Source organism: Ambystoma mexicanum, chromosome 13 (assembly GCF_040938575.1).
Source record: "Ambystoma mexicanum isolate Mex_15411 chromosome 13, UKY_AmexF1_1, whole genome shotgun sequence".
NCBI lineage: Eukaryota > Metazoa > Chordata > Amphibia > Caudata > Ambystomatidae > Ambystoma > Ambystoma mexicanum.
Window position 1 is genome coordinate 560986518 of NC_090938.1, and position 288358 is coordinate 561274875.

Genomic DNA, 288358 nt, shown 5'->3' on the forward strand with positions numbered 1-288358 from the left:
TAGTTGGTGATGGTCATTAGGTTTTTGGCGTCTTTTGGATCCAGGCTGGCCGTTTATAGCAGGGGGGGTGAGGGTAACAAACTTAATTGCCTCTTACACAGATAGATAATCAAAGGAGGAATTGACAAAGCGAGTGAAAAAAGGGATAAAGATGTCTTTATTATCCAAGACTAATTTTGATGGAAGGATACTCTCTCTAAAGGATGTTGGATTCATTGCAGACAGGATCCAATCCATATCTCGGTCTGAGATACGTTTGAATGAAAATTTGCATTGACCTTCGATTTGTTGGCATGTGGGGGGAGAGGAAGGGTAAAATGCCGCTTCATTATTCAGTTCCTTTTTGATATCATCATGGGCTGTTTTAAGTTTATTAGCGAAGGCCAGCTCAACCTCTTCACAGTCCTGATCCGTGGGATGAATTGGTTGAACCAAGGCCTTGGGGCTTTCAAGAAGTTTTAGAATATAATATGGCATTTATAACACGCCTATACACAAGCATTTCAAAGCGCGATCTCAAATCATTTCTTGGAATTATTTTTGGCCCCTATAATTTCTTCACTGAAGACTTTTTTTGGCTTAGTTCCATGGATTTCCATTTCGCCTTATTTGCAATGGTAGGAGGTTTTAGCCATGCTTGCTCGGTACTTCAATTCTGTTTGTTTAGAATAGAAAGGTCAGGACAGTACCTTTTCTTACGATTGGAATTTTCCCTCACCAATTTCTTCCTAAATAAAGCTACTGTATTCATCATCTTAGTCAAGACGTTGATATAGGTCTCAACCAAGGTTTCAGGAGTATCTGCTCTACCTGTAGTGGACATAATATCAAGGAGACAACTCTGGAGATCAGCAGGCTTGATTTTTTAAAAATTACGGTTGTATACTGTTTAAACAGGATTGGGATTTTTTTTTTTGGGGGGGGACTCCCTCTAAAAGGATAGTGAAATCTACAATGTAATGCTCTGACCATATACACAGGAAGGTGTTTTTTTCTTTAAACCAAGTTTCAGATTTCGGGAGATCACCCACTCCAGAGTGTTACCCGATTTGGTTCATTATTTTTTTTACACAAGAGAACCACAATCACACTGCGCTGTATGTGTATCTTACTAGGATTTTATTCTCAGTAGCAAGACCTGATACGTGTTTCGACCTCACAGTCTTATTCCTGCGCTTGAAGCACCACTTTATTATAGCACCCCCAGGGTGAATGAAGTTAACTAATCTTACAATTGCATTATCCCAACAGTGCAGACACTAAGATCAAGTTTTGCTCTATTGAGCTTTATTTTTGACCCTGAAGTCAATTTCCAACAGTGCTTCTTCAAGTAGAATTGCTTCCTTGTCCCTAGGATCATGGAGCCACGGATTGAAATCACCCACCACTAAAAATTCAGACCATTTTTGGTTTTTAGCAGCTGAATTAGGTTCTCATCGAAGTTTCCTAGCACATGACAGGCGATAAACCATGATGAGATTAAGGCAGCTGCACGGAGTTGGCATTCATTTAAGATGCAGTATTTCACAGTTGTCACATGAAATTTGTCTCTCAGAAAATTGGAAGTAGTTTTGGTCGAATAATGCAACTCCTCCCGCACCCCTGTGGCCTAAGATACAATTTTTGCAAATGATGAAGTAACCTGGTGGTATTGCCAAATCCACCATGGGGCCGCTTGCATCTGTTAACCATGTCTCAGTGAGACATAGGATAGCGATGTCATGATGCATAATGTGGTCATGAACATCCAAGCTATGTTTACATAGAGACCTTGTGTTCAGTAGTGCATTTTTAATGTCCAGGCCATCAATTAGATGTATAATGTGCAGATTGTCACTGAGAATTTTAATTGTATTTATACAAGCCTCTGTTTGAGGCACTGAGTTAGTCAGCATGAATGGCCCTGATACAGCGGAGACATTCTCAGCCAGTCCGTGCTTATCAATTTGATCATTGACTTGGGACTTCTGTGCTGTCATTTGCTGAACCTGGGGCTGGAGATCTGTACATAAGTCATTGATGATGTTTACATTGGTGAGAAGAACTTCCTCTGTCTTAAGTGTTAAATATATTTTAACAATGGCAAGGCGTGCAGCTTTTTGCACCACCAGAAGTAGGTTAATATCTGCTGGGTAGCCCATATTAGTTCAAGGTGTTAACCAAGCAGTGTTCAAGTCCCCTCTAATGGGAGCCCGTCAAACGCCCAACAGGATGGAATAGGAGATCAGGCTAGGCACACAAGAACAGGGAAAGTGATATTACAGCAGACAATGGGTGAATTCAGTTCCGAAGGTGAACTTACGCGTGGCCAGAAGAGGAGCAGCCTTCCTCAGTATGTCGTCCATGCTGGACAATGACCGGCAAAGACTGTGTTGGCTTAAAAGCACCAGCGCTGACAAGCCTGATGTTTTCATGACAAGAGGTCCTGGGTCACCTGCAAAATATGGTCCTAGCAGAGGCCCAATTCAAACTATGAGAGTACTTTTTTCTGTGCATTAACTGGCAGCAATAAGATGTTATGATAAGCAACTGTTGGTTAAAAAAACAATGGGATCGTCAAACGTCACGAAGTGGATCACATTGACCTAGGCGGTTGTGAAAGTTTGCTCACTAAAATAAAAATAAATCCCAATGTATCTATCACTATTCTAATCCTCCACAGACCACCTAAACATATGTCGATTTTTGAGGAGCAATTTCTTGCTCTTCTTAATAGTTTAACCAAGCTCAAATCACCTATTATCATCTTAGGGGATTTTAATTATTGGGCATAGGATAAATCAGCCAACTCATTACTCTCAGCATTGAATATGGTTAACTACATCCAATGGATTGGGGGCACTAGATAGCCCAGTCAAAATGGCTCCAGGCCTGTGAGCTCCCACTGAACCCTAATGAGTCCGGACAGTATCCTGCCATAGCAGAGCTGCTGCATGTCTCTTGGACAGGCGTGAGACCAGTCAAGTCTGAGCTCCTGCGGAGCCCAGTGAGAAGAGCTGGAGCCATTGGAACACAGATGCTGTGAGGGACAACCAGGCCCTGCAGACACAGCTTGAGCATGGCGCAGTGAGCCAGGAGTGCGGTCGGGGCCAGGAGACCTGCAATCTCCTCTTGGTGTGCTGGAGGGTGCCCAAGTGCAGGAGCAACCCGGGCCGCAGCGTTCTGTGGCCGGGGAGCACCGCATGCATATACTGCTGTGCCATTACAGTGAGGGACATCTGACGCTACGCCCGGACCAGAGCATGTACATGGATCGTCAGGGGGGCACAGGTCCCTCCCAGGCCTTGAAGGAGCCTGCGCATTATTACTATTCAAGGCTGGAGTTGCCTTAGAGTCTGAGCCCTGGACGCCACAGGGTGTTATTAGGAAAGAAGAATCCGGCGCAGTGAGCACCCAACTGTAGTACTGCTGCTTGTCCTGCTGTCGGCAGGGATGGGCAAGAACCAGAGGCAAGCGCTGACTCGCGGTGCCCGAGCACCAAAGCCTGTGGCACTATTATACTGGAAACAGCCCGGATCAGCGAGCAGACATAGAACCACAAGATATCCTGCAAGGTGGGTGCCAGCAGCAGTGTACAGGGATTAACCAGTGCACCGGGAGCAGAGCGGCAGCACCTTGACAGACAGGACCACATTCTGGGTGCCCTGGAGGTGGTGTCGTACTGGGGGGAAGCGCACAACACGGGCAAACTCCTCATCCCCAGTTGGGGATAGCTGCTGCAGATTGGGCTACAGTGGACTGAGCGAAACATAGAGACACAGATCTCACGTTTCCTTTGAATTGCGGGACGTGATTCAGGCACCAGAACACGATTCGCATGGACACTAAGTGAGTAGAACCGTGCCTGGAATTGCTGGTCAGCTCAGGATTTATCACCTACATCATGTCCAAGGTGCAGAAATCGGGCAAGCAGCAGTCGAAACTGCAATTTGAGCCTGCCACGCTGCCCAAAACACCTGCAACCGAGGAGACCCCCACAAACCCAGATGTCCATTCCAGGCGAGGTAATATGTGATATTAAGATGATGCTTGGTCAGGTGCAAGTGAGCATGCAGTCTCTGGATGGCAAAATGGATACGCTGACCTGCAAAGTGGACCATATGCAGGTTCGCCTAAATAGACACAGTGAACAACTAGATGAGGCTGAAAGAAGAATATCACAGCAGAGGATGGAGCCAATACCCCAGTGAGGGACCTGGCAGAATTTAGGAGGATGGTGAAGGATTTAACGGATAAGCAGGCCGACCTTGAATCCCGATGGAACAACCTGCAGATAATAGGAGTACCGGAGGTGGCTAATGAAAGTAAAATAGAGGTAATGGTGGAGAACCTGCTGAAGGAAGTTCTGGCGATGACGACTTCTCAGCGGTGTTCATTGTGGAGAGAGCACATCGAATACTGAGTGGTAGGAAATCGATACACAGAGCCCGGCAGTTGAATTATCTTGTCAGAGACATGGCACTGCAGAAAGCTAGAGAAAAGGGCTCCCTAAAATACCATCAGTATATTCCCGGATTTTTCGGACAAGGTGCAGTGAAGAGGAGAGGACATTGATGTGAAGAGGAGACTCGGCACAGAGGCGTAAAGTATGCTATGTTGTTTCTATCTTTGAACATGAAGGGAGGGTGTAGCTTTTTTCATACTCCGGAGGTGAACTCCTTGAGTCTCTACCTAGGGCTCTGCGGGGAAGGGGTAACGATGACTGAGGGGGCAACCCCAGGGGCCTAATCATGATGCAACGTCACAGCGAGAACAGCAATGATCTTTGATATGCGTTAGCGGCTGGGGAGTTTCTATGGATAGGCTTGCAGGGGTGACTGGGTCCTGGTGAACCCCCATGCGTGAGCATACGTGTGCAAGGAGGGAGGGTGGGAGGGGGCGGGGGGGACTGGCAGGTTGGGGTTGCTGGTGAGCGTGGGATAAGGATGGGGATGGCCCGAGTCGGGGACTTGGAGGCCAGGTTACTTCCTTGAACGATAGCTAGTGGTACTATTAAAATTAGGGCCACTGGTCCTAATGAAAGGTGGGGCGGGAGAGACGAACGCAAACGGGGGCTGTTCACAGGGATGGAGTTGGGTTAGGGTTTTGGATGTAAAGAGGAATCAAGTGTCACTCTACTGTGTCGAGCTACGAGGTGCCATATATGGATGTTTTGGAAACTAAGAGATTCAGAATTGAAATGTTGACATGGGTGTTTAATGGCCGGGTCACTTAAGAGTTTTACATAGAATGTGAGAAGGCTGAATTGCCTGTCTAAGTGTCGTAAATTCCTGTTATATATGGAGCGACATCAGGTGGGAATAGCGTTTTTGCAGGAACCGCATTTAACACCAGAGGTAGAATCAGAATTCAGGTAAGGTTGGGGATGCCACAGTTACTTTTCCTCTTACTCCTCATATGCTAGCGGGTGTGTATCCTTATCCACAAGACTGTTGGGTTTTCACTGATTTCCATAGTTAAAGATCTGGAGGGGCGGGGACTGGAAGTACAGGGCACCATACAAGACAAATTGTACACTCCGGTAAACTACTATGGCCCGCATCAGAACACTGGCGATACTCGAGTGGATTGACCTTCAATTGGGAATGCTCACACCTGGGGAAATAATCTGGATGGGAGACTTCAATCCCCAGATCAGGATTGCACGAGGGGGGGGGTCCACCGTCAGGTGCCCATAGGGATTGGTCGATTGCAGGGTATGTGCTTAGCATGGGAGGTTAGTGATGTATGGAGAATTAGAAACCAAGACGCACTGGAATACACATACCATTCCTCTGTTCACAATTCAGCATCACAGTAGGATTTCTTCCTGGTCTCCCACACACTGATGTGCAAAGTCACTGAGATGACCATCCTGGCGCGTACATTATCGGATCACGTCCCAGTGTTACTGGCTGTTGATTTAATGGACCCGGGAAGAGAGAGGGCGCCTTGAGTATTTAAGAGTGAGGGGGTGACGGATGAACTGTTCTGAGAAGGCCTGTCAGGGGCAATCAACACATTCTTTGAGATTAAAGACAGATCAGTGGGTTCTGCTGGGGTTCTGTAGGAAAGTTTTAAGTGCGTAATCAGAGGGGAGTGCATATCTGGGAATCAAGGGAACTGAGATGACTAAGGAGGGAATTGGTTAGCACCGAGGCCCACATAAGGGAACTGCAGTCCGGTGCACCCGCGCTGACATTTTTGGAGCAAGCAGAGATTAATAAGCATCTGCAGTTGTTCAATGAATTGGCGCATAGAGAAGGCACATTTCTCTCGTGGAAAGCTGCGCTACGGCAGTATGGGGGAAGGGCAAAAAAATGGTTAAGTTACTGGCAAGGGCCGCAAAGCTGAGCCAATCTTAAGGATCGAGTTCTATCAATAACAGGCACACAAGGGGAAGAGAGGTATGTGGATGTGGAGATAGTTCAGAAATTCCCTTGGTTCTATTTTCAGTTGTACTCCTCCCACATCCAGGTTTCCCAACAGGAGGTAAATAGTTACTTAGATCAGGTGGCCTTACATTGGTGCACAGAAGAAGAAAGTGAGTGGTTGGGTCGTCTGGTGTCCTTGGAGGAGGTGCTTGGGACTATTAGATCCCTCCCATCTGGGGAAATACCCTGGGCCCGATGGAGTCATAGCAGAATTTTATAAGCACTACGCTGGGAAAATCGCTCCATACACACTGCAGATGTTCCATCAGAGTTTGCAGGATGGCCGGTTAACTGAGTCTCTGAGAGAGGCAGTGGTGGTGCTTAAGCCGGATAAGGGCCCAAATGACTGCTCTTCCTATAGGCCTATATGCCTCATTAACCAGGACAATCAAATCCTGGCTAAAATACTGGCCTCTCGGCTGGCGCCCCTGATGCAAGTGATGGTAAAGGCAGATCAGTCTGGGTTTATTCCGGGGCGCTCCACCTCATACGAGATACGGTGGATGTTTGGGTTGATAGCCGCAGTGCAACAGGATGAGTCGCTAACAGCAGCATTACTGGACGCTTCTAAAGCGTTCGACTCGGCGGAATGGCTCTTTCTGTTTACAGTATTATGCAGTATGGGGATGGCAGAGCAGTTTATTTCATTGGTGTCTTACTATATACACACTACCAACAGCCAAGATAAGGGTGAATGGTCAGCTCACACCTAACATAAAGCTGGATAGAGGCACAGGGCAAGGATGTCCTCTGTCGCCGCTGCTATTTGCGCTGGCGATAGAGTCGCTGGCGGAGAGAATAAGAGAGTCACCGGCACAGAAGAGTTCAGTTATGCAAACACAGAGTGGTGATCTCTCTCTACGCAGATGATATGGTGCAGTTTGTCACTGATCCCAAACGTAACCTAGACCCAGTTGTGCAGGATGTTTTCCTGTTCAGGAACTTCACGGGGCTCAGTGTCAATACAGCTTGGGAACCAGCTACCCTATACAAGAACAACTACCTGAGGGTGCTAGAACAGGCCAAATCCGCAATGGACAGATGGGGGAATCTGCCACTTAATCTTTATGGTAGAATCTCCCTGATTAAAATGGTGCTATTGCCCCGGTTTCTATACATCTTTCTCAATATCCCACTGGCACTACCTGGGGAATACTTTCGAGATCTAAGGTCTGTGACACTGGGGTTTATTTGGGCTGGGAAACAGGCCAGAGTCTCATGGGATAAACTGGTGGCGCCAATACAGGAGGGGGGCCTACCATTACCAGAGTTCGAGACTTATAACATGGCTCAAGCAGGCTTTCTTCTTTACTGGTTTGCTGAGCAGGGAGATAGAAGACATATGGAGGTGGAATGAGCGATAGCGGCACCATTTCTGTTTCGGTCGATTATCCTTACAGCACCTGACAGGACACCACGCACAACTAATACGGCGGAACTGACCTGTAGGGCATGGATGCTTTTTAACATAAGTCTAGGGGCAAGGTCATATACCCCTAGAGCTGCCGGTCATATACACACTCAGGATGCCTTTCACTAGCGAAAAAAGTAATGTCACTCATGAAGCGGCTAAAGGTGGCTTGTTATCGGGACCTCTTCCCAGGCGAGCGATTCATAAAACTGGAGGAGATGAGGGCAAGAGGGGAACTTACTGCCTTGGATGTGTTTTTGTATTAAAGGATGAGAAATTCTATACAGCAATTATTCCCCACCTTACCCAGACAACCTGAGGTGGCCCCTATACTCAATAAAGTGATTCAGGATGGCTATAATAATAGAGTGATCCCAGCCATGTACGCAATCTAAGAAAATGCCTCATCTAAGAAAAAATGGGAGCTCTCACTGGAATATGAGATTTTGGAGGAGACATGGAGGTACTGCTGCGAAGGGGCGAGGAAAGTGGCTCTCAACACCAGATTTAAGGTAATCCACTTTAGGTACCTGCATCAATTTTACTACACACCAATTGAGCTTCCCAGAGGCCTCTAGTGGCCGTGTAAAATACCACAACAGCAGATTTTCTACACGTTGCATGGGGATGTCCTCCGATTTTGGCCTTCTGGGGACAGGTTTTTGGGATACTCAGTGTGGTAATTGGTGACAGATTGGAACAGAGTCCACTGGTAGCACGGTTAGGGTACACTAAGTTTATACCTAGGGGGATGAGGAAACTAATTGGGCTGCTTCTGCTCTTGGCTAAGAGACGGGTGGTGTGAGGTGGAACACAATCGTCAAGGGTGGATCAATGGCAGGCTGATATACTGTACTGCAACAATATGGAAATGAAATACAGTGGACTATTGACCACTCAGATTGGTATAAGAGACACATGGGGTCTGCATATAAATTACCTGATGGCACAACCTCAGGAGGCAAATGGAAGCCCACCTTAGTCCCAGAGAAACCAGGAAACCTACAGCAAAACATGGGACGGCAATGCTCAATAGAATGTAAATGTTTTTCACTAAGGAGGATGGGATGTAGACGAAGCGACATGTCAAGAAAACTATGCATGTGAAGCTCCAAGAGACCATAAGTAGAATGTGATGCATCGATTTATTGTACTGTATTTACGTGTTTTTTTTTTCTTCCGGGTTGATGTTACTGTTGGCACTGGGAGCTGGTTCAAAAAACGATATCCAATGGATTAAAGAAAACACACACTGGTAGAGTCACATCCTTGATTGGGTTCTGATGCATCAGTTGAATGTCCTGAATCCCGCTTCTTGTAGATGTCCATGGTCTGACCATTTTGTGGTTAATTTTACATTGTGCCTCCCTGAAACACCTGGATAAACCAGCAATCATTTATAAAAAGTGTCACAACGTTATGAAAGGGACTCAAACAAAATGTTCCTTACTCCTGAAAACAAAACTGCTCCCTCCTGACTCATTGAAAAAAGTCACAGCTTTGGTCACCCATTTGTCATCTGCCCTATCCTCTGATATAAAGACCTTAGTCCCAGAAAAAAACAATCTAATTAAACCTGAAACCCTAAAGAATACCTGGTGTAATAATGATGCTCTACAGTCAAGATTGAAGAAAAGGGCATTCAACAGAGAACAGCGTAGAAATCCGTCACCTCAGGCCCCAACAAATTATAACGTTGCAGTCAAGAACTTTACGAAAACCATTACTGAAGCAAAATCAAAATATGACAACAGTAGAAATAGTAATGCCAAATCTAGTTCCAGGGAACTAATTGAAGTCCTGAAGGAAGTTGATGGCAAGACTGTAGGCAAGCATGCCATCGAACAAACCGAACCCAGCATGGTGCCAAATGATACAGGAAGAATTCTCAAATAAAAAATCATTCAAAAACAACAACTGAAGTCCAACGCCTTGACATACGATAAGCCTATTCTGGATGCCACTAATTCCAACTCTCTGATATCCGACTTCAACTTCAAACAATGTACTGAAAGCAGAGATACGCAAGATAGTTACCAATTTAAAACCTACTTCATGCAAGGGAGATATATGCCCCGCTGCTATTCTTAAAGAATCGCTCACCATTCTGATACCTTGGATCACAAGAATGGTTAATTTATCGTTTAGCGAGGGCATAGTTCCAGCCTCTTTGAAGGTTTGGGTTACCTCTTTACTGAAAAAAACTCTCGACCCTTCATTAGCTCAAAAGGATTGCCCCATAACCAGCGTACCCTTTCTGCTCAAGAACAAAGTGGCCTATCTTCAGTTTCAGGACTTCAACATCCTGGGCACACATCAACTCGTATAGCACACATCAATCTGGATTCAGAGCACAGCATGGGACAAAAACATCCCTCTTGGATCTTAAAACAACCCTGATTGACATAGTTGAAAGAGGGAATCCAGCATTGCTGATGCTATTAGATCTTTCTGTAGCCTTTGGCCTAGTTGACCATGTTATTCTTGCCAATTGGTTGAAGGGTCTAGCGGGTTCTTTCAACAAGGCATCTGACTGGATCACCTCTTTTCTTGGCTCTTCGGGTGTCAAGAGTGGCAGTGGATAATGTTCAATCATCCCCAAATGTCGTTTATGCTGGAGTCCCACAGGGATCCTGTATATCGCCATCCATTTTCAATGTCTACATAAGGCCATTGCTTGACGTACTGGACTGTCTGATATACCAACTATGCAGACGACACCCAGGTGGTTTTGAACTGTCAGGCAACTATGACAAGGATTCTGACACGCTGAACAACAGTGTTTAACGCTGCAATACAGACCTGGATAGTCTCCAACTCCTTGACACTGAATGACAAGAAGACTGAGCATCTTATTGTGGCTACTGAGCAGGGACTCAAGAAACTCGATAAATCCTATAAGAGCTTTAATATTGCTAATAATCAGATCAGGGTTACAGACTGTGTCAAAACGCTGACCGTCCCATCTAGTTGCAGAACTGAGTATGATGACTCGTGTGTCTCACACGCGCTCATGTGGTTATGCTTCTTAATCAAATCAGGCCATACATCTCACTCAGCAATAGATCAGTCTAGAATTGACTATTGTAATAATCTTTTAAGTGGGACTACACAAGCTAGTCTTGAGGCTCTCCAGACTACCCAGAACAATGCGGTACAAGCAGTCTTTGAAAATAGGACCACATTACTGATTCCAGAAGAGCACTGCACTGGCTGCACGTTAAGCACAGGATTTTGCATACGATCCTAGCATTATCCTATTAACGCTGGACCTCCATCGCTCCCTCTTATCTTTCAGAGCGGCTTACGGTTGATCATCCTTCGCGACATCTTTGTTCAAGCAGGAACCACAAATTTAAACAACCATGTTTCAGGCTGGCTACATTTAGAGGTGTTAGCTTTCCGGTACCGGCCCCCAAAGGATGGCTTGTACAACCCATGAGCAATCAGAGCTTCCAAATCCCTGTCAGCTTTCAAAGGGGCAGTTAAAACGTACCTGTTCAATCTGAATCTAGGCTAAACGTGTGATGCTTTCTTAAATGCTCCACATTATTCTGGACTCTGGCCATTTGTTTCTCTGTTTTGTTTATGTTAAGTGTGCGCCCTGAGGCCTACAGGCATGTGGCACAAAATAAATAAATAAAAACTAAACACGCACAAGTCAAGCCAGCAGCAGTCACACATGGATGGCATTCAGTTGCAAAATATAAATTCAAAATTATGCTGTGCAAACTTTTAATTACAATAGTACCTGATAAGCAGTAGCAGTCAAGACAGCTGCTTATAGACCAGCTTGGCATAGAAGCACCTGATGTTTCATGTTAAGAGGCCTTGTGGCACGTGGGAAATGTGGTCCTAGCACAGAGCGTTCAGCTCCAATGCCGAAATGAAACTATGAGAGTGCTTTTCTCTCTGCGCATTAACTGGGGCAATAAGATATTAAGATAAGCAAAACAAAACATGCTCAAGTCAAGTCAGGAGGAGCAGCACACGTTGATGGCATTCAGTTCACAAACTTGCTTTTCATACTCATTCAAAACCCTATCCGATAAATGTAAGACTAAGTCCTGCGTCTGCCTCTCCTGATTGGAGTTTCCCCGAGTCCTGATGGTCGATCGTGTTCACACTCTTCTGGTTTCTTTCAATTCCTCCAATTCTGGGACCTCTTCCTCCAGTGCACGGTCTCCTTGTGGATTTGTTAACGTATCAGGTTCTATTGGTTGTTGGAGCTAGACTTGTTTTCCCATATTTGTTTTGCTCCTGGTATTTTGTCTGTTCACTTTCTTGCTATCTTCTGATTTGCTCTAAAAAAGGTACATTTCTTTTTAATGCTTTTGTCAATATTATTTGGGTTTGCTGAAGCTTCTGTCCCTATTGAGGTTTCACTTTCACTATCTACCTCTGACCTGTAGGGTGAGGATGTGGCTGAGCTAGTAGTGGTCCATGGTTTGTGAGGGTTGTCATTGAATTTTGGTTTTGATGTGTGCACAGTCATCCCTATAGTCCCTGTTAATCGGAAGGATGATCGATGGAGAACAAGGCTCGATTGACTGAAAAATAAGAGTACAAATCTTCCAAAAGGGGAAAAAATGCAGTAAAAGCTCGATAGCTAAGCATGAGGACTCCCAACACTTGAAGGTGCTGTAAAAATCTGAAGATGGCTGCCAGAGGAGGGGATTAGGGGGAGGGCAGTAGGACCCAGAGCTCAGGGATTGGTTGTTAGGAGAAAGACAGTTCAGAAATTAAACTGATTTTTTCTTTACCGAGGATTCCCAGCCTGACGACAGGGAATGTTCATGAGCAGTTGAATCCATGCCAGACCCCATGCTGGAGAATGATGGATAGAAAGAGGTGTGAGAGTTTGTGGCTCTATATGAATTGTTTTTTAAGGCCCTTTGTTCAGATCTGACCAACCCTCAAGTGAAGCACATATATATATATATATATATGTATATATATACAGAAACCCAGCTATTTCAAGATATTCAAGTCCTTTGCAAGATTAATGCTTTTGACTTCACTACGTTTGGGTCAGACTGGTCAGAATATAGCAAACAGCCTTCTTTCTCAACTCCTTCCCATTATCCACCATGTATAAAGTGCAAATCCCTTTAACAAACGAAACAAATAATTAAAAAAAAAATTGAAGGTGGCTCTAAGTAGTGGAGCATGAAACACAAATGTATTTGTACAGTGCTTTGTTGTCCATGGTTTCTCCATTGTCTAATCCATATTGATGAATGATCGCTCATTCCCATTTAACAGGTTCGTCCTCTTCATTTGTTGCTTTTACTCCTCCTTTGTAGACTCATACAACTTCTCTTTTCGGAATATTCAACAATAGCATTTTCATCCAGTCCATCTACTTAACCACTGTGCGCATCTAAAAAGGCTGCCCTCCCTCCTGAATCTTACTAAAACATCTGAGCCAAAGCCCTTCCAAGGGTTTGGTCTCCTTGCTGGATAGATTTAGTCATTTCTTCTTTGTGTCTTCCCTGCACGTCTGCTATAAACACAGTTCTTTGAATTAATACAGATGGCATGTATATTTCTTTTAAATTAATTGCTCGGTAATTGGTCTGAAACAGCCATGATTGCTCTCTTTAGTGTGCCCAGGCTTCTTGTAATACCAAACTGTTAATCACCTCCTGCGTCCCATCCACATTCTATCCTTGAAAACATAAGCGTCCATGAAGTTCCGGTTGCCTTTCCATGTATTGACTTTGCCTCCAACACTAGGGTAAAATGCACACTTTTCGGCCATGGGACCCCAGCTATCATCCTCTATTTATATCCGAAACACAGATATATATCCAAAGTTCCCTTCTACTTTGGTAAATGCCAGATGAGCAGCACCTGCTGGCGCTGAAGAACATCTTGGACTTTGGAAACCGTGTATTATCAGTGAGACATCCAGAAATTCATAGTTCGGGGCTTACTACAGTGCCTGAGCAATTAATACATACTATGATGGCAGCCAATGTGAGCAGTTAGTTCATGGGTTAAAACATTAGCGCCTCTTCCTTGGAAGAAATGGGCACAGCACCATGCACTGGTAAGCCACAGCAGATCACTGCTTAACTTTCCTGACCTCAGTCTTTTCAATTCTCCTGCTTACATTCCTTTTCCTCTTCAACCCACTATCACCGCATTGTACATGTTCAATTAGGCATCTGATTGATGACAGAAGACCAGGGCGCAGGGTGGTACTATCAAGAATGACAATTTACATAGGATTATTTATTGCTTATGATATTCATACTTTTACATCATTTACATTTAACTTGCGTAGCATGTTACATGTATGGCTGATGTTAAATTCATGCTGAGACTACAAGAAGGTATTCTTGGATTTTGCTCTTCTGTACCATTGCAGGTGTTTTGAAATGATTGCGGGCAAACATATGCCCCAACTGTATTTGCATCAGAGGGATGGCAAAAAAGAGGGTCTCTGCGTGAAAGGGTCCAGTGTATAACTTCAACCCTTTTATTTGTGGTGCCCGGAAACCAGGTGTTTTTCTATGCAGTCCTTTTGCCCTTCCTAGCAGAACATTTATTGTACCCTCCTTCTAATCAAGAACAGCACCCTCCATTTTAACAAAACAACTCTTTGCAAACTGAACACACATCTATAGAGTGGTCTGGATAAAAGGCAGTAAAGGCACTGCTTATGTTCCTCTTTGACATTCTTTCTAGGAGACATGACTTACCTTTTCTAAATGCTTTACAAGAACTGTATCTCCTTGCACATGCCTCCTATATCAAAAGTAAAGTTGATCGGGGAGGTGGCCTGCATGAGCACAGTAGCACCACCATAAGACGGCTGCCATGCCCTTGCATTCCCCAGCCTATCCAGCGTCCTCGGTCTCTCTTGCACGAGTGGTAACATACCTGCAAACCAATATCCTTAGCTTCCTCCGTTTGTTCCTGAAGCACAACTCGGGTGCCAAACCTAATAATGGTCCTAAAGTGTCAGCAATGGGCCAAAACTACCTAACTAACAGTGCGACACAAAAGCCCCAATCCATGAGCTAAAAGTATTGGGGGTGGTAAAACAAAAGCAATGTACAGAGGCAATACTAAACTGACATATATGAGCCAAAACTATGGCGTGAGGGGCCAATTATGAAACAAAAATAATGGTGATTTTGAATTGTCCTGTACGAGCAAAAATGTGTGGCAAAATTAAGGCTGCGCTTGAAATCTTTTAGGGTTTTTTTTTCTATTCTGTGGGGGGAGACCCCCCATTTCACCCTACCTTATCCTATACCCTTACTTATGTTATACAATATACCTACTTACCATACCAATTCGAAGAAGAAAAAAAAACGAATTCTGATTAGGTGAGTTTGATTCAGTGAAATGTACGGTACCGGTGCTAAACTCTTTCTTCTTGCCTCACAGCCATAAATGTCATCCAACTTTTTTTCCCTCAACACTGACAAGACTGAGGTGCTTCCCCCACCCCTTCATCTACTTTCCACCTTCCAACCTCCCCATATCTACCCATGCCCGCAATTTCGGCCTCCATCTCCACTCCCCTCTCTTCTTCTCCAACCACATCTCTCGAACCTCTAGAGCCTGTCGTCACCACCTCTTCAACATCCGCAAGATCCACTCCTCTCTCACATTCCATGCTTCCAAACTCCTAATCGACTCCCTTATTTTCTCCTGTCTCTTTTACTGCTCCTCTCTCCTCTTTGGACTCCCTGTCTCTCATCTAACTCCCCTAAAATCCATCTACTACTCCTCTATTCGTACTCTATGTCTCCTCGGCCCTCAAGACTCCATTCCTTCCTCTCGTTCCCAACTTAACTGGCTTTCCTTCCTCTCACAACTGAAATTTCAATTCCTCTGTCTTGTCTACAAATCTCTCCATGACCTGCCACCCCCCATCTTTCTTCCCCTTACTCCCCCTCCTGATCTCTCCTCTCAGCAGACCTCTACCTCCTCACTGTACCCCCAGCCCCATGTGCCTCCTCACGCTTCCGCTTCTTCCAACTCCTGGCCCACCCCATTACACTTGAACTCCCTCCCTCTCCACTCCCACCTACTCATCCTTCCGCTCCTCCCTGAAAGCCCTTCTTCACTCCCCCGACTCCCCTTCCCCTCTATCCTTCTAACCCTCCCCCATTCCTTCCCCTCCCTAATGACCTTAAATTCGTCACTGATACCACTTAAGGGCATTGAGGACACCTGATTATTCCCCCTTCCTCCCACTCCCTGACCACAAAACAGACACTGTAATCCCATCACCTTCCCCCACTCTCCCCCTTCTCCTTGTAAATTGTTCTACATATTGTTCTAATTACTTGTTTCATGTTTGTAAATATGCATCTCTCACTCTTGTACCTGTTATATTGTAAAGCTCTTTGGCTTAAAAAGCTATATAAATTCAATAAACAAACCACCACAAATAAGAAACAAACAAAGCCTGGAGCAAAGGGTCAACTGAGCAAACTCTAAGCAGCAGCACAACACTTGCAACTTCCAGAATAATATTCTTAACTCATTACTTTTGCCTCCGTGGGTGGCATTAAAGCTGCCCTTATGATCAAATCTAATCAAAAGCGTCTGATTAGTTGCGTGAAATGTCAGAGATGTAGAACAACATTTGGTCTGCTGGACAAATAAAGACTGATCGATCACAGACTAGAACCTGCAAGACACTCACAGATCGAAGCAGAAATATCAATAATCTATCTGCCAAGAAGGACTGATTGACTCTGCTGCTCTAATGTAATTATCTGTGAATTGAGGGCCAACCCCCGGACACTGTGGTTAGTGTTAATCACTGAGAACTGACTGGCCGACACTGCTCGCACAGTATGCCTCTCGGTGACTACGAATGGAAGTCCTTACACCACTGTATCAAAACCACAGTTTAAGTTTAAGGACCGATTGGTACAGTGACTGGGACAGCAGTGTGAAGTTGGCGAGCTGCTCTCCCTCAATTACTGAGATAATCTTCTCGATGACAGCACCAATGCCTCGTTTTCTGCCTGTGACTAAGGAATTACCTCTCAAGGTTGACATCCAAATGTCACTTTCTGTGATGAAGTGTAATTCCCTGCAATGTTTGTCACTCTCCAAGACTTCGGGTCGAACTCTTGAAGCAGGCGTTTCAGAATCTGTTACACACTATAGGACCGGCCTTAAAAAAAACTTGCCATGCTGACAATGTGCGAGCGTTATGTACCAAGACTCTTTAAGTTGGGTTTCTGGCCAAGCACAACAAGGACACCAGTGTGAACATAACATTCTCACACAGATCATTTCATGACAGTCACTCCTAGCATTCCATGCATACAGGGCAGTTTGCCTCCTCCCGAAAACATGTACAGACTTACCCAGGAATACAAAGTACAAGTACTCAGACAAATATGGGAATGGCTAACTTATCGGAAGTTAACAGGCTAAATATTGAAAGAGTATGAAATACAAATGTGCAGTGTAAACATGTACCTATCCAAGAGACAAAGGATCGGGGCTTAGTGCAGCAGCTCCCCACTATACAGAAACCTCAGCTTAATACTGAATTTACATTCACATCTTCACTCCCTCCTATGTCCCATTACTGCTAATTTGAGAAGCAGTTCACTCCACTTATACCAAGCAATTCTGTGCACACCTCATGGCATTCCGGTCATGAACGCAGTTTGTCACCATTGTTACTTTTAGGAGAGAGAGGCTTCTTTGCTCAGAGAAGGCCCACGTCTATGATTCACGATAGAGGTGTGCAACATTTGTATTCTCATGGCATACTTGAGCAACATGCGCATTTCAATTTACAAAATTACGAATGTATTTTACAATCACATGTCTGGTAAAAAGGGGAAAACTGATTTGCTGCCTTTTCTTAGTCGGTAAACTAAGTGCACAACTGTAGTAAAGTTTACTCTGTTGTTATTGACTGATGTTATTGACTGCCAGCGTTGAAACAACTGGCTCACCCTTCCCCCCACCGTGGTGTGACGTTGGGGGAGGGGGGGCAGGGAGCTGGACTGTCAGTTTTGTTTGCTCTGCGACTTCCCTTGAGAAGAGCCCCGCCTCCCTCTCTGGGCATACTTGTTGGAAGATTGGTACTTAGTGTCCTGGTATGAACTACCTTGCGGCTTCTGGCCACAGGAAGGGCGGCTAAAAACCTCTGTACTTTGAGGCTGAACCTTGAAAAGGATGAAACAACTGTTGATCCTTGTCTTTGTCTTTCAAGGAGCTGATGGCACGTGACGTGTCCATTTTGATTCCTTTGAGGTGGTCATCAATCTTTTTCCCGAAGAGTTCTTGACCATCAAAGGGCATGTCCAATATCTGCACTTGGACCTCAGGCCTGAAATTGATAGCCTTCATCCAGGCCTGTCTTCTCAGCACTGTGCCATGGGCCATTTGCCGGAAACTTGAATCCGCCACATCGACTGCAGCGTCAATCATGTGATCCGAAGCTGCTTCCCCATCTGCTATAATCGACCTGGCTTCCTACAGGTAGCTGTTTGGCCAGCTTGGACATGCAGAGCCAAAGCTCGTCGTCGAATCTCGCCATCATGGCCAGCGCGTTGCCCACTCTGATGGTAAGCGATGCTGATGCGGACACTTTCCTGCCCATAGTCTCTAGCTTGCGACCGTCCTTGACCGGTGGGGCTGATAGAGGTGATGCTGGCTTGGTCAACTTTTTCCTAGCTGCTACTGTGATGACCGAGTCTGGTTTTGTATGACCTCTCAGACAAAGAGGTGCAGACTCCGGAGTCTTGTATTTTTTCTCTGGCCTGGAAACTAGAGCCGGAGTGGATAAAGGTGTGGCCAATATCTTGGAACCGGACTGACAAATGGTGTCGAGGAGAGGAATGGTAATAACAGTTCTCCTACGTTTGTCCCTGTGCTCACAGAGCACCGACTTCTTCTCCTCCGATGTGACCTGTAACTGAAACAATTCTGCGGCTTTGCCGATGATAGTATGAAAGGAGACTAGATCATCCGGTGGTGAAGAGCCACCCGGAGAATCTTTCTTTCTGGGCTTTTCGACAATGTAATTGTCCCATTCACTAGTATCAGGCTCTTGCGTGATCTCGCCTTCTTCTGGTTCAGAAAATTCTCTGAAAGGATCCTCTTGCCAGTCTGAGACCGAAACAGAGGATGGGTACAATCGTTGGATCTCTAGTTGGAGACCTTGTCCTGTGTGACGATGATGCTGAAGAAGGGACCCTTCTCTGTGAAGCACCGAATGTCCTGCTCCTAGACCTGCGCGGTGGCTTAGGTGAACGCACCCTTTTCGGTGGCCTACTCCTGGAAGGCGAATGTCTTGGCGTGCTTTGTCGAGGTGAAAAATCTCTCTGCGGGAGGTTGTGTTCCCTCGGCACAGCTGACTTGCTTTTTTCATTTTGACATCTGTTGAACTCCTCAATGATCCTTTGCATTGACAACATCAGCACAAGATCATAAGGATCAGCAGGCACCTCTGTAGTAGGTTGCCAAGGAGGGCAGTGTTCCTTAGGTGTAAGACAATGCTGTTCCTAAACAAACTCAGTGTCTGAAAACTCCTCCTGCAGGATGACGTCAGGTAGCTCTAGCATTTCTCCTAAGGGTGATAATTGTGTTCCCTGTGGTTCAAGAGCGTCCACAAACTGAGGCAGCGCTTCTATAGACTCAGGAAGACTGTCTTCATTGGATGGCGTAACAGTGGCGTCAGCGAGGGGTGTTGTGGGCCCTAATTCTTCTGTCGGTAAAGAAGCTTGCAGTGCCATCGACGGAGCCGTTGTCGAAGATTTCGTCATCGACGGCGGGTCTGTGGACGAAGATTTTGTGGACGGTGGCTTGCCTTTATCCGTCGACAAGTGCGTGGAGGAAGATTTTGTGGAGGGTAACTTATCCGTGGACGAATGTCTCGTGGACGAGTGCGTCGTGGACGAACGATGAGCTTCCTTCATCGACGATTGCTTCGTGGATGACAAACTCGTTGACAAGGACTTAGTCATGGACGATGCGGTTTGTCGCGTGGTGGTCGTCGATGAGGGTATCGTCGACTGCTTGGTGGCGACGGGCCTCTACCTTTACTGCCACTCACCGTAGATGACTGCCCCCCCCTGGTTTTTTGCAAACTCCTCCTTAGCTTTGGAGGTAGTTTTTGACGTAGAATGGTTCATATTATGGCTTGTAGACTCCAGGGGAGGTAGGAAAGGTATAATTTACAACTTCTTCTTGCTCTTGGGAGTGGGAGAGGAGCTCCTTTCCAATGAAGAAGCCCTTCTTTTAGAAGTTTGCTTCTCAGATGATTTCCTGGAGTGAACAGGGACTGTCTTCGCAGATTTCTCTTCAGAAGAAAGCCCCTTGGCTTCCAAATGCAGGAGAAGTCTTCTATACCTGTCTTGTAGGTTCCTAGTTGAAAAAGACTTGCTTCTTGGTAGTCTGAAGGTCAGCCATCTGAAGAGAAAGTTCACTCGACGAATTCAGGGTCAAAACAAAGTTTTTGGGAGCCCCAAAAACCAGTGGAGATAGCCCCTAGCCAGGGGAATGTTGCAGAGCATATTACAATATAAACTAATGTGAAAATTGAAGAATGAATTTGAAAAAGCTCAGAGAACTTGAGGATTCCCTGTGTCAATTAAAAATCTGAAGATGGCTGCCAGGGGCAGAGCTAAAGGACCAAAATGAGGTGGCGGGACTACACAATAGAATGGCTCATAGGCCATAATGGACTATGTTCATGCATTTCAATGTAGCAATGTGGGTATATTAAAAAATCATTTAATCATTATTTTATCACAGAAGATTCCCAGTCTGACTTCGGGGAATATTCAAGCATCTGAATCTATGAAAGATCCAATGCTGGAGAAATGGAGATTCCATCACAGGTTAGAATAGGTTGGATTTTTACCACCGCAAATGTATGTGGGGATGTACAAGGGTAATAAAAAAAAAGGTGGGAGGGGGTGCTGCAGGGGGGGTTCCCATGCATACATTTGCTGTAAAATGTCCTAAAAAAAATTTAATTATGAAATCTCCCTCGAAATAAAACGGATGAAATCACATAGAACTGTGTCACCACCACAAACCACATAAAGATATGCCAGCCCACAGGACATGATTTCTTTGGGCCTGTACCTAGCAATACCTCAGTCTTCATAGCAGACTCTTCCTCTTCTCCTTTTCACACTCCCTCACACCTTGCCCCATTCCTCTGCAGGGCTAATGTGCCATGAGACAACATATATTGCAGAAGTTATGCTATATAAGACCACTTTACAATGCATGGCATTACATTTAAATAAAATAAGAAATGGACTTCTTGATCCATTTCCTTAACTGTGCACAGTACCTCCCTTTCCGTCCATTCAAGCCTCAGGCAGGATTCTTTGTGCACAGATGCAAACAGCCCCTGGTGGAATAAAACAAACATTCGAAAAACATCATTAAAATGGAGAAATATTTAATCTCCATTAAAGTAAAAATCTGATGTTGACCGTCTATTGTCTTTGACTGGAGAGGATGCTCCCCATCTCACTTTTACTCTTAATTTCTCTCTGTCAATCTCAGGATTCCCCTACATCCTGAAATAATTCATTTCGTCCATTTAATTGCAGCGAAGACTGGCAGATGGCAGAAAACACACAGGATTAAAGTGCTGGAAATTGTTCATAGGGGAGAGCGCAAGATGTTCTTTGAAGCGCCGCAGCACACGTAACATAATTGAACACTGTGGTCCCAACTCTGGGCGGGAGAAATATATGAGCACTGTGCACAAAACTTCACGTTGTAAGATTCACAACAAATCGGTTCGTAGTCTTCTGGTCTGCGGCAGGCAAGGATTTAGTTCATGGCCCACTGTCTGGGATGACAAGGGCACCAGTGTCCTTTTCCCAACAGTGAAAGAAAGATGTGGAATGAGGGCCTCAGCTAGCTGAGCCGATATGTGGATAGGTTCTTGGGTTCTGTGCTTGGGACACACCAGTCGTCTGCTTCCTGGGTTGCCTGGTAATGCTTCCAGGCAGACTTGTTGTAGACAGGGAGACGTTCCACTGAGTCAGTCGACAGTGCCTGAGGACGAGAAACACAAGTAAACATAGCATCTCCAGCAGTGAACAACAGTAGTACTTCCAACACAATTGTGCCTTCATACAATACAGTATCATTCCATAAACAGCCACTACACACCCCAAACCTATGAACCTTCTTTTATGGTTACTCTGGGAATCCACATCCTAAGATCTCTACTTTTACTAATGCACATGAAACCGCTAGGTACACGACTGGCTGTGATCATATATATATAAATCCAAATTCAACTGCAAAACTAGATGTCGCTGCGCCTTACAACCCAAGAAATAAAAAAGCAAGCCAAAAATCCAGGCATCTATTCCCAACCGTTCTACCTCAACAAAACACAAGTAACCAAACTATCCACTATACCATAGATCAGGGGTCTGCAACCTTTGACTTTGCAGATGTTTTGGACTACAACTCCCAACAGCCCTAGCCAGCAAGGTCAATGGCAAAGGATCATGAGAAACATAGTCCAAAACATCTGATGTTCTACAGGTTGAAGACCCCTGCCATAGATCATCTCCTCATCTCTACTTCTTAAATATTCCTATTGGCTTCTGAGAATCTTCCCACCCGTTTCCCCCAAAATAACTAAGCGTGAAACATGCAAATAATGATAGATTTACTTTTGCTTCTAATTTCAGAGCACCCCATTCATTTCATGATGGCTCTATGAAGTGAGAGTCTGCTCTTTGGCACTATATGGTGGCAACGTATGGGTTTTTCGTAATTGCAAGCAGCTGTTCGGTCTTCCTATATCGGCTGCAAACTTCTCCCGTCATAGTGAACTGGGCTTGAGCCAACAAAATATCATCGATTTCTTATGTGAAAACAAAAAACACAGGATCCTCGGCTCCTACTGGTAACCATTCCTCATGATCCGTCCTATAAACAAATTCAACAGAATAAAACAGCAAAGCAGTAATTCTAACTCGAGAGGATGACGAACTGAGGAAGCCAGCTAATAGGTACCATGAAAGGCAACCCTATTTGACCTGGTAACAGTTTATAAATTACCAAATGCTAAAACCAAACTACGTTTTGATTGCATTCTGTTAAATATGGTTTTAGCAGTACGGAATGATGTTCATGCATTAGCAGGTTTTTGCCAATATTGTCCTCACACCCTTGAAACAACTATGTACTTTGTCTTTTTGTCCAAAACATTGAGGGCTAAGGAAAATGACATTGATGCTGATCCTTTGTACTCTTAATTTCAGGCTAAATCGTCCAGCATGGTTATTCCGACTATGGGCCAAGTCCCCATTTTGCACTTTGGCCCTTTTATCATTTATAAAACTGGCAGCACACATTAGATTTGCAGGGCAGAGGAAGTCTTAACATAGGACTGCTGGTTATTTTTTATTGAGTTTTTAATCACAAGATGTTCCCGTGCACATTTTATCTGTGAATTTATTAAGTAATTTGTGATCGCTTTTAGACATACATTGCATTCTTTTTCTCTTTTATCATGTATTGGTCTTGCATTTATTATATTTGATTATGTTGTATATTTGTGATGATTAAAATCCAAACATGATGTGGAGGATGAACTAAGCTTCTCAACATCTCCCACCCATTGCCCCAAATATCTAATCTTATATAAAATAAACAATATTAAATCTCCAGCAGCTGTCCTCAAATATCTACATCAACACCTTTAAAGTTTCCCCATTCGTGCTTCATAAATATCCCCTTGTGCACCACCCCTAAACAGAAAGCTCCATGTAATCAACCTCACTTCCAAATCAATGCATGCATTAATTTCCTTCAGCTCCAAATGTTCCTATGTACTGTGATCAATCCTACAGACTCCTCACTAAATCCCTGCCTAGAATCTCCTCGCAGGTGGCCAGGGAAAGGCAGGCGCTTTCTGATCCTGCCCTTGGGGGTGGTATTCTGCGTGAGGATCACCTGGGAGGAGAAAAGGCTCATGGGATTGGGAGGACTCAGTGGGATGAGAGGCGGTATTTGGCTTCCTCCAGGGAGAATATCTCCTCACTGTCAAAGTGTGCAATGGCTTGTTATAATAACCATCTTTTTGTTCCACAAGATACACATATAAATAGGGGTGAAAATAATCACAAACTCCTAGACCTTGGGAGAAATAAAAACCCTTCCAAATTCCCAGAGACTGGTACAGCTAAAGACCTCCCTAACATCCAAAAGACACAGAGAAATGAAAGCTGTAAATATTAACAGCTTAAAAGAACTGCTTTTCCCTTTCAATCAAGTCTGATGACTAATCCTTACGAGATGGCTCTAAAGAATATTATAAGAAACAGACTTGTGTTTAAAAGTAAAAATCAAACCCAAAAACCAAATTTTGCCATTAGGGACTACAAGTCCCATAATTTCCTAGGTACTGGGGCGAGGAGGACTAAAGAGAAGGTACCATGTTGCAGGAGTGGTCAGATTGTTCATTCAAATGACCCACACTACAGGGAGACAGAGGCTTAAAAGACCCCCTCACGTGCAGGCCATGGAGAAGGGCAGAGGAAGCAAGAAGCTGAAGCAGCGTGTTCATGCAGGCAGCCCAGGCAGGAGCTGGAGGAGAGATAAGACTCCAGGACCAATGTTAGTCAGATATAAGCTGCCGGTCCCGAGAGGGTCTGTGCCTCTTGAAGTGCAGAGGTTGTGCAGTGGGAAGCGTTCAAGAAGGAAGCTTGCCTTCAGGCGCCCTATTCTGCAGAGGTTGCGCAGCGAGAAGCAAAGGCGAGGGAAGCTTTCCATCCCAGGAGGCTGTCTCAGGTGGCTGGCATGCGCCGAGGGCCTCGCAGATGTCTCTGATGGCTGGCGTGCATCAGAGAGCCTCAGGAGTGAAGGGAGCTCGTGTTCCAGGTGGCATGGGTGACAGCGGACTACTAAAAGCAGTTTGCCGGGTTGCGAGAAGCCACAGAAACAGAAGTGCTGCAATCGGCGAGGGGATCGGAAGTGCAAGCCTTACCCGGTGAGTTCACAAGCTGTTAGTGACCTGGGTACACTTCGTACCCGCATGCCTGGTCAAAGCAGGCATTCAGTGAATAAGCAGCACTCACTTATAGATGACAGTAACTCTAAAAGTACTTATGAATACAGAAACATTGAAAACCTGTGAAAGCAGCATTTGCGGTTGAATGAAAGTAACATTGAATCTCATTTTGAATCCCGAACTATAAAAAAACAGAGAAAACCTTATGTAACCAGGCCAAATGACTAAGTCTAAATATGTGAGTTTGTGGAAAGCCCAACAACCCGAGAGGGCAATATTATTAAGAAGTAGTACCTGCAAGCATTGCTGAATTCCAGAGAGGCTAAAATCAAGGCAAATACAATCCAGCAAATATAACCAACAATAGAAAGGAGCTAAGGAAAGGTACATAAATTGTGAAACTTGTTGCTGTGCTGTATACAACATATGGTAAAAGCTGGGATAAACTCACATTGCCAAAGTTAAGGGAGAAGCAGAATGAAACCCTATCATTCTCAGCATTTGGTTACTTGTGCAGAGGGGAAACAAGAGTGTCAAAAGGCTGCCCTTCTGGAAAAGGATATTTAGAAGGAGAGGCACATTATTGAAAAACACCAATGTGAATTTTGTTTTCCCTGAAGATGTGTTACAAGTTTTGAAGTTGCAAACTGTTAAATATTGTGAAGCTGTTGTGAATCTTTCATTAGTAGACGTTAATAACAAAAGCACGTGTTGCTGTGCAAATGCTGTTCGGGCAAGGGAGTATACCCGGATGACAAACCTTTGGAGGAGTAGGCCGGGCATGGGAGTAAACCAGGCATGAACTGAGGTAGTAGGCCTGGCATGGAAGTAAACCAGGTAGCAGATCATGAAGTGCTATGAATTCATCATGCCAATTTATGTTGTTTGTGGTGCGCAAGGAAGAACTGTGTAAAGCTCTTACAAAGAAGTTGTCTTCAGAACTTATCAATTGTGGAAAAATCATCCTGACCAAGGCAATTATTGTTGCTAATGATGAACTGAGAAATGTTACCATATCGAAGAAGGATAAATGGTGCACTTGTTCAAGGAAAAGGAAGAACCTTCTAGTTGCTTTGTTGAATCACAGGTGTTGTTGGAACTTTATGTTAACAAGCTGAAGTTGCACAGAAGTGTTTATTGTAAATCATGATTTCCTTATCTTCTTTTCTTGAACTGTGAAATAAAATCCTGCTTGAATCTCGGGAAGGGGAATTCGCCCAGTTTATAAGGAGATACTGTGGTTACATTACAAATGTAATCATCATTGTTTTGAACTGCCATGCATTTCCTCATTTATGTATTGCATGTACAAGTGTGAGGGACAGACATCCTTTCTTAGTGTTTCCTTTAGTTTCTCTTAGGCAGGGAAACCCTCATCGGGGTAGGGATAGTAAGGCATTCATTTATCCAACCTTCTAATTTAATAAAAATGCCATTTGTTGAGAAATCTTCAAAATTCTGTCTGCCTCACATTTCTGACCGCGCTCACTACTCACGAGACGTTTGTTTAATGTCCGCCAAGCATACCAATAAATGTTCTGTAAACAAGTTCTGCTTCCCATAGTGGAACAGGGGAATCTTCTGGACAAATTTATTTATTTATTACATTTGTATAGCGCACAGTAGGATACATATAAGCAGAATACATTTATGCGGTCTCATGTTTAGCTGGACATAGTAGCGCACATCAGTTGAAGAGCACTGTTTTCATGGCTTTGCGAAATGTCATGAGAGATGCCTCACCTCGGACGGTAGGAGGAAGGGCATTCCAATATGAGGTTGCAAGGTAACCATGGGAACAGAGAGCATGTTGGCGTTGGGTGTTCTTGTTGGTCTTGTGGGGGTGAAGGGGTAGATCCTTTGTGAAAGGTTTCAGGTGGGCAGAGGTGGGTGCACTTGTGGGTCAGTTTCAGGGTTTTGAATAAGATCCTTTCTTTTATTGGGAGCCAGTGGGCCGATTTCCTGGTGGCAGTAACGTGCTCTCTTTTGGAGATGCCTTGAGCTGCGCGAAGTGTGTTGTTCTGGATGACTTGTAGTCTATCCAGGTTTTAAGTGGAGGTTCCTAGGAAAAGAATATTGCAGTAGTCTAACCTTGAGCCAGTGATGGCTCTGGCTATGTTGGTGCAGTTCTCTTTGGAGAGAAATGGCCTAGCTGCATTAGTTTGGCATGGTAGGCTGCCGAGGAGGCGACGGCACTGACTTGTCTATTCATAGACAAGTTGGAGTATAAATAGACTCAGAGGGTTTTGACGGAGTCAGATACTGGGATATTGATGGAGTCAATAGTGAAGTGGCTACACTGAGTGTCAAGGTTTTTTAGTGTGTCAGGGGAGCCTACCAGGAGATGCTCAGTCTTGTCAGAGTTGAGGCATAGTCCGTTGGCTGCCATCAAAGCCTGGATTGTTGTAGATGTCGTTGAGCATAGTGGAGTCTGTGTCGTAGTTGCCAGTGAGGGTGGGGAGGATCTGGGTATCGTCCACATAGTTTGTGTAAGAGATACTTATGGCGTCAAGGATGAGAAAGAGTGGGCGAGTAAAGATGTTGTAGAGGGTGGGAGAGAGGCAGGAGCCTTGGGGTACGCCACATAGCATGTTGGTGGTTGATGCGGAGGCCAAGTCAGAGAATACTTGCATAATTCAGTCTTGCAGGAAGGAGGTGATCCAAGTCGTGGCGTCATGGGGAGAATCTGGCAGTGGAGGAGAGGTTGTGGCATAGGACGTTGTGGTCTACGAGGTCAAACGCTGCAGAGAGGTCGAGGAGTAAGAGTAGGGCTAGTTTGCCTAAGTCTCTGGCATCGTCCATCTGGTTTTTTAGGTCTAGTAAGGCGGTTTCCGCCCCGTGCCTTGGACGAAAACCAGACTGGCGTAGCCCTAGGAGCTTGTTTTCTTCGATGAAGTGCTGCACCTAGGCTGCTTTTTCCAGTATCTTGAGCAAGAAGGGGACGGTGGTGATGGGCCTGTAATTATTTGGAGAGGTAGGGTTGAGGGTGTTTTTTTTTTTTTTTGTTTTTTTTGTTTTTTTTTAAAGGGGGCAGACCCAGGCTTCCTTGAGGCAGGAGGGGACTTTCCCAGTGGCAAATGAGGCGTTAGCGAAGGCGGTCAGGAATGGTGCAAGGGTATTGGCACAGTCTTTAATAATAGAGGCAGGGCAGGAGTCACCCTTACAATTGGACGGTTTTAGGGTCCTCATGAGGTTGATCATGTCTTGTTCCTGTATGGCTTTGAATGAGAAAAGCGGGATGGAGTCTAGGGAGGGTGTAGTAATGACGGGAAGCAAATGTTTTGTATTTTGGTTTGGAGTGAGGTAAGTTTGTTGCGCAAGGCTGATTGAATTTCGTCACACCATGACTAGTCTTTGGTGAAGTTCAGGGGGGGCGGGAGTTGGGGTCTCTAATTCTCGGAAGATAGAGAAGATTTGTTTTGTATTGGAGTTGGCATCAGAGATTCTGGATTCAAAGGAGTTTGCTTTGGCAAGGATGATCACCTTCTTGTACTCTTGAGCGGGAGTTGAAGTCCAGTTTGTCTTTCTCCGAGTGGGAGGTTTGCCATCGAGTAAGGGCTGTCAGTTTTTCCGTGCCGAGAATGAGGTGGTCAGGGTTGAACCAGGTATTGGACTGACTCATGGGTTTACGTTTGTGGGGTTTGAGCGGGGCTATTGAATTGACAGCTGATTTGATAGCAGCATCGTAGGAGAGTGCAAAGTTTTCTGGGTCAGTGGAGAAATGTGGTCTGAAGGCTGGGCCTTGGAAGAAGGGAAGTAACCTCTCTTTAGTCAGTTGCCGAGAACTTCTTGTGAGGGCTGGCGGCAAGGGCGGAGGAGAGGTGGTAAAGGAATTTGATGTAGGTATGCTAAAAGAGATGATGTGGTGGTCAGACCATGGGGTGGTGATATTACCCGTGATGGTGATAGGGCAGTTGTGTTGGGCAATCCAATTCAGCGTTCTGCCTCGAGTGTGGGTAGGGTCCTTCGAGTTATAGAGACCTAGTTTGACGTCACCGAGTAGGATTACTTTGGAGGGTTTCTTGAGGTTGTCGGTGTGGAGGTGAGTGAGTGAGGCCTGGAAGTCTTCTAGAGGACCTGGGGGGGCGGTAGACAAGGTGTATGGCAATGCTGCAGTGGGGACAGAGGCTAAGTTTGAGTTGGAGGTAGTCACTGTTATTGTTCATGAATTTATCTATCTTTCTAAGGGATAGGCAGTCTTTGGCTATTAGCGCTACACCTCCGCCTTTAGATGGATGGTCTTGTCTGATGATGGAGTAGCCAGGGGGAAGTGCAAGAGATAGCGTGGGGCCTGAGGCTTCATGTAGCCAGGTTTCTGTGACCATGAGGAGGTCAAGGTTGTGACCAACCTACGGTAGCTTGGCAGGCGGTCAAGACCAAGTCTCAGGAGAGGCGAGAGTGTTTTGAGGCCCACAATGAGCATACACAGTAAAGCCCCACAGATTACTCTTAGACAGATTTATATCAAAAATACACGATAACCTTGTAACTAAACACGAATAAACCACAATAATAAAACAGTTACCACACACACAATTTTCACTAAGCAACTTCTATACAAAAATGCGTTTAGCCTAATGCTGATGAAAGGGGAGAAAATAATCACAACCTGCAACAGAAGAGGTAAAGTTCAACACAGATATCGCATTAGGCAGTTTTTCGAAGTCAATCCCGATCTTCAGCAGTCCAGCCCAACGATAACGTGCAGTCGTGCGTAAAGCAAAAATCGTGTTCTCTTCAGGGAACTGTAGCTGTTCAGGAAGGGGGTTGAGGCGATGACCAATAAGGCTTTACTCCTTGAGGGTCTACGCTTACAGATAGAGCGACTTTTGGAATTCGGGAATAGCTGGGGAGCCAAGGTTAGCCCAGCTAGGATGAGTATCTTTTCAGGGATTCTTGTGTATAAAAACAGATGATGTGCCAGGGGGCTGGGCACCGGTAAGTGATGCAATTACTCATCGACCTGCAACACAATCCGGACCAATCTTTGCCAGTCCAGTCTACTTCGCTAGTAGGTTTCACCCCTGCAGTTACAGGATGCACCGGATCTTACCGGCGGTGGGACAGGATGATCATCCATGGTGGGACATAGCTCTCAATGAAAGGAGAAGGACATTTACAGTGCAGCATGTCTCAGGACACGCTGGGCAGGTCTGCAGGCACTTACAGCAACAATCGCCACAGCAGGGCAACCTAGGGACCGCAAATGCCCGCGGCGTGGCACACTCTGATAAATAGCGACCCAGAGGAGCTAGGACAATGAGTTTTGGTGGGATAGGGCCGAGCAATACAATTAAGCAATGGCCAAATTCTCGAGTCTCAACTCGGGTCAGCAGCGCCCCTGTAAGATACCCCGGGTTCGAGCTGGTCCGTTCGCTAGATGGCCTAGAAACACTTCCGAATAGGCGCTTTGTGAGGGTAAGCTGGAGGTGCCGGGAGTAGTTGGTCCCATTATTCCAAAGAGTCGAAGCATCCTTGCAGGCCTTCTCGGTACAATACAAAAGCAGGGTTCCAAGGGGACAACAGCAGGGTCAAGGTGCCAAACCTCCTAGCACGTCTCTGGAAGTTTCAAAGGTCTGCTCTGTTCAGGATACTTTAGTTCGGTGTGAACTTCAGGTGATGGACCTGGAATGGATGCAGAGCCCCTTCTCTAATCCAAGATTTGTTTTGCACTCAAATCTAGGATAACCAATGGAAGATATCTATATCATGCACGCCAGGCGTGGGCCAGGCGTGGGCCAACCGTGGCCCACGGTGGTTCCAGTCATTCAGGCCTACCGGACATACTGGCACCAGTAGTGTGGATTGGGACCAGACAGTCCCAACCCTCTTCCAGGGCACTAGCACACACAACATGCAGGAGCATGCGAAAGATGCAGTTTTCGTTGGAGGCTGTATGCCCAAATAAGGAATACCCGGGTCTCTCGGCCTGGGAGAAGGCAAAGGTACAAAATGGCCAAAGGACAGATATGAAATTATATATTTTATTTATATCGCGCCCATACACAAGTGTTTCAGAGCGCGAAAACAGAACAAAAGACCATTTTCAGCACTGGCCACAGTCTTGCGGTAAATGCGGTATGGTCCATAAAAACGAAGTAAAAATACTTAAAAAGCAAACTTGTCCTAGGCACACTTGTACTAAAAATCCTTAGAGGGTGGATACGGCCATAAAACAAAAGTAACCCTATACGCGGTACTAGAAGGTAATTGGCACATAGATAAAAAGTTATCAAGAAATGGCAACATAGTCTAAGACAAAGGGAAACAGTTTCCCAGTACGGACAGCCTGAAGGACCAGTCAGTTTCCCCATAACAAATGAAGCCTGTGCTCCACTAGAAAAAGTCAGGTTAGGAAAGCCAAACAAAAGTAAAATGTTTGGGGGGTTCTTAAATGGAGGGAACATTTTGTCCAAGGGAAATCTTTCCTAACACCGCTCCATCTTCCTATCCTCTGAACATACCAATCTAGTTTCTCCCAAACACCCCATTTACTTGCATCCAAAACACCCCAATGTAACATTTCCTTGCATTATCCTCCAAATGAAATCTTTCATTATGACTCAAACACCCCATTTCACACTCCTTTAAATTGTCCCATTCTGCTCTTCTTCAAAAAGCTCCATCTACCCTCCTCCCAGCCCTACAGATAAGGAGTGTATCGGTCATTTTTACTCCCTATAAATAGGCAAATAGTGTAAGGGTGGAGAAAATAACAAAATAAGGGAGGACTCTACCTGTGTCGATAACTAAGAGGGGTTTCCCTACCTCAAACAAAAAAGATAACATCAGAATGTCCGTCAAAAACAAATAGTCCACCGTCTTATGTCCCAAACCTATTTCCCCGCCTTCCACTTCAAAAGAAATCTATGAAGTAAGCTACACCCTTACACCAACAGCATGACTCCCTTCTTCTGTATGTTTTTAGGCAGTTCACGAATGATAGGGGAATTTCCTTCTTCCCCTAGCAGTCACTAGGCTTTTATGTATTGTTCCACACAGATGGGGAAGAGGTCTCTCTTCCCCAGACCTTTTCAGGTGATTTGGTTTTAGTTCCAAAATAAGATGGGGACGGTGTCTCCCTTTCCCAAGCCTTTTCCAGGATCTCTTTCAATCGCATCAATTATCTCCATCTTTCTGCCAAAGAATAGGTCTTCCTTCCTCTGATCTTCTCATAACTTGTGCCAAAGGATCTCTTTCACTTTTGGTCATTTCTTGACTTTTGTTAGAGAATCATTCTCTCCTCGTTTGTACTACTTCTGTCTTTTACCAAAGGATACCCTTACCCTTCTCACCAATTGGTCTTCTCTTCTCATGTGGGTCTCAGATCCCCTTCTCAGCTCGGCAAGAACTCATATTTAAGCCCTGTTAACGATCCTGCCAGGCGTTCTGTCGCACGTGCAACTCAGTTTCTCAGTACTCGGGTCCCAGACCCCTTTCTTAGCTTTATAGTGTATCTTAATTAGGTCTGGTTCACTATCCTGCCAGGCATCTCTTCGGGTCTCCCTGGGGTGTTCTCTCACCCCATATGTTCTCAATTGGTATCTCAGTTTGGTCGTACTGGGACGAAGAAGATGGTTCTGCACTTCCTCCCAACCACAGCTTCTGGGATCTCCCTGTGCCTTCCTGGCCCCTATGCGCATACCGTTCAACTTGTTCCACAATGGTTCCGGTCCTCTGCAACACTAAGCTTCTCCGGCTTCCCCTGGGCTCTCGCGGTCTGCTTTCAGCAGCTCGCTATGCTGGTTTCTCCCCACAAGTCGTGTCCCACCTGGACCTCTTGGATACCTGCCTTCTCGCCACAGGAGATCGGGTTCCTAAGCCTTTGGGTAAGTCTTGGCTCTTCTCTGCCTTCTCAGTCCCTGCCTTCCTGCTCCAAGCGTTCGGGTCTGCCATTGTTCCCCAGCGTGATGCTCCTCAAGGGCAGGACTGGCCTTGAGGAGAGTCCTTCAGTTTTTATGGTAGTTTGACTCGCTAGCCTCTGATACCTAGCATGTTCGTATTGGTTCCACGTAATGCTCTTCATCGATTGCCCTGCTCTTCCTTGTGTCAGCACTTTTGGAGTCCTCCATATTCTTCCTCGTCACAGTATTGTCTACCTGATATACATGGCTGCTATGTATGAGGTAATTAGCAGAAGAAATAGGAGAGAGCGGGTGGGGGTTCTTGGGCCCCATCTATGTTGTTGGGCGAGTAATGTCTGGTGGTGAACATACCCGTTCTCCCACGATAGTCCTCAGCTCTCCTACAGAGGGGGGGTGTCCCCTCCCATGGGATCCTCCTGCTGAGTAGCAGTACGGGTAACGGACTCATCTCCCTGGCCCCACTGGAAGGTCCCACTTAGGGGGAGAAGTGGCGGCCCCAAGGGACTTGTCACAACTCCCAAAAAAATGAAAATAAGGAGTACAAATACACCCAACAAAAAAATAAGAAACAGACACCTAGTACCTTGTCCACCCCCTGCTTTCACCCACACAGTTCCATGGATACGTTTGTATGTAGTACCAGAGGAAGACACTACTATTATTACTGCCTAAACATGTATCTTTTTAATGTACGTGAATAACCAGGTGCAAAGAGATAATTATTACAAAAGTATTTCTGTTTTCCAGTTAAAACATCTTTACCCGCTTATAAAATACACCCATTGGAAATCGGACTCACATTTTTAACCCTTAAAAAATAATTTTACTCCCAATCTCAAAAAATAGGGAGTACAATACTCCCACCTCCGAATCTTATCTTGAGCACTGCCTCCTCCAAATGCCCCATCTAGTTTCTACCCAAGATCCAAACATTTACTCAATAGGCTTCATCTATTCTTACACAAAGACAGGGTGAAGCTTTTTAAGTTGCAAGCTACTAGCCAAATATAAACATCACACCAGCAACCCCAACTCCAGCACAAATGCCACCTCTCCATCTGTATGCAGCACATCATTTCTTAGTTGTCAAGAGTGAATCATCATGAAACAATAGCTAGTGACCAGCGCATTTTGTGCTCTGTCCAAAGTTACCATATGCTCTCCTCTAAAGGCACTCACCCACATTCCTCCAACATCTCCATCTACTCTCCATAGCCTTTCCAAATGTATTTGCTACAATATCTGAGACTATTGCATCCAATGCTATGCACTATATGAAAACTGTCGTCTGCAATTTCACCCTCAACTTTATTACACTTACATATCCATAGTATAGCGCCCAGTCATCAAGGCTTCTAACAGATAGGAAACAATGCAGATGGCCGAGTGCACTTCTAGCATATCAAGATAGCTCAATGAGACTGCTCAGCAAAGTGATAAATCCTAGAAAGAGGCAGCCAGTAACAACTAATATATTGCAGTTAACTCATTGGGGGTCATTATGGCTTTGGAGGTAGCCATGGTGCTGTTAGCACCATGGCTGCCTCCAAAGTCGTGTCCGGGTAGTGGGAATGGGGACTTACCGGGTCATTCCAACCTTGAAGGACCCGGTAAATCCCCATTCTGAAAACCATTCCCCATTCACATTCGAGTCCCCATAGGGCTCAATGGGAATGGGGAAGGAGCTAATAACTCTCTGGTCCCGGCTGGTAAAACTTACTCCTTAGTGGGACCTGCTAAGGGACCTCGGAATGCGGCAGTAGGGGGTTAACGGCACCGGCATTCTTACCAGTGCAGTTAACCCCTTACCGCCAGCCTCGTAACGAGGCCCTTGTGTATGGCCAACATCTCTTTGCATGCAAGTTCCTTGTTCTCCCTTTATAGCTGTGGGTCTACTAGTCTCAGCATTCTAGGTGAGGATCAGCAAAAAAGGTTGGCCTGTCTGAAAGGTGTCACACATCACATGTGGCCACTTGTCTGCTGTGACTCAGTGCTTGTTGGTGCGGCAGTCACAATTACTGAAATACCCTCACAATCTGTTAAGATAAACCCTTCAGCTAACTGCTTTAATGAATCAAGGCCCAACCCAGTGCATTCCATTAAATCCCAGTTTACTGTTTTAACACAGAATAACCCTAAGGGACAATACGTTTAGGCCCTTTGAACATCCTCACATGAACCTCCAAAGCCTCTTTTTTTCACAGTAGTGGTTAGATACTCCTGGCTTTGCACCTTTAAGTAAATAACTGCATCTGTTCCAAAGCCCTCCATGGAGTAGAGTTGCAGGTCGCCCTGGAAGTACTTGGCATAGAGTCTAGAAATAGGTAGTCCATATCCGAATCCAGCCTGCACAAAGAAAAGATAGTTTTGAAAAATGGGGTTAGAAAAAGTAATAAGTAGGGGTTCAAAGAATGGTGGGGGGGATTAAAAAGGGTAATGGGTTGGAATTGCATGGTTACCGATTAGGAGACAAGCGATCACAGGGCAAGCACAACAATAGTGTGGATACTCACCAGAGGTGCACCGCCAGCTCCGAGCTGTGGCATGGGTGCAGTGGAATACATATAGCTGAACAGTCGTTCGATCTTACGCAGTGGGACCCCGCCACCTCGGTCACTCATCTACAAAAGGACAAACAACAATAACCAAACTGCAATATCTCCACTCCAGGTGAAGAGGCTGACAACTCCCTGAGAAGCATAGGGAAAACTGACAGTCTTCCTTCCTTGCCTCCTACCCACCGCCTAAAGATGAAACATCACCCAAATGAAATTCTGGGCCAGTCAACCAACCACCCGAGAACTCAATCAGCCACTATACAAAGCAAGCACTCAAGAACACAATCTAGGTACAGAGATTCAACCAAAACCTAAGACACACATTAACAACCATGACCAAAGATTCATGGGAAGAATCATATCACCCAAATCACACAGAACAACCACCGTACAACACACCGGGCCAACCAGTGCCCAAGACAAAGTTGGCCAACTAGCGCCCGAGACACACCTGTCAGACACAGCCACCACCACACAAAGTAACCACGGCCTAAGACGTACAGGGTCAAACAACGTCCAAGAAACAGAGGGTCAATCAGCCTTCATCCCTCAGGACAACAGCTTCATCCATATGTGTTCAATCACCACCCTTTGGCACGTCAATAACCACGGAACTGCCAAAGACAGACAAAACTCCAACACCATTCCCCCAAATGAAGCCAACAGAGTACCCTTACCAAACCGGACCAGTTGACCACAGTGAGCCAATCACTTCACATAGGGGTCAATAGTGGGGCCAAACAGATAGTGGCCATATGTATTACACAACGCCATTATCTGCCATCCTAAAGCCGTTTGCCATCCCAGCCCCACAGTGATTGATCATTTGCAAGACCAGGCATACAGAGCCAATTCTATTCATACAGGCTAACTGCCAATGCAGGTAAAGCATTTGCCACGTCAGAAACAATAAGGCTAATAGGTTTTCTTAGCCAACAACCCATTCACCAAACCCACCCGAGAAATAGAGGCCAACTGCTTCACTAGATTAAGGGACCTAGTGCCACCTTAGACACAAGGGAACCATAGTCATCCTAATGCACATTTGCAAAATGTCACTCTTGCCAAATAAACAGATTAACAATAATTTGAGCAAACATCTGTTCTGGATGCAAAGGGGCAATCGAATTCCTGAAATGATCAGATACAGGTAGGCAGTATAATTTCTTGTAGTGGACTACCAGGCTAAGAATTCCACTGAAAGAAATACATGCTCACGCGTTTCCTCGACAGGGCTATGAATATCAGCTCTAACGTCATCACAAGTATATATTTGCCCTCGACAGCCAGTTATTTCTGCGACATGCCAGATAACTATGAAACCATCAATTTCCTATACCACTGATGAGAATCGAATTGGAATTGGCGATTTGTTGCGTGGATTGTAAAATGACTGGCAACAAAGCAAAGCAGTTAGCTCCTTCTCCCCTCCTGTCATTGATTAACCTATGGTTAGAGCACACCAGTTTTAATTTAGTTCTGCAACGATACCCCCCATTGTCGGGCCAACCTAAGTAGAGCGAGTGCTGCGAAGCAAGTTTCCAAGAAAGCGAGGCCAGTAATCCCTGCTGCTGCAGATGCTGACATGACTGAAGCGATTCAAAGCACTGCAGATATTTACTCCATGCTCTCTGAGGTGGTTAAGTGTGTGAGTGATATGAAAAATCACTCTGGCTGTTCTTGGAGAAGAGGACCAATCAGGAAGGAAGGATGGGTGGGTGGGATGGAGATGAGGGCCAGGGGCCTAGAGGGGGAGACAGCAGGCATCTTCAAAGCCTACAATGGGATGCAATATGAGCTCAAGAACCTGCAGGACCTACATAGAGAATGGGACATCAGGAGCTGTAGCCACAAGCTGTGGATACTAGTCCTGAGTGTAGAAGTTGATGGAAAACAAGCATATTCCTTGCACACTGGCTATGCTGCTTGGAAAATGACAGCAGCAGTAGGCAAGCAGCATTTGGGCATCAAGCATTCTATTGATAATTAACAAATTGGGAGACTTTGAACAGAATCTGTATAGGATGGAAATCGTGCCACGGACCACTGCGATGCATGAATAACTGGCTTTGCCTTGGATGAATGCAGAGGAAGAGGAGATGTTGGAGGCACTCACTCAACAAGAGGAAGTTGAGGTGGCCATTACAAGTGTTCGAGCAGAAAGACACCAGGGCCTGAGAGTCTGCGTGCCGAATCGTATAAGGAATTGGGCCAAAAAAAGCAACCGACTTACTGCATGCCACTCTGGTGCAATGCGCTTGTGGGAAGGCCCTCTCTATGTTACTGGCATGGAAGAGCTGTAAACCAGTCACCTTGTTGAATAAAGATAAAATGTTGGCAAATATCCTAGACAGATGGATGGAGAGGGCGGTGAATAAGCTGACTATCAGAACAGTGTGGATTTGTCAAGAGAAGGAAGGTAAGAGAACATACAAAAGGAAGGCTGCTCCAGTTTAAGCAACGGGAAAGATAATGCAAAGAGTCAGTGGTGGTGGTGTCGCAAGATGTAGAAAAGGACTCTGACCAGATTCTGCAAAGATACCTATTTTTGTGCTTCGGTGAGAGATTCACTGGACTGATTAAACTACCATACACCGCACGACAGCTAGTCAGTCTCAATGAATGTCTGGATCTCAGGCTTGTTTGAACAACAAGAAGCCAAGCAGCAGGATATGCCCCTTGTCACCACAGCCGTTCATCATTGCCATGAAACCCCTTGCAGTAGAAATACTGGCCATGACGCAAGTGGATGGGGTGGCCTTTGGAGGTGTGCTGCAGAAGCTTTGACCCAACATAGGTAACTCGCTGCTGGTTGTTAAAAATGTGTCATCATCCCTGCATGTAACCCTGCTAATAAATGAGGATTCAGAGGCATGTCCAGGCACCAAATTAACTGGACAAATTGTGATGGTTTTCCCCTTTGTATGCCATGCCACAGGAGTGACTTGGAAGTACCAAGTGTCATGTGGTGCCCAAAGAAACTAGGATGCCTACGAGTCTGGCTACAGGTGGATGTGTAGCCACAAACTAAAGTTAGAAGGCAATTACCTCCCGTTTACGCCTAAATATTGTAACACTTAGAAAACAGAAGGCTAAATAGTTATGAAGTTATTCCTATAGCTGGGTCCCTAGCAAAAAAGTTAAATGACCCTATCTGTGAATGATCTCGTATCAAATGGTTGTGGGCCCTAGTTGGAGCTGCTGGGCCGACTACAAATGATGTCGAGATCCTGTCCCTATTCTCTCTAAAACACTTTCCTGGTGTCTAATACGTTCACACAGCATGGAGGTCGGTATTTTTTTGTTTAATTTGTCGCCCCCATGGCGTGTGTCTTATCATTAAAACAAAACAAAAACTGATTCTACGGCCAATGGTCAATAGAATTAATTTAAAAACAATATTTCTCCACCATAATATAATGGTGAGAAAATACGTATTGATAACAAATTCAATTTCTTTTTAGCAAGCCCTCTTTTTTCTTTATCTTTATAAGGGAATTGAAGTCTGGGTTATCAACCAGTGCATTTGAACGGTCAACCGGTTTCAGCGGGATTCTCAAGTAGCCGTTTTCTTCAGGACGAATACTATTTTTCAATTCTTGTATTCTCAACAATATCTTCAGCACTGTGAAGTATTAGAGGGTGTCTTCTAGGGTCCAAACTGGATAAGGTGGAGCAATTCCTGATCCTATATGGACAAAGACAAGAGAGACAGGTGGAGCTGTCGTCAGTCTCAAGTACTAATAAAAGCTATTCAGAACAAATTCTGGTGTTGCTGGTAGTTCTGCCTCATAGAGATAATTTTCTCCTTACCTCTATGGCAAAATCCTAAAACGTGCGCTGTATGCCGCAATTGGTCTCTACTGCATCTAAAGTATTGGTCTTTCAATCTTGTGTTGGGAGGATATGTTCTTTCTTCTCTCCTCACTTGTACACCCTGTAGTGGGGATAGGAATGGACATATGTGATGTACTACAACTCTGAGTATTCTTAAGTGTCCACATACAACTGATCAGTGTTTTAACACTTATTGCGATTTAGTACTAGAGTGTTTATGCCTAATGTTTTTTGCTGGTCTAGAAAGCTTTTTGCTCATTTAGAATGTATCTATCCACTAATCAGGAAGTTTTCCTGTATTACGTTTTATCTTTCAATCACATAGAAAGCTGAATGGCCGTGCACTCATATTCGATAGTGCTAGATGTCTCCCATTCAGTCAAAACTCAATTGTTTTAAGTCTATGTGGGCTAGAGCTCTGCGTCCCAATCAGGGCGCAATCGATATATGGAACGTGTCTCAATGATGCAAAATGCCAAACGTAAGCGAGTACAGTAGAACGCCATTACTGGCGCTTACCTCGATATCCTGGTTCTGGCCGCGCTGATCGTGCAATCCGGTACACAACGGATGCGTACTATGAGGAACAAGAAAGGAATACTAATATACCCAATCTAGGGTCTACAAGGGGCAGGCAACAAAGAAACAGACCGAGACCTGGCAACTGGAATTTTTCCAGTGGTAGCTGTGATGAGGACTCGGGCAGAACTGGCGGTAATGTCAGTTTCAATAATCAACAAAATAGAGGTGGAAATGCTCTGGGTTTTCAGGCCCCAAGAGGATGTGGCAGAGCCAGAGGATGGTGGCCGAGCCAGAGGATGGTGGCCAAACCAATCACCCAGAGTTACCAGGAACAGAGGGAAAGGGTGGTACCAACAGAACACCATCCCACAATACAATCCCTAATACCTGAGAAAGAATCTCTGGTGGTTAACTTATCCACTTTCACCCCTTCAAGCACACAACTCAGTATACTACAAAAGGGCCTTTCTTTTGTTCCTACATCCCTCCACGATCCATTCCAGACAAGAATTGAGATCACCCAATTGATGAGAAAGATTCGGCTTAAACAATTCTTCGCTAAAAACGCTCATAGCGGACTAACAGATGTGACGGGACTACACAACAAATCAACATATTACCCTCCACCACACAGTATAAGTGTGGAGTCACAGACTTTTGAAAAGTTGATTCTTAAAAAACTCGACGAGATTGAGGCAGAAGACAATTCGGGAATATTCCATAATTTGAGCAAAATGGAAAACCTAGCCTTGAAGGAACTAAAAACGAACACAGACATAATCATAAAACCCGCTGACAAAGGGGGAGCCTTTGTCGTCATGAATAGAACACCTATGGTGAACAGGATGGTGAACACCTTAATAGATGACCAGACCACATACAGAAAACTTGGAAGTGACCCAACTGATCGGCTCAAGAATCTGATCAATCCGATTATTGAAGAAGCAGAGGCAGAAGGACATATAAGCACTAAGGAATCAGCTTTTTTGACCCCACAGCATCCTAGGCGTCCCACCTTTTACGCATTACCCAAAATACATCAGGGCGGCTCCCAACACCTGGACGCCCGATTGTATCTGGAATTGGCTCCATCTTAGAACCCCTCTCTCAGTTCACTGACCTCTTCCTGAGAGAAGAGGTTAGTAAAATGCGCTCCTATGTTAAAGATACCACAGCTATCCTGGTATATTTAGATAATCTTGTCCTTGAGAGTGAAGACATCTATACAGTAACCATGGACAGAGTCATTATACTCTAAAATCCGCCAAGGAGAAACCTTGAGGGTCATTGAAAATGTGTTACGAAACAAAACACTGGACATGCCTGTGACATTGATTATGCAATTGGCAGAAATAGCCCTAACAAAGAACGACTTCATGAATGGAGAAAGCTATTACTAACAAATAGCCGGAACAGCCATGGGCGCAACATTCGCACCCACTTTAGCGAATTTATATGTTGCCAATTTTGAAGAAAATGACATATACCCAGAGACTAATCCTTTTACAACCAACATAATGAGCTGGCGTCGATACATTGACAATGTTTTTTTGCTGTTTGATGGAGACAATGCCACTTTGAATAACTTCATGGAGTGGATCAACGGACTAAATCCTTTCCTTAAATTCACCTACGAGGCAAGTAAAACATCAGCCACGTTCCTTGATCCAAAAATTACCAGGAAAGGCCAGACATTTGAGACCACGGTTTTCCAAAAACCAACTGACAGAAACTCCTTATTGGACTATAACGGCTTCCACCAAAGGTCATTGAAAGAGAACTTACCCTTTGGGCAGTTTCTCCGCTTTAGGAGGAACTGCATCACGAGATTAGAGTATGATACACAAGCAACAAGGCTCTCTAACAATCTACTGGAGAGAAATTATCCTTACAGAATTATTAAACAAGCGAAAAAGAGGGCAAGAAATATACCAACAGAGATAACCCTCAACCAACATGGAAGAAGAAAAAGAGATGACAACACTGTTACAGCTGTATTCAGTCACTCGCCCATAATTAATCGCCTGAAGAAAGAAATTCGGAAGGCTTTGCACATACTCAACATCGAAGAACAACACCTACCGGAACCGCAGTTTGCCATAAGAAGGAGGAAGAATCTTAGAGATTCACTGGTGCGCACTTATAAAGAAACACCTCTCTCCACCAGTACAAATACACTCTGGAACCCATCCAGACCCCAGGGCCACACACCATGCGGAGCTTGCACTGTATGTAAATACACACAACGCACTACAGCCATAGATCTAGGCTGGAAGTACCCTTGGGAACAGAGGAGTCTGACCAACTGCAATACGACCAATGTAGTGTACCTTATACAATGCCCCTGTAATAAAAAAAACATTGGCTTGACGACAAGGGCTATAAAGACACGCATAGGGGAGCACCGATCTAACATCAGGACTCAAAAAAGAACGGACCCACTGGTGGAACATTTCATTGAGAAACATCACACTGAAAACGATCTAATGTGGACTATAATAGAGAAAGTGAGAGTACCAAAAAGAGGCGGCAATATTACAGCCCTCTTACTAAAAAGAGAACAACAGTGGATATATAGGACCCGCAGCCACCTGGTAGGCCTTAATGAGGAGATTTGCTGGCAAACTTTGACAGTCTTATAATAGTTGCCCTTTTGGAATAAAACATATACTTCATGAGACATACTCTACTATACGAGCTTCAATTTTGTAATTGATCGGAATGGGTTAACCAACCCTGATGAGGCCAGCACATTCCCAATGTGGTCAATACCACCCATCCCTTTAACCTTTCTTGGCCGGTCCCCCACCTGTGGTTTATAAGGCCACACAGAACACAGTTTACAGTAGAAAAAAGGGCCTTTAAAAACACATGTCACAGACACCACGAATCAGGTCACGAGTTCACATTACGAAACAAGTAGGTGGATTGGATCCAATTAGATCATTTCACAACTGGACCCTTGGGTCGCCCGGGTATTACTAGGAGCTCGCATATGACCAGGCGAGCTTGATGTGGTCGCCAAGTTAACACCCAGGCGAATGTTTAATTACACACGCATTTCTGCACATGATCATTCATTGTAGGAACAGCAGTGGACGATGCGGCCACAGCTGCAACATATAGTTCTGGATTTTAAACTACAATCCCCTGGCAACCTTTAGCCGTAATTGTAGTCCGTTCACGAACACGTGCATCTCGAACTACAATACCCAGGCAACTCTTAGCTATAACTGTAGTTCGTTCATGAACACGTGCACATGACATAGCAATTGCGATCATGTGACACGACAATTGCGATCACGTGCTCGTGACGCAACGATAAAAACAAACACCACACAAGATGGCGCGGTACCGGATTGCACGATCGGAGGCGGCCAGAACCAGGATATCGAGGTAAGCGCCAGCAATGGCGTTCTACTGTACTCACTTACGTTTGGCGTTTTGCATCATTGAAACACGTTTCATGTATCGATTGCGCCCTGATTGGGACGCAGAGCTCTAGCCCACATAGACTTAAAACAATTGAGTTTTGACTGAATGGGAGACATCTAGCACTATTGAATATGAGTGCACGGCCATTCAGCTTTCTATGTGATTGAAAGATAAAACGTAATACAGGAAAACTTCCTGATTAGTGGATGGATACATTCTAGATAAGCAAAAATCTTTCTAGACAAGCAAAAAACATTAGGCATAAACACTCTAGTGCTAAATCGCAATAAGTGTTAAAACACTGATCAGTTGTATGTGGACACTTAAGAATACTCAGAGTTGTAGTATATCACATATGTCCATTCCTATCCCCACTACAGGGTGTACAAGTGAGGAGAGAAGAAAGAACATATCCTCCCAACACAAGATTGAACGACCAATACTTTAGATGCAGTAGAGACCAATTGCGGCATACAGCGCACGTTTTAGGATTTTGCCATAGAGGTAAGGAGAAAATTATCTCTATGAGGCAGAAATACCAGCAACACCAGAATTCGTTCTGAATAGGTTTTATTAGTACTTGAGACTGATGACAGCTCCACCTGTCTCTCTTGTCTTTGTCCATATAGGATCAGGAATTGCTCCACCTTGTCCAGTTGGACCCTAGAAGACACCCTCAAATACTTCACAGTGCTGAAGATATTGTTGAGAATACAAGAATTGAAAAATAGTATTCGTCTTGAAGAAAGCGGGTACTTGAGAATCCTGCTGAAACCGGTTGACCGTTCAAATGCTCTGGTTGATAACCCAGACTTCAATTCCCTTATAAAGAAAAAAGAAGGCTTGCTAAAAGGAAATTGAATTTGTTATCAATACGTATTTTCTCACCATTATATTATGGTGGATAAATATTGTTTTAAAATTAATTGTATTGACCATTGGCCATAGAATCAGTTCTTGTTTTGTTTTAATGATAACACGCACGCCATGGGGGCGACAAATTAAACAAAAAAATACCGACCTGCATGCTATGTGCACGTATTAGACACCAGGAAAGTGTTTTAGAGAGAATAGGGACAGGATCTCGACATCATTTGTAGTCGGCCCAGCAGCTCCAACTAGGGCCCACAACCATTTGATACGAGATCATTCACAGATAGGGTAATTTAACTTTTTTACTTTTTTGCTAGGGACCCAGCTACAGGTGGATGTGGCCAGCATTGCGAGACTTGACATGGACAGGATCTTGGATGAAGTGAAGACAATGATAGACAGATGGCTGTTTAGTGTCCCTGTTGGTGAGGATCGGCCCAATTCAGGTGGTAATTTTACAAAAGCAACAAGCTACTTACCTGTAACTATTGTTCTCCAGCATGGGTCTGGCATGGATTCACATGCTCATAAATATTCCCTGTCAGGCTGGGAATCCTTGGTAAAAGAAAAACAATTTTACATTATAAACTGTATTTCTCCCCTAAACCAATCGCTGCCCTCTGGGTCATACTGCCTCCATCCAATGACAGTCCTCTCCCTATGCCCCTCCCCTGGCAACCATCTTCAGATTTGGTAAGCACATATAGCGGCAGTATGACCAAGAAGAGCCGCAGAGGGGTTTGCATGTGAATCCATGCCAGACCCATGCTCGAGAACCATACAGGTAAGTAACTTGTTCCTTCGCCAGCATGGGGTCTGAATAATGACGACATAGCAGTACAACATTACACAACCATGGGAGGTGCAAGGCTGAACAGAAGCAATCAACTACCTCTGGAACAGACTCACCTCAAGCGAACAGGTTGCGTAGCACTGATGGCCGACTTTGGACTCCTCTCTGGAATCCCTGTCGATGCAGTAGAATCTCATGAAGGTGTGCGTGGACCTTCACATAGCCGCCCAGATGTCCAGCGGGGGCACACCAGACAGGAACACCGTCATCACAGTGATTGCTCTGGTGGAGTGGGCTCTCGGACGGCCAGGCAGTGGTCAGTTCGCCAACCGATGACAGTGCATAATGCAGCCGGAGAGCCACCTTGAGATGGAAGCCTTGGACAAGGCCTTCCCATGGTTCACAGGACCAAAACTCACAAACGGCTGAAAAGTCTTCCAGAAGCCCTTTGTGCGTGTCACGTTGAACTTCAGGGCACGAGCAACATCCAGCGAGTACAAGGCCCTTTCAGCCGGTGACTAAGGTTTTGGGAGAAAAACAGGCAACACCAAAGGCTAGTTGAGGTGGAATTCCGAAAGGAACCTTCGGCATAAAAGAGGGGTGCGTTTGCAGCACCACCCTAGGTTCGTGGAAAGTCAGGTGCAGGACAGGGCCTGGATCCCACCTACCCTCCTGGCACAAGGAAAGGACGTTTTCCACGAGAAGAACTTGAGAGGGGTACGATGCATAGGCTGGAAGGGAGCCCACATGAGCTTCGTCAGCACCTCATTGGGTTCCCATGGCGGGGCAGGAGCCTTTACCGGCGGGAAAGGTAAAAGAAATCCTTTGAGGAACTCCTTCACGAGCCGATGAGACCAAAGTGACGATCTTCCTGGAGACCTGGTGTAGCGGGAGATAGCCGCCAGATGAACCTTGATAGAAGAATGTGCCAGACCGGCCTTGGCCAAGGAGAGCAGGTATGGGACAACCTGCAGTGCTGTGACCGGCACCATCTAGCAAAGCACTTCCACTTGTGACCGTAGCACTTCAAAGTCGAAGACGCCCTGGCCTTGGCGAGGACCTTTCTGCAAATCGCAGGAAACTTGTACCCACCAAACGCTAGGGCTGAAGGAGCCAAGCCTTCGGGTTCTGCACCCCTGGGTCGTGATGCAGCATAGCGCCTCCTTCTCTGGTGAGCAGATCCGTAACTACCAGCAGCTTAACCGGGGGTGACGCGACAGACTGAGAAGGTCCGGATACCAAATCGGTCATGCTGGGGAAATGAGTATCACACTGATAAGCACTGTGAGTGTATTGATGAGTTGTAGGAGGAAACGCACACAGAAACAGGCCTCCCCACGGGAAGGAGAACAAGTCCTCCATGCTTGTTGGTTGGTGGAATCTGCTGGCAAACTTCTGGCATTTGGAGTTTGCTGCTGTTGCAAACAGGTCTATCTGGGACCTGCCCCACTTGACAAAGATGCAGTCCACCTGGTCCTGCTGAAGTTTCCACTCGTGGCAGGAGCACAACTCCCTGGTGAGGGAGTCTGTGTTGGTGTGCTCGACTCCCGCTAGGTGAAGAGGAACGAGAAACATCTCTTGACCGACGGCCCATCGCCGCCAGTCCTGTGCTTCCTTGGAGAACACTGGGGATCGAGTGACCCCGTTTCCTGATGTAGAACATTGCGGTGGTGTTGTCCGTGAAGATCCTCACCACCTTACCCTTCAGAGACGGAAGGAACGACTTGAGGGCACAGAACACTGCTCGCAACTCCAGGATGTCAATATGGAGGTTCTTCTCCACTGGTAGTCACAGGCTTCTGGCGTGTAATGTCCAGTGTGTGCTCCCCAGCCCTCCAGAGAAGCGTTTGTGGTGACCGTCTCCTGGTATGGAGGGGTTTGAAACCCTGTGCCCGGGGCAATGTTCGAACGGACACCCCACCACTTTATTACCTAACGGAACTCCTCATTGAGTGGGATCTTGTCCGCAAAGCTTACGGGGACCTGTATCCATCGAGCATCCAGGAACTCCTGAAGAGGTCTCATCTGCGACTTGCAGAGCCAGATGAGGTAGATGCAGGATGACATCATGCCGAGCATCAACTTGACGGTTTGCACCATGGCAGTCTTCATCAACAACAGTCGCTGCACCTTCCCCTGAATGGCTGCTATCCTCTCCTCCAAGGGCGACGCCAAGCATGACACCGTATTGAGTCTGGCTCCGAGGAACACTGTGTTCTGCAATGGTGTCAAGCAGGACTTTGGATAGTTGATGGAGAATCCCAGAACTGTCAACAGCTGGAGGGTCACCTCAGTGTGTCTGATGGCCAACTCTCGTGAGTGGACCCGGATGAGCCAGTCTCTAGGTACAGGTATACATGTATCCCCCACAGACGCAGATGGTCGCAACCATTGCCAGCCATTTCGTGAACAGTCTGGGGCCTCACTTCAAGGCGAAGGGTAGGGCCTTGAACTGAAAGTGCTGTCCCTGCACTACGAAGCATAGAAACTTTCAGTGTTTCCTGTGAATGAGGAAGTTGTGAATGGGGACGTGGAAGTAGACGTCCTCCAGGTCCAGAGACGTCAAGAAATCCCCTTTTTCCAGTTGGCCGAGCACATGCTGCAATGTGACCATCCTGCATTTTTGACACTGGAGGTACTTGTTCAGACGTCGTAGGTCCAGGATGTACCTCCAGCCTCCCGTCTTTTTTTCTGACCAAAAAGTATTTGGAATAGACACAGGCACCCCGGAGTTGGAGAGCTAGCTCTATCGCCCCTTTTCGCAGCATGGCCTGTACCTCCTCCAAGAGCCGAATGATGTGCTGCTGCTCCTGATGGGCGACCGGGGGGGATCCGCAGACACTTGCATTGAAACTCTACTATGTCCTTGGGCGAGAGCGTCCAGCAGCCATCTGTCGGTGGTAGTCTTTCCCCACTCGCTGACGAACCTAGTCAGCCGGCCTACCCACGAGGTGCACAGATGGGGGCCCAGACGTCCTGGCCGGTTCAGCCCTTCTTCGGCACTGGTGTTTTGCCTTTGCGTGGCGGAACGGTCCTCAACGTAGGCCTGGGACTGGCCTCTCTAGACTTCCTGAGTCGTAGATCTGGAAGGCTGGCAGTACGATGAGGAGACACCTTTGTACAACTATTCGACTTTCCTCTGGAGGAGCGAAAAGAAGAGCAGTGCTGATGCAGTGTGCCCAGGGAACAGGGAGTCTCCATATCCGCTTTGATGGTCTGTAGGGACTCGTCGACAACCTTCCCAAAAAGGTTATCCCCATTGAAAGGCATGTCCAGTACCTTCCATCTATACCTCCTGGTGGAAATTCGTGGCCTTCATCCAGCCCAGGCGACGAAGCAGACAGTTACCCATCTGTCGGAACCCTGTGTCAGCAATGTCCAGAGTCACTCTGATGGCGTGATCCAAAGCCAGCTCCCCCTTCTGGAAGAGAGGGATTGCCTCCATCCTCTTGTCGTCGGGAAGGAACTCCAAAATCGGACCCAGCGTGCGCCACAGCTCCCTGTCGTACCTGGCTAGGATCGCCAGTGCGTTGGCTTCCTTGATGGTGGACGGTGTGGTGTAAATCACTGTCGTCCTCATGGCGTTCAACTTCTTCCCCTCGCTGTCCGGAGGGACTGAAGATGACAAGGACAGGTTAGACGACCATTTCCTCGCGGCCGCCAAAACCAACCACTGAATCCGGCGATGGTTGTGACCTCCGGCAATTGGGTGCGGATTCGGTACTTCTTCTCCAGCCTATCCCACTTGGCTGGAGGCGTGCAAGGGTTCTTCACTGCAGTGGTAAAACTGCAGAATCGCTGTCAGGCCGATTTGCTGTGTCTCAACTGTTAAATGTATTTTACGCACTTGCTCTGCTTGTTCAGACTATTATCGTCTCCGAATTTCAAGGGCTCTGAGCGACTGTTTTTCCCCTTGTTCCCACTCTCCTTGAGTGCTTTGAAACACTTTCATGTGCATAGGTGCTATATAAATAAACAATACAATACAAGAGGGCCAGACACCTCCTCCCACACGTCATCCAGAAGGGGCACCGCCAAGATGGTCTTCCTCTTGGCCTCATGCCTCTAGTACAAGGACACCTCCTGGAGGCTCTCTTTATCATGGAATTAAATGACCCCACCTCATCTAGTGGTGACGCCCTAGGCTGCAGAGACACACTGCCAGCTGGGACGATATTGTCGCCTGTCGCCGCCGAGGCCCTATCCTTCCCAGTGTCCTGGTCCGCTCGGGGAGATGGGGCCCAACGCAGATGTGGAGGCTGAAATGGGGTCGTTGGATGGCGCCTCCTTCTCTTTGCTGGTGGCTGATCAGGAGCCTGGGGCACCATTTGGGACCGGGCTTTGTGGCATCCTCTTCTGAATCTCAGACATCAAGGTGTGGAGGATTAACAGAATGTCCATAGACACATCCCTCGGCTGAGCTGGCATTCTCGGAACACTAGGCCTGCACCGTCATCACTGTTGTCCTCCTCTTCCACGCCCTCATGGACCGTGTGTAAGGACTCCAGGTTCTCGTAGTCCGTGGATGAAACTTGCATGGCCTGGGACTCATCCGGGGCCTCCTTGCCCCAGTCTTTTTTCCACCCTGAAGGGTCGGAACCAGATTCGGAGATGGCCTCACCTTCTCCGGCCTGCCAGCAGACTTCTCCAAAGTCACTGTGGTGGTTTTGCACCTTGGGGGTAGGGTCACCTTCTGTGCAGCGGTGGCTACCTTCACAGGGTCAGGCCCCTTCACAGTGGGTATACTCACTATTTCCACTTAAGAAGACACTACTTACCGCTTGAGGTACATATTTGTTCCTTTATTGGCCCACTCATTGCCGTCCAGATAGCTACACTCTTGATGGATTTTACTGCTTATCGATGTACTGGATAAGCCACTGATAGAGTTCTCGGGACTACCACTCACCCCATCACACGTCCTGATGAAGGCCTGCACACAAAGCGTCATCTTACAGCTCTTTTCTAGGCCGAAACACTGTTGTGTCGATGATTATACCACCTGAACAGTGCACAGCTCAAGCATTGCTGTTTTCTTTTGAAATGTCCATGAAACTGTGTTTATGTTCATTCTGTAACTGCACAATTGAAACAATTGACTAAGTTTGGCAGTTTGTTGTTGTTGCATTCAAATCCAGCTCTTGTTTACTGGATTATACGTACTTGTATTGTATTTTAAATACCACTGCGTGCTCTATCCCCACCATTTTTTTTCTAAATGTTATTAAATACATTCAGTTCAGAAATTCATTACTAGTGACTGTCCTATGTGTTAATATGTAGGATTGGTGGGACCTCTTAGGGAAAGGACTGACATTGGATGGGGGCAGTATGACCCAGAGGACAGTGATTGGTTTAGAGGAGAAATACAGTTTATAATTGAAAGTGAAACTTTTTCTTTTACTGAGGATTTCCAGCCCGACGACAGCGAATATTCATGAGCACGTGAATCCATGTCAGACCCCATGCTGGAAGTTAACTACGTCTTGCCCATGCTGTATCTACGCAACAATCTTCAATTTGTAAGAGATGGACAGCCAAAAAGGATCAGCCTTAAGAACTACAGATGCATTCTTGACAAACTTCAAGCAATATCAGTTTGCATCCACAGCCCAGGAAAACTATTAAATTGAGAATTTGAGAGCAAGACTGGGGTTGAATGAAGAGGGTCTGCTACCACTTGCTGTCCTGATGCCTGCCTCCAAGGAGCCAAACCAGGCCTGGCACCCTCAGAGACAGACACCATGCATTCAAGGGAAGTCCCAGCAGCCCCAGATGGGGGCCCTTTGGACTCAGTCCTGGCGCGGTTGGCGTCAAGCTCATAGGGGACATCAGTCCTGGCGCCATCGGCGCCAGGCTCATACAGAAGTAGGTTGGGAGTAGTGCTTGGTGTAAACTTACCTGTGCAGACCATGCTGCAACTTCCAAGACTGGAAGGAACTAATTTTCTAGGGACTACTTGATCGCTAGGGTGTGACCGGTGGAGGAATACATATTTCTGGGGGAAGAATACATACCTGGAACTACTTGAAAGGCTATTTAAGCCACACCCAAGCAGCAGACCACGCTTCGCGTTGTTCTGCACTTAGCAGCTGGACGCTCACCGTGCCTGCTCCTGCCTTGGTCCTCCATCACGCCTGCCAGCATCCTGGAAACACCTAAAGAAGAAAAGGGAAGAGAACAGGTGAAAACAAGAACCTTACCTGATACATCTGCACTCCGGATTCTGCACGCCGACGATCCTGCAAAGAAGGCAAACATTTTTAAACGCGCATCGCGTCGCGCGCAGCACGCTGCATTTCACTCACCTGCACGTGGCGTTTTTGAGTCCTGCGACGTCCATCCGGAGCTTCCACCGCCATCCAGCACCTATTGGAAGGAAGGAGAAAGAGAGGTGAGAAGGGAAACACGAATCTAAGTAGAACTTACCTGTGGGTCACTTCCCTCTCCGCCTTCGGGTTTGTGCCATACCTTTGGCATCTCAGCACCCCGGCCCCTAAGGGGAAAAGAAACAGACATTGTATTAGTGAGAGCATGTCAGAACATTAGCAATACGCTCACTCAAGACTTACCCATTTGCAAGAGAGACAGCAGCTCTTTTCGGGTCGGCGCCTTACCTCTGGCATTGCCGTACCCCGGCCCCTATGGGGAAAAAGACATTGGACATTAAAGGAGATACTTAAAACTGCAAAGGAATCTCTCATCGGAATTCTTACCAGAATTTGGCTTCATCCAAATCGCCTGCAGCCCGGAATCTTCTCCAGCACCTGAGAAAGAAAAGAACAGATTAGTGAATATAAACTCAAACTTGCCATAAACATTTGCGGTACGACGGGAATGGACAAACTAGTTTAAACTCATCAACCCAGTGAAGTAACTATAATCACAACGCGCCCCTGCATCAGAAGCAGGATGGAGAGCTTGTCATTTTGGTCCCTAAGGTGAGTCTTCGCAGGGAATCCCAAAAGGGTTTCACGGAGGGAGAGGAGGGAAGTGGGAGGTCGGAACATCACCCGCAGACTATTAACCCTTCCTTTTCACACACAGTGGGATATTCCTCCGAGCCATAAAAGCCAGGTTGGGGAATCCAGTCAAGTCCATCTTCCGGGTCTTACGCATCTCTGCAGAAGAGGTCACAGCAGTCCCAGCCACGCCCGCGCCTCCGTGGGAGCCAGGTGAGCGTTACACTTGCGGAATGGATGACCACTGTCCATTGTGCAACATGAGAAGCACTTGTTGACTGGCTCCCTTAGATCTTCTTGGGTGAAGAGGCAAACAACCTCACTTGTTTTAGGCCGCCTCGCTTTGGTGTAACGCAGAGGTCATGTTGATGGGGAAAATGCTGGTCTGGCCGAACTGGTTTCTGATCTGAGTGAGGCTCATCGTAGACCTCTATTGATTGTGTCGGTCAATGGATAACCTTTGCTGCGTTAAGACAGTACAGTCTGGAAGTCTGCACTCAGGGAATATCACAAGCTTCATAGAGTCTTGATCTCTCCAACCTAGAATGATAGAGTTGATGGATCAACGCATATAGCTTTGGAGTACTTACTGCGCTTAGAGAAGATGGAGAGGAAGGAGGTGGAAGGAGTCCTAGTTGAGAGACCCTGGAAGCAAGGTGACTTTTGATGAACAGCTCCCTTGCAGTGGCAAGGCCGGGGTGCCCACCTCCCCTTTGGTGCCCAGTGCAGGTCCAGTGCTCCCCCTGCCTCCTGCTGGTGCCCTATTAACCCCTGGCTAACCATGCCCTGGCACCAAAAGCTGCATCTGCTACTGTTCCCTTGGTGATCAACTATGAAAGATGTTGCACTGGATACCGGCATTGCCAAGCCAAACTGTTGCATAGTACTGATCGGGAGCCAGACTGTTTCAGAGGGGACTACTGGATGCAGGCATTTGCTGGGCTTGTAGATATGCTGGCGGAATGCCATTTCATATGTTGTGGTACTGGTGGAGGTTTTAGCTATTCCTAGGACAGACATCTTAAGGGTCCTAGGCTAGCCAGTCACAGCCACATGGGATGTGTTTTCATGGGGTGGAGGGGTGCCGTTATGTCTCGGGGGAGAGAGTGTGGTTCAGGAGGGTGACCATGTTGGACGGGAAACAGATCTTGTATGTCTGGAAATCGCTCAACCACCCCTTCATCGAGGAATGGAGGTTTGATGCACACAACAAGTGTGTAATGGAGAGAGCAGCCTTTAGGTACAGAGGGAAATAAGCCGGTTCAGGGGAATCTGGTCCTGCCTTGGGAATTACATTGCAGGACTTGAACTGATCACATTTCGCAGTGCACCCGAACCCACTTGTTTCAATTAATTGTGTTATTCATTCTGTGTCAATGCCTAACATCATAAACCGGTTATTCTGCTTTGCTGCATGTATCGTTAAAAATTCAAAATAAATCTTTTAATGCAAAAGAAACTAATCTTACCTTAGCTGGCAGGTAAAGAAAACAAACTTTCAAGAATGTGTTTTGCAGGTGTTGGTGGGGACATGGACGCAGATGGTTTCCTGTACAATTTCTAAATTTAATTTTACTTCAGCATGTTGGAGGACATGGGTTTAAGTGCCACAATACAAAGTTAAGTAAGGCCATTATACATTGAAAACCAGAGTAGGCTTTATTCCCAAAGTGCAACCTTATAAAATGCAAACTTCCTCCAAGATTTAAAATATCCATTTGGAAAACAGAAAACATATGGTGATTTTGGCTGCATATAAGAATCCATGTTTGCTCTTCACCTCAGTTACAATGCAGGATCCTACCCCACCCCACCCTCAAGTTTACCTTAATGGCCACATCTTCACCACCCAGGGCCACCATCACTTTGATAGGGGGGAGCGAGGGGCTGGAGCTGTGGCTCTCCACTGTCGCTCGCATGGCATTCTGCAGAGAGAATAAAATAGAAGAGTGAGGGGAGCCTGACACAGAAGCGGGAGGGGGAGACGACAAAGGAGGAATTCCACACCACTATGGAGGGGAAACTTACACAGGGCATGCATTTATGCAGGGAAGGCAGAGAAGGAGCTCAGCCACTTCTGGGACATACACTTATTGATGGCACAGTGGTAGACATTTGTGGAAATGATATGTGCAACATGCAGCAGAGAGTCCAGTCCGGTTCTGCTGCTGCAACACTTCAGAGGTCTATGAGGTCAGGCACGTACCTTGAAGAGCTCGAAGAGTATGTGGTAGAGATGGGACGGGACATACACAATGTGGATCGGGTGCCTGGAATCATTGGCTACGGAGAAAAAGGTAACAGAAAGCAGGTGAGTGGCCATGCAGACACTAACGTATACACTTTCTTCAGTATAGATAGAAAGGGGGACACAAGTAATACCACACACAAATGGAGGAATTCTGAAAAAAACGCGAGTGGTCATGCAGAACACATCCAATCTGGTTCTCCTTGCCATCCCCTTACAGTCCTGTTGTGGGCAACCCTGCTCCAGCCCGTTAGGAATTTCTTGACTCTACGTTTATGTTCTGGAATATCATTCAACAACTCGGTGGCAAGGTTTCTTGACATAGTGCTTCAGCCTCTAAAGGATATGGGTGTCAGAACAGTTCAGACAACACTCTCGAGAGGGGAGCCGGGTGTTGACAAGGAACAGAGTAACAATCAACATACGGTAAGTGATGGCCCACAAAATAAATCAGCAAAGAACAAGTTACTTTCTTACCTGGTAACGTTCTTTCGATGGGATGTTCCGACAGCGTATTCCACATCTATGACAGGTAATTACCACAGCTGTGCTGCTTCGGAAAATTTTCGGCATCTGTGTCCTGCTTCGATACGCTGCCCTCGAGGGCCTCCATCGAGCCGACGTCACCGGATGTTATAAGTAGGATGCACGACGCCCGTAGCCTCAGTTGTAGTTTTTTCCCAGAACGTGTGGCACCAATCGTCTGCCAGTAGGAATACAGAAAGCCTTGCAGAAACGGAAGCTGCAATCGCATAAGGAATTCTGTAGAGGGGCAGGCTGGGAGGGTACGATGTGAAATACGTCGTCGGAACATCCCATCGAAAGAACGTTACCAGGTAAGAAAGGGATTGGTTCCTCCGACGTATTCCACATCTATGACAGACTCCCAAAGCAGTACCAATGTAAGGAGGTGGGAAAAGAATTTAGAATTTTAGAATGCCCAATTAAATTGCAGAATAGAGGACCGCTTTGCCTAAGGCCAAATCTCGCCCATGGATAAAATCCAGGGAGTAGTGTTTTACAAAAGTATGGACAGAGGCCCATGTGGCTGCTTCACAAATGTTACAAATGCAGGGCATTAGAGGCAGCGGTAACATTCAGAAATTGTCAAGATAATCCATCTAGACAAAGTCTGTTTAGTAACAGCTTGTCCCAAACGCCTTCCAGCGTATCCTACAAAGAGCTGATCGTCCACTCTAACCCGGGACATGCGTGAGATGTAGAAACTTAAAGCTCTCATAGGATCCAACCTATAGAGCCTCTCCTCTTCCTTACCAGGATGCGGAGGAGGATAGAACGCTGGAAGAATGACCTTCTGGCTTAAATGAAATTCCGACACAACTTTCAGAAGAAAAGAAGGACGAACCCTAAGGTCAACCCTGTCCTTATGGAACACTGAAGGGTGGCTTAACGGAAAGAAACTCACTCTGCGAGCGGAAGTGACCGCAACTAAAAATACAGTTTTCAAGGTCAACAGTCTCAAAGGACAAGAATGTAAAGGCTGAAATGGAGCTCCCATTAGGAATTTTAGAACCAGGTTCAAATCCCAACCGGGCACCTGGAAAGGTGACGGTGGGAACACATTAGTGAGCCCTTTCAGAAACTGAGAAATCAAAGGACTTTCGGTAGGGAAGACGGCGTGGAGGGCAGATGGACATGTCGAGAAGGTCCGGGTACCAGGTTCTCCTGGCCCATGCCGGAGCAATGAGGATCATTCGGGAATCAAATCTCCGTAACCTCCGCAGCACTTGCGGAATGACGGGGACTGGAGGAAACGCGTACAGCAGTGGGAAGGACCACTCCACTATGAACGCATCCCCTAAGGCTCCTCTTGGAGGACATTCCCGCAAGCAGAATCTTTCACACTTCTGGTTGACACTGGTGGCGAAGAGATCCACTTGTGGGGTCCTCCAAAGGGCAAAGATCTCCAGGAAATCTCCTGAGCCAGCTCCTACTGGCGAGACTGTGCTCTGCATGCTCACAGCGTCCACCGCTGCGTTTATGTCTCCGGCCAGATGAACTGCCGAGATCGAAATTTCCTGCTTGATGGCCCAGAACCAGAGCTGCATTGCCTCTCTGCACAGAGGAAGAGACCCTGCCCCCCCCCCCTTTTTGTTGAGGTAGTGCATGGCCACTGTATTGACATCAAAATCGGGACATTCTTCCCCCACACAGACGGCAGAAAAGCCTTCAGGGCTAGCCTGACGGCCCTCAGCTCCAACAGATTGATATGGAATCTGGACTCCGACGGAGACCAACGACCGTTGACTGTCAACTCGTTGGCATGAGCTCCCCATCCCGTGAGGGATGCGTCCGTCACGATAGTACCCTCCGGCCAGGGTAGCCAAAATGGAGCCCCCTTCATCAGATCGCCTTCGACGGCCCACCACAGAAGATCCTGGGCGACCGAGGGCGGCACCTGAACGGGATCCGACATCCTGCTGGAGAACTGTGACCACTGCATCTTGGGAGCCCACTGCAGAGCTCTCATCCGCAGCATGGCCTCTGGCACCAGGAGAATGCAGGATGCCATGAGGCCGAGCAACCTCAAGAACTCGAACGCCGGGAGACTCTGGGCATGTTGAAATTTGTTCACCATCTGCAGAATGTGAGGAGCCCTCACCTGGGGAGGAAAACATAGCCTCAGGGATGTGTCGAGCACTGCTCCGATGTACTGGAGCCGCTGGGTAAGTGTCAACTGGGACTTCTTTAAGTTGAGGGAGAAGCCCAGCCTGTGAAGGGAGTGGCAGGCGACTGACAGATGATCCAGGACTTGCTCGGGAGAGCCTGATCAACCAATCATCCAGGTAGGGGTAGACGTGAAACCCCCTTTCCTGAGATATGCTGCCACCACCACCATGTGCTTGGTAAAGACCCTCGGGCGGAGGTCAATCCGAATGGCAGGACCCAAAACTAAGTGTGAGTCGCCAACCGTGAACCTCAGGTACTTCCTGTGCTTCGGATGAATCAGCACATGAAAGTAAGCGTCCTTGAGGTCGAGAGACACCAACCAGTCCTGAAGTTGAAGGGACTGGAGGACTTGAGAGTAACCATCTTGAACTTTTCCTTCCTGAGGAGCTTGTTCAAACCATGCAAGTCCACGATGGGTCTCAATCCCCAGTCTTTTTTCGGGGTCAAAAAATATGGGGAATACCATCCCTTGTTCCTCTCCGCTACAGGCACCAGTTCTATGGCGTCTTTCTCCAGCAGGGATTGGATTTCCTGCGCAAGGAGAGGATCCAGACTCTTCAAAGAGAGATTCCCTGGGGGATTGTTGTGAGGCCTCTGCTGGAAAGGAAGCCAGTAGCCGTTGGCTATGATCTCCAGAACCCACACATTTGAAGTAATGGCACGTCATTCTACAAGATGTTGCGCCAGCCTTCCCCCAACCTCATGACTGAGCTGAAGTGGCTGTGGCAGTGCTTGAGGGCAAAGAGGCAACTGCTCGAGCGGCCTTCGCACCTCTGGTACTCCTACGTTAGCCCCTTTGACTGGCCGCTCCCCTCGATCTACCAAAAGACGAGTAGTATCGAAAGGAACCTCCCCTTCATTGCTGTCCCCTAGGACGAAAAGGCAGAGGTTGGCGGACTGCAGCGCTCAACGAATTTGCTGCAGCCTTTGAGGTCTGCAACCTCTCAAGGCTCTCGTCAGCCTTGCTGCCAAAAAGATGGACACCATCAAAAATGTTGAGAAGCCGGGCTTGTACATCAGGAGCAAACCCTGGCTTCCGCAGCCACGCAAATCTGCGCATCACGGTGCTCGCTGCCATGGACCGGCTGACACAGTCTGCCATGTCCAGACCTGACTGAACGGATTTACACATGGCATCCTTGCCATCCTGAACGAGGGCAAGAAAAGCATCCCGTTCCTCCCCTTCGGGAATATGTTCAGCCGCCAAAGACACACAATTCCACAGAGTGTGAGTGAAGCGTGCTAAGGCACACACGGAATTGGCGCCTGTAAAGCCATACCCCCTGAAGAAAACACTTTCTACGCCCAGCCATCAAAACATTTGTCCTCCCTATCAGGAGGGATGGTAGGGTACGACGGCTGCTTTGCCGGGGCCGTAGCCATCTGCACCACCAAACTCTCCGGAGTTGGGTGCGTCGTCAAGTAGCAGGGGTCGCTACTGGCTGGACTGTAATTTTTCGGCAAGGACTTGCTCACTGCCGGGACTCTCTCCGGAGCAGTCCAAGCCGCCGCCACCCTTGTCTGTAAAGCCATATGAAATGGCAGCACTGGGTCAGTGGCTGGACCCTGGTCAAGGATATCCGTCAGGTCATCCTGCAGAAAATCCACTGGTGGCACAGACCACCCCCAAGTACTCCGTAACCCTCGACATGCGGCGCCTGTACGAAGATTCAGCATGTGTACCAGGCCCAGGCCTGCCAAACGCGACCTCCGGGGAGGTATCAAGACCACTGGCGTCATGCAAAGGCTGACGCAGGTTTTCCAACTGGCTATGGCCAGATAACAGGTCGTCAGGAACCTCATCAGGTACCAAACCTTCCTCAGACCCTTCATCCACCTCAGAGATTTAATCCAGAGGCTGGAATAAATCCCTGGATGAGGGCACAGAAAACGGTTCAAATACAGGCCTCACTGACTTCTTCAGGGCCTTCCTCAGAGTTTCCAACGATGCAGGGGGTACCTCCGGTAAGCCTCCACAAAAGGCGTCGAGGGCTTTGACGGAATCGGCGTTGACGTCGAGCATGGCGCCGATTACTTCGACACAGGGCTCGAGGGCGGTGCCCCGAGCGTGTCCTTCGATGGCCTCGGCGCCGATAACTTCCTCGGAGGCGGAGCATCGAGAGAGTTCCTCGACAGACATGGCGCCGATGGTGTAGACGTCTTCTTAGAAGACCTCACAGGTTCCGCCGGTCTCAAGGGCGTCGAGGACCGGGACCTGGAGCGGGCATGGCTACAGCGATCCACCTTGTCCGATCGGGACCTCGAAGGCTCCCTATGATCGTGCCGACCGACCGAGTTCGAAGGCATGAGAGCGATGGCCCTAGCACGTTCCCTGCCGGCTTCTTTTGAAGGCGCGGACGGAACGGAGCCCTGCAATTGGAAAATCGCTATCATCTCCGTACGAAATGCATCCCATTCCGCAGGAGAGGAATGCTTGTTGGGACAAGCAACCTGCCGCCTCGCGGAGTCCTCGGACGAGGACAGGGAAGGCGACCGGTGACGGCGTTTCGGCGAGTGCCACAAGAAGGCAGAGGAATGGCGGGAACCACTCCAGGACCGAGACCCCCTGGACTTACGCCGATGATGAGGAGAGTCGCCCCTCAAATTGTTAGTCGAAAGCCCAGCCGATTTCGACTTTTGGGGCTTGGAAACCCTACCTACAGTAAGGTTCTTCTACTGCTCCAGCAAGGCCTTCGACGTTAAGGACTGGCTATCGTCACAGTCATCAGTGGTGTGGTCCTCACCGAGGCCCCAGAGGCAGACGTTGTGCGGGTCCGTATGTGACATCATTGAACCGCAGTCCCGACACTTCTTGAATCCCGACCGCGGGGTAGAAGAAGACGAAGACATGATATCTTGTCTTCACAAACACCAAGTTTGAAGAACCGATAGAAGTAACAGAAGAACCGATGCACGCCGAAATCTCCGAAGCTAACACGTTCGCGGAAAAAATTGAACTGAGGCTACGGGCGTCGTGTGTCCTACTTATAACATCCGGTGACGTCAGCTCGACCGAGGCCCCAGAGGACAGCATATCGACGTCATCGACGCAGGACATTTTCCGAAGCAGCACAGCTGTGGTGATTACCGGTCATAGATGTGGAATACGTCGGAGGAACCAATCCCTTCGAAAATGTATTCTTTATATAACTGTGCAGATGAGACACTGCAGAGTTTTACATCTGGGTAACTTTTTAGTGTTAGGGCGGTGACTTCCAAATAAGTAAAACATTTTCTAGAATCATTTTCAGTACAAATGCAATAGTATAGACAGTGTTCGGAACAAAGACCAAACCCAATGTTCTCGAATGGGGTAAATTTAAAAAATAAAGTTTCACAGCTGTAGGCTAGCAGAGGGGGTTGTGCACACAACACTGTTTTGGACAGTTTAGGCGAAATGCTTTTCTACGGGCCAATGCTTTTCCATCGATCAAATGCAAGCAGAAAGCCTCAGTTAAGGTGAAAATTAACTGCAAAAAGTTACAGGCCAACAATAAAGATATATGATAACTGGATTGTTAACTGTTGGCCAAGAAGAGCAAATCAAGGTCAGCGTCGTGCTGAGAGTGGAACCCCGATCCTGTGGTATAATACAAATACTTTGGCAGGTGGTATTGCAGCCTCAAGCAGACAACATGGTGCGGAAAGCGGCCTTATGGCTCAACAAAGGTATGTTGCGGTCTTAGCCTTTAGAGGTCACAAGCAATTCAGAGTTCCTGACTTGTGCTGGTCCACAAAGGGACCAATCCGTTCTTTTCAATGGGACCAAGAGTTATGTAGTTAAGTAACTCAGATGTGCCTGCTGAGTCCAGTGAATTGCGGAAAAAAGTCAGGATTTCGCAGAGCCCAGCAGTACCTTGCCTTCAGTTTCAGATTCAGAGCAGATGCTTTAGGAGAGTCTTAGTCTTGCCCAGGTAAGTTCTTCTTCCAGCTGCTTCAGGACGCGTTCCAGCCAATATTTGAAAAAAAGTATAGTGTAGAAACCACAAACTTCATTGCACCTCTGGGATATGGATGTACACCCAGCTTCCCACAAGGTACACTGCACCATTTAAACATTTGGCAGCCACCCAATCAAGGATGACTGCCACCTTCAAATCTTCCTGAGCTTATTCACGCATCGATTCAGCTGGCCAGGTCTGGCGATCGCTCCTCTGAGCTCCCAAGCTGGAGTCTTTGCTTTGCTGAGATCATACAGGACATATACTGGTTTCCATGCTTATAGTGTAAATACACTGACTGAAGCGACAGCACCAACGGGGGTAAGACTTTAGGCCTGCATAGTGTAGGCCATCCACCGTTTAGTCTGCCTGTCTTTCAACATTTTCCGTCGAAAGAGCTTACAGGACTTGCATGAGTGCTCGTCGTGGTCTGCGAAGAAGACACTGATTGCAACGGCGATGGGTGTCCTTCCAAGGAAACTTGCCGTAACACGATGAGCAAAATTTAAATGGCGTCCTAGTGGCAGCCAGACCAAGAAGAGAAAGAGAGGGATAAAGGAAATACATTCTAAGAGAAGATTAAAGCCAGGGCTCTATTCTCCCTACTGTAAGGGCAGGCTGGCGGGCTGAGGCCACGCAGTCAACAGTAGCCAAATGGTTGAATAGTCGTCGAGCAGGTGTAGATGTCTTTGGCAGCAGGAAACCCACGAGGCAGTCGTTGGGAGACCAGATGACTGTAGGCGTGCAATATCGCTAACTAGTGCAGTTGACCTAGGTCTGAGAAATGGTTGAGTACTAAGATTGGCCAAGATTTGGAATATGGCTAGATCGCACAGTTCATCTAAATTTGGAGATGGCTAAGTAGCACAATTCGCCTGGATGTGGGAAGCTGACACAGTTGGTCTACTTGAGAGGTGCTGTTGCCATACGACTGTGGGTACATGCATAAGGTTGTAAGCGTTGGGTGACAGGAAACAGAAATAAGAGAGATATGGAAATCTTGACACAATCACTCTAAATGTGCGATATGACCAACAAGACAAAATCAGGCTCAATGCGAGATACAGCTATTTAAACAGGGTCAAGCTAAAGCGAGATATGATAAACTAGAAGAAGTCAGACAAAATCAGGCTAAATGTGAGATTTGGCTATTTAAACACAGTCAAGCTAAAAGTGAGACATGGCTAGGACTAGTTGGGAGCAGTAATTGCTGTTCCCCCTATCCAGACCTTGTCAGTCGCTGCTGGTTGACAGCTGGAGGCTCCACACTCTAACACGGGCCAACATGGTCTGGAGCTGCTTCTTCGGGGGCTGATCTTTGCTGTGGGGACTGCCAGAGCGGAGGGCTGCCCTGGACGGAGGACCTATTGGAGGTGGAGGGGCAATCGGGGTCAGTGGGATGCTGGGAGGCGGGCGGGACAATCAGGAAATGGATGCAAGGGGCGGGGGGTTGTGGGTGCTGAGAGAGCTGCTTAATGTCGTTCAGAAAATGCCCAATTGAAATGCAAAATGCAGCGGGAAATGTCGCTTTTGCTAAACACCCACCTTTGAGCCAGTGCTGGTAACAAGTCCTCGGTGAAAATGCCGGAGGGCTAGACCCTCATCAGCTGGCTGCACAGGCAGAGGGGCCAATCAGGGTCGGTGGGAGTGCTGGTAAGCGAGCGGGACAATCAGGAAATGGATGCAAGGGGTTTGGGGGTAGGGCGGTAGAGGGTGCAGAGAGCACAGACTAATGCTGTTCAAACAATGCCCAATTGAAACACAAAATGCAGTGGGAGATGCTGCATTTGCTAAACACCTACTACGTGCCAGTACTGGTAAAAAGTGGCAGTAGGATCGAAGAAAAGCCATAGAAGGGTAGGCGGGAGGGTCGCATGTGAATCCATGAAAGATACCAGTGCTGGAGAACAGGGGTTACAGGTAAGTAACTTGTTCCTTTTCCAGTATTGGATCTTTCATGGATTTACATGCTTATGAATAAGATTACACAGCAGTACATATACACAACCAATGAGAGGCGGAATAGCTCTACAGAAGCAATTGAACTCACCTTTGGAACACTAGACTCATGCAAATAAGTAGCAGAGCACTGCCTGGCCGACATAGGACTCCTCCCTGGAATCCCTGTCAATGCAGTAGAATTTCATCAAGGTGTGGACAGACCTCTATGTAGCAGCCCTGCAGATACTGAGCAGAGGAACACCTGAGAAGAACGCCGCAGTAGAAGCCACAGCTCTGGTGGAATGTGCCCTTGGCCTTCCTGGCAGGGGCCTGCCAGCAAGTTGGTGGCAATGCAAGATACAGCCAGCGAGCCACCTGGAAATAGAAGCTTTGCCTTTGCCCACAGGTCTGAATGAAACAAACAGTTGTGGTGCATGCAATATAAAACTTCAAAGCATGGGTGACATCCAGCGAGTGCAAGGCCCTTTCCGCTGGAGTTGGAGCACCAAAGAAAGCCGACAAGAGCAAAGGTTCATTCAGATGAAAATCTGAGGGAACTTCAGGCATGAAGGAAGGATTTGTGTGGTGCACTACCTTAAATAGGCGAAAAACCAGGTACGGCGTTCTACAGGAGAGGGCTTGCAGTTCTCCCACAAGCCTAGCAGATGCAATAGCCACCAAGAGAGCGGTCTTCGATGATGGAAACTTGAACTGAGCCCAGTGAAGAGGTTCAAACCGAGGGCCCATCAATTTGCCAAGCACAATGTTGTGTTCCCACTCTGGAGCTTTAACAGGAGGAAAAACCCAGAAGATTCCCTTGAGGAATTCTTTAACCAGCCTGTGAGACGATAGAAAACGTCCTCTCCAAATCCAGAGAGGTGAGAAAGTCTCCCTGTTATAGTTTTTCGAAGACTTGCTAAAGCATGACCATGGGAAACTTCTGTGATTTTAGGAACTTGTTGAGCTGCCCGAGTCTCCCCCCACTGGACCTTTTTCTCACCACGAAGTATCTGGATTACACTTGGATCCCCGGAGGTGAGACGGTAGGGCTTCTATAGTCCCCTTATTCAAAAGGGACTTCACTTTGTGTAGGAGAAGTGGTAGATGTAGCTCCCTTTTCGTTACAGGGGGATATTTGCCCAGAAACTAGAGGGTGTGTCCCTACAGAATGATGTTGAGCACCACAGGTGGAGATTGTGTACCACTGATCAACAAACTGAGACACCCGGCCTTTCACTGGGGTGCAGAAGTTGCAGCACGGGTCACCGCGCTGATCAGGGCTGCTTGTAAAATTTGCATTCTTGAGGACGCTCTGCATCGCATGCCGAGTAACTCTGCAGGCTTGCAACCTCCTCCTGTATGCTTCTTGCGAGCTGGTGCGAGACGGCCGACAATAGGAGGGACTGTATTCTCTGGAGGCCCTGGAAAAGTGACCCTTGCCGGAACAAAAGGACTGCTTTCGCTATTTCAGGGCACCTACGGAGCATGCAGTATCCGTGTCAGCCTTGATGACCTGGAGGGCCTCATCCACCTTCTTTCTAAAGAGGTCCACTCCACCAAAGGGCATAATCACCACCTTGGAGTGCACCTCTAGACGGAAATTGGTGGCTGCTCAGTTACACATTGGCCGGGGTCTGTGTCCGCTTTGTTCAGAGAAACAGTAATGGCATGATCTGAAGCAGCCTCCCTCCGCGTGATAGAGCCAGAGCCTCATTCCTCTTATCATTCGGGACAAAGTATAAGATGGGCCCATCTTGTACCACAACTCTGTCTTACTTTGAGAGGATAGCAATGAATTGACTGCCTTTATGGTTGTGGCATTGGTGGTAATAACCCGTTTGCCAAATGCGTCAAGTTGCTAGCCGATCTTTTCCGTGCAGCTGTTGACACCACAGCATTAGGGCATGACTAGGTGCGAAGGAGCCTTTAACCAGCGCATTGTATTTTTTCTGTAGGCAATCCTATTTTGGAGGAGCCAAGAAAGGATTCATTACCAATAGACCATCTTCCCAGATGTCATTCAGCATAGGGATTGCTACGACAGATTTTCTGGAGGCCTCCCGCCTTTGAAACAGGAAACCTTTTTTCCTCTGTTCATCAGGAACCAGACTGAACAGCTTCACTGCCTTTATTAAGAGTGCATGGAAAGAGCCCATCTCCTCTGGAGGCGAATCCCGGGAGGGTAGGTCCGGGAGTTTCCCCGTCAGCTGGTACCAGGTCTTCATACTCATCTGTTGTATGTGTTTCTGGGGACATGTCCATATCAGGATCAGTGTCCATTCCAAGGAGGGCAGCCAACTGAGGTGATGGCTAAGGTGGATCGGGCGGAACTAAATCATCTCGTGCAGGCAAAGCCGGAGGACTCCTACTAGGGGCACCTTGAGGGGCTGAAGGGAGACAATTCTGCAGTTCTGTGACTAAGGTCTGCAATGTAGACTTGATATCTAGAGACAGGTCCCTGGGTGCCGGTGGTGTGCCCAAGGGAATTGTAGGCACTGCAATTGGTGGAACTGCAGGCCGAGCAGTGGGTGCTGGTCGAAGTGGCTGACAAGGTATTGGCAGAATTGGGTCCAATTCTTCCTGGACTTCACGTTCTGAGAATAAAACCTCCAGAAGCTCTTCCTCTGAAATGTCGCCCTCTTGTAGCAGCTGAGTAGGTGGTGTTGCAATAGATGTCACAGCCATGCACCAGGAGTAAGAGTGGCTTGGCCTTTGTATGACGAGGTAGAAGAACAAGTTACTTCTTACCTTGTAACGTTCTTTCGACGGGATGTTCCTCCGACGTATTCCTCATCTTAGATATCTCCTTCCAGCTCTGCTGGCCTCGGAAAATTTTTTCTCTAGAGGGCGCTGCGCGTCGACGTCCTTCGAGTCGATGTCCCTCGACAGCCGCCGTATCGACGTTCGACGTCCTCCTGCCTATAAAGGCCGCGCGCAGCGTCCGTTGCTCAGTTCCGTTTTGTAGCCCACAGTATTACTGTCTGGACTAGACTAATCACCCTGAAGGAGCCTAAGCTGCAACAACAAGGGAAGTAGAACTGCGGGGATGGATGGGAGGGTCGATGAGGAATACGTCGGAGGAACATCCCGTCGAAAGAACGTTACAAGGTAAGAAGTAACTTGTTCTTCGAAGGGATTGTGTCCTCCGACGTATTCCTCATCTTAGATAGGCTCCCATAGCAGTATTCTATATTCGGAGGAGGGAGTACTGACTTCACGCTGTCTTCTATTGATGAATAGAATGTAGTACAGCCCTTCCAAACCTAGTCTCTTGACTGGAGGAGGAATCCAAATTGTAAAAACGTGTAAAGGTATGGACAGACGACCATGTAGCGGCCGCACAGATGTCTTTAACCGGCACGCCTCTTTTGAGGGCCGATGAAGCTGCAAAACCTCTGGTCGAATGAGCCCTAAGGTTTTGAGGGGGCTCTTTCCCTGCCAGATTATAACATTCCAGAATGGCTACAATGATCCATCTGGAAATGGTCTGCTTAGTTATTGGTAACCCCAGCTTGTGACCTGTGTAACCTACAAACAGCTGGTCTGCCTGTCTTATCCTGGCTAGTCTACTAATGTAAAAACTTAAAGCCCTCCTAGGGTCTAGTCTGTGTAACCTCTCTTCCTCTTTCCCCGGGTGAGGAGGAGGATAGAAAGATGGTAGGGTAATCTCCTGAGTGATATGGAATTCAGAAACCACCTTTGGGAGGAAATTAGGCTTCACTTGCAGGACAACTTTGTCTTTGTGAAAGATTGTATGAGGGGGTTTACAAGAAAGAGCTTGTAATTCGCTCACCCTTCTAGCAGATGTAAGTGCTATTAATAAAACAGTTTTAAGGGTAAGAAATCTTAACGAACAAGAATGGAGAGGTTCGAAAGGTGTACCCATCAGGAAAGTTAGTACTAAGTTTAAATCCCATAGGGGAACTTGGAAAGGTCTTGGGGGGATAAACATTGGTTAACCCCTTTAGAAACTGTATTACCAAGGGTAATTTGAAATAGGATGGTTCTTCCGCAGTACGCTTAAAGATGGATAGCGCTGCGAGATAGCCCTTAATGGTGCCAACTTGAAGGCCTGAATTTGCCAAATATAGTAGGAAGGACAAAACCATTGGTGTACCACATGAAAATGGGTCGATATTCTGTTCTCTACACCAGCTGCAAAATCTGTTCCAACGGCAGCGGTATAAAGACTTTGTTGCTGGCCTCCTTGCCGAAAGCAACACCTCCATAACATCATCAGGGAGGTCCCAATCCTTGTACCTCAGCCGTTCAGAAGCCAAGCGTGAAGGTTGAGGGTTTTGATGTCTGGATGGAGAACCTGACCTCCCTTCTGTGAGAGTAGGTTCTCTCTGAGTGGAAGTCGAATTGGAGGGCAGATGGACAAGTCTAGAAGGTCCGGGTACCACGTTCTCCTGGCCCAATCCGGGGCAATTAGGATCATGGTTCGACGGAATCTTCTCAACCTCCTGATCATTTGAGGAATGACAGGGACCGGTGGGAACGCGTACAGAAGCGGAAACTCCCAGTCCACTATGAACGCGTCTCCCAGAGCTCCTCTCGGAGGAAATTCCCTTGAGCAGAACAGGTCGCATTTCCTGTTTAGGCTGGTGGCGAACAGATCTACCTGAGGGGTTCCCCAAAGGGCGAAGATCTCTTGAAGGACTTCCTGAGCTAGCTCCCACTCGTGGGAGACACTGTTCTGCCTGCTCAGAGCGTCCGCTGTCAAGTTCTTCTCTCCGGCTAGGTGAACTGCCGATAGAGAGATTCCTTCTTGGATTGCCCAAAACCAGAGCTGCATCGCCTCTCTGCACAGGGGTAGTGATCCTACGCCTCCTCTTTTGTTGAGGTAATGCATGGCCACCGTGTTGTCCGTCATTATCAGGACGTTCTTCCCTTGTACAGCTGGCAGGAAAGCCTTCAACGCAAGTCTGATGGCTCTCAGCTCTAACAGGTTGATGTGTAGTCTGGACTCCGATGGAGACCAACGACCGCTGATGGTCAAATCGTTGGCGTGGGCTCCCCACCCCGTGAGTGCGGCATCTGTGACTACTGTTATCTCCGGCCAGGGTTGCCAAAACTGTTCTCCTTTCAGAATGTTCTCCTGACAGGCCCACCACTGAAGGTCTCGAGCTACTCTGTCGGGAACCTGAAGAAGATCTGTCATTCTCCCTGAGAATTGTGACCACTGAGTCCTCAGTGCCCACTGGAGGGATCTCATTCTCAGGCGAGCCTCTGGCACAAGGAAAATGCAGGATGCCATGAGGCCTAGCAACCTCAAAAAGTCGAAGGCTGGGAGACGTTGGGCATGCTGGAACTTGGTAACCATCTGTAGAATATCTTGAGCCCTCACCTCTGGTGGCGAGGCTTTTCCCAGGGAAGTATCCAGGATCGCTCCTATGAACTGGAGTCTCTGCGATGGTATCATTTGTGACTTCTTTAAATTGAGGGAGAAGCCCAGTCTGTGAAGGAAGTGGCACACGTGATTTAGCTGGATCTGAGCTTGCTCCGGAGAAACAGCCCTGATCAGCCAATCGTCCAGGTAAGGGTAGACGTGAATCCCTTCCCTCCTTAGGCTTGCAGCCACTACCGACATTAACTTGGTGAAGACCCTCGGGGCGGAGGTCAGCCCAAATGGCAGCACTCGAAATTGATAGTGAGAGTTGCCAATTGCAAACCTCAGGTATTTCCTGTGTTTGAGATGGATAGGCACATGGAAATAAGCGTCCTGAAGGTCCAGAGATACCAACCAGTCCTGAAACTGAAGTGCCTGGAGGATCTGAGAAAGAGTGACCATCTTGAATTTGTCTTTCCTGAGGAATTTGTTCAATTCTCGCAAGTCCAAGATGGGTCTCAGTCCTCCGTCTTTCTTCGGAATGAGAAAGTAAGGGGAGTACCAGCCCTTGTTCCTCTCCGCTACAGGTACCGGTTCTATGGCACCTTTCTCTAGCAGGTCCAAAATTTCCTGCAAGAGGAGCGGATCTGGAGCTTTCTGAGAGCTGATCCCCGGTGGATGACTCTGAGGTATACGTAGGAAAGGCAGGCAGTAACCTTGGGTGACTGTTTCCAATGCCCAAGCATCTGACGTGATAGCCTGCCATACCGCCAGATGTTGAGTCAACCTGCCTCCTACAGGTGTCCTGTGAGGGGAGTCCTCAGAGTGGTTTTGGGGCGGCTGATGCAGATGCCGATGGTAAAGAGGCACCTGCTGTTGCTGCGGCTTTAGAATATCTACCCCGTCCACCTCGGGTAGTTCTTCTTTGACCCCTTTGAGCCGGTCGTCCTCTACCTCTTCCGAATGCGGAGTAGAAGCGAAAGGACTTGCCCCTCGCGGAGGTTCCTGTGGGACGAAAAGGAGTCTGACGGATTGCAGCTCCTAGGGATTTTGCTGCAGCTTTTGAAGTTTGCAGTTTCTCTAAACTGTCATCCGCCTTTTTCCCGAACAAAGAAGAGCCATCGAATGGCATGTTCAAGAGTCTGGCTTGCACATCTGGGGCAAAACCCGACCTTCTCAACCAAGCAAATCTCCTGGTTGAAGTACTTGCCGCCATTGCTCTGCTGATACTGTCAGCCGAGTCAATGCCCGTCTGGAGGGATTCGCACATAGCGTCTTTACCGTCCTGTATAATATTCAGGAACGCATCCCTTTCTTCTCCCTCCGGGATGCAGTCAGCTGCTGTAGAAGCACACTCCCAAAGTGTATGGCTGAACCTAGCAAGGGTGCAAGTAGCATTAACAGACTTTAACGCCATGCTACATGCCGAAAAGACTTTCTTTGCCATAGCATCATATTTTTTATCGTCCCTGTCCTGTGGGACTGTAGGGTAAGCCGTCTTGACATCGGCAGAGGATGCTGCTTGTACCACCAGACTTTCTGGGGATGGGTGTTTAGACAAAAACTCTGGGTCTGTGGAAGATACCCTGTACTTTGTAGACAGTTTTTTATTTACTGCAGGTATTACATCTGGGGTTTCCCAGTTTGTCATGATCTTTCTCTGAAGAGCTTTATGAAAAGGCACCACAGGATCCTCCTGTGGGCTTTTGTCAAGAATATCCGTGAGGTCATCTTGTTTGAAAGATTGTGAAGGTGTAGACCACCCCATGAACTCTGTAATTCTGGCCATTAAGGCTCTGTAGGGGGTTTTAGCATGCACCCCCGGGTCTGGCTTAGCAAACTCCACCTCAGGGGAAGTGTCTAACCCACTTGTCTCATGTAAAGAATCATGAAGATACTTTAATCTGCGCTCTTCAGAGGAAAATTCCTCTCTGACTGGGGTTACAGGTCCCTGTAACTCTTGTTCAGACAATTCACCCTCTTCTAAAATTGAGGATATAGTTCTCAATTGTTCTGAGCTCATAAAGGGAGTAAATCCCATTTCCAAGGCAGAGGGTGCCGAACTTGTCATTATTGGCCTCGAAGGCGTCAACGAGGTGGAGGCCTCGAGGACCTCGACAGAATTGGAATTCTACTCGACAATATCGACGTCGAGGGCCTGGGGAGTCACTGGATGTGTGGTAACCGTGACTTTTCTTGGCGTCGACGCCGGTGTCGAGGCCGGCGTCGAGTCGACAGACCCGTGTGTCGAAGGTCCCCTCGACAACGGCGTCGAAGACATCGACGTCGACGGGACCCTCGTCGATGGCGTCGACGGAACCTTCGAGGAAGGTTTGGAGGTCATAGTCCTGCTCGAGGGTTCGAAACACGCTCGAGAGGTTTCTTTCGCCGGGTACTGCGACTCGCGGCGTTTTTGACCTTCGGGTCTTTCGACCAGAGCATCGCTCTCGGCAGTCTTCGAGGGGGTCGAGGCCGCTTTCTCGAAGACGCTCATCATATTCTTTCGGAATTCCTCCCATTCAGCCCGGGAACTATGTTTCGTTGGGCAAGGGATTCTTTTTGGCGAAACAGAGGAAGAGGAAGACGGAGAAGGGGATCTTCGACGTCTCCTCTTCGAATGCTTCGATCTCGAGGAGTGATGAGACCCACTCCGAGACCTGGAGCGCGAATGGTGACGAGGAGACGAATGTCTCGACTTCGTCGACAAAGAAGAAGCTTTAAAAGTCTTACCTTTCTCCAGCTTCCCCCTACGCTCCTTCAGGGCCTTAGCTGTCATGGACATACAGTCCTCGCATTCCGAACAATGGTGTTCAGCTCCCAAGCACCACAGACAAATTCTGTGAGGATCGGTCAACGACATCTTTTTCCCACAATCTCGACATTTTTTGAAGCCGGATCGAGTTGTCGTCGGTTCCGACGAGGAAGCCATCGAGTACGGGTCGAATAACTCGAGGTAAATAGGATTATTCTGACTAAGAACTGAGCAACGGTATTCCGAGGCACCGAGTAAGCGCGGAAAAACGGAACTGAGCAACGGAGGCTGCGCGCGGCCTTTATAGGCAGGAGGACGTCGAACGTCGATACGGCGGCTGTCGAGGGACATCGACTCGAAGGACGTCGACGCGCAGCGCCCTCTAGAGAAAAAAATTTCCGAGGCCAGCAGAGCTGGAAGGAGATATCTAAGATGAGGAATACGTCGGAGGACACAATCCCTTCGAAAAGACAGTTATAGAGGCATCTTTCCATCTACACTCATGATCCTGGGAAATGAAGCAAGCACTGGGGCTTGCAGAGCCGTCATGGCTGCCATGGACATCAACGGCCCTGAAGCTGCCCTGGGAGGTAAAGCAATTCTGGAGACGGCAGGTGTAGATGCTGAAGTCGTCAATTAAATGATTGTTGACGGGGCAACCGTCGACAAAGACGTGGTTGATTTCGGTCGGTTGACTGTGTTGACACCGCTGTCATTGACGACTTACGCCTGTGGCTAGTCAACTGAGCGTGGCTCATCGACAGTCATGCTTTATTGAAGAATGAGGCGAAGGCAGGGGTCTAGCGGTAGACGTGGTCGTAGCCATTGACAAGGTAGTAGTGGACAGAGCCGTGGATAGAGAAACCGGCGCTAGAGTTATCAACAATGTCACTGATGGGGAATAGTTGAACCTCATGTGACCTCGACTTCTTGGAAGACTGAGTTTGTTCTAAAGGCCGGCCCACGCAGCTCGAAGTAGGACTACAAAGCAAGGCTGTGTCAGAGGCCCTGGCACCCTCCCCCAGCCAAGTCACCAACCTTTGATGATAATCCTTTGGAATCTTTGAGGAGAAGAACGGGCAAATGGAACAGTTGTCCATATCGTGCTCAAGATGCAAGCAATATGAGCATTTGAAATGATGATTGTCCACAAACACGTTCCTGAGACAACACTTGGAACAGGCCCTGAAAAGGTTCTTCTTTGTAGGGTCCACCATAGCAGCATGCTGAAGGCCTCAACCAGAGAGAGGACCTCACATGGTCGAGAAGATCTGTCAATGCTCCGGATCTTCACCAGCAACGGCCCTCCCTCCTTAGTCCTAGAGTGACTATCCTCCAAAAAATTCTCTCAGAAATAGGACAAAAGTCAATATTTCAAGAAGAGAAACAGCAAGGACTCCAACCGGTAAACGTACAGTAAACATCTGAAGATGCCCACTAGCGGTGGAGCTAAAGAGGACTGATGTCATTGGCTGGAGCAGTATGACCCAAAGTGACAGCAGTAGGCTATACAAGTAGGAAGTCGTTTTAAGATCTAAAGTTAAACTGATTCAATATTACTGAGGATTCCAGCCCTGACAACAGGGAATATTCATAAGCATGTGAATCCATGAAAAATCCAACGCTGGTGAACAATACTTTTTTTATTTTGGAGAAAATAAACTTTTCAATTTACAATTTATTAAAATAAACTAGTTTCTTGTAAATGTTCACAGAAGTTCCATTCCCCTACCGGCAAACTCGCAGTTTGGTGGTCCAGAAAGGGTGCTAGTACGTTGCTACCGGCACCTTTAGTGCCAGACCGCCAAACTTGGAATGAGGCCAATTGTCCTGAGCCAATTACACCCTGTTCAGAAGATTCCAAAATGTGTAGCTCAATGCCACATGCCCAGTGCTGATGAGCTTCTAGCACGCTTACCTGATAGACAATTTGCACACCCTCACCCATTCTTTACCACCGTCTCCCGCATAGACGTCCTCAACGAACATCCGGCCTGCCCATTTTAACCTGGTCACCTTCAGCAAGTCCTCTGCCTTCCTTTCCTCTTCTAGTGAAGGTGTGCACTCTCAACTCCCCTCCAGGGTGTCCTAGACCAGGACAAAAAATGGTCATCAGCAAGGACCACAAGTGGAGCCACCACTGAATAGGTGAGGACATCTCTGGCGGTGGCTTAATTTGGGGTGCATTAGAATGGCAAGGAGAAGCCTTTAGCCAGGTTGGTGCAGTTTCTTTTTGGAGTGAGGCAAAGGCAGATCTGATGTACTAAAATGATTTACACAATACCCTTAATGAGTGTCTTTTTACATTAAAATACTGGTCCACAAAAGACCCAGGGGACAATTTTGTGATTTTGATGGGGGGAGATTAAAGAAAACATGCTCACAGTGGTTTCCATCTACTGCCCAAACGAGGTGCAGGACCAGTACTGGGAGACGGTTAGAACCAAAATCCAAACATTTGCTGAGGGAACACTTGCGATTTCAACATGGTCCTCCGCCCGGAGAGTGACAGAGAGGCTGGGTTCTTACATGGCAAATCAAGCAAAGTGGAGGACCTCCGCTCGCTTCCAGAGAGTGAATAACAAGCTGGCAGTGACAGTCCCACAGGAAGGGTCAAGGCCAGGACCCTCATTTTACATACTACTCAAAAGATACATGACACTTTCTCAAGAATAGATTATATCCTTGTAGAATCCCCACTGCTAGAACGTGTAAGTGAAGTCGCCGTAGGAGTAATCTCGTGGTCGGATCATGATTTGGTGACGGTCCGAATGGGGACGCCCCCCCAGGAGCAGTACAACTCTAGGTGGTCATTTAACGATCAGTCACTACGGGACAAAGAGCTAGCCCTTGGACTCCTAAAGGCAATCTGAGAATTCTTTGAAATTGACGATACCTGGGAAGTGGGGACTGCAGGGGCGTGGCAAGCATTTAAGGCCACAACTAGGGAAGTGTTGATCGGAATTGGGTCAAGAAGATCGATTGAACAGGATTGCGAAGAGAGGAACCTTAGGGGAAAATGTAATCCATTCAGCTGGGGGGGGGGTGGGAATTAAAAACCCTAATGTTCCCAGGTAAATGGGCCAAACTGCAAGAATACAGAGCTAAGCTGAAAGCCCTCATTGTCGGCCAAACGGAAAGAAAACCGTCATTCTTGAAACAGAAATACATGGAAAAAGGGGACAAGGCTGACAAAATGCTGGCATGGAGGTTGAGAGAGCAGAGAAAGAGTAGGATGGTGGATGCGATCTGACCTGTGGGAGGTGAAAAACTTATTTAAGACCCACTATACACTTCAGAATATAATGGGGACGGGTCAGCCTTGGACCGGTTTCTGGTCTCTCCCCCGATTCCGTGCCTCCAAGCGGATAAAGCAGAGCCCTTAGAGGCCCCCCATTACCTCCCAGGATGTGATAGATACGATTAGTGGTATGAAGGGGGCACCACCCCTGGGGAGGATGGTTTTACACTGTCCTTCTATAAAAAGATACTGCTCCACTCTGGCGCCGTTCATGGCCAGACTGTTCAACAACACACAGGAGACGTGTTCTCTCCCACAGTCGATGCTGGCAGCACTTACAGTAGTGATCCCAAAAGAAGGGAAGGACCCCGCCAAGTACCATTACTATAGATCAATTTCCCTGCTGAACACGTATGTCAACATAATGGCAAAATTGCTGGCCAACAGACTCGGGAGGCAGATGACTTCTTTGGTTCATGGAGACCAGGTGGGATTTATCCCGGGTCGACAGGGAGCAGACAATATAAGAAAGTCCATAAACCTAATGCATGAGGTGGAACGTAGAGGTCTAGGAGCACACCTGATTTCAATTGAGTCAGAGAAGGCCTTTGACCGCGTCGAGTGGCAGTACATGGGTAAAGTCTTGCAGAAGTTTGGGCTTGGTCCCAACTTTAGGCGGTGGATATCAGCTCTCTACAATGGCCCCACAGCAAAAGTGGCCGTCAACAGCACTGTCTCCTCCCCCCTGCAGCTATGTAGAGGGGCAAGGCAGGGCTGCGCCATCTCCCCCTGCTGTACGCCCTGGTCATGGAGCCCCTGGCAATCGCCATTAGGGAAAACCAAGGGATTAAGGGAATTCAATGTGGTGAGGTAGATTTTAAGCTCCCCTTTTTGCTGATGGCATCCTCTGCTACCTGACAAATTTACCAGTGTCTCTCCCCAAACTCTTAAATCAGATACAACTCTGACAGGTTCTCAGGCCTTAAAATTACCCTCTCCAAATCAAGTGTGATGCCTATAGGAGCAGTAAACTCAGCAACCAAGGGAAGAAAGACAGTATGTGGAATGAGGGTGGAGGACTCGTCCTCGCCGTACTTGGGCATTCGCCTCCCTGGAGACCTGACAAGACTAGTAGAGGTTAACCACACTGCCATTCAAGAGACTAAGATTAGATCTCCTGCGCTGGGCTCCCCTCACTCTTACTTGGTTCGGGCGTATGGTATCAGTGAAAAGAAATATTCTTCCCCGACTCCTATGACATGCATTACTTACCGTAAAAGCATTTCTGATGATTGTATCTGCTTAGATTCACATGCTGTGCATATAGTCCGACATCCAGTGGTCACCGTGGAGTATTGCATCTTGTCTTTTGAGAATCGAAAGGGATGTCGACATGGGCTTGACTAACACTATCCCTAACGTGATGTGCAGTGTACCCAAAATCCCTCACGCGTCGAGGTCCCTCCGATTTTATTTTTTCTGCCATGAGGGAGCCTATGACTAACGTGAGTGAGTACAGAAAAGAGAAAGTAGTAAGGCGTCTATGTTCCTTCCATCTGAGCGGGGAGGAAGGATGGGCGCATGTGAATCTAAGCAGATACAATCATCAGAAATGCTTTTACGGTAAGTAATGCATGTCTTCTGATGCTTGTTAATCTGCTTAGAATCACATGCTGTGCATAGAGCAGCGAGCAGTACCCGGAATTGGAGGTGGGATGTGAGAAGGAACAGTAGTGAAAAGATGTCTTAGTACTGCCCGTCCCACCTGAGAATCAGACCTAGAATGAGTGTCTAGGCAATAGTGTTTTGTAAAGGTGTGTACAGAACGCAAGGTTGCCGCTTTGCAAATGGACTCTAGGGGGAGATTTGCAATTAATGCTATGGAAGCCCCAGTGCCTCGAGTAGAATGCGCTCTAGACTTGGAGGGCAGTTATCTCGTAGCAAGAGTTTAACCGAGTGTGATGCATTTGACAATCCACCTAGAGATAGTAGATTTGGAGACCAGGTCTCCTTCTCTACCTGCTGCCACAAACAAAAAACTGATTTGTTTTTCTTAGTGGTCGAGTTCTTTCCATGATAAACATGACTGCTCTGCGTACAACAAGTATGTGCAGGCTTCTTTCTCCCATGTTTGAGGGGTTCTGAAAGAACGTTGGTAGTTCTATGGATTGGTTCACATGGAACTTTGATTTGAATTTAGGTGCAAACCTAGTGTGAGTGTGCAGAACCACCATATCTCTGAACTGTTACAAAGGGGTCTAGAACTGGGAGCGCTTGTAGTTTACTTACTCTCCTAATGGAAGTAATAGCTATTAACAAGACAGTCTTGTAGGTGAGATCTTGGAGACTTGCTTTATGCATGGGCTCGAAAGGTGACCCCATAACTCTAGTCAACACCACGTTCAGGTCCCATATGGGAACTGGGTAAGAAATGGGAGGGTGAATTCTCTTTACTCCTTCCATGAAAGCCTTCATAACTGGTATCTTCCACCACAACACCTTTTGGTGTGATGTAGTGTAAGCTGAAAGAGCAGCTAAGTGAACCTTTAGAGAATTAAAGACCAGACCTGAGTCAAGTAAATGAGTTAGGTACAAAACAATTTGTGTAGGAGAGCAGTCAACGGGGTTGACACTCTTAGAGTTGCACCAGATGACAAAACGCTTCCACTTACTGCAATAGCAATATCGAGTGTTAGGTTTTCTTGCCCCCCTGAGTATGTCCATTCATCTCTGAGGGAGTTGTAGGTGCCCAAACTCCATGACTTCAGGAGCCAGGCCGCTAAATTCAATGTCTGCGGGCATGGGTGAAGTGTCTGACCTTTGTCTTGTGACAACATGTTGTACGGGCAAGGCAGTTTCATCGGAGGAGATAGAGACATCTCCATCAGATGAGCGAACCAGGGTTTGCGGGCCAACATGGGGGCCACCAATAGCATTGTGACTGGTTCCTGGTGCATCCTGTGCACTATTTTGTTGAGAAGGGGAGTCGGGGAGAAAGCGTAAACGAATTTCCTTGACCATGTTATCCAGCATCCGTTCCCCTTGGAACAGTTCTGGGGGTACCTGGAGGCATAATCTTGGCATTGAGCATTCTCCAGAGTTGCGAACAAGTCGATCTCTGGAAAACCCCATTCTGCGAAAACATTGGAGACAACGGGGGTCATTACGAGGTAGGAGGTAAACATGCCGCTTTCAGCGGCATGGCTACCCCCTTACCGGGCACCGGGTCCGGGTTCCCTGAATGGGGAAATACCAGACCCTCCTAGGTCGGAATGGCCCGGTATTTCCCCATTCAGGGAATCCGGACCTAGACCATCCCCATTCAAGCCCGCATAGGGCTCAATGGGAATGGGGATGATGCGAACAACGGGCCCGTTTTTTCTGTGCGCCTGCAACATTGAAATATGAAAGTATGCCTCTTTCATGTCCAGTGTTGCCATGTAATCCCCTGTGAGAGCAGGGGAATAACTTCCTGCAGAGTGACCAGGAGGAACATTTGTGGCTTTACAAATGTGTTCGCTGGGGCAGATCTAATACAGGGCGCATGGTGAGATCCTTTTTTGGTTAAAGGAAGTACATTGAACAAATACCTTTGTTTACATGTGAAAGAGGAACAACCTATATGGCTTCCTTCTTGAAGAATACACAGATGGGCTGGTGTCAGTCTTGGGCGTGGAGGTCTGAACGTTGGGGATTGGCAGAATTCTATACAGTACCCGTGGGCACGGTCCTTAGCACCCACTGGTGTGTAGTTATCCCCGCCCATGCCTGAAGGAATGATGTTAGCTGGCCCTTGACCAGGGAGGCATAGGAGGGGACCCAGATCTTCAGGTCATTTTGAACCTGAGGCCAGGGAGCATCTGGGAGTAAAGTTACGACCCCTTCCTTTCCCACTACGCTGACCCCTTTAGGGATACGGGGTGGTATATCTGCTGGTTCCCTGTGGAGAAGACAAATTGTTTCCCGAGGTGTACTGGTTTTGAGGGAAGCGTTGGCCACGAAAAAAAAGGCGTCTGAACCCAGTTCCTCACCTTGTGGAGGGCTTTTGTGTGATTTGGTCTAGCGTCTTCAGCATGTTGTGCTCCTTCTTAGCGGTCTCGACTGCTCCCAAATAGGTTGGATTCTTCCAAGGGTTTATTAATAAGTAACACTTGAGTTTCGGGCTTGAAACCAGAGTTTCTTATCCACGCGTGTCTCTTTAGGAGGGTGCCCTCAGCCAACGATCGACCTGCTGTCTCAGCAGAATCCAAAGTGTTCTTGAGTCTACTTTGGTTTACTTGTCTGCCCTCGGTTACTGTGGACAGAAGACAAGTCCGTAGCGGTTCAGGAACCTCCTGCAGGCCTTCTTGTAACATGGAGTTAGGTGTAGAGGTGCACTCTTAGTAATATTGTAACATGGCCCATTGAGTGTCTGTGTAGCTGGCTAACAAGGTAGTATTGTTAGCAATGCGCGTAGAAAAGGCTGCTGCAGCCGTGACCCTCTTTCCTAGGGCGTAGAGTCTTTTACACTCTTTGTCAGGGGGTGCCTTCCCGTTTGACAGGGGAACCCCTGCCCTTTTTTCTTGTAGTGGTCACCACCAGTGAGTCTGGGGTGGAGTGAGCTCTGATATAAAGGGGGTCAGAGGGGGATGGCCGAATAAGCCTTTCAATCCTTGAATTTACTGCTCTTGTGATTGCAGGCATTCACAACGACGGAGCCCGATGCTTTTTAATTGAGTTAAGAAGAGGAATGGCCTGGCTGGCCGGCAGTTTCTCTTTAAGAATGTCTTCCACAAAGTCAGCTTCTGGAACAACTTCATCGGTGGCGATCGTCCACTGGAGAGGGCTGTCTAGTGGGAGTGGGCTGTGGGGAATTTAAACACAGGGCATTAGGATCTGGAGACAGCCAAGGCTGCGGGCCACCCATATCCGGGTCTACCTCCCCCACCCCTCTATGGGTTCATGCATATACTCGGGGTCAATGAAATGATCATCATTCCGAGTGTCTGCAGGAATTTCCTCCCAAGTGAGGTCGTAAGTGTACACATCCTCCTCCTGAGAGGGATCAAAGAGTCTTGGAAATTTAGCCACAGGGTTGAAAGGGCCTTCTTCCCGTGGTCTTTTGGGGTGGGTTGCTCTGAGAGGGTTACAAACTTGTCAAGCATCTCCATACAACTCTCAAATGTTTCCCTAGTCCAAACAGAAGACCCAGAGGGGTCTAGAGGTGGAAAGGGCTCTTGTAAACGATCCTCTGACGGCAAACATCGAGATATTTGTCTCAACGCCGAAGAAATACCTTCTTCGCCATCCGAAAACTCTTCATGGGGGACCGACAGAGGTTGTGTGTCCCTGTGCTTATTAGGCTTGGTGGAGGGTTCTGGTAACTCCTTAAGCCTATCTTTGGATTTGGACGAATCCTTGGGCTTTCCCGTGGGCGCCGAATCCCTCGAGTGACGCTTCTGAGCGTCCGCCAAAACAATTATTTCTGTAACGTCCTCTGCAGTAGGGAGACGCATAGCTTGGGCTTGCGGGTTGTACAGTCTTCGGTGGAACCGGGGCCTTGTCGTCGACAGACGCCTTCTTACGATGCGTCTCGAAGGGTTTTGGAATATTGGGGGTAGCGCCCTTCACTTTCGAGTGCCCAGTCGCTAAGCGCATCTGCGGCTGCGGGGAGGGCTGCCGATCTGGACGGTCGGCGGGCACGGCCGAAACTTTCGCTGTGCCCGTTGGAACTGTGGACTGCTTCAACCCTGTCGAAGACTGGCCGGGGGTTGTGTGTTTAGTGAGTTGCAAGTGTTTGTCTTTGTCACCGGGGTGTACAGTCCCCATAGCAGTGCCTGAGCCTTGCCTTGCAGGGCCAGGGACAGATGACACGGAGCGGGAGCGCTCTGCCGAAAGGTCAACAACCTCCGAGTCGGAGGCCTGCTCTTCACTGATGCCTTTGTCACACTCGGCTTTTGCGGCAGCCGGAGAACTTGACTCGGCCTTCAATATCCCATAGGCCGCCCACCGCTTGACACAGGTCTCCTTCAATGTCTTCGGATGGAGGAGCTTGCAAGCCGTACAACCTTGTTCGTCGTGATCGAGGGGCAAGCAACGGTTACACCGGTGATGCTTATCTCTCCAAGGAAATTTGCCCTTGCAAATGGGGCAAAACCTAAATGGAGTCCTTTCCATAGCCGAGGATAGGGAAAGTGACGAAGACCAAAGAAGAGGGAGGAAAGGGAAAGGCATTCTCACATTTTACAGAAATGTCCACCCCGACCCCACTCTCCCTACTGTGTAGGCCGGCTGGAAGGCCCGGCCTCATGGTAGGCAACACCGACTGGATCACCGTCCGTCGAATGTCCTGGAGGTTTCGGCTGAGATCCGGAACAGCAGTCAACAGGAAGGATGGTCAGGGTGATCTTAATAATAAATCGAATATATTCGACCAAAGGTCGATGGGACAAATAACAATGTCTCTGTGCGAGCTCCACTTAAGGCGACCAGTATGCTGGGCGGAAAAAAAACGGAGGGACCTCGATACGTGAGGGATTTTGGGTACACTACATGTCACGTTAGGGATAGTGTCACAGTCACACCCATGTCGACGTCCCCTTTTGATTCTCGAAAGACAAGATGCAATAATTTGCGGTGACCACTGGATGTCAGACTATATGCACAGCATGTGATTCTAAGCAGATTACCAAGCATCAGATACTTATTTACGTCCCTCCCCACACCCCTCCCAGAGACCTATTTTACAATTTAAACCATGGTGAGCCAGTTTATATGGAAAGGTAAGGGGTCCAGAATGAAACTCGCCACATTGACTCTCCGCAGAGATTTTCTGGTCTTCGGCCTCCCTGACTTTAGACTATATTATAAAGCAGCACAGCTCCGAGTCATGTCGAAGCACTTGCGGGATGACATGGGCACCTACTGGACTTACATCGAGGACAATCACACCCACCCAAAAAAAGTTTGTCACTTGTTGTGGACCAATGCCAACGAGAGACCAACTCACATCAGGACCCATCCTACCCATCAGTACTGTGGGGTCTCTGGACACACAACAAAGCAAACTTACACCTGGCGTTCGACACCCAGAGTTTGTTGTGGGGCCCACCGCTGGACCTGGGAAACAAGGGCTTCCGAAACACGCATCAGCGGTCGGATAAGGGTCTTGAAAGGATATCCCAATTGTTCAGGGGGAACTCTTTCGTTGACTAGGAGGATCTATCTGAGGCCCTGGGAACTGATCACTTGAATGTCCTCGAATACTTACGTTTGAAGGGTATTCTTAATGACCCAAAGTGGTATGCTAATACCTCACAAGCTCTCACACCCCTTGAGAAAATCATGTGTGATTCCACAACAAGGAAGGGTACGCTTGGTCACGACTGATCTGGAAGGGAGGCAGAATTTTAAGAAAGGCTGGGAGGCAAGGGCAGGGGTGGAGATATCAGACGATACCTTGGGGAAAATGTATAAGTTACTGTTTGCTGGCAACCTGTACACGTCAGCCATAGAACACAAAAAATCACTCACTCTTGGCACCTGCCCCTGCTAAGACTGTCCAAAATGTTTGTGGGATCCTCCCCATTCTGCCCAAGAGAGTGTTGGACAGCGGGGAACGTGGGTCCAAAAGTGGTGGGAGTGTTTGGCTATGCAGGTATATTGGATTTAAGTTGGATCAAAGACCTAGTTGGTTTGACTCCGGCCTTGTCCCCCCTCCAGGTTTTCCTAGGGGTCCAACCCACCGATTCTGAAACCTCCAGGTTCCCAAAAATGGTTGATTCTATGCTGAGAGCTGGGAGGGTAGAACTAGCCAGGAAGTGGAAAGACAAAACTGCCCCAGCTAAAATGGATCTGCTCATTAAACTGTGGGACATATTTAGGTCTGAGAAGTTGTCCGCTAGGGTAAATGACAAAATCAAAAGTTTTTTTGCTTGAATGGGGCACGTTTCTGTTGAAGGAGGGAAGTGAAAACCTCAAGCCCTAAACCGCACTATATGATTGTTGTGGAATCTCCACGGGCCTCTCTGATTGAATAGGACACCTGAATTGCACGTGTAGGATATACAGAGCCCGTAACGCCAGATAAACCCGAAACGTTGGGTCTCTATCACTAGCCTTAATGTCCCAATGGATGGACAGTCATGGTAGCTCACGGGAGGGGCAAAGGGGAGGGGGGTGGATTAAAATTCATCGTTAATGTTGTCATGGTTGGTTGAAACTGATTGTATTGCTTATCGGAAAATTCAATAAACACTTTATTAAAAAAAATACTGGTCCATTATGAACTTTCAATTTGAAATTACTGGATAGGGTAATTACTTTTGAGGGTCTCAGACGCAAAATTGTCATTTTAAAACTGCAAATAAACAAACTGCTGTTCAGAGCCTCCAAATGAGCGTCATCTGTGAGCTGTAGAAATAGATTTTAATGTTTCAGGTATGTCTGATAAGGCCAGGCACTGCCACTTATACCAGCACATACTGTCTCTCCCTGCCCTTCAGTTACAAGGGTCAGGCTCAGTAGCTGTTTGCTTTCCACTTGTACAGCAAGGGCCTAAACGCCAGGGAAAAGGGGCAGCGCAGTAATCCATGCATACTCCACGCATTCAAAAGACCTTGCTGACTTATTCCCCCTTTCAGGTTGTCCCTTAATTAAGTTAAGAATCAAGAGCAGACCCGGTTTATTAGTTTTCTCTACTGGTGCTTTATCGCCACCTATAACTCGAAACAAATGCATTGGAGTACAGCTAGGGAGAGACGCCATTTGGGGAGGGACACAATGCTTGTAGGCAATGTTTGGCTATTTACCCAAGCATTGACTGCCCACTGTCATGCTAATCCCTATGGCCATTCCCACCCAGTTCCTGCGCCTCTTTGGCCACAACACACCCTCCTGGGATCTCTTTTAACCTAACTTTATCAAGCCTTTAAATCAAAGTGTGCACTCCAAATTGCTGCCAGGTTATTTTCAAAGCAGTCTTCTGTGAGTTAATGCTTTAATTGGTGTTGTAAACACGCTACTGGTGTAATAAAAAGAACTTGGCCAGGTCTGCCTTCAGCAATTTCATTTACAAGCAGAATGAGTGTCCTTCACTGAAGTCCTGTTAAACATGCATTGGCAAAGCCAACAGTTACCGCTTGGGTATAGGTATTAAAAAGGCATTTGTTAGGCACTGCTATCATATTCCCCAGGTATGTGCACCATTTTCAAGCTGCCACAAATAATGCCCAGTTAGTCTCTCTCTCTCTCTCTCTCTCTCTCTCTCCCTCTCTCCCCTTATATTTAGCCATAGATACCCGATAATATGCACAAGTAAATCACTGTGATGCACGCTCCCCACACTGCATGGCAGGCCACACACAAACAGGGTGCGTGCTCCTACTTACCATTAACTGCCTGTATTTCCAGGTTGGGCGATGCCAGGTAGTATTTGTCACAGAGCATCTTCGCCATTTCATAGGCATCTGAACAGAGAGAAGCGAGAGAGCTGTAACTATGGCCTGCCACCAGCATCTTCAACTTTGACACACCTTTAGCAAAGCAACACAACAATATATGTTCTGGTGCCTTGTCTTTGAAATCGGGAGAGCAGATTATGCCAATATAGGGGGGAGATCTGGCCGCTCCCTCTGCCCGACAATTGAACCCGCAACAGCCCCTCAAATAGTTCCTGCTCTGGACTTCAGTAAAAAATGATCACTAGTGCTAAGGCCACCTCCATTTCCAAGCAGAGGGTGGTGCCAGGTCTGCCACACAGCAGCTCACAGTGACTGGTCACAATTCCTGATCAACACTTCTTTCAACAGGTTTTGGAACAAAACGTGCTTATTTTAGAAGTAGATTATTCTTCACAAAAACAAATGTCTGAAAACAGTCGATAAAGTAAACTGGGCAGGCATAAGTGCAAATGAGCATTAAACATGAGGTGGAATAAAACATGGAATAATGTATTTACATTATCGGAAAGAACTTTCTGATGGGAAGCAAGTGTATGGGTTAGACAGTTTAGCCCTCTCCAGGGCCAGCAGTTCAGATTTGGGATCAGTTATTTCACCACATATGCTTGAAATAATAATTTACCTTGCTAACCTTAATCATTCAAGACTGGCCCTTCTCTCCCCCATGCTCACAAGGTGTTGGATTTGAATGGGGGACACATACTCAGTTTCTGTCAATCTCATCGTCTGAGCAAGGCACAGAGGAGCGGATTCTTGTACTTTGGCATGTTGAAGTCCAGGCAGTAAGCACAAGAGTGCAAGTAATCGACCCTTGCCATAGCTCAGCCCTGCCTACCCCGGAGAGTCGGTCCAGCTCTACCTCAGTGGGCAGAGGATGACGCTGTTGCTATTGCTGGCTTGCTGATGCAGCATGCCTGCTGCAGATAGGAGATGATTTTGTGTCGGCATTTGCGAACAAGCCCTTGATTGCAAAAGGCCTAGCTAAATGGGCTACTTGACATGGTACATCAGGTTAATCAATCAAAAATGTGACGAGTGGAAGGTTTTGAATTAATTATTTTTATTGACAGAAAAACCAAAATTGATGTTGGACTCATAATGATTAACACACAATATAAATTCAGGACTAAAGTACACCTCCCTAGCCATGTAAACAGTGAACAGCACAGTATGTTGGGCATATGATGACCGTTTGGAATTAATCTCAATCACTGGAAAGACTGTGCAACAACTCACACCACTGCTTTTTCAGTTGTTTGGTTGTAGTTTGTCTCCCCTCTGTGGGAGAGGGTGTGCCCGAACATGGGTCCCTTGCTTGCTGTGCCATAAGGAACCGAGCAGCACCTCACTGAATGAGGCTCAACAAGGACACAAATAAGCTGGGGTTGCTTATATTTCTGTCAGAGCAGTTCAAGCTAGACAACTCCCATCGAAAACAGTACAGACTCGATGGGATCTCTAAATTGTTGCAGGGATTTGGCCCATTGATTACTGGTTCCTATCCGGACTGATAGGTTCTATATATACAATTTTGACACTGATGTACTGATGTCCGGAGCCCATTGAAGGGATTGTTATTTTGCAAGGCAATAGATGCCATGTTTTCTATTAAATGATGGTTCGGCAACATATTTGCAGTACTTGAACTGGAATGATACATGCGCCTTGAGAACGACCCGAAGGTCGAAACACGTGTCGGCTGTCCAGACTTTGAATAAAATCTACTCTTCTTTAATACATGGGATTTGAAGAGATCTTTCAATCAAGACAAACATATATATAATAATTCTTTCATTTTGTGCACAATGTATAGTGTCAACAAGAGCGCATGGTCCCCACCCACAACCCCAAATTTTGATTGCATATGGCTTTGCCCCATGGCACAGACATGCTAAAAGACGAGAGTGGTAAAAGTTGCTGAGAGCAATGTCAGTGGTTAAAATTAATTTAATGCCTCCCATATGTTTTTGTTATAAATTAAGTTAACCAAGTCAGGGATGAATTGCCCTTTGCATGCTAGGGGAAATCCTTCAACAATCCTGGTGACAACTGGTCTCTTTCATCCAACAGCTCTGCATTCCTTGGTCTCACTGGATAATCATTTATGCAACTAATCCCAGAAAACGGAAGTGCCCCCAACATTCTCCATTAGCTCACTGGACAGTGTGCAGTGTAAAAGAAGGGCGTGTGTGATATGGTCAGCGACTTGATGCTGTCAAGGAGGGATGGGGACCCCTCTCAACCCGGGCAGGAGGCCGACTAGTGTGTTTCCCAGAGCCAGTGCTTGGGAATATGGGTTGTTCAGGTGAGTTAAAGGCAGGAAAAGGTAGATCAAGAGTCCAGCGGAGGAAGGATGGTGCAGCGGAGCTTGGAGGAAGATAACAAAGAGCATGTGCAAATTGAGGTATTGACTGTTGAGAGAAAGTGGCCCTTGGGTGTGAGAATGCCTGTATGCTGAGTAAAGTGAGTGAGACTAAGTGAGAGTGTGTGGGTGGGTGGGTGGGTGAGGTTGTAAGAAAGGTGCAAGAGAGTGCAAGGAGGCCGAACATGAGGAGTAAAGTGTAGTATAGAGTCGTATGAGAAGAGTAGAGGCTAGTGGGAGGAGGCTGTAGTAGAGAGTAGTAGGAGCAGTGTAGAGGGTATTAGATGGAGAAGGCAGAGTAGCAGAGGGAGAGTAGTAGAGTGTAGAAGGGTGATTAGTGGTAAAAGGTTGAGAGAGTAGTAGGCGAAGTAGAGAGGCGAGAGTAGTAGAGGGGAGTGAAGAGTAGTACAAGGGCTTGGGGAGTAGGTGGGAGGGGAGTGAAGAGAAGGAGGGAGGTAGGGGAGTGAAGAGTAATGGAAAGTGTGGAGAGTAGTATAGAATGAGGGAGAGTAGCTGTAGTCCGGCATCAGTGGGACAGAGAGAGGAATGGAGAGGGGGTAAGAGGAGAGTGGGAGGGAGAAGAGGGAAGGAGAGTAGAAGGAAGAGAAAAGAATGAAGGAAAGAACATGAGGGAAAGGAATACAAGACCATGCGAAACAAAGACCAAGCAAGACCTGTGTGATCATTTCTTAATAGCAATCACATTGTTGGACCCCAGGTTAGGATTCATGTAGAAGACCCCGGAGGGGGAAAGAGATAGAAGGCAGTTGCTTTTAAGCCACTGCTACTAGCCAGTCAGATAACAAATAGTAGGGATTACCAAACTCTAGTGACCATCTTGAGGATTAGGGACACCTGGGCTAACGTGGGGAAGGAAGCCCATGTGAAGATGGGCTAACGTGGGGAAGGAAGCCCATGTGAAGACAAGAGAGAGGGAGGGAAGACCTTTAGTGAGAGTATTAAAACGGCTAATAAAATTCCTTGAACCATCTTAAAGAGTTGGTGTGTTCTTGAGGCCATCTGGGATAGGTGGCATTTCTAAATGTTCATATTTACAACATTCCTGTGGTCCTTTGCCATCCCATCTCTCTACAATGGAATCTTATTTAATCTGTATTGCTTATAGCACAAACCTCGCTCAAGAGCAACAGAGAGCTTTACAAAAGGATTGTGCCAGAATTGGGCTTGGCATTTTATACAGTAACAGTACTGTTGGTGAAGGGAGAGAGGGGCAGGCTTGAAAGAGCCACATTTTTAGTGTTTTGCAGAACTGGAGGATGGTAGGGGCATTCCGAGCCTCTACTGGGATTGAGTTCCAGATGGTTGTGGCGTGGCAGAAGGACTGCTTGTGAGTCTTCTCTTTGCAGGCTAGCTTTGACTCCATCCTTTTGATAGTTTTGCTGCGGGAGGTGCGATATCCTCCAGAGCTGTGGAGTTTAGACACCAAGTATGTTGGCGTTCCATTTGAAACTGCTTTGTGGGTGATGCATGCAGTTTTAAATATGATCCTGGCAGGGAGGGGGAAACAGTGAAGCATGCACAGTGTTTGGGAGATACAGTCTAATTTGAAGGTTGCTGTAATAAGGCGGGCTGCAGAGTGGAGAATTGCATGAGGTGGACCAGGCTTGTACCACCATATGGGATTCGTTCAGAGGAACAGAAGGTTTGATTTTGCAGAGTGTGTGGATCTGTAGCCATGCGGTTTATGCCTTTTTGGCCATTTGCATTTGGAAGGAAAGGATATTGTCCACAATGTAGCCCAGGGATATGGCTGAGTTTGACAGCTGAGGGGTGACCCCTTCCAGGTACATGTTATCCAGCCATTGTTGCACGAGATGTTATTTGGTGTGGAGACCAATGTAGACACATTCAATCTTGGTCGGATTGATAAGCGTTCGACATCCATGTTTGTATAGTAGCTAGGCTTTCGAGGAGGCGAGCAATGTCCTGGGGCCACTGACCTTAAAATAGAGCAGAGGGTCATCAACGTACTGATGAATAGCTATGTTGGGGTCGTTTAGGAGAGTTCCCAAGGGTTCAATGTATAGATTGAAGATGATAGGGGAGAGAAAGGAACCTTGGGGGACCTCATACATGACTGGAGTTGGTTCTATCTGAATGAGCCCATCTGTACGACCTGGTGCTTACCAGATATGTAAGATGCAAACCATTTTAGGACAGCTCCAGAGAAGCCCATTCTGCCGGCAAGGGGTGAAATGAGTATTTGGTGATTAACCGTGTTGAAGGCAGCTGAGAGGTCTAAGAGGACTAGTCTCCAGTGTTGGTGATTCTGAGCGCATTGTCCACCACTTGGATGATTGTAGTCTTAGGGCATTTGCATGTAGGGCAGAAGCTAGACTGGTAATCGCTAAGGGAGTTAAGCTGGTCGATTTTGGCAAGTAGTTAGGTCACAACTACTTTCTCGATAAGCTTCCCGATGAACGGGAGGCTCGTGGTGAGTCTGTAGTTGGCTAGGTCCTCTGGATCAAGCAAGGTTTTTTGAGAACGGATTGTATAAGACTTTTTTTCAACATGTCTGGGAATGCACTTTCACTGAGGGAGGCATTCACAATGCTCAGTGTGTTAAGTGCAGGGCCAACATGTTGTTTAATGAGAGAGGCTAGGATGAAGTCTTCCATTTAAGTAGTGGGTTTGAGTGAAGTAAGTGCGTCTGAGGGCTCATTAGGAGAGAGGAGGGTAAAGTCTGTCCAGAAGGGTGCATGTCTCTTGTGAAGCTGGCAGCTCAGGGATAGGTGTGGGCTTGGAGCAGCTGGAATAACTGAAGGTAGGTGGTGAGACAGCCAACATACACGTACACCAACCCCCACCCACTATACGTTTACCTACCTCTCACCACCTCAGTCACGTCACAGTTCGGGTCAATGCTGCCGATGTGCTTAGGGTGTGCTGGATTCGTCGTCCCATCAAAAATCAGAGCTAAAAACACAAAGAGAATGGATGTTAACTCAGAGGGATTTAAAGAAGGCAGCAGCTGAGTTTTCAGTTGTCTTTTTCACCCTTTTGTGTCCTCCAGCTTTTCTTTCAGCACACAACCAACTCTTGGCGCTGACACCGGTCAGTCAGCTGGTTTAGTAGAACAAGGTCCTTCAAGGACTCCTCATAAGAGACACTATATGAATATCTGGTCTCTAAGCCTCTAAAACATCCAGGAACTCTTGAATACATCTCAAGGCCATCACACAGGATTACCATGAAATGATCGAAGAGAAATGACCACATTTTTCTTTTTAATAATGGGGGTGGGGGGTTTTCCAGCTGCCCTCCTCCCTCCTATTACCCTTACCCCACCCCTATATTTTAGTAAAATAACCCCACATAAATGCGGTCATTAAATCATTTCCAAAGATACCATCACACATCCATAGCCTTACTTATATATTAAACCTACAACACAGTGCACTCCTAAATGACAAGATCATTGATATTCCCATTATGGACAGCTCCTGATCCTTTCATGATGGTTTGGTCTAAATGTAAACTACGGTACATGCATCTCAGCTAATGCTACCTCCTCCTTTCTTTGTCACCTTTTGTCTACTGCTCTTTTTACGACTTTTCCCGCTGTTGCCAATTCCCACTTAAAACTTTTTCCTCATGTCCGTCTCACAACGCAGACCATGGTCTGCTCTGCACCCTAAATGGGGTCACAGTTCACCTACACGAACAAGGTTTCAGTGCTCTTAGACCACTACGCTGGTTAGGTGTACAGCATAAAAGCTAAATAACATAACACAGCTGGTTTTGCGGCAAATTAAAATGTTGCTCTGTAAAACAAATATGATGTGCCAGTGAAATATGTTTCCTGCTTTAAACCTGGGTCCCAACGCCAAGCAGTCACCCCACACAGTAATGCTCCAGGTTGGACTGCCTTGAATAGAAGAGGAGATGTGGGCAAGTATGTAGACTGAAAAGGATACAAAGGAAAAGCTGGAAGGGCAAGTGGAAGAAAGTGAGATAGTAAAGTTTAAATAAAGTCTATGAAATCTATTTCTCTCTCTCGCGCGCGCCTTGAAACACTTGTGTATATGCTCGTTATAAATGCCATATCATATCCCTCTCCCTCTCCCCCATATTAATATTAACCAACACTGTTCCTTTGGGCACACAGATGCCATTCAAGTTCCTCACCAGCCCCCTATTGCTGTGAACTCCTTAACCTTTAAAACAGGTTCTCAGAGGAGGTATGTGCAATCCATAGTCCGATGTCTGAAATGGTTTATAGTCATAATGTCGAAAAAAAAAGTCGAATTTTTTTTTTCGAAAATAATAATGTCGACATCCTATACTTATAATGTAAAAAGTCATTTTTTCGACAAAAAAATGTCACTTAAAACTATCAACACCTCACCCAACACCCCCCTGCCACCCCCCCCACACCCCCCACCACCACTACCCTCCCACCCCTCATACTCAACACATTCTAATTATATATTTATTTATTTATTTTTTCACTACATAAATAACCAAAAAGAGTATCATTTACTATTGGGGGGGTCCCCCCCCAACCCCCCTCACCCAACACCCCCCTGCCACCCCCCCACACCCCCCCAACCACCCTCCCACCCCTCATACTCAACACATTCTAATTATATATTTATTTATTTATTTTTTCAATAAATAAATAACCAAAAAGAGTATCATTTACTATTGGGGGGGTCCCCCCCAACCCCCCCTCACCCAACAGCCCCCTGCCACCCCCCCACACCCCTCATACTCAACACATCTTAGTTATATATATATTTATTTATTTATTCTTACAATAAATACACAATTTCGAAAAAATATCGAAAAAATGTCGACATTTTTGTTTGTCGACATTATTGTTTTTCGACATTTATTTGTCGACATTTTGACCGTCGACATTATGACTGCACACCGTCTGAAATATTACTGGGAATAATGGCATAATGTTTTAAAGCAGACACTTTGCCAGCCAGGAGGACACTCTTCTTGAACCTACTAATGGAATCTGGTCTACAAAATCAAAGCAACCCCACCCACCCCAGTTTATGCTGTTATCACTTGTAGAGTGAGGCCATTGTGATGGCTCATAGGATTGTCTAGGAACATCTAAAAAGACTCCTCTCAGTTTGGGAATGCCTTGGCTTTAGGTGACAAGAGGGCCTCATTACGAGGTCGCAATAAAAAACACTGGTGGGCGGTGGAATACTGCCGACCCTGTAACACTGTTTCGGCCGCCTGATATCCCGGTGCCACCAGCATATCGTGAGCGGCAGCGGAACGGTAAATCCCCATTCCTGTGGAGTCCCCTAGTACTCCACGGGAAGGGGAACACTGAAGGACCAGCACAGTTGTTAAAGGTACAGGTGCTTCTGTGAAAACACTGTCGGTAGAGGCCTCAATTCCCGGCAGGTTAGGCCTGCTGGGAGGAGTTCCGTGCCCCTACCGGCAAACTCGCAAAAACCCACCAAACTTATAATGAAGCCCAGAGTGAGGTGTAATCTTGGTCAAGGGACAGATGCAGGCGCTGTGCGTAATGAGCAAAAACTGGTCAAAGCCGTGGCGCTTCGTCATGTGGCACTGTATCTAATGCACATGTCTATGAAGTCTGGGGGAATATTACTAGGTATACCAAACAACGGCACATTGCAAGTTTGGTGGTATTCTGGTAATAAATCCGCGGAAATACAGCCAAAAGGATTTACTGTTACCACCAGCAAGTGGTGGTAGGCAGTGTTAGTCCCCATTAGGACTCCATCTGGATTTTGGAGGAATTACCAATGGCAGTAGTTCCGCTGATTTGGCCGTTTTGGGGTGGTAAGGTGGAGGCAATACATCCAGCATTCTGCAGGAGGTTTTTCCTCCACCTTGCATCCAAACCCATAGTTCAGTGGTGCGATAATGCAGTGGTAACTCTGTTACCACTTCATTACCAGTGTTTCTGGCCACATCTCCAAACTCATAACGAGATCCAACGTGTCGTTCAAAAGTGTCCATTTTTCTTTTAAAGTCCAAAATACTAGTTCCCTAAATCTACGAATTCAATCCATAGTCTATAAAAGGAGAAAGTCAAAAGGGTGCTTGTAAGGAGGTCTAAACAAAAACAATACACTCCTCTATCCCGAATCCTACTCAAACCTAACCACTTTCCCCGTCAACAAAAGAAAAAAACGAAAACAACGAGAAGGAACATTGTGGAACTGTTAACTGGAGGGGGTGGGTGCTAGTTTTTGACCCCCCTCACCCCAATCGTGTCTCCCCTTCAGTAAGGGCTTTCACCCATAGTTCCAGATACAGATATGCTAGCCAGCTTTTCCAGACCAGATCTCTCGATCGCTTGGTCTCCTCCCACTCTGGGACTCTTTTGCTCTCTCCCCCCTCAGGGATTCCTTCAGTCTTTCTTCCTCTCTTGGGGTTCTCTCAGTCTCTCCCCGCTCCGAGACTCATTTTCTCACTCCCCACTCTGGGGTTTTCATCACCTTCTCCCACTCTGGGGTTCTTCTCCCAGTTCCCTCCCCAGTCTGGGGTTCTCTCAGTCTCTTCTGACTATGGGGTGCATCCCCTTCACACTCTGCTCATCTGCAGTATCCTTCGTCTTTACACACTCTGTGCTTTCCTGGCTTCTTCCCCACTTCAGAGATTTCACTCTCTTGAGACTCCATGGATCTTCCCCTACTCACTCCCATCCTCAGAGTGATTCTTAGTCCTTTACCCCACTCTGAGTTCTTTGCCTACTTTCTCTCAGTGTTACCGACCTCCTTTTCCACTTGAGCCATTGTGTAACCCGCTGCCACTAGTGGTGCTACTCGGGAGGGGCGTTGAGCCTGGATGGCTCTCCCGTCACAGAGCTGCTTGTGCAATTTTCAACTGGGATCCACATCTACCTTCTGAGGCTCTTTTGCCTGGTCGCTGCAGCTCCTCTGTCGGTGTGGAGTCAATTATGCAAAATTTCATGTCGGCTCCCCACCGGCCTTCCAAGGCTTTTCCTCCTTGATCTCGCAGCTTATCAGGGCTGCTGCAGCCCGCCGTCAGATGGCCTTCAAAGGCTCTTCTCCCTCGTTCTTGCAGCTCATTGGTCAGCGCCGAGTCACAATGCAATAGTTCAGCTGGACTCCACAGCCTTTGGAGGCTCTTCTCCCTCTGCCTTGCAGAGTCGCTTACACAATGTTCTAGTGGGGTCCCGAGGATCTTCCGCCTCGATCTGGCAGCTTCTCTGGGCTGCTCCGGCCAGTCGTTGGTATGCGACTCCCTGCACTCTTTTGGTGCACATTTCAGATCTGCCTGCCAATACTGGCATGTTGCCTCTCTCACTGACCACACCTCCTTTGGCCTCTGACACAATTCAACCTCGTGGGGCTTGCTGAGAGTCTTAGCCGGTTGGTTGCCTCAGGGACACTCCTTGCAGGAGATTGGGCACACATAAGGTCAGAAGTTATGTCAGCCATTAGTAAAGGGTGCATAGGGTTACTGTGAAACCTAGCCCCTAGATACTCTCCAAAGGTGTTTGTGGGGAGGCATGGTGACCTATACCCCCCTATCGGAGTCCCTTTCCCATAAAGGCGAGTGACCGCCAGAGGGATACTGCTTACCCTGTCCCATAGTGGGTGTTAAACATAGCAGGATCACCTCATTAGCTCCAAAAGGGGTGGCTACCCTTTGGGGAGCTGTGATGATCTCCTTGAAATCGTCACAAATGTGAAAATAAAAAATAAATGAACCCCCTGCAGAGTACATTCTAAAAGGTAAATTCACCACAAACATCTTCGCACCATGATGACCATCAAAACCCTCTGTCAAGGGATTTAATTCCAAAATCAAATCATTTGCATAAGTTGCTGGTAAACAAATTATTCACAACTTCCGCTTTTCAACTTCAACTAATTTGGCTATGTTGCTTTGTCTTAGAGGTAAAGACAAAATCTAGTCAAAGTTAAGGTAGTTAACTCAACTGCAAATATTCCATGTTTTAACAGATTACTCTCTGCAGGGATAAATGGTAAGCTAGAAAACATTGTTTCAGGAACAAAGAACACTTTCCTTCTTTAGTTCTTTCCTTAACTACCATCCAGCATCTTCCCCAAATATTCAAGGACTGGCGCTAAAAAAAAAAAAACATACTGTGGCAAGAGATTTTGTTTGCTGCCATCCGAGTGTGAAATGCACGTAAACACCTTTGTCCATGGGACTGATATTGCTCCAACTATTACCTTGGTCCAGCTGTTGTTTTGACATTTTTGTTTTATAAATGCCAGGACAGTAACACAGGAGGACTTAGTCATCTGCACAATTGTTTTAGCACCTGGTGCCTGAAATCATTTCATCCCATTTAGGCAGAAAGCCGGTCTACATTTCTCACCCTAGAGTGATGGGTGATACAACAGGTAAAGGAGACCAAGCCAAGTTACCAGAGGGACATTTGGCCCATATCAGCCTCTAATGTTAGGAGACCCCTCTTGGGTCCGATTGTATGCATTTTCTGCTGAAACATGAAGGAATATATTTCGATTTGATCCCAGGTCTGGCAACGTCCTTAAAAGTTTAAAAATGTTGTGGTCTACAGTGTATCGTGGGTGGGGGATACTGGGGATCACATGAATAGCCTACATGGCTGTACTACGTAAATCATGAATGAGAGGGTAACAAACAGTGCAGGGAGAGGTTTCTATACACACACAGCATAGCCTCCTTGAGACAGGAACTGCCATTTCTTTTCTGGGGTTTAAATCTCTCTTCTGCCCACTCCACCCCCTGCCTTCACAAGTCCTGGGGTTCAGGGGCATGGGTTGGAGGAACTCAGGTGCCATTACTGTACGATGTGAAAAACATAAGAGCGATGATCTAGGTCTAACAGTGTCAGGATAGAAGATAAGAAAACCAAGTATATTAAGAGGGCATAATGTCCAGGTTCAGTGCATGCCCAGGTTCAGTGCCCTACTTTAAATAACATGGCCAGGGTTGCTACTCCCCCGGTTCACCCAGTCTCAGGGTGTTTAAAGTGTCACAGCACACTTCTTTCTTGAGCACAATGGGTGCTAATGTTGAAAATGTGGTTCTCCTTCGACCTTGGGTCGCCCTTGTGGTCTTTGCTGCTGTGGTCAGCGCACATGCCTACCAGACAAAACGTACACGTCCCCTTAGCAGCAGGAATGAAGCCCCCTCCCCAGGTGTTTTTCAGATTGTAGTTATACTCACACAGGATCTAAGTGTTACCCTCGTGGGATGTCAGTTCTGCTCATTCCAGGCTAAACCCTCAGCAGGTTCAGACTCTCCTTGTCAAGCTCTGGTGGTAACAGGACCTCCATCGGGGTCTGGGTACAGCATTCCCCCCCCACACTGCCACTCCTCAAGTAGGTCACATCCCTTCTCATATTCCGGTTTTACCAGGTTCTGCGCCTAAGCTTCCAACATGCTTCTTGTATCACAACCACAATGCCTTAAGTCCAACTGCTCACTCACCTGCTCCCCTCGACTTTAGTAACTTTCTCGGTTAACAAACCAACCCTCTGGAATTCTGTTGTAATAAAAGGACTACTGCCCAGCAGGAGTACATGGATGAGCAGGGCTTCTAAACACTTACTGAGCCACACACTGCTATAGAAAAAGCAATGATCATAATCATAAAAGTGAAAGAGGCACACCATGAAGGGTAGACTGCCTTCTCCTCTTAGTTAGCATCTGCTGAGGCCAGGCTGTACTAGGAAGGTGGGAGCTAGCATGGAAGCAGCCAAAAGAGCAATAGTAAGGAACGTACCAACATATGTCCAATCGAGGTTCAATACAAATAAAATCAAACTGAAAGGACAGACAAACTATTAAAAACACTAGCATAGCATTCCTGTAATGAGATGCAGACAATTGAGACTCAGCCCATATCAGCATAGCCCTTCCACTGCAATTGGTGAAGGGCCATTGTATTGCATTTTTCCGAGGGTGAGGGCCCAGGAGTAAGAAAGCAATCAGAGGCTTGGGGCAGTTGGTTGGAGGGGCTATGTGTGTGGGGCAATATCTGGCTCCCACAAAAAATGCTGCTGAAAAATGCACTGAAATAACCACGGAGTTGAGTTGTCCTAGACCTATAGTCTTGTGGAAAAGTCCAATAAGTTTAAAAATGTATTTAATGCATAAAACTGTGTCTTAAATGTCACTAGGGACCACAGAATATGAGAGTGCAGAACCACTGATTTATACCTTTTATCTTCTTTCCGGATCTCAACAGCTTCCAACTGTTTTTCTGGTTGCTTCCTTGTGCATTGAGTCGTGGTGGACGGGATTCAACAAAGCGATGCGGGTTGACAAGCAGTAACGGCTTGTCGCTCAAAAGAAATTAGAATAGGCATGTGATATGCCTGTCTGCATACCTCAAAGGTGCTCAAAACGGCCCAAAGTTGAAAGTCAAAAGGTAGCTCTGGTGGATCTTTGAGGTGACTCAAAGCAGTTTGGAGCACCCAAAGCAGATTGAAGTTGCAGAGAGAGCCAAAGGCAGCTTCTTTTGGTCCTTGTGGTGCTGTGGGGCCCTGCACAGTGTCCTTAAGGAAAGGTGAGCCCATCTACTGCCCTTCCAGTCCATGAAGCTTGTCAGGGGCACTTCCAGGGCTTGCCACTTCAGCAGGCCTGGGTACCAGTGTCTAGAATCAGTCAGGCATTTGTTCAAGCAGGTCACTTCAAAACGTTCCCCTGAAGCGGTTAGGGAGAGGGTCTGCATCCTCCATGGAGGTCAACTTTAGCCAATGGATGAGCACTTTGGGCAGCATTTTCCCCATAAGAGGTCCAGTGAAATTCCTCAGCAAGTGTTTCCATTATAGATTCCCAAGATGATGCAAGAAAACTATTCCCTGAAGGTATCCCAAAGCTGGTTCAAGTAAGGGGTGGGCTCAGCCCCTTATAGTGTCAAGGTATTTCACCCCATTCTGCCCTGTGGGCATTAAGAGCAACAGGTGAGACACAATATCATTTCAATTTATCCCTGCATAATAATAGAACCAATATTGCCTTCAAAGGGTCAAGAAAAATGTAGTGCTTTGAAGGAAGAAATGTTCCTATGTAGTATCCTGTGAGGATCTATTAGGTTATGTTTATGTTTATTGTGTTTATATAGCGCGTTACGCCAAAGCGCTTTACATCATAACAACAAGTATACAATAACAGTAGAAGCAATTACAAAATATGAATCAACCCAGTAATACAGTAAGTAGAACAATTTGCCAGTGAAGACAAACGAGGGAGGAGGGGTTGGAGAAGGGGAAGGAAGTGGGAAACAGGAAGAGGAATGAGCTGAGAAGGAGAGAGGATTTGAGAGGAACGGAGCAGGGAGAGAGAGGCAAGAAGAGGAGGGTAAAAGGGAGGAGAGGGCAAGGTGGAAGGAGGGGATAAGAGTGTCAGGGAGGGGAGTGGAGAAGAAGAGATTTCAAGGCAACAAGAAAGGAGGAATAGGTGGGGATGGAACGCATAGAGAGAAGAAGGGAGTTCCAGTGGAGGGGGTCAAGGAGCTGAAAGGAGCGAAAATGAGAAGAGGCACATGGGGACGGGGGAACAGAGAGAAGGAAGACATCTAAAGATCGGAGAGAGCGCAAGGGGGTGTAGAATGAAATGAGAGAGGAGAGATACAGGGGATCAAGATGGTGAAGAGATTTAAAAACAAGACAGAGGAAGTGGAATTTGAGTTGGGAATGAAGGAAAGCCAGCCAAGATGAGAGAGCGAGGAGGAGCTGGGAGTCGTGAGGAGAGAGAAAGAGGATACGAATGGCAAAGTGGTAGAGGGATTTGAGGGGGCAAGATGGGAAGCAGGGAGTCCAAAGAGCAGAGAAGAGCAGTAGAAAAGACGAGAGAAGATGAGAGGAGATTACAGGTTTAGTGGCATGGAAGGTGAGAGAGGAGCGTACTTTACAAATATTGAAAAGGTGGTAGCGACATGCACCGGGAATTAAGAAATATGGTGGGTGAAGGAGAGGGAGGAGTCAAAATAAATGCCTAGATTACAAGCATGGGCAGAGAGGAAGATTAGAGGGGGGAAAATGAATAAAAGGAGGGGGGAGAAGGAGGACGAAGAGTGTTGGAGGGGAAGAATAAGACTTCAGTCTTGTCTGTATTGCGAGGTTATGTTCAAGTGTAGGTACAACAAGCAAGTAGTGCGATACACGCTTAAGGACAGTCTGAACTGCAGAATAGCAACAGTAGTGCTAAAAACAGAAAAAGTATATTGAAAGAGCTTTAATGCTCAAGGAGGCACCTAGAGGCCTATGTTAGCTTGATGACTTGATCATATCATACATACATGCATGCAAACAGTTAGGTCATGTAGATCATTCAGTCTTAAGCAGTTAGAGATCAATCAGTGAGAAGCTGGCACTTGATAATTCGGGAGCAAGCTGAGGGGAGGTACCATCCATATTGTTTACCTTAGTCCCAATGGAATAGGAAGGTACTTGTAAATCACTAAATTAGAGTCGGAAGCAGGGGATTTGCACACCAAGTGACAGCATTCATGGTAAGGGTGGATTTCCAAGTGAGGGAATATATTTATATTTATTTCAGTGAAAAAACTTTGTCAAAGGGACGTTATGGTTCCAAGTAAAACCGAAAAACCCTTGAAATTCGCCAGTTATGGTAAGCTAAGCAACCATAACTCGCGCCACCACCGTGCACTGCTAAGACTAACACCCAGGACATCAAAGATGACAAATGTCATTGATGACATCTTTGATGACATCACATGTGTATGTACTTTTTATGAAATATGTGTACAAGGGATTCTTATTATAATGTTGTGAAACAAGTGCCAAGGATCATTGCAATAAATATCATACCCTAATTAGTGCATTGAACGATGCATTGATATAAATAGCATTCTATTATGGGGTTCTATCTAGTATACTAAGCTACTCATACAGAAACATAACATTGTGTGCAGTGTACAAGATGAAGGTATAATATTCGTAATGTTAATATGTTGAATAATGAAATGATAATTGTTTTCTTAAAAGATGTGTGTACTGTGAAATATGTAATAAGTAGCTAATAAAACATATGTATTACATAATTGCATCACTATAGACAAAACACAAAAACAAATGCCAATATGGGTATATACAGGGAAAGTGAAGTTAGCAAAAAAGCACAAGTAGTAGCAGAAACAATTCACAATTTAACTGATTATTTTCATGCAAATAAATGATTGCTCTGTTTGAAAGCTGCTATTTACCCTAGGTTTATGCATCACTTGATGTGATTTGACCCTAAGGAAAGTAGTGCGAGTACAATGTATACAAATATGATCATATACAGGGAAAGTACAGCCATAAAAAAAAAAAAAAAACAGAACTATCAGAAAGTGCTCATAAGTCTATTGATTATCTTTATGCACAAAAAGGATTGCTGTCTTTCAAGCTTGTGTCTTCTCGTATGTATAGGTTTCATATGATGCGACTGGACTCTAAGGGAATTACTGTAAGAACCTACTTGAAGGATACGTCTACAAATAAAATAAAATGTTTAGTTTCTGACTGTTACTGAAGAAAACCATGTGGCCTAGATATGTCAGCAAAAGAAAAAATAGTGAGCCAGACATGTGATGTCATTAGTGATGTCATCAATGACATTTGTGATGTAATCTTTGATGTCCTGGGTGTTAGTCTTAGCAGTGCACGGTGGTGGCGCGAGTTATGGTTGCTTAGCTTACCACAACTGGCGAATTTCAAGGGTTTTTCGGTTTTACTTGGAACCATAACGTCCCTTTGACAAAGTTTTTCCACTGAATTTCATAGGTTTTTAGTAGCGCAACTTAACCATAACGTCCCTTTAACAAAGTTTTTTCATTGAATTTCATAGGTTTTTATTAGTGCAACTTAAAAAAAAATGTTACAGGGACGTTATGGTTAACTAAATTTTAAAGGTTTTTATTAGTGCAACGTCACCATAATATCCTTTTCAATAGATGAAGACCTCTAACATCTTATGTCCTCAAAGTGGGAATGCCGGGTGGTAAAAAAAAAACAAAGATGGCCACCATGGAAAAGGAAGGCGGGGTGTATAAAGAACACAACAGGGCATGAGCGGGGGGTGGGGGGAGAACAAGGGAGACACATGGGCATGAGCAGCGGGTTAAGAGGGAACAGGGTACAAACGAGGGCATGAGCAGGGGGTTGGGGGAAAAGCAAGGAAACACGGGGCATGATCGGTGGTGGGGGGAACACGAGAGAGACACGGGGCATGAGCAGCGGGTGGGGAGGAAGATGAGGGAGACACGGGTATGAGCGGGGGGTGGGGGGAACACGAGGGAGACACGGGGCATGAGCGGGGGGTGGGGGGAACATGAGAGACACGGGGCATGAGCAGCGGGTGGGGAGGAACATGGAGACACGGGGTATGAGCGGGGGGTGGGGAGGAACACGAGGGAGACACGGGGCATGTGCGGGGGGGTACAGGGCACACACGGGACATGAGCGGGGTCGGGGGGAAAGGAGAGAGACAAGGGGCATGAGCGGGGAGTGGGGGGGAACACGAGGGAGACACGGGGCATGAGCGGGGGGTGGGGGGAACACGAGGGAGACACGAGGCATGAGCGGGGGGTGGGGGGCAACAGGAGACAGACACGGGGCATGAGCAGGGGGTGGGGGGCAACAGGAGACAGACACGGGGCATGAGCGGGGGGTGGGGAGAACAGGAGACAGACACGGGGCCTGAGCAGGGGGGTGGGGAGAACAGGAGACAGGCACGGGCCTGAGCAGGGGGGTGGGGAGAACAGGAGACAGGCACGGGCCTGAGCAGAGGGGTGGGGGGCAACAGGAGACAGACACGGGGCATGAGCGCGGGGTGGGGGGCAACAGGAGAGAGACATGGGGCATGAGCGCGGAGTGGGGGGGTACAGGAGACAGACACGGGGCATGGGTGGGGGCAACAGGAGACAGACACGGGGCATGAGCGGGGGGTGGGGGGGTAGCGGAGACCGACACGGGGCATGAGCAGGGGGTGGGGGGCAACAGGAGAGGCACGGGGCATGAGCAGGGGGGTGGGGAGGTACAGGAGAGAGACACGGGGCATGAGCGGGGGGGTGGGGAGAACAGGAGACAGGCACGGGCCTGAGCAGGGGGGTGGGGGGCAACAGGAGACAGACACGGGGCATGAGCGCGGGGTGGGGGGCAACAGGAGAGAGACATGGGGCATGAGCGCGGAGTGGGGGGGTACAGGAGACAGACACGGGGCATGGGTGGGGGCAACAGGAGACAGACACGGGGCATGAGCGGGGGGTGGGGGGGTAGCGGAGACCGACACGGGGCATGAGCAGGGGGTGGGGGGCAACAGGAGAGAGGCACGGGGCATGAGCAGGGGGGTGGGGAGGTACAGGAGAGAGACACGGGGCATGAGCGGGGGGAGGGGTTACAGGAGAGACACATGGGGCATGAGCGGGGGGAACAGGAGACAGACACGGGGCATGAGCGGGTGGTGGGGGAACAAGAGACAGACACGGGGCATGAGCGGGAGGTGGGGGCAACAGGAGACAGACACGGGGCATGAGCGGGGGTGGGGGGCAACAGGAGAGACACGGGCATGAGCGGGAAAGAAGGGAGACACGGGGCATGAGCGGGGGCGGCGGGAGGGAGAGACACACAGGGCATGAGCGGGGGGTGGGCGGCGGGAGTGGGAGACACACGGGGCATGAGCGGGGGGTGGGCGGCGGGAGTGAGAGACACACGGGGCATGAGCGGGGGGTGGGCGGCGGGAGTGAGAGACACACGGGGCATGAGCGGGGGGTGGGCGGCAGGAGGGAGAGACACACAGGGCATGAGCGGGGGGTGGGCGGCGGGAGTGGGAGACACACGGGGCATGAGCGGGGGGTGGGCGGCGGGAGTGAGAGACACACGGGGCATGAGCGGGGGGTGGGCGGCAGAAGGGAGAGACACACGGGGCATGAGCGGGGGGTGGGCGGTGGGAGGGAGAGACAGGGCATGAGCAGGGGGTGGGCGGCGGGAGGGGTAGACACACGGGGCATGAGCGGGGGGTGAGCGGCGGGAGAGGAGACACACGGGGCAGGAGCGGGGGATGGGGAGGGGAGAGACACGGGGCATGAGCGGGCGGAGAAAGACACACTGACATGAGCGGGGGGTGGGTGGGAGGCAGAAAGACACACTGACATGAGCGGGGGGTGGGTAGGAGGGAGAAAGAAAGACACACTGACATGAGCGGGGGGTGGGCGAAAGGGAGAAAGACACACGGACATGAGCGGGGGGTGGGCGGGAGGGAGAAAGACGCATGGCGTTCGTGTGCAGGCGGCAGATCCCACTCCATGGCCCTCCGCTGGCCACCGTGTGCCGATGGCATGAGCTGGGAGCTGGAGGAAAAGGGAAGACATGGAGCATGAGTGGGGGTGGGGTGGGAGGAATAGGAGACAGACACGGGCATGAGCGGGGGTGGGGGACTTACTGTGCAGGCGGGATACAAAGCCTCTCATGCGAGGAACAAAGATGGCGGACATCACGCAAGCTGCTTGCCCAATCACCGTCCTGTCCGCGGAGCGAACAGGGAAGTGTGTCCGCGAAGCTAACACAGATATCACCCATTTTTTTCACTTACATTTTTGTCATTTTGTTAAAAACTACTGGACGGATTTACACCAAATAAAGCAAAGCACGCTTTCGGGACCAAGCCGCCGCTCCTGCCGCAAATTTGGTGTAAATCCGTCCAGCGGTTTGGGCTGTAGGCGTGAGCAAAGTTTTTTCCCCATTATGTCTATGGGGAAAAAAAAAGTTCTGGGACCCCCCCCTATAACTTACCCCCCCCCTGGACGAATCCTCACCAAACTTTGCAAAAAAATTCAGAGTGACCCAAATACTTTTTTGCAAAGTTTGGTGAGGATTCGTCCAGGCAGAGTGAAGTTATAAGCCGCCCAAAAAGTGCTCTTCCTATGGAAACAGCAACTTAACCATAACTACATGGCCACTACCGTGGCCATGTAATAAATAATAATAATAATTTTTCACTTATATAGCGCTACGAACCCTCGGGTATCTGAGCGCTGCTTATTATTACCCACGTTGTGTGGTGCTCATTTATCGACCTCGGAAAGATGAAAGGCTGAGTTTGGCCCTGCAGAGATTCAAACTTGCAACAAGCTCTGCACGGATGTCAAAGCGAGCGCTCTACTCGTTGTGCCACTTGACCGGATATATATATATATATATTATATATATCTATATCCAAGATTTAAACAACAAGCAGTACTCCCAGTTTGTAGATCATTAGAGTTCCAAAAAGACGCCGCGGACAAAGACCAATCAGAAACTGCAAAGGTTGAGCAATTTAACAACCTTTATTAAGTAATTGCAGTTTAAGAAATCTTGGTTTCCCAGTAGCGATATGATACATTACCCACCGTAATCGTATTTCTGATGCTTGTATCCGGAGCAGGACGATTTGGTGCGGCTGGTTCAGCACAGGAGCCGGTTCGGCATGGCAGCCCACGCCGAACTGGCCGCACAGAACCCGCGCCTAATCATCCCGCACCGAATCGGCTGCGCCAAATCATCTGGGAAAGTAAAACGGAAGTAAAAATGTTTCAATTTGCGTTTTTAAGACGTTGCTTCACGGGCCTTATTACTTTATTAAATTTGTATGTATTAATGGCCGAGTGAGACCACGTGCTAATCAAAGCTGAAAGTGGGGGCATCTGTGTAGCTGTAACAGCGATATCGCATCGAACACGAAGGGCCGGAAGGAGGTCGGATTCTTAGTCGGGGCTTCTCGGGGGCACATTCACAACAACTGACGTGCCTGTCAGCCCGAAAGTGGCAAGTGCCCTTTAACTGCGCCCCATGCTGCAGCCAAATATTCCCCTGCCGCGCTGCAGACCCATTCATCACACAGCGTCCCTGTGTTTACCTAGGCTAGTCACCTTGCTACTTAGTGTGTTCTATTTGCGTCTGAACTTTGAAAACATCTCTGGCACCAAATGATTTATCACAATAGCTTGACAAATGTGCCCGAAGGTTTTGCAGCACAGAGTAAACTGCCAAATATATTACCTGAACTCACTTTAAGAAAATTAAAAAAATCGGCGCATGCCGATTCCCTGAAAATGTATTCTCCGTCTAATCACTTTTTATAGAAATAAAACACAGGCAACACAAACACAACTGTCACAGAAATAAAACCTCTAATGCGAAAGTGGTTCTGTACACACATAAAGAAAGAGGGTTTCTGTTCCGGAGCAGGACGATTTGGCGCGGCCGAATCGGCGCGGGACGATTTGGCGCAGCTGGTTCGGCGCTGGCACGCCTAAACATCCCAGCGCCGAACTGGCCCGCGCCGAACTGGCCCACACCGAAACGGGGTGTACCGCTTGTATCTGCTTAGATTCATATGTTGTGCATAGGCCGACATCTAGTGGAAGCTACAGAGTATTACAGTTTATTTTTCGAAACTCGAAAAGGGGCGTCGAACTAGGGTGTGCCAGTAATACTATCCCTAGTGTGACGTCCACTGTACCCATGATCCCTCACGCGTGTAGGACCCTCAGATTGTATTTTTTCCCCGACATGAGGTAGCATGAGGAGTAGCGCGAGTACAGAGCATCCAAGCAGATAAGATAGATAAGACTACAAGCATTCATGCGCCTTGTGTCAGAGGGGAGGAATGGCGGCGCATGTGAATCTAAGCAGATACATGCATCAGAAATATGATTACTCACCGTAATGTATCCCTTCTGAGGCTTGTGGAATCTGCTTAGATCACATGCTGCACATAGATTAGCGAGCAGTGTTAGAAGAAGGAGGAGATGGGATGTGAGAAGGGTCATGAGCAAACAAATGTCTTAGAACCGCTTGTCCAACTTGAGTATCTGTCTTGGAATGAGTGTCAATGCAGTAGTGCTGAATAAAGGTGTGAATAGAGCTCCATGTAGCTGCTTTGTAAATGGTGTCAAGGGGTACATTTTCAATGAAAGCTAGAGTGGCCCCAGTACCTCTTGTAGAGTGGGCCCTTGGCGTAAAAGGCAGTCTCTTTTCTGAAAGGGAGTAACACAGCTGGATACATGTGACTATCTATTTAGAGATGGCACCTTTACAGACGTGATCTCCTTCTCTGCCTGTAGCTATGGAGATGAACAGTTGATCTGGCTTTCTTAGCGGTCTGGTCTGGTCTACGTAGTAGAGGATCGCTCTCCTCACATCTAGTGTGTGGAGTTTCACCTCAGCAGTGCTTTTGGGTTCTTGGAAAAAGGCTGGTAGCTCAATGGAGTGGTTAACATGGAATTTTGAAATTAACTTAGGTGAGAACCTAGGGTGAGTGCGTAAAACCAGTTTATCCTTATGTACAGTAAAGAACGGATCCTGCACTGACAGAGCTTGAATTTCACTGACCCTTCTTATGGATGTAATGGCTACTAAGAAGGCAGTTTTATAAGTCAGGTGTTTGAGACTAGCTTTATGCATGGGTTCAAAGGGAGGTCCCATGAGTTTAGCAAGCCCCACATTATGGTCCCACCCTGGTGGTGGGTCAGAAATTGGAGGGTGGAGTCTCTTCACCCCTTGCATAAAGGCTTTGACAACTGGCACTTTCCACCATGACACCTTGTTATGGGAGGCGGTGTAGGCTGACAGCGCCGCCAGGAGTACCTTGAGTGAGTTAAATACCAACCCTGCGTCCAGTAAGGGGAGCATGTAGGTGACAATATTGGAAGGAGCGCAATCAACTGGGTTGATTTGTTTATTCTGGTACCAAATAACAAATCTTTTCCACTTATCAAAATAACAGTGCCTTGTGTTAGGTTTTCTTGATTCTTTTAAGATATCCATACATCTCTGGGATAAATTGCGATGGCCGAACTCTGACTTCAGGAGCCATGCTGCCAAGTTCAATGAGTTGGGCTGAGGATGCACTGTCTGTCCTTCGTGCTGGGAGAGTAGGTTGTACCAGCACAGGAGTCTGATGGGGTCGCACACCGCCAGTTTGAGTAGGTGTGGAAACCATGGTTGTCTCACCCACATAGGAGCAACTAGGATGAGCATCATCGATTCCATGTGTATCTTGTTGACCACCTTCCTCATCAGAGGGGTTGGCGGAAAAGCGTAGGCAAACATCCCTGACCAATTCATCCATAGAGCGTTCCCCTTGGAGCCTGGCTGGGGGAACCTGGATGCGAAGTCTGGGCACTGTCTGTTTTCTTCTGTGGTGAACAGGTCTATAGTGGGGAAACCCCACTGCGAGAAGAGATCTTCTACGACTTCTTCGTGTAGTCGCCATTTGTGTTCCTGTGGGAGGGGATCTCTGCTCCGAGCGTCTGTGTCAAAACTTGCAACCCTGGTTCCCTTTTCCAACTCCTCCTCACCTGAATCTCTGTTGAATTCTTCTGGAGTTCCGTCTTCTCTTTCTTTCGTGTCTTTCTGATTTCTTTACTCCTTCTTTGATGCAAGTACAGGCACCGTGACTGGATAGGAACCAAATCCCAGGAGCCTCCCAGGAGCCAACCCGCTGATCCAGGGAAAAAGCCATAGGCTTTGAATGGTCTTCTTCAGGTTGGATAGAAAAGTAGAAGTGAGGCCAGTTCCTTCTTCGGTGTAGATGATCAAGTAGCCGGTGGTGCCGAAGGTACTGAGGCACAAATAGAAACACAGGAAACTGGTCGGAAGGTAGAAGAACGCCAAGTCAGCGATACCACGAACTGATGAATAGTAGACTAGAAAGAGAAGAAACTCCAGGCGGAAGAATTGGAGAGAGTAGAAAAGAAACGGTAGTCCGGAAGAAAGTTAAACCAGGTAATAGCAGGAAGGAAAAGTACAGGGGCTGAGGAGTTAAGAACAAACCTCAAAGTGTGATTAACAGTGATCAAACCGTTAAGAGAAAAAAAAAGCTAACCAAAATAGTATGTTTACCTCTGTGTAAGATAGTGAATGAAGAGAGAGGTAAAGCAACAGGAAGCAATAACAGATAGCGAAATATTCAGCAACACAGCGCTGGAAAGGTACGAAAGTACTAAGATACAACGCATCGGAGCACTGGTGCGTTGTGCGTAAATACGTGCTGGCGGCCAACTTGGATGATGCATAGACCGCAACACGAAGTTTCCAGCATCCATGTTAGGTGTACTTCCATCGGTTCCAAACCTTCCAAGGTCGATGCATTACAGTATGCCCCCTTCAATGTCAGACACCACCTGGCTTACTCGGGTACAACCTGTGAAATTTCTGAACAAGTCTTGGAGCACTTATATGAGTTTTGGGCTCCCAGGTTCTCTCTGATCTGGGATATCCCTTCCAGTGTACCAAGTACTGCAAGATACCCTGTCGATAACGTGAATCAACCAATCTGTCCACTTCGTACTCCTTGGTTTCTTTGGGATCTACTACACTCGTCTTCTTAATACTCCTCTGATAGGGATCTTCCACATAAGCCTTTAGTTGGAAGTATGGAATACCGGGTGTATTCTTTTGAATCTAGGTGGTAGCTTCAACTTGTAAGCGACAGGATTGATCTTAGCCTCGATCTTGTATGGAGCGATATATCTTGGAGAAAATGTGTCCACACGTGTCCAGCGAGGTAAGTACAATACCATTGAACCAGGACCCCATTGAGGATTGGGTCTTCTCTTAGCATTGGCTAATCTCTTGTAATTCCTTCTGCTCTCCGCTAGAGTCTGCAAAGCCAATTGATGGGTTTGTTGGATTTTGAACACTGCCTCGTCTACTGGCGGAGCCTTGGCACTTCCGGCTGTATTGGGGGGTATAAAATGCGGATGATAACCATACACTGAAAAGGACTCATTCCAATGGCTGTATGCACCGTGTTATACGTGAACTCCGCCATGGGTAACAATGATGCCCAATTGTCTTGTTCCTTGTTACAGAAACACTGCAGATACTCCTCCAGTGTGGCATTTAGTCTCTCCGTTTGTCCATTGGATTGAGGGTGGTATTCCAATGACAATGCTCTATGGATACCTAGTTCCTTACACAAAATGGACCAACATTTAGAGGTAAATTGTACTCCTCTGTCCGAGACGATCACTTGAGGAAACCCGTGCAGTCTTATTATGTCTCGTAGGAACACAGAAGCTGTCTCAGAAGCGGAAGGCACTCCTGTTAAAGAGGAAAAATTAGCCTGTTTGGAAAGGAATCAACCATAACCATAATAGCCGTCTTCCCTTGGGAAGGAGGTAGATCTACGATAAAGTCCATAGATAAATTCTCCCAGGGTCGAGAAGGTAAATCAGCTTGCTCGAGAAGTCCTAAAAGGTCTCCGTCTAGAAACCTTTGCACTAGCACATACCGAACAGGAGTTTACGTATGAGTTAACATCAGCTCTCATCGAAGGCCACCAAAAACTTCTGTCCAATAGTTCGTAGGTGGCCTTTTGTCCCCTATGACCAGCTAATGGGAGATCATGACAAAAATGTAGCACCTTGGCTTGAAGTTGTGAAGAAGGGAGAAAGAGAGACGAATGGTGGAACCATAGTCCATCTCTCTCTGGAAGACCTCAAGACATTAGCGTCTGTCTAGTCCATGTCCTGTATTCCTTCCTAACCTTCTGAAGAAAGCAGTTGATCACTGCTATAAATCTTGTGGTAGGGAACATCCTTTCCTACTCAGTAGGTTTGACCTCCATAACTTGATCTTCCGTCCAGCTTCTAGAAAGGGCGTCAGCTACACCATTTTGTGAGCCTGGTATATATGTAATCTGGAAATCAAAGTTGGAGAAATAGTATGCCCATCTGGCATGACGGGAATTGCAGCATTCCATCTGCTGTAGAACCCGCAGATTCCTGTGGTCAGTGCGAATCAGAAATGGATGTGTGGCCCCTTGTAATAAATGTCTCCACTCCTCGCAAGCTCTTCTCATCGCTAAAAGCTCTCGCTCAAGTACAGAATAGTTTTGTTCACCGACTGTAAGAGTTCGTGAGTAGTAGGCGATGGGATGTTCCACTCCTTCATTATCTACTTGTAACAACACAGCTCCGAGGGCTCCGCCTGAAGCATCGGCTTCCACGATAAAGGGTTTTGAGTGATCCGGTTGAATAAGTTTCGGAGCTATGGTAAACAGTCTCTTGAGGTCCGAAAAGACTGATTGTGCGGAAGGATTCCATTCGAAAACACTTCCCTTCTTGAGAAGCAATGTCAGAGGAAGTACCATCTCCGAGAAGTGAGGAATGAAACGACGGTAGAAATTAGCCAGGCCAAGAAATCTTTGAATATCCTTAGGAGAAGATGGTTCAGGCCACCTGAGAATGGCCTTTACCTTATCCGGATCCATCCGTATTCCATTAGAGGATAAGATGAAGCCGAGGTAAGGTACTTCGGTAGCCTCAAATAAACACTTCTCGACCTTAGCGTACAGACGATTGTCCTCGAGTCTCTGCAGTACTTCCTTAACAAGGGTCCGATGTTCAGTTAGAGTGGAAGAGTAGACCAATATATCATCTAAGTACACTACTACGGAAGTTCCTAGCAGATCAGCGAATATGTGGTCCATGAACCGCTGGAACACCGATGGGGCATTGACTAATCCAAATGGCATCACGCAATACTCGAACAACCCCAACGGTGTTCGGAAAGCGGTCTTCCATTCATCGCCTGCATGGATCCTGAGTAGGTGGTAGGCCCCGCGTAGATTGATCTTAGTGAAGATCTTGGAGTCCTTAACAGCTTCAAGAATGTCCCTTATCAAGGGCATGGGATAACGATCCCGGACAGTAATTCTGTTTAGTTCTCGATAGTCTATACATGGACGTAATTCATTCGTTCCCTTCTTTGCTACAAAGAAAAGCGATGCACCTCCGGAGGATCTTGATTTCCGAATCAGACCGTTCTGAAGATTGGAGTCGAGATATTCTTTCAAGACCGTCCTTTCCTGCTGGGACAATGGATACATCCTACCGAAAGGTAGTGAGACTTCTTCCTTTAGGTCTATTCTGCAATCTTCAGGTCGGTGAGGTGGGAGGAGTTTGGGAACAACATCTTCAAAAACCTCTTTGTATTCTTGATATTGAACGGGAATGGCAGAAATAGAAACTGTAGATTGATTGATAGGGCAAGCAGAGACTTCTACCCGTTGCTCCTTGATGCAATTCCTTCCACAGAAATCTGAGTTAAAACTCAGTCGATTAGCACTTCAGTCAATAGAAGGGTTGTGAAGTCTCAACCAAGAAATAACAAGTATTACTGGAAAATGAGCAGCCCTGATAGTGTCAAAGATTATCTCTTCGGTATGTTTCTTCATGGTTATCTGTAGTGGTAATGTTTCCATAGTTACAGGTCCTGACGACAAGGGACGTCCATCAACACCTTCCACAGGAATGGGCTTCCTCTTCTGCCTGAGCGGAATACCCTTGTCTTGTGCCCATGAGGAGTCTATAAAGTTGCCTGCAGCACCGCAGTCTAACATGGCTAATACCGGAATCGAGATTCCATTAGTAGTGTTCAATGATACTTGAAATATCATCAGTCGGTTGTCTTCTCCTGTGTTAGTGGTGTTGCAAGGGTTTGTGCCACCTTCCCCGTAGTCTCCCTTGCGTAGACTCGGGGTTGCGTGTTTCCCGAACGCCGAGATGGAATCACTGTACAATCCTTCAACTGATGGTCTGAAGACCCACAATACATGCACAAATTGTGTTCTCTCCTTCGTCTTCTCTCATTAGAAGACAGGGGTCCTCTGGTTGCACCAATCTGCATCGGTTCCTCTGTAGAAACACGATCCTTAAGTTGTGCACCAGCTTGGGTGTTCCGTTGGAGTCCTCGACCCTTCCGTTTCTCTTGGCGTCTCTCAAGCAACCTGAAATCTATCCGAAGTACCAAGGAAACCAGATCGGAGAACGTCTCGGGTCTTTCGACTCATGCCAACTCATCCTTTATATCTTCGTGCAACCCTCTTCGAAATATAGTCTGTTGCGCAGTGTCTGGCCATCCTGCTAAACTTGCCAAACTCTGGAAGTGAGAAATATATGTCTGTACGTCTTGGTTTCCTTGCTTTACATCCATAAGGGCCTCATATGTAGAATACTGAACCCCAGGTCTTTCAAACCTAGTCTTGAAATTGCGAACAAATAAGTCGTTATCACTTAACGAAGGATCATCAGAGGTGACTAGAGGTGTTGCACATTTTAATGCGCTACCCGTTAGGTTAGCTATCAGAAATCCAACACGTGATCTGCCAGACTCAAAATTCCTCCTTCTGAAAGAGAACTACACGGTACAAGCGTCGAGAAATTCCTTCATTCCCTTAGGGTCACCATCATATTTGTTAATGGACAGGGGGCATCAATGGTAGTTCAACTCTTCCTTCATCTCTAGTTGCTACTTGCTGATGAAGAGCTTGATTTCCAGCCTGTAAATTCTGCATTTCGACCCGTAATGCTTGAATGGCGTTACACATTTCTTGAACCTGTTCTGGAGTAGCCATTTTCTTTGTCTTTTGGCATTGTATACTGTCAAAACTTGCAACCCTGGTTCCCTTTTCCAACTCCTCCTCACCTGAACCTCCGTCGAATTCTTCTTGGAGTTCCATCTTCTCTTTCTTTCGTGTCTTTCTGATTTCTTTACTCCTTCTTTGATGCAAGTACGGGCGTGACTCCCCGGAGGCCACCGTGACCGGATAGGAAACAAATACCAGGAGCCTCCCAGGAGCCAACCCGCTGATCCAGGGAAAAAGCCGTAGGCTGAAAAAACCCTGTGTGAATGGTCTTCTTCAGGTTGGATAGAAAAGTAGAAGTGAGTCCAGTTCCTTCTTCGGTGTAGATGATCGAGTAGCCGGTGGTGCCGAAGGTACTGAGGCACAAACAGAAACACAGGAAACTGGTTGGAAGGTAGAACGCCAAGTCAGCGATACCACGAACTGATGAATAGTAGACTAGAAAGCCTTTAACAAGAGAAGAAACTCCAGGCGGAAGAATTGGAGAGAGTACAAAAGAAACGGTAGTCCGGAAGAAAGTTAAACCAGGTAATAGCAGAAAGGAAAAGTACAGGGGCTGAGGAGTTAAGAACAAATCTCAAAGTGCGATTAACAGGGATCAAACCGTTAAGAGAAAAAAAAGCTACCCAAAATAGTACTTTTACCTCTGTGTAAGATAGTGAATGAAGAGAGAGGTAAAGCAGCAGGAAGCAATAACAGATAGCGAAATATTCAGCAACACAGCGCTGGAAAGGTATGAAAGTACTAAGATACAACGCATCGGAGCACTGGTGCGTTGTGCGTAAATATGTGCTGGCGGCCAACTTGGATGATGCATAGACCGCAACATGAAGTTTCCAGCATCCATGTTAGGTGTACTTCCATCGGTTCCAAACCTTCCAAGGTCGATGCATTACAGTCTGCTAGTGAATTGAGATCCCCTGGAACATGTTGGGATGACAGGTAAATCTTCCGTCTGAGTGCCCATTTCCAACATTTCTGGGCAAGCTTGGACAGATTTGGCGAACGAGTGCCCCCCTGTTTGTTTAAATAAAACACTGCCGTCGGGCTGTCTGTTAGGATCTGCACTGACTGGTTGGATAGGAGGGGTTCGAAAGCCTGAAGCACTCTGAAGACTGCCAGAAGTTCTAGCAGATTGATATGATTCTGAGCCACTGTGTGAGACCAGAGGCCCCAAGCTGTGTGATGAAGGTAGTGAGCTCCCCACCCTGCCAGGGAGGCGTCTGTTGTGTCAACAGCCTGTATTTCTGGATCGTAAAAGGGTTTCCCCATTGAAAGATTCTCTCTTGTCCACCAGCGAAGACGTTGTACTAGTGTTGGTGAAACGACCACTAGATCGTCCCACTGACCGCTTGCCTGAGACCACTGTTTCGCCAACCATTCCTGCATGGGTCGCATGCGCAGTCGCGCGTGGGGAACCAGGTAAATGCATGATGCCATCATGCCTAGCAAACACATCGCTTTGCGCACCTTTATCTGGCGACCGGACTGATTTTGAGGAATTAGCAGCAACAGATTCCGAATTATTTCCTCTGATGGAAAGGCCAATTCCTCTTGGGTGTCTAGGGTAGCTCCTAGGAACCGTTTGGAGGTGCTTGGCACCAGGCTTGATTTTTTCTCGTTGATTGAGAAGCCCAATTGGAAGAGGAGGTCGATTGTTCTTTGAAGGTTGAATCTGCAAATTATGGGGGTTTCCACTGTGATGAGCCAGTCGTTCAGGTAAGGGTACACTGGGATTGCCTCCCTGCGTAGGTGCGCCACCACCACCGCCAGTACCTTGGTAAATACCCTTGGAGCCGAGGCTATTCCGAAGGGCAGCACCTTGAACTGGTAGTGCTGGCTGTCCACCTTGAAACACAAGAATCTTGTGCGCTGGGAACATGGAAATATGAAAATAAGCATCTTTCATATCCAATGTTGCCATGTAATCCCCCTTTTTTTTTTTTTAGGAGGGTGGGAATACCTCTTGAGTGTAGTCATGCAGAATTTTTGTGGCTTGACATACTCGTTTGCAGGGCGCAAGTCTAATACTGGGCGCATCGTCAGATCTTTTTTTGGCACAAGGAAGTAAGTTGAATAGATACCCTTGTGTACCTGGTTGCCCGGGACGAGTTCTATTGCGTCCTTTGCAAGAAGAATGACTAGATCTTCGAGGAGGATTCTTTGGTGCTCCAAGGAGTGTATCTTCTGTCTTGGAGGATGGTTGCAGGGGCGTTCCAGGAGCTATATACAGTATCCCGCGGACACTGTGGACAGCACCCATCTGTCCGAAGTGATCCCTTCCCATGCGTGAGTGAAGATGGAAATGCGCCCCCCCTACTGGAGATGCATGGGAAGGGACCCGGAGCGGAACGTCACTGCTGTTTATTGGGAGGCGTAGCGCCTCTACCTGGGCTGCCTCTCCCCCTACCGCGGCCCCTCTTTTGACCTCTGGAGAAACCTTGGGTAGAGGTGTTGGTTGCCGCCCCACGAGGTTGCTTGGTTCAGATAGTAAGTGGACCCTCTCTGGGAGTTTTGGCCACGAAAATGATGAAAATTATTTCCCCGCTGGTTTCTGGGTTTATTAGTTAGTTGGCCAAGGGACTTTAAGGTGTCATATTCGTCCTTGGCCATTTTCAGCACTTCCTTCACTGCTGTCCATGAGGGTAGCTTGGGTCTCGGGTTTAAACCCCGGCCGCCTTAGCCAAGCGTGTCTCTTAATCCCTGTGTCTTCTGCTATCAGCTTTCCTGCATTGTCTGCTGCATCGAAAGTTAGCTTTGAGAATGCATCCGGACACGGATCTTCCGTCCGACGCAATTTGGGCCAACTGGCTCTTTAGAGGTTCTGGTGCAGAGGCAATGAGGGCAGCTACCTGTTCCCATTGGTGGCAGTTGTAGCTTGCTAGCAGAGCGTTGGTATTGACAATGCATTATTGGTATGCAGACGTGGATGTCACTTTCCTTCCTAGAGCATATATTCTCTTACTCTCTTTGTCCGGCGGTGCTTCCCAAGATGCTAGTGGCGTTCCCGCTCTCTTTCTGGTGGTTGTTCCCACTAACAAGTCGGGTTTTAGTTGACCCCTTATGTACAGTGGGTCGGAGGGAGCGGCCCTAAATAGTTTTTCTACTCGTGGGTTAACTGCCCGAGTAAGATTGGGGGGTCACCAGAGAAGGATTGATTCTGCGTTGAATAGATCTTAGAATGGGGATAGTTTGGGCAATCGATTTTTTGTCCCCTAGAATTTCCTCTGCAAAATCTTTCTCTTCTACTGCACCCTGGGTGTCAATTTGGAAATGGGCTGCAGCCTTGGCTAAAAGTTCATTAAGTAAAGGCTGATTGTCAACCGGTGAATCATTCACAGGGGGGCGCTTGGGAATAGGGGAGTCCAGACTATAGGCTTCCGCCTTGTCTTCCTCCTCCTCTTCCTGGTCCTCATCATCCCCATAGTAATCGACCCCAGTCTGGTCGTCCAGCATTTGCACTTCCGAATCCTCACCATACTGCTGGTAAGGTTAAACACTAAAAGGGTCTGAAGTCAACCCCTGAACTGGAGTCTCAGTACAGAGTCTCTTAGTAGGAGGTTGAGGGTCTTTGGATCCCGAAGGGGCAGAGGTAGCTAGAGCGCTCTGATAGCTATGGAAGAAATTTGGGGAAAACCCTTTCTTGATGAGGTTCCTTATTAGTCTCTGTTCCCTGAGTAGGGGGGAGGGACAGATTTTCCCTTGGTGGCTGGGTCAGGACCCTTGGATCTTTCATTGTGTTTCTCCTTCTGAACCTGGTGTTCAGAGGCTTGCTTATGTTGTTTTTCCCCTTTCCCCATGTGTAGAGGAATGTTTTCCTGATCCTTTGGGGTTTCCTGAATCTTTCGACGCTTGGCGTCGAGAATCAGAGGTGGGATCACGAGATTCGGGAGTCTTGGAAGAGGGGCGTTGAATCTTGGAAGCAGACGTCCAACGAGCTACAGGAGTAGCCGTCAAACGTGCTGCCTGGGGGTAGAGGTCGGATTCGTCTTCTGACGACAATACCTCTGACTCTCAGTAATGTGGCACTTTTATCAATCGTGGACGGTTGCTGTTTGTCATGAGATGACCATGACCTGGAACGCCCAGAGGACACCGAATCCGTGGACCGCTCTTTCTGTGTCTTCTTATGCCGATCACTCGACAGACGTGTCGAATCTCGGGCGAGGTTAGTGTGTTTGGTGGAAGAGGTGTGGGTAGCGCTCTTGCCGCCGGGTGATGTCCCCATAACTGAACCGCCGATCAGTGTTCCGAGGTCGGGGGCATGCGCGTGGGTGTCTGACGACACCCCTGTGCCCTCGCCATCCAATACGGCAGCATTGCTGCCATCGCTGAAGGAACCCACTGCGTCCATGGCCTTGAGTTGCCTGGCGTATTGGGCCCAATGTTTGGTCGAGCGGTCCTCGAATGTCTTGGCTATGAAGAGCTTACAAGCTCTACAAGTTGCCTCGGGATGGTCCCTTGGAAGACCAGGTTACAGTTATTAGGTTTATATACCCAGGGAAATTTACAGTTACACTTCGGGCAGAATTTAAAGGGAGTACTCTCCACATGTCAATATTTGGCAGCGGTCGGGTATATGTAGGACAAAGTGTGTGGGAACTCTGTGATTATGCTTCCGACAATTATGGTGGAAAAAAACAATCCGAGGGTCCTACACGCGTGAGGGATCATGGGTACAGTGGATGTCACACTAGGGATAGTGTTACTGGCACGCCCTAGTTCGATGCCCCTTTTTTCGGGTTTTGAAAAAAAAAAAAACTAATACTCTGCAGCTTTCACTAGATGTCGGCCTATGCACAGAATCTAAGCAGATTCCACAAGCCTCAGAAATATATGGGATACATTACTCACCGTAATCGTATTTCTGATGCTTGTATCTGCTTAGAATCACATGCTGTGCATAGGCCAACATCTAGTGGAACTGCAGAGTATTACAGTTTGTTTTTCAAAATGCGAAAATGGGCGTCGACATAGGGCGTGCCAGTAACACTATCCCTAGCGTGACGTCCACTGTACCCATGATCCCTCAGATTGTATTTTTTCTGACATGAGGCAGCATGAGGGGTAGCGCAAGTACATATTGTTCAAGCAGATAGATAGATAAGACTACAAGCATCCATGCACCTTCTCTCAGAGGGGAGCAAGGGCGGGCGCATGTGAATCTAAGCAGATACAAGCATCAGAAATATGATTAGGGTGAGTAATGGATCCCTTCTGAGGCTTGTGGAATCTGCTTAAATCACATGCACCAGCAGTTCGATGTAGTATCCCGCGGACACTGTGGACAGCACCCATCTGTCCGAGGTGATCCCTTCCCATGCTTGGGTGAAGTTGGAAATGCGCCCCCCCCCTACTGGGGAAGCATGGGAAGGGACCCTGAGCGGAGCGTCACCGTTTGCTGGGAGGCATAAAGCCTCTGCCTGGGCTGCCTCTCCCTCTACCGCAGCCCCTCTCGTTACCTCTACCGTAACTCTGGGTACCTTGTTGGTTGTTACCCCACGATGTACCCTGCCCCTGTGAGTAATTTGAACCCCTCTGGGAATTTTGTCCGCGTGAGCGACAAAAATTATTATTATTCCCTCTCTGGTTCGTGGGTTTATTGGTCAATTGTCCCAGGGACTTTAGGATATCGTATTCCTCCTTGGCAGATTTGAGTGCCTCCTCTACTGCTTTGCCAAACAAGACATTTGGTTCCACCGGCATGTCGATAAGAGTAGCCTGGGTCTCGGGTTTAAACCCTGACTATCTGAGCCAAGCGCGTCTCTTGAGGACAGTGCTCTCTGCGATGAGCCAGCCTGCATTATCTGCGGTGTCAAAGATCGCTTTTAGAATGCACCCAGACACCGATCTACCCTCCGACGCAATCTGGGCTAACTGGCCCTTAAGTGGTTCTGGTGCGAAGCGATGAGGGCAGCTACCTGCTCCCACTGGTGGCAATTATAGCTGCCAGCAGAGTGGTGTTGTTGGCGATTCTTGCTTGGTAAGCGGAAGTGGAGGCCACTTTCCTTCCTAACCCATAAATCCTCTTGCTCTCCTTGTCTGGGGGAGATTCAGATGATGATAGAGGTGCCCCCAATCTTTTCCTGGTGTTAGTTACTATCAACGAGTCAGGTTTAAGTTGATCTCTTATATAAAGTGGGTCTGACTGGGCGGCCCTGAACAATTTTTCAATTCTGGGGCTAACAGCCCTAGTGAGATTAGGGGAGAGGAGGGAACGGTCAATTCTGCATTGGATGGACTTCAGAATAGGTATAGCTTGGGCGATATTTTTTTTTATCCCCCATGATCTCCTCTGCAAAGTCCCTCTCTTCCTGAGCGCCTTCAGTGTCTATGTGAAAGTGCTCTGCAGCTCTAACTAAGACCTCATTCAGAAAATCTGATTATCCACAGGTGAGTCAGTGACCAGTGGTTCTTTGTTAACAGGTGAGTGTAGATTATAGACCTCTGCCTCGTCTTCCTCCTCCTCGTCCTGGTCCTCATCGTCTCCGTAATAGTCAACTCCCGCTTGGTCGTCGAGCATTTGTATGTCTGGGTCTTCAACATACTAGTGATATGGTTGAACAGAGAATGGGTCTGAAATCAGGCCCTGAGCTGGAGCTTCCATATGAGGTCTTTTATTGGGAGGCTGAGGGTCTTTGGATCCTGAAGGAGTAGAGTTGTCAGGGGTGCTCTGATAGCTCAGAAAATAACCAGGATTTTTTTCATAGAAATTTGCCAAGGAAGACATTCTTCTCATTACCCTGTCTATGTCGTCACAGCTCCATTCCCTGGAACTGCGGATGACCACCTCCTGCTGAGGTTCCTCTCCTATTCCCATATCCAGTAGAGTGGGAGGAATAACTTTAGGTTTGGTGACAGGGTCAGGGGTCCCAGATTTACTCTTATCTGAAGACCCATGTTTGTCCTTGTGGACCTGGGGTGCAGAAGTTGTGTTTGATGGCTTCTTCTGTTGTTTGTCCCCTTTACCATGAGTGGATGAGTGTTTCCCTGATGGTCTGACCTTCTCTGAATCTTTCGACGCCTGGCGCCGAGATTCGGAGGTGTGTAGGATAGCTTCTGTATCTTTAGAGTGAGAACGTCGAGACTCGGAGGCAGACGTGGAATGAGCTGCCGGAGCTGACCCTAAGCGTGTAGCTTGGGGGTGGATGTCAGATTCGTCTTCTGACAGCCATACCTCCGTGACTTTGGGGAGCGAAGCACTCTTGGCAACTGTGTATGGTTGCCATGTGTAGTGAGGCGATCTCGACCTGGAATGCCCAGAGGACAGGGACTCTGTAGACCGCTCTCTACGTGCCTCCTTCTTCCGAGCACTCGATACGCGTGTCAAATCTCGACTGGGGTTAGTGTGTTTAGGTGTAGTAGTATGGGTAGCGCCCGTGTCACCGGGTGTGTTCCCCATAACTGCCCCGTCGGACAATCCTCCAAGGTCAGGGACTAGTGCTTGGGTGTCTTTCAACGCCCCTGTGCCCGCGCCGTCCGAAACAGCAGCGTTGCTGCCATCACTGAAGGATCCCACTGCTTCCATGGCCTCGAGCTGCCTGGAGTGATGGGCCCAACGTTTAGTAGAGTGGTCCTTTAGTGTTTTAGCTCTTAACATTAAAGAGCTTACACGCTTTGCAGTTAGCTTTGGGGTGGTCGCTCGGCATACAGAGATTACAGATGGTATATTTGTCAACCCAAGGAAACTTGCGGTTGCAATTGGGGCAAAATTTAAATGGAGTACTCTCCATATGTTACCTAATGGCAGCGGGCGAGTGTGTGTAGGAAATAAAGCGAGTGTGATTATGTCCACCCCCCACTCTCCCTACTTGCAGGGCCGAGATCAGCGGCCTTCCGAGGCCAGAGACCTTCCGAGGCCGATGCCTTCCGAGGCCCAAAGTCCGTCGAGTCTCGACGGTTGTTCTTTCTTCAGACCGGCGTCGATCTTCGATCTCTCGACGTGGGATTAGAAGAACAGGGATTTTTAGATAAATTATTAACAAATGGCAAAAAGCCAGGGACTCTGCAACAATGCTTCCGACAAGTATGTCGGAAAAAAACAATCTGAGGGTCCTACACGCTTGAGGGATCATGGGTACAGTAGACGTCACACTAGGGATAGTATAACTGGCACGCCCTATGTCAACGCCCAATTTCGAGTTTCGAAAAACTAATACTCTGCAGCTTCCACTAGATGTCGACCTATGCACAGCATGTGATCTAAGCAGATTCCACATATATACACACACATATATACATATATATATATATATATATATATATATATACATACACACACACACACAGTTTTCCCCTCACACATAAGCTGGCTCGCTGGCTGCTTTGCTGAGACCCTGCCAACAGATACAAGGGGGCTGGGGGGGTAAGCTCTGCAATAGATCATAAAGACTTAAGATAATATGGGTTATGGCTTGATTGAATAGTGTGTAATTCTGGTCTGTGGTCCTTTGATCCAGTGATTATGTGCTTTGCATTGAATATTGTCATATATATTGAGATGCATATGATTGCTTTATTGATTTAAGCTTTTGGTTAAGTTTGAAAATAGAAGGAACAGGTTTGAGTACCTTTACACAATATTGCTCCAGACAATATTGCTTTAGTGAATTGGGCATTGTGATTTGACTTTAGAAGTGTTGTGACTTTTCCTTAAAAGAAAGGATACGGCTGAACAGGGCTTTATGTATTGGAAAAGTGAATTAAGCCCCAAGATGAGTACTGATGTTATTTGATTTAGTTAAAGAAAAATGACTTGTTACCTAAACAAACAGATGCGTTTGAACATTATGTTGAGAGGGCGCTAGAGGGCCGATCAAGATGGCCACTCCCCTGTAAGCTCTCGGCTACCTCCCGCATGAATCCTGTTTAATTGCGGCAATCCTGAGGCGAAACCACTAAATCCGCAAGAAATACACTATCCTAGCGCAGCACCTCATCCCTGCCGAAAATCCAGAGAGAATCGGTCTCGCCTTCCGTGAGAAATCCACTGCGTGGTGCGGCCCGCACAACCGCGAACTGCGTGGGCCCCAGGAACACTGGCCCGCCTGGCCAAAATCCTCCGTAGACGGACAGGAGCCGCCCGTGGGACCTGCCGAGGACAATGCCAGTGGAGAGCGGCACGGCAAGAATCGCTCGGGACGGGGGCGCCACTTCACCAGCCCTGAGGAGCGGCTTTACGGCTCACAGCCAGCAGTAGGACGGTGTCGGAGTGAACACCCGCAGGTGAGAGGCGGGAGGCGCGTGGAGGCTCACAGAATCACACAAAACAAGCGGGACGGCGAGTCTACGCTACGTCAACAAGATAGGGCCGCTCGGCGGCACCCCTGCCATCTTGGCCCATAACGACTTTCCGCACGGCTGGGTCCCGGCCCCTCGTGCGGCACAAAGCGGATAAATCTGAACCCGCACTGCGGTCCTCCATCCGTGCACGCCTCGACTGCGCCTTTTCTAAACTGAAAAATCAGACGCTCCGACACTGCCGCCAAGGTCAAGATGGGGAAGCCTGACAAGTCCCAGAAAAGACTAAATTTTGACGCAGGCCCAGCACCTAAAACGCCCAGGCCGGAACACCGCCCAGAATCCCCGAATAATCAATCTGAGGTAGAGCTACCGCAACAAACGGACATTAGGGAAATCCTGATGGAACTAAAAGCTGGGATAGGTGGCCTGGACAGCAAGATAGACTCGCTCTCGTCCAAGATGGACCTGCTGCAGCACCGTCTCGACAAACAGTGACAGGCTCGACTCCGTCAAACAGAGAGCGTCAGATCTGGACGACGGCACATCAGCACTCTCCTCCCGAGTCTCCACGCTTGAGAGCCAAATGAAAACCGTACTCGCCAAAAATGAGGACTTGGAAGGCCGCTCCAGACGAAATAACATTAGGATAGTCGGAGTCAGAGAACGACAACTACCAGACAGAATGGAGGAGCACATCGAAAAACTATGCACTGAGCTATTCGGTCCCGCAGTCCTGTCGCAAATATTCGTAGTGGAAAGAGCCCACAGAATCCCTGCAACAAGACCTGCTCCGGGAGCTCCTGCCCGCCCGATCATCGCCAAGCTCTTAAGCTACAAGGACAGGGACATGATCCTTAGAATGGCAAGAGAAAAGGGCAAACTACATTTCGATGGGGACGACATCCAGTTTTACCCGGACTTTTCGCCGTCAGTCCAAGCCCAAAGGAGATCGTTCACCCATGTTAAACACAGACTGCGCGCCAACCTAATCACGTACTGGATGCTCTTCCCGGCGAGGATTCGCATTCAACTGGAGGGAAATACCCACTTCTTCAACTCCCCAGATGAAGCCACACTGTTCCTCGACCGGCAGGGATATAAATCCGCAAACCAAATGTCCGGAGCCACAAACAGAGAAAGAGCGGGGAGAGTCCCGCCGTGATGAACACCCGCGACACTGATCCAAAGCAAGAAGGTAACAAGCCATCAGGACAATCTCCGCAAACGGGAGGTTGGGGACTAAGCCTCGGAAGGCCACCTGTGCCCCGTGCACAGCACGCCTTGTGTTCTAGTTGGGGGGGTTCCAAACGGACGAGTTGGGGGTCATCCGTGTAAGGAAAATTGTTTTATTGTTGTTGTTTGAAACGCAGGCCTCATCCCAAGCCCCGCTGCCGCCCTTCACACGCCCTCCCACCTGATGCAGCTCCCATGCAATCCAGCCGCCCCGAGTGTCGGGACACCGCCGAGGGGTGGCCCTCCGCATTTTCCGTAAACGGGCACCATATAAAACATCACTGTTACAATTCAAAGTAGCTACCTGGAACATTAGAGGGGGCAACATCCCAGCCAAGACACGTAAGATCCTGCAATTACTCAGACGTCACAAGATTGAGGTGGCAATGATTCAAGAAACCCACCTTTTACCGCAAAACAAACACCTGTGGGCCCGCAGCTGGGGATGCCACTGCTACTTCTCTTCATATTCATCCTACGCCAGGGGAGTCGCAATACTTCTTCACACTTCGCTGGGGTTTCGCTTGATCAAAACGGAAAGAGATAACGATGGAAGGGCTCTTCTGGTTCGGGGCATAGTGGAGGGAGAGGAGGTGGTTTTCGTCAACTCCTACGCCCCCAACACAGACGGTGCAAGCAACTTTGACTGGGTGCTGTCCCGCCTTACGCAAGTGCGAAACGCTACCATAATCTGGGGAGGCGACCTGAATACTCATCTCGACCCGCAGAAAGATAAATCACAGCTAACAACCGCGCACCCATCCAAGGTCAGCCTACAAGTGCAGGAGATCTGCAAAGCATCTGACCTATTGGACATATGGAGGATCCAGAATTGGGAAGTCAGAGACTACACATACCACTCAAGTGTACATAATATGAACTCCCGCATCGATTATCTGCTAGTCTCCGCACACAGCAACTGGCAATGGGGCAGTTGCCAAATACTCCCCAAAACCTTCTCGGACCACGCCACGGTAATACTCGAATGCCGCTTGCCGACTACCAGACCACGGCACCCCCAATGGCGTTTCAAACCCAGATCTCTCGCAGATCAAATATTCGCCACTGAACTAAGCTAGGAAATCAACACCTTTCTTGACATTAACCATGTCACCGTCAACTCTGCCGGAGTGCTGTGGGAATCACTCAAATGCTATGTAAGAGGTGTCTGTCTAGCCAAAGAAAACTGAATCCTGAAACTTATCAGACGCGAGCTAGGGACCAGCGAAACACACCTGAAGGAACTGGAAAAGCAGCAAGCCGCTCACAACTCAGACCACATCTAGGCGATGTTGAAAGAAGAACTTCTCAACTTCAGAAACCTAGCTGAACGGGAGCTAACATTTCTGGGCCACAATCATAGAATTAGACAATACGGCGAAGGCCAGAAGCCTGGAGCCCTTCTTGCTCGTCTTATAGCTGCAGACAGGAGGCCAACAAGAGTGGACAGTATCCGGACACCGCAGGGAAATATGCTGCACAAAGAAGAAGACATAGTCGAAGTATTCAGGGCATTCTACCAAGATCTATACAGCGCCAGGTTCCCGGCGGATACCGAGGCGATCCAGAACTACCTCAACGACACAGAACTGTACTGGGTAGAGAGGGAACTCCGTGAGCCGAGATCCAAGAAGCCATTAAAAGTCTACCGCCATCCAAAGCCGGGGCCTGATGGGCTAACTGGTGAGTTTTATAAACACTTCGCCCCTCTCAAAGCCCCTCTTCTGCTAAATGTCTTCGAAGAAGCGATCGAATCTGGCATTCTCCCACAGACATTAAAAGAAGCCAACGTAATACTGCTACACAAAAAAGATAAGCCACCCGAAGATTGTAAGTCCTACCGCCCCATATCATTAATTAATCTTGACAACAAAATCCTGGCAAAGATCCTCGCTAACAGACTTCTCCCGCTAATGCCTGCACTGGTACTCGCTGACCAGGCAGGATTCGTACCTGGCCGAAACACTACATTCGGGATACATAGAATGTTCGGGGTTCTGGCAGCACTCGACCCCGAACAGCAGGCGGTGGTGGTGCTGCTGGATGCCGAAAAGGCGTTCGACTCCATCGAGTGGCCCTTTTTGTTCACTGTGCTGCAGCAGCTCGGACTTGGGAAACAGTTTATCAAGCTGGTCTCACTCCTCTATAATCAGCCCCTATCAGCAATCACTCTTGGGTCGACTCGCTCAGCATATATCAACCTCCAACGCGGCACCAGGCAGGGATGCCCACTATCCGCCATGATATTCGCCCTTGTGATGGAGCCCTTAGCAGCAGGCTTCAGGGAACGCCAAATCCAGAGAGGGCTTAAAATAGGACCTCATCGTCTAATAATATCCCTCTATGCAGACGTCATAGTCCTGTACATGCAAAACCCCAGCGAAAACCTTAACCCGATCATGCGAGAAATAATTAAGTTTGGGCTGGTATGAGGTTTGAAAATCAATCAATCTAAATCAATCGTTTTTCCCTTAAACACAAAGACCAAAATAGTTCAAGACGATGTCAACTTCCATTGGGAGAAAGCCCATGTCCGATACCTAGGAATCCGAATGTCCCTGAACCACCACGACATATTCAAAATTACGAAAGCACACTGACATCACTAAGAGATAAGGTGAACAGGTGGAAATCTCTACCACTCACCCTCTGGGGAAGAGCCTCACTGGTAAAAATGGTAATCTTCCCCAAACTCCTGTACCTATTCTCCAACATCCCCATCCTGTTGTCTCGGCGCTTCCTGGGTAAACTGAGAAGCCTAGTTCTGGATCTCATTTGGTCGGGCAAACCCACAAGGGTGGCATACTCATCCCTCATCGTACTCCCCGTCACTCAGGGTGGCCTAGCTCCACCCGATTTAGAACGGTACTACTGGGCATCACAAGCCCAGTTCCTCAGTCACTGGTATAAGCCCCAGTTCGTAAGACCACTCGTACAGGTCGAACAGGCACTAGCCTCACCCAACCTGCTAAGGGCCATGATTATCAGCAAACAGGCTGTGCCACACATGACACTGAACATAGAGCACTCCATTTACACAATATGGCAGAAAATGGCCCAAAAGTACAAGATTCAGCTTAGATACTCTCCTCTTCTACCCGCTAAATTCATCCCTGGGATCCCACTCACCGCTGAGAAAGTGTATCTGATCTGGGCGGACAAGTGCAATACACTTGGTGACCTCTTCATACAAGACACCTTCATAACACCGCAGCAAACGAAGGAGAAAGGTAGCACCTCCTCCCTTGATATCGTTTTGTACTTCAGAGTGCGGTACACCCTTCAGGCCCTCATCCCATCGTTCCCACAACAACCACCCACCTGGCAGCTGCTGCACGGAGTCATTCAGGCACAAGGGGAGGGCAAATTGGTCTCATCTATTTACAAAGCCCTGCTCATGGACACTCTTTCCTCGAGCCCCAAAACGAAAGCAAGATGGGAAACCATGCTACAAACCCCCATTCTAGATGAAGACTGGGACTATATCTTACAACAGACTCAAAAAGTGGCACTCAACTCCCGCTTCAAACAAATCCACTTTAACTTTCTGCACCAAACCTATTATACCCCCAAAAAGAGAAACAGACATCACCCCGGGTCAAACGCATCTTGCGACAGATGCGGGTCCTCTGATGCTGACTTTTTGCACCTGGCTTGGAGCTGTCCAACAGTGTCTAAATTCTGGTCAGATGTGCTCGATGAAACTGACGCAATAATTGGCGAGAGGGTGGGGCACTCCCCACTAGTGGCACTCCTTGGCCTAACAAGACCCCTGTCCTCGCTTGTTAGAAAACTGGCAAGCATGCTATTGGTTCTGGCACGTAGAAGAGTGGCCATGGCGTGGGGACGTGGCACACCCCCCACCCTAGCGAACTGGAGGAGAGACATTATACATTGCCAAGAAACAGAATCGGAATGCATAAAGACACTACCCCACCACGTGAGACCCCCAGATATTTGGGGCTCATACATCTCTCACCTCCTCTCCAGCACTGCACCAACCGAGACACCTGATCAGCTACCACAGACTTCACTTGAGTAAATCAAAAGCGATAGATGCTTGTTGTGTGATGGGACTGCCGGGGGGTGGGGTGGGCGGGGCGGGCGTGAGGGGGGCAACGGCGGTATGTTAGTAGCCCACTGTTTGGGCTTGTTGGTACACATGTTTACTAAAATGCAAAAATAAAGTTTTTTAAAAAAAAGAACATTATGTTGAACTAGCGAGGTGAACTGAGGGACATTGAAGATGACAAATATGTTTGAACAATCTGCTGATCTAGTGATATGAACTGAAGGTTTATGAATGTAAATACACCCCTTACTTTATACAGCCGTGTTGGTTCTTGACTCCGAGTTATATTGGTACAGTGAAAAGCTCATCAACAGCACTGCGTTAAGTCTTGCCTTTAGCCTCTCTCCAAAGACGTTGTTTGGTCAATCTCTGCATCCCCATGTGTGTATTAGGAAGCAGCACGTGAAGTGGAACAGTTGCAGAACTAGTGAGTAAACCGTCAGGTTTTGAGGGTTGTAAGTAAATTGCTAGGACAGTGAGTTGGGATGGGAAACACACTTTGAGGCCCATGAACTATAAATCTAAGAAATTGGAGCATAAGCATAATATGGGTCTGAATTGGTCGAGGCGTTATAAACAAAGTAAGGCAAGTATGACATGCATTACTTACAATAATAGCATTTCTGATGATTGTATCTGCTTAGATTCACATGCTGTGCATATGGTCCGACATCCAGTGGTAACCACAGAGTATTGCATCTTGTCTTTCGGGGACCAAAAGGGGACGTCGGCATAGGCATGTTTGTAAACCTACCCCTATTGTGATGTGCAGTGTACCCAAAATCCCTCACATGCCGAGGTCCCTCCGATTGTATTTCTTCTGCCATGAGGGAACCCCAGGCTATAGTGAGTGAGTACATAAAGAGAGAAAGTAGTAAGACGTCTATGTTCCTTCCACCCCAAGCGGGGAGGTAGGGAGGGCGCATGTGAATCCAAGCCGATACAATCATCAGAAATGCTATTACGATAAGTAATGCATGCCTTCTGATATTTGTTAATTTGCTTAGAATCACATGCTGTGCATAGACTAGCGAGCAGTACCCGGAGTTGGAAGTGGATTGTGAGAAGGAACAGTATCGAAAAGATGTCTTCGTACTGCTTGTCCCACCTGAGAATCAGGCCTAGAATGAGTGTCTAGGCAATAGTGTTTTGTAAAGGTGTGTACAGACTCCAGGTTGCCGCTTTGCAAATGGACTCTAGGAGAACATTTACAATGAATGCCCCAGTGCCCAGAGTAGAATGTGCGCTAGGCTTGAAGGGCAGTTCTCGCTTAGCAAGAGCGTAACAGTATGATGCATTTGACAATCCACCTTGAGATAGCTGATTTTGAGACAGGAACCCCCTCTCTATCAACTGCCACTGACATGAAAAACTGGTTTGTTTTCCTTAGTGGTTTCGTTCTTTCCAGGTAGAACATGACTACCCTGCGCACATCTAATGTGTCTAGGCTTCTTTCGGCCATGCCAGTGGGATTCTGGAAAAAAGGTAGGTAGTTCAATCGATTGGTTCACATGGAAGTTCGAGATAAATTTAGGTGCAAATCTCGGATGAGTGCGCAGAACTACCTTATCCCTGTGGACTGTAACAAAGGGGTGTAGTACAGAAAGGGCCTGTAGTTCGCTAACCCTTCTGTTAGAAGTGATAGCCACTAGGAAGGCCGTCTTATATGAGGTGTAGGCTGAACGAGCAGCCAGATGAACCTTCAGGGAATTGAAGACCAACCCTGTGTTCAACAAATGGGTTAGGTATAGCACAATGTGTGTGGGTGAGCAATCAATGGGATTGACACCCTTGGTATTACACCAGATAACAAAATGTTTCCATTTGCTGGCATAGCAATAACGGGTGTTAGGTTTTCTAGCTTCCCCGAGTATGTCCCTGCACCTCTGAGGGAGCTGCAGGTGTCCAAACTCTATGACCTCAGAAGCCAGGCTGCTAAATTCAGAGATTGTGGGCATGGGTGTAGGGTCTCCCCCCCATCCTGTGACAAAATGTTGTACAGGCAGGGTAGTTTTACTGGTGGGGAGAGGGACATTTCCATTAGATGAGTGAACCAGGGTTGGTGGGCCCACATGGGAGTATCATGGTAACCGGTTCCTGGTGCATCTTGTGCACTATCTTGTTGAGAAGGGGAGTCGGGGGGAGGCGGGGGGACTTAGACCCATTTCCCCGACCATGTTATACAGAGACTGTTCCCCTTGGCATTGTCGTGAGTCGCAAACAGGTCGATCTCTGGGAAGCCCCATTCTGCGAAGACGTTGGACACGATATCTTCGTGCAGACGCCATTCGTATTCTATGGGCAGAGGGAAATCTCTGCTGAGCACGTCTGCCAGTAGATTGAGTTCCCCTGGAACATGTTTGGACAACAGAAACATCTTGTGTTTGAGAGCCCACATCCAAATGTTTTGGGACAGCTTGGATAGTCCTGGAGAGTGAGTGCCCCCCTGTTTTTTTCAGGTACTACATGGCTGTAGTGATGTCCGTTAGAATCAGCACGGTCTTCCCTTGTAGTTGCATCTGAAAAGCCTTTAAGGCCTTGAACACCGCTAACAGCTCCAGTAAGTTTACATGGTTGGACGCTACTTGTGGGGACCACACTCCATGCGCTGTCTGCTGACGCAGGTGAGCCCCCCCACCCCATGAGAGATGCTTCTGTCATGAGAGTGGCTTCCACTGCAGGGGTGGTGAACGTTTTCTCCTCCAAGAGGTTTTCCCTTGACCACCACTGCAGAGAGAGAATAAGGGCTGGAGAGAACTACCAGATCGTCCCATTGTCCGCTGGCCCGACACCACTGGCTGTTGAGCCACTCTTGCATGGGACGCATGCGCAGCCGCGCGTGGGGAACCAAGTATATGCATGACGCCATCATTCCTAGCAAACGCATGGCTTTGTGCACCGTCACCTCCCAACTGGCTACATATTGAGGGATCTGAAAACGCATCTTCTGAACCCTCTCATTGGAGGGGAAGACGAGGCCGTCTTTTGTCCAGATTAGAGGTCCCAGAAATTGTTTTATTTGACTGGGGAGTAAACTGGATTTTTTCTCGTTGATAGAGAAACCCAGACTGAACAGAAGGTCTACGGTCTTTTGGGCGTTCAAAAAACGTGTCTCATACGAGTCCCCTGTTATGAGCCAGTCGTCGAGGTAAGCGTAAACCGGGCCGGATAGTCGGTGCAGGTGTGCTGCTGCTACTGCCAGGTCTTTGGTAAACACCCTTGGTGCCGAGGTGATGCCGAAGGGGAGCACTTTCAATTGGTAATGTCTGTCCTCTATCATGAACCTTAGATATTTCCTGTGCACTGGCAACATTGAAATATGCAAGTATGCATCTTTCATGTCCAATGTCGCCATGTAGTTCCCCTGTTTCAACAGTGGGATCACCTCCTGTAGCGGTACCATGCAAAACCTTTGAGGTTTGATGAACTTGTTCGCTGGACGCAGGTCTAGAACAGGGCGCATGGTGAGGTCCTTTTTGGGTACAAGGAAGTACACTGAATAAATACCCTTCTTTACCTGAAGAACAGGGACGGCTTCTATGGCGTCCTTTCCCAGCAGCGCTTCCACCTCTTGATTCAGGATCTCCAGATGGTCCGGTGAGAGGCGTGGTGGTCTGAATTGTGGAGGTCGGGCGAATTCCACGCAGTACCCGTGGGCGACCGTCTTTATGACCCACTGGTCTGAAGTTATCCCCTCCCATGCCGTGAGTAAAGATGTTAAACGCCCCCGACCTGGGTGACATGGGTGGGGACCTGGATCGGATGGTAATTTCTGACCAGAGGCCGCGGCTCCTCTAGGGTTGGGGCCTCTACTGCTGGCTTTGCCACGTCGCTGACCCCTTGTTGGGTAGTATTCAGGGCTTACTGATGTTTATCCAGCATTAAAGTTTCCCATACTATTGTTGTTCTGACTTGCACAGGACTGCCCTCAAAAGGACCGACGGGAATTACCTACCTTTTGGAGGGAAAGTGTTTGAGCAATTTGTTGCAGAGACTTAAGGGTCTCATGCACTTTTTTGGCTGTTTCTAGGGCCTCATTGACCACCTTCCCGAAGAGGTTAGTTTCTTCAATGGGTTTATTGATGAGAGCGGCCTGTGTCTCAGGCTTAAAACCTCAGTTACGAAGCCAAGCGTGCCGCTTAAGTAAAGTGCCCTTGGCCAGAGACCTGCCTGCCGTTTCAGCTGTGTCCAGAGTGTTTTCTATTACATTCTGGTTTACTTGCCTGCCTTTGGCCACAATGGTAAGAAGCTTGGATCTGACGGTTTCTGGGACCTCCTGGAGGCCTTCCTGTACTAGGTTCCACTAAGCGTCAGCATAACTCGCCAGCAGCATAGTGTTATTGGCTATGCGCGTGGTATATGCGGCAGCCGAGGTAACCTGCTTACCTAAGGCATACAACCTCTTGGATTCTCTATCCGGAGGAGCCTCCCCCGTAGCAAGGGGTTCTCCTGCCTGTTTCCGGGTGGTAGTCACTACCAGGGAATCGGGGGTGGCGTGCCCTTTAATGTATTGAGGGTCCGAAGGAGCTGGCCGAAATAATTTTTCTACTCTTAGGTTCACTGCCAGGGTTTGAGCTGGCGACACCAGGGAGGGGCCCATTCTTCTTTTAACAGAATTAAGGAGGGAAATGGCATGGCTTGAGGGGGGGTTTCTCTGTGAGAATGTCTTCTACAAAGTCCTGCTCAGGTACCGCCTCTGGAGTAGAGATTTCAAAGTGATCAGCTGCCTTCCTTAACATGACATTGAAGGCCATTTGGTTGTCTACAGGCGAGGCCTGGCGAGCCGGGGTGGACGGTGGAGAACCCAGGCACAGAACATCAGTGTCCTGATCTTGTTGGGGGAGCGTCCATGGGTCCGTCCCTACTTGTTGGGTTTCTTCCGAATTGTCCACGGCATCCGCCTGGTCCTCAATGTAGCCCTGCAGGAGGAAGGTTCTTCATCTTCACTGTAAATGTCCTGATAAGTATCCATCTGAACGGGTCTTCATGATGGACGGGGACAGAGGGCTGATCTTCTTGGGAACATGAAGCAGATCCAAGATTAGGTTCTCCATGAGATCTTTTCAGGGAAGGATGTTCAGAAAAATTGATAATGTTTTCAAGACGATCCATACACCCTTCAAATTTCTCCCTAGTCCACTTAGAGGAGCTAGAATGCCTTACGGGTGGAAAAACGGCGTCTTCCGCCCTTTGACGCCGAGATTTGTCACTCAGGGTGTTGGAAAGAGGCTTGTGACTGTCCTCATAGGTCTCGTGAGAATCGGAGCACCATGGCGCATCTATAGATTTGTCCGTGGCCTGCCCCATGTTTTTTGATGGAACAGGTATAAGCCCAACTGCCGAAGTAATTCTTGCGATACTGTGTTCTATTACGCTGAATGGCGCGAGTTAGTGGGTCAAAAGGTCCATCGGTAGATTTACCGCCTAGCGCACATTGGAGGGCTAGCGGTTGTTTTTCGCCTTGAGGCCTAGTCGTAACTGTTGGGCCTACCGGGCCTTTCGGGACCGTCGGAGCATCGAAATTCCACGCTTTGATGTGTAAACCTGATTTAGGTGTAGCGCCCTGGTTTGTTTTAGAATGCCCAGTCGATAAACGCTGCTGCAGATGCTGGGAAGGCTGTTGATCTGAACGATCAGAGGAATCCGCCGAAATTTCTGATGGCCTTGCTGGCGCTTACACCTTTTTCGACATACCCGTCGAAATAGGTGGAGGGGTTGTGTGTTGAGTGTAATGCGTTCTTTGTACGGCCCTGTTGTCGGGTGTTGTCCCTGAAGCAAGACTAGTGTCAGGCCTTGAAGGGTCGGGGACGGGCGTGACGGACCTAGAAGTGTCCGCCTCGAGGTCTATCACCTCCGCATCGGATGTTTGGTCATCAGAGGTGCCCCCGTCACTTTCGGCAGGTGTGGCGGTGGGGGAAGGGGGCTACGCCCACGGCATAAAATACACGGCCCGCTGCTTTACACAGCGCTCCTTAAGGGTCTTAGGCCGAAGGAGTTTACAAGCCGCACACCGCTTCTCGTTGTGATCTAAGGGGAGACAGGAGTTGCACGTCCTGTGTTCATCCTTCCACGGGTATCTGACCCAACACTTAGGGCATAACCTAAAATGAGGCCTTTCCATAGCAAAAGGGAAAGATGACCAGACCTAGAGGGTAAAGAGGAAAGACATAACGAAAAGATGGCCACCCCGACCCCACTCTCCATACTGTGAAGGTCGGCCAGAGGGCCCGACCACGTGGAAGCTTCAGCCGCCGGATCTTAGGTGCTGAAATCCACCGCCGTAGGCAAATCCCCTGCAGTCTTCGTCGAAGTTGTTCCTGCCGTCGAAGGGACTTAACGGGGAATAACCGACAAGTCTGTTTAAGATAAACAAACTCTCTTATGTAAGAGCTCCGCTATAGGGTGACCAGTTATCTGGGTGGAAAAAAACAATCTGAGGGACCACGGCGCGTGAGGGATTTTGGGTACACTACATGTCACGATAGGGATAGTGTTACAGACACGCCTATGCCGACGTCTCCTTTCGGTCCCCAAAAGACAAGATACAATACTCTGCGGTTACCACTGGATGTCGGACCATATGGACAGCATGTGATTCTAAGCAGATTAACAAGCATCAGAAAAAGAGTGACTAACCTGGAGAAAAGGCAGCGCGTAGTATGACAGGAAGAACCTCCCCGGGGCTCCCTCTCCCGTGTATGCAAGTATACCAGAGTCACAGGAACCCCAGGGAAACCCTGTGGGGCAAAAAACCCTGACGACTACTGATGATTTGTAGCTTGTCGTTGCTCAGACACGGATCATCTCTAAGCATTTAATTCCGTGGTTGATGCGGCAAACAGGGTAGAACAGCAGCACTATGGAGGCACTGTAGTGAAGGGACAAACACAGAAGGTATGAGAGAAGAGGGAATGTGGACATAAATCCAGCCCCTCAATCGAGAAAGGAAATTACCCAGATATTTCTCCATTGCTGTCAGGGAACGCTGGAGCTGGGCTATGCTGTGTTGTATGAAAGGAAAGTGGGAAGAAACACAAGAACAAGTTCCTATGCAGAAGAGAGGGACAGGCGGATAGCATGAGTCTCAAAAGAGGAGCTAAGATTCAAACACACAGAGTGTCAGTGGAACAGAAATGACGAACCGGGGCTCCAAGGTCCCGAGTTCTTGTAGTCTTCCCTTGCAGTCCATCATCACAGTGGACACGGCAAAGACGGCGCTGCATATCGCGTTGTGCGATGCTAGAATTATGCGTGGCACTTCGAACGCTGTGTTGGGAGTCCAGCGTGATATTCTATGTAGCTGCCTCCAGCGGTGCCACACAGAGTGGTGAGGAAAACAAGGTGTAACACAAGAGGAGACATCCTCTGGTGGTCCGTCCAGTGGCTGATGGCGTCATCCATTGTATTAGAGGAACGCTACGGCTTTCGCTGAGCTGAGGGAAAGGACTGAGTTCTTATCTAGCCGAGTTGGTCGTTAGAGACGACACGCAACATTAGAGACACATTACCACACCAGATTGGTCCATTTCAAGCCTTCTAAAAGGGGCTAATTCATGCTGCTGTAACACAGGTTATTCCTAGTGAAGTCAGATCCCAGAGGGAGGGTTCTCTGAAAAGAAGTTGGGTTCTGGCAAACACTAAATGGTGGACCCCTCCCCCAGTTTCCAGGTCCTCGTACAGCTACAGGGTACTGCCGCCTCTCTGTCTCAGATCAAAGGGACTCCAGTGATTAGCTCCCTGGTCTAACTTATGATGCAGATGCAGCTTTGAAACACCCAGCTACTACCCATCCGTAGAGGATCGAAGTCCTGTTCTCCCAGAAAGTTATCAACACTTTCCACCACAGAACAAAGCTTGCCGGGCACATCACCATGTTGTTGCAGGTGTAGCTCCCAGTGGCAGATACAATTCACACATGGCTCTGCAGCTGCAGTTGACATTGGAAACCAAGTGGATAATACAATCGACATTGCATTGAGTTGTGGCAATTGTACCTGTATTTCTTCCTATGCCACTACATCTAACAGATGGCACTTATCTAACAGAAAAAAATGGCACTTATATCTATATTTAACTGCCACCAGTCAATGAGGAAATGCCGTTAAAGGCATTTGGAAACATGGGTGCCAGTCCCGTTAAAAAAGGCAATCCATGGAAGTTGCAATAAATGTTGATTCAAGAAGGATGTTTTAGGAGGACATACGTCACTCTGTAGCTGCCATGTTGCCAATTCACATTGAAGATGCCAGCACGACAGTAGGCAGGGCACATGAATGGAGTCTGAGCAATATGTGTAGCACATACAGCTAAAGCTTTCCACAGACAGCTTTCGCAACCAAAATTATCAATGCACTAAACCCCTACCTCTCAGCCAAAAATTGTCTCAACATTGCCAGAGCAACTATAGGTGCAAACTAGACTATTGTAATGTCCTCCTACTCGGCACATCTGCCAAAGGCATGAACAATTTACAAATCGCTCGAAACAATGCACTTAGAGCAGCTCCCAGTAACCCTAAGAGGTAGCACATCTCTCTGGCAAGAAAAGCCGCCCACTGGCTCCCCATCAGAGAGTGCATACTGTTCAAGACACTTACAATAACCCACAGATGCCCATCCCAATCAGCACCCACTTATCTAGTGGAACGAATGCACCAAGTCCAAACACTTCTAAACGTGACATATACTTGCACCAGCTCACTATTCCTACCTTTAATAGAACTAAAGCCGGTGGCTCCAGTTTCGAGGTACTAGCACCAAAATCCTGGAACTCACTTCCACTTGAACTCAAAACAGAAACTTCCCTCATGGCTTTCAGAAAGGCACTGAAAAGCAAACTATTCAAGTAAACCGCACTTGCTCCGCTGTCTCCCCTGTAACCGTGGAACAAGAGCAGCGTATGTACCTAACCACTGAACCTAAGTATTGTAACTATGTTAACCTGCTGCTAAGTGAAAATGCTGTAACAGCGCCTCGATGCCCGAGGGCAGTTTGTGCGCTTTATAAATGGAAATAAATACACATGTGGGGGATGTCTTTTTAGCATCCTGTACATATCTAGCACTTTTCATGGAGTCATTAGGTCTAGGCTCTGGCTCACACTGCTCGATATGAATTTCCCCACAGTAAGCTAGTTCAGCTCCTTGCGCTATTACACACAGATACCACCATACGTGAACGACTTACCAAGGAAGGGTCCCTAACGCAGGAGATTATATATACATTAATTGGGGTAAAACAGGGCTGTACATTGGCACCTATACTCTTGAACTTGTACCTGTGTGATGTGGAGAGACTGTGGCAGGGTCCCTCCATTGTGCCTGCTAAATTGGGGAATACTAGGTTGGAATGGATGGCCTTTGTGGATGATTTTATCCTGCCAGACAGAACTCAGCGGGCCAGAGAAGGAAAATGCAGTTATTTTTCAAATATGCTCTGGCTAATAATCTCCTGCCCAACGCGTCTAAATCGAATGTCTTGGTCTTCTCGAGGGGAACCAAGGTGCAGACTCAAGTCAAGGCCATCACTTACTTAGGCTATAACTTCACTAATAGGATTAGCATTGAATTTTGGAGAAGCAGCCTATTTGATAAGGCAAAAAAACGAGTATTTCAACTTACATTTTTGAAGCTCAAAGTTTGTAAATTCTCATTGCTACCTTTGAGGCGTTACTATCTGGCTAAGTTTGAACCTATCATTTTATATGGCCTTGACCTGTCCTCCACGACATGGGCTCCACGCTTAACATTATACAAGTGAAGCTATGGAAGGAGGTGTTGGGTCTTTCCATGTTTATCCCGAATGCGGTCCTAACACATGAGTTCCGCCTGGTGTCTCTGAAAGCCAGACATGTCTGGAAACAGCTTTCTATCTTCAGGAAACTGATCGATCCCCCTGAAAAAATTCTCTATACGAGTTTCTTTATTCAGTTATGTATGCGGAATCTGTTCCTTTCAATTCAAGCGTTCAGATTACGGATGAAGTCTGTACTGGTCTCTATTGGGGTTACAGAGGAAGATCTTGTGCAGCGTCCGGGGATTGTTAAGAGGATTTTGTTCAGGGCTGATTGGGTGGAGACTGCAGACTGTATTGCTTCCTACTCAACCTCGGGAAGACAGCTCAGCAGCAACGTGCTCGCCTTGGAAGCAAGACGACACGGAGCAACACAGGTTCGATCCCCGGGTTCGTGCTTAGGAACCTCAGGGTATTACGTGCGTAATAAATAACCTATCATAACATCATAACCTATGGGTAGTATTCTAATTTTTTGCATGCTAGGGAATGCATACCACTATACCTTCAACGACTTCCTTGTGCTAATATTCGCATGACGTATATGCGTTTTAGGTTTAATCAATTCCCCACCTACTAGAGGATTACGAATCGGAATGACTCCTCATTGCCGTTTACCAGTGATTCCTCTAACCAGAATTGTAGATTTTTGTGGGGTTGAGGACTCTTCTGAAAGTTTGAGACACTTAGTTACCATGTGCTCCTATTTTGATAACAACCGGCTAATGTGTTTCAAGGAGAACATTGCCAACAACACGGATTTGTTCAATGAACCTTCTCTGGTGTAGATTTATGTGGGGTAATAACATCTTTCTGATTCTAGCCTTAAATGTCTTCTCAACGTTTGTTACAACAGAATTGGAAAAGAAAATCAAAAATGTATATGATGTCATGTTGTGGTATACTTTGTTATTTAGAATTTTTATTCTTCAATTGTCCTTCGTTTTAATAGTTTTTATGAGAGTTAAATGTTTTCATTTTCTTTTTCATTTATATTGTGTAAGGTTTTCTGTAAACCGTGAATGCAACAATAAAAAAATTCAAATAAAATAAAAATAAAAAAGAAGGCTGCCACAACAAAAAAGCAACCAAAAGGCAGGTGGAGGCGAACGCTGCTGACTCAGGCATCACAGACCCTCCCTGGTGGAAGCGCAGCAGAAAAGCAGGCACATGGGTCGCTCAGGAAGGTGGGAAGATGGCAGCTGATCGCTACAAAGGAGCGAGTGGGGAATCAAAATCCTGAACCCCTTTCCGGATAAGAAGCCTGAAAGCAGAATAAGCAGGCTAAATCAGGACCCGGGAGTCCTAAGTGATACAAGACAAGATAGAGATATCGAAGATCCAGAGTACCAGATTAAGTCCCAACAGGGTAAAGGGGAGGAATCTCCAGTAGAAGCTCAAGAGAAGCAGATGGCCAGGTCCCAACAGGAGACAGGGCTGCAATCTCTAGAAGAAAGTCAAGAGAATCAGGTTGTTGATTCCCAACAGGAGAAAGGGACGCAACCTCGGGCAGAAAGCTACAAGAAGGAGAAGCATGGGGCTAGAGAGCCTGTGCCTAGCTGACGTCCAAGTTGAGGGTTCCCAAGAGACACAAGAACCCATGACATTGTGAAAGTTGAATTACAAAGTGTAAAGTCCATGCTACCCCGGAGTGGGAAATCCAGGGAGAGCGAGGTGGGTTCAAGATAAGACATTGGTGGATGTGGATAAGTCGAATAGACCCCTGGATACAATCGATAAAAGCTTGAGTGAATGGACTGATCGAGGACTGACTGATTGCCATTTTAAATATATTAGGAACTGAGAGAAACCTGAATGTGCTTCATGAGAACTGTTACCCATCTGTATATACGAGGAACTGAGAACAATCCAGATTTGCTTTATAAGAACTGTTTCTGTGACCCAGGTCAGGACATGTCCTGGGAAGAACTTATATTAAGAGACTGTATGAAGGAGAGGGGGGGGGGGGGTCAGCCAGTTAAGAGGGGTTGACAAACCTCTTTCTTTGAATTGTTTGTTTCATCTAGTGGTAGGGCCAGCTAGTGGGTCATGTTGGGACAGAGGACTGTTTTTTTTGTTATTCTGACATTGGGGCGAGCATGCTAGGCATTTTCTTTTTTAAATAAAACTATGTTGAGCCAAGTCCCTTGATCCGATTCGTACTTCTGGATTGCCACAAAAAGTTTTAAAAAACGAATACTGGCAGGGAATGCACCAGCATAAACAAAGTCTAAGGCTGTCTGAGTGACTAGAGCTCCTCCTGTAAAATTGGAAATAGCAACTCATGATGCTGCTAGTTGGCTAGACATAGAAGTGAGGTCAGGTGACCTTATAAACACAGCTTCCTCATGCTTCGAAAATGTTCCTAAATACGCTATTTAAGAATATTCTAATAGTGTTTCATTGTCAAAAAAGCAGGTTATAAAAGCTGGATTTTCCAATTTTTGTATCATCTCTAAAGAAGTGAAATAAAGCAGTTAGAGCTGCGGAGTCCTCTTTGTTAGGGGGCTGTGTGGCAAAGGACTACTATGAATCTATAATGCAACAAGAATACCACAAAAACAGCTACCCGCCTACACACGTGCCAGGTGTGTCTAGTTGCACAACGTGCTACCTTTCATGTCGGTCAATTATTTGCGACAGAAAACAGAGAAATGACACCAAAGAGTGTGTTTCTGGGTCCTGGCAAAAGATGGTTAAACAGGCTCAGTAGCTAGTTATTTAATGCTATCAGGCATGCGTCGGACCCATCTTCAAGACTTGATTTATATAGATCTCCCAAATTTCAGAAATAGTTCATTGGTAAATTTCCTAAAAACCAAACGAAAAAAACGTATTGGTAACAAGATAAAAACAAAGTGTAGTGTGCACATGCAACTAATTCAACTAACCTTTTCGTGGTTTATTTGGCGTGTGGCCTTGATTTTAGAACAAATGCGGACAGAATTCACTGGTCCCAACTGTGATTTCTTTTCAAGGATTTTGAAACTGCAACAAACGGAAATGAATTTTATGAAAAGTTTGTTTTTTTCTTTTGCGCTACATTCATTAGAAGGCAAAAGTTCAAAAATGACTGGCAACAGAGCCACCTCAATGAGCCAAATCGAGTTCATATTTAAAGCGATGCAGACTGCCTTTGAGTGTTTGTCATTTGTATTACATTCGTTAGAAAGCGGGAGTTCAAAACGAAAATGGAAGTGAAATAGCAGCGAAGCCTACTAAATGAGCCGAGTTAAGTTCGTACCTAAAGTGATACAAACTGTCTTCAAATCAATTATGTTGCACTATTGTTTTGAACATTTTCTAATAAAATACTACATGTTTTTTGAAAAGGGAGGAACATACCTCTTGATCCAAGCGAAGATATTCTACGATATAGCTTCGTCCCGTATGTGATGTTTTTCGTATTGTAAATTGAAGTTTACCTAATTTGTTAAAGGAAATACGGAGATGTAACAGTCCGTATATAGCTAACAGAATAGTGCTGTTTGCATATCACAAAAGTGCGATATGAGTGCTTACAATTGCTGCTTTTCAAGGAACTTGCTTGATCACAAGCATTGTTGCTTCCACTCGAAACGAACGCGGGTAGTTACTGCCGGGTTCGCTTTCACTTACGTTAGGAAAAGGCTAGACTTACTGTATTTATAAATTCATCTAATCGCGACCGCCATCTTGGAAGGAACAATGGCGGACGCGGCCAGATTACTAAAGGGCTGAAAAAAAGTATGCTGCACAGGAATAGGGCATCCTAATTGCAAACATTAAATGAAATTGTACTTTGGTAATATTCTATTTGATATTTCAAAGCAAATGTGGAAAAAAGGTCAATACATATTGTGACATTTCCACCCAATAATGTGCACTGAGGGCATTAAAAAACTGTGTTGTAAGCATGCATATGTGATGGCTCAGCATGCACTAATGAATGTTTTGCGTGTGCTTCATGAATGTCACTTGTGCAAAGGAGTTACTTATGTAAAAACAAACTCCATTCAATTACGATGTTAAGGCCAGCCTGAACAGTGTTTAGATTGTAAATCCACTTCTGTTCAAGCTGCCTCAGCTTTCGGTCGCGGTCTCCCCCACGGGGGTGTGATGGAACTGTTTGAATAATATACCGCGATATCGCGATTAGATGAATTTATAAATACAGTAAGTCTAGCCTTTTCCTAACGTAAGTGAAAGCGAACCCGGCAGTAACTACCCGCGTTCGTTTCGAGTGGAAGCAACAATGCTTGTGATCAAGCAAGTTCCTTGAAAAGCAGCAATTGTAAGCACTCATATCGCGCTTTTGTGATATGCAAACAGCATTATTCTGTTAGCTATATACGGACTGTTACATCTCCGTATTTCCTTTAACAAATTAGGTAAACTTCAATTTACAATACGAAAAACATCACATACGGGACATGTGTGTCCGCAAATGAAGCTATATCGTAGAATATCTTCGCTTGGATCAAGAGGTATGTTCCTCCCTTTTCAAAAAACATGTAGTATTTTATTAGAAAATGCTCAAAACAATAGTGCAACATAATTGATTTGAAGACAGTTTGTAAAACTTTAGGTACGAACTTAACTTGGCTCATTTAGTAGGCTTCGCTGCTATTTCACTTCCATTTTCGTTTTGAACTCCCGCTTTCTAACGAATGTAATACAAATGACAAACACTCAAAGGCAGTCTGCATCGCTTTAAATATGAACTCAATTTGGCTCATTGAGGTGGCTCTGTTGCCAGTCATTTTTTAACTTTTGCCTTCTAATGAATGTAGCGCAAAAGAAAAAACAAACTTTTCATAAAATTAATTTCCGTTTGTTGCAGTTTCAAAATCCTTGAAAAGAAATCACAGTTGGGACCAGTGAATCCTGTCCGCATTTGTTCTAAAATCAAGGCCACACACGCCAAATAAACCACGAAAAGGTTAGTTGAATTAGTTGCATGTGCACACACATAGAGACACTACACTTTGTTTTTATCTTGTTACCAATACGGTTTTTTCGTTTGGTTTTTAGGAAATTTACCAATGAACTATTTCTGAAATTTGGGAGATCTATATAAATCAAGTCCTGAAGACGGGTCCGACGCATGCCTGATAGCATTAAATAACTAGCTACTGAGCCTGTTTAACCATCTTTTGCCAGGACCCAGAAACACACTCTTTGGTGTCATTTCTCTATGTTTTCTGTCGCAAATAATTGACCGACATGAAAGGTAGCACGTTGTGCAACTAGACACACCTGGCACGTGTGTAGGCGGGTAGCTGTTTTTGTGGTATTCTTGTTGCATTATAGATTCATCTCTAAAGAAGGAAAGGTTACAGCAACATTTGTTTTACATCAAGGTGTAAAACATCTGTACGGTTTGCATAATGTTGACATTTAGGGTTTGGATTTGGCATCATATTCATAAGTATGATAAATAGTGACAGACATCTTGAGGATAGGTCTACTGATCCCTGTAGGAACTGAATTTCACCACTTTCTCTCATTTCAAAACAAAAGCCAAATGTTCGTACCTTTTATTAGAATAACTGAAAATATTATGATCAGATGGCACATGCATAAGAATTCGAAGTCCTAGAGACGTCTTCATCCGTTAATGGCCACACAACAAAATGAGCAAGGAAGAAAAACATTGCGAGCCAGACAGATCTTTTACATGGCTGCAGGAATAAGTATCCAAGGAATTAAGTACTGCATGGCCCCTTCATCTAGAGGGCAATACAATTGGGAAGAAACAGAAACACAACCATTGGAAACTGTTCTCATTTCCTGTTCAGGGAAATTACATTTCAAGCAGGACCACATTATTTAGCCAATATTTTGAATATAATGTGAAATGGGTCCAAACACTTAATCATGACGCGTCTAATAGGTGGGACCCAGTATGAAAAAAATAGGGATGCCAATTCAGAGAAATCCCAATGTGTAAAATTCAAAGACAGACACTAAGAGCAAAAACAAAAGATATGCGTGTTCATACCTGAAGTTTTTAACACCTAGAGTGGCCATAATTTAGATTGTTTCAACCAGCCTTCAGTTTATCCAACTACAATGTGCATTAGCATCTTCCTGGCATCCACCCCCAAATAATTGCATGCCATGTTAGTAATGCCCAACAGATCTAAAAATAGCACCTATCACAAGAGTGCTGGGACTAAACAAGGCTACAGCATGTTTTTGTAGCTTCTATGCTGTGCTATGGTCGTACAGTAGATCAACCCGAGTTACTTAGGTCTATTTACATGCATTGGATGCAACCAATAAAGAAATGTTCCCAACCCATCACACTTCACCTTTTCTGCAGCCAGAGGCCAGAACCACCAGCATTATGCTGATCGATAAAGGCGCTGTACTCCAGCAGGATGTCTACTTCTCTATTGCCCTACCATCCTCCAAAGAAATACCCAGCTTCCAATTAATTAACCGTCCAGTGGCCAATCTCTTGAGATATGTGTGCCATCTCCTTAATGATTACTGGATTCCTCGCATTCCCTCTCCCTCGAGCCGCAGGATTTGTCCGCCCCCTTGTTACTGAGCCCATTCCTTACTGTGCTGGTTGATCAGCATTCGGATGGAGATCCGGCTAAGGTAGAAGCGATCCAAGAAGTATTGGACATTCTGATTGGTCACTGGGTCATCACCAAAGGCTTCCTTGTACTCAATGACTCCTTGAGCCATGGTTGGGACCACGTCATTGTGCCGGTTCCGGATGGTGATCAAAGCATCTGTGAACCTTTAGAAAAGAGGAGAAGGGTTGGAGCAATGCAAGAAACATCTGTACTGTAAAAGCAGATTACAAACATGCACATGTGGATGGACTGCGCAACTCGAAAAGTTAATGAGTTGTCAAGTGAATCCTTAACACAGCCAGTCAAAACTGTTTTGCATATGGAGCCCTGGGAATTCTTTCAAATGTTCCATAGTTTGCCGAGCAAGCACAATATTCAACATGCACACACCATGAACCTAAGCATCTACAATTCAGAATGTGCTAGCACGGGGCATACATACATCAGTTCATATAGGTTTATTTACCAGCCACATGCCCTGTTGGTGTAAATGAAGTGTATGGACTCAATCATTCAGTAACTAACCCGTGAGCAGCACCAAATGGTCACCATCACCTATCCTGATGTTTTCTTTCTCCAAAATGTAGGAATGTTGCCTCCCTCTTTATGAGTAGACCAATGAGACAGGGTCATCAAGAAACCTGCATACATCAAGATGCCCACGTCCACTAGATGAAGCAGGGGTATGGAGGCACAACCCCTTCCAAACAGTCTGGAGTCTGGCAATTGAGCAAAGGGATAAGTCACCCATGCTAAGCAACTTTCTGCCCCGGTGGCATTAATGCGTTCATCGATACCTGGTCTGTAATATGTGATAATTAGAGGGATTTATATTCGTTATGGACTGAACTGTTACTGCAGAACAGGTTACTTCCTAAGGTAACTCTGCCTCCTTTACTCTCAAGACGTTAATGTGACAGGCATGACTGTATCCATCAAAACATGAAATAAAGTGTGAACTTCACAAGTAAATTGTTAAGAGCTAGGTTTCTACCCTCATCATGTTGCCCGAGGCATTACATCTCAGCTGTACTCACTGCCCACACATCACAGAGGGACATCTCACTTGCCCTTATAGACCATGGTACATTATATTTAAAATGAAAGACCATGCGACACATGAACCGAGCCTAGAGTTAGCACACCTGGACACTGCCATAACATCACATACACTTTGAGACCTGCCAACATCTGCAGTCTATGTCCATGTCACACTGGGGCAGAAGCACTACGGTCAAAGACCTCATCATAGAATTCATGACATTTTGTACCATGACACATTAACACGAGACACAGCTCCAATTAATGCAGCATCTCGTTTGGGGCACAGCTTTGGCCCTCGTGCATGAAAAATGTACTATCTGCCCAATCAGTACATACTCCATTCACACACCCTTTCACCCACAAAGCACATGCAACTTCGACAAGACGGAGCGTCAATGAGCATACGCCTGCAGCCCGCATACACAAAACTCAGCCAGGAAAACAAACACTACAGACATGCTGCCTTTCTGGTGAGCATTCAGCCAGTGCTTTTCCATAATTTATTTTAATTTTATTGGATTGCTTATAGCATGAACCTAGCTTGAAAGGAGCAGATCGCTTTACAATGGGATTGGCATTTCATGCAGCAGTGCAGTACTGTTGGTGACGGGAGGGGGTTTTATTCATACGGCAGGTATTGTGGAAAGAACAGTGTTTTCCAGAACTGGAGGATGTTGGGGGCATTTCAAGCCTCTGCCGGGATCGAGCTCCAGATGATCGGTGCGTGGCAGGAGAAGGACTACTTGCAAGTTACAGGCTAGCTTAGGACTCCAACCTTTTCATAAGTTTGCTGCATGAGGCACAAGAGCTTCCAGGAGGTGTGGAGTTTAGCCACCAAATATGTCAGTTCTGTTTTAGATTGCTTTGTAGGCGATACATGCAACTTCAAATATGATCCTGGCGGGGAGAAGGAGCCAGTGAAGCTGGCTGAGTGTAGGAGAGATGCAGTTAAATGTTCGGGCGCCTGCAATGGGGCGTGCAGCATCATGGTGGGCCAAAATCAGGCAATAAGTGCCCACACACAAGCCCAAAGCACCACAAAGCCTTACTAAAGTAGCATCAGAGGAGCGCTACATGAATGACAATTAACATAAGAATCAGAGATCTAATTGCACAGTCATCCCCACTGCTGTCAGACCATCTGAACTCATACTAGGTCACCCCTAAACCATACACTTCGGCACAATCTAGTATGATATCAAAGCTGCAAGTGTATACTTGGACATAACTATTCTATCAAAATCAAAACAGCAACGCATGATGTAGCATGAAGAAAAATAAACTGCTTCCGGCTCACAAACATGCTTCTATATCCCTGCAGGCGCTGAATTATTAGCGAGAGGTTGATTCACCCCCTAAATCCACTTGGTAGCCATATCCCCAGCTTCAGTTTCTGAAGCTACCTGGAAGCGATGTAGAGGCCAGACGATTCCCATAGGAAGAGTGGCCACCTTTAAAAGGCCTTCCAGCTGAGTTGAGATCCTCCCCTCCCACCAGATGATTTCTACAATTAGAGTGGCAACCTCTAATTGTGCCCATCAGGAGGGATGGGTCCCTCCCATACCACCAACTTCAAGGAGAGTATCTTGTCCCCAGACACTTGAGAGAAATGTGTTGCCCACTAAACATCTATATTTTGGGGAGCACAGGGCCGCTTAGAGGTAGAGTAGAGGCAGGCCTCGAGGGAAGAGTATGGAACTGCCTGGCAAGCCCCCCTCGTGACATCAGATAATTGATCGCCTCTGGTTAGGAACTTCCATAAGTGGAGATGTCACAGTGAGGTGTAACGAGCGGGCCGCTGCCCCTGCAGGATACAGAGACACTGGCTTCATTGCTATTGGCAGTCAGCGGTCTTAGATCAACTTTTGAGATGGAAGGCGCCATGGGCTAACCCCCTGCTAAAACGTGTGTCGCTATGGGGATCCCTTGAGGCGTCGGGGATCAAAAGACAAGGGCAATCTGCCACAAGATAGGGATGGGTGAAAATCACCTGATGAGAAGATGCATTTGGAGATAGTTCAGGTGGAAGTTAAAGCCTGGCAAAAAAAAGGAGCAGCCTTGATGGGTGAGAGAGAAAACACACACTGTACATTTTCTAGAACATTTCCAGGGAGTCAATCCAGGCAAATCCTCAAATAGCCCAGTCATTAAGGCTCCTGGAAAACGCACTTAAGGCCCCGAAAGAAGATCTTAGCAATATATTGGAAAGAAACTTGCAGGCAGATTCTTTGGTGGCGATTCATGAGAACAAAGTGATTATTGAGGAACTAGGGACAGAATTATAATCAACGTCCACCTCCAAAAGAGGTCTTCTGAAAGGAATCCCCTCAGGGTCCGCTGTACCAATGTAAGAATGTCTGAATCAAATTGCTTAAATTAAAAAAAAGAAAAATAAAAAAGAGGCAACAGAGGAGAACATATAGGCCTGGGTCCAGGCCCGATTTAAACAAGCAATTGCTAGAAAACAACAAAACATATGGGGAATTTGACAAAGCTTGCCGAATTTGTCTGAGAGATGTAATTGTGAAATCTCAAGAACAAGTCCTGGGTGCCGCCACCTAAACTCCCACTACCTGGAGAGTGCACAGCTTTTAGTGAAAAGAGGGATGCTGCAGGCCTGGTCCATCCTGGCAGACAAAAATGTAGAGGAAAGTCAACAGCATCTTGACTGAACCTATCAGAGGGCCATTTAATTATATTGATCTCTATTTCTGTTTTTCCAAGTTGTATGTTGGCACCCAAGACATAATTAATGTGGTTGTTTATTTCTCAAGGTGGAGGGTGTGCACATCTGTGGAGAATGTCAATTTGCTTCTTGAGGGGTTAGGAGAGTTAACTGCTTTTAACTTTAAAGCTCCACCAGAACAGTCTCTTTAGGATATGTATAGAAGTTAGACGCTGCCTCACAAGTAAGTTTGCCCTTCCCCCACTGTCTCTGAAGTTAGCCCCTCTCCCAACTTTTGAAGGGAGAGCGCCCTCCACCCCCATGCCCCTGAAACTTTTGCCTAGTTGCACCCCTACTGGCCAAGCACATGCTTTCCACAAATGCAGGTGCTAATCCTATAACTAGGGAAGAGGAGTGGAATTGTGTTGCAGTAGGAAGTGGGATTATCTCTTCCCATCTACCCTTCACTAAGATTGTTTAGAGTGACTGCTTCACCTCTGCAAACATTTTTTAAGAATTTTAGGACTGGAAAGAGGAACTGCACTAAAATATGGGATTTGTTTTGCAAGATCGCACTTAAATCTTACGATCAATGCTACCGGCGCGTTATAAACAGGTACATAACAAAGAAATTTAGCAAGAGAGACTGCAATACTACAAAGCTAAGGGAGGAGTCATGAAAACTATCTTTCTTTGTATCTCGTAAACAGAGCAGCCTCATCCAAAGGATCGATTGCCACCATTTATAAGATGTTGGTGAAGAACAGAAATGGTGGATAAATGGTGCATAAGAAAAAATGGGAAGCTGGCTTGGACAGCTCTATTGTGAAGGAGGAGTGGGGATTTGTAAAAGAGCGAGTATACCAAGTGTCTGCACTTTCAATGCAAACGGTCAGTACAAAATTATTTTCCAAATGGTATTGTACATGCTCTAACCTACATATGTTTTCTGCAATCCACACAGACAAAAGCCTGATGGCTAGTTACAAAGTCAGCTCCCACTTACATATGTGGCAGAGGTTTCCCGACCTGGACAGCTTTCGGGTGCAGAGGAGGTAACAGGTACATGCAATAACTAGCTGTTAAATACCAGATCACTCCCCCACTTCATTTATTGTAAGGTGTGCAGCACAAGACTTTCCTTTACAATTCAACTAGGGTAGATTCGTGGGCCTGCTAAAACTAACTTCAAACTACTGATGCCTTCCCCACTCGGTATCAGCACAGGGCCCCCAAAGCACATGTGGTGATCTAGACTATGGAATATTTTAGCATGCTAGGAGTGGGATTTTTTTTTAGGCAATACAGTCATCCTTTATAGATTACATGGGCCTGGTTTGGCTCAAGGCTGTGGAAGTCTTTGTTCTTCATGACAGACCCCCTTCCTACGTGATGTGAACAGACTGTGCAGCATGTTAAGACTGGGTGCTTGGTTTAGGGAGAGGAGGGACTTTTGAGATTGTTCAAAGCCATGCCCCCATGGTGTTCTTGGCTTCAGTTTGCTTGATCCTAAAAACGAATCCAAAGATTTACAAAAAGAACACCCCCATCCATAATCTCCCATGAGTTGGCATGACATCATAGGTCTATCCAAGACCTAACCTGGCATAACATCAAACCTCATCCAACGATCTAGCACAAGTTTGCTCCTTTCTGATTAGGCTTTGCCTTGATGCCTAAGGGTTTAGTGCACATTATAAAAGGTAAACATAAATAAATTAATAAATCATGCTCTTCAGTAAACTCTGCTACTAAAGGTCCTACACTTTCAGCTTTGGCAGTCTGGAATCCTATTCATTTGGATTAGCCTATGAACTTAAAATAGTTAACACTCCTAAAGAGCCTCTCCAATTACCACTCCCTACTTCCCCTCTCTCCAACTAACCTTCTCAATTTTCCATCCAGTGTCCCCCCTGCACCAAATCCCACACACACTGCTATTTTACCTGGTAGTGCCACCACAATGTTACACCACTTAGAACTCACTACAGGGCCCACAACAGGTTTAGCTGCATACCACATGCCTTCCACCAGATCAGCCAACCTCCCGGTTTCTAAGTTGCAGTAGCAAACAGCTTGCTTTCCCACCTCCAGATAAGATACAGCTAGGTGCCATACCCACAAACCATGTAGACAATTATCAACAAACAGGACTCTGGTTGTTTCTTCACAGGAAACCTCAGGTTTGCAAATAGCTCTCGCTACAGCCCCATTAACTACTTTACTTCCCCTTTATTTGAGAACCATACATTAGGAGGCGGTCCAAAATGCAGACGTGTGCTAGACGGGCCACATTACGTAACATTTGCACTAGACATCTGAATCCATAGTCTATATGTGCATCAATAGTCTATCAGACACTCAAACAGCCAGACATAATTATATCACAGATGCACAGATTTCAAGGCAATCTGGCATGCCATCACACATAAAACATACGCTTGCAGAACATGACATAACAAAGACTGACACAAAATTACAGTCCAGCTCACTTAAAATATTGTCACAAACTGTCATGATATCACTCCAGCACACAAGCGTCAAATAAATCTGATACGAACATCAGGCCATCATCATGCCCACCCTTTGATACCACCTTGCGTGACATCACAAGTGCACTGTGGCTTCAACACCATACGGCAGAACTTCACACCTGCATGTAGTCTTCAAACCATTGCATCATCACATCCGCATTTAGACTTTGGTACAACCCGGCATTACAGTCTTCGACACAACCTGGCACGACTTGACACTTGTACTCAGACTTCGACATACCGTCTCAATCTTAGTTCCCACTCAAACTCACTGTCCGAGGGTGCTTTGGTCCTCTGGATTCTTGTGCAGGAACTCCAGAATGTCCAACAGACTCTGAACATACCTGTGGAGGGAGAGCGGGAATACAGATTATGAAGGACATTCTGAAGTGGTACATGTTACGTGTTTAACGGGAGGGAAACTCTTGCATGTTACATAAGTGGTACATCAAAACATCTGGAAATACCCATGAAACTGGAATGATTGATATACTGTAACCACAAACAGCCAGACATTAAAATATGTAAAACAAAGCAGAACCTATATAAAACACCACATGGTATACATTCAATATGTGAAATAAAAACATACATGGATCGAAATTAGGATTGGATAAGCAGGAGCCAAATGCAGCTCCTGGGTATCCAGAATAAATCACAAATCTAACTTCAACCTAAGATGCATATTACCATTTTGTACATTATTTATGACACATTGTGCTTTAAATATCGTATCGTTGTGTTACCATTTGTTTATAGAGTGTCCCAAACACACAGGTAAAATTCACAAAAGATGTCGTTTTTTAGTACAAGTTGTCTTGGGAAACCAAAAGTAGCTCCTGGTAGCGGTTGGTGTCAAGCTAACTAGATCTTCTGGGCTATAACCAGGAGCTAAAAAGCACCCAACGCCTCTCAATTTCAAACTATAAAGAAATCTGAGGAATACAATAAAACTTCATTAAACAAGTTAGTTATTCATATATTCAGATAAATACATCAAGGTTATAAAAAGAATATAGAGCCCACTTCACAGACACACAGAGCTTAAAAGGATCCAAAATGGAGCCTTTCCTCGTACTCCATGCCCATTTAATATGTACAATTCTAATGCCCACGGTATGGTCTGGTATTGCATCAGAAGGCAATAGCACAATGCAGGCCTAAATTGAAAAAACTAAATTTCTTTAACACAGGTATTACATTACAAATCGATTAATACGCTTGACAGAAGAAGCAAAAGTTCCCAAGTAAATCCTTTGGAGAAAGAGGGCAGGTGTAACTCCTAATCCGTAACCCCACCCACTTGCTTACTACGGTATTTAATTTAATAAGATAAGATAAAATCTTACTCATGCCAAGTTCGTGACTGACCAAGTTGTAAACACCATTCAGGGTAGGGTTCCAATCTCTCAGGCAATAACCTTCTAGTACAAGCCCTTTCAAGTTGAATATTTGTTAAGCAAAATAAAGTACATACATACTTGGGTAGGAAGGGAATAGAGATTGCGCTGCTTCAGGAGACACACTCACGGCAGAGAGACAGACCACGAAAGCCAGGCAATGGATAGGCAATGGATTTGGCTCTACTTACTCTGCTTATGCTAGATGGGGCTCCATCAGTACTGCAAGGAATGCATGGTATCAAACAGTAAAACAGACAAGTGACCACAGTTCAAGGGTGTTTATTGAACTTCAATTGGGTTTGAAAAATGCCCATCTAATCCTAAATCTAAAGATGAGAGCAAGCTAAGACCATCTAATAATGACGCGGTCCTAGAGGTATCTTGTCAAAATAAAAGGGCCTGTGCTAGTAAACCTATTGAAAATCCTTACTTCTAAATACAAATGGTGTGGAAAACAATGCTATCCACTGGAAAAGTGTTCAAGAAATGATATGGCAGGATAGTTGAGCCGTTAGCTTCTCTTCCCCGCGTTTTCAGCACAGGACAAGGAAGCACACGCGAGTTTAGCACATACTCTGGTTTTTCTTAGCACGAGGATGCAGATCAAAATCTCAGTATCAGGACCTTCTGTGCCAAAGTCGCTTTGCCATTCAAAGTCTCTTATTTCAGAGGGCCTGATGCGGCACACAAACATTCAAAGTTCCTTTCTCCTCAGGATTCTCATATGCCCAACTTCTATGGTTCACTGTTCACCCCGGGTCCCCCGCCGCTGGGCTCAAATGTTCTTTACTGTATCAAAATCGAAGACTTTCGACTGTGCGCTGGATTTTGGTTGACCCGTCGTTGGACCACTTCAAATCACAATTCTTTGTTCTCTTCTTAATACAACCATTTACCTTCCACTTCTGCCACTTCTCAGCTGGATTCCTTACAGAGACATTCGATTGAGCTCCCACGCGGTGCTGGACTACTCTGACAAAGGTATCCTATCTTGCTTTTCAAAGTTCAAACTCTCATCAGCAGTTCAACTTTACTTGCGTCTTTTATCACACACGTTTTAACAATGTACATTGCAGTGCTTGCCATACAATGTTACTGCTTTCAACCTTGGCTTCAACACAGACCTGTCTTGTATTGGTCTCCCCAACTCACCAGCTGTGTTGATTTCACTGACGCTGCTTTGTTCATGGAGCCAAGTACGGTACCACAGCAATTGCTGCTTCTCCCTGCCTTGATCAGTGAGGCGGGGGAGCCCTGGGTATCTCCAACACACAATACAGGATTCTTTAGCCCGGTTTCCTGGTCTTATGCTTTCTAATCTCGAGGGCTCTGGAAAGTAACGGTTTCTTGTCGGAAAGGTCAGGGGAACTTACCTCCTTGCAATCCCCTTCTGTTTTGCTGTCTTTCTTCTCTCGTTCAGCCGCCATCTCGAAACTTCAGTTTCCTCGTGTGCTTTGCCTCACCCATAGTGTGCTTCCATGCTCTGCCGTTTATCCGTTTGGGGAAGCTTAGTGGAAGTCAGGTGTGAGTGATGGTCAGTAATTGCCTGACCTCACCTGACCACTGTTTTGGAACATGTCAGGAATACTGCTAGGGTGTTAGTCTGTTTTGTTCCAGAGCAGGCTGTCTGTGTAAAAGTGTTTGTGCAGGAAAAGGGGGTGGGGAGACTATAGTTTGTACGTATCCTATCTGATAGAATGGGGTAAAGGTGTTACAGGAAAGAGATACCGTGTCTCACCATCCGGTGTCCCACTACCACTCCCCGAGGACCACTCACCCAGGATATCCTTGCGCACGGTCTGGACCCAAAGGTGATGGCCGTGTCCTGGCCACCTGAGAGAGAGAGAGAGAGAGAGAGAACACCACTGGACTAGTGGGTGAGACACCTTCTGGTTTCTCACAGTACCCCTTAAGTTGCTGGAGACCAAACATGATGAGGGCAGGTTCATAGCACATGGCTTCCTGGAACACAGTGAGATTTGTATTGTAACCACTTATGCACCCAATCAGGATGCTGCCTCCTTTTTCAGATCATTGTACCCTGTGGAGAGTGTATGGTTTTGAAGTTGGTCTTGCCAGCAGATCCCTGGCCTGGGACTCTTTTCCATCATCTCGATTGCTGGAGGCCCGGCCTATTCCTCCTATTCACCCCTCCGGCGTGGAGCATGCAGTGTGGAGGGTGTTTGGGTGCTTTGGGTGCTGGGGCGTGGGCTTCGGTCTACCTTAGCCCCTGGATTTTGCTTTGTTCCCCCGAGTCCACCCTAACTGCTTCTCCAGTGCTCCGGACAGCCTACTAACATCTTCTTCGGCTCTGCGCAAGCAAGGCATCTATTCTGCTCCATCTGAGTGAAGGGGCACCCCCCCGCCCCATTCCTCTGAGATAGGAGGTTATATGTGATTTTACTGACCAGAAAAACAGAGTGGTACATAACAGAGCGGACAAAACTTCGAAAAACACTGCATTTTGTTTTGTTGTTTCCACCCTTGTAAAGCCATCCCAACCCATTTTAACCCCTTATCACACTACCCTTATACTTATACCAGATATAGCTGCATTATACTCATTCCACCTGCTGCCTTAGTTTCCATGAGATGAAGGGAACGTTAGGACTTCCACCATCTTTGCACCCCCTGCAGCCTTATGTCCACTGTTACAAGACGCTGCCTTTTTTGCACTGCTCGCAGCCCGTAATCATAGAAGGATGGGTCCTGTGCCCTGGGAGTTATGGCTTCTCCATTTGTGCATGCCCACAGCCTTATTCCTGCCGCGGAACCAAGATCTGGACGATCTTCTCATCCCCCACAGCCTGGGTTTTCCTAGTGTGGAGGGTCCCGCCCCTACGCTGCGAGTAAGGCTGGACCATGTGCGCCATCTTTTGTTACCACCCGCAGCCTGCAACCAAGGGAGAAGGGCCCCACACCTTGATGGTAAGGATTCAGCAACTTTGTTTGTTCTGCAGGTGCGGTTCTTCTATGTTCTTGTGTGGGCACCCATACTGCATCTGACCGCACCCGCGTGCCTAACCCTGCATTGCTGCTCCCCTTTGCTCGCAATGTGGTATCAGCCTCTGCTGATAACTGCTGCTCCAGCCTCTGTTTTGCTGTATGGTGTGGTTCACCTTGGCCTTGCTGGGCTCTCCTACATCCTCATGTTGGGCCCCGTCTTGGTCTACTGGCACCTTGCACACTTCCTTGGAGTCCATTCCTCATCTACTGCAGCTCCAGTTTTATGCCTAGTGCCTCACCAGCCCCACCAGCACCAGTATTGTGTGCATATTGTAATGACTCTGCTTGACTTTCATGCAATTTGTTCCTTGGACCCTACCTTGCCCTTTGCCAGCGCCCGCTTTCTCTGGGCTTCCTCGTTTCTGCTGCGTTACTTCCTTGGTTTTGCTGCAAGTCCTTTGCATCTGTTGCTCCTGCCTTTCTGCATAAGTCCGATCTCCCTGTATTTTATCTCCCTGGGAGAACTGTGTTGCTGCGTTTTGGGGACAAAAGAAAAATCAAATCCTGTTGCTCATACTCCTCAAGGCTGTGCTAACATACTAGGCCTTTTCAACCCCATTTGTGTAAATCAATCAGATTTCTATATATAAAATACTGCTTTGTCAATTGCTAGGCCTTTTTTTATATCTTACCTTGACTATCTTTTCTGTATGTTAACTTTACTGACTGTGCCTCCAATTTGTGAACTGTTCTTTCTCCATGTTGCCTTTTTAGAACCAAGGCCTTATTCCTGTTTTACTGTTTTCATTGTTGCATGTGATTCCTCTTCAACCAACTTTGTGCTAGGCCGCCTGAGGAATCCGCGTGCATTGTGCAGTCCCTTCATCTGCTCTCCGTCCCCCTCCTCTGCAACCATTGTCCTCTCCATCTATACCATCTACTCCAATTGCTACTCTAGCACCTTTCCTACCCCTCTCGCGAAGCCTGGACAGAAAAAATGTAAGAAAGCACTTCTGTTCTCCAATCCAGAGTTGCCCATTGCTGACACCTACGTCAATGCTTCCTCCAGGCAGGCCATTACTGGCATCCTCTTTACTGTCCCCTCTCCTTTACCGATGAAATCCTCATATGGTCTCTATCCTCTCCCCGTTTTCCTCTTTGCCCATTAATGGTGGAACCAGTTGGGACGTTCTGTTGGTGCAATTCCCATCATCCAGGTGCATCATTAATGTCTACCAGAATGCACCATCACGGCCCAGGGCTCTCAGCTCAACCTCCTCCTTCTTGACAGACGTCTTCTGTCTATCATTAACTTCCTCTCTTCTCCTGGCATTCCTCAGTCTGCCACCCCTCTGGCCTCTTCGTCCCCACCGACGGTGCACCTGGCCCCTGTACCCCGCCTCGGAAGACCTTTAGAAAAGTGGCAACCAGCTCCACCAAGCTAACTACAATTCTCACTCTGCTGTCAAACACTCTGACATCGGTCACCTCTTTGAAGAATTTGACCTTGACATCCTCGCTCTCACTGAGACGTGGTTCAATGCCAGCTCTAGCACTGCTTTTGACACTCTACTTTCTGAGGGCTACAAGATCCTCTCCAAGCCCAGGTCAAACCGGTCTGGAGGCGGAGTGTCCCTTGTCTACCCTGACTGGGTCCCTGCTTCCATCATACCCACTCAATCCTACTCCTCCTCTGAATGTCTTTTCTGCAAGCTTTGCGTCTCCCCTACCCTCTCGCTCACTCACTCACTCACTCTCGCTACCATCTACAGGACTCCTAGGCCCATCTCCTCCTTCCTTTCGGAGTGGGCCGACCTCGCTTCCTCGCTTCTGACCACTACCTCTAAGCTTTTCCTCCTTGGAGACTTCAATATTCATCTTGATTCTCCTGATGCGGCCAAGCTACACTTGTGCAACCTCTGGGACTCTTTCTTCCCCTCAGGCCTGATCCGCTCAGCCAGGCACACCTTGATGTGCTCATCTTAGCCGATATCTCCTTCTTCAACCCTCTCACTACTCCGCTCTCCTGGTCGGACCACGCTCTCCTCTCCTCCCATCTGAAGCTCTTGGGCTCCCGGCTAAGCCTCCGCCTGCACTGCCAGTCTCCTTTTCCATCAATCGACCTATGAAGCAATTGTCAGTTGCTGCTTTTGCCGCCTCCTTCACCCCCCCCACTCCTACTATTCACTATCACACCGACTCAGCTCTTGCTAACCTTCACCGCTCTATCTCCAACACCATCGACATCCTTGCCCCTGCCATGAGGATCCACATGAAGCCTGTTTCCAAGTGCAATAGTTGGTAGGACTCCGATTTAGCGTTGTTGAAACCCAAGTGCAAAGCGGCGGAACGGAAATGGTGGGTTCTAGCACATCCTCTGACAAACTGGCCTGTCGCCTGCTCCAACGGCAATACAAACTTCTCCATCTGCTCCTAGAAACGGGCCCATATCCAATCCTGCATCTTTGGGGCCACTAAAAAAAGACAGGTGATCTTTTCAAAATCTGTACGAAACTTGCCAATCCTACTGCAGTCTCCACTTCTCTTCCTTCTCAGGCCCTCTGCACGGTGTTGGCCAGCCATTTCACAACCAAAACTCAGGACATCCTGTCCTCTCTCTCCTCTAACCCGTCCCACCCTGCCATGCCTGCTTGCAGGCCTACCTCTGCTCCCTCCCTTCTCATCAGTGGCACCTGATGAGGTCACCAAGACAGTCTGCTCTATGAAAGTCTCCTCCAAACAGGTGCTTCCCTGCTCCTCTAAAACTATCAAGGACAAAAAATGCCTCTCTCGCACCCTCCTTGGCGGAGTTCTATAACCACTCTTTCGCCACTGGCTCCTTCCCCTCACGCACTCCTTTGTGCACCCCCTCCACCCCTGCAAAAAAAGCTGTCTGCAGACCCTTCGTTCAAATCCAACTACCATCCTACCTCCACTACCCCCTTTTTGGGCAAACTCCTGGAGAAGTTGGTTATCTCCCAACTAATCCATCACACTGATTATGTTGGCTGCCTCCACGACCACCAGTCTGGCTTCAGAGCAGCCAGAGGCACGGAAACTGCACCTGAACACCCATGATGACCTGCTCTCAAACATCAACTCCAACTCTCCTTCTGCCCTTCGCCTCCTCGATCGGTCCTCTGCCTTTGACACATTCAATCCTCATAAACCGGCTCCGCGATACCCTGGGTATCACAGACGGGGAACTGGATTGGTTGACCTCTTCCCTCTTGAATCGGCCCTCCCAAATACAACTGTGCCCTTTTATATGCTCTACTTCACTCTCCACCTGCAGTGTCCCTCAGAGCGCTAGCCTCTCGCTGTGGCTTTTCAACATTTACCTTGCTCCGCTTACCCACTTGATCTCCACCTTCTCTCTTTATTTCCAGTGTTATGCTGACGACACAGCTCTCCTTTAAGCTTCCCTCCTCTTCCTCCTCTCTTTCCCGACTGCCTGACAGCTATTCAGTCATGGTTTACAGCCAACTATCTCCGCCTTATTACCAGTAAGACTGAGATCCTTCTCATTGGGACTCCTACCCACTCCTTCCCTTCTACACTCTGGCCGCCCTCCTTGGGCCCCCTCCGCTCACCCGCATGTGAAGCTAAAAACCTGGGTGTCATCTTCGACTCCTCTCTCTTACTAACCTCATATCGCTGACTTTGCCAAGAAAGTCCACCATCAGCTTCACCTCCCCCCAGAAACACAATGTCTCCAGAGCTCTGGTTCTCTCAAGGCTTGATTAGTTCAACAGCCTCTTCCTTAATCTGCCTCTTTCCTCCCTCCGCCCTCTTCAACTAATCCAGAATAGGACTACAAGACTTATCCTTGGCCTCAAGCCCAGGGACTTCAAATCCCTCCACTGGCTCCTGGTGGCTACAAGTATCAAATTCAAGACCTTATGTATCATCCACAAGGCTTTCTGGGGCCTGCGACCTCTCTACTTCCAACTCTCTCTCCCTAAATACCCTCCTGCTAGAGTCCTCCAAACCTCTAGCTCCAACTCTCTGCAAATTAGATGTTTCTCCAAGCAGACAGTCGGGGTAGATCTCTCTCTCTCTCTCTCTCTCTCTCTCCCCGCATGTGCCTCCCTCTGGAACGGCCTCCCTACCGCCTCTGACTTGTGACCAATCTCCTCAAGTTCAAGAAGCTTCTCAAGACCTTCCTTTTCTACTCCTCCTTCTCTCTCCCCCCTCCCCTGCTAGCCGCCTCCTATCACTGCAACTGGTTGCCTGTGTCCTTTATGAGTCTCATAGGGGTGAGACCCTCCTTTGACCCTTTCCTGACTTGCCTTCCGAGGCTGGTCCACCCCTCCTCCCTTGCACCACTGTCCCCTATCCCTGGCTCCCCCAGACACTTGCCCTGCTGGGCACCCTCCAGCACTTCTCCCTTTACCCTCTTGCTATCCCTCCCTTCTGTCCTGATCTGGCCCCTCCCCCTGCACTTCCCGATACTGCACTTGCACGAACCAAATGTCACAAGGCCTAGTAGGACCGGTATTGTTGTTTTCTCCTCTGTTCCCCCACCCTCTTGTCTTGTGGCGCCTGGAAACACTTTCTGCTGTATAGTGTAGAGGAAGAGCTAAATGCCCCTACTAGAAGCTCTGCCCTCATGTTGCCTATATGTTGGGAACCAGAAATTGCAACACGTGCAGTACCAGTGAATGCCTGTACTGCAAATAATTCTTGAAACAAGGTATCCATTGAGAAAACCCTATATGCATTATCGAAGAAATGATGGTCTTCTGGACAAAGTCCCGGAAGAGGTGTGAAAATGGATGACAAAGAGGGCTGGTGACGTCATGCGAAACAAAACTGACGCACCTTGGAGAGATAGAAAAAACGGAAGAATATAGACGTTCTATAAGATCTGAATAAGAGGTGTCGAAGATGAGCAACAATTCGGGATCAAAATGAAGATGCTTGTGCAAAGAAACACAGAAGAAAATGCTAAGTCATTTTATACTTGTACAGATGATGTAACGCAAATAGACGAAATAATACTGAGGCTGGCTACGTAGTGAATAGATTGCAGCGATGCGTCAATGTATATACATAGGAATATATAGAATCCAGATGTTCTACGATGCACTTTAGCAAAACTTAAACCCCATGAATGGAAAGGGCTCGAATGTGGCGCAGTTGGAAAATAGCTAATGGCGAAGGAGAATTCAAGGAAGGCTGGCTGGCCCAACACCAAGAGTCGAGGTCACTGTGAGCCTGGTTGTCTCAAGACGCTACATGAACATGAGAAAGGAACAAACTTCTGTTTGAGGTGGGATGAAAAAACACTTAGCAAGTGGAATATTCCAGAAGGGAACAAAGCGTGCCAACAGATTGTAGAGGGCCACGTATCAGAGATCTCTACAGTTTGTGTAGCCAATGAATCATCGTGTATTTTGGGACGATGAAGATGACTTGCACTAGAAGAGGGCTTAGTTGTCCACCTGATGTTAGAGACCCAATCACAACCCCAGTCAGTATGGAACATATACTTACATGTTCCCTGTAAGTCCATCACACCCCCAAGTAGGTTTTAATAGTTTTCCACGTAGTGTGACGTCAGTGATGACATTTTTGCTATGAAAGTAATGTTTTTTATGTGATGCGTTGAGATTGTGCTGTGCGACGTCCGTTGTAACTCCCTGTTTTAGATAATGGCAAATATAAAAAAGTACTACCTTTTTCCAACTTCCTGAGTCGGTTTGAGTATTGATGTATGAGTAAGTTCTGCATCCCCATCCATCTCGAAGTATTGCTACCTCGTCTTAAAGGGCCCCAGATCCCAGGGTTCAATAGGCACCATACAAATGCCCAATAAATAAACCCATTAATTAAAATAAATAGTTTAGCCTCATACAGAACCGCCCTATGGATATGGGGAGGGTATTTCAATCGTACCCTAAATCCTAAACTAGTAAGATGAGAAATACAAGAAACCAGCCCCGCCGGCAAAAGTGCTTGTATCCTTGTTGACAGACATCCGGATAGGAGATATATGGAGACAAATTAATGGCGCTAGAAGAGGGTATTCATATTATTCCAGTTTGCACAACATACACACAAGGATTGATTATATGTTAACAGGGACAGATACTTTGGGTAAGTTCATGGAGGCTGAATACAGGGCGAGAGACCTCTCAGATCATGTCCGACTGGTGGTGCGTTGGCATAAAACGACAAACAGGCCACCGATCCCCACATGGAGGCTGCGAGTGGAAGCATTGCTAGATAAATCCTTTAGGAATCATATGGAGGATAACATTGAAGAGTTCTTTATTTGAATGAAGGTAGTGTTGATGGTGCGGGCACATCATGGGAAGATTTTAAAGTGGTCATCAGGGGAGAAGCAATATGCAGGATGGGAGGAGAGCGGAACGAGTTACTAGGCTGCCTGTACAGAATGGAGGCAGACAGGGAAGATGGAACATACTCTGGTAATGGTGGGAGCGGAGAAGGGGAAGCTTCTTAAACTGCAACAAACTTTTATTGCAGATTGGGATAGACTATGCAAGTACGATTATGCCAAATACACTGAGAAGCTACATGATAGTGGGCATAAACCTGGTAGGACTTTGGCATGGTTGTGCTGTGAAGCGAAGCGAAGCGAAGAGGGACCAGATTAGTGCCAGCAGAGATGAAGGTGGAGAACCATGGAGTACCCAAAGTGAAATTAACAACACGTTTAGTAGATTCTATAAGCATTTGTATTGCACAGATACAGCAGGTGATGCAAGGGTTATTGAGGATGCCTCATCACAAATGAATTGCCCGGACAGGACACGGAGCAAGTAATGATGTTGGATGCGCCATTCTCCGAGAATGAACTGAAGACGGTCATATCCTTCCTGGAAGGTAAAACCCCGGCAGCAGATGGACTCCCGGTGGAATTTTACAAGGAATACAGCAGCAAATTAGCACCCTAACTCCTCTGCACCTTTGAGGAAGCATGCAAAGTAGGCCAGCTACCAAAGAGCATCAGGGAGCTCATCATAGTGCCGATTCTCAAGCTGGGTATGTTTCTGACGGAATGTGGCTCATATAGGCCCCTCTCTACAATGAAAAGGACTGTAAACCCTTACTACACTCTGGCAAACAGGTTAAAGAAAGTCATAGCAACACTGGTCCACCAGGATGAAACGGGATATGTTCTTGGGAGAAACACCTCCTGTAACATACGAAGGCTGCACCATGTTATAGACAGGACCAAGACAAATAGTGTGCATTATGTGGTCACTTCGCTTGATGCACTCTAGGGTTTTGACTCTGTCAGGTGTGACTGGTTGCATGCATCCCTGCAGCATTTTGGGCTGGGAAAGACATTTCGTAAATGGGTGCAATGGGTTAATGCAAGGATGAGAACAGGTAAACAGATGTCGGATAGCTAGAACCTGCGAAAAGGGCACAAAACAGGGATGTCCACTTTTCCCCACCATGTTTATTCTCGTTTTGAAACCACTTGGCATGTTCCTTAGGTCAGAGTTTGCAGGGGCTGGTATACCAGAGGATGACAATGTGCATGTCATTTCGCTTTACAGGGATGAAATGCTGCTTTATGAGCCGCACCCGGAGACTAATTTACCATACATTGTGGAGGTATTAGATAATTTTGCATGGCTCTAGGGAATACCTATAAGCTGGGATAAGTCATGCCTGTTGCCGCTTGTGGAGCTGGCGAGACTGGATCCAGATGAGTTGCTACACATGGAGCTGCAGTGGGCAGCATAAACCTTTCCGCTATTTGGGGGGTTCAACTGTGGCACTTTGAAACACTGTTTAGATGTATAAGCGCCTTACAAATGACCAATAAATAAATGAATAAATAAATATGGCATGAACCACAGTCGCACAGCGGGACTACGATAGGAGCCTTTAATGGAATAGTAAAATCCATGTCCTTCTGGCCCAGACTGCCCTTGTCGGTAACTGGAAGAGCTGCAATGCTCAAAATGATGGCATTACCTGGCCCCGCCTGCTGTACTATTTTGGTGACCATACCATATGACATTCCTTTGCATTTTGGATACTAACGTGAGGGAATTCTTATGGGTTGGCAAGAGATGCAGAATAGTGCCGAATAAATTGTGCAAGGATTATAAGAAAGAGGGGGGAGGGTGGGGGAGGCAGGGTCCTGCCTCTTGAATTGTATTATTAGGCTGTGCAGTTACAAATTGTGATGAATTTGCTTGCAGATGAAGCCACGCTGGACACGGAACTCCTTCAAGCTTTAATTTGACCGTACCATTTGAATGAGATATTGAGTAAATGGAAATCAACGCACACCAATAACTCCATATTGCTGGACCTGGGTAGGAACATTTGGCATATAACCTGGCAGCTGTTGCATGGAACAGAGCCATACTCCAATAACATACCTCTGGCTGCAGTTTATGGGAGATCTTTTAGCGAGGTTCATATTATTAGAATAGATCTATTTAAAGACAGAATAGTGATGGGATTTCCGGAGTTAGTGGTTGAATGCCACATATCTGGAGGCAAATTTTTAACACATATGAGCAGGATTAAAAACATTGAGATTAGATGGCCAGATTCCCGCACTTGCAAAGTGGATGAGCCGGCGCTGGCAGTTATGTATGATCTGCCGGAAGGTGGGCATGCAGCGTCTCGGATTTATGACCCATTGCTGGATAACGTTAAGGCTACAGAACTAGGTACGGGCAAAAATTGGAAGAGAATCTGGGCAGAGTTTTCACAGACCAAGAATGGTCGAATGCACTAACGTACACAAAGAGGGTGGGCCTCATTCCAACTTTGGGGGTAGCCATGGCGCTATTAGCGCCACGGCTGCCTCCAAAATCGTGTTCGGGTCCGATCTGGTGGAGTGGGGACTTACCGGGACATTCCGCCCTAAGCGGACCCGGTAAGTCCCCATTCCAAATGCCATTCCCCATTCCCATTTGAGGCCCCATAGGGCTCAATGGGAATGGGGAAGGTGCCAATTACGGACCTGCTAATGGCAGGCCCGTGATTAGCACCCTGGTCCCCTAACGGGACCCGTAAGGGATGTGTGGTCCGACCACATGTTCCTTGCAGTTCCCGCTAAGGGACCTCGGCATTGGGTGGTAAGGGATTACCGGCACCGGTCTCCTTACCGGTGCCCGGTATCCCTTACCGCCCACCTCGGAATGAGGCCCGGTGTCTTGAAATGCACGGTTTAAATGGACACAATTATATGTTACACATAGGGAGTACATGGCGCCTCACAGGATTTCATGGTTGCAGGGAGCAGGTGTGCAGATTTGCCTTAAATGCGGAAGTAGTACAGCAGATAGGATTCATATGTTTTGCCACTGTCCGGTGATCCAGGAATTCTGGCAGGGAATAGCAGATAAACTGGTCGGAAAAGGATTGCATATGCAGGCTTGGTTGCCGGAGACATGCTTTTGGGGATGTTTTCGCGTAGGCGGTCAGTTGCACATCTCGCCAGGATGAAAGCCCTTTTTAATGCACTGAGGCAAGTGGTGTTTGCCACCTCTGGCGACTTGTTCCCCTGAAGAGACCAGGTCGGTCTTGGTTGAGGTAACTGGGCGGAGCGACATGTGCAAGCATAGTTCTTAGTTGGGGATTGTTTGTTTGGAATATAGCCGATATAATCGAGGTATACATTGGTATGGACATTTCGTGAAGGATGCTTGCCACCCCTAGTAAGGTGTGACTGAATGCAACAACAGTGTGGGGAGTTGCATCTTTATGTGATAGAATTATCGTCATGATTTTGGCTATAGTCAATGTGCTGTAAAAACAAATTATTTTTTTTTAAATGAATGCAGCTTTCCTTACACCAATGTAGCCTGGGGAAAAGAAAATGATGTGTAAAATTGTTTCAGGGGCAATTGAATCATAAATGCAAAAACATTCCCGATGGCATGTCCCTTCCCATTTGCCTAGAAGGGCATTTAAGGGGAGTTGATTAAAGTGAAATCTTGGTTAATATGGCCTGGGGTGCAAGTTCTTCACTCACCCCAAATCCTGTCTGGTAAAAGCAGGTGACTTAAGCGACAGGAAACCGAGGTCTTCATTCTTTTGCTTTTGGCCCTACTATAATCAGAAAAAACCCTGGAAACATCGCTAAGATTTTCTCTGAATGTGTCAAAATGGCATTGGATTCTCATACCAAGTCGAAAGATCCAATTTGGTAACCTATTTTCTTACATAACGCAACCAAGAGATTTACTTTCCATCAACTGACACAAGGGGCCTCATTACAAGTTGGATGTGCTGTAAAAAAGTGGCATTGATTCCGTTACCAATAGCATTTATGGTAAGAACAGGATTACCGCTGTTTTTTGACGCACTGCCAAATTTCGATTTGGTCATTGAAGTACAGGATTTACCTCCAGCATCATGCTAGAGGTAAATCCTCCAGATTAAAGCCAAACATCGGCACAATTTTTGTAAGCAATAGTTCTACCCAAAAAAACCCTGGAGTGCTCTGGACAGCAAAAATGGGGACTATCCGCTCTACAACGACTTGTAATCCCATAGTAAACCCACAGGACTAAGTGGCAGTAGCGTTAACCGATTTTGGTTACCGCCAAATTACTGCCAAAATCGGAATGAGGCCCGGGTCCCTAAATTAACACTTGGAACAAAGTGGTTGATCCATTTGTCCTTCGTGAGCACTGCAGTAACAAAGGCTTTAGTTTGACGGAATCAGAAATTAACGGTTCCCCTAATTTGGCATGTATTGCACATACAGAAACAGCCACATAGAAATTACATAATGTCTATTTAAGCAATGGAGGTCTGAGAGCATTGAAGAGTTATGGTAGCAACAATAAAATAATAAGGAGCAACGTAAGGAAGTTACCATCTGACCCCCAAAGGTTAGGATTAGGACTTAATTTAAGTATGAAATAGAAGAGATTTTAGTCTCTTCTTGAATTGATGCATGTTGGTTCAATTTGTAAAAGATAAAACGGCGACAAATCCATGTAAGAGCTCTGAAAACTGAAAAGATCCTACTGCCCACCGAAAGTCGGTTAAACCTCATCATCAGCAGATGGGTATCAGCTCACTTCAAATTGCCGCTAGAGGATTAAGGGGCAACTAACAAAGTCGGAATGTAGGGTTTATTGCCGAACATTCATGTGTGGGCAATACAGACAATTTTAAACTTTAGTGTAGCTTGTAGTGGAAGCCACTGTAAGGTACGTAGTTAAGTGGTGAGATCTGCAAGTAAAGGAGCATTTAATACGACACGAGCTACATGATTCTGTATAATTTTAAGTCTAATAATTGGGTCTTGGTGCAACTACTGAAGAGTGTATTGGAATATTCCAATTTAGATCCAGTAGCAGTTCTGGCAATATGTCTGAAGTGTTGCTCTGGAAGGAAAGGACACATTATCCTAAACAAGCGCAGATAATCAGAGCTTACTAGATAGATCATTTGGGCTAACAAGTCCATAATAGGCTCAAAGAAGATCCCTAGTGTTTTAATCTTGGTAGTTCTATAAAAGTATAGAGGTATTCATTTAAAATTGTGGATTTGGTGCTGTTTTCTTAGGCTTCTTGAGGTCCCAGAGATGAGAATCACAGTTTTTGTAGCATTAAGGCGAAGACAATTGCTGTTTGTGCACATTTTAATAGTGTTGAGGACCAAAGAGAATCTGGAAATGACTACCAGATAGTCATGGAGACAACTTAAATAGAGCAGAGGGCCAGCTTTGGAACAATGAAAGATTACACCAAGGTCTGCCAGACATTTCACATACGTTAAATATGAGAGGGGCCCCATGAAGCATTAAAAAAATGTTTTGAAGATGCCAAGTCATTTAGGGTAGTACAGATAAAGCGACTGGACCAAAAAGAAGCACATCAACACAAAGCCAAATCATACACCCTGGATAATGAGACAAGGTCCCAAAGCCCACACAGGTGAAGTCCGTGCAGGCAGAGGCTGTGCTGTTGTGTGCCGCAGGTGCCCAAGACTCTGCTCGACCCTCCGTGGTGCATACACTTCCACCACGTGGTGCAAATTCCAGCAAGGACAACATATCTTCCAGGTACCGAAGCCTGCACAGGCCAAGGCCACAGTGTTGTGCCCGTAGGTGCGCAAGACTTTGCTTGATCATCAGTCGTGCCTACACTTCCGGCACAATTTCCGGCAAGGACTACATATCTTCCAGGTACCGAAGCCCACACATGTGAAGACAGAGGTGGTGTGCGCTGCTGGTGTTTGGCGCCGTGATATGGCGCTCCAAAATCCCATCAGGTAAGCGCAATCGTGCCACTTGCACCTAGGCCCCGCATTTCATACCCTGAGATGCATCCCGACTCCCCCACCCGCAGGCCCCAACCGCCTCACCATAGCTAGAGCCAACACCGCAGCCAAACTGGATTACTTTAACGCTCTTTTTGCAGGAATCTCTGAACGCAACTTGTGCAGGCTGCAAACCATCCAATACAATGCCCTCTGAACAGCCCTAGGTTTGTCCAAGCACGGCCATGTCACAAAGGCTAGGAAAGACACCCATTGGCTCCCGATCCGTGAGCAGATTAAATTCAAGACACTCTCTATCACAAACAGGTGAACCACGAAAACTGCCCCGGCCTACATATCACGCCGGGCGGAGAAAATGCACCCCCCTCGACTTCTAAGATCCAAGAACAGCCATCTCCTCAGAGTGCCCACCTTCACCAGAATGCCCGCAGGAGGACAGAGCTTTCCAGGCAAGCTCTGGAACATCTCCACCATCACCCTAAGAAAGGAGCCCTAAGCAAGGAACCCTCCTATAGGACCTTCAGAAAAAAATCTTTTATGTGTTTTTCTCGATTTTTGTAGGTCACTTAACAAAAGACTGATTTTAGACATTTCTTCACCCCACCCAGCCCCTGCCCTCTCTTGCAGCTTTTGCTCATAATCGGGGGGGGGGGGGGGAGTGAGGGGAATTCATGCCTCCCCGCCCAGGACCCCCCCCCCCCCCCAACATAACACAAACACACAGGCAAATACACATGCAAACATAAATGTACCCGCTCTCTGTCAAGGCCACTTCAGGGCCCTGGCGTGCCCGTCAGCCCCTGTGCGCACTCGTCTGCGTCACAGGGGCTTACAGTTGGATTTAGAAACATCGCTCCGTCTATTCACAGAGTGGATTTTCTAAATCTTTTTTTTTGGTAAACTTTTTTTCACTTAGGACGCAATCGGATACCCATCTCCCCCTCCCTCTCCACATGCTCCTCAAACCAAGACTTTAGGACAACACGACATCCCTCCCTCCCCGGTACGTTTGAAACTAGCGCCTAGATATCCAAGGGTTCAGTGCGCTGCAACAAATGCAAAAGATAAATAAGATGTTCATGAATAGTTTTGGTGGTGAAGATGTCAAAGGCTGTTAATAAATCAAAAATAATGAAAGTAGTCTTGTCGGTATCTATGTTTAACAGGAGATTCTCACATATGTTTAGCAAGGTCTACGCAGTACCTCAAAGGGGGCAAAAGCTTGATTGACTGTATTGTCCAAAAGGCAGTGTTTTAAAAAAAAAACTCTTGAAGTGGGGTAGTAACCATTTTCTAAAGAATCTTACCCATAAAAGGGGCATGCACTGTTGGTGGATAATTATCCAGTACTTTCCGGTGGCTTCTTAAAAAGTAGGATGACCCAGGAGATTTTAATTTGGCCAGGAAAAATGCCCTGCGAGAGGGTACTGTTAATACAACACAGCAAATATGTTCTGAAGCTCCACTACTCCAACTTAGACATGGTTGTGGGACACGGGGTGTGTGGACAAATGGTTACTAACCAGGAGCAGGTTTTAGTTAATTGCTCTTCTCACTGTTTTGTTGATTGATTCATATTGTAATTTTGCTTCCACCGTTATATTGTTTGTTTTTATGTATAAAGTTGTTCCTCTGTACAGCGCTTTGGTGTAAGGCGCTCTATAAATCAATAAATACAAATTTTAACAACGCCGCACATCGTGTGGCTGTTCTATTGAATGCATTATGAAGAACAGTTGGCCGCACTGAATGAAAAAAGACACAGGTAAATTGGCATTATCAATGTTATTAAGATGGATTTTAAATGGAGGTCTCTTGCAATGTAATTTGCTATTAAACAGCTTAACGTAAGAGGCAAGAAAGCCAATAATTGTTTCAGCATCTGTTATATGGCCCCTGGGAAGGTAAAAGAGCAGCATCAGGGAACAGAGATTCGTTTGTGTTTGGCGATAAACCGGCAGTTCAATGAGCCTGAGGTTGCAGAGGAGAGCTGAAACCGACAGAATGTCAGGCCGAACCGGCAGAAACAGACTTTGCGTCGGTGTGTGCGTACGTGCCTTTGGGCAGTGGATGGATGATGTAGAATGATGAACATCCCACAGTGTGACGGGGCACATAGTGCTGAGAAACAACATAATGAAGGGAAAAGGTCGAACAAATATGCCAATGGGCGAAAGAGATCCCAAAGCGGGGGTCAGCTCTGAAGAGAACTCAAATAAAAAGTCTCTCAAAATCATTGTAAAAAAATACTGGTTAAAATGCAGTTGAAGTGCAAATCACGTAAATGTCTAAATTCAATGACAGCGTTCTGTTCCAGTTTTTTCTTCCTCGGCAGTCCCTGGGCACAGCCATTCCCCACAATCCTGTACCATGTGCTGCCATGTCTTAGATATACAACACACCGCAAGCATAATATCTACTGGATATCTCTCTGTGGCACATGGAAAATGGTAAACAGCAGCATGCATTGGTTTAGCTCTGGTATTTTGCTTAATTATGTGTCTTGCCCAGCTGAATGACATAGGAAAAAAGAAACTCCCAATTTATTATGTATGTCTATGCTGTCGAAATACGCCTTAACGACAAAACATGTACATAAACATACGGGCCTTGAACCAACCTACATTAACTTACTTTGAGTTCAGAAATATTAATAGCGAGGGCACAGATGGTCACAAGTCCAGTGTAGCTTTCAATTGAGAGCTGCATTGATTTTGGAATCCTAGCTAGGAGTAGTTCATCATCCGAGTAAAGAAGCAGCATGCGTCTGCCAGCTAGCAGTGGCCGTACCCTGAGCTGGGTTTAGATGTTATGTAATGTTATGTTATTTTGCACTTATATAGCGCCTTATATACCATTGGTATGGTCTGAAGGCGCTGGTAGGTTGAACGCCCTTGGGAACCGAAGTTCAGGTCAGTAGACAGAGTAGGGAGAATCAACAGCAAATGTGCGCACCGGGTATGTGTGTAGCTGCTGCGGTATACGTGAAGTAGCTGCTTCTTAGCGGTAGGTGTGGTGGTTGAGGTCTCGGGTATGTGTTCGTTCTGGCAGGATTTATCCAGACCGACTGTGGCTGCGTTAGGCCTGAGAACGCCTGGCTGGGGGCTGTGTAACCAGCAATGTTTACTTCGAGTGATGGATGGTGAGCGGGAGGTGCTGGTATGAGAACAGTTAAACCGAATGGTGTCATAGTATCTCTGTGTTCTAGTTGAGTGGTGGTTTAAAGAAGAGAGTAAGCGTGGGGTGCGATATGATGGGTTACATGCTCTTTCAAACGTTCCTGCATTCCAGACCATACTATGTACGTCGCGCAGTTCTATGCGCTCCAGTCCGTTCTACAGACTTGTATTCATTCCATGCGTCCCTGACAGTGCGACGCACTCATGCATTCCAGTCCGCCCCACGCGCTCCTGACTGCCCCACGCATGCACCATGTCTGCGCCTGTATTTCACATTCACCCACCGTGCGCAGTCACTCGCTCCCCGGACTCACCCGCTCCCCAGACTCACCCGCTCTATGCACTCATCCGCTCTATGTGCTCGTGTTTTCTACGCATTCAACTCCGCTCCCGCACTCATTTGCTCGCTTCACTCATCCGCTCCCACACTCATTCGCTCGCTTCACTCATCAGCTCCCTGCGTTCAACAGTTCCGCGTACTCGTCCGCTCCCCGTACTTTCCACGCATTCAACCCATCCGCTCCCCGCACTCATCCGCTCCACACACTCATCCGCTCCACACACTCATCCGCTCCACACACTCATCCGCTCTATGCACTCATGCTTTCCCCGCATTCAACATTAATATGCACTCATCAGCCCCTTAGAGTCATTCGCTAATACGCAGTAATCCTGTTCTATAAATTCATCTGCTCTACACGCTCCTCCACTCTACACGCTCATACGTTCTGTACAATCATCAATTCTACATTTGCTTCTCTGTATTTATGCCCTCATCCGCCATGCGCGCTCTTTTGATCTACATACCCAAACACTCTACACGCTCATCCGCTTAACATGTTCATCCATTCTATACCTTCATCCGATCTACGTACTCATTCAAATTACACACTCATTCGATCTATGTAGTCATCTGTTCCTCCGCTCGTGCATTCTTCCACTCAGTGCATTCAACTGTTTACACTCAACCACTCTACACACTCGGCCGTTTAACATGTTCATCCATTCTACTTATCCGATGTACGTACTCATTCGATTTACACACTTATTCAATCTATATAGTCATCTGTTCTTCCACTCATGCATTCTTTCATTCAGTGCATTGATCTGTTCAACACGCTTCATCCATTCTAACTATTTCATCGACGCCATTCACTTTGTTCCCTCCTCATGCATTATGTGCATTTCAGCAGTTTACAACTTCTTACTGTTTCATTATGATTTATTCTTATTATCCACTTCACTGTTTTGATCTACTTTAATCGTTTAATTCTGTTTGTCTTTCTAGTTTATATTTGGGGTTATTAGCTGTCCATTTCTCGCCTCAGGTAGTTTGTTGGGTTGGTGTCGTTGAGATGCTGTTTGTCCGTTTGGGTTATTTTGGTTACCGGTTGGTTTTAGGGGAAGAGCCAGGTTTTCAGCAGTTTGCGGAAAGATCTTAAATCCTCAGTTTGGCAGATGTGGGGTGGGAGTGAGTTCCACAGGGTGGGGGCCAAGGCTGAGAATGATGATCCGCCTAATCTGACTGAGTTTTTAGGTATGACTAGGAGGCCGGCTGAGCTTCATTTTAGGGTCCGAGGGGGGGTAACAGGGTTTTAGTTTGTTTTGAAGATATTGAGGTCCGGTTTTATGCAGTGCTCGATGGGAGATGCATAAGGTTTTGAAAGTCACCCTTCGGGCTACTGGAAGCCAGTGCAGCGCCTTAAGGGCTGGGGAGATGTGTTCTCTTGGGCCGAGCGCAAGTAGTAATTTGGCTGCCGCGTTTTGTACCCTTTGGCGTTTATTCAGTTGGTACGCGTGGATTCCGAGGTTTAGGGGGTTTGCATAGTCCAGTCTTGACATAACGATTGATTGGACCGCGGAGAGTCTGTTAGGAAAGGAGAGATATGGAAAGATGCGCCTAAGGGTTTTAAAGGTGGTAGTGGCAGGATTTTGAGACTTTGTTGACTTCGCGCGAGAGTTAGGTCAGGGTCAAGGATGCATCCACGATTTTTCACTGATTTACAGGGGGTCGGTGAGCTGCCCATGGCGGGTGGCCAGGGTAGTGGTTGCAGAAGAAGCTCGGAGTTGCCACATACCATGATTTCCGTTTGAGGGGTTTAACAAGAGGTGGCTTTGGGTCATCCAGAGTTCTATGTCGAGGAGGCAGGAGGCTAGGTCAGGTCGGGAGTTGGGATTTGAGTTCATTAGTTTTAGAATTAGTTGAGTGTCGTGGGCATAGTTGTAATACAGGATGTTGTGTGAACGAGCTATTGGAGGGACGGTGATCAAGTAGAGATTGAACAGGAGGGCAGATAGGCATGCTCGTTGTGGGACTCCTGTGTCGACTGGTCGGGCTTGGGAGGTATAGGTGGAGAGTATCGTTATTTGGTACCTATCTTTCAGGAATTAAGCTATCCATTTAAGAGCGGTTCCACGAATTCCTAGGGAGTGGAGGCGGTCTAGGAGGATTGAGTGATTGATTGTGTCAAAGGCAGCGGATAGGTCAAGAAGGATTAGTGCCGCGCATCCCGCGGAGTCTGCCGTCATTTTAAGGTCATCCCAGATTGAAGTTAGGATGGTTTCGGTTCCATGACGGGCTCTGAAACCTGATTGTGCAGGGTCTAGGAGATTGTTGGCTTCGACAAAGGCATTTAGTTGGGAGTAGGCGGTTCGGTCAATGAGTTTTGCAAGGAATCTGGTGTTTGAGATGGGGTGGTAGTTTTTGGGCTGGAGAGGGTCGAGCGAAGGTTTTTTAATTAGTGATTTGACATGAACCGTTTTGAATGCGCCGGGAAAGATACCAGAGGAAAGGGAGGCATTTATGATGGATCTTGCGTGTTCTCCTGCGCAGGTGAAAGCGAACATTTCTTTGACGGTTGTGACCGGGCAGGAGTCCAGCGGGGAGCCAGATGGTTTGCGGGCAGATAGAAGTTTGAGAAATTTTTCTGGTGATATTGGACTAAAGGATTCGAACGTTGGTTGCGTAGTGGTCGCAGCTGGTGGCCTGGCCGCTACGGGGGGAGGGAAGGGCGGAGTATTGCCTGGTGGATGTAAGAGAGCCAGTTTGGTGGTGAGTATTTGTTCTTTCGAGAGCCGTGGTGTAAAAGTGGAGGGAGAGTGAGTTGCACAGTGATTTCTGAGGGGGGTCGGGACGGTCGCGGTGCAAGCCGGTTTGGTGAATTCAGAGATGATTTTGTGGAGTTCTTTGCTTGGGTTTTTGCAGTTTAGGATTCGGGAGTTGTAGTGGGCATTTTTTGCTTTCCGGATTTCGGCCTTGTACTGATATAGGTGTCGGGCCAAGATGGCCCTGATCTCCTTGGTTTCGTCTTTCTGCCGTTTGCGTTCTAGGTATTTATATAGTTGTTTAGTGGTCTTCAACTCAGGAGTGAACCAACTGGGGAAAAGGCCACGGCAGGATGATGGTTTACAAGGGGGTGTGAGCCGCATCAGAGCTGCGTTGAGCCATGAGTCAAAGGCATCGGGGGTTAGTTGTTTAGTCAGTTGGCAGGTAGGTGGTGGAGATTGGAGGAGTGCATCGGCTAGGTCCGGGGCGATTATTCGTTTTTTCCAGCATTTGCGTAGATTTGGTGGTTCAGATTCGAGTACGGGAGTGGGGTCGGGTGAGTGAATGGCAAAAAAGAATGAAGTGATCGGACCAGATGATGGGGGTGGGGGGGTTTAAATTAATCCGGGTGTTGGAGCTAAAGACAGCATCAAGAGTATGTCCTTTATAGTGAGTCGGGCCATTTATATGGGGTTGGAGGTTAATTGCGTCTAAACCATCAACCAGAGAGTGTGTCATAGGGTTGGTGGGGATGTCGAGCCATATGTTGAAGCCTCCAAGAAGGGTGAGGTTGGGATGGTTTAGTTGAAGGGTGGCAATTGAGTCGCTGAGGTTGTTTGCGAATTGTCTATCGTAGCCTGGGGGCCTGTAGATTATTAGGAAGCTGTGCGAGAGCGACGGGAGAGGCATAGTTTAACGAGGAGTGATTCGCAGGAAGGAATGGAAGGTTGGTTGTCGATGATTGAGGCGTGGAAGAGAGACTTGTAGACAAATGCGACTCCCCCCTCCTCTAGAGGGACGGTTCAGTGGGATGAGGGAGTAGTCAGGGGGGAAGGCTTCACTGGCGATTGGAGCGAAGTCGTCAGATAACCAAGTTTCTGTGATGAAAACCAGGTCTGGATTGTCAGAGGTGAGGAGGTCAAAGATGGAGAATCTGTTTTTGCTACGATCGGGCATTAAATAGGATGTAGTTCACATCGGCAGGCGAGGTTGGTCTCGGGGTTGAGGCGGAAGGGGGTAGTGGTGGAGAGAGAGGAAGCTGGAGAGGGAGGGGGTGGGTGATGATCGGTGGGAAGAGTGGGCGAGTAGAAGAATTGGCGGGCTTCGGGTGGGTTTGGGTTACTGCGTGTGTTCGGATGATCGGGGGATTTGAAGGTGGGTTGTGGGCGGTTAGGAGTTTCCATTACAGTTGATGAGAAGTCGAGGGTGAGGAGTTTCAGGAAAGGCGAAGCTACGGGGGACAGAGGTGATTGGGGGAAAGTGGAGGTGGGTCGCGACAGGGGAGGCGAGGAGTGCTGAGAGATTGAGGGGGACCAGGTGCGATTTCTCTTTAGTTTCCTTGTTGAGATTGGAGTGCGAGAGAGGGAAGGGGGGGGTCAGAGGGGGAGAGGGATGCGGCTTTGGTTCTTGCTAGGGCTAGGCGTGCAGGTTTTAGGGACGGAAAGGGTGTGTTCGGGGGGGGAAGGTGGTGGGGGTTTGTGGGCAAGGCGGGGGGTGGATGCTTGCAGGGCAAGGTGTGCCCCCTGTGATAGTGAGGGGAGCAGGCATGGTTAATGTGGGCTGGCCGGTGGTGGGGTTCGGGGGAGGAGTGGTCTTAGGGTGGTTGGCTCGCCATCGTGCCCCTCTGGCTTGGTGTTTGGAGAGGGGAATGGTGGGGAGTGCAAAGGAGGGTGGGGTGATTTGGGAAGGGGGGTACGGGGCGGAAGGCACACCAGGAAGTGAGGGCGGTCCACGGTGGTAGTTTCCGACAGACTCTGTTGGAGTGGGTGCATTCATGCTTAGTACGAGCTGTTAGGTGTGGTCTCAATTGAAACTTAAAAGTTTGTTGGACTTTATAAGTTTGGCTACATCACTGGCTGTGAGTAGTCTTGATTTCAGGGTTGTACTAGTTTATAGATATTAGGCTGTTTTGAGGTGTAGCTAGACCCTAGGCTATGCTAGTTAGGCAGTCTATTTAGTTGTAGCTACAGCACAGTTACGCTGGTGGTAGACTTTCTTCTAGTAGGCTGGAGAAGTTGAATGTAGCAACACCAGGTATGGTTAAAATTGGACTTTTAGGCGGAGTTTAGGAGGGCTTTCTAATTGTAGTTCTAAATTCAGTGGGAGCACGCTATTAGGCACACTTCCAAGTTCAATTTGCACAGAGATGATATTAGACTATTAGGTGCATTTCTAGCTGTACACATAGATGATATTAGGGTATTAGGTACTATTAGGTAGACTTCTAGATTTGACTGTACACAGGAGTTGGTATTAGGTCTACCTCAAGATACGGTTTTGTATAAAGGGGATTTTAGGCCCAGTTCTAGATTCTACATTATGCAGAAGATGGTTAGACTATTAGGATAATGGCATACTTCTAAATTCAACTTTCGCAGGGAGGCTATTGGGCACACTCCTAGATGCAATTTTTCCCAGAGAGGCTATTGGGCACACTTCTAAATTCAACTTTTCACTGAGAGGCTATTGGTACACTTCTAAATGCAACTTTTCTCAGAGAGGCTATTGGTACACTTCTAAATGCAACTTTTCTCAGAGAGGCTATTGGGCACAACTTCTAAATGGGCTATTGGGCACAACTTCTAAATGGGCTATTGGGCACAACTAGATAACTGACATACAAGATTAATAATTGGGATACAAAATGTCATCCCATCATTAGCCCCTATTTGACACAAACGATGAAGAGAATTCACCAGCCGTGCCAAATCAAACACAAACTTAAATTACAAGCACTATAATGGGAAAAAGGTTATTTGTTAAATATGGCCATACAAATGCCTTACTGACACAACCAAAAGGTACACTAGAGAACCATAAAAGCTAAATATATCCAAGACCTATAGTCTGCAGTAACTTGCTAAACTATCCCAAGACCCTCACAGAACCCAGATAGCATTAGCGCTATTAGGTAAAATAATTTGAGACCACCACAGTAATCTTTATCAAAGTGCCTCACCAAATAACTTGAGGCAGCATCAATGGGAGACATCGACAGCGAACAAGCAGGACTGGCCCCATTACCTTTTTTGAATATGGACAATTATGGAATTTTTCCAACTAGCAGAAACTACTAGGGGAGTACATTCAGCATTACACACCTGCATCAAAATAGAATGTCAAATTTAAACAGTTCCATTGGGCAGAAATCCGATCCTGGCCTTAATAGTGGGTGGTGTAAATAGAACAGGAGATACGATGTCGTCAAAGCTAAATATTAACCAATTAAAAGGAAATAGGTCTTCATACTGCGTGACTTCCAACACACCCGATCTGGGTCTTCATGCTGGGTGTGACCTCCAACACATCCTGCGGCGTACCATCATCAGTACCACTTACCCAGGAAGAGCAGAAAAGTAACTGACCCAATTCAATTAATGTATGTTGGCATTCAGCCCTTCACTGGCGAGTTTCCGGACTTGCCCTCAGCCCAAAAAATGAACTGACTTAATACATATGTTCAAGTCACTCCAGTATCCCTCGATCAAGTGCTTTAGTTATGTGGCTAGCCTTTCACGATCTACATTTTATGGGCGATATATTCTCATCTGTTGAATGATTAAAAGTCATCAACAGTATGCTCAAAAGTTTACCCTTCATTTTATATTGTTCTTATGGTATTTATTAGCGCAGACCTAACTTCGAGAAGCAACAGTGTTCTTTAAGGTAATACACCAATACAGATACATCCCGGAGCGCTTTACAGAGGTGTACAACATTACAAATGCATAGCAGAGCGCTTTTCAGTGGTAACAACACAACAGAACAGATATACAGTGTGGGGGATAGGATTCAGAAGGGGAAACAGGGGTACAGCTGTAAAGGGTGGCGGGGAGAGCAACGTCTAGCAAGGCAGGTGGCGCGAGGGGTGACGTGATAACCTAGGTGTTGACAAGGAGAGACTCCTTGAAGAGGTGGTCTTGAGTTCTTTTCTGAATCGTAGGAGCGTGGGGGCGAGTCTGATGGGGACGGGGAGGAGGTTCCATGGTCTTGCAGCATATACAGAGAAGGCTTGCTTTCTGGTCCTTTCCTTTTTGCAGTGGTGGATTTCAAGTGGTGGGTGTCCTGGATTCTGGTGTGCGCGGTCTGCCAGAGATGCAGAGTTTCTCCACAAGGTAGCTGGGTTACCGGAGGGCAACTGCCTTATATTTCATGCAGCAAGACAAAGGTGATTAGTGCGTGCAATGGGAGCCAGTGAAGGTTGAAGAGGGCCAGGGTGATGTGGTCGTATCGGCATATAGCCTTAATGATGTGTGCAGCCGTTTGGAGCACAAGGGAGGATAACGGGAGGCCTTCAAGAAGTACATTGTCCCATCCAGGTGGGATAGGACCAATGCTTGAACAGTGGATCTAAAGCTGTTCGGAGGGAGGAAGGGCTTGACTTTTCACAAGAGGGAGAGCTGAAATCAAGCTGTATGAGTTTTATTAGCTAGGTGTGTCTTGAAGGAGGGGTGTTGGTCGATGTGGAACCATAGTGACTTGGCGTAGGAGGGGAGCTTGGGTGTAACGTCCTCAGAGGCCATAGTTGATAGCCATGTCTGTATGTCTGGCTGTTCAGAGATGTTGGTGAGGAGTAGGAATTCGGTCTTGGTGAGAATTGAGCTTCAAGTATGCACTGGACATCAAAGACTGGATCAGCGAGAGGCAGGTTTTGAGCCTATGGCTGTCCTTGATGGAGTCGATCTTGAGGTATTTAGATTGATCTATCCATTGACAAACTAACCTTTTGCATTTGCAAACCCCTCATTATTCAGTCCAGATCATCAGTGGTTCCTCAAATCAAGGTTTCCTCCTCCAGCGACGTTTTGCAACCCACCAGCCCAGGGGAGAAACATCACACAGGTCTGAAGGGATCCCGACAGCAACACCACAGAACAATCTGTGTAGCTCACGAGACACCGTGGCAACTGCTCTTCACTGCTGCACTGTTCTCAACCCCACACACCCTTACAAAGAAGATGTATGCCCACTCTGCAAAGCTGCGTTGCCATGACGGAACGGAAGATAGCACAGGGCAACATGCTGGTCCTGGAAGCAAGAACACGCAGAGCAACTTAGGTTTGAATACCGGATCCATGCTTAGAAAATTAACTCGGGTATTAAGCGAGTTATAAAAAAACGAATCAAATTAAAATAAATGACACTTATGCCCAATTGCAAATAGTTGGAAAGGTACTTTAAATTTTGGGGGAGGTAAGAGCGGGTGTGCAAGCATACCACCTTGAAACTCTAATAGTGAGAGCAAGTACACTGGAACAGGCTCACTGGGAATCGATCCATAACTAGTGTCAAGGCGGAAAGAAGAGTGAAACAAACAAATGACAATTAAGGACAATATTGGATAATCAAACCAATTAATTCTACTACAAAAATGCCTGGTTTGTGACAGCAGGTTCAGACGGGGTTTCCACCCTAGAGGCAGAAGGACCTCAGAGGGAGCTAGCAGGATAGGCCCACCCTGAAAAGAAGCAAATGATTGAAACCTGTTGGGCGTTGCATCCCAGTAGGCCTTGCAAGAGCTCAGATCAAGAGAAACCGGGAATCCTACAAATCCGTGGAGATCTATATCTTAGCCCATAGCAGGGGCCAGAGACCTAGAAGGAGAACAAAGAGCCTGTTAAGTGTTGTAAACTGCCGCCCAAGAGGGTGCCTCATGCCTAGTAGTGGGACCGTATCTAAAGGCAATACCTAAAGTGAATGTGAGGGGTGAAGGGGAGAGATTACTCACCGGTAGGAGTTGGTACAGAAGCGAGCTGGCTGCTATATCCCAGCTTGAGTATATCCCAGCTTGGGAAGACAAGAATCATACTGGACACTATATCCCAGAGACACTGATGTCATGTGAATTCCGACAAGGACTGGTGGGTCTTGTAGATGATGTCTTTGAAGTAAGCTGGAGGAACATATCATTCATATTAATAAGAGGGCGAGCAGCCATGGGATTGGGTTGGTGCGACCGCTACCAAATGTGCCTCCCAGAGGGTGGATGGAGTGAGATTCCATGGGCTCGCCTCCCCCCTCAGAGACACAGTATTTCCGTAGACCAGAAAGATGCATCTTTCTCTTAAAGTGGATGGAAGATTATAGGGTGTAACATGCAATATGAGAGTTAAACGCTAATCAAAAAGAACATGGCTAATTGTAAATGCGTCATAGATAAGAATATCAGAATGACAATGAAACACCGACAACATAGACAACGGCTGTTGTGCGGCAAAACCCCATCATAATACTGTAATCAGCTTGCACCACGCAGAAATAAACTGCAAGAATTCCACTCAAACACTCTGGGGTCATTTTTGGCCCTGCATACCGGAAATGCATCGCGTACAAGCCCCGCGCAAGGCTTTTATGCATTGCATGTCCAGTAAACCCCATTTTCGTCAATTTGTATGGCGGACAGGAGGGTCGGAATGCAACTTGCATTTCCGCCTCTCCATTCCTCCCTGCCATACAAATACTGCAAAATGTGCACCTGCTCGCATTTTCATGAGGGCGCAAATACAAGAGATCCCTTTGGAGCCCGCTGGCTATTTGCACCCGCAAAAAAGAGGCAGAATCCATAAGGATCCATTGTAGATGATGTCTGCGATTCTTGTACTTAGCCTTTTGCCCTTTGCATCCCACAGTGCAAATAAGCAAAATATGCCGGCGGGGACCCACTTATGTTAAGGTTTAAACGTACCAGGTCCCCGTCCTCTAATTACATCTAGGAGCAACATGAGCTCCTTTAGCTTCTGATTGGGAAACAGAACACTTGCACATCCTGCTCACAAGTTGACTGGATACCAGGGAAGCACATCAGCTCACATTTGTAAATACAAAATGGCACAGAGGGGTTGGTCCTGTCTAAAAGCTCAGGGCGGGCCATTAAGCAACTTAAATATCAATTAAACCCTGCTCGATATCTAAAAAGGTAGCCAATTAACGAGGACAGGTAAGACAAGACATAAAATGGCAGGACCATTCCTGGACCAGTTTAGGAAATCCCCCACCATCCCAGACATATAAAAGAAGGTGGAACACGCCAGACAGAGGAGAATAATGGGAGAAAGCAGACATGCTTTTTTAACTGCTTCAAGCATGGGGGTGGGAGGGGGAGATAGCTCAGGGCCAACACGTTTGCGTCTTGGAAGGAAGACAATGCAGCGCAACACAGGTTTGAATCCCTATCCCGCGCTTAGAAACCACTTGTTGGTATTAAGCGGGTTATAAATAAACAATTATAATTATAGATGGGAGAACACTACCTGAGGAGAGGTAGTACATTTCCTAACTGATGTGCAACAGTTACACTGGCGGGGGAAGCCATAGGAGAAACCAGAAGAGCTGGAGTTGTGTGGGAAAGAGAGCCTATGTGGAGGTTCTATCCAGAGAACTAGGGAAGGCCTGATGCAGAGGCGCTTCCTTTAGGAAGCTGAGAAGAACCCCTGGCAAAAGGGTGAGAACATAATCTGTCTGACAAGGACACTGGAGTGAGGTGAGGGTGAAGAAATAGCATTTAACTGTTAGGGGTGTTAGGTTGACTTGAGAGAATCAAAAGGTTGCAGAGAGACAACGCAGACCATCAAAAAGCAAGGGAGAGACTGAAGGACAATTTAAAAGCTTAGAGGATGCTGAACGTCCTAAGAGAACACAGGATTGTGGAGCGATCCAAGAGAAGTTAACATTTCGGACTACAAGATACTAATGATGCGGAGGAGATTCCTTGAAGAAACTTGGACTAAGTTAAATTGAATTTGGAAAGGTTTTGTGGTGGAAGCAGATGTTGTTCTACGAAGACAAATGTATTAGCACCAGAGGTCAGAAAATAATTATACAATTAATCAGAGTTCATGGAGAAATGTAGTTCATCCGAGGCTGGGAAAAGTTTACGAGTACTACAGCGCTGAGGAAAAGATACTCCTGAAGAGAAGCCAACAGTGAGTAACTTGGGGAGAGATCATCCTTGAAAGCATCTAATATATATTTGTTTTCGAGACTAGCGATGGACTTTGAAAAGATACATTTATGAACACTTTTCATTAGCCAAGCTTTAAGAAACTCATGTTATAGCTGCTTCGAGTTAGCCAAAGCTAAAGGAATTATCAAAAATAGGTTGAAACGTTCTGTTCGTCACTACCTTTGGAAGTAAGGCATCCCTGGAAGAGCACAGACTTTTAATAAGAATAGGTTCAAATCTTTGTTGCTACACATGATCTGATCACCCAGGTATAGGGAGACCTAGACAACCCCACTTAGTTATTCCATGGGTGGCGCTAGTTTATTAAGTACTTCCTGATTATTTCCAGAATGTAAATGTTTATCAAATCCTGATATTTGCAAACTTTCAATAAAGATGGAATACAAATATAACCAATTCTTAGTGGTTGTCACGCTTCGCCGTTCCCACCCTGTGTCAGAAGGCTCTTCCACGTACATGGAGAGGCAGACTCCTCTTCGAATGAATAAATGCAGATCTATTGCCCCGTATCATAGTGTGCGACGCTTTACTGCACCGTTCTATGCCCGGTGGAAGCTGCGGTGCAGAACGAGTCAATATGGACTACATTTACCATGCTGCTCTGTGTTCGTGACATGTGACTCGCTCCACCAATCATGCTGCTCTGTCTCTCTTCCGTGCTACGTCCGCTTCCGCTTTCTCTTTCATAAATGCCGCCGGGTGTCTAGAACGCTGCTTCGGTTTAAAGTTGCGAACCAACTTCCCGAAGTTAAGTCTTCATTGATATTGCCTTATTGTGTACCGAGACTTTAGCCTGTTCACACAGATTCCGCTTGCCTTTCATTTTGTCCCAGAACTGCCAGCCTGTGTACCAGATATCCTGTGTTTATACAGTTTCCGTTTGCCTTTCGTCTTGTGCCAGAAACTGCTAGCCAGTGTACCGGATCGCCTTGCCTGTTATATGGATTCCGTTTGCCTTTCGTTTAGCCCAGAACTGCCAGCCCGTGTACCAGATATCCTAGCCCGTTTACACGGATTTCCATTTGTCTTCGGACACCTTACGTGCTGGACGGCTTCCTCCTGTTTTCCAGAGACTCCTCTCTGATCAACTGCATGCAGTTCCTCTTCCTTCCCAGGAACTACGGTTGCACAGCATCACACGACATACGTCTTAGCAGGGTTCCAACATGGTGAGTTTGACACGTGCTTTCCTGTGTGCTTGGGGAACTGCAATCAGTCTAGTTTTAACAATTACCCGCGCCATTGAACCTTGCTACCTAGGAATTCTTTATCTTACTCCTGCATTTCTCTTACAAACTACTGCGACTGAATACCCTGTGGTTCTACAAGTGCACAGGGGGACACTGCGCAGAGTGCGCACCAACCCGTACCTAGCACGCTCCTCGTGCCGATCGGGATAAGTACCTTCACTAACCTTCCTGTTTGTTATTTTATCCTGTCGTTGTCTTTCCTTGAAGTAATACCAGTTCACCAAGTGGTAAGACTAAACACCTCTTCTCATAATACATCCTGTTCTGATAGCTTTCATAATCACCTCTGTATTGTAGGTAGGCAGAAGTGTTTCTGTATTCCTATTGACCAATCAGCAAGAGAATACATCAGGTATATTTTTATCGAGTCTTGAGAATGGGTGTTAGCCTATCTGCCCACTGTATTTCTTGTTCTTTCTTTGCAGCTGGTTCCGTGGCGGTGCATTCTCCCCGCTCTTTTAAGTGATCAGTCTCTCTTACTGTTTAATACAGCAGAGAATCATATCATTGAAAAGATATTTTTTCCCTCATAGAGAGGAGGCTCGGGAGGAGGCTCCAACCCGAGCTCTTCAAATCAAAATCCAGAGTAACACAGACGTGGTCTCCTGCCTCGGTCATTCACCGTCCGGTGAGTAACAGTTTTCTTTACTTCTCTCCATCATCCAACTTCATGCCATTTAAGTATATACCTTCTTGCAACTTTTTAGTACAGCTGTCTCTTTTGAGAGGAGTGGAACTATACCTTATAGGCAATCCTCCCAATCCCTTCTATGTGTGGATTAGAGATATGTTAGGTTAATGTTGAAAGATATTTGTACCAAGCACTATCACCACCGGAGTGGTCCCCTTGCGCTCTAGCGGCTCTGAAAAAAGGGAGGAGGGAGGGGGAGGTTGAAGGCCAGCACCATCTCCAAAGCACTCGGATCCAGCCCCCTCGGCAGTGCAAAAGAGCAGGAGCTCCTCGGACCAGCTTCCGCCACTGCAGGAGCAGCGGACACCCACCAGTAAGCTTTCCTGTGCAATGCCATAATTAAAGGCAAGCGCTAGTCTGTAGCGCCTTCACCGCGATGCATTTATTTTGAACGCTACATCCGCTTCTGTTTTTAAAGATCCTCATATTTAAAACAAAGCAGCGCCAACGTGCTTCCTCAATAGCACCAAATCGTGTCAATTTGCGCTCCCGCACTGGAATCGCCATTGGAGTACACGAGGTACTCGAAATTCAAAAATGGCCGACTCCTTTCTCAACGCCAGATCAGCCTGCCCAGGACACCTCTCCAGGCTATACTGATAGGCTGTCCTGCCTATTTCATCCCCCATTGGCTGCCGGCAGGCAGAGCCGGCCCACAACACCCAAGGCCCACTGCTACGTGGCCAGCACCTGTTTGGTTCCTGTTTGTGCCTGTGTCTGCCATCTGCCAGTCCCTAACTGCCACACACAAGGTAATCGAAATACCTGAAACCATAACTTTGCCATATATAGTGACATATGCTTCTCGCCCTGTTTGAAAAAAATCTAACTTTGGTGACCCATTGCCTATGCACCCTGCAAGTGACCTATACTTTTGTGCCTTGATTGCTTAAATCGAATTTAGGGGACCCTTTGCCTATGCACCCTGCCCGTGACCGATGCTTTTGTGCCTTGATTGCTAAAATCGAATTTAGGGGACCCTTCGCCTATGCACCCTGCTAGTAACCTATGCTTTTGTGCCTTGATTGCTAAAATCGAATTTAGGTGACCCACTGCCTATGCACCCTGCCAGTGACCTATGCTTTTGTGCCTCGATTGCTAAAATCGAATTTAGGGGACCCTTTGCCTATGCACCCTGCCAGTGACCTATGCTTTTGTGCCTCGATTGCTAAAATCGAATTTAGGTGACCCGCTGCCTATGCACCCTGCTAGCAACCTATGCTTTTGTGCCTCGATTGCTAAAATCGAATTTAGGGGACCCTTTACCTATGCACCCTGCCAGTGACCTATGCTTTTGTGCCTTGATTGCTAAAATCGAATTTAGGTGACCCACTGCCTATGCACCCTGCTAGTGACCTATGCTTTTGTGCCCTGGTTGCTAAAATCGAATTTAGGTGACCCATTGCCTATGCACCCTGCTAGTGACCTATGCTTTGTGCCCTGATTGCTAAAATCGAATTTAGGTGACCCATTGCCTATGCACCCTGCTAGTGACCTATACTTTTGTGCCCGGATTGCTAAAATCGAATTTAGGTGACCCATTGCCTATGCTCCCTGCTAGTGACCTATACTTTTGTGCCTTGATTGCTAAAATCGAATTTAGGTCACCCACTGCCTATGCAACCTGCTAGTGACCCATGCTTTTGTGCCCCGATTGCTAAAATCGAATTTAGCTGACCCATTGCCTATGCACCCTGCTAGTGACTACAACTTCACTGTACTAGCCCTTCTTGCCCAATATCACAATGTATCTCCATGCGTTTTATACAGTGTTACTGAGATCAATATTGTACATTTTGAACAGCCAATACCCAACCATGCGACCTAATTTACCAGCACTTGAGCCCGCATATAACCCATATACACTAACTGAAATAACCTCCATACCTTGCCCAGTTCTCATGAGGAACCTTAGATTACGTGCCAGGCTCCCAAGGCTCTATGACCCTCTACCTAAACCAGCCCACAAAAAGGTGACTAGGAATCCTTACCTACACCCTCTTCAATTGAACAGTAGACTCCACCGTGAGCCCATCCGTGACCAGAAAAGTACACATGAATCTGTGCCACCACCCCTAAACCCAGTAGATCTCAGGACCAAGGGTGCACTAATAAACGCCCGCTCCATGGTAGCCCATGCATCAGACATTGCCGACCTGCTACACAACGAAGACCTGGACTTCTTAGCGGTCACCGAATCTTGGCTTCACCCCACGGCAGGCCCTGCAATTATGCTAGCGGTACCAGATGACTACACGCTATTAAGTCTTGATCGTACCACCTCTAGAGGCGGAGGTCTTGCCATCATAGCCAAAACCAAATTCCATATCACAATTGAATCATCCACTAATGTGAGCTCTTGTGAATCTCTAACCGCCAAGGTAACACTATCTAATACTCAATCCATCTCCATCCACCTTATCTACCGACCACCGGGCCCTCTAGGGTCATTTGAAGAAGACCTCACAGACATCTTATCAAATAATCTTAAAAATTCCTCACAACGCATCTTACTAGGAGACTTTAACCTCGGATTTAGCGACCCCGCAGACACAAATGCAAGTACTATCAATAACACCCTAGAGGAACTGGGCTTCACCCAGAAGATCACCGAGCCCACCCATATCAAAGGGAGAACTCTGGACTGGCTAGCGGTGCACAACTGCCCAGTCCTAGTCTCCGCCATACTCCCAAAGCCCTGGACAGACCATTACTTGATCACGTTCACCCTAGAGGCAACCCCAGCACAAGCTAACAGCATAGCCCCAGCTGTCCAATCCCGAAATAAAAAAAAAACATCACCCCCGAAAACTTGAACCCGCTAATCACACCAACATTGAATGCCATCCCGGATCATACAGATCCATTCATGATGGCGGACATCTATAATAAAATCATGCTTTCATCCCTTGATGCCATAGCCCCTTTGAAGTTAAAAAAGAGTAAGCCCCGGAAACACATCAATTCCTGGTTTTCACCTCATCTTAAAGCCCTCAGACAGGAAAAGCGACGCCATGAAAAAATCTGGCGAGCTTACCCTTCAGAAAACAACAAAAAAAACTTGAGCAGTCTAGCTTCCCAATATAAAAAAGAAATTATACTGGCCAAACAAACGTCCTATAGTACACGTATAGCTCAAGCTAAATCTAACACTAGAGAGCTTTTCACAATACTTAAAGAGGTTGAATCCCCGATTCAAGTGCCTGACTCATGTATCAAAGATAAAAACTGGTGCACGGGCATACAAAATGCCCTAGCGAACAAAATCTCCTCCCTTAAGACTAAGATAAGCATTAAAAAAGAATCTCTGCTCGCCTCTACTAAGCCGAGTACCGTCACCCATAAAAAGGTTCACCTGACTCAATCAGCTCCCCCAGCGGACAACCACCCCTTTAATTTCCATAAAGTATACACCAAAGAGGTAGAAAATACTATTCTCACCCTCAAACCTTCAAATTGCCACAGAGACCTATGCCCCGCTCAACTGATAAAGGATGCAGCCCGTGATCTCGCACCATTTATTACCAAACTAATAAATGCGTCTTTCACATCAGGCACCGTACCTAATATCTTAAAACAGTCCTGGGTCCTCCCTCTGCTTAAAAAACCGAATTTAGACCGATCCACTCCAACTAACTACCGCCCCATCACCACAGTACCGTTCCTTCTTAAAATCCTCGACAAAATAGCATACCAACAGATCCAACATTACCTTGAGCACTTCCATCTCCTAGGCGTCCGACAATCTGGTTTCAGGCCAAAGCATGGAACCGAAACTGCACTTATAGATCTCAAGGCACAAATAGACGAGCTGAGAGACCAGGGTAAGACAGCACTATTGCTACTCCTTGATCTCTCTGCGGCCTTCGATCTGGTCGACCATGAGATCTTGTGGAACCACCTACAAAAAGCTGCCCACTTCTCTCAAGAAGCAACCAATTGGATCCAATCCTTCCTTAATAACCGCACGATGAGAGTCTTCTCATTGTCAGCAGCAGCCGACCCTACACCTATCACTTGCGGCGTGCCTCAAGGATCTTGCGCCTCCCCTACACTTTATAACATCTTCACGAAGCCTCTTTTTGATGATCTAGACGATCTGGGTATCGCCTACACTAATTACGCCGATGTTACCCAGATCCTCATCCCGTTGTCGGGGGATTATGACAAGGATTTGGCCTTCGTTAATAAAGTGTACCTCATCATCCAGGCATGGATGGCCTCACACGGTCTATGCCTGAATGATGACAAGACGGAACTCCTTATTCTAGGCTCACACACTACCTCAACAAGCTGGGCCACAAATACTCATCGTTCATAATTGACGATAACAAGATCAAGGTAGCTAAGGAGGTTAAAACCCTCGGCTTCTATCTAGATTCCTCCCTCACCTTCAACAAACAAGTGAATGCAATGGCCTCCGCCACCGCGTACACTTGCAAACTCATTAGGGCAGCCAAACCCTTTCTCTCCCCTACCAACTGCACTACCTTGGCCAGGGCGCTGATCCTGTCCAAGTTGGACTATTGCAACGCTCTATATGTAGGCTGTAACAAATATATCTCAAACAAAATCCAAATCCTCCAAAATAATGCCCTTAGAGCGGCCCTCAGTATCCCGAAGAAAGCCCACATCTCTGATTCCAGAAGATCTGTCAAAAGGCTATCCACCAAGGACAAGATTTTCCTTAAATCGGTGTCTCTGATTCATAAATGCCTCCACCAAGCAGCCCCTCAATACCTCACCTCCAGATTTACTAGACCCACCACCTCTCGCCCCGCGAGAACGGCCAATTCCAACCTTCTTCTGGTGCCCAGGTTCAAACGTACTATGTCTGGAGGCAACAGCTTTCCAGTAAAAGCAGCGCAATTCTGGAACTCCCTTCCTCCTACCTGCAGGGAGGACCTACCCTACCACCAGTTCAGAGCCAGAACTATCCACTGGCTTAAAACACTCGACTCATAACGACCTTCCGATGCCTGGATGTGCCACTACCACCTGGCTTTTTACCTCATTGAATGTAAATATGTATATAGTATTGCTTATAGTGTATATGTTCCACCCTTCCTATTCGGCGTGATACGTCCAGCACTGTAACCGCAGCTGGACCTCACCCTACTGTATGTAACTAAGTTTTTACAACCCTCTTGCTGCCTTTGCGCCTGGCTACCCCTGGGTTAGGTGCGCATTATAAATAAATACAATACAATACAATACAAGCTGGAAAAGTGCAAGAGAGCAGTGATGTGCTGTTGGCAGCCTCAGCCCAGTGGGTCCGTTGGCTGGGCTTGGGTTGTTTTACGGTCGGTACTTGTCATGTGCTGTTGTGTAAGTCTATGTGTGGTTTGTTTTGTTGTTGCAGTGTAGTGAAGTTTGTGTGGATTGCTGTGTTTTAGGCTTGTGTTTGGTTACAGTTTGAGAGGTGTATACAGAGGGGTGAAATTGTTAGTAGATTGGTTAGTTGGCATTGCTGTTCTTCCAATTATGTCTAGGTGAGACTTATTCCATCTAAGTGTGATACTTGCGGATTTTCAATATTCTGTCTAGAAGTGAGGCAGGCTAGTGATCACAAATCCATCCATGTGTGACACATGTTATCATTCGCTTAAGTGTGGCGCATGCTACCATTCCTAATCCTGTCTAGATGCGACACAGGCCAAGGTTAAGAATTCCATTGAAGTGTGGCACATGCTAACATCTACAATCCTGTCTAGATGTGACGTAGGCTAAAGAATTCCCTTTGAGTGTGGCACATGTTAACATCCACAATCCTTTCTAGATGCGATGCAGGACAAGGTTAAGAGCTCCCTCTGAGTGTGGCACATGCCAACATTCAAACCTCAATCTAGATGCGACACAGGCTAAGGTTAAGAATTCCCTCCGAGGGCGGCACATGCTAACATTCACATTTCTATCTAGATGCGACACAGGCTAAGGTTACAAATTCCCTCTGAGTGTGGCACATGCTAACATTGGCAGGTAAGTTAGTATGTATTGAACAGCAACATTTACAGAGGAAATGTGTGCCAGAGGAAATACTCCAGAGACTGGTCAATATCCTGGAGAACAGAGGAACCGAAATCCCTATAAAACCAGATAACAGTCACTTTATAGTTCACCCAAATCCTAAAACAATTTTATTTTGTATTAATATGGATGACTTAACAGAATCAACCTTTCAATAGTATTTAATGAAACAACTAATAAAATTCAATAAAAGATAACAGGAGAAGAAGGTGACAAGATAACAAACTGAACAATCAAACAGAATAAAACACAAAAACAAACCATAAAAAGACAAATGTTTCCACAAATATTACATTCTAAAGATTGGCATGCTCATAGATCTTCCATCCGTTACATGTCATTTTATAAAATATCTTATCAAGGCTCAACTTTGTCTTGATTCAAGTTCAAGGCTAACAAAAAATTCACGATTGAGTACCTGACTGAACGACTCTCAGAATTAAATAAATTTACCCATAAGTGATCTGCAGTCAAATTTACAAAATCTTTAAAATGTCCCTTCAAATATAATATTCTCGTTGGTAGCAAAGGTACACATTCAACAGTAAGGTGTTTTAGGGTTCCACAATGTAGGTGACAACATCGACACATAGAATTCATTTAAGGATTTAATTGCCACCTTCCTAGAATCTCATTTGTCCGCCATAGATTTAATCTAAAGTGCATAAATGCAGCCCTGTGTGGTGGATTCTGCGATTTCATCAGATAGGAAGCTATGATGCCACGTTTCTTCAACAGAAAAGGATACTGTCTAACATCTTTATAGATCATACATTGTTCTCTTGTCTTGATCTAATCACTCTGCAATAATCTCTTTTTGCCCTTATCAGGGTTTGTCAGCAGAAGATCAATCGAAACGTCAGCAGCTTGTAACATAATATGCATTTTAGATCTCCATTGACTGATGAAACAATATTTGTTGTCTTAACATATTCAGACAGAATAGTCAATAGATCAGTGGTGTTATGTACGAGACATTTACGATATAATGAGCAGAGTTTCCAGGTATAGATGATATACAATATCAGTCCAACTCGTACCCGCATTGGCAATTTTAAGATACTCTTCCAAAATTCCCCTTCATGCTTGACCCAGATGTTCTCTGGCTTCCATAGTTTGGTCTCAGCCCCATACAACAAGATGGGGATTACTTTTTGCTTGTAGTATGTTAATACTGGTGCGATTTAAAATGTACCATATTTTCCATTGATAATTCTAGCTTGCGATATGGCCGTTGACATTTTACTTTTGAGATTCTCATAATATGGAATGTCAGAGGGATGGTTATTTTGTTCCCTGAAGGCACCACCTGCATGTATTTTTCTTATATTTTGTAACACCAAATTGCACAATTTGGGTCTTCATGGTATTGATTGTGATATGATTCACCTGAGCATAGGTATTGAGTGCTGTTAATAACAGTTGTAGGCCTTTTGGACATGAGACTAGATCGTCCACGTATAGTAACCATTTGATTATCTGCCCACTCAAGTTAGGTGAATCAGTAATGAGGCCATCAAAGTTTTTATTCATGTCAGCAATAAAAAAAATTGAAGAGGGCTGAAGCAAGAATGCAACGATGCTTCAGCCCTTCGAAACGTCCATATTGGTGCCAAAAGTTGACCATCCATGCTCCGATGAATCTGTACTGTAGTATCTGTTTTAAACTGATAAGAACTTTAGAATGGGACATGGACATTGTTGATCAAGTAGTTTCTTGAATAGTAGGGGACAGAATTGAAAGCAGTTCGAAAATCTACAAAGGGCATATACAGTGGCTGTTTTCTCTGTTGCTCAGGGGCCTTGATGGCATTTATTCTAAGTAAATTAATACTTGTGCCCAGGCCAGGGAGGGATAAATCCCGTCTGAAATGGATCTTGCAATTTTTCTTTAGTTAGCCATAAGTTGAAGTCTCTCTGCAAAAAAGCTCGCAAACCTTTTTCCTGGAGAGTCAAGGAGTGCAATTGGTCTATAAAACGCAGCATCGGTTCGATCTCCCTTTTTAAATATCGTGATGATTACCGACTTCCTCCAAGGAGGAGGGAATGAATCCCGTACTTAGAACTCGGTTGTATATTAGTTTGGAGTATACTAGCCAAAGCTTCTGGATGCTGCTTCAATATAACGTTGTTAAGGCCATCCGGGCCATGGGCCCTAGATGAGCTTAGGTTGGAGACAGATGTCAGAATGTCATCCGTATCAAATCATATATATTTATTTGGCATCACATTATGCAAGTCTATTTGACATTCTGGTAAGGGTGTTTGATAAAGACGTGCATAAATGTCATTCCACTGTTCAAGGATAGCATTCAATTGTACGGATGTCTGTGTCCTATGTGACGCCTCATTCAATAGGAAACAGACTCCTGCAGATGTTTTTGCAGCCATTTGGTTCAGTAGGTTTTCTCTATCCCTTTGCACCTAAAGAGCTTTCCTTGCTCTCAGCCAGTTTTAATACACAGATTTTAAGTGTTTTATTAGATTTTTTCTCATTGTGAATGGAAGAGGTTTCGTTTTTTTATGGTCCATCTTAAATCCGCTTTCCGTACTTTCAACTCATGGTCAAATACATGTACATTTTTATGACAGATCTGATTGCCTGTTGATTTTACTTGCATAAATTTTCGAAGAGCTGTTACATAACCGCCTTCTTCATGCGGCATGTCGCCTACAATTTCTGATGCTAAGGTTGCTTCTAGGTCTTCTAATGAGGAATTAGTCCATATTAGCCGATTTCTTCCATTATTTATTCAAATAGGACCTTGGTATTTTTTAAGACAATGTTTTAGGATGTAATAGGCCACAACCATGTTAGACACAGTTGGTTATGATCACTATGAATATTAGATTTCTAGGGAGTGTACTTTGTTCATGTAGCTCTGATCACTATATAAGTAGTCAATTATGGCCTTTTGCGATCCACATTGCCAGGTAGGTTGTGGTGAAATATCACCCTGAATAGTTCCATTTAGGATAACAAATTGCCTCTCTGACATGAGTCGGTTCCATCTTTGCTCTGTGTTTCTATCACGTCCACTAACCTTTGTCAAACAATGCAAGTTTAGGTCTCCCAGTATTATTGTGCGAGTCAACATCGTTTCTAGGGCAAGGAGATCAAGAATGCTTTCTACCTGTTCAGGTAAATTATCTGGTTGCAGCTGAACCCTCCCCCAGTAGATGTTTATAAGGGCAATTGTGCAAGTATCTCTCTTAATGTTAACTAGTTGAACTTAAGCGCTTTAGCGACATCCATGATTCCAAATTAAATTTTTGGGGCATTCTTGTTGCCACTAAGTCCTACCATCAGATGGCCCTTGGCGGGCATTATCGTTGGAACTATTACTATATCAAAAGTAGTCCCACACCGGGGTGACTGATAACCAGGTCTCTTGGATAGCAATTATCAAATTTTTGTAAATCATTGGTATTCGAATGTATTAAATGTCTGAAGCCTCGTGAGTTCCAGGAGACCAAGTGAATTGTCCCATATGCCCGAGTTCTCGTGCAATTGGCCATCAAGTCAGTTTTCATAATTGGTTTTACAGATTCAGGAATAGTATGGCGTCCCTCTAAACCATAAACTCTGAGTAAATTGTCTGTTTGATGCATCCCTGCACTTAAATCTGTGATCGTATTGTTCTATAACAGCAGGAATCCTAAATCATATAGTGATTTCAATTTCCATAATGTGTTCGATACCACAGAACGGATCCACAGTCTGGCTGTAGTTAAATCAGAGTCATTTTTGACTTTGAATTATTTATTATGCGCACCAGACAGAATAAACCGTATTCAGGCGCAGATGATAACTGGAACAAAAAAAACAAAGTTTCATAAGCAAAGAGTCTGGTGTAGCTGGCATTCTAACAGTTAACTTTTCACATTTATTTAAATAGAAATGTTTTCAATCTCTTTCTAAAAAAAGGTCCAGGGTTTCACATTTTCTAATTTCAAGTGGGAGTTGGTTCCAAACTTTAGGACCATAGGCACCAAAGCTTCTGTCTCCTCGTGAGATGCATTTTGTTCGTGGGGTACAGAGTAAGAGCTTGTCCTCTGAGCGTAGACTCCTTTTCGGCTGATATAATACAATTTTATCAGCCAAATATGCAGGGGCAAGCCCTTTAATGCATTTAAACACTAGGCATGCCATCTTAAATTTGAAAGGCACAGTGAGTAAAAGCAGTGGCTGCGAACTCTCAAGTGGTTAATAACCACTGAACAGGTTATCATGTCTGTTATGTCTGTTCTTGCGAGAGAGGGGCGCCCGCTACCTTTGTAAAACTATTTTTAAGGAACCTGGGATTGGTAACCCTAGGTCTCCTGGGGGCAACCAGACGTGGTCTCCCTCTCACTGTGCTTAGAGAGGCATCAGCTTCACCTCACTGATGATCCCCAACAAGGGTGAAACACGTGTATGGGGTTGCTGGTGGTACTCTCGTTCAGATTGAAATTGCCATTGTATTTCGGTGCTGGACTGCCCCTGGGCAGGACAAAGACTGATATGCAAATGGATATTTCCCATCTGTGAAAGGCACAGTGAGTAAAAGCAGTGGCTGCGAACTCTCAAGTGGTTAATAACCACTGAACAGGTTATCATGTCTGTTCTTGCGAGAGAGGGGCGCCCGCTACCTTTGTAAAACTATTTTTAAGGAACCTGGGATTGGTAACCCTAGGTCTCCTGGGGGCATCCAGACGTGGTCTCCCTCTCACTGTGCTTAGAGAGGCATCAGCTTCACCTCACTGATGATCCCCAACAAGGGTGAAACACGTGTATGGGGTTGCTGGTGGTACTCTCGTTCAGATTGAAATTGCCATTGTATTTCGGTGCTGGACTGCCCCTGGGCAGGACAAAGACTGATATGCAAATGGATATTTCCCATCTGTGAAAGGCACAGTGAGTAAAAGCAGTGGCTGCGAACTCTCAAGTGGTTAATAACCACTGAACAGGTTATCATGTCTGTTCTTGCGAGAGAGGGGCGCCCGCTACCTTTGTAAAACTATTTTTAAGGAACCTGGGATTGGTAACCCTAGGTCTCCTGGGGGCAACCAGACGTGGTCTCCCTCTCACTGTGCTTAGAGAGGCATCAGCTTCACCTCACTGATGATCCCCAACAAGGGTGAAACACGTGTATGGGGTTGCTGGTGGTACTCTCGTTCAGATTGAAATTGCCATTGTATTTCGGTGCTGGACTGCCCCTGGGCAGGACAAAGACTGATATGCAAATGGATATTTCCCATCTGTGAAAGGCACAGTGAGTAAAAGCAGTGGCTGCGAACTCTCAAGTGGTTAATAACCACTGAACAGGTTATCATGTCTGTTCTTGCGAGAGAGGGGCGCCCGCTACCTTTGTAAAACTATTTTTAAGGAACCTGGGATTGGTAACCCTAGGTCTCCTGGGGGCAACCAGACGTGGTCTCCCTCTCACTGTGCTTAGAGAGGCATCAGCTTCACCTCACTGATGATCCCCAACAAGGGTGAAACACGTGTATGGGGTTGCTGGTGGTACTCTCGTTCAGATTGAAATTGCCATTGTATTTCGGTGCTGGACTGCCCCTGGGCAGGACAAAGACTGATATGCAAATGGATATTTCCCATCTGTGAAAGGCACAGTATGTAAAAGCAGTGGCTGCGAACTCTCAAGTGGTTAATAACCACTGAACAGGTTATCATGTCTGTTCTTGCGAGAGAGGGGCGCCCGCTACCTTTGTAAAACTATTTTTAAGGAACCTGGGGTTGGTAACCCTAGGTCTCCTGGGGGCAACCAGACGTGGTCTCCCTCTCACTGTGCTTAGAGAGGCATCAGCTTCACCTCACTGATGATCCCCAACAAGGGTGAAACACGTGTATGGGGTTGCTGGTGGTACTCTCGTTCAGATTGAAATTGCCATTGTATTTCGGTGCTGGACTGCCCCTGGGCAGGACAAAGACTGATATGCAAATGGATATTTCCCATCTGTGAAAGGCACAGTGAGTAAAAGCAGTGGCTGCGAACTCTCAAGTGGTTAATAACCACTGAACAGGTTATCATGTCTGTTCTTGCGAGAGAGGGGCGCCCGCTACCTTTGTAAAACCATCTTAAATTTGATTCTGTCTTCCACCATCAACCAGTGGAGCGATCTCTGCTTTGCTGACACATGGTCTCTTTTCTTCAAATTTCCAATTACTCTTACTGCTGCATTCTGTGCTCTTGGAGTCTACCCATTTGTTTTTGAGGGATCCCCGCTAGCAAATTATTGCAGTAATCCTGGTGGGGGTTAGTCATCGCCCCGACCACAACTGCCCTGTCTTCCATCGGAATATAGGGAAGTATTTTTCGTAGTGATCATAGTGCAAAGTGAACTGTTTTCACTTTAGCTCCTACTTGCACTTCACTTTTTTTGCATATTGCAGTTGTTCCGCTAGAATCAGTGGAGGAGTACTTAGCATTTCCAATGGTTTTTTGTTCTTTGGACTGAACAGTAGGATTTCCGTTTTTGCTGCATTTAGTTGTAAATGGTGGCTATTCATCCATCCATTCAGTTCTTTCATACATTGATTAATTCTCTCAAAAACCTCTTCACTATTTTGTAGTCTAATATACAGCTGAGTATCATCCGCATATGAATGAAATAGCAGCCCATATTTCCTAAATATCCTAAATACAGGACGAAAGTAAAGGTTAAAAATGAGACGGGACAACAACAAGTGACGGTAACTTTTATACTGTTGCAGCTTCAAATTCTGCATTGGTTGCATGCTCTTGCTCTGCAAGTTCATTGTTGGTATGCTTAAATGGTATAAGTAACTCTGCAGAGTTGCAGAACTTGCAGAGTTCCTACACTGCAATTGCTTACTAATTGGAGTAGTCGTCGATTGAGTTTGCTTAGGTATCTTAGTGGCTGACTGTTAGTGAGGTCCACGCAGGGTGGGATTAGACGATGGTACAGCCAGAGAGTTAAGATTAGAAAAACACCCTTGATTTAACGACATCTATGACGCCAGAGACTTTTGAATCTGGTCAATCGTTAAGAATACGGGAATAGGCCTTGCTTGAACTATCAATGACAGTTGCTCCTGTATGGTTTGATTAGTTTCTCTTTGCTGATGTGCCATTGTGTTTGATCATTCGTGAACAAATTCGTAGAGATCGGCTTCTCCGTTTCAGCTTGCAGTTGGTTTAGAAGATTTAAATTTCCTCCATCAATGTGTTTCTGGAGATGATCCAAAGGTTTATATAGTAGGGTACGTGCAGTCATGGTTACCTGGCTAGACTTTTTCTTTGCAGCTGCAACTAGATTTGCTGCAGTTATTGACTTAGACTTTCCCCGCCGTCTGATTGGCATAGTTAGGGCATTAATAAAGCACATGGATTGCATTTGTACATTAGATCCTACTTGGTTTTTAGTTTGTATTTAGAACTTTTGCTGTATTATTTTGGGGGGGGGGTTATTCCTGTGAACAAACTAATGTTTGGTATTACAATAGGATGATTGTTTAATGGCAAGTTGTGCATATCAGTATCATCAGTTTGCGTATCTAAAATACGTTGGAGGGTGTTTCTTTTTGACGTGGCACTAGAGATTCCCTGTCGTCAGGCTGCTGCATCAAGACTCCTTTTGGATCTGCTTTACTATTAAGTCGAAGATTCTCTGTAAACATAGAATCCGTTTGTGTGCTTGTTAATGAGAACCACAATACCCGATTATCCATCTGATCAATGGTTTTAAACTGAGTCATGTAAAACGCTTTGTCGTGTAATGAGGTTTGTCTGATGAGCTTTCTTCTGATCCAAAGTTTCATACAGCCTCGCAATAGATAGCAGCGCTGTGTTCCCAGCCGCAAGAGTATTATTTGAAGCAGCAGTGTCAGATGATGACGGTTGATATACGTGTTGATTGATGCAATTCGTAGGGAGAATGTTTGAGCGGATCTACATGCACCGACCGCAGCAGATTTTCCCGCGACGGAAAAGTTTGCATGTGAAATGTACAAACCACTAAAGGGTGTACATTTCCCATGTGAACACACATTCAAAACCCCTACACAACCAAACTCCAACCCACACCTTCACCCACAACATAAACAAACCCTTCCTAGCTTTTTTTACACGCCGACTCCCTGAGGCGCCAGTTCCCTTACACTTCCATGATCCGGAACCGGCGCAGCAGGGACCTTTTTTTAACGGGAGGCTGCAGGGGTGTCCCCCGCAACCCCTGCTCACTATACCACACAGTATAGTGAGCAGGGTGTTCCGTGGACACCCCTGCAGCCCCTATTTTTTTTTTTATGTCGGCTGTGAAGCGGGGGTGTCCCCTCCAACTCCCGCTCACTAACCCCCCAGTCTTTTTTTTTTCTTCTTTTTTTTTATTTACCTTCAATGCATGCTACCACCAAAGGTTCGAATTTTTGGTGTTCGAACCTTTGGTGATAGCATTGTTTCTGATTTTTTTGTGCGTTCACACTTTTTTTTTTCAGTCCGTTAGTACAATTCTGTTTGAGCGCCTCAGTGTGGGATTAGTAAAGGACAAGGATAAAGCAGACGAGTGATGTATTGATTGTGCAAATATAACGGGTGACTGCAGTAAATTGTGATAATTATAAACCGATGTATAATGAGGGTCTGTATAAGTATTCTGTGATGTGTCAAGAGGAATTGACTCTGAATTGTGATCGCATGGAGGGCTGTCACCAGTCATTCCTCTCGATTCTACTATGTCCCCAGAATTATAATGAACAAACATGACTTCTGCCACGTCTGAAGCTGTTCCCTCATTTGGATTCATAAATAAGGGAACATTTGGTTCGGCATGTACAACTGCTATCGCTGTGTTGTAAGCTTCGCGCAGCTCCCGTACACGCCGGCATTTTGTTATTGGTTAGAGGTACAGCAGTTTCAGGGATGACAGAACCAGAAGCCATAGACGGCCGTTCCGTATTTTGAAAAGCGGCTTCCAAATCTGTGTCATAGATATCAGATATACTAAGTTCAGGTTTTCATGTTGAGAGCGCAGGCTTGTTCATGGGCAGGGCTATGATTTGTGTTTTTCCCTGAAGCAAAGGGACTAAGTTATGTGTTTCCTCGATTTGTAGCGGATTCGCTAAGTCAATAGGACAATAGGTTCTAATATCCTCCCACATTGAATGCGGGTGAGCTTGAGACTTTAAACAGCGCATTTTGAAAGCTGCTGTCGCTAAAGTCTTTCTCAGAGAAATCTTTTGTTTGAGGATAGAAGTCCAGGCAGCTTGCGGCATGCCCGATTTCAACAAGTACAAGCCCAGAGACATCTTAAAGCACTTTTACAAGGGGACATTAACGGAACGATTCAAAACCTTACCACTCTTGCAAATACTGGGTATGTCGCAGTGTCAGGAGAGCTCGCTGCTTCTTGCTCAGCAGCAAAGCGGCACACTCCTGGCACTTTCCAGTGCACTTTCCTGGTGCCCGCGTCGCAGCGTTTATAGGTGGTCTTGTTAAAGTGGGCGGGGCTTAACAATCAATTCAGTTTGTTCCCAAATAGCAGTATATATCTACATTACAAAGTTAAACACAGTGTTATAACGTTCTCTAAGAGTCCATATATACTTATAAGCTTGTTGGTGCTGAAGGGGATGATGGTCAGCGTACCACGTAGAGCAGTGACGATAATCAGTGGCTAAGTGGCACACTCCTGGCACCTTCTGGTGCACTTCCATTCCGATTTAAATTAGACTATTTCAAGGGAAGACTATCCCTTTTTTGTTATTAAAGGACCATTGTCCATATAGGAGTTAAACATACCTCAAACCTGTTGTGCTGTAATGAAGGCTTGAACCTCACTTCTGCGTTGATGGCTCTGTTCATCCTGTGTCACACTTTTGATTGCTCGCTGTGGTGCTGTATGCCCTTTAGGACTGGGAGGATGTAGCAGAGGGTGTGTAAAACTGTTCTAAGAGCAACTTTAATATAAAGGACAACTGGAACTAAGCTAAGTGGGGAAAGAGAGATTGACCCCATAAAACGATCACCAACCAATGGCACTGTGGACATGGCAAGAGTCAAAGAGCAGTGTTTATCGTGCAGCAATCAAACAATATATGGGATGCAACAATCAATGTTTGGGCTGAAACAGCAGTGCATGGGTGACAATCAGGAGAGGTATTGTATTGTTTATTAGCGCCTATACACAGGCAAGTGTTTCACTAAAATAAAGTAATCACTATGAATGTAATAATACGTTTTTTAAATTGCATTTGTTACATTTAGTGACCTTTTACACTACTCATTCATAGAAAGGAAAAATAAGATACCATATAAAATACAATACACACATCATATTAAGACCTACACACTTTAAAATCCGATGACATCATAAAACTATCTCGATGAGGCAAATAAAATCAATCCATGCCGAAATGCGATCATTAATCCTCTTAAACAATTAAATTATCTTTAAATCTCCATGGACCATTTCCTAACGACCCGTTGCCATATATAAAAGGCTGACGAAGCAGTCACTAACGAGACTTTGCTGAAATTTGAACTCCAGAATTGATCCGAAGTATGGGAGTAAATGTTGTAAGGTTTCCCATACTCGAGGCTCAAAGTGCCACATTGGGTCAAGATATGGCGAAGTGTTTCAGCCTGGTTAGCACACAATCTACAGAACCTTTCAAGTCCAGGAATTCCCTCTCAAGCCCCTGTATTTTCAAAGACCGGTAGGGTGTTTAGTCAAAGCACAAGTATGAATCTAATCAGGACCGTGAGCCTACGTTTTAGCAAGTAAGACTTCAGAGAGCCCATAGAAAAAGTCTGATACAAGTAGACCTCATACTTGTGGAGGCCAGCCAAATGGTCCAATGTTAATCCCGCCCCATGGTGTATGGACTTCTCAGTTTTCGCCAGATTAAAGTCCAGCCAGGACTTTGGGAGATTAGCTATGCCAACCTCCACAAAGTAGGACCTCGCCAACATCTCTACAGGCCACCTGGTGTGCGGTCTAAAATTACTATCATCGGTGTACATCATGCAGGGAATAGCCTCCCTGCCATACCACGGCGGGTGATTGTCAATGGCCAGAGCAAATCAGAAATATACAGGTTGAAAAGCAGAGGGGGCTAAGGGACACCCCTGCTTCAGCCCTTGCTTTGTAAAGAATGGACCAGAAAGCTCCCCATTCTTGTGATAATCTAACCCTGACCTGGGCGTCACTGTACAAAGCCTTGAGAAAATACAAGAGCAAAGAATCTGTGCCCCATCGTGCCAACTTTTTCCATAGTTTCACTCTTATTACACTATCAAAAGAGTGGCCGAATAATCGATAAAGCGTGGGTAGCTCTAGGTATCCGACATCAATTTTAGCACAGCCCAAATGGAGTGGGAGGCACCACACCCATTCCCAAAAGCCGTCTGCTGGAAATTTAATAGACCCTTCTCTCTGGCCCACGAGGACAACCGCTACATTTGCAAGCCAGCAAATAACATGGAGCTGCAATCCAACATTGCCAGTAGCCTGCAATTAGCCGGTTGGTCACACAGACCCTTCTTGTGGACGGGAATCAGAATTTAGGCTTACCAAGTGGGCGAAATAACACCAGAATCACAAATCTAATTAAACAGTTGATGCAAAAACGATGCCCACCATTGCAGGTCACCCTTTATGACCAGATTGCATAGTCCATCAGGGCCAGTGGCCCAGGTACCTTCAACCTGCTAATACTGAACACCAGGTCGGCCTCCCTTATGTGCCGGCCTACCATTGAATCAGACTTGGATTCTGAAGCCTCCCCCACACGAGGGGCACCTCCCCTCCCACCCATACAATTTCTCAATATGCTGGCCCCAAAGCTCTGCCGATAACCAGAGAGCTCTCCGGCCCCCTCACCCGCCCCATAGTTGCGGATTAGGTGCCAAAACCTCTTTGAATCGTGGGTCTTTATTAGGTGGTTAAAACGTTTCCAGCCTGCATTATTCTCCGAGAATCTATATGCCCTCATCCAACTCTAGTAACTTGTCCTGGTAGCGGTTATGATTTGAGTTTCTCCTTCCTAGTTAATATTTGTTGTGGCTCAATCTGGTATCAGGAACTGTTTCTGGTCCCAACCAATTCATGTACAACATACAATGGTCACTAGCCGATGTATCCCGGACCACAAGTTCAGGGGTAAATTTAGCCAGGCTGTGATTAGTGAAGCTGAAATCGATGTAAATACTATACTGTCCGTTTGACCGGATGGACTGTGTTCCATCCCCAATCACCACCAGAGGCATGAGTTCAAATTCAGCCAGAACTCCGAGCTCCACACCAAGGCATACCCCTCTTGCCCCACCTCACTCTCCAGTGTTGCAGCTGCCTATAAATCGGCATTAAAGTGTTCAGTCAAGTCAATTGCACCCTTGGGACACTGCATCAGCCAGCAATGAAACGTCTCCACCGCCAACCCCACGGCCATGTCCCCCACCAGTTGGGTCATATAATGTGGCCACCAGAGTAACGTGGCCACCAGAGTATCTTGGCCAGGCCAAAGATCTTTCGTACGAGCCACCAGGACATTTCCATGTGGCCTGGAGGGAGAATATTCAGAAATGTTACAAGCCACTTTTTGGGCGGCCCTTCAGCGGCAGAAGAGAGGGGCGGAAAAGAGTTGTATATCCATAAAGAACAAAGGAGGAACATAACCATGTCTCCTGGAGACAAAAACACTGTACATTCTTTAAGACTGCCAAAGACTCTAGATTATTTATAAGGGAATTGTGGCCTCTAGAAATTCAGGACAGCAGGGTCAAGTTCCTCACCGCCACTTGCTAAATCGGTCAACACCGTTGGTGCTCAACCTGGAGCCATTGGCCATGCTGTCTCATGGTGAGCTGGTTCCCCTTAAGCTGACTTGTCGCCTTTAAGAGATTTATGGGCTGGGAACTAGGGAAGTGATCGGTCACCTTGGCCTGAGGGATGGAAAACCATAATTTCAAAACCCAGGTGGTGTAAAGCCTCGAAATATTTATATATACGTTCCACCACCAATGGTGAAATAAAAGTTACTAAAGACCAATTGAGCACATTCTCCAGACGAGGCAATTCCAATTTACATATGTCCTTGGTTGGTGCAGAGGTCCGGAATAAGATACAATAACCCCAGCAACCATGTTCGAAAATAGGCTAAGTGCTGTGGGGTTGATCTCCACAAACTTGATCTGTAACAAGTCCTTATACCAAGCTACATCCATTTTTTTGCCCATGTTGTCAAGAGAACTAGGTCTCAACTGCTCCACTCTTTCTAGCCAAGTCTCTCGATTGATTGTGTGCTGAGCGAAGGGCCGAGAAAATCCTGAAGGACCCTTTCCCCGGTTGTACCTCCGTTATACCCCTCTGCGTGGACAGAGATTCTGCCCTAGGGGCCCTATAACACGGGCTGTGTGTTTGGTACAAGGGGCACTGACCCTTCACACATGATTTCAATAAAGGGGCGAACAAGAAGTAAGGCCGGAGAGGATTTTGTTTGGTCATGCAGTTGGTGGGGTCAGGGGAGCAGTTCCGGAGCCGATGGGGGGCTGGAGCCACCGATACGGACTGTGAATGAACGGACCGCCCAGGCATATTCTGAGGTTCAGCCTCCCCATTGAATGACCAAGCCAGTCATTCAGGGGGCCCTGCAAGCATACCCGTCGCACTTCTCCATTGCCCATCCCCCTTGCCACCATCTTGCCCCGTTCCTTCAATAATTGGACATGACATGGGCCCATATGAGCTCGTTTACCCCTTAGGACCTTGTTTTGGTCTTCGGTTGCTGGATAGAAGACATGGCCCACGAGGGGCCCAAACTCATAGCGCCATGTGCCAGATTGAGTTCGATGTCAGGAGGGGCTGTTAGCTAAGGAGCCAAAGGGGATGGAGCGGATGGGGAGTACTAATCCCCCACTCACTGCCGCCAAAGCAACTCCTATATTCACCTGGCTACCAGCCTTCGAAGAAGCCTGAAGAATTCTCTCAATCGCTTTAGACAGGCCCTCCTTTAGGCCCAACTGCTCTTCCGCCATGTTAGAGCAAAGCTGTAGCAGAGCATCAATTTTTGCTTCCAGCGTCGCTAAGGGACTACCGCAGAGATACTTAGATTGCAGGAAGCATCCCGCGGGGAGTGAAGCGAATCCACCGAGACCTCCTCCTCGTCACGGTCGTCACAGGGACTCAGCAGCGGACACGAAAAATGTACGCACAGACTAGTAGTGCTTCCAAACGTACTTCCTCCCCCCGCCCCCCCCAGAAATTTGAAGAAACGCTGCCAGTAAGGTTGATCTACACCACCGCCCCAGGCCCCAAAGCCCAACATCTGAATGCCCACGGATGCCACCCTTTCCTTTTAAAAAGCGAGGTGTCTCTCTCTCACACACACTCACACGCACGCACGCCCCTCCCCCCGCTATGAAAAGGTCATTTGCAGGGAGGGGGGAAAAATTAAAGGTGCAGTATTATTTTTCCTTCCAAAATAGGGGTCAGCCAGTAAAGCACACGTCTGCCTCACTTCCAATCAATAAGTAATCCAGGGGATGGACCAAAGAAATAAAAATGCAAAACATTCAATATATGGGATACAACAGGCGAGGCGCAATAAACGGGATGTAATGAAGAGAAGTTTGTGGTATGTAACAATCATTAGCCCCCTGGAAGGAGCGCAGGTCAATCTGGAAGCTCTGAATGCAGGCTGTATTTGCTGATATAAGCCCAAGTTCCGAGCAGCCCGAGTGCAGTTAGCATGCGCCCCCTTCCCCGCTCCTCCCTCACCCTTTAGCACCCACCTTGCTCACATGCTTGTGCTAAGGTTATGTTTCAATATCTTTGTAAAGAAAACTTTTTTTTTTTCAAATTGTATCTTGTGGCCCTACACTGCACTCCCCCCCGCCCCCCCCCAGACCGGTTTCTGTGTTGACGACGTCATGGTCATCAGCATGGAAAACAGACTAGACAAATATGCCAGACGCACAAGGTAAGATTTCTTTTTATTTAAACACATCATTAGCACTCTGGTATCAACTACACAGGTGAAAATGGCGATAGGACTCTTGGGGAAAGGCTGACTGCATTAAGGGAACTTCACTGCGCTCAAGCCCTTATCTTGGGTGGGGGGCCGTTACCGGCACATTCCCTTCGGTAACCGCCTAAATACATGGGGTGAAATAATCAAGGAGTCATACATAGCTGCAATAATCAAGAATCGAGACGAAATGTGTGGTATTAAACAATCAAGGAGAGTTACATGAGATGCAGCCATCAGTACATGGGAAGGAATACTCGAGGAAAATCTATAGGATAACACAAATTTAAGGCGTGCAACAATCGTTGGTTGTATGGGGTACAACAATCAATATATGCACGACACAATAAGGAGGAATACACAAAATGCTGCGGCCAAGGACCCCTATCTGATCTATACAGGATGAATTCCAGGTCTGTGGGGTGGCAGAACAGGGTTTGGATTAGCAAGCAAATGGGTATGAAGCTAAAACTCAGCCCTGCCCTGAGGGGCACAGGGGTATATAGGGAAAACCAAGGAATAAATGTGTTCCACCACAGTAAACGGGGACCAAGGAGGAAGGTAGAGAAGTGTTTGGTTAGTGGAAGTCGTTATGAGGGAGGCTGAAACTTTGAGATAAATAAAAAGATACAAGCAAAACGGAGGGTGCAGGGAAAAAAGAAAATAAACACACTTTTTAGTCCACCGAAGAGAGAATGCATAAATTGATCAATGCAACACATTTTTGGGAAAACTGAATTTTAGAACATCACACGATGAAAAATAGAAAATAATTCAATAACATCGTTTTAGAAAAATCATGCAGAGTACACGCTAAAAACGCACAGAAAAATAATGCACAAATGTAAAATGTGCACTTGATTAATTTGTGCAGAATTCCTACATTTCGTATGACCTGGTACCCCAGAAAAGACATTTTGTTTGGGAGGAGAGAAATGTGGCCTTCCACTAATGTTTTACCGTTTACATCCAACAAATACAATGATGCTTTAAACGGCATGGCTTAAAATACTTGAATCTGCATTTTGGCTAAACTATTAACCACGTAAATGCATTTTAAGATGGTCAGCACGCTTTTATTATGCCTGCAACAGAGTTCTGTGACGACAGCTCCGCTCATTCCTTTATCGCTTTACATTGTCTTCGATGCCTCCCTAGAGGGGCGCGTGTAAGCCGCACGTCCGCAGCATCACTTCGAACGTTAGATTAACTGCCACGTGAACAGAAAGTAGAGGAAAGGTCACCGACTACCGAGCATGCGCACACAAAAACCTAGGTGAAAGGAAAAAGCAATGCAAACTGAAAACGGACTACAAACAAAGAGTAGCTATGCGGCTCTTTGCTCTTCCCAGGCCCTGGTTTGTATGGTAACAGTTCCACGCTTTGCAAGTTAAAAAGAAAAAGGGTGGCCGTCTACTTCTACAAATGAAGTTTAAGGAAAACCTACCCATTTAAGGTTTTGGGAAGGCACACTATATTTAAAGAAAAGTACATCCGTATGTCACCCACCAACCACAAAGCTAATCGTTTCAAAGATTGCACTAGAACTTTAGACTATCACCTCAAAATTCGTAAAACGGACATTGCTCCCCCGTAAGATCCAGTTTACGTTATGACTTTGTGGTCACAGCTTAAACTTAATGCCAAGGTGACTTCGTGCAACTCCACCCACCCTCCCCCAGCCCCCACTACATACAGCCACTAAATAAACGAGGACCATTGTCTGGACTGGTAATACAAAGCCAGGGACGTCATTTAGGGGTCGCCAGAGGTTGCAACTGCAACCTCTGTGGTCTCCCTCGCGACCTCTTAAAAAAATTAAAAAAAAATAAAAAATGTTTGTAATGCACGCTCCTGGGCTGTGGCCAGCACCATGTGGCTCTTTACTTCTGGAGTGGCTGGTGGCTTTCTTTTTCAGGCTCCTTAAAGAAGAAAAATAAGAGCAAAAGAGTGCCACAAGTCTAACACTTTCGGCACTGACCCTAAATAAGAAATTATAGAAACACCAAATAATGTGTCTTTCTGCAATTCTGTACAATAATTGCTAGACTCATTAAAGGTTTATTTCAGGCACGCTTCAGTAGGTGGGTCACTGATGTAGTCTGTTCTTGAACGCCTCAACTCAGCCTTTCATCCTTCTGAGGTCGATAAATGAGTACCAACACAGGTTGGGTGATATTGGGTGTATATTTTTTCTATATAAAGCGCTAAAGCGTAAGTGCTATATAATAACACATCATTATCATTTGGTCATGGACGTCTGCTTGCATTCACAGTAATTTGGTAATATGGGCCTATACACACTGATCTTAACGATACATATGGCGATCCATTCTTGTATGAAATGAACATCACATTATAGTGATATCGTGCCCATATTTTTCGTAGTGTACAATGCTATGTGATGCCACTTCCTGTTTTGTCAACGGGGAAAAGTCGTGTTCCATCGCTTCCCTCGATATCACTTTGGGGTGGGGTCAAATAACATCACTTCCTGTGATGTCATCAGGGGGTAAAGGGTCATGTGATGTCACTTCCGCTAGCTCTGGCATTTTGGTGAAATGACGTCCCGGTACAAAGCTCAGTATTTACAAAAGGGCCACGATGTCTGACTCATAGTGAACAATTTCTAATTAGGAGATAAGCAAAAAAGTGTGTTTATATGGGTACTTTGGTAATGATCAAATCGTGGCATTTTAAATGACTGTTTAAAAAAGAAAAACACACAACTAATTAAGAGTTGGGCTCGCATGGGCTGATGCATTGGGTATATGGGGGATTTATCCGCAATGAAAACAACTATGCAGTCACAAATCACAATTAACTTGTATTTTAAATTGCACGTTTTCGCTGTTGCAACAATAATCATAATGAAACCCAAAGAACCCTTTGCTGGAAGATGAGCGACAGCGCCCTCCAAGCACCCGTACACCCATTGAATTCTCATTTTTACGATACTGAAATAACTAATCCTCGGCCATGATCTTCCAGCCCACATAAAATAGATTCAAACATATTTATAGGAATCTGCGCTTTATATATAGCGCTCAATCACATTTGTAAAATGTAGGGGGCAGACTGTCGGAAGTTAACCTCATATGAGAATGGATGGGTAACATCCTCTTTACAGAGCTGCAGTCATCAACGTTTTCTATGTTGGTAAATCGATCTATATATACAATATATATATATATATATATATATATATATATATATATATATATATATATATATATATATGTGTGTATATTTTAAATAGATATTAAATGAACATCAGGATTGTTGCTGAGAAGATTTACATTTCAATAATAGGGTACGAGCATGATATATGGCTGTGAGTTTTTATTACATTACTAGCACAGAGGACTAGTTTAAAGATATTATACTAGCCATGCAGCTTAGGGCGTTCAGGCGTACAGAGGATTGCTTTATCAGTGACTATGTGACCGCTGGACCGATTTTTCCATGGGGTCGAGTCAAATTCATTTAGTTACTGTGCTGAAGGGGAACAGGCTTTTCAAAATTAGCCTATCAACCCTAAGTGTCTACAGTGGAGGGGTCTGCTAAGCTTTACATGCAGAACACATGCACACGGATTAGAACCTAGAAAAAATATTTCATCTTAAACTGGCCAGTCTTAAATCTCGGTAACTAGTCATTTAACCGTTTGATCTCCAGAATATTGAATAGGTGTCTGTGAGCACCAAGTGGTGGTTTTGGGAGAAGGGTAAGGATAATGAGAAAGGGGAATAGTGTGGATCTTCACATTGACTAGATCTCCTGGCTGACATGCTGAAGGATGTGGGAAAATGCATGGGAGGGTGCACGGTGGCCTAGGAGAAGTGGTGCAGAAGGGAATATGGGACTGAGAGACAAGATTAAAGCACTCACCAGCTCTGCACCAGTTGGACAGATGGTGTGCCCAACAGCCGGTCGGGCAGTAAATTGATCTCCTTCATGATGTTGGCAAGTCGAACAGGCAGTTCCTGGCGCAGGAAGGAAAAGGATGTCTTCTCGCAGGCATTGCTGGACCCTAGATGAGATAGAGGCATGAGAAGCTGAACATCTTGAGCCTTTGATGCCCTTTGTTGATTGCATACTGAATCCCTTACATTGCACATCTCCAGCCCCACACCACAGACCACTGTCCCCTGCAATAATCAGCTGTGTTCTGCATGGCACCTTGCAGTCCCAAAGTACGCCTAGCTCCTCAGTTCCAGGGCGCAGCCATTTCGTGTCTCCAAGCAAGATGCATTTTGACCCTGTGCACTGCAGCCCATGTACCACATTGGTCCTTTAGACAATCCCACTCTCGTCCAATACTGCAACCATCTCGTCCTGCACCGCACTTTGTTTCACATGGTTAACACTGTCCCCACAAATGCAGGCCTTTACATGCAATTCGCTATTGCTCTATCCACAATTTATGCATGCCCAACTCCCCTTCAAGATCGCACCACCTTCAGCATTCCCTATACCTAGACATTCTGTAAAGTTAGTCCCACAGATCTCTTTATTTAGTACACTTATAATTAGCATTCATTTCATATAAATAACGCGATCCATGCCAAAGACGGGGGATTTCTGAGCAGAACTGTAGAAAGATAAAAGTCAGTTCATCAATCTCTTCCGGAACTGAAAATGGGTGCCAGTTGCACTGAGACAAAGAATGCTTTGCCATCTCTTGATATTTTGGGGGTTGCCAGAGCCAACAAGAATATGGGGTAGCCCCCTTCTAGGTTTGGTTTCTATGAACCACATGGCTAAGGGCTTTCACTCGAGGGAAGGAACGTTTACTCAGTGCCACAACAGTTGCTAAGAATTACTGCAGGGTGAACAGAAGGGGCCAACAAGTTGGAGAGTGATCTTGGGTTTCTCTTGTAAGAGGCAACAGGGAGAGCATAGGTGGAATGGTGAGGAGTGCACAGGAAGCAGTTGAAACATCAGACTAAAAGGAACAGTTGTGCCCACATACAAAAACATGGGTAAAGCCTCATAGCAAGTATCGTTATGTTACTGGGATTTATACTGTGCAGCGCTGACTTTTGCATGGTTTCCAGGCACTCTGCCAGATCTGAAGAGAGTAGATGGGTTACTGGGGGGGTTGGGGGGGGGGGCAAATGGCGTTGCGATGTGTTGGAGTGTACAGACATTCAGTAGACAGAGCTCTGTATGCTGGTCCGTTTCCAGATGGTCTGTGCTGAGGGCAAGAGGCATTTATGATCAGATGTGTGCCCACGTTGCTAGGATGCATTGGAAGGGGTATAGAGTGCTCTATAGAGCGATATTTTAAAAGTGCTGAGTGTAAGTGACATAGTTGGTTTGCAGATAGCATGTTTGAGCGTGCAAAATGAGAACGTTAGTGTTTGGAGATTTATGGGCTCTTTAGGGCATCCTTCCAGCGAGGAATGAGAAAGATCACAGTAGAGCACATACTGCAATTAGTAACCTCGGAGCACGCGCAAAGCGGGGGCCCAACATGACAGTGGGCTACCAGTGAGCAAACTCACCTTGAGACACAGGGGATCAACATCACGGTAGGCAACGAAATATGATGACAATAATGGGGCAATGCAAAATTGGAACAGATTATGTTAGAGGTTTATGTATGCGACCATTACTCCTGTATTGGCTGGGCGGATTGAGTATTTAATGGTGCTCACTTTCGAGATGAAGACATTTGTCATGTCTTCAGACAAATCCAGGGTGGGTTTGATGGACGTTGTTGCTTGGCAGAAGACATGACAATTTCTTCATATCAAAAGTGAGATCCTGGGTTTTGTTGGATGCTTGGTTGATGCATGGATTGATGAAGTGTCAAGAGGGGTGTGTGATTAATCCTGTAGAGTCATCACTAACCCCAAGCCTAAAGCCTCCTGCAATGTGGCCAGGGGAAGGCATCCGCTATCTGATCCTGAACCTAGGGGTGGTGTTATGAGGGAGGATCCCATGGGAGGAGATGGCTGTCAGGGAGACGGGATGACCTTTGTAAGAGAGACACAGTAGTCCTCTCTATATGAAGGGGGACCACAGGATTCCTAAATACCTGATGGCCTGTTGTCATTGTGCAAATCCTTCCCCTCTTAAAACCCAAACCACTGTGTATGAACCCCCCAACCCCCAGCATTACATAATAACATTTACACCTCAGTTATGCAGGGTTTACATAGAACATCCCTTTATTATAGAGATTTTGATCTGGCTAGGACTCCTGGGCACAACATCCCTACACATACCCTCTAATCATTCCGACAATCTCTATTCCGACAATCTCTATTCCAAAAAATATTTAAAGAATCTCGCTTGAGAAGTCTAGAATGTATATGGACTTAAATTCTCATAATACCTGAGGTACTAAGATGAAGAAGATGAACAAGGAGTCAATGGGTAGGAAACGTGACTAAGTGTGAGGTACAGTCTAGTTCTTTTAAACCAAACAAGCTGTGTGGGACATTTAAACACAAAGGTTGCCTACATCTGGAAGATCGAGAAGGAAGCAAGGAGAAAGGTTGCAGAGTACACCAACCGGTAAGCAAGGCCGGCAGCAGAGGCAATCCAGAGGGGAAGAGCCAAGGGGAGAACGGTGAACATCTGCCTGCAGCGGGTCAGCAGCGTTCTAGACCAGTGAAAAGAAATGCCAGCAACGAGAAATTGAATGAAGTGCAGCGGGGCCAGGAGAGAGGAGGCCCTTTAAAGTTGTGCAGGTCCTACACTGACACAGGAACTAAATGAACCCCTGCATAGACATGGCAGTCAGCCCTGCAGAATACTCTTGCAGCCACAGCACGGTATACCAGTGAGTCAGCCTAAGAGTAAAAGGGTCCAAAGACATGCACAAATGGGAAAGTATTTGAAGAATACTTTTGAATGTCGACCAAATCGAAGTAGAATAAAACTGCAAGCATGGTACAATTATCCTAACATGAGATGTCCGTTGGGAAAAACCTGGAAGCAACATTGCCATAAGTCAAGAGACATCCGGAGAGAGATAAGGAGGCAAGAGTTTGGCAGCTCTCCTGACATGAGATGTCAGTTGGGGGAGATCTGGAGCAAGCATGGTCAAAGGACAAGAGAAATTGAAAGAAAGGAAGGTCGACAGACAGAACTTGAACCCTCATATGAAATGTCTACATGGGGCAATTGGTACAAGTAGCCACTGAAGACAAGTTCGGTCACTGAAGAAATATGATTGCGTAATGTTTAAAGTAGAAGGGAGACCTGATAAGGAGTATCAGGTAAGAATATTTTTTGGGAAGGAGATCTGTGGAAGTCAAGAAGAAGATATTCCTCGCAGGAGCGTAAACCAGGATATTAAAGGATTAAGTTGAGAAATTCCTAGCAGGTGAGTACACCAGGAGAACAACCGTGTAAGAGAGAAACTGTATCATTATAAAAAGTGTTCTATGAAATAGACATTTGGTTTGGCCATCCTCAGAAAAGTGTTCTGTGGAAAAGACATGTGTTTGGCTATTCTGACAACAATTTTCTTTTGGATGAGACATTTTCATTCATTTAGATAGAACATTGTTGGAACAACATTTCCAACAGGCTTCCTGAATTGGTTCAGGGAAAGGAAGCCAACTCCTGGATACAAGGATTGCTTTACTGGAATCACCTATTTGAACTTCCAGACACTTTCTTTTATTGGTTTGGAACTAGAGACTTTTACCTTGCACATGTGTATACAGATACAATTTGGACCAAAGGTCAACTTACTTTAGTTTTAGTTTCATAGGTAGGGACATTCTTATTAGAGAAGGGACAGAGAGGAGTTTATCCCACCATTTATGTTGTCATTAACATGGCAAATGTTAAGAACCATACAACTTTATGTCTGTCTCTCATTTCTGACCTCTCAAAGGGGTCTGTATTTCCTTGCATGTGATACAAACGCCTTCTTATCCAAGTGGATCCCAGACATTTCCCAAAGTTGCTACAATTTGAAACCTTCCCTTTCAGCACAACCTGTTGGTGATCTTACCATTTATTTTTGCCATTCCCAACTGGTTATTGGCACTTGGTTATAACAGGCATGTTCGTCAAGCACTTCTTGGGTTGCTAGTCTTTCACTGTTGCCCTTGTAGATTGGGGCATAGTGATAGAAGTTAAACCGTCTGCCATTTTTTCTGGCTCCACTTTCAGGTCTCAAAGTTACATGAGAAACGTTCGGTGACAGTTTCCATATATTTCCCAATGGTGGGGCTCAGAGTTTAGGCCTCGTTAAGGGGTGGTGCGAGCAAGATTAAGACACTTTTTTGTAGAAAGGGGCACCTTTTAATCAAAGGCAAATTGTATATTCAGACCTATTCTCAGGGAGTAAAGTACAGTACTCAGCAATTGAAGATATATCAATACCTTGCAATGCAGTCTTGTAATCCTGGGCAACCATCCTAGGCACTTCGATCTTACCCCCCACAGGAGATGGGGCGCTACTGGAAGATGGACATACGCATTACATCGTTTCCATTGAATCTTTGACAAGGAATAGATTGTGAGCTCTTGCATTGCAGATGGGGAAAAGAAAGCAATCAGAACTGTGATATGGAAGGATTTATTACACTACAGGAGGGTGCAAAATGTGAACTCGCCACTAGCTATTGGATAGTGAAATTGGACTCTTGGTGAGTGAGAAAGCGTGTGTTGTATGTATAACCCTGAGCTGGCGAGAGATTGTATTTATGCCTAGTCAGTAGCTTGCGACTTGAATGTTTGCCCCCTGCACTATAGGCTTGCGATTAGGGGCATGGTCCTAGTCAAGCAGCATACTGCGAGCTCTTAAAAGGTTTAGGTCTACTTGGTCAAAAATATTTGACCTTTTCACATTTGACCGAATTGTCCGTGCTCTTATTTTGGTCAAAAATGCAGGGAGGATACCCGCCGCAAACTCCCCCCTACTAAATTTGACATAATCCATTAAAAACCTTTATGAGCACATGACAATCCAAGACCTACCACTATAAGGTAAGACCAGCATAATCAATAGAATAATTAACAGGATCAATCTTGGGGTGAAAAACTGCTTTGGAAAAGCCAACAGTTTCGGCTTCTGTGTAGGAGTTTGCCAGTCACTGCCATAATGGTACTACCTGGGCAGAAGTTGCAAGCAACTGGAAAATTGTGTGATTACCTGGAAATGCCTAATACCTACACAAAAGCAAAACGATTGGCTTTGTCAAGGCCTGTTTGTTTTTAACAAGACTTCAGAGCTAGGCACGGATACACATCCAGTGGCCGGAGGCACACACAGTTAAGCCATTTTGATTAAACAAGTAGCACATTTACAGCTGCAATTAAGTCATACACTCCCATAAGGCAGCTTAGAAAGAACACCGGCAGACAAGGTTTCAGGTATCACGCAGGAACATTAAAGAGATCCCAGAATCATGCGTTTGGGTGGGAGAGGCAGGTGCAAGGTGGGAATGGCCATAAGGATTAGCATAGCCATGGGCAGTCAATGGGTGGGTACACAACAAAACAACATCCACAAGTTGCGTTTTCCCCCCTCACATGTCATCTCTCTCTTTGCTGCACGCCAATGTAATAGTTATGGCTTACAGTGCTTAAGAGCCATCCCATAGCCAAAACTTGAAAGAGTAGTGGCAGGCATAGGCGCCGTGTACATGGGAGCACTTGCCCCATTTTCTCCTTGCAGAAAGGGGCAAGAGTATAATTGTGCCCCCGTCTAGATTTTGCCACAATAAAAAAAAAGAAAAAAAAAAACCACACACCAAATAACGGATCCAGTGACATGCTCTTCTAAACCATACCAGGGCTTAGGACTCCTCTCCTGTTGGGCTCTGGCTTGGAGAAGCGCGACCAGGCCTCTTACATAATTAGAGAGTGCTGTGCATTTCAAAGTGGGAGGCTAGACTAATGGTCACCTCAGCCTTGACTAGGGGTGGGGGCACAAGGGAAGTAGGGAATTCTAAAGCAGAATGCTACCCAAAGACAACTCACAAAACATTCAGGGGGAGAGCCACAGTTGTTTACAAGGCCCCGAAGTGGAATCTAGATCCAACAACCATAGAAAACAGTCATTTTGGATAATTGAGACTTAAGGTAACGAATTTAAAAGCAAGTTTAAAAATAATTTTCCAAAATCTAAATTTAATTCAATGGCACAACCAAAGAACAATTCAAAGAAAAATGCACCTTTTGTGACTAATTTCAATTCACATTGTTATCTAAAACAAACATCAAAATAAACTAAACAGAAATACCAAAAGGGTAAAAGGCCTTAAACAGGCCCCTGCTGTGGCATGGTATTTTAACTGAGCAGGCCCTCCTCGAAAAACATAGGGAAAAAACACAAGGACTGCTAACATGACCAGAAACCAGTGACATGCAAATTATAAAAGAAAACAATATGATAAACCAAGAATTTAAGAATCCCCAGAACCCTAAAACTATGTGTGCCTTACAACTATGGCTGCATTTAAATGTTAGGTCCTTTCTGTCCAAAACATATTAACAGATTTTCAGTGGGTGGTTACGGCAACTACATCTGTCTTAACCCCCAAACTCTTACTGAAAAAAACAAAAACTGCAAAAAGCAATGATCATTTGTTGTTAGTCGCCTACTCTCATTTCGGCTTCTAATGGCCAAAGAAGATTGTAGGCCAAACCTTCATCAGGGCGAAAAGGTTTATGATGAGGTGGTCATAGGAGTGATATGGCTGTTCAAAACAATATACTTAATAAAACACACCATAAGTAATCAGAGAGTTTTCTTCACATTGGCATAGGCAACATGTAGTAATGTTCTGGTGTACATTACTTTACAGTGTGGTTGATATCAGTGGAATGTTATTGTGTCAGTAGAATGGCATGTGCTTTGCGGAATGTTGGTGCCTTTGAATGATGATGATGTGTGAGGTGGACAGTTAGAGAGAGACCTCAGATGGAAGTGGGTGGGCCATTGTATTCTTCCTATGTACTCATGAACTTACCTGTACAACTGGGCCCAATAAACTATCAGTAATTTACCTGGTTCCTGCGTGCTGTATGGTGGAAAGACCCCACCTTGGTTACTTCACAACACCCCGGCTCCCCACTTGTCACTTTGCAAGCAGTGTTAACACTTAATTGTCAATTAAACTGATTACAACACTACATATAGAATTTATATCCCTCCAGTCCACCCCACTGATGCCATCCGAGAGCCTGAAGGTGGCTGTGCTGTAATCAGTTTAAATGAAAATTAAACTAGTTTATGTAATGTGAATAAATCTTAGTCACAACAGTTTCATTTTCTTTTGAATAGTTCTGTGATTGCGTCATTTATTTAGTTTTTGGAAAACGAATTTTAAACATGCTTTAAATTCGTTCTCTTTGATCAAGTCTCAATTATCCACAAGTACCCTGCATTCTTTGTCCAAAGACATCTCTGCAGGTTAGGCGACTGTTGCAGAGATGCTTTATTATTAGACCTGCCTGTAAATACTATGAGCCCCCAATTCCTGCTGCAAAATGTTTTGTATGGACCTGGGGATGGATACAGATCCCTCAACTCATGGTGTGGGAATGTCTGCCCCTGTAGCAAAAATACAAGTTTGATTATGCCCCGTAGTGAAAGTTTGCACCATTGTTCCTGGACACCCAAGATCTACAGTTTACCTTGAGGCAAAGTCTTTGGAATAAAACTGAACAAAGAATGATGCTTGGTGTATATAGCAACTGATGTCACATCACATGACTTTTAACAAGTGCTGAAGGCTTTTGAGATTTGACATCTGATATTCAGCAAAACAATGATTTGCTCAACACAGGGTTCCCAGTGACGACCAAGTAGTCACCTCACGTCAACCGAGTCTTGGTTCACCAATTCTCTATGGTTTCAATTATATTCATATGAACCACATACAGGGCACTCCTTGTGGGGTTAAGATGTTCATAGTGCTTTGGGACAGTTGGGCCTCACGTCTACACGGAACGGCACTCCAAAGACAGTTTTGGCAGGAGCACAGGTCCAGCTTTTTGCGGGCCAATTCCTCCCCTGGGTGTAAGTAAGCCAAGTGAATGGTGTCATGGGTTCTTGCTCAACAAATACAGGAACACCCATTAACATCTAAACTCTCTCCATCTCTGGCATTTTGAATTTGTAAACCACCTGTAAAGACTAGAAGTCGTGCAGCTCAAGCCTTAAGAAGAACTTGTGTGCAAAGACCTTGGACATACACTATGGGCTTACGTTTTCTGAGTGATCCTCTTCAGAAGATCCCACACCGGTATGGCAGCACTAAAAGACAAGCAGCTCACATGTGAAATAACACCATCCCCCATAGTTTGGACCACGTAACTGTGATTGTGTGAATAACTGTTCGACGAAGACCTCACCAACATCCTATATGACAACCTTAAAAATTCATTTCAATGCCTTCTCCTAGGAGACAATGACCCCTCTGACCAAAATGCCTCGCATACCAACGACTCCATTAAGGAACTAGGGTTCACCCAAAAAGTTACAGGCCCAAGCCACATTAAAGGCAGGACCCTCAATTGGATTTCAGAGCTCAACTGCCAGGTATCCATTACTTCCAAAACACCTCAGCCCTGGTCCGACCATCACTTGATCGCCTTCGCCCTAGCGACCACACGCCCGCCCACTGCCATCAGCTTAGCCCCTGCCATTCCTACTAGAAATAAAAGAAACATCACAGATGAAAATCTCATTCCCCTGATTCTTCCCACTCTGAACGCGCTTCCTGACCACTCAGACCCTTTCATATTGGTAGAGGAGTACAAGAAAATAATGCTATCCTCCCTAGATGCTATAGCACCCCTCAAACTCACTCAGAAAGAGTAAACCCAAAAATCATGTAAATACCTGGTTCACTCCCCACTTGAAAGCAATCAGACTAGACAAACGTAAAAGTGAACAAATCTGGAGACTAGACCCCAGCAAGACACTAATAAAAATGGCCATAGCAAAATATCCACACTCTATAAAAAAAAAAAAAAAGAGAGATCATCCTCGCCAAACAAACATCATGCAATCTGCGCATTACCCAAGCTAACTCAAGCACTAAAGAGCTGTTCACCATACTCAAAGAGATAGAAACGCCCATCCAAACCCCAGACACATGCCTCAAGGATAAAAACTGGTGCACCAGTATTCAGACTGCCCTATCTAACAAGATAACGACCCTCCAAGCCAAGATCACCAACAAAAAAGAAATACTCCTCCAGACCCCCAATCCTAACGTAACCCCTAGGCCACAGTTGACACCTAACACACCACACAATATACACCTACCCCGCTTCAACTTCAATAAAGTATCTATCCTAGAAGTCAACAAAGCTATCCTTGCCCTCAAACAATCTAATTGCCACAGAGACCCTTGTGCAGCCCAAACTATTAAAGATGCTGCTCCCGACCTCTCCCCATTCATCCCCAAACTCAAATGCCTCCTTCTCCACTGGCACCATCCATAAGAACCTGAAACAGTCCTTGGTCCTCCCTTTACTCAAAAAACAAACTCTCGACCCGTCCATTCCAACCAACTATCGCCCAATTACCACAGTCCCGGTCCTGCGCAAAATTGTAGATAAAATGGCTTACACCCAAATCCAACAATATCTGGAATGGAATCACCTCTTAGGTGCACGGCAATCAGGTTTCAGACCACAACATGGAACTGAAACTGCGCTCATCGATCTCAAAGTACAAATAGACGCACTGAGAGACAGCGGTAAGGCAGCACTACTGCTGCTCGTTCTCTCTGTGGCGTTTGACTTAGTTGACCACAAGACCCTCTGCAATCACCTGGACTCTGCAGCACACTTCTCACTGGAAGCGATAGGCTGGATCAAATCTTTCCTCGACAATAGAACAATGCGCGTCTTCTCACCATTAGCAGCCGCAGACCCTATACCCATCACCTGGGGTGTGCCACAGGGGTCCTGTGTGTCACCCCACCCTGTACAATATTTTCATAAAGCCCCTTTTTGATAATTTAAATGGCCTGGGTATCACCTACACTAACTATGCCGATGATACGCAGATCCTCATCCCGTTGACGGGAGATTACAACAAGGATTTGGCCTTTGTGAATAGAACATACCTCATCATCCAGGCATGGATGGCTTCTCACAGTCTATGCCTGAATGATGACAAAACAGAACTACTCATCCTCGGCACCCCTGCGCACCTCATTAAACTAGGTCAAAACTACTCCAATTTCAAAATAGACAACAATAATATCAAGGTAGCCAAGGAAGTCAAAGCATTGGGTTCCTACCTGGACTCCACAATTACCTTCAAAAAACAAGTCAACTCCATGGCCTCATCCACCGCTTACACCTGCAAGCTAATCAGAGCAGCCAAGCCCTTCCTCCCTTCCAACAACTGCATCACCCTAGCAAGAGCCTTTGTCTTGTCCAAACTGGACTATTGCAATGCCCTATACTTGGGCAGCAACAAATAGATTACCAAGAAGATCCAGATCTTACAAAATAATGCTCCGAGAACTGCCTTAAGCTTCCCCAAGGAAGCCCATATCTCCGACCTTAGAAGATCCAACAATTGGCTCTCCACAAAAGACAAAATCCTCCTCAAAACTGCCTCCCAGACACATAAATGTCTCCACTATGCTTCCCCACAATACCTCAAAGCTAGATTTACGAGAAAACACTCCAACCACCCTACGAGATCTGCCAATGCAAACCTCCCAATGGTGCCCAGATTCAAACGCACTAAGACCAGGGGAAATAGCTTCCCGGTCAAGGCTGCCCAATAATGGAACTCCCTTCCTCCGCCTCTGAGGGAAGACCTACCCTACCCACGCTTCATATCCAATCTCATCCACTGGTTCAATGAAAATTATCACTAACAGGCAATCTAATCCTGACCTGCCTAGCCTCTCTGTATATAACCTCTACTGTCTACAGTGTTTTACCGCTATTTAACCTGTATTTTATCATTGTAAATCATGTAAATGATGCCTGTATTCTATACTCAGTATGTTGGTATTTGTACATATGACCTATAACTTCGTGTAGAACATGTATGATCTTGCACAGCATTGTAACCTAAGTTGAACAACCCTCTTGATGCCTATTGCGCGCCAGACCTGAGGGTATCGGGCGCATTACAAATATTAAAACAAACAAGACACTGTTGTTGTGCCGTGTGTCCATTTGCTATATTAATATGGCAAGCACAGCCTCAAGTACACCAGTAATGCCCCCAATGACGCAGAACAAGAAGGTCAGATTCTGATAATGTTCTGGAGACACCTGTACGAGCGTGTCATGTTCTGGAATAACACAGGAGTGGTCTGTGCAATGTCCCAGAGGCTTCCCTGGAGAAATGGGTCGAGTTTCGGAGCATGCATTGCTCAGTGTTTCATTACTCCTATTTATATTTATTTCCTATTTTAGACTGAAAAAACCTGCCGTTTCCATGAACACAGTGAAATGGCAGGCAGTAAGGTATTGTGTCGTGTGTGCAGACTGTCGGACAGAGTTAATTTAGGCAAAGGTTGAGTGTCGCAAGTGAAAACGTCCGGTCCTCTGAACATTGACAGCGAAGTACCCGGGGTCTCTTTTAGCATGCCAGCCTGAATTCCCGAAATGAAGCCACGAAAATATATTGACGCTTGGCCCTTAACGATCTGTGCCCGAAGCATTCCGGGTGGCCGCGGCATAAGCCCAAGAATGCTATCCCAACTGCATGGGGATGGGAACACAGTTGGCATCATAGCTGCAAGTCAACAAGGGAAGAAACACGGTTGCTGTGATACGAGGGGTAAGGGAGCGTAACCACTCCAGCAGTGCGTGAAAGGCAAGGGCGGGCTGCGGGCATCTCTCCAGGTGAACGCCCACGTCCCTTCTCCCTGCGTCCAGGCGGGAGCCGGAGCAGGCTGGGGGATGGGAGTGTCCAGGGCTCGGGATGTTTTTAGGAGGGCAGCGGTGTTCAGAGGAAAGGGCGCTGATGAAATCTCCGCAGTTATTTCATCATCATCAGGTTGATCCGCCCGGTAAACCGAGACCATAAAGTTGGGCTGATGATCACACACCATATACCGAGGGGTTAACGACAGACTCTGAACTCCATAGACACCGGGAAACGCTGAATGGCCAAGAAAAGCGCCAGCCATTTCGGAAAAAGGGCCAATCTTTCCCCCACAGAGAGCAACAATGCGGTCCTTCCAGAACAGTCTCAAGAACGCTGAGCGACGGTACACAACAACAATACTACGACGAGCAAAGGACACGAGTCAATAGCGCTGCCCCTCGCGAACAGGACTCCCCCGCGAGGTCAATAGTACAAAAGCCCTCCCCGCTCGGGACAAGTCATTCATCTCAACCGCCAAAAATAAGACCCCCAACTTAATGGCGGCAGCCTCTCCCGCACAAATACCGTGAAGCATTACAAAGCAGCCAAATATTTGGGAATGCCCAGGTGCTTGATTTGGCACCTCCGATATCCGTGGCAATGGCCACTTTCAAGCAGCTATAAAATGGCCTCAGGTGGAATACACCACATAATGAGAACTGTTGGGTTCTTATAGCTGTGCGTACCGCCCCTCGATCACTGCGACTCTTCCTTTGCGACATGTCCCAATCATCCAGCTCGTCCATGACAATGCCTGTGATATGTGCCTATTCTATGATCTATGCCACTCATCCTTGGATACGTGCCCCTCCCAAATGATATAAAAATGAGACAAAAGGACTGCTACCCATTGTGTAAATCTCCCTCCCTATGTTCTTTGTCCCTCTTTGTGGTGTGCACTCCCTGCCTACGATACATGCCCCTCTCCCGAATTAGTTTTGGCTATTAGGTGGCGCTAAAGTGGCACAAGCAAGCTGGAACTATTACAATGGAGTACAACTAGGAAGGAGATGAGATATGAGGAGGGACACAGCTTCGAGGGTATTTGGTTATTTATCCATCCACTGGATACACAGGGCCATGCTAACCCCCATGGCCACTCTCACCCACAACATGCCCCTCACAGCTCAAAACACATCCTCCTCTGAACTCTATGCGATATCTTTATCAAGAAAGAACATCAAACTGTGTGCTGTACGTGCCTGCCAGGGTTATTTCAAAGCAGCCTTCTAAGACTTAATGGCTTTATCAGAGCTTTAAATGTGCTACTAGTGTAATACAAATGTCAAACAAGTGTGCCTTTGGCTACATGACTTATAATCAGAACACATGTTCTTGCGCTAAATTCCTACTCAAAACTAAAAATGGCACAGCCAACCGTGTTGTCCAGCGTATAGGTATAATTGCTCTAATTCTTCTCGGGTACTTACACCATTTTAAACATGCTACCGTTAATGGCCAGTGTGTAGCACGATAGCAGTGCCTGACAAATGCCTATCCTTTACATAAAAGCCATTATGCTGGTTGCTGTGCTACATCTGCCTCAAGTCTTACTTACTTAGCATGGTCTCTGCCTCTACAGCTGTTCCATACCAATCAGTGCATCACCCCCTCCCCCAACAAGATACACCCTTCTAATCCTAATATGGGTAATTGTGCACAGATTTACATACCTTTGATTATTTACTAAACAATGTTTGACCCTCAGCTATATATATACACACAAGACCATATGGCTTTGGACATTTTCCCCATCCATTCTATACGAACAATGTAGCTGGTAAGTACCCCTTCCGCTGGCTTATACCTTGTTTTTTGCTTCAGTTACGAGTTGGCGACGTTGACGCTGCTTTTAAACTGAAATTAACATGGGAAACAAAGATACGAGGGAAATGGCATGTGAGGAGGGACGCAGCCTGCGATTGTTTTGCTTCTTAGCCACCGATTGCCATGATAGTCCGTTTAGATGTTCACATCCGCAACCTGCCCCTAACACACCCCTGGGATCTCAATGAGCAAACTCGCTTTCAAGGGGAGACCATTGTTATTTCTAAGCAGTTTAACTGCAGCCGTAAACCAGATCTTCTTTTAAGATAAACATTCAGGCACTTTATAAACATCAATATGTGTGTGTGTGTGTTTGCATCTGTTCCTTGCAACGAATGCCTGCTAAAAAATAAATAAATAAAGCACTGGCAAAGCCAACAATGTTGGCTTTTGTAGCAGCATTAAATGCCATTTTGCAGGCACTGTCATATACTCAGGTACTAACACCATCCGTCAGCCGTTGCCATCTTGTACTCGGGTAGTACCATTAGCCCCAATGTCGCTCTTCCTCGTCCCAGTACCTACTCATGATGGCTGCCTGCCTTCTTATAGAATCGTTTTCTTAAAGTCCTGAATTTGCCCTTTGGGCCCCTTTCCTCACACCAGGGCTTTGAAGCATATGGCCTGTGATTTTCGTTCTATCCTTGAGAGGATGAACCTTTGGGAGACCTGCTGGTCTTGTCAGCACTTCCCTGGGACCCTGTTGCTGGGCTTTGGGGTGCAGGTCTGCTGATCATCTTCCTCCCCTCAGTCCCTGCTAGGGTTGGGCTTTGAGGAGAGCTGCGGGCAGCACCAGGCCAAGTATGGGACACCCAAGTGGGGTCAACTTGGATTGATTGCAGAGGTGCCCCAGAGGTGCCCGGATCGGCGTGTGGCTGCAGAAGTGGGAAAGGTGTCAGCCCTCAGCCAGCCTTCGTTGGTTGCTGGAGACAGAGCCTGGCAAGCAAGACGCACCACTGTTCCTTATTGATGCTGTGGGGCTGGCTGGATCATTTCCCAGGACACATCCATGCTTTCATGGCTGTAGATGGGAATGGCCTGGGCTGCGAGGTAACACAGTGGTTTAATACAAGACTCTCCCTTGGTGAGGGTCTGCAACAGGCTCGAGCATAATCTACGTCTGGGTCAGCAATTTGCTGGAAGGGCAGATGGCTAGGAACCATTTTCATGACTGCTGGCAAGCAATAAGGGGGGATCCCTATTCCTTCCGCTCGGACCTTCTTGCATCTGCATTGGGGTTTGGTGGGAAGCTACATTTTAGGGTGACTGTGTCCCTTATTCATCTGTCATTGTATCTTTGTTGTCTGCCAGCGATCATGAGTTTCACGTTTTAGCAGGTATTCTTATTGCGGCTTGATGTCTTGCATTTGAACAGGGGTTCAAGCGTGGTTGCAAGGAGCGGGTTCCCTTTTGGAGAGGGCTCCAAGTAGGTTCTTGCTCTCAGGTATGGCAGCATGCCCAGACCTGTCTCTGGAGGGTGGGACTCTTTGGCTGCCCTACGCCTACGAGTATTGAGGTTTGCAGTTAGACCGTGACAAAAGCTGATGCTGGTTGGATTGATTGGCTCTGCTGGTGCATCATCTACCGGTTAGATGTGGCTATGGCTGCTCACTGAGAAGCCATCTTCCTTGATTGCTCGTCCAGTGGAGGTGGCATGGTCTGTAAGACTATAGTAGTGCTGCATACTGTTCAGAGAGGTCACTGGCTTGCTTGTCATGGCTGTGTCGCCATTTTGGTTTCCGAGTGCTGGTTCTTCTTTTGTTCAACCTGATATATCGTCTTGTGGAAGATGAACTTCTCCCTGTAACTCCTGGTCATTTTCTTGGTTGTGGGATCTGTAGCCCCTTTATGTATTGCAGTGTTGCAACACACTCAGGAGGTACTGGTCCGGCTTGCAACAGCAGACCTGCAGTGCATTTCCTACCTTTGCAAAGGAAAGGGGTCTTATGCATTTTGCAAACTTGCTTCGGTTGCTGCTAGGGGATTGGACTTGCACATTGCAGTTTCTTCAACGCAGTATATTTTAGGCGTGCCCCACAGACACCTGTGTATGACAACAGAGGGTGGCATTTGCTCCGAGAGGTTGTTCCTCTCCTCCTTTCATTCGGATTGCACAGCTTTGGAGTGCGTCCTCCATAGACCGGTTTGTGGGCTGTTTATGGCGCTGTCTTGATTGACTGGACCTCAACACAGCTCTAAGGTTGCGTGGGATTTGGGGGATCTTTGGGTCTTTGTAGCTGCAGCGTTGAGCTCCTCCTCTTGTGTCCCAAGTGTTCCCTCTTGCTCACCTACCAGTAATCTTCATTACCCCTAGTCCTACTCTTCCTCACCACAATACTGAAGCACACCTCACCCTACCTGGTCGGTATGGTGAGGAAGATTTAGGAGCAGATCGTATGCTTCGTACCCTGGATGTCAGGTGGGAGGGGATATATAAAAGGAAGGATTCTATCAGAAGGTGGACTGCCCTAATAAGTTAGTGGTGTGATAAGGAATAGTAGGACTAGGAGCAACAAAGTTTACCGGTAAGTAATCAAAGCATTAAAGCAGTGCCTGAAAAATACCTATCCCATGCATACACAAAAGCCAAACTGTTGGATTTGCTGATGCTTGTTCATGCTCATCGGCAGAACGAGGTCCCCAGCAACTTCTCCATGCACAGCTCTAGGAGGACTATGCTTTGTCCAGGAGGTCTACCAAATTTAGCTTCATGGACACTGCTATTGTACGGAGACCCTTCAGGGGATACCTCTGCTATTGGTAAATGTTTAATTGCAAGTCATTTCTGTTCCAAATTGACATCCCCGTTCTTCAAATAAATACCCTGTTCTTCAAATAAATACAACTATATACCCTACCATTGGTATAATGTATGACTTTTAGATGTGTATACTGCTGCGTACGAAATGCCTGAAATATTTACTCCACAAATTGCTGTACAGCCCATCTGTGATATACACGTCCTCCAAGGTCTATCTACATGTGGCATATGCCACCACCAAAGAATAGCCCTGCACGTGTGAAATCGGATCTATTTTATTTTACCGAACTGAAAAGTTCGATTCCCAAAAGTCCGTTTTTTTCAATTTTCCACAAATATATATCTGGGGCGGGAGAACCCCCCCACCATACCCCTATACATTTTGTATTCACTTTACCTCCCCCCACGTATATATATATATGTGCAGAAAATTGGGGGTCAAACTTTTGGGAGTGAAAATCTGCCCCATACCCGATGTACATAGTGTCACTATGATATGCAGCCCCGTGTGATATGTATGCCTCTTTACCAGCGTCAAGTGACTTTCTAAATGCTATATAAAATCCTGCCTGTCTCATGTAATATACGCATAATATATGCTCTTCCGCTAAGGTATGCCACTCCAGCTGCTTCAGGTGCATACCATTATTCATGATGCGTGCATGTAATATGCATCCGCAGTTGTGCTACGCTATATACATTCGTTATGCACCCCTTTTCTTTTTAAACAACTTTTTCTCTCAGAAATGTGGCCTTGCAACCCCCTCCCCCACCTTCTGCCTGTGAAATTAGAAGGTCTCTTTGATAAACAGAGCTTCCATGACTATTAAAATCTGTCAACACGCCCCCCACCCTTCCTGTATCTATCCCTCTCACAGCTGTCACCCCGCCCCCTAGCATTGATTAGCCCCTTTTGGTAAGGTGGGGCGAGAAGTGACTTTTAGGCACTTACCGAAGTCGAGAAATTGTTTCATGGAGAGGGGGGAAGGGGAGAACTTGGAGAAATGGTCGATTTGCTTCGGGGCGCCTCCAGCCCGTGCAGCGGCCAGCATCAGAGTGCGGACCAGGTGCGTCCTCATAGCTGGGCCGGGAGAGACGGGGATCTGGGCCGCTGTCTCTACTTCTCACCACCCGTCTCTCGGGCTCGCTTCCCGGAGTCTCCCAGCCCTTCCCCCCGTGTGCCTGGCACCGTTCTCCCGTTCTGCCCACGTATTTCTGGCCCCTCTCTCCGGGTTTTTTGTCCACCAGACGTTCGTGCCAGCTTCTCGTCTCCGTTGATTCGCATGTAGACAGAACAGGCAGTCCAAACTCAGCCAATCAACGACATTCATTACGAGTGCCAATCGGAGCAAGTAAACAAGCCTAGCCCCTCCCCATGCGGGATGTACCATTCGGTAGGGGCGTGAACCTTGCCTGCCATGGTCAGAGACCTACTCAGATTACTATTGGCGGTCGTGCCAGACAGCACGAGAATTAACTGAAACGTGATGAGGCTAATTCTGGGGTCCATGTAAGAAAAGTGTCATTCCGCCAAGGATTGACACCTATCTTATGTTTGCTCATTATTCTGTATTTCTATAAATATAGTTACAGAATACGGAGCAAGTAAGAAGAGCGTCGTTCCTTCACCGGATAACACTTTTCTTTTTTTCTTTTTTATTTAGTGCTTATGGTTAATAACAAACCGTTTGCACACCACCATAAACACGCGTTTCAGTTACGTTTAAAACTTTATTCAAAGGAAAAATACTGTACAAATGAGCTATTAAATAGAATCGATAAAGTGCATAGAAAATTAAGCATTTCAAATATATAAATAACCATCTACGAAAAGAAAATCCCGATAAAATACAATCATATAAAAGGATCCGTTCATATAAAGTTATCAGTTTAAGAATCTCTCTCTTTGCATACATAATATATGGCTGCAGAAATCACAATTGATTGGCCTCCATATATTGTGCTCCAGAAATGGTCAGTAGTGATAGAATCCATATTAGTAACCAGACACTTATACCTTTTCTCATAGAAGGATGTTAATTTGGTACATTGGGTAAGAAGATGACGTGCAGTCTCAATGGAGGGGGAACATATATGACAGATGTGTTTTTCATGGGGCAGATTGATCCACCGGCCCGTTTGTTCTAGTGTGGGCAAGATGTTCATGCGTAAATATATAATGAATCTGCGTATATGTAGTGAGTGTGGTGGCCTTGATGGATGGATAGCTCTAGCGCAAGCACCTTGCTGCGCATATAATAAAGACCGACACAGAGATTCTCAAACATACATCTTCTTTATTCAAGCATCTGGCTCCAACTGCCGGTACCCTGCCCTCCTATGTCACTTCCCTCCCTGCCTCCCACCTCCCCTTGACCTGGAACAACAGTGTCAACATGACATCTCCCCCTGATTTAAACAGTCACCCAACTGGGTGCTAAACCATACAGGAGCATAGTTCGCTAAGCCATCTCCTCACTGAGGCGGCAAGGCTTATTCCTGGCCCTCTGTGGCCGAGAGCTGAAACGTTCACTTGAGCCGCTGGCATTCGCAGCCCTCAGGATAATCCTCCTGGACAGATGCTGCCGATTCTTCGTGGTCACCTTGAAATGGGTCATCAGAGATGTAATCAAGGGGTATCTCCACTCTGCCACTTAACCGTCGGGATCCGGATAGGGGAATTCTCTTGAAATGAGAGGAATTACGAGTGGTTGTCCCCTTGTGCCGTGATCATTGAGCCCTTCTTCCCCATGATGATCAGGGGTTCCTCATGAAATGCTGCCATGTGCTTGTGCTTTTGGGGTTGTCTCAGAGCAACAATGTCCCCTACATCCAGGTGAGGGTCTTGCGCCTTCCGCCGCTCATCAGCATATTGTTTCATGCAATCTTTTGCCTCTTGATCTCGTTCTCTCATTTCTGTGTCTACAGGCGGTCACCTTTCAGGCAGCGTAGACTGCGGAAGTCTCGTTCGGATGTCTCTACCAAACATGACCTCCGCAGGAATTTTCCCCGTGGAGCTATGGGGTGTGCTTCGGTAGTCCCTCAATAGTTGGTGAAGAACTTGCTCATATGGTTGACCTGTGAGCCGGGATACCTGCAGTGCCCTCTTCAAGTTTGCCATGAACCGTTCAATCATGCCATTGCCTGAAGCCACAGTGGGGTGACCTATTGATGGTGAAACCCCATGTATTCGCTGAACTTTGCGAAGCTATGTCCATTGAATGGAGGAACATTGTCTGTCTTCATTGTCCGTGGGACACCATAGGCCGTGAAGATACGGTCCAGCATGAGTATGGCGTGGTGGGCTGCAGTCGAAGATATCATTTGGGCTTCAAGATACCTGGCATATTCGTCCATGACAGCCAATACATATCTTCCCCCTTCTATTGGACCTAAGAAGTCAGCCACCACAGCTTCACATATGCCTCTGGCAATTCCGACATTCTCAATGGTTCAGGATGTCAATTTGGTGTAAGGAGACAACATGTGAGGCACAATTTCAGGAGTTCTTCCACCATGGTGTCTAGCTGTGGAAACCACACTTTTTGGTGCAGCATGCGCTTTATGGAGACCACTCCTCTGTGACCCTCATGTGCACGCTCAATCACCTTCCGATTTAGAGAGATCAGGATCACCACCATGTGACCCTTCAGCAGGAGGTTGTCATCTGAGAGCGCCAACTCCTCTTTCACGTGTAGCAGCCGATCTAACTCCAACCGCACCTCCTCTGCTGCTGAGCGCCCCCTTTCCCCTTCTTTGGCCCTTCTCCACTGACCCGATATGAGTCCCTCACATATTATTTGGCAGGCGTGGCCCTCTTCCACGTCCTGTGCCAGGTGTGCAGGCTCAATCCCTTTTGGCATGGCTTGGTGTATTAAGTACCAGAGATACCGGTCCGCTACTGAGGGTTCAGGGGTACACTCTGTCCTTGGATGCCTAATTAAAAGTCAGCTGGATTTTCTTCCTTCCCTGGCCTGTGTACAATGTCGAAGGGATAGTCCTACAGTCTTAACCCCCACCCCACGATGCAGGGTGGCATCTTGGCCCGTGGGTTGCCAAACAGGAATAGGAGTGCTTGATGGTCCGTCACCACCCGAAATGGCTTACCATACAAAACGAGGTGGAAGTGTTCACATGTCCAGACTACTGCCAGGCTCTCCTTTTCCGCCTGAGAATATGCCTGCTCAGTGGCGGATAGGCTCCAGTTTGCATAGGTGACGATATGGGTCTGTGACATGTCCTTTGGGTCTAACTGGGCCAGGATAGCGCCCAACCCGACGGGACTGGCATCAAACGTTAGTTCAGTCTTCCTTTCCAGATCGTAGTACGACATGTTCTCGGCCTTTGCGACCCTTTCCTGAATCATCTCAAAAGCGCATTGGCACCTGTCAGACCAATCGAAAACTGCATTTTGTTTGGTCAGCGCCCTCAGGGGTTTGCTGACTGTGGCAAAGTCTTTAATGTACCTTGTGTAATAACTGGCGAGGCCCAGAAATTACCTATATTCATTCAGTGCAGCAACCTTGTCAGGATCAGGTGTCATGCTATTTTCGGAAAAGATATGGCCAAAGAAGCATAGTGTGGCTTTCCTGAACTTACACTTCTCTTGGTTGAGGGTGTGATTTAGAACCAATTGATGGTATCCTTTTTTAAAGTCCAATTTCGAGAAGACTCTGGTCCCATTGAATAGATGGATCATATTGGTAATGCCCGGTGCCATGTGTCTTTCTCTCCAGATGGCTTGGTTTGGGCTCCTCATGTCGACGCACAGCCGAATTGCACCACAGCCTTTCTTGGGCACCAGAACAATGGGCGATACCCATGTGTTGGGACCTGTTGCCGGCTCTATAATATCTTGTTCCAGCAGCTTGTGTAGTTCCTCTTCCACCTTCTTTTGGATGTGTACTTGTATGCCCCTGTAGTGTTGCGCTATGGGGCACACTGTCTCGTCTATGTGCAGCTTCACTTGCCTGTTCCGCAGTTTCCTGATTCCTTTGAAAAGGTTTGGATAAAGATTCTGAATCATAGTCACTGGGTCGATGTACTTGTGTAACATGACCTTGTACAGGAAATGTATTAGGCCCATCTCAATGGCCGCCTTGAAACTAAGTATGCAGCCACTCTCACTTTCTGTGCACAGCACGTGTGTTGGCACTTTCTTCTCTTGGCCCTTTGTAGCAGCATGCTCCCTCAAATTGACCTAAGCACTTGAGGGGTGTCTTGGCACCGTAAGCGTAGATGTCTATCGTGGCTGGGTTTAGTTTTGGGCTTTGTGGTAGCTCCTTGAAGACTTTCTCGCTGACTACGTTCACCGTAGCCCCAGTGTCAATGAGAAATTCCGTTGGTCTCTCGTTGAGTTTTATGATCAGTTTTGGACTGTGCTCGGTGGCTACTTGGTGGCTCAGTGCATATACATATGTTTTCCTCCTATGTTCACTCCAGATGAGCTGACCTCTGACTCAGATGGAGATTGTTCCACCAAGTAGCACACGTGGCGCATGGATCTGCGTTCGGGTCTCACTCCAGTGACATATTTCCTTCTTTCCCTCTGTCTCTGCTCTGTCTTTCGTCACCCGACTCCTGCTCCTTTGGCTCAGGGTCATTATGTCTCGGTGATGGATGTGATGCTGCCTCAGACGCTTGTGGTGTTTGAGGCATGGCTCTGGGTTTGGACCATGGGAATGATTCTCTGGCTCTCTCCCTACCTTTTTCTCTGGCTTCCATGTCATTTCATCGCAGGTTGTTTTTTCGCAGGTTTTTTTACCGCACATTTTTTAATGAAAAACCCATGAAATTATTTTTCATTATTTTGGGATGTAGCCTCCCCCAAACCTCCATTCCCTTTACTTTTTTATGTATTTCCCGAACACCCAGACCCCATATATATAATTTTCTAACCCCCCCTAAAAAATTAGATCGTCTTTTTTGTAAAAATATACATGGTAAAAAACCCTGAGAAAAAACATCCCACAATGAAAGGACGTTGTACCTTTCTCTGGACACCCGACACATGGATTTAAAGTGTCCTTCTTTGCTGCACGTGGCACATCTCTGGCCAATAGCCGGGCAGGTGCTTTCATGGGGTATTCAAACCCACATTTGAAGCAGAATGGTTCTTCAAGTCGCCTTTCTTGTTGTAGTCTATGTATTGCGTCTGTTGGCGTGACGGTATTGAAGCTTTCCACTTGGGAGCCTACTGCTCTTTCTGCCCGTGCGAGCCTCAACTTTTCTACCAAAGTACAGGATTTATGTAGCAGTTTACGTCTAAATGTCTGTGATTCGCATCCTGCGAGGATTTGCGACCTCAGCGCCTCCGTGTTTGAATAGTTTGCAAAGCCACAGTGTTTCATTTTGATTCTCAATCTCATGACATATGCGTCCATGGTTTCGCCCTTCGCCTGTTTGGTACCGTGGAATAGGTGGTGCTCGTAGTCCACATTGGTGTGTGGGGTGAAGTATGCCGAGAGCGCCTACTTCAGGTCTCGTATGGAACCAGTGGAGTCTGCCGGCATCTCATCAATGATGTCACGTGTGGCTGGCCCTAGTGCCAGTTTGAGAAGACATTTTTGTCTATCATCTTCTATGGGCCCTGTGGCCCCCATGTATAGTTCAAAGTCCCTTATCCACCAGGCCCAGCTCGGCCCCATGTTGCTCGTGTTGGTGACATCAAATCCACCTGGCATTTGTACAGCCAGAGAGTCTGACAATCTGTATGGAGCTTGTTCTGGAGGGATCTGTGTACCCTGAGTCTGGGCACCCTGTCCTGCAACTTGGGCAGACATTCTATCCCCTTACAGCAATGACTTGTTTCGTTGTAGTGATTCAGTGTTTGCTGTGGTCCCACGGCCAACTCTTAGGCACAAGCATCATGTTGGAACTGCTATAGATGACCCCATTGAGCTTAAATAGGGTGAGTGGTCAGAGATGGCTGCCCAGTGGGCACGTGCACCATCTTCTTGAATCTTCTCCGGATTCTCCATCTCGCACATTATTGTGTGTGAGTCAACGTCGCAGCCCGGGTGTTCCAGCGACTTCCTGCGTAGCATTTTAAGTGGGCGGGCACTGCGTTATCACTGCCGCGGCACGGGTGTTTCAGCTGCTTCCCACATCGTCCCAAATGGGCGGGCACAGTTTTCACCGCTCGCGGCCCAGGTCGCTGCAGCCTATCCGTTCAAAACGCTCTGTCTTCCGGCTGGGCATTGGCGGTCATGCCTCCTGGTGCCCGCACTTTCACACCCCTGACGTGGGTGTTCGCACCGATGGTGCGCCGTCATCGTCGCCACTGTGGTGGCCTTGATGGATGGCTATGGCGCAAGCACCTCGCCTCGCATATAATAAAGACCGACAGAGGTTCTCAAACATACATCTTCTTTATTCAAGCATCCGGCTCCAACTGCCGGTAGCCAGCCCTCCAGCGTCACTTCCCTCCCTGTCTCCCGCCTCCCCTTGACCCAGAACAACAGTGTCAACATGACAATGAGCATAATTTAGCTAAATAAAAACATGGTGCATTTCTACGAAAGCTCTGAGCAGATATTTATTTTTTGCTTGAAAGTCAATATTAGCAATAATATGCAAGCTCCTCGATTTCTTTTTTAAAATGTATATTGCATTGGCAATCAGTATCAGATCATTGGGTGTCGTATCATAGCGTGGCAAAAATGTGTTTACTGTAGTACACAGCCCTGCTAAAAAATAGATTTTTACTGTCAGTATTAAAAAATCGAGCTAGATAGCTGTAGGTTGTATTTGATGTGGAAGAAGACAATTGAATTGTGCGATATAAATTACATAGCCAAATCAACCATTTAATACGAATAGACAAAACGCACAACCCCCATGACACCTTTCCTATTTTAGAAGGAGCTTAGGATCAGACTCTCTGCCGTCCGCTGACCAGCGAAAAAACTCCACCACGAGAGTAGTAGTAAACAGGGTCAGCCTCGGACAAAAAATCGTCCTGGGTACCAATAAAAAAGTGTCCCATGTTATGTGTCCAGGTAATGCCGGTGCCCCCTCCTGCCTGCATGACATCACATCAGGAGACAGTGAGTTCAAGTGGTAACTGGCCCACGGTGATCCGTGCCCCCTTTATTGACATTAGCACGAGGTCCCACGTGTGACACCAACAAGTGACATAGCACAAGCCCTGGGCAGGGCACACAACCACAACATCCCACGCTAAGGGTATATTGACATGATGCAACATTAGATATAGAACCAAACACTTACATTACAAATTGTTTCTTTGTCACAATACAATGGTAACATCAAGGATGTCATTTAGGGGTCGCCAGAGGTCGCAGCTACGACCTGCGAAGTCTTCCTTGCTACTCCTCTTTGTTTCTGGAGTGGCTAGTTTTCTGGTGGCTTTATCCGGTTAGATAGCTTGGAGGGTAGAGCTCTTGCTTCTGCAATATGTGTGTGTGATCTGCATGTTGCAGGTTCCACTCCCGGCAAGGTAAGGTTGATAAATGAGTACCAACACAGGTTGGGTGATATTGTATGTATATTTGTTCTATATGCTGTGCTTAAGCGTAAGCGCTATATTATATAACAACGCATTATCGTTTGGCCATGAACAGTGATACCATAACTATATTTTTCATAGTGTACTTAGACACAATGCTATGTGATGCCACTTCCTGTTTTATCAAGGGGTGAAAGGTTGTGTTCCATCACTTCCCATGATGTAACTTCAGGGTGGGGTCAGATGACATCACTTCCTGTGATGTCACCAGCGGTCAACGGTCGTGTGATGTCACTTTCGCTACCCCTGGTATTTTGGTGAAATGGCATCCCTGGGTAACATACATGCAAACCCACCTGATTTAGGTGGAAACTCCTGATGTTTCAGTGAAAACTATTGCTATTTTTCAAGTTCTCCCTCCTAAAATAATTCTTTCCCCAATGCATTCCTATGGGAAAATTGTTGTTTCATGATTTCTTCGATGAAATCTGCCTCCCAGGTGTACAGGAATGTTGGCATGTATGTTATAAACACATTCGGATCAGGCAATTGGTCACAGGGTGGCAAAACAATAGTCACATACATTTAAAAGCCAGCCAGTGGTGCACTGGGCATTGCTCACATTCAACACACTTTATTAGTCCAGGAGAGGTGGAACACTAATGACATGCACCTTTAAGGGATCCATTTTAAGCATTTTGGGCATTGCGGGAATCCAGCTTTTGCTGGATCCACTTTAAGCATGTTGGACATGCGGGATCCCAACTTTTTACTGTGCCCATTTTAATCACCTAAAACATGCGTAAATCACAGCTTCAAAACACATCATAGTTCACTGGGCCAAACGTACTTGGGTGCTAGCACTTTATGAGTTCAAGCCGGGGAGAAGCACCTCTCCATCTACATGTAGGCAATGCCACGCCTGACACCACTGGGGGCCCACCTGCTGCGCCGATGCCAGTCAGTTCAGGCAGGGATGTCTTTTACATACTTCAGTGCGGCAGCGCACCGCTTTCAAGAGTGCGGCAGAGGCCGCTCCTTCTCTCCCCCCAGGCAAGAGTCACATCTCTTGATCTTATTTATTTTATCTTTGTATTTGTAAAGCGCGCGCGAGCCCGCAGACAACTGGGCACTAGTTACATGAGGTACAGTTGATTTAACATGGGCGTTGTGGCGGGATAAAGGAGTCAGCAAAGTGTCATAGCAGGTGGATGAATAGTCAATTGAAAAGCCACGTATTTAGTTGTTCCCTGAAGAATTTGTTAGAAGGTTCTGTTCTAAGAGCAAGTGGTAGGGAGTTCCATAGGAGGGACGCAGTGACAGACAAGCTTGATCCAACAGCTCTTGCTCTTTTGAATCTGAGAAAGACCAGCTTGTGATTGCTGAAGGAGCATGTGCGTCTGATAGCCTGGGCCAGTCTATGTGAGAGGTCAGAAGGTGCAGTTTGGTAGAGGCATTTATGGGTGATGGCCAGGGTCTCGAATTGGAAACCATTGGAAGTTTTTCCTGTAAACAGTGATGTGAGGGCATTGTTCTGTGGTCTCGTGCAGAAGGGGTGTGACCTTGCAGTTCTGGCTTGACTGTTCCTTTTGGCGTGGGACCAAGCCTGATTTGCATATGGTCTTTCCCCTTCTGTAATGGCTTGGCAGGCGAAGAACGATGGTTGCCCAGAGCAATGCCAGAGGTTAAGATTCATTCTAAATCTACCAGTCATTACCTCTTTGTTTTTGCTTTGTCATCCCGAGTGGTAACGGTATGCCCAGACGTGGGTCCAGTGCCTGCTGTGCTTAGAGACCCAAGCTACTCCTCACGATTAGGCCCAACAAGGCTGAAACATTTTTGGGGATGCTTGTGGTCTCGTGCAGAAGGGATGTGACCGAGAAGTTCGCGCAGGACTGCTCCTTTTGGCGTGGGGCCAAGCCTGATTTGCATATGGTCTTTCCCCTTCTGTAATGGCTTGGCAGGCAAAGAACCATGGTCTGGAGGGTTGCCCAGAGCAATGCCAGAGGTTAAGAATCATTCTAAACATGCCAGCCATCACCTCTTTGTTTTTGCGTGGTTTAGGGTTATACAAATATAAAGTGAGTATTGGAGGGTTGTGGGGATCTCCCCCCGCATATAATTGCGGGGAAATGTTTGAAACCAACAAACAAATTCTGCATTTTTGGATTTGACATTTTCAATTCGCAGTATTCACATCCCCAAGATATGGTGGCATTGATTTCAAATTTTGCTGCAAGAAAAAGATAATATTGCAGCACAAATATCATTTTTATTGCATTTATGCTTAGATAAAAACAGTTATAGGTAGCTACAACAGTTATAGGAAGCTACTGAACATACAGAGTTCCATTTCTAATGTCCTTATTGCGCCTAAGGAGTGAAAACAATCTATGGCAAAGGAAATTTTAAGTGATGTGCTGGGCTGTGAGCCACTGGTTCAGTGGGCTTTGGAGATCAGAATGTGACATAGATTTGTCAATCAGACTAACAGATGTCGTTTTTCTCTGATTCTCAGTATGACGGTGGGAACCTGGTACGTTAGCACTCAGACGTAGCCAGGTCCCCACCACCAATTATTTTTGTCATTTGCAGAGTGGAGTGCTAATGTGCAGGGCATAAGACAGCATATGCCTGCACATTTCCACTCCACCATGCAAATGAGTAAACGCTGCCTCCCATGCATGCAAGTATTTAAGTTTAATTGAACAAGCTGCCTCCCATTCGAGCATAGCGACTGATATAACTGTTACTACAGACAAGTTGCTCAGAATTAAGGTTTTTGGACCGAATTACATAGGCATTTACTCGGCGGGGTGAAGGGGGCAGGACCCAGCCTGAAATTGAAAAAAAACGTTTACATTAAAAAAAAAAAGTTTTTTAACAAAAAGGGAGGAAAGAAAAGGCAGCTCGGCCATAATGGGTGACCCAGTGTCCCCCTCACCCATTTTGAGGAGCCGAGGAGCCAGTCCAGTGAAACAGTGAGCACTCCCTTGGTTCCATTTTCCAGCTGAGGGAGCACTCCTGGCTGCCTGAACTGTCAAAGGGAAACATTGTTTCCCTTTGACAGTTCAGTTCTCCAGCCGCACATGCTCAATCAGCCATGCAAGGCTGAAGGCGTTTTGCTTCGACAACCTTGTATAGCTCATTGGAAATGCTGGCTGGGAAACTGTATGTTTGCATGTGTGAGGGGGAGCTCCTGCACCTCCTCCCACATACAGACAGAGAAGGCTGGAGAAGGGCAATTCAGCACCCACACTCAGGCCCCGCTATGCATGTGCAGGAACTAGGAAGCTCTTGCTTCCCGATTCCTGTTTGTGATGCAGGAGCTGGAAGGCTTGGGAGAAAACCTCAGGACCAGGGCAGAAGGTATGTTTATGTTAATTTATTTTTTATTTAAAATAAATATGTGTATACTTGTGTTATGAGTGAGTGTATGATGATGGCTGCTCGTGTGAATGATAGAGTGCTTGCGAGACACTAAGAGCGGAAAGAAACATGTCGGGCACTTTTTGTGGTTGTGGAATGAGACTATGAAAGTGAATGAAGGAAGAATGAATGGAATGAGACTGAGTGAGTTGTGTTCAATGAGGTATGGCCTAGTGTGTATATTAGCACAGCACAAGACACTTTAACGGACAAGTATTCAAACTAGCATACTTACATACTTACCTGTTGAAGGGGGGAAGCGCATGCAGATATGATAGCGAACGTATCTTCTTCAATTCTTTTGTAGAAGAATGAACAGATAACTCAAATCTTTTAAGTTTTTAACATTTGTATGTATTTGATAAATAAAATATGTGTATTTTTCTATAAACCTGCTCTCTTGCAATGTTTTTTTCAGTACCATAAATGAATATGATCTGGGAATAGAACTCACCTAGACAAGGTAGAAATTGTAAATCACAAGCTTTGTGTTTCAAAGTGTTAAGGGTTGACCCCTTTAGTTCAAGGGTATGCTTGTGATTGATATACCTCAATCTCTCCTTGTTTGATCAAGGAGGGTGACATTCCACCTGGTGCTGTGAACTGTGAATTGGAGCCTGAGAAAGGCCAGGGATTCCCTCTGTTGCTGTGAACTGTGAATCAAAGCATGAAAAGGGCAAGGGGAAGGGAGGCATTTCCCCGGTGTTGTGAATTCTGAATCAAACCAAGTGAATAGGCCAGGGGAAGGGGGTCATTTCCCCTGGTGTTGTTATGTTACAAACATTGTTGAAAGACCAGGAGAAGGGAAGCATTCCCCCTGATAAAGATTTTGTCAAGCAAAGCATCACCATTGACGGTGATCCCCAGTCCAGGAGAAGGGAGTAATTCTTCTTGACCAAGAACATTGAAACAACTTTCAGATTTAGTTATAAGTATAAGGGATTGAAATTGGTTTTTGACACAGGATGGTGGACTATTCATTTACATGGACATTCTGACAGAACCCTTCGTGTTTTATTTGAGGCAGGGAAACCCCTCCAAGTGATAGGGAATGTTAGGACTTTACTTTTAGTTTCTGGTAAAATAAAAGTCTATAGCCAACACTATGCCACCTGTGTGTCAGTGTCCTCCTTCTGCACCCTTAGAGATGCTTGTTTTAAATACTTCTACTATGCCTACATGCACCCTCCCACATTCGTGTCACAGCTGTTGTCACAGAAATAAACTGCAAACAAATCTAGTGCTGCAAAGTTTCTGCAAGTGTAATGTCAGATTTGTGTGGCTCTCTTGACACCCCAACTCCTCAACTTCCAGAAGATCTTCAACTTCTCCATGGACCTTAATTTCCAAATCCAACAATGAGCAAGTTGCTAGCCATTTCTCTACTCTCATCATCAATAAATCCCATATGTGCATTTTCAGAAATAATTAAACTTTTAGCGATGTGTACCTCAGTTTAATAATCACTTTCTCACGCCTAACCAAATTCATCTTCCCTTTTGCTCAATACACTATCAAGGCTATTATTTCACAGGTGGTATATCTTAACTCTATTCTTTTCAACATCTGTGAATTACATGCTATCAACATGTGGTTGATGCCGTAAAATTGTGTCAACAATGCCACCATGTTTTGTTCTATTACCAAGGTCAATAGGTAAAAGACCATGGGCCTCATTACAAATTTGGCAGTAAATCAGCAGAATTACTGCCAAACTCATTTACCATTACCACCACTCGGTCCCATGGGCTTACCACAGGAGTACGAGTGGTGGAAGGTTTCACAGATGGCATAAAAATAATTCCAACTCTCAGAGGTGGTTCAAGGGTTTTTAATGAATCATTAATGGGCCCCAGGGCCATCTGTCTCGTCTTGCTATGGCCTGCCTCCTCAACCCAGGCATCACTACGCCCATGTTAGTGCTACCGAATATTGACCACTGCTGTCTAAATAAATGCTAGTTTATACCCATGATGATGCCCTGAAGACCATCTCAAAAGGCTTCCTCAGGGACTTCTTAACTGCCCCCACTCTGGCCAATGGGTAGTGTTCTTCAGGGATAGGGAATGTGCCTTGCAGACACCCGATTGCAATCGGTCATGTTCACTCTCTCCTTTACCTTTCCTGTGCTCCTGCTGCACTCCTCCTTAATCTCCAACTACCTTGATTCTCTCCTTCCTTCGCTTCTTTCCCTCCGATGTCAATCACTCCTTCTAGACCTAAATTCCTCCCTTCACTCCCCACTACTACTCCCTCCTCCAAACTACTCTTGTTACCTCCCCCACAGTCCTGCTACCTCCATCCCACTTCTCCCACTCCCTCCTCCATACTACTACCACCCTCTCATCCACACCACTTCTACTCTCTCCGTCACACTATAGCTCCCACCCTCCACACTAGTACTTTACCCTCCACACTACCAGCCCATTCTCCACATTAATGAACGTCCCTGCATGCAACTACACCACCCTCCCACTGCTATTACACACTCCCACAGTACTCTAACACCCACCTTTTGCCCAGTATCATTCTCTTCCCATACACCTTACACTAACTCATGCACACTCACACCGCAGATCCACTTGCACACACCAACTAATACCTCATCTTATCCATGAATCGCCCTAACAATCCACCCACCACTCTTACAGTCCTCCTACTGGTCTCTTGGTCCACCACCTCCACCTAATCTGACCTCACACAAACAACCCACAACTTCCTGTTACCTGTCAGCTCCTTTATGCTCCCCCTTCTTCTGTCATTGGTTCCCTTGCACTGATCACTTTGGGCCTGTCTTTTCCACCGGGGAAGTGTTACAATCAGAAAAGTTGACAAATAGTAGTTTAAGCCACACCCACTATTTAAGTGTAGCACCACCGCGGAATAGCGATGGCGGTCCGGGAAGCTGATTATTCCAGTTCGTGTTAGGTGGCTTTGGCCCTGGCCATGCCAAGATAAGTACAGTCCTGGTGGGGGTCCGTGCCCCTCTATTTTGCCCCTGCTGGTTTAGGGGATTGTTCATTGAGTGATGGTGTCGGTTGCTGATGCTGGGGAGCAGTGCACAGGCTGCTTTTCAGCCGCCTCTCTGTAAATTCCCTGCTGTCTCACTCTCATTTTGTCAGCTCTCCACGTTAAGCATTCGATTGCTGTCAATACGGAAAGCTGGAGGATTGTTCTGGATCGGGCTGATGCAAGTCTTTGGTTTATCAATGTGAATACTGGATGGTGCAGGAGGGCTGTGTTCTCTCTGCAGGTTGACTCTAGAAGAATCTGAAAGATAAATGGTGAGCATTTTGACTTAGAGGCATGTTGTGAGGCAAGTTTGTGCTGCAAAGACACATGCAGGTCCAAGGGGTGAGGGCAGTCAGAAACTGAGGCCCTCTTAATTACCACCTTAGTACAGCTCGGGTGGGACTGGCTCTGGATTAGTACCTGGAAGCCCTTCCATTTCCTGCTAAAAGGGGCCCCCATGCTGTCTTGACAAGGCCAGTGTTTTTCTATTCCCGAACCCCCCTACCTCTATATGCACCCCCCCTCTATATTTTCTGATTCGTTTTTTCGTAGAATAATTTTCGTTAAAAAAAACATCAAAAAAAGACTATTGATGAAAGGACGTTGTACCCAAAAAATTTGGAGCTATGTTTAATGATTGCTTAAACTTTTCCTCTTGTAAAATCGTGTTCCTCCTCCCATTGAAATTGTTTCTGACTCACACAATCATACAAAGGCTTTGGCAGTTATGTAAATGTATGGGTAGACACATGCCCAAGAACTTTATTTTCTTTTTTCCAATTGAAAAGTTGCCATTATTGAATTTCATCCCTACTTTCTGTATTCCTGCTATCACTTCTCTCAAGTGATTGTCATGTGGCTGCTCATTCTTAACACAAATCAAGGTGTCATCTACGTACTGAGCTAAGTTTTTCGCACCATTTAGATCAGTCATCGAATACTCTTTTTCATTAAACTATAAAATACTGTGGAGCTATCTCGCAACATCTAGGTGCAACACCTTCTAGAAAAATAATTATCCTTCCTATCTGAAAGCACTATATATTTCTGTTTTTAACTACAGGTAATGCCGAAAATCCATAATTCATATAAATAACTCTAAAGATGTTGCATTCAGCGGAGAAAGCATTTGTGGCAATAAAGCTACCAGCTGTGAGGTGGGGGGGGCATACTTTGCTATACTTCCTTAGTTCTGTGGCAAATCTTCGCACCCCATCTTTCCGGCTCCTGGCCAAATGAGAGCTAAAAATGGGACCTGTACTTCTGTTAAGGTGTGCGTCCCTTGAACGCTCCGTACCTGAGTTTTCAGTTGCTGTTCGTACCGGAGAAGCCAGAATGACAGGTCCAGGAGCAGGGTGAAGAGAAAATGGCGCAAGGAGGCAACCTCGACCCAACCCAAATGATACAGGGATGGATGGGGATCAACTCCCGACGCCACGGATACACTTCCCTGCAGATTAACGTGACGTCGGGACAGTGCAAGCACTGACAGGGAAGGTGGTGAGTTCTTCAAACAGTTGATAAGTCCAAGGTATGTGGCAGTCTCTGTACTCTGGGACGGCAGGAGATTTTCTTCGGATGAATTCCACAAGCTGTGCAGAATAGATTGGAGGAAGTCCCTGGAACTGGTACCCCGGCCAGGCAGGCAAGGGCTGGCACCCAACTGAGCACAAGAAGAGAGAGTGTCCTGGAGGTGGAACAGGGTACCCGGATAAGGAGACAAATGGGACCCCGGGCAGAACTCAAAACACTCAAGCAGGCAAGAGAATAGGGAAGGGAACCCCAAGGACCCCAGGGCAGGCAGCCAAGGAACCTAGGGGGCGAGAACCTCAGGAAGGCAAGGGAACTGACTAAACAAGGTGGGAACCAGGAGCCCAGGCAAGGGGAAGCACAAAGCCAGGGAACAGGGCAGAGGTTCAGGCTGGAACAAGGAGCAAAGCAGGTAAAGCACCAAGCGCAGCGGTCAATCAGGAACAAACCGCGTTAAGACGTGACTTGTTCCTGAAGCCGGACGCTATTTTTCGGCGTGGGAACGAGGCTTGGAGCGCAAGCTGGATAACACATGCGCCGTGGCCGAGCGGGAACCAGAACGAGGCTTGGAACACAAGCTTGTCCCATAGTTCATGGTTACCTGCGAGGCCCGTGCATGTGAACAGTTACGCCGTCAGGCGACTTGCCGTGAAATGCCGTCCCTCCAGAGTCAGAACCGTGGATATAACCGCCATATCTGAGGATGTGCACTGGGCGAAAACCAGGTAGGTACCCAAACACCATAACCCCCCTCAGAGAGACCAGGAGCACCCGGTTTCCAGGGGTGACGGGAATAAAACTCCTTCACCAAGCGAGGGGCATGAACATTTTCCATTGGTTCCCAAGTACGATCACAGGCAGGATAACCCTTCCAATCAACCAGGTATTGCAATTTTCCCCGAACATAATGGGAATCACATATTTCTTGAACTTCAAATTCAGGTGAGCCCTCGATATCAATGGCAGCAGGTCGGGACAGGACCGACCGTAAGGGTCCGGGAGGTAAGCCTTTAACAAGGAAACATAGAAAACGGGATGAACTCTCCAAGAGTCAGATAACACAAGCTTAAAGGCTACCGGAGACATCTTCTTGGTAATTCGGAAAAGGACCCAAGTACTTGGGAGCCAATTTCAAAGGCAAATTTCGAGCAGGCAGATATTTAGAAGATAACCATACTAAATCCCCCACCCGAAATGAAGGCTCAAGGTTCCGATGCTTTTTGGCCTGCACCTTCATGTTCTCACTTGCCTTGACCAGGGTACCAGCCGCTCGATGTTGCAGATCTTGAATCTCGGCTACCAGTCGATCAGCTGAAGGAACCACACTGGGTTAGATCGGTGCGAGAGGCAGCAACCTGGGGTGAAGACCAAAGGAACAGAAAAAGGGACTCAGTCCAGTTGCAGAATGAACAGAATTGTTGTACGCAACTTCGGCCAAATCAAGATGCGACATCCAATTAGATTGAGAAGCATTGGCAAAACGGCGAAGATACTGCTCCAAAGTCTGATTAGTCAGTTCGGTCTGTCTGTTGGTCTGTGGATGGTGACCAGAACTGAGTGCCCGGTGGATACCTAAATGTTGGCACAGTTGACTCCAAAAGGATGAAACAAATTGAGAGCCTCGATCAGATATAATCTTGGCAAGTAATCCATGCAAGCGGAAGATGTTATGTAGAAAGGCCTGTGCTACCTGAGCGGCTGTAGGAATCCTTGTAAAGGGAATGAAGTGAGCCAACTTGGTAAAACAGTCGACAACAACCATGATGCATGTATGATTTTCAGAAAGCGGAAGGTCGACAATGAAATCGGTAGCGATCGTGTGCCAAGGATAAGGCAGAGTTTCTGTGGGATGTAACAGGCCTACAGGTTTCTTGTGCGGGATCTTGACCTGGGCACAGATGGGGCAGCATTCAACATAACACCTGACTTGAGTAGCCCATCCAGGCCACCAAAACTGTCGAGCAGTGAGTTCTTGTGTAGACCGGATGCCACGGTGGCCCCCTATCTTGGAATCATCAAAGCCCTGTAATATCGTCTTGCGAAGCTCCTCCGTTGGTAAGTACAATCTGTTCCGAAAAAGGAGCAATCCGTCCTTCTCTCTCATCTGAGAGCGTCTTACCAAAGTGACTCGTGTGGGATCCGCCAGGGTTGCCTGAGCTACTCTCTGTAGAAATGATGGAAGAGCCAGGAGAAAATGTTTTGGGGCAATCACAGACTGGTTTCCGGCCCTCGTGTTGGATGTCATCAGCCAAGGAGCGGGTTAGAGCATCTGCTTTCACGTTCTTGCTATTTGGTACATAGGTGATATGGAAATCATAGTGTGAGAAGAAGAAGGCCCATCGAGCCTGATGGGAGGTCCTACACTGAAGAGAACGCACAAATTGTAAGTTACGGTGGTCTGTGTGTACTTCCACCGGAAAACGACCCCCCAGAAGATGATGACGCCATTCTTCAAAAGCGGTCTTGATGGCCAGGAGTTCTTTTTCAATAACGGGATAATTCCGTTCACTAGCTGGAAGCTTTCTGGAATAGTACGCCACAGGGAATTCCATCCCATATCTTGGGTCGTTCTGGAGTAGTACCGCTCCCACTGCAAAATCCGAGGCATCGGCTTCCACAATGAATGGCCTGTTGTCCTGAGGATGGTGCAATATTGGAGACGTGCTGAAGGCCATCTTTAGTTGTCCAAATGAAGCAGAAGCTTCATGCCCCCAGACAAAGGGTTTCTTGGTCTTGGTCATACTGGATAGAGGGGACGATAACTGAGAGAAGGACGGAATGAATCGTCCATAGAAATTGATGAATTCAAGAAAACGCTGAAGAGAACGGCTATCACTGGGAGGTTTCCATTCCAGAATGCACGAACCTTAGCTGGGTCCATATGTATGACTGGAGCACTGACTACATAACCAAGGAATTCAATGTGATCTTGGTGAAAAAGACACTTCTCAACCTTGGCATAAAGATTGTTCTTGTGTAGCCCTCTTAGGACCTCCTTCACGTGAAGTATGTGTTCCCTTAGATCCTTGGAAAACACCAGAATGTCATCCAAATATACCCAGACCGATATTCCAAACAAATCAGAGAATATATGGTCCATGAGTCGCTGAAAGACAGCAGGGGCATTGCACAACCTAAAGGGCATGACTCAGTATTTGTAGTGCCCAGATGGTTTCTTGAATGTTGTCTTCCATTAATCTGGTTTTATCCGTACCAAATGATAGGCCCCACAGAGATCAAGCATGGAGAATACTTGTGCATCATGTAAGGATTACAAAATAGACTAAATCAAGGGGAGTGAGTATCGATCCTTCCTGGTGATGTCATTCAGCTGTCTGTAATCGACACATGGACGCAAGGTACCTTCCTTCTTTTTGACAAAAAATAAAGGGAATCCTGCTGGTGAATTGGAGGGTGTGATATACCCTTTCTGAAGACAGTCTTCGAGATCCTCCCGTAAAACCTCTTTCTCCTGAGTAGTCAAGGTATACACCTTACCATGTGGAATCACAGCGTCGGGTAACAAATCAATGGCACAGTCAAAGGTTCTGTGAGGTGGTAAGGGAATGTCCTTTGGTTAAGAAAAGACCTTGTGAAACTCAGAGTACTCAGAGGGTATAGATGAAATTGAGAGTAGGCGGGACACGCCATCACCCTCCGTCTGCGTGGCGATTGACAGTTGCATCGAAGAAGGCCCAGTACCACAACATTCCTGCACACAACGATCAGAACAAAAAACTAAAGTCTGAGTCTCCCAATCGATATTTGGGTTGTGATGTAACAACTAAGGTAACCCCAAGATGATGGGATATGAGGGCGTCTTGATAACATCTAGGGATATCTGTTCATGATGTTCCTCAATCCGCAAGCCCAAAGTCTCAGTGTGTTGATGGACTGGACCAGAAGACAAAGGAGTGCCATCAATGATTTCCACCACTAGAGCACAGTTCTTCTCTAGCAAAGTTATACCATTTCTAGTGGCAAAATCGACATCCATATAGTTACCCGAGGCTCCACAATCCAACAACCCCTGTACCTCGATAGGCTCCTTTCCTGGCCAGGAAACCTTGATACACAAGGCCATGAGTACCACCGGTTGCATAGGTTGTCGGACTTGCATGGATTCAGGAAGGACTGGAGAGGAAGAAAGGCCCATCGTTGCCTTCCCCATATAAGATAGGCCATTCAGTTATCCGACTTCCAAAGTGGTCTTAAGGGACAGGTGTTGAGATAATGACCAGAGGCCCCACAATACAGGCACAACCGAAGGTCTCTTCTTCGTTTCTTCTCAGCGTCAGATAGGGGCCCTCTGACCACTCCCAATTGCATAGGTTCAGAAGGTGATTCAGCAGAACCAGATGTCTTGACTGGTACTGGCACATATCTCGGAACTGTTCTTTCCAAATGGCGCCTCTCACCCCTTCTCTCAGACAATCTGTGATCAATCCGCATTACTTGTTCCTGAAGGGCCTGCAAAGTTTCTGGTTCAGGGATGTGAAGTAACTCATCCTTATATTCCTACCTCAATCCTCTACGGAAAAGGGTCTTCTGGGTAACTTCAGGCCATTGGGAATCAGTGGCCAGTTGACGAAAGCGACTGATGTAGGTAATGATGTCACTAGATCCTTGTCTCAAATCCATGAGAAGATTCTGAGCAGTGGCTGCAAGGTTGGGGGACTGAAACACCTCTAGGAAAGCCTTTTCAAAGGCCACAAAATCCTCCAAAATAGGACTCTTGGCTACCACCAAGGGCGTAGCCCAGGCCAGTGCATTACCGGTTAGGTTTCCCAGGATATACCCGATCTTGGCCTTATCCTGATTGAAATGCGTGGGGCGACACAAGAAATTAATCCTGCAATGGTTGCAGAATTCGGCCACCCGCCTAGGATCACCATTAAATTTTACTGGACTGGTTTGAGCCATTATTGACTCAGCCGATGTACTGGAAGTGGCTCCTTGAGCAACCATCTGACGCAAAGCTACATTTTCTTGATGCAATGCCGTCATCTTGGTGCATAGGGCCCGGATCCCATTCCTCAATTCCTGAGAGTCGTCCATTTCCGAGTCAGAGCTGGCAGTGAGGCTTCTTAATCTGTTAAGGTGTGTGTCCCTTGAACACTGCGTACCTGAGTTTTCAGTTGCTGTTCGTACCAGAGAAGCCAGAATGACAGGTCCAGGAGCAGGGTGAAGAGAAAATGGCACAAGGAGGCAACCTCGACCCAACCGTAATGATGCAGGGATGGATGGGGATCAACTCCCGACGCCACAGATACACTTCCCTGTGGATTAACGTGACGTCGGGACAGTGCAAGCACTGACATGGAAGATGGTGAGTTCTTCAAACAGTTGATAAGTCCAAGGTGTGTGGCAGTCTCTGTACTCTGGGACGGCAGGACATTTTCTTTGGAAGAATTCCACAAGCTGTACAGAATAGATTTGAGGAAGTCCGTGGAACTGGTACCCCGGCCAGGCAGGCAAGGGCTGACACCCAACTGAGCATAAGAAGAGAGAGTGTCCTGGAGGTGGAACAGGGTACCCGGATAAGGAGACAAATGGGACCCCGGGCAGAACTCAAAACACTCAAGCAGGCAAGAGAATATGGAAGGGAACCCCAAGGACCCCAGGGCAGGCAGCCAAGGAACCTTGGGGGCGAGAACCTCAGGAAGGCAAGGGAACTGACTAAACAAGGTGGGAACCAAGGGAAGAGCCAGGAGACTTCAGGGAAGAACCAGGAAATACAAAGGCCCCCAGTACAGATCAGGGAACCCAGACCCAAGGATGGAACCCGGGAGCCCAGGCAAGGGGAAGCACAAAGCCAAGGAACAGGCCAAAGGTTCAGGCTGGAACAAGGAGCAAAGCAGGTAAAGCACCAAGCACAGCGGTCAATCAGGAACAAACCGCGTTAAGACACAACTTGTTCCTGAAGCCAGACGCTATTTACAGCATTCGGCGTGGGAACGAGGCTTGGAGCGCAGGCTGGATAACGCATGTGCCGTGGCTGAGCGGGAACCAGAACGAGGCTTGGAACACAAGCTTGTCCTATAGTTCATGGTTACCCGCGAGGCCCGCACATGCGAAAGGTTACCCCGGCAGGCGAGTCGCCGTGAAATTCCGTCCCTCCAGAGTCGGAACCGTGGATATAACCGCCATATCCGAGGATGTGCACTGGGCAAAGACCAGGTAGGTGCCCTAACAACTTCTGCTTTGAAAATGACATAATTCCTAATTTGCTCTGTAATGGATGTGACACTCTCCTGCGGCACTTTCTATTGCCTCACAGGTTTTGGAATCCTGACATTGGGCCTCATTACAAGTATGCCGGTAAGTATTCCTAGTTACCGGCATGCCCGTGCCACCGTTTCCGGCAACCCGCGATTCCGGAATCACCAGATGATTACGTGTTGTTGGGTACGTGCATTCCGGCATGCCAGAAACGGAAGTACCCGCATCACGGAAACACCATCAAAATACCCAAAAACTGACAACACTGTCGTCCTCGGTGCCAGTGCGTCCGAATCCGTCATCACGGTCCCAGATCCACCAGCACCGGTAACAACAGTCCCACAATTACCGTTACCGGAAACAAAGTGATCGTCGGAACAAGAAATCGGCTGGCAGCCATTATAAAAAAAACAATCCATTACAATTCTCAAAGCCCAGGCAACATCCACTCCTCCTTAGCAGACAAATTCCACTGTCAGCATGTCATCTAAAGTGTGTGAGACCCGCAAGCGGAAGCCACGCTTCTCTGAGCCCGAGCTGAACATGTTAGCAGACACCATTGTCCACCATGCAGCTGAGCTCTTCAGCCAAGACCAGCGCAGACAAACCCAGCTGCGCAAGAAGAGCATCTGGAAGGAGGTTGCCCGGAAGGTGTCAGCAGTTGGCACAACCGCCTGCACAGTGGGTGACTGCCACAAATGATGGGATGACCTGTGCCTGAGGGTACGCAACCTCGTCTCGGCCCAGTGGAGACAGGCATGGCCAGAGGTGGCAAGAATACATCCCCAACACGCATGATGCCCTGGGAGGGGACGTGCAGCACCTAGAGTTCATTAAAAGGGTTGGTGCTGCGGAGGCCGTAGCCAGGACACCTGAAGAGGCCAGTGAGTACACATAACCCCAATGTAATATCAACCTCCCTGGCCACCCTGCACCCACTAGTGTACCACCATATCACAGAAATGGTAATTCCAACGACCATAACCCCAAAAACACCCTGCATGCTCCACCCCCCACAATAGAACAACAACCTGGGTGCATACATAGACATATACCCTGGGCACCAAAATATGACCCATCCCAGTAATACACATAACACCCAGCACTGGCACCCTGTACTGCCAACTGAACATACATCTGCTCCCACACAGACACACATCACCCTGCCACAGTGTACTGCTTGTGTGTCTGCTGTGCCTCCTCTGGCACAAAATCACAGCAGTGCTAAGTCCCATCTCCACCCACAAATGACCACCATTGCACACAAAGGCAACATGAGACCCCCCACATCACAGCCAGCCCGAGCCCTGAGCATAAATGCACAATTGTCCCCGTAACTGGTACAGGCAACAAGCCCATGATGACCCCATCCATACCACACCCCTCCCCACCCCAACATCCCGCACCGTGAACGTCCCCGCCATAACACAGTACCCAACAATTGGCAGTATACCACAACAATATCGCCAGTGCACTACTCTACTATGTACAAACATCACACATTCTTCCGCTCAGTATTCATAACACAAGCATGTGTGCACCATGCCATGTAACACATCATGTCCCTAACAAGCACAGACACGACCAACATAATGCATTCATCTCTGCTTCATCAATCCACGCTGTCCACTGACAACCTGCCTTTCTGACTCCCTCAGGCACATCATCTGACAATGAAGTGGCCCAGGCAAGCACCTCAAGGGGCATCAGCCGCCGCCACAGGACACCATGGACCACCACCACCACCACCACCACCCAGGACACCACAGCCTCCACTGGCACAACTGCCACAGTCAGCACAGCTACGCCCATACCGGCAGCACCTACCATGGATCTGTGTGAAATTACCGCAGCTGATTTTCCCGCGACCAAAATGTTTGCATGGGAAATGCACGAATACAAAATGTTTGTACATTTCCCATGCGAACATGCAGGGGTGTCCCCCGCAACCCATGCTCACTATACTGTGTAGTATAGTGAGCGGAATGTTGTGGGGGACACGGTACACCCCTGCAGCCCCCTTTTCTCTTTTGTTTTTTTTATTTGTTCTGGCGGGGTGTCCCCCGCAACCGGGGTGTTGCGGGGGACACCCCCACCAGCCTTTTTTTCATTTTCTTTCTTCATACCGACCCCACCAAAACACCTAAACACATACCACGAAAAGTTCAAACTTTTGGTGGTTAGAACTTTTCATGGTTGTGTTTTAGGTCTTTTGGTGGGGTCGGTAATTTTTATTCGAACATTTCTTCCTAAACCCCTACCATCACTGTCAGCATACCTCTTGCCATTCCGGCAGCACCTACAATCACTGTCAGCACAGTTACGCCCACCCAGGCAGCACCTACCTTCACTGTCAGCACAGCTGCGGCCATCCCAGCAGCACCTACCATCACTGTCAGCACTGCTGCGCCCATCCCGCCAGCCCCAGCTGCAGTAGTACCACCACCACCAGCATGGCAGTCACATGCACGTGCCCATCTATCAAGTGCAGAGGATATAGGTGACGATGATGGAGTGGACACAGGGGAGACCAGTGACCACAACAGCTATGAGCCATTAGTATTCTGCCCCATGGACCCAATCAGCCCACAACGCCCACCCTTCCCCAGTGTCATGGAAATGGATGGAAGACTCTGGTACATTGAGGAACGTCAGGGTGCCTTAACTGCCCTAGTGCAGCAGCAGCACCTCAAGGAGGCGCAGTTGATGCTGGAGAGTGTCCAGGCCAGTAGACGGCGAAACTGCACGTGCCCTTGGATGTTGCACAACTGCCATTGTCCAGAAGGTCAGTAGGGTAGGTGAGGGCAATAGCGTAATGTCCTCCATTGCCAAGACAATGGCAATGTGCTGTCAGGCCTTGCTCGAAAGATTGCCGACTGAGCAGACCCACACACCATCCACAAGTTCCATGCCTGCAAGGTCTGTGTCCAGCAGCCCAAGGTGATGTCCGATGGCCTGTCCACCTCTGCACACAGTCGCACGACAGATAGCAAAAGGGGACGCAAATAGGCCACAACAGACTTGTGCCCTGTATGTCTTCTGCAAGGACTACTTGTACAACATGACAGGAGTTGTGGAGAGATAGTTGGGGAAGGGTGTGGGGAGAGATAGTTGGGGAGGGTCAGTGGGGAGGGATAGCTTTGGTAGTTGGTGTAGTTTCACATTTGTAATTCATTCAATTATATACATTACACTTGGTGTAGCATTAAAATCATGACTGGATATTCACTTTGTAGTGCGACGGAGTGATTTATTTCCTGTACAGTGCTGAGTGTGTTAGCTGTCCTAGGCCATGCGATTGTGTGATGTGCTCAGAAATAGTGGGTAATCAGGGGATTGCATCCCTCACAGCCATCCACGGCATCCATGCAATGTGCCAATGGCAATTCCTCATCACTGTCATTCTCATCCTCCGCATCAGGAGGGTGCATTCCATGTCCGGGGGCAGCGGTATGTTGCGCCTGATACACATGTTGTGCAACAATGCACAGGCCAGGACTATCTTGCCCAACTTCACAGGGCTGTACATCAGTGAGCCACCCTCCTCTCCCCCCTGATCTGCCCAGGCAGCAGAACCTTGCCTTTAATTTGTCAAATGTCTGCTCAATCGTACAACGTGTCCTGATGTGAGCACAGTTGTATCCCTGCTCATGCTGGTTCTGTGGTTGCCTCACCGGGGTCATCAGCCATGGCATCAAGAGGTATCCAGCATCACCTGCACGGGAGGGCCAGAAAGGGGGAAATTGCTGTTTATGCATTGTGTGGACAGTTTTGCGTAGAATCAGGGTGATCTTACGGATTTCTGTCTGCATTCATCAATGTCAATGTAACGACACGGGCAAACGGAAAACTTTGATTGTCCGGGTGTAAGTGTGGTGTTGGCATTACCAGGTGGCTTGTTTCTGGGCCTGCAAAATAGAAATCTGCCTCACACAGCCGTTGTGCCAGACAGGTCAGACCCTGCCGGGGGCCGCAGACCTGGTAGGCAGAGTTGTCCCAGGTAATAACATTTATTTACGTGAAAAAAAGAATTTGCTTTTATTTAGAGATTGAGTACATGCATGAAGGCATACTTGCATTTTGATGTACATGATGTGCTGCATGGTAGTGGCTGACAAGCATCAATGTATCTAGGAAAATGATGGATGTGGATGTATACACAGAGAGGTACAATAGAAGGAATTGATTGGATTGGGAAAGCAATGACAGCCTAATGATTGCCAAGCAGCCAATATGCTTTGTCACTATGCGTGATGGATAGGTGTTTTGCTGTCTCTTTTTCATGGGCCATTCACAGCCACCTTGACCTATGACCCTTTCACTATGGCACACACAAATCAGACTAATGTGTGTTCTGATTTTGTTTCGGTTTGCATGTCCTATGATGGTCATATCACTCATCCATTGATATATCCAGATATATTATTGCCATTCTGGTCACAATCATATGTGTATGTGCACTTGGAACAGGCAGGGGACCTGGCTACATGGTGTGGGGTATGCTAGTGTTTTGGAGGTGTTGTGTTGTGGTGCATTTCAATGATTAGTCTGTGCTGCAGGTGGTGTGGGTTGTGGCCCAGTGTGTTTTTGCAGGGATTGGGACATTGATGCAATGCATTCTGGTACCTGTAGTGCTTATTATGTTGCAGTCCAGATTTGATGTTATTATGCATGTGCACGCTCCGTCTGTCCATTTGGCACACATGAGTAATGACCTTCAACTCAGGCATGCTATTCATGTGTTGGACATTGCATTGCACACATGCACTGCAGATAGTTGTGACCCCCCCGACCCCAATTCCACAGTGCACATGTTTTGATCATTACACTCACCCAAATGGCAGGTACGCTAGGGTGCATTATGCCCCCTCCAATTCCACAGTGCACATGCTTTTATCATTACACTCACCCAAATGGCAGGTACGCTAGGGTGCATTATGCCCCCTCCAATTCCACAGTGCACATGCTTTGATCATTACACTCACCCAAATGGCAGGTACGCTAGGGTGCATTATGCCCCCCCCAATTTCACAGTGCACATGCTTTGATCATTACACTCACCCAACAGCCAGATACACTCTCCACTGTGACGTGCCATGTAACAAGACAGCATGGAATTCTTCAGCACCATGGAATCGGGGGCTGATCCCAGAAATCATGCACAGCAATGGGTGATGAGGTGGGTGATGAGGTGGTGTGCTTCACACACCATCTGCACATTGAGGGAGTGGTAGAGTTTATGGTTCCTGTACACTGCCTCAGCAGCATGCCTGGATACCAGCTCCACATGTGTGCAGTCCAATGCACCAATCACATTGGGCATTCCGGCAAGGGCATGGAATGCTATTTTCATGGCATTAACCTGGTCAGGTGTTCTGGTTAGGCCTATGTGATCGCACACATGTCGCAGGAGGGTATCAATGACCTGAAAGAGGTCCACAAAAAACATGGTTGGGATATTTCGACCATTTGGTTTTCGACCAAATTGGTTCGACCATTTGTCTGGTCGACCAATTTTTTTCGACGAAATGTCTGGCAACCCAGTTCACCCACAGTGTGTTGCTATGTGCCAGTGTCAAGGAAGTGTAGCATAGACACTTCCTTGAGCATGGGGGTGGGGAGTGTCAGTACTGATCTGGATGAGGTTGAAGAGGTTATTGTGGATCAGGTCCACTATGGATGTGATCGTGTCCCTGTCTAGCCGGTACAGGGTGTGGATCTGGGGTTGGCTGAGGGTCAATGGTGTGGCCCTGTTGCGTGGTATGGGTGTCTGCCTGTGGGGAGCAACCTGCTGGCCATTTTTATTTTGCATGGCCATTATGGCCCGCCTTCTCCTCCTGCGCTTCGACCGCCTCCTCTGCCTCTCTACCTCTTCAAGTTGTATCCCTGCAAGCTGGGCCTCCAGTTCTATTACTGCTACTGCTGCTGCAAGCATGGTAGTGCTACTGGGAACGGCATGGGAGTGGTCCTTTTGTGGTTTTGCAGTGATCATGGTGACCATCAGGGCTGATTTGGGCCACCTGTGGCCTGTTTCTGCACACCTAATACTGTTTAACTCCTGGTCCACAAAGCCTGTGTTTCCGATGCGGTCATCACGGTGCTACTGCAACTTTCATGTTGGTGTTTCCATGTATGTAGTACTCGGAATGTGCACATACTACCAACATGCTGTTGTCTCATGCATGGCCGTCGCATTATTCCGCAGATTCCGTTCACAGTGCTGCCGGATACGGTAGGTCACTTGCAGTGACAGTGTTAGTGGCATCGCGACTCAGAGTATGCCGGTCCGGGAAAAGGTGCCGGTACGGACTGGCATACTTATAATATGGCCCAATATCTATGAAATACCCCAAAATGTAATTTGTATTGTGTTAAAATCATGGGAAACTGGCCATGCCATACATGCAAGTCAGTGATAGTTAACTCTTTTTTTCTCTTTTACACTCACTATTACTGAACACATCAGGAGGACCACAGTCTCAAAACATCAACTCTCATGATATCCTCCTCCAAACATGTACAGTTATACTCTTCCAAACCCAAATGGGCACAGTTATTCATCATTTTTTACAGAATGAGGAATAGGGTCCCCTCCCGTATCTTGCATTTCCATAATCTTTAACTTAATGAAATCTCAGCCATTTTCAAAGCAATTGCAGAGCCACAATCCAGCAATGCATTTGTTTCATATTTGACTTCTTCGGCCCAGAAGGTACACTGTCAATATGTTGCACCAGCTTGAGCCTATCCTACCATGTCCGCTCTTCCCCATTTACACTGCAAGCCTGAGGACCTCTTCTTGTTCGCGTGGTCTCCTCATTTATGATGCTATCTATTGATCTCTGGGTTCATTAGCTCCTACTGGACCTACCCCTGCCTCCTTCACGTTTCGCTTAGTTTCTCCACTCTCTTTGGAATCTGTCACTTTCCATTCTAATATGGAAAGGTTATGCCACAGTCTTGTTGACCTTCATCAGTCTCATAGATCCTGCTTTCTTCATTATCCAAGATCTCTCTCCCTCTACCATGATCTCTGACCATTCTCACAGCGGTACCTCATCCCCTCTTTTGGCCTATCCCTTTCCATCCGCCCTCTTGTACTCTAAACACTTTTCCTTCTCAGGGACCACACCGTTTACATCCCTCCCTGTGTACATCATGCATTGCTCTACCCTCATTGGCTTCCCAACTACCTTGTGGGTGCCCACCTTCCACCCCCATATCACAAGCCCTCAGAGGTAGAACATTTATTTGGATCATATGTTCCTGACCTACCCAATCCAATATCTTTCCCAAGCAAACGCTTTGTCCACCTTCTGCAATACTACATCGCTGATTGTACTTTCCGGACCCAATTCCGGGTTGCCCAATTTGTTTGGCTTTAATGAATAAACTTTATTTACCTTAAACAATTTGATTTAAAACCTCCTGTACTCCAGAAGACTTCATTCAGAGTCAGTGTAGCTAATACACACAACTGTTCCTGTCCCATCCATCAGCTAGTGTACCTGGTGCAAGGCTGTCAAGAGCTCCTGAGCATCATTCCCTTTATAAGCTCAGGTTACTTTACGTAATTCTGCCCATTCCCTATAATTTGATGTCCCAGTGAGTTTCTTTTTTAATCTCATGTTGGTACCTTGATGAAACGATGCCTTGTATCTCCAGCAACTTTTATTCTTCCACCTTTAACTCCTTATCTAATTTCCCCACGCCTCCACCAATCCCCTTTGTATCATCCATACATCTTTCTCCTTCCAGTCAATGTCTCAAATCCTTTACTAAATCTGTATATCTATATCTATACATCGACGCTGAATTGTAATTATTCTCCTCATCCTCTGTTAACTCATCTGCTGTTTCTATTTAATTATTCTTGGTCTTGTTACCCTACTTCACAGTAGTTGTAACTGAAGCTGCGACCACATCTCTTTGGTCATGTTCATATCACGTGGTATTGGCTGTTGCCATTTCTCAAAGGTAGTTTGTGCTGCCTCCATCAGAGTTCTGATGAGATGCAACTTTAATTTGGATCGATCTTGACATTGCTGCTGACATCGCCAGAAGTTGTTCTGCATTTCTCAAACGTCCTGCTCTAATTCTTCTACTTTCTCCCTCCATTCTGTACATCTGTCTGTTCTTGAGAGTACAATGAAGATTACCTCTGCTAATAGCACACAGACAGAGTTTTGATTCTATTAAAGACAAGGAGGCAAGCATTATGCTTTAACTTCTATGTTTTCCTCTCTTCAGCAGTTTCAACAAAAATCAAACTTTTCCCAACAATTTATTTTTTTAAAACTACATTTAATTTTTAAACATAGTCTTTATCTAGTCCATCTCATATCCTTTCATGTGCTCTTAGTCCTTCCTGTCCCCTTGCTCCACCCCTTCTTTGAATGCTCTGAACTGCACTCTAAACCTTGAAACTGGAATGTCAACTCTTGAAGAACTACAGAGTCCTGTCAACACGCCTCCAGGTTGCTCTGCCCCTTTCCTTGCTCGGATCTGGCTGCTCCTACCGATCTCTTTAAGCCTATACTTTAGCTTGTCTCGGATCAATTGTTGTTCTGGTCATCTCCTATCAAGCTACAAAAGATATGTTTAGGGTGGAGAATACACTGCCCTAATCCATACTGGAAAAAAAATGTCTTATTATATATGAATAACACATAAGATTGCAGTGCAAATCTTGGGAGGGAAAATAATGCTTGCCTCCTTGTCTTTAATAGAATCAAGACTCCCTGTGCTATTAGCAGGGATAATCTTCATTCTATGTCAAGACCGGAGGCAAGTATTATGCTTGTTCAAAGATTCCCATTACTACTGCAGCAACTGATTGTATAGGCTTAAAGTAAAATGTCCTAAATGCACTATCACTGGCCCAGTCGGCCGCTTGCAAGATATCCTGCACCGTCGCTCCTTTCGCTAATGCTTTCGAAGCCATTGCTCCTCTCACAGAATGCGCACCAGAAAGATCTACTCCTGCTAGCTGCATAACCTTGCGCACCCATCTGGTTATGGTAGCTGTCACAACTGCTTTGTACGGTCCCTTACGCATCCTTGCAGGGCGCGTTTCTGCTGTTCTACTTTCATATTCTCTTATGCTGCTACGCACCACTTTGGATGGGCATGTAAGCAGGGGTATGATGTAGATGAGGATCCTATCCTTGTCCTCCTGATGAGGGTAAAGGTAAGCTCCTCTGGTCCGAATGTTTTCCTGTCTACTTCTAGGTCTTTAATGTCTTCTACCCTCCTGCATGATGCTAGGCATAAGAGCATGGGTAGTCTGCCCGACAATTGCTTCAAGGGCAGGTATCTGTTTGTTGGCCAACTAGCGAGAAGCCTCAGTACTAGTGTCACATCCCATAAGTGTATGTAGTTCGGTTCTGGGGGATTTCTAAAACGGGCTCCTTTTATGAGCCTTATTAGTGCTGCGTTCTCTGCAATGGGAATTCCGTTGATGGGTAGATAACCCGCTGAAATTGTGGATCTATACACTCCTATTGTCCTAAATGCTTTCCCATTTTGTAGCAGGTCTGCTAGGAAAATTAGGATTGCTACTATAGGGGCAGAAACAGGATAAACATTTCTCCTTTTGCACCACGGCAGCCATTTACTCCAAGCCGCGCTTTAGCTCCACCGTGTGGATGGCGCCCATGATTCTGCAATGAGCCATGCAGCTTGTTCCGAAATGCCTGAAAGAGCCCAGCGTTTCCGACTATCCTGCACGCCATAAGTGGGAGAGTCCCTTTCACTCTCAGAGGATGAAATGACCCAACTCGGTCCATGAGCAGGTGTTCTCCCGAGGTGAGGATCCTCTGCCAATCTGTTAATAATTCTATGATCGCTGAAAACAATATTTGTGACTTCCATATCAGAGCTACTACAATCAGATTCGCCCCTTCCCTGCGCTTCTTTGCAAATACTTTGCTCAGCATCATGAATGGGGGAAAGGCATAGTGTAGTTCCCCGCTCCAATCTTGTAGAAAAGCGTCTTCTCCTCTCGCTGTCGGATCTAATCTCCAGCTGAAGTACCTGCTTTTCTGTGTATTTAGTCTGGATGCGAATAGGTCTGTGTGCACTAGGATCCACAACTGTTCTAGCTGTTGAAATACGTCTATGTTCAGCTTCCAATCGGTGGCATTTGACAAGTATCGGGAGTTCCAGTCCGCTATCACGTTGAGCGTCCCTGGTAGATACTCTGCAGTCACTGAGGTCCCTGATTGCAGGCAGTAGCGGCAGAACTCTTTCGCTAGTTCCGCTAGGAGCTTGGACTTAGTCTCTCATAGGTGATTGATATATCTGACTGCTGAGATGTTGTCCATCTTCGCAGAATAAATGAGTTCACTTTGTTCTTCATGAATATCTTGTTCGCGAAGGATCCCGCTAGAAGCTCTAGGCAATTTATGTGCATCTGGATTTTATCTGAGTTCCATTTACCTCCTGTTTCTAGTGTCCCGCACCAGGCTCCCCAGCCTACTCTGCTGGCATCCGATTCTATCACTAGGTCGGGTCGGTCCTCAAATATGGCTCTCCCATTCCATGCGTCCATATTCTGCAGCCACCATTCCAACTCTATTCTGGATGTGTGGTCTAGCGGTACTGCTTGATGTTACTTCAGGACTTGCTATAGGTGTCTTATCTTAAGTCTCTGCAGGGCTCAATAATGCTAGGGCCCTGGAAATATGTCTTGAATAGACGATGCTAACAGTCCTACTATTCTCGCTAGCGTTCCCAATGATATTACCTTCTTGTCGAGGCGTCCTCTGATTTCTCTCTTGATGTCCCTTATTTTCCTGGCTGGTAATTCTAGTGTTGCTCTTCTGCTGTCTACTATGAACCTGAGTAAATTTATCCTCTTCCTCTGGGTAATGTCGGATTTCTCCTGATCCACTAAAAATCCCAGTGATAAAAGTTGTTATTTTACCCATTCCGTCTGGTATCGGAGGACTTCCTCGTAATCTGCTAGCAGCAGAATTTCGACCTGGAAAATGATCACACAGATCCCCTTCTCCCTGATCACTGCTGCTATCGGTCTCATGAGTTTCGTGAAGGCCCATGTGCCGCTGCTAAGCCGAAGGACATTGTTGTGAATTTCGAGTATTGCTCGTCCCAGGTGAATGACAGGAAGGGACGGTATTTTTCTTCAACAAGAACTGTGAGGTATGCGTCTTTTAGTTGATCCTCGAGAGCCAGTTTCCTTCTATTAGGGTGTCTCACAGTTGGTGAATCCCTTCCATCTTGAAGTGGCGGTATGCCACCCAACTGGTTAGTCCTTTTAAATTAATCACTGGTCTCCCTTTTTTCTTCCTGTGTACTAGGAACATGTTGCGTAAGAACTTTGGTGTTGTTGCGCATGGCTCTACGGCTTTTTTCGGCGCTAAGTGCTGGAGGTTGCTGTGTAAGCTCTCCCTCTCTGTCTGGGCCATGTGTAATTGGGGGGGTGGGTTGGCTCCGGTTTGGTTCCTGGGTGAATTCTAGTTGCAGCCCGTTGGCTGTCTGCAACACAGAGGCGTTGCTGGAAAGCGTGCACCAGTTTCGCCAAAATTGCTGTGTTCTCCCGCCCCACTGGTGGGTATATAATGTGTCTCACCTGCGGGGAAGCTCTGTCCTCTTCCTGCTCCTCTTCCTCGATGCCCTCTTGGGAATCGGCCTCTGGTGGGAAAGAAGGAGTCCTGCTGTTTATTTTCCCAATAATTCTGTTCTGAGGCCTTTGTGTGCACTGATAGCGACCGGTTGCTCGACCTTGTAATCAACCGTTCCCGGCAAAAATCTTGCTAGGAAAAATCCAGACTGGTGTATGTCCACACGAACCTCTGCATTTCCTTTCCAACGGTTTCCCCGAAGAGAATGCTTTGGGCTGCTTCACCTGCTTCATAAGAGGTTAGGTCTCCTAGTTTGGAGTCTATCTTCAACAAGAGACCTCGTCTCCTTTCTGAGATCACGCAATTTGCGTTCCCCAGCAGGCATACTGCTCTCTGTGCCCAGTTTGCTAGTACTTCTGGGTCTACTTCTTCCCCTGTGTCGCTGGCTCGCTCTGCTAGGTCCATGATCTTGGCTAGCGGCCCTGTGAGAGCCAACACTTTCTCCTGACACCTCCTACAGGATCTGTCTATTCGCTTTCGTGAATCTCTAGATGTCTTAGACACAAACGCCAGCATCTTTGGATCCAGTTTGGGAGCTTCTGCTACCTTGCCCGGCAGTTCTGGTCTCGGGCATTCAGCCTTCATCCTCTGTCTCGCCTCTTTCTCCAGTGCTTTTCGCAGCCTCTGTGTCATGTATTTGGCTACTCGTGGGGATGGTTGCCAGTTCAAGGATTTGGGGTTTCTAATGATCTCGGGTTCAAACATAACTGAGATCTCTTCACTATCTTCTAGGTGTTTCTCATTTCTTAATCTCTTACCCCCGGAGAGTTCTAACCGTTCTTCCCCTCTTCTCTCTTCCTCTGCTTGTGAAGAGCGTGGGGTTTCTGGTGACTCTTCCTCTGAGTCTATCCCCTCTTTTCCTATATTGTTCTCCCCTGGGTCATGTGCCATTAGGCTTGGCACCACCGACTTACGCAGAAAAGCATCTCTTAGCTTGTTATAAGCGTCGATAGCCTCCAGAGCCTCTTTGTCTACCTCATAGCGGTAACCCAGGGGGGTCAGAAGAGGCCTTCCTCTTCCAGGTCTCAGAACACCCCAGTGGACCTCCTTGTGGCGCCCTAGTGGACATGCTCTGTTTTCTCTGTGCTTTTTTGCTTCTGCCTCAAGAATGTCTCTATTGTAGCCAATCTGTCTTGTAGGAGCCTTACCCCTTGGGCCACTGCTTCCACCAGTGAGCTTCCCAGTACTTCTCTGAAGCTGTGAGCTAAGTCCTCTGCCTGCTCCTCTTCACTCCATTCATATTCTGAAATGTGTGCTGCCTGGGTGCTTGTGCCTCTACCTGTGTTCATGTTGTGTGGCATGTACACTGCTGCGCTGTGGTGCTATTCCGTGGCTAGCACCTGTCTAGCTCTGTTTGGCACTCGAGTTCGTTCCCAAGGTTGCGAGGGGTCTGGGTCCAGTCCTTCCCTTTGTGTTGGGAGGCTGATACGCATTCCGCGCTGTGTATTTATTTGTAATCCTTAGTTTATATGTTGGTGTATGCGACCTCTCCCCGCGTCGGGAGACTGAAGCATGAGCTACACTGTAAATCTGACTATAATGCGGCTGCAATTTGTTTCGGCTGTCTGGGTGCCACATAGTATTGGTTGCTTTATCGGTAGTTGCTCTGGTGACGTCCACTCCCGAAGCCCCACCACTGAGAAGGAGGGGGGCTGCTCCTCTGTCTGCGTGGTTGCAGAGGCCCTGCCCCTCTGAGGAAGGGGGCAGTTATGCTCCTTTATCTGTGCGGTGGCAGGCTCGGGTCCCCGATCGTGTCAATAGTACGACACGGGACCGCGCCTCCTCCGCTCTCACTCTCTTCCTCATGCTGTTGTTCGCATGCGTCTGTTGCCCTTTCCCTGCTCGCATGTGGGTAATCTGACTCTCAATTATTGATACCCTCTGGGTTGTCTATGTCTTCACTTCCATAACTTGCTAGCTCTGTAGCGTTCTTTTTTTAACCTTCTAACACATGTCTTAAAATCATTAGCACTCTTAGCTTAGAGAAAAGGTACTTTTCTGGCTGAAGAGCAGGAAAAGGAAGGACTATGAGCACATGACAGGATATGAGATGGACTACTTAAATAATATGTTTAAGTGGGAAATGTAATTAAAAAACAAAACAAAACATTTTGGGGGAAAAGTTTGATTTTTGTTGAAACTGCTGAAGAGAGGAATAAATAGAAGTTGAAGCATAATGCTTGCCGTGGGTCTTGACGTATAATCGTTGATAGGTAGATTCTCTCCAGAGGTTTGTTGATCGATATTGTAACCTTTAGCCAAAAAATATATTGGGCTATCTACTGAACGAACCGGAAGCCTTTCCACTCCACAGAACAGCCAATACTTATTTAGTTGTGTTCTTTTTTTTGATACTTCTGAGTGCTCATGCGAATGCCAAATAAACACTGTGGGTGCATGACTGGTGGGTGAATGTGTTTGAGTGTGTGTGGAGGAGCACTGGAGCATGAATATTTTTTGACATGAACATGACATGTTTACTGGCGTTTATGGGCAATGCAAAGCCAACTTGAGTGTAATTATACGAAGGAGGGGTACTACAATGGGGCTGGTTGGGTAATACGGTGGAATGGAATTATCAAACTCACAGTAAGGGCACAGCCAACATGATGAGTGTTCTTACTTGGTGGAGTGAATATTTTCTTATCGTAGCATTTATTTTTTTACTGGCTTCAAGGCAAAGCCAACAGAACATGGTTTTACGTGGGAATACTGGCATATATTGTCAGAGCCAGCATGAACCTGTTTTGTGATAGTATCATTACTGGTATTATGGGCAAAGCAAACATGAGTATTTTCTTATGTGAGGATATTGGATCACCAGAATGGACATGTGTGGGCACATGTCCATTCTGGTGTGGTAATGTGTGGGCACAATCAGCAGGGACATGTTTTTTACACTTGCAGAGTACAGGCATATAGTGGGAAAAGGCATTATAAAAATGCGTTGGAAAAGGCTTCTGTGTGTTGCTGGTGACTTGGCATCTAATTATTTTTCATATCTCACCCTAAACATATATTGCAAATTGTGTGGCTTTTTACCTAATTTATCACAGAAAGTGTAATATAAAATGCACCATCTTAACCAATTTATTAAAAAATGTTCGGGGGGTGGGGTTTGGGGGTGAACCGCCCCGTAACCTCCGTGATTGGTTTGCGCTCCCTTGATACGCTTGGTCACTGCTGCGCATTGGGCTCGGGGTGGAACACACCCATTTCCCTCCTGGGTGCTGCCCTTAGGGTGGGCCCTACTTCATTAGCTCCAGGCCCCACATGTTACACAATCCTGGCTATGCCTCTGCACTGCTAGGCTCACTGCCTAATTATATTTGCAGCACAATCAGGTCAGTCATTCTCTTGACTCTTTGTGGCTAAATTCCCTTGCATAGCCTACAAAGGGAGCTCTGCTTGACATTCTTTTTCCCTTTGATCTTGCTTACATGAAGAAGCATTTGAAAACAACACGAAAGAGAGATTTGAAAGGGTGCTGATCAGAGGCACAGGGTTGCATCTCTGCTCTTGAGACGAAAATGGCTTCGCCTGTGCAATCCAAACAGCAGCACACTAAAGATGATTTAATGAGCTGCCTCGATGCCCTCCACAGAGGCTTGGTGATGGCTCTTAACTGAACAGAGAGATGTAGAGGGTTGTTTGTTGTTTGTAAGGGGGAACTGGGATGGCAAGGACATTAATTTATGCTAGCAATTCTCAACACTATGCTCTTATATATGACGTGTTGTAACAGCCCTCTTCCTTTGCTGGAGGGATATGTTCATGGGGGCTTCAATCTTATCTGGAATCCTGAACTAGAATGTACAACTGTTCGGAAACGATGGCTGCTTCTAAGAAATAGAAAGCACTTACCTGGAGAGGATTATACTTTTTCCTTCCCGGTCCATCGCTCTTATACGAAGATGGATTCATATTTTTTTAGGCAGTTCACTTTGGAGAAGTTTGATCAAATGTGACGGGGATCTGCCACAAATAGTGGGTTAACCACTTCACACGTGGGCTCTAGCAGATGTGCACTAGTTATGACTTTTTGCTTTACACACACCCCTGGTGGGGAAGACAGGCCAAATTTGCAAAGGAGAGCGATCAATCCTGTGAAGATTTCTCAAGGCTTCCTCCTACCACACAGCAGTGGGGAACCTCTCTCACACCTTCATACAGTGAGGACCAGGCTCATTAAACACGGACGCCGAGGAGCTGCTGCGCAAGTCTTCCAACGTCACTTCCCAGGAGATGACCTCAACAGCGGCCGTCCCTCACACCGATGTTGTGGGGCTGCATGGGTGCCTCTGCACGCCATGAAAAATCCCTGCAGAGAAAGAGGGATACAAGCAAGAAACTGGAAGCAGGGAGCATGTGTTTACTCGGGTGAGGTCAGTGGTGGAAGACGACAAAGAAACAAGCAAGAGGGTGGATGAAGCGTGGGACTGTGTCGACGATTATTGGAGAAGCTGAAGTATTGGCTAGAGAGTTAAAGTGGCAATGCTGTGTGAGTGTGCATGTTAGTGTAGGGAGTGACTCTGACGTGCATGGATCAGAGTGAAAGGCGAGTGGTTGTGTAGTAGTGTGGAGGAGTGAGTAGTATTGTGGAAGAGGGAGTAGTAATGTGGAGGAGAGAGTTATAGTGTGGAGGGAGTAGTAGTGTGTAACATCAAAGGGTGGAGGCAAAACATAAGAGTGAGAATATAGAAGTGGCAGGAGATTCGTGGGAGGAGTGAGGTCAAGTGCATTCAAGGAAAGAGTAGGCAAGGTGAGGTGCAAATGAGTGTGGTAGATTGGTAGCCTGAGTCTAACATTGTATTTGTAGGGTACAATCCTCAAATTCTAGCATAACACTTACCACCAAACAGTGTAAGGAAGATAGGAACTCCATGAGGGAGTTTTGCGAGATAAGGTGTTTGCCCTTTAGTTTCTCCCCACTAGCAGTTGACAGAAATAGACAGTAAGGATCCATATTCTGTATCCACCAACCTGGCATGAGGAACGCATGGGCTAGGGTGAAGATTCAACTCAAGACGAGGGAGAAGTGACCCTCAAAGACATCAATACGAACCCTTGAATCGCCTCTGAGACTGGGGGTGATTTTGTGCCATCTTTGACAATGCTCATGGATTTCTTTGTTTTGGAAGGAAGGGCTGGTGGCAAGCAAACAAATGCTCAGATTTGCCGTACCAGAATTATGGAGACAAACCCAAACCCATGATGACATTAAATCAAAGGAATTGGTGCATACACCTACGCTATGTATTGTTAAAACATGGATATGAACAATGGATTCAGAAGATTTGGGATACATTTGCAATGGAGAAAAATCACAAGACCTTCTAAATTGCCATTTTTGGGGAAATGGCTTACGGTTATTTATTGTATTATTGACAACTTTAGATTAATCCTTCATCCTCAGAGACAGAGTATTATGAGTTGAGTCTCTGGATACTGGCTTTTATGTTGTACTTTTTTGACATCTAGATACACATTCTTGGTACCAGCAGTAGAAAAAAAGAAGGGAGGGGCACACAGGATTTTGGAGTGCATTTAAAATAAGTATCACTTAGCTATAAAGTGTATGCATAGTGTACTCTGATCACCGCTTATTGTTTGTATGTTATACGCAAATAAAATAATAAAGTAGATGTTTTAAAAAACTGTATATGTAACCTCCCTTCCTGGGGAGGAACATCTGACTCCAGTACTCCTATCTTCCTGGGATTAGCTTTTTACCAATAGAAGCCCTCCCCATAAGGGACTGTAGCATTAACTCAAAGCCTTGTCCCAGTCAATGATAAACAATAGGCTTCCTTTAGGGTCTCCAAATCTCTCTTAACCATTCCCACAAATGAGCGAGTGCTACATGCCCCAACCAGTCTTATATGTAAGAACCAGGGGATGTCAATAGCCCAAGCAATGATCTTACTACCAAGCACATGTTTCTGGTACACCTCAGCCCTCATATTTTGCCACAGCATCACCCAATATTCCAGAGGGGAGGAAGGATACCTCAGGGCAGAGGCGTTGCTGGGGGGGGGGGGTGGGGTTGAGGGGGCTATAGCCCCGGGTCTTTTGGTTATAGCCCCGGATAGAAGCTCAGGTACTACAACCAAAATGCTAGCTATCCCCGAGTCCCGCCAGTCCCAACATAGCTTAGCCCCTGATCTTTTGCAGACCTAGCAACGCCCCTGCCTCAGGGACAACGCGTTTGTCTTGGAAGCAAGACAACGCAGAGCAACATAGGTTTGAATCCTGATCCCGCGCTTAGAAACCACTCGTTATAAAAGAACAATTATTATAAGGAGGTTTTAACCTAGCTTCTTCTTCTATGGGTATAATTTCCAATTCCCCCTTAAAGGGGAACATTGGGGAAGCAACCGTCAGTTTAAGTAACATTCTCAAAAAATGTCCTGCTACCACTAAACTAGCCGACCTGGCAGTACCCAAAAGCGCAGTTCTATACAGTGCGGCTGCCAATAATTCAGGAGGGCTTCAACTGGTTTAGCCACCACAAATCATGCACTGAAGCAGAAAATTCCTCCTCTAACCTGTTTAATTGCCAGTGCACATTTTTGTAGCTGGCGTCTCTAGCCCCCTAAGACTGCAAATCGTATCCACAAATATCTAACGTTGGTGCTTTCTACACCACCCTTTGCACTATTTTCAATCGATTTGTAAGATTCTTTTTTCCTTAGTCCATACAGCTAATTTTAGCAATGTTTATTATCAGTCCTCTATATGTATGACACCCCTCAAATGCTGCTAACCCCCTTATCAGGACATTTTAGGTCCTGGCCAGTAGAACAGCATCATCTGTAAAAAGGAGGATAGGCATCAGCCCTAGCGTGCAGGGAAAATCTATACCTAAACCCCTCAGTCAACCTTACACATTGTTAATGAACAAGGAAAAAAGAGTGGGGTCTAGAAAGCAGCCCTCCCTAACTACTATCTTCAATGGAAATCAGGTGTGACCTCCCCATGAGGTGATAATGCTCCCGAGCAAATATCCCATCATGCAAAAGACACATTTTCCTCAACAAATTAGAAGAGATACCCATGTGGGGCAATTCATCCTACAAATGATCCCTTCGGGAGTCGAATGCCTTCTTCAAATCAATGAAAACAGCATAAAGCGAGCCCTTCAATTGGAGTACACGTCACCATAAAGAAGGTCAGTCACAAGCACAGGTCGATAGCGCTGATCCCTTCCCTCAAGCCACTTCGCACATCAGAGGTTATTTGGTTATCCAATCGTTTTTAGATCATTTTATGAATAGTCATCCCATAAGGCTTGGCAACAGCATATTTTATGGAAATAGGTCTTAAATATTCCGGGGTGCCAGGATGGTCCTTTTCATAAATGGGAATAATCTCAGCACTTCTCCTAAATCTAGTATCAGATTAACAGAAAGACCTGCATTCATTGTTTTGACTATAATCGGATTCCAGATATCAGGATGAAGAGCAAACATGTCCTCCGGGATGGCATCTATACCAGGGGCCTTATGAAGCCTCTGTAACTTGATGACAGACCCTTCAGCGAGATAGAATCCGGCAACGGGAGAGGCAGCTCAGATGCTAGGAAAGTGATGGCCTCGCCCTCTCACACAACAGATGTGTATGCTAGGCACAAAACTTGAACGCAAGAAACAATCCAAGGAATCAATAATGGAGTGCATGAATTGCAGGTAAAACAAATGTATTATATGCAGTTACGCCCGGGAGCGTCAGTCAGCTCTGTGGATCTGGAAACTGAAAACCCACTGACACGCCCAGATCAAATTATAGCTTTTAAAGACGCAAACCGCAAAATTAACACATGCAACATTTATCAAATACAAATCAGTTCCCACATTTCCTATTGTCTAGCACTTATACAAAAATCGACACACAACCTAGACAACCAATACCCATTGTTTGACAGCTGACAGTGCCCATCTAAGTACAACCCCTTATAAATTACCTAATAGCGCAGTCAGCAGAAATGCTCTATTTTAATTGGCTGGTAATATTGATGAAACAATTGCAATAATGTGGCCTCATTACACGGTAGGCAGTAAACCAGGGCGCTATTAGCGCCATGGTTCATGCCAGTAAAATACCAGCACCGCCTTGATGGAAAGGGGAATTACCGCCCTATTGCAAGGTTGACGGGGCGGTAATTCCCCCTTCTACCATTGCCCTTCCCCATTCCCATTTTTGCCCCATAGGGCTCTATGGGAATGGGGAAGGCGCAAATTGCGGTACCGTAATTAGCTCCACTGGTCCCTTTGCGGGTTGGTTTTTAACGCCTGCAAAGAGCAGGCGTTAAATTCCCCAACCCGCAAAGGGACCTCGTAGTAAGGTGGTAAGGATTTACCGGTACCGGTAAAATACCGGTACCGGTAAAATACCGGTACCGGTAAACCCTTACCGCCTACCGTGTAATGAGGCCCATGGTCTTTTCTTATTGGCCAAAACAGCTTAAGATAACTCATGATGTGCATGCCCCTTGAGAGTGAACAATGAGGTCAATACTTCGTGGCAACAATAATGGACACATTACTACTATCTCATGAGACCAGACGATCTGGCACCTGACGGTTCTCAAACCGTGTACCTGCTTGTTTGGCAACACTTCTTGCGACTCCAATCTTGAAACATGTTGCTTTAATAGTACATATCCTTCCATCACTCTCGTGGGAACCAGGTGGCTTTATAAAAAACATAGCCAAGGCACTGTTCTGTGAATTAATTTGTCGGATTTAATTGCTCTATTCAGCCTGTCACCCGCAGTTTCAATTTTCTTGCCACTGCTCAATGGATGCAGTATTACCACAACCTAATTCAATACCTTGGTGATGCCTCCACACAAGGCCTTGTTCTGACCAAAATCTGTCCTTCACAGCTACAATACTAATCTCTCGTCTGGAACAAAATTGTTATAATGCTTTCCACTACAAGTCCTGTGAAACTGCAGAGCCCTGCAACTATAACTAATCTCTCTGCAGCACCTCACCCTTATTCCGAAGGCCTGGACATTTTGGACACTGCAATAAACTCTAATTAAATAAATGGAACAATAGCTCAAAAATGCAGCCTGGTATTCTAACAGCGCCTAATTCAAGATGGCAGGATTCTGGCTAATGAGACAGGCGGCTCTTGTGCTAAGAAAAAAATCAATACCTACCCTACTTAATGCGTGCACAATTTAACACTACAGCCACACACTTTAACAACTAACAAAGGCTTCATCAGACACAAAAACAACTAATTCTAACCTCTCATAAATGCAAACAAAGCACAACCTAACTTCATAGTACTAGCTAAGAGACCCTTAAAATAACATAGCCTTGAGCAATAATCATAACGGATAATATCTGCTCCTCATCATGAGTGCTCTCCAGAATGTGTCAAAACTAAGTGCAATTCACACACGTGCGTGCGTAAAGGCCATGCGAATTGCAAAAAAGCAAACCCTAAAAATGACTAGCCCTCCATGCTAATAGAATTTCCGCAATCTGAATCTCCCCTCAGGTCTGGGACGTTTCACCTGCATGCCAACAGATATTTCGACAGTAATTGCATGTAATTTACTAAAATACTCTTCCCACTTCTTGGTACTAATCACTGTTCATATTCTAGGTCATACACCATGTGTACTCTAAGCCAACAGGCCCCAACATGCTGTCATATCATTAGCGGCTATTGCCTCCTCTAACTTGAGCCAAGCTTGCTGACTAACACCCTCTTCTTCCATATCACTAGCCTGGAGTATTCCCTCCTTTACTCACTATGCACGACAACAGCTTGACATGACAAGGATACTGTGATACTAGTACACAATGTGGCACCAAATAAAGGCTGAAAAGGCTAAAAAAAAACCCACCTTAGGGATGACTAGTATCAGGGACAGCAGTCAGTGGATGTGAGAATCCCCCTTATGACCCTCCCCTGTAAACGGTGGCAGGAGAGCAGGAACCCTAGGGAAACACACTGGGGTAAAAAAAACTGTGGTTCTTCTCTGGTCAGTTTAGCGTCCCTCTGATGACATATCTGATGACATAGCACGATCTGCAGGACGTGTGCATGTGTGCTGAAGTGGAATCCTCCAGGTTGCTAATACGGGATGTGGATACTGGTAGAGGATGAGACAGAAGGAGAGATTAGTAGTCTGAGTGGAGCGGAAGAGTGTGTTCTAACTAAGTGGGAAGAACGTGTACCTAATGAAGAATGCACGGAAGGAGATCACAGAGATAGACTTCTAATGCAGGATGGAGGTAAGCCAATGACTGTCTGCAAGGTAGGAAAGTGAAAGGTAGAACAATCGAAAGAACGCAGAAGAAATTCTAATGTTCGGATCCCTACCTACCCATTGCTGGGCAATACGGTTCTGGCTTCACAACAGTTCTGGAGCAGATATGTTCCGAGTCGGGCTGCGATTGCGAAGCGGGAATAAAAGCAGAGAAATTATAAATTACTCACCGTAGTGACTAACGCACTCTTAATCCATAGTCCCCTTTCCTCCATAGTCCCCTTTCCTCCATACTGCATGGGAGCCCCCCGCGAGGGATGGGAGACGAAACCTTTTTCACCAGAAAAATCTTCTTCCATCTAAATTTAGAGGCGCGGCCCTGGGAGCATACGTTCCCCTGACTCCACCCTCCAGCGCCACCCCTCAGTCCCCTAAGACGCGTCGACATTAGATTTAGCATTGCCGAATGACACCAGTTTATTAGGGGGAAGGATGGTGGGACGTTGTTAGGGATCACCTGTGCAAAAAACCAGATGCACTGCTCCAGAAACTTGAACAAGTCATGTAGTCTACGAGTTCTTTTTGTCAATGTACCTCTTAGGAGTACCAAAGGACTGCCTAAGAAGTCTATCAACCAAAAGATGGGAAGAACCACAGGAATCAGCTGGCTGCAAAAGAAAGCACACAATCAAAAACCCACAAGATAATAATCAATAGCAATGCGAGACAATAACTAAGAGTGCTACCTTGGAAGTGGTCAGAAGTCTGGCACTAAACAAGATCCTGTGCGTGAATAACATAAAAAGGTATCCAAACGTGAATCTGGGAGGGTGTTGGGTTGTGATAAGAATAGGGAGTCTTGGAACGTGTTAAGTGGAGGCAAGAAATGGTCCAGGAGAGAAACCGTGAAATCCACCTAACCCCGCCGGCATGAGGACGCCTATCCACAATTCAAGGTAACAAGAGAGTCTGCCTACCCCACCGGCACGGGGATGCCTATGGTGCTCATATAGGCAGTCTCTAGTCCGAGCACACTTTGTAATGAATCCTTGTACGGAGGACCCGTATGTGGAGGTGAAAAGGGAAGACCAGGTGGAAACAACAGAGGTATCGACAGAGCAAGTGAGGGACAATCCATACGTCGGATGCACGGCTGGCAACAACGAAGACACAGGAGTAAGCAAGGCAGGTCAGGGACAATCCATACGTCGGCTGCAAGGCTGGCAAAAACAAAGACAGAGGAGTTAACAAAGCAGGTCAGGGACAGTCCGTACGTTGGATGCGGGTGCTGGTAGAAACGAGGACAAAAGGAGTAAACAATGCCAATCCAAAACGGTCCATAGGTCAAAATCCAGAATATGAGTAGCAGAATAAAGGCAAGACAAGAGCAATCCGCAGACAAAAACAGATCACAAGAAGTATTGCTAATACAAGCGTAGGGGCTAAGGAACCGAAATTCAGAAGCTCTGAGCCCCGACTGGGAGGAGCTAAAGTATCTGAATGGAATACCACATGATCGGCGGGCACGTCGTGTCACGTGCATAGACACGTGACGACTGTGACACTGGATCCCAGCGTCGCCATGGCAACCTGTGATGCCTGCAAAACAAAACCACACGTAACGGTCCTGTCGTGTTTATGCCTGACAGTGTGTGCTGGTTTCTGTTTCTCAGCACGAGAACGAGAGAAAAGCTGAGGCAATGGGGGAAACAGACGTAATATGGGACGGGAGATTTTTGGGTAGATTGATGCTGAAACCCTACTAGCCCGTGGTTTCTTGACAGACCTATGGAGGAAAGGGGACTATGGACTAAGAGTACGTTAGTCACTACGGTGAGTAACTTATAATTACTCTTACGTCTCGTCCCTTTTCCTCCATACTGCATGGGCGATTACAACTGAATGTAGGCCCAGGGTGGAGAGGAGACCCTCCTGAAGCAAACAGGTTCCGGAGAACCACCTGTCGAAAGCTGCATCTGACCTGGAGCCGGTATCCAAATAGTAATGCTTGCAGAAAGCTGATGGAGTGCCCCATGTGGCCGCCCTGCTTATGACCTGCCAGGGAACATGTTGCTGAAAGGCGATAGCTGTTGCCATGGCACTGATTGCGTGGGCATGCATGTTCGCCGGAAGGGGTTTATGCTGGCCCTCGTTGTGATGAAGTGGGGAAAGAAGAGCCAGATCAGAGCACAAGCCAGAGCCAATTAGACAACTGTTCGCTCAGCCATGAAGACTGAATGGTATTATGATGTCATCATGCCTCTGGAGGGGAGGGTTTATGAAGAAAAGACATGCTCCCGGTCCAATGAGAAGTGAAAGAATTACTTATGAGGTACTTATCTCTAGTAATAGAATGCTCCCTCTCTCTGTTGTTTTTCCTTATGTGTGGGGTCGTGTGAGCAGCCGTTGGAGGAGAAGGAAGAAGAAGGAATCTCCCATGAAGGCGAGCCCATGTACGAGTGGGCTTATTAGCAGAGGATGCTCGTCTGCTATGAGTGGTTGTGCTCCTGTTGAGCTCTGATGTTAAAAGTTTACCCAAGTTAGTCGACATAAGAAGCCTGATAGACTTTCCCAAGTTGAGACACATTCGGAACCTAACGGATGAGGGTTCTGTCCTGTCAGCGTGTGCGCCGCTACTACGAACTGTGAGGCAGCTGAAATTACAATTGGCGAGGTGAGCACAGCTGATTGCAACGTATTGCCCTGGCAGACGAGCCGCGAAGAACTCGCTCGCTGCACCGGCCCCCACCGTCGTGGGGGAGGAGCCTGCTCAGCGATCGACAGAGGCTCCGAGAACAGCTGATTCAGCGCGGCTCCCGAAAGCAAGGGAGAGCCGCGGGCCAACCTGACATACGAGCTGTCAGTTGCCTGGAACAGACACAGATGAGAGGTTCGGAGCGTGTTCAAGGCCGAAACGGAAATCCTTGGAGATACGGAGGCGAACGAGGAATCGAAGGTGAGAAAAGTTAATTACTCACTCACACAGCCAGAAGGCGAGAACAATACTGGCCTTACAAAACATTTAGGATTGAACTGCTACATGTAAGATGGGAACCAGGGGAGCCTATGGGTCACGAACAAACGAACAACCTTCTTTTAAAAGGGGCATAAAGAAAAGCAAAGAAATATAGAGCTAGATGACAGGAGAAGACGGCCACCTTCAGTCTGGCTCTGCTTAAGACTTATGTATATGTTTCACTCTGGAAAGGGAATTAAGATCGGGGAAGGGAAAAATCTCTTCTCCGGAAACTCGCCTTAAAAGAAAGTTTAAAGTGTTCCATAAAGCAAAGGACATTCAGAAAGTGACTTGAGAGGCTGCTTGGTGGAAGTGGTTTAATGCACGACCCGTTTATGCACTAACCATATGTTCCTGATCTTTAAGGAGAATAAAGTTAACCTCAGTTCCCTATAACTTGTGTGCAGAGTGGTAATCTCCCGCACGGCTCGTTACATTTGGTGGCAGTGGTAGGATTTGACTGATCCACGATGGAGGAGCTGATAAAGACTCTGAGTGAGCATCAACAATTACTACAGCAGGCCCTGCAACTACAAAGCCAGCAGGCGCAAGCCGAGAGACAGGCTTTCCAACAGGCTTTGCAGGCCCAACAGGCCCAGTTGTTGGAGGCCACGAACATGAGGAACCACACACCCGTACCAACCTCAGTACTACAAAAGTTCTCCGCCGGTGAAGACCCTGTGCACTTCTTTGTCAATTTTGAAAGGGTCGCCAGGAATGCGCAGTGGCCCCCCCGAGAGGTGGTGCCATTACATCGCACCATTGATGACCGGGGAGATGCAGAGCGTGTATCAAGCAGCGAACCCGGCAGAAGACACCGCTTATATCGACATGAAGCGGGTGGTACTGGAGTGCCTAGGCCATGACGAAGAGGCGTACCGGATCAAGTTCAGAGACACTAGACTTATGCCCGAAGAGACTCCTCTCCAGCTTTTTTACAGAGTAAAAGAGTTAGGGGAAAAATGGATGCAGACAAGTCTCTCCACTACACAGGAGGTGGCTGGGAAAGTTATATTGGAGCAGTTTATAGAGGGCCGAGCCACCAGAGCCATGCTGGATTCGGGAAGATTGCAAAGGGCGGAGAAACCAGAGCTGGTAGGTGATCTGGGAAAAATGGAGGAAAGAATGGTCATCAGATGTGTGCATGGTGATGTAAAGAGCTATCGAATCAAAGATATTCGGATAAGATTGGCAGGTGAAAGAATGACTGTGAAGGCAGCAATTATGCCTACGCTACCTGAATCTTTGCTAATTGGCTCGGATGTGCCTGATCTTCCTGGTCTGATACAAAAGCTGGAGGGTCAGTGGTTAATGGAGGCTCCTTTCTACAATTGTGAGGTTGAAAACCCGCCAAGTAAGTCAAGAAAAAGTAAAAGTCAGAAGAGGAGGGAGAAACAGGTCTGGGTTGAGAAAAATGTGTGTCCCATAGCGGTGGACTGGAAAATAGACGAACAAGGGGACAGCTTCCACATGGCCCAAGAACCTGACCCCCTTCTGAAAAATGCCAGAGATTCAGTGGGAATAGAGTCAAAGGGGAACAACCCCTATTCCGTCAAGGAGAATGGTTTGTATTACCGGGTGACAGAGGCATCAGACAAAGAAACCCTCCAGCAATTATTAGTTCCCAGCAAATATTACCGGCCAGTTCTTGAAGTTGCCCACCTTCAAATAGGAGAAGGTCATCTAGGGGTTGAAAAGTCCACGCAGAAGATTCTGGCCAGATTGTATTGGCCGGGAGTTTTCAGACAGGTAACAAGATTCTGCCAACAATGTCCTGAGTGTCAAAAGAAAAATCGACCGAATGTGTCAAAAGCTCCACTTCAATCAATGCCTCTGATATTAGAGCCTTTCCAAGGGATTGGGATAGACATAGTGGGACCATTAGACCCCACTAGTAGAGGACATAAATACCTACTAGTGATTGTGGATTATGCAACCAGATATCCGGAGGCTTTTCCTTTGCGTTCTACAACTGCGCAACAAATATGTGATGTCCTGGTCCCATTCATTTCAAGAGTGGGTATTCCTAAAGAGATAGTGATGGACAGAGGCAGTAATTTCATGTCAGCGATACTCAGACAGGTTTGTGAAACTCTGCACATCCAACAGCTTGGTACGGCAGTCTACCACCCACAAACCGACAGCCTCGTTGAGAGATATAACTAGACAGTAAAACCGATGTTGAGGAAGACGATACAACCAGGGGAGCGAAATTAAATTGGGACAGAGTCTTACCGTGAATTTTAGTGACACTAAGGAATACCCCCCAATCATCGACAGGGTACGCCCCATTTGAACTGTTGTTTGGGAGACCAGTGAGAACACTGTTGGATATCCTAAAAGAAGCTTGGGAAGAACAGCCCACATCCGAGATCACGTTGACAGAATATGCTTCAGAGCTAAAAGCAAAAGTGGAGAAGCTTCAGTCACTAGCACAGAGCCACCTGTTACAAGCTGCCGAAAACAAGAACAACATTACAATCAAAAGTTGAGAATGCAAACTTTCCAAGTTGGAGAACAAGTCCTTGTGCTCTTACCCATGACAGAGAATAAATTGTTGGCATCCTGGAAGGGTCCGTATACCATCGAGGAAGTCCTGGGGCCACTAACCTATAGAGTTCGTCAACCGGAAAGTAAAATACCTCTTCAAACCTATCATGTCAAGTTGCTAAAAAAATGGACGGAACCAGAAGCGACAATAACAATGGTAAACCTGGAGGAGGGATCAGCAGAATACCTGCCTACGACTGAGTCTCCGCTTGGAAGAGAAGCTCTCAATATCAATCCAGGTCTGAACACAGTTCAGAAGGAAGGCCTGTATAAGTTGTTGGAACAGTATGCAGACTTGTTTTCATCCATACCAGGAAGGAAGTCGCTAACTAGTCATCGCATTCAGACCAACCCAGGGGCAAAAGTAAGATTGAGACCATACAGAATTCTGGAGGCCATGCTACAGGCGGTGGAGAAAGAGGTACAAGAGATGCTTCGTTTAGGGGTGGTCGAACCCTCGCATTGCGATTGGTGTTCCCCTCTTGTGATGGTACCGAAGCCCGACGGGAGCATTCGCTTTTGCATGGATTTCCGAAAGTTGAATGAAGTATCCAAATTTGATGCGTATCCCATGCCCAGAATCGACGACCTTCTGGAGAGGCTGGGTGAAGCTAAATACTTATCAACCATTGATTTGACCAAGGGATACTGGCAGATTCCGTTGTTTCCGGAGGACAAAGAAAAGACTGCTTTTGCTACCCTAGAGGATTGTTTTAGTTTACTTTTCTCCCGTTCAGACTTCATGGTGCTCCAGCCACCTTTCAAAGACTAATGAACCACCTGATAAGGGGCCATGAAGGCTATGTGGGGGCATATTTGGATGATTTTGTGGTATATAGCCAGAATTGGTCTGATCATTTGAATCACCTAGCAGCAATTTTCCAAACCCTGAAAGGGGCAGGCCTACATGTTAACCCAAGGAAAACAAACCTAGCAAATCCACACACCAAGTACCTCGGATATTTTGTTGGACAAGGGACAATACACCCCAACAAGAGAAGGTGGAAGCCATAACACAGCTTCAGTTCCCTGCCAATACCAGACAGGTTAGAGCGTTCCCTGGGTTTATTGGATACTATTGTCGTTTTATACCACATTTTTCAACTCTTGCAACTCCCCTGACTAATCTACTAAAATCTGATGCCCCACCAAAGAGGGAGTGGAGAAACACTAAGAAGGAGGAAGCATTTGAGGCCCTGAAGACAGCTCTCTCAGACAAGGCTGTCCTACACTGCCCTGACTTTAAGGCACCCTTTTTTCTACACACAGATGCTTCCGGAACAGGTCTGGGGGCGGTGCTGTTCCAGAACAAAGGAAAAGATGAAAGACCCATGTTATTCATCAGCAGGAAGTTGATGCCTCACGAGCAAAAATATGCGACGATAGAAAAAGAGTGTCTAGATGTGAAGTGGGCAGTAGAGTCCTTCAGATACTACTTGTTAGGCAGGAGGTTTACGTTGGTGACGGATCATGCACCGCTGTTATGGCTGTCCAGGAACAAGGAGACGAACCCCAGGGTCCTGAGGAGGTTTTTATCTTTACAGCCATATTCATTCCAAACTGTCCACCAGCCTGGACGAAAGATGGCTCAAGCGGATTTTCTCTCAAGAATACATGCCCTTCCCGATCGTAAGGGCTTAAGGGGGAGGATATGTGATGAAGTGGGGAAAGAAGAGCCATATCGGAGCACAAGCCAGAGCCAATTAGACAACTGTTCACTCAGCCATGAAGACTGAATGGTATTATGATGTCATCATGCCTCTGGAGGGGAGGGTTTATGAAGAAAAGACATGCTCCCGGTCCAATGAGAAGTGAAAGAATTCCTTATGAGGTACTTCTCTCTAGTAATATAATGCTCCCTCTCTCTGTTGTTTTTCCTTATGTGTGGGGTCGTGTGAGCAGCCGTTGGAGGAGGAGGAAGAAGAAGGAATCTCCCATGAAGGCGAGCCCATGTACGAGTGGGCTTATTAGCAGAGGATGCTCGTCTGCTATGAGTGGTTGTGCTCCTGTTGAGCTCTGATGTTAAAAGTTTACCCAAGTTAGTCGACATAAGAAGCCTGAAAGACTTTCCCAAGTTGAGAAACATTCGGAAACTAACAGATGAGGGTTCTGACCTGTGAGCATGTGTGCCGCTACTACGAACTGTGAGGCAGCTGAAATTACGAGTGGCGAGGTGAGCACAGCTGATCGCAACGTGTTGCCCTGGCAGACGAGCCGCAAAGAACTTGCTCGCTGCACCGGCCCCCACCGTCGTGGGGGAGGAGCCTGCCCGGCGATCGACAGAGGCTCTGAGAACAGCTGATTCAGCGTGGCTCCCGAAAGCAAGGGAGAGCCACGGGCCGACCTGACATACAAGCTGTCAATTGCGTGGAACAGACACAGATGAGAGGTTCGGAGCGTGTTCAAGGCCGAAACGGAAATCCTTGGAGATACAGAGGCGAATGAGGAATCGAAGGTGAGAAAAGTTAATTACTCACTCACACAGCCAGAAGGCGAGAACAATAATGGCCTTACAAAACGTTTAGGTTTGAACTGCTACATGTAAGATGGGACCCAGGTGAGCCTATGGGACACGAACAAATGAACAACCTTCTTTTAAAAGGGGCATAAAGAAAAACAAAGAAATATAGATCTAGATGACAGGAGAAGATGGCCACCTTCAGTCTGGCTCTGCTTAGGACTTATGTATATGTTTCACTCTGGAAAGGGAATTAAGATCGGGGAAGGGAAAAATCTCTTCTCCGGAAACTCGCCTTGAAAGAAAGTTTAAAGTGTTCCACAGAGCAAAGGACATTCAGAAAGAGACTTGAGAGGCTGCTTGGTGGAAGTGGTCTTATGCACGACTTGTTTATGCACTAACCGTATGTTCCTGGTCTTTAAGGAGAATAAAGTTAACCTCAGTTCCCTATAACTTGTGTCCAGAGTGGTCATTTCCCACCCGGCTCGTTACACTCGTACGCTTCCTTGATGGCCGAAACCATCCAGCGGAAAATGGAGGCTTTGGAGGCCTGATAGCCAGGCCTGGCGCCTCCAAAAGTGATGAACAGGGCATCTGACCTGCGAAACCCCTTGGTCCTGTCCAGGTAGAATTTCAGGGCGAGCCTGACATCTAGGCAGTGCAGAACTCTCTGAGGCTCGTCCTTCGGGTCAGCAAAGAATGTAGGAAGGACGATCTCCTCGTTTAAGTGAAAGGCTGATGGCACCTTAGGTAGAAACACCGGATGGGTCCGCAGGACCACCTTGTCCTTGTGAAAGATAGTGTATGACTCTGAGGCGACTAGGGCCTGGATCCCGCTGACCCTGCGTGCCGATGTGAGACTGACTAGCAGAGCCGTCTTGATTGTGACCAGCCTGATGTCTGCGGATGCCATAGGCTCAACGGCTTTTGCGCAAGGGCACCCAAGACTAGGTTCAAATTCCACATGGGGTGTGGCTTCCTGATGGGCGGGTAGAGTCTAGCGAGTCCAGCCAAATGTCTCCTGATGATCGGGTTGGAGGAGGAGAAGACCCCTTCCTCCGAATTCCTGTAGGCCCCAATGGCTGAGAGGTATGTGCGGCAGGTGTCCACCTGCACGCCCGAGTTGGCGAGGTACGCCGAGAATGATAGCACGTCATCCAATGGACAAGCCAGTGGGTCGATATCCTTGGAGTGCGCCCGGTGGCAGAACCTGGTCTATTTATATTTATACTGGGCTCTGGTAGCCTTGCTCCTAGCCCCCTGTATGATTTCAAGATTGGCTTGGGACAGGTTGAGGTGGCTGAGCGTTACCTGCTCAGGAACCACGCTGTGAGGGCCAGCTTCTGAGGGGCGGGGTGGACAACCTTGCTCCCCTGTTGAGTCAGAAGATGTGCTGGGCCCGTCGGGAGGGTGATTAGAGGGACCTCCGAGAGGCTGAGCAGCTTCGAGAACCATGGCCTGGCTGGCCACCACGGGGCTATCAGAATGATGTTGAGTTGGTGAGACTCCTTGAACTTGCAAAGCACTCTTAATCAGTGCAGTGGACGGGAAGGCGTATGCTGACATGCCGTTACACATAAGGCGTCGCCCAGGGAGCCTAGGCCCTGTCCCTGCCAGGAGGCGAACGGGGGCATTTCTTGTTGTGCATGGTGGCAAAGAGATCCACCTTGGGGAGGCCCCATCTGTGGAAGATCTCCTGTGCAACGAGGTCTTTCAGCTGCCACTTGTAGTTGTCTGCTCCCAACCTGCTGAGCCTGTCCGCTTCCAGGTTGGATTCCGCCGGAAGGTGAACTGCCGTGAGGAAAATCTTGTTCTCCAAGGCCCATTCCCACATGTTGATCGCCAGTCTGCACAGGCAAGGGGACCTGGTCCCCCCTTGCTTGTTGATGTAGTACATACTAGTTGAGTTGTCTGTCTGGATGAGGACAACCCTTCCCCTGAGACATGGGAGGAAGGCTCTGAGCGCTAACCAGGTGGCATTCAGTTCCAGCCAATTGATGTGGTAATCCTGTTTCTGACGTGTCCACGTGCCGTGGACCGAGAGATCCTGCAGGGTGGCTCCCCAGCCCTCGAAGGAGGAGTCTGTGGTAATCGTCACCTGCAGGACAGGGTGCCTGAAGGGCTTTCTCGTCCGCAGGTTGCAGTCCTTGGACCACCATGTGAGGTCCGGGTGGAGAGAAAGGGGGATCTTGAAGATTTCGGCCTGAGAGCCCCTCTCCTGGTTCCACGACGCTGAGAAGTGGAGCTGAATCCTCCTCATCCTGAGTCTCGTGTGGGGGACGGCCAACAGTACCGCTGCAAAAAGACCCAGGAGATGCTGGTACCACCTAGGCGAAGTAGCGCCTCGGCTGAGAAAGTGGGACGTGGCCCTCCTGATGGCCGAGATCTTGTCCTCCGTGGGGAAGACCCTCTCGGAGCGAGTGTCCCAGATGAGGCCCAGGGAGGTCAAAGACTGCGTGGGTTGCAGCAAGGACTTCCTGAGACTGAGCGAAAAGCCCAGGTCGTGTAGCGTGTTCATCAGTGCATGGGAGGATTGGTGAACTGCTTCTTGAGATGTAGCCCTGACGAGCCAGTCGTCTAGGAAGGGGTATATATGGAGGCCCTGCGCCTGGAGGAGGGCTGCCACAGCATTCATGGTAAAGACCCTGGGGGCCGAGTTGAGACCAAAAGGGAGGACCATGTACTGAAAATGGCAGCCCATGATCCTGAACCGGAGGAAAGAACGATGGGGTTGCCAGATCGAGGCGTGCAGATAGGCGTCTTCAGATCCAGGGAGCACATCCAGTCTCCCCTGCCCAATAAAGGCTGGCGTAACTATCTTGAATCTCTGAAGAGAGGTTGAGGGTGGAGAGATCCAGTACAACTCTCAGGCCAGTCTGGTTCTTTTTCTGAATGGCGAAGATCCTGGAGTAGAAGCCCAAGCCTCTTTGAGAGGCTGGGACTTCCTCCACGGCCTGGCTCAGGACGAGCAACCGAATCCCTGCCAATAGGGGTTGCTGTCCCAACTTGAGGGAGAGGAGGAGAGGAGGGAGGAGAGGCAGGAATAGGTAGATGGTACCCCGAGGAGACTACTGACAGGATACAGGGGTCCGCAAAGTTCTGTCGCCAAAAGTGGGTGTGAAGAGCGAGCCTGACCCCCCACTGGAGACACGTGGACCCGGAGGGATGTGTCATGACTTCTTACCCTCGGAGGCAGAGGCAGAGGAGTGGGACTGGAAAAGCCCTTTGCCCCCTGCCCCCTTTTGGTGCTTGCGTCGATTTGGGGTTGGCAAGCATTCCGGCTGCCTAGACCTCCGTTCCTGGAAGCCGCGGAAGCCTCCAGATGAGCGACCCTTATCCGAGCGTTGCTGAGACTGGGAGTACGCTTTGGGCTTGGCCTTTGTTAGTATGGATAAAGACTTAGCCGTCTGAGAGCTGTTTTTCTTTTTATCCAGCTCCTCATCTGTACTGGAGTGAAAGAGGTCACTGTCCTCGAAGGGCAGATCTAGAATGCTTTGCTGGACATCTGGGTTGAACTTGGTTGCCCGGAGCCAGGCCATCCTCCTCAGGTCCGTGGCAATACAGATGGCACGTCCAGCGGTATCAATGTGTGCTAGAGTGGACTCCATGATATCCTGCGCCACGAGCTTGGCTTCGGCTAGCCCCGCCTTAAAACACGATTGGCTGTGGGTGGGGAGGTCCAGGAGGAAGTCAGCAATTTCCCACCATAATCTTCGGTTGGCGGCTGCCAGCATGGCGTCTGCGTTGGCCTGCCGCAGATGCAAGGAAGCATTGGAATACAGCTTCTTACAATATGCCTCCAAAGTTTTCTCCTCCTTGCCTAACAGCGCCGGTGATGACAAAGACGAGGACAACTGAGGCTTGGAGTACAGTGATGCCGCAGCGATCACCGAGGAGTGTGGCTGAGGATGGGAGGAGAGCAAGAGTGTATCCCCCCTCCATCTGCCTGCTCTTGGCGTCCAGGCGGCGGTTGACTGGCTGGACAGAGTGGGGTTTGACCAACCCTTCTTGGCGAGGGAGACTACATCGGTTTGCAGTGGAATCCCTGTTCTGGCAGAAGGGTGCCTCGAGAGGACTTCCGCGAGGACGCCCTCTGCCGGTTGTTCCACCTGGGGCTGGGGGCGGCCCAGGTATTCCACCAGGTCCGAGATACGCTCGTGGAAGGCCCTGGCTGATGATGGCGTGTCAGGATCCTCCTCCTCATCAGTATCCGGAGGATAAGGGGGATCCTGTGGAGGAGGAGGAAGAGGAGGGGGAATATCCAGAGCTGGAGGGTGGGGCACTGGGACCACGGCCGGAGGCTGAGGAAGAGGTGGAGGCTGGTATGGAACTGCCTGCAGAGTAGGCTGAGGAGCCGGAGGAGGCGGCTGCGCCGGGGCCTGCGGCGTTGGCAGAGGCGTCTGTGGTACCGCTAGCATGAAGGACTTCCCTGACTGCGTCCTTGATGAAAGCCCTCATCTGTGGAGACTTCATGAGGCCAAGGAACCTCTCGAAGATCCGGTCCTCGCTGGCCGAAGAGGAGGAGGAGGAGGGCACGGACGGGGTAGCTGGAGGCAGCTGAGGCCGCTGCCGACCCTGTTTATACGGATGCCAAGGAAAACAGCCTTGCGCATAAGAAGGATAGGCTGTAGGCTACGTACCTGGTTGATGCCAGTCCCACCTCGATACTCATTCTTCGCCGAAGTCATGCAGAGGCGTCGAACGGGTGTCCTTTTCTGGCACATCAGCCATTTTGTTGAGCTGCCTACCACATGGCTGCAACGTGTTGCTCGGCTCGCAGGGGCTGGCCTCTGCCAAGTCTCTTATGTGTGAGGCGTGAGACTTGCCCTGCTCCTCGGGCACAGGTCCGGTAGGTGTACCAACCTCAACCCAGGGGTCGTTAAAGCTGCGTTAAGGCGCCCCTTCGGACGCACTGCCGGTAACAGGGCATAGCACCTCAGCCATGATGCCGGTACAAGGGTGGAGCCCCTCGGGCGTAAACCCGGTAACAGAGCCTAGTGGCCCCTAAACATTGGCACTGGGAGGATCCGAGGACCCCTCAGCCCAGAGGCCGGTAGCTGTGACAGGCTCGGTGCGTGTGTTGGTAGAAGGACCTGACCGTTCCTTCCCATGCAGGAAAGTCCCTCGGAAGGAGTATCCCTTGCGGGGTGTGGATGAAAATATAGGCCCTACCTCAGGCCTGGATCGATGTTTCACGAAGTTCTTGAGATCCTCAGAAGGAGACCGCTGAAAGAGCTTGCGCCACCTGACTAGTCTGTTCTTCAGAGCTTTCGAGGACAGCGAGCCGCACGCCGAACAGGCTTGCCAACCGTGGTCTGGGCCAAGGCAACATAGGTATAGGGCATGGGCTCTGAAGTCGGGAAGAGCCCGCTGCAGGATGGGCACCTGCTGAACCCTGTCGAAGTCGACATGCGCCGGGGAGGAGCTGTGACGTCTGAGGACCCAGTACCTATTGATAAAAGACAAAAGAAGATTTAGAGGAAGAATCCGCGCGTAGAATTACATGGCCGAAGCCAAACCCAGGAGCGCTGGTGAATTCGGCCTGTTACAGTTGACGTGGAAAAGGGGACTGAGGTGTGGTGCCAGAGGGCGGAGTCAGGGCAGCGCATGCTCCCAGGGGTGCGCCTCCGCGTGCCTCTAAATTAAGAGGAAAGAAGATTTTTCTGGTGAAAAAGGTTCCGTCTCCTGTCCCTCACGAGGGACGCCCATGCAGTATGGAGGAAAGGGGACGGGACGTAAGAGTAAGAACGCCTGATCTTACTGTCCGAAAGGGAAACTAACGGTTGCTAGGAGACAGTGCAACGCGTTCATACCCGGAAGCAGATGGGAACTCAGAACAAACAGTCTGGGAAGGAAGAGCTGCAACCCAGGCGACGTACGTCTAGAAGAGAGATGAGATCACAGCTTGTTAAAATGAGAACAGATCAAGGAGGAATGGGAAATAAGGACAGATAGAGGGCAATCCTACGAAGCGCCTACTAAGAAAAGTAGCAACGCAGTGAACACCGATCCTCGGAGCCTGAAGAGTGTTCTCCTGTGCAGAGGGCAGAGCCAAGGATCACTGGGAACTCTGAATGCCTGTAATCCTACCCACACCATCCGGCGCCATCTTGAGAGGACACCATAAGGCAGAATTCACCTGTCTCCATCTGTGCCACAGTGACCAGCGGAATCTGTTCTGCATGACAAATACAGTTTGTTTCCGATCCAGTTTTTGACATGTACCGTCTAAGTCCTGAATCAGTGTAAATCCTATTGATGAGAATGTCATAGCCAGAGGTGTCAAATGCCACCAAGAAATCTTGGAAGAGGAGACACACATTCCGTTCTTCCACAATCTTTTCTCTAATGAAGAGGAGGCTGGTTTCGGTGCTTCTTAGTAGGCGGAAGCCGGATTGATTATCATTGAGGCCTTTTTTCTCCAATTATCTGGAAATTTCAAATCTAGGTGCGTTTTCTCAATTGACTGCCATTTTGTGAAACCTAGGCTTCTTTCACGCTAACCAGGAAGCTCAAATCCATTTCACCCACGAACACCCAGCAACCACTGAAAGCTAGAACTGATAGCCAAGTCGCTAGCCAAGTCACTGCCCAAGTTAACTAGGAACCAGTCGCCCACCTCCCATACCCAATTGCGCTGCCCTCTTCCAACAAGTAGTACCCAGCCAGAGCCCTACCTAGACAGGCCAGCCAAGAGTAGAGGAACACCAGAAACTAACCCACTAAGCGGAAAACCACCCATAGGGGACAACCAGCTATCATTTCGCAAGAGGATGAGTCGAATTCAACCAAACTACACAAGGCCCTACAGGTGGGCTGCCAGCCCTGTAATCTCAACACCCTAACAATCCTACTACCAAGGACCACAAATGCCCCGACACAGAGTTGGACGACACCAAAGAGAATCGGAACAAGGAACAAACTGAACGGATCTACACCCTCACCCTACTCCAGTAGAAACTGCCGCAAATACAGAGCCCACCCCAACAAACACTACAGCCAACAAAACACACATCATGAGAAGAGAAAAATCCCTATATCTTACACTGTACCTCGCTACCACTGCAACACCTCGACACTCCAACGCCACTGACAGGCTCGGACACGCTGACAACCAACTGGAACCACGCAAAAAAAGAAGAGAGGACCCCCAGAAGAGAAAGGTATGAAACCAAAGTCCTCACTTCGTTCCTCACTCCATGCATCACAAAAACACAAGGACACCACAAGCAACCTCATCAAAACATGGAAGACGAGGAAACAGAAGAATTCATCAACCCAACCATCAACCTAACAGACCGCCTTAACGACAAAGCAGAATGCGCGAATCACCAACCAATCAACAACAACACAGAAGTACTCCAACTAAACAACCGCAAGACAAAACTTGGATCAAAAAACAAACCTAGGCACATCAAAAAGATCCATTGCAACCTAATCATTGCTAGGTCAATGTCTAAGCATGCCGCAGAGATCTACAACCTCCTGCAAAGGAGGTATCAACATCTTATTCATAACTGAAACATGGCTAGATGACAATTACAAAATTACCCCCCAGAACTGCCTGCCCGACAACTTCAAGTGCTCCCAAGCAAACAGGAAAAACAAAAGAGGAGGAGGACTGGCGATAGCATACAATGAACACCCGAAAATTGAAACTGAAGAACCGCTAACCAAAGACAAACCTCAAACTGATCCTGATATACAGACTACCGACATATGACGCAAACTTTGTGGACGACTTCACTGAAGCCACCATCAACCGAGCCATAAAGTAGGAACACCGGTAATCCTTCCAGACTTCAACATCTTGTTTGACGAAGAAACCGCTAACAAACAAAAATCACTAGCCAAAGGAGCAACTGCATGGCAGACAGCGGGTTCAATGGATCCCTATCGGGATCAACATGTATCACCTCTTTTGGAAGTCCAAAATCAAGCCTACAAATATCTGCAGCATACCAGGAAACAAGTCAAGAAATATCCTGATATGCACCATTCAGATCATCCAGATTATCGCATAGGGAAAAAAGTCTGGCTTTCTACTAAATATCTACCCTGTCGGCTGATGCCTTCCAAGTTCTCCCCTTTGTACATGGGTCCTTTTCGCATTATCAAAATTGTTAACCTAATTGCCTACAATCTGTCACTACTGTCCTCATGGAGTAGGATCCATACTGTCTTCCACACCTCTCTTTTAAAACCTGTTCAGGGTTCTGATCAGTCAAAACAGAAACTTCCACCACCTCCGGTTTTTGTGGATGACGGACCTGAATATGTGGTCAGATGCATTTGCAACTCTAGATATTATCATGGTGGCTCGCAGTATCTTGTGCACTGAGCTGGTTATGATGCCTCAGAAAGGTCTTGGGAACCTGTGGGAAACATCCAGGCTCCCCTGCTGCTTTGTCGTTTTCATCTGCTGCACCCTTGTAAACCTGGACCATTGCTGACTTGGAGGGGGCATGCTGTCAGACCCACCGCTCAGTGGTCTCTAGGGAAGCGGAGGTGCCTGTTGCGGAGCGTGTTGCCGTTAATACAGAGACCGCTGTTGTTTTGCCGGTCTAGTTGTTTTCAGGATGGCGGCTACCGACAGCACACCGCAAACCATCACTCCTTCAACACTGTTGCAGACACGGACATCGCTGTGTCTCAATCAATTATTTCCTGCCTGACGCTGTTTTGTTACACTTGCTAATATTCCTTGCTCTGTCTTGGATTCTGTTCCTTCTCTCTCTTCCTAAACTATTCTGTTTGTTTCCGAGACTACTCCCTCTGTGTCTTAATCCATGAGACAGTGCCTTTTCTTCTGCCTTGTTGCCTCATTCCTTTTCGGAAGCATCCAGCATTCCTTCTGTTCCATTATGAATTTGTCTGTGTAACTGCCTTCCTGTCTTTGAATTTCCTTGGACCTTCCTGACCTTGGATTCCACCGGCGACCTGACATACTCAACGCTTCCCACTCAACTGAATACTTTATAGGGTTTTTCCTGAGTTTGCCTTTTTGCCTCCTGGACTTGGCTCATGGGTTCCTCCCCTGTTTTCCTAGTCACTCTTGGGAAACGATGAGCGATCTGAAGTGCCTTGTACCATACCATTTCCTGAGAACACCAGATTGGTAGTAGAAATTGTTATTCTTACAATTCCCCAATTGAGACTGAAGCCAGCCTTTCCCAAAGCAGAGAACAGTACACACAGTACTGTGAGCCCAACAGAATGTCAGCATTGCCTAAGATACAAGTGTGCAAGCACTACCTGAAGCCAAGAGATTGGCGCCAAAGCTTCTGGGTAATTATTCTGGCTAACAGTAGGCAGCGGGATAAAGGCAAGGTTGGGGAAGGGAAACTTGCTGCTTGTAAATATTCTTCGAAATTGATATAACCTACATTGCCAACGACTGTAGAAGGAAGCGAGGAGTGTGTTCCAAAGGCAATTCTAGGTTGTTGTTGGTTGCAGGCAGACAAAGAAGGCAAAGAGGCTGCCCGTCTGTTTAGACAAAGAGTGTATTACCTACTTGAAGGTGTTGAAAAACTAAAGCTGTGGTGGTGTCACAAAGTATTTGGTTGTCAGTAGATGCAAGACTTCAGTAGAACAAATGAAGGTGGAATACTATGAAGCAACGGAGTAGGCCCTCATGGTAAACTCTAGTAGAAGTTGAAGTTATTGAAGTGCTGTGAAGCTATTCTGACAAAGATACCTACTGTGACTCCTAATCTTGTAAAGAGGGATATACTAAGAGTTAACCAAGAATTGTGCATCATTAACATTTACAGAAGTTGGATTTCCTTTGAACTGTGATCATTCTTCTTGGACAACTGGAAGTTGTGGCAACACATCATGGCTGGGAATTACATTGATGCTAATTTGGTGAAGTGGAAAGTCTTCTCACCAAGAGAAGAAGCTTTTCTGTAATTGGAACTTTGGTTAACACAATCTTAATGTGACATTGAAGACATCAAGAACTGAACTGAGGCTGTATTACCTATATGGATTTCCTTGTTTCTTTTAGCTGAAAATTGAAGCTGAGTTTACCTTGAATCCTGGGGAAGGGGAGCTCATCCAGGTTATTCAGAGGTTATCAAAATACATCACTGTTGATGTTATTTGAATTGCCATATTGATTGATTGATTGATTTGTTTATTTATAGAGCGCCTTACATCAAGGCACTGTACAATGGAACAACTCATACAGTGAACAACAACAAACATTGGGAGCAAAAATGACATTATGAATCATTCGACAACAAAACAGTGCAAAGAGCAATTAACTGAGGGGGAGGGGAAGTGGAGTGGGAGTAGGATTGGTGAGGGGGGTCCAGAGAAGGATAGAACGAATGAAAAATAGAAGGGAGAGAGAGTGAAATGGGAGTGGGGAGAGAGGAGTTAGAAGAGGGAAAGAAGGGGGGGGAAGAGAGGACAGGGGAGGCCTTGAAGGTGGAAAATGGAGAAGGGATTTAAGGGAAGTGCGAAATGAGGGGAGGGTCATGGAAGAGCGGATTGAGAGGGGGAGTGAGTTCCAGTGAAGAGGAGCAAGGAGTTGGAAGGAGCGGAACCGGGAGGAAGCACAGGGGGAAGGAGGTACAGTGAGGAGGAAATGGTCAGCAGAACGAAGTGAGCGAGAGGGGGAGTAAAAGGTGAGAAGGGAGGAGAGATAAGGAGGAGCAAGACCATGTAGGGATTTGAAAACAAGGCAGAGAAAGCAGAATTTTAACTGTAAAGGTAGCCAGCGAAGGTGAGTGTGAGGGACAGACATCTTGTGTTAGAGTGTTTTCCTTGAGTTTTGAAAGGCAGGGAAATCCTCATCAGAATAAGGAGAGTGAGGCGTTTGATAACATTTATAATTTAATAAAATGGTGTATTATGAACATTCATCCAAAAGTTGTCTGCCTCGCATTGCTGACCCCTCACATATGGTGTCAAGAGTGGGATTGAAGCCAATTTGTATAAATTGTGAAACCCTCAAGTTTGAACAACCTAGTAAAAGAGCTTCTACTCTCACTATAGCTATTGAACACTCTATTGGGTTTGATATCTATAGCAGTAGGTGAGAATTGATTCAACCAGGGGAAAGAGTGTTGATCCCCCACAGATTTGATCCTTATTCTCCCTAAGGGTACTTATGTACACCTTTCCTCTAAGTCAGGCCTGGCAGGGGTGAGTGACCCCAACTATAGAGGGGATGTTAATGTGTTACTGCAAAATAATGGAAAAAAGGCATGCCAAATCAAAGCTGGGAAAATCATGGCTAGATATATTGGAACGTGCTATGTTCACAAAACCTGAAGAAGTTAAGAATTGTGAATAAATTGGAAGGGGAACTCAAAGGTTTGGAGAGGCTGATTTTGAACCAACATTACCTGTACATATAGACAAAGAAGAATACATTATTCATGACTTAGCTTTACCCACCATAATGATCCTTTGCTAATCAGGTAACTCGTGAGGAGGAAGGTAGAAAGAAAGGTGGTCAATTTTTCTCTCCAAAATAATGGGTTGCATATAGAGGAGATATGGATCCCTCTGGTAAACCAAGAACGTAGATTGTGATACCTAGGAATCATAAGGACATTGTAATGGAGATGGCTCATGCTAATTTGACTGGGGGACATTTAGGAATAAATAAGACCCAAGCCCACATTGTGAATAGATTTTATTTGTCCAGTATTTATGCTGATATAAAAAAGTTAATTGGGATGGACATAGTAGGGCCATTAGTACCATCGAAATGAGGTAATACGTACATCCTGGTTATTTTAGATTATGCTACCAGATATCTTGAGGCCTTCCGTTTAAGGAATAATACTTCCCAGCAATTTTTGAAACGTCTATTAGCATTTATTTCCCAGACTGGGTTCCCAAAAGAAATTCAAACTGACCAAGCTCTACTTTTATGAGTAAAATCATGTCTGAGTTAAAAAGGCATTCTTCCGATTAAGACCCTAAGAACCTCAGTTTATCATCACCAGACTGATGGGTTAATTGAAAGGTTCAATCACACTTTAAAACATATTCTAAAAAAATTGGTTGAAGCAGACAGAAAGAACTGGGATGTTATGATACCTTGGCCACTGTTCACCGTTAGGAAAGCTCCTCAGTCATCTACCAGAGTATCTTTCTTTGAGTTGTTGCACGGAAGAGAACCCTGATAGTTAGACATGTTGCAGGAAACCTGGGAAGAGAGGGAGAGAGCCACTATTCCCTTATCCCAAACAACTCAAAGGTTGAAGAACAAATGGCAGTATTAAGCAAAATAGTTCATCTGAATATGGCCAAAGCTCAGGAACAACAGAAGAATGTCATGACAGAAAGGCATTGATGAAATCCTTCTTCATATGGCAGAATATGTTGGTCCTTCATACCTTATTTGATAATAAGATGCTGCATGGTGGCAAGACAGATAGGACCATATAATTACTAAATATTGTAGCCAGATTAGAAAATGAAAACTCATATATATCATATCAATTTATTTAAAGAGTGGAAAGAACCTATGGAGAAAGACACCTGATCATGCTAGCCAGTCTTGTATTAGAAGATAACAAGGATGACCAACTAACTTCCCCGAGTTGTCCCAAAATATAAAACAGGATTTATTTAACCTGTTACAACAGTTCCCTGACATGTTTAGGCCTGAGCCAAGGAGAGTGAAGGGAGTATGACATTATATACGTACTTCTCCCAGGCAGGTAGTACATCAAAAGCCTTACCGCATCATTGAAAGTAGAAAACAAATAATTCAGGAAGAAGTAGAAACTATGTTGAAGGCAGATATTATGGAACCATCACAAAATCCCATCCCTGGTCCTCCCCGATTGTCTTAGTTGCCAAGCCAGACAATTCCTGGAGATCCTGTATAGATTTCAGAAAAGTAAATGCAGTGTCCCCGTTTAAAAGCTATCCCATGCCCAAGATAGATGATCTGATTGATAAATTTGGAGATCACAAGTACCATTCCGCTATTGACCTACCTAAAGGTTTTTGGCCTGACCTGTTAATCCAGCTGACATACCCAAGACCGCTCTTTCTACTCCGCGATTTCAATCGACCCTTTATTTTGCAAAAAGATGCTTCCCATATTGGTTTAGGTGCACTGCTATCGCAGGTAAATGATGGTATAGAACATCCAGTCCTCTATATAAATCGAAAGTTATTTGATCGGGAAAAGAACTATGCAACTCTAGAGTTGAAATCCCTTGCCAAATACTATTTAACAGGACGGAAGTTCAGATTAATCACTGATCATGCTCCTCTTAAATGGTT

At 46.8% G+C, this 288358-nt stretch overlaps 1 protein-coding gene across 2 annotated transcripts; it reads right to left on the reverse strand.

Moving 5' to 3' along the window:
- Nucleotides 1-21227: 21227 nt before the first annotated feature.
- On the reverse strand, nucleotides 21228-223887 carry PDK2 (pyruvate dehydrogenase kinase 2). 2 transcript variants are annotated; one of them, XM_069634361.1, is made up of 11 exons: nucleotides 223485-223887; nucleotides 205998-206139; nucleotides 148420-148491; nucleotides 141884-142068; nucleotides 88470-88559; nucleotides 83189-83266; nucleotides 53881-53957; nucleotides 53501-53599; nucleotides 35208-35315; nucleotides 34927-35040; nucleotides 21228-21852 (listed from the first exon to the last, which is right to left on the reverse strand). In XM_069634361.1, exons 1-11 carry the CDS (start codon nucleotides 223609-223611, stop codon nucleotides 21712-21714), a joined length of 1233 nt encoding a protein of 410 aa, XP_069490462.1. In that variant the 5' UTR covers nucleotides 223612-223887; the 3' UTR covers nucleotides 21228-21711. The 2 variants fall into 2 exon arrangements, with proteins under 2 accessions (XP_069490462.1, XP_069490463.1); XM_069634362.1 differs by lacking the exon at nucleotides 223485-223887 and having other exon boundaries at nucleotides 21580-21852; nucleotides 148389-148491; nucleotides 205998-206133.
- Between the last annotated feature and the right edge of the window lie 64471 nt (nucleotides 223888-288358).

Bases quoted from the DNA above. Each gene is read 5' to 3' on its own strand.
- PDK2 (XM_069634361.1), bottom strand. From the start codon at position 223,611: ATGAGGACGCACCTGGTCCGCACTCTGATGCTGGCCGCTGCACGGGCT. The intron at 53,600-53,880 runs GTACGTGCCTGA...TTCTCTCTGCAG, and splicing joins TACTCTTCGAGCTCTTCAAG to AATGCCATGCGAGCGACAGT. The intron at 21,853-34,926 runs GTGCAAAGCCAG...TCTCGTCCTCAG, and splicing joins ATGCAGTTATTTACTTAAAG to GCACTGTCGACTGACTCAGT.